Consider the following 288358-nt stretch of genomic DNA (forward strand, 5'->3'; position numbering starts at 1 on the left):
TACAAAAATGAAGGGCTTATGCAATTTAGGGATGGGGTTATTGTTACTAACATAGAAAGCCTTCGTTTAAGTTTCAGGAAAGCCAGCTGCATCTCAGGATACTCTGGAAAGATAGGACAGGGGGTCTGGTCACTCCACTCTCAAAGATGGTAAGTTTCAGCAGCCTTCTCTCTGTCCTCCTTTTCCTGTCTCCCCAGTGTTTGTGTCTGTCCTGAGTCCTAGTACAGTCCCCCTTATATAGCAGAAATGACATCACTCATTTTACAATCTAGAGGAAGTACCCTGCAATAATCCCTGCCGGTAGTATTGGACAGTTTCCCTCTCTCTCTCGGCTCCCAGTATTGGTTGGTTTAGGGTTTGGGAGCACCACCTGTCTTTTTCCATTCGTCACTCTCCTTTGTTCTTTTTTCAACTTTTTTGGCAAAAACTAATTATGTATCACAGCTTCATAATTGTGCTAGGAACTGCCATACAAAACATATATTCTGTTTTAGCTGATCACAGGGAATTAAATAAGCCGATCACCAAATCCGTATAATGTAGCATGGCCATGTTTCAGATTTGCAGCCTTGGGTACCAGGGAGAACAGGAAATCTTGCCAACGTAGTGTATGCGATGATTTCTCCTAACCAATGTAACTCTCTGGGTGAAGGTACACACAGAGGGATCAATTGGCCGAGACATGAAGGACACCAGCGGGAACCAGATAACGTCGGCTGAGAATGGAGTGCAGCTGCCGAGGTTGGGAGACTGTAGAAGAACAGGACCGTTAGGCAGCTTACATACCATAAGACAATCACTAACCACCAACACCCTCGCTATCCTGCTGAAGAAAATCCTGGGTTCTGGAAGAGTGAATGCAGGACCGACTGCACCAGGGTGAAGGCAATGTATAAGGAACAGGCTGTTTTTCCCCCCTAGTAGGAGATAGAGAGTGACTTAATGAAACTGCAGGATTTAGTAATGAGAGAAAAAATATAGCAAGAAAAGACCAGACCACTTACCCGTTGGGTCTGAGGCAAAAGACTCATGTAGCAATCGCCCCTCAGTGTGTATTGCTGAGGTAACACTATCCCGACGGCACGCGGACGCCTAAGACGTAGATGTTCGACAGTCTCCAGTCCCGGGTATTACCTATCCTGAAGAAACGCTGATCCCTACGACCTAATAGCACCAGGGGCAGAAGTCCAAGAGTTCCTGCGCTGGTGGAGGCAATACACGTGAGTGGAAGGTGATTGCAGATTCCGTTGAACAGAGCAGGTAAGTGGAGGCAGAGAAGTCAGGACAACAATCCAAGGTCATTTACCATGCGGGCTGTGATGAGACAAAATCGTGAGGTGAATTGCAGGTAGTTCAACGTTCCGGGTCTGTTCAAAGTGCTGGGTAGAACAATGGCTAAATCCGTAGGCAAATGGCAGGTCGAGAAGTAGTCCAGTTTCATGTAACAGTGCTGGTCAAGACAGAGACAGAATCAGGATGCAGGTAGCAGGTCGAGTAATGGTCCGAGATCGGTTTTTCAATGCGGGATCCAAAATCAAGAAGCAAGGCACAAGGCAAGGATCAGGAAGGGACAAGGAAGTAGGATCAAGAGCAAGAACAAGGCAGAAACATAGCAACTGGTTTAGGAAAAATCAGAAGCAACAAGCGACGCCACCCCGGAAGCTAACTACCTAAGGTACCCGCCCCTGAATGAGTCATATGCCATCACGTAACGGATGCCAGAGTCGCCATGGCAACCTCCATGTTGTATGCTGGTTGTAGAGAAGGTGCGGGTGGGATTAACTGCGACAACGAATGAATTTGCTGATATGGTAACTGGGCTATAGAGTACCTGGTGGCGAACGGGGAAAAACATGTTTTACACCGGGGTTCGGTGCCTCTGTAGTGTGCATTACGGGTACATGACTGAGATATAACAGGATGTGCCTTATGACTCGAGGGAATCCTGACACCATGTGTCACATTTTTGTCATTTTCATAAAATGTACAACAGTTATGAATCTGTAAGTTATGAAGCATATTCCTTGTTTCATTTTCCACCTTTTCACCCACTCTCACATTTGTAACATATTCAGATCAGCCAGAAACCTAGTCTAACTGGCCATTGCAGTTCCCAGAGTCACAGGTAGGTGCATTTCATACCCCCAAAACCACCTGGAAATGATAGGAAAAATTGCATAAAAATGCATTTAATCCTCAGTCTGATTGATGTGCCAAATGCCTTAAAATATTAATGAGTGTTTCTGTCAGCAAATGGGATGACTGCTTCATCCCCCACAGCCATCTGTTCCCCTGGGTAACCCTGTGACCAGAGATTTGTACGAGTCTCTTTGAAATTAGTGTGTGCTCTTTCAAGTGGGTGAAACAAGGATTCACACCTTTTAGTCATGCTTCAGCCAAGGATGGCCTTCTCTTCAAGTGCCTGCTTTTCTGCCAGCAAGTCTGTAGAATAGTGAATTTTGATGCCTTCAGCAGCATCAAATTTTATTGCGGGGTTATTAAATGGGAGGTGTGACATCCAGCTGAAGTGGGACTTTTCCTTGTGAAGTTTTGCACCCAGCCAGAACAGGTTTTTCCTGAAGTGTCTCTTCAACTGTAACCAGAGTTTTGTGGGGGAACCCTAATATACATTGCTTTGGCCAACCCACACATCCTGTTCTGCTTTCCTGACATTTTTCTTTGAGCAGTGATGTCTTTTTTCACTGCAGCTTTTTTAAAGTAGTTTTTATTTGCAAACACATGTGCTGGCCTATTCGCCCTGTCTTTAATTCATCAGGTGCGCGAGCCGGGAGAGAAAACATCAATCTCATATCAGCTTTGTTCTGCCTCCCTTCTTTCCTTCGGAGATCTCCTACTATTTAATTTCCTTTGTATAGTCCACAAATGTCTTTATGGCCTGTCCCCTCTCTGTCGCGCCTCTCTTATTCCCTTCGATAGCCCCTCTAGCTCTTTACGCTATCAACACCTCCACCTTCTTTCTATTCCTAAGCTTCTTGTTGGTCTCACCCCGCTTCTGCTACTTTTCATTACTTGCTTTACATTTTGGAATTCTCTTCCCCTTTATATTTGCTCTGTCTCTTCTTTTCATCTACTCTGTGCTGCTCTGAAAAACCAATACATTGTTAATGTTTAGTTCATCTACTTAATTTGTTTGTACTGTTGTTTTTCCGAATGATCAGCGCTCTGGTGAAAGCGCTATATATATAAAAGAAAAATTAAACTACAAAATACAACACCAACACCCCCAATCCCTGCAGCTCACGAAGACCTGCCCAGTTTATCTCCCCCCTGCCTTTCTTCCCCTAAAAGCAGGGGTCAAGTCCTAAAAATTAAATTGGGGGGACTCATCAACAAACGCAATGGTATGCACATAGCCAGAAATTAGCATATCAGGGTGAAATATGCACATTTCATTAAATTGGCTTTGCATAACCACCCAAATTGCACAGGACGAATGGCATTTTTTTTTTTTTAAACTACAGTTTCTTTTGTACAAAACACACACAAAAAAAAACTTTTGTTTCAAAGAATATAAAGAAGACTCCAAATCTTCGTGGTTCCATCAATCTAAGCTTCAATCCGCTCCAAAAGATCGAGGTATTCCAATCCACACAACCTGCCACCTCTCTAAGTGGGGCAGCCTTAAGCTCATCAACCCCAAACATGCGTATATTAAGTAATTAGAGGCACACTAAACAGGTACATTAGACCTTCTCAGCATAATAATAGCAACAGCCATTAAAAAGGAAATTTCAATAGCGCATTCAAATAGTTCACAATAGCGCAGACGTGTTTGACGTTGTTGCCAGAGGAAATCAAACGCCACCACGACTCCATGTCATCGTCTAAAGGTGCGAACTGACCAAGATGTAAAAGACGCAAGTCATTAGTTGCTTGGCAGTCCAAGATTAGATGTTTCAAGGATTCAACACAGACAAAGCAGAATCGACAGTAATTATCAACTATAGATGGATCTTTACGGCGCCATAAAATTTCCTTAGAATTTAGAATATTAAGACGAAATCTCAGAAATTTCTCGCGGTAGTAGCTGGTATAGCATTGGGTCAGGTAAGAAGCCTGGACATTTAATTTTTTTTGCACGTAGCCTAGCGAGCTTGTTGAGGCCATTTGATTTCGCTTTTCTAAATTGACTATCCAAGCCCACGCCTCAAATTTCCTTTTTGCATGTTTGGGCCGTGAAATTAGATCATAATTACATATATCTGCCGCATTAACCCAGGCTTGTACTTTTATCTGCCATTGAGCTAACAGGCTAGGGTTAGATGCGACTTGCATATGGTTGAATATATAATAAGGTGAGGCTTCGCGCGAGCAGGACATCTTACGCATAAGAGAAATGGACTTCCAGATAACATGGCTGTAAAGGGAGTTCAATGATAATTCGTAGCGAATTACAGTCATTGAAAGACAGCGTGGAAGGTTGAGTGCCGTTCCCAAAAGCGGCCTTCAAGTTGGTCCCATCTTGACTCCTTTATATTCCAACTTGCTTCGGCGCTAAACGTTAGAATGGGCACTACCTTTTGCAGATAAAATATTAACATCGGTTTAAGTGAGAATTTCCCGAAGTTTCTGTTCAGTTTTGCTGCTTGAAGGGCAAGTCTTGAAGTTTTCAGTTTTAGAACTTGAATCCATTGAAATTCACAAATGGAATTATTAAATTCCACTCCTAAATATCGAATGGAATTGACGGAAGAAAGAGAATGGCCACCAACTGCCCAAATAAACGCTCTATCTTTTTTGCTTTTAACTGACCCAATAGAAACGATTTTCGTTTTTTCTGAGTTAATAGATAGGTCATTGGTTGACAGATAGTCGTTGAGGCAGAGAAGTAAACTTTGGAGACCAATCTGTGTTTTGTCAATCAAGACTAGATCATCAGCATAGGCGATGTGACTTACATGCACATGATTTATTTTGGGTGGAAAACAATGGACCTGGGTAAGAAAGAGTGGTAAGTCTGCCAAAAATAATTTGAAGAGGTCGGCGGCCAGGGGACACCCTTGTTTGACACCACGAGTTGTTGCGATGCGTGATGATAGATCGCCGTATTTATTTAAACGTACTCGAATAGAGGTATTTGAGTGGAGTGCTATTATAGGATTAAGGATAGCAGCTGGACAGTTCCACTTCAATAATTTCGACCAAAGACGCTCGCGGTTTATTCCATCGAACGCCTGCTTCATATCAATGAAAGCAAGGTGAAGTTTCGAGTTGGATTTTAGAGTTTCCAATTTCAACAACGAGAGTAAGGCAAGATTGGCATCCACACCTACGCCTTTAGAAAAACCAGTTTGCCGTGCATCCTGAATTCCTGCTTGATTGGCCCAACTCACAAGTTTCGATCGTAAATTTGCGCCGAAGACTTTCCCAATCGAGTCTAAAAGGGCAATAGGCCGGTAGTTATTTGGATTATCCCAAGAACCTTTCTTGTGAATTGGGACTACAATCGCTGAAAACCAAGACTCAGGAAGGGTGGAGAGATTCGCAATTTTCTTGAAGAGGTGATCAATGAAGAGAGCCCACGTCGGGGCATTTTTCTTGAGCATCATGTTGCTGATGAGATCTGGGCCGGCAGCTCTGGAATTTTTGAGTTGCGAGATAGCTCGAATAATTTCAGGCTGTGACATTTCTACGTCCCATGATACATTGTTTTTTCGGTCGCACACTATGGCAGTCTCATTCCCAGGTCCATTAAAAACCTGAAAGAAATGCTTATGCCAAGTATCTCCCCCGATGGTATTTTGAGTTGAGTTTAGGTTATTTACGTAGCCCATATTCAGGATGTGCCAAATGTCGCGTGTGTTCTTGGTTATTAAAAACTTCATCATTAATTCAGCTCGGTCTTGTGTAATGATCGCTCTATGTGATCTTGTCCAATTCCGATAAATAGCTCTTCTTGTCTTTATTGCGACTGCAATGGCCTGGGATGAGGTGAATTTTCTTTTTAGTTGTCGCAGGTCTCTTCGTAATTCTTTCTTCTTATCTTGCATTACCTTACTGAATAGATGTTTGTGGCATTTCTGCTGTAACCCATGGGCATTGTGATCGGTGACATGCAATGATAGTAAGGGAAAGTAATCAACCCCATGTGGAGTGGAAATCAGCCTTTCTGTTAAGGAACCAATCTGGTTGGCACTAATCCGGAGACGATTTCCACTAGAATTTGTCTCAACTGGAACAATGTATCTTAAAGTTGAGTGCGGATTGGCCAAGGAAAATCCAAGTGTTAGAAGCATGTGGTCACTGTCAGGCATTTTTCGAGCATATAAGGTTGTATCCTTAGTCTCGAAGTGGCTTGAAACCCAAAAATAATCGATGATACTGTGGCTAGACTCACGGTGCCACGTTGGTTGTGCAATGGCATTTGCCTTTCATAAAATCAACACACACACAACACCAAGAGAGAATATTTTCTTCTAATAGTGTTTTTGAAAACGTTAAAAGGTGTGTATATTTTAAACTCCAAGAAACAATACAAATGTTTTCCCTGTAACTTGCAGTACCGAAATGAGACATTTCGCCGTTAGCTGTTTGTTATTTGTTATTTTTCATCAGGTTATATAGTGTCCGCTTGCAAGCCTGAAGACTGCGGTTCGATCCCCGAGCTCTACTTTAATGCATAAAAGCAAAAGGTAATTCAATGTTTCTGATTTTAGCGGGGGCGGGGGGTGCTGAGTCCACCCTCTGAAATAAGTGGGTGGACTCCGTACACCCGCGTGTACCCTGCCTAAAAGCACCTCAACCCAGTATATTCTGAGTGGACAGGCTTTTTCGAGGTGGAGGGCTAATTCCGCCCCCTGGCCCCAGCACGTAGGGACATTGGTAATTATGTGTTACCGTTATAACAGGGTTCGAGAAAATAATTTGGACAGCCGTGTAGCTCTCCATCTTGGCTGCATCGTGTTTACTTCCCGCAAGCCCTTGGAATGCTTGGCCTTCTGCTCTGGTATCTCCGTCCATGCAACATTATGTGAAGATGGGCCTCGCACAATAGACAAAACGACGCACCCGGGGGTGTAACGTTTCTGCAGGATTTCTCCCGCCGCATTCTGCCGAACGCAAGCTCCTCCGATTCACAACGGAATATTAGTTTCTTTTCAAAACCCTTGGCCTGGTCACCCACACACACGTTTGCTGTCGTGCTTGCCGTGACCGGCTACGGCGTCGAGCAATGGGGGGAATATATACAATATATATACAAATACAATACAGGAGACTGCGTCCTCTGCATACAGGCACCTGCCGCTGTATGCCAGAGGTGGAGTTTACTGATGGACGGGTGTAAGCCTTTCAGTAGAGTTGAAAATCCCGTGGCGCCGTTTTTCAGCACAGTGCAACACATGGGGGTGAACGCCATCGTGCACTGCCCCCCCCCCCGCCTCTGCCCACTTCCCCCGCACTGTGGTCTCTTCTACAGACGGCGGTGCCACCAGGCATCATTGGTGTAACCAGTGTGCACCGTTTCCTATCGAGGTGCTCCGAAAAATACAAAACACAGGCCCGTTCATTCTCCCCGGCGTCTTTAATGGACGCCGGTGCGTGCTGTTGCTTTCCTTGCCGAAGAGCGCGCCTCCCGCCGTGTGCACGACCCAGGACACATCATAAGCAATGAGGCTCGGACGCCAGGTGCCATTTTATGAGCGGGTAAAGAGCTCTCGGGTGGTGTTCACCGCTAGTGCCACCAGAGGGCGCACGGGGACCTCTCTATCCCCTCTCCTCTCCGGTAATTGATGGCGGCAGCAGGAAGAGATAATTAGTTTTATGTATATAATATTTGATCACGGAGATATTTTTGCCTTCTTCAAAAACGCTATGTGGAGCGCGTAATATGTGTTAAAATAGTTAATTTGGCATTATCTGTTGGAATTGTTTTACCGGCCCTATTTGAGATCGCTGCAGCATCCCCTGAAAATGTAGGCAATGTAAGCAACGTTAAATCTAATTTTTGCCGCGCAAAACCTAATTAGCCATTTTAAAAAAGGTTAACGCCAGCGCCTGAGACGGTTTTTGTTTAATAATCCCATTACTGGCGTCTCATCATGTATAAAATGGTGCAGTAGGATGCAAAAGTTCCACTTGTTTATATGTGTATCCCAGAGAAATATATACAACTGTCGCGGGCCGAGGGAAGGCGAGCGCAGCGCGGCGGCGGCGGCGGCGGCGGCGGCGGGCGCGGGGGTCCCTGGCCGGAAACGTGAGTACGGAGCGCCGCTCTCCGCCGCAGCCTTTGCAAACCTATCTACACGTCTATGCACATGAAAAGCTAGATGGCTACAGCTATGCGTGTGCAGTAGACGGGCATACATGGGCGGCTTTGCATGGCGCCTTCCTCGCTGCCTGTGCTTGCCTGCTTTTATGCCTGTGTGCTTGGAGCAGCTGTTGCTTGTGGCTGGGATTTGCTGGTGTTTTCCTGGGAGGCGGCGGCCGCTCCCTCCCTGGGAGTTGCCGCGCCTGTGTTCAGCTCTCTGGGGGTCTAAGGGGGGATGGCTGGGTCCTCTCTCCCCGCGCGCCTGCTGCCTGGGCGTTTCGGAACTTGGTGGCAGAAAGAGGCTTTTATTACCTGGGTTGGAGCCCACCTGCTTGCCTGCTCGCTTGTGAGGGAATGCCAGGGAATAAAGAGAAATACTAGGGGGTATTGCTGTTTCTAAATGGGCAAGGGACACACATGTGCCAACAATCTGATGAACGCGCAGCTTTGGCAATAGGCTTGGAAGGATGGCTTTCGCTGTTTATTGATACTGTTCACGTTAATGTATCATTCAGTAGAGTGATGTGTGCGTCTCCAAAATTACATGTGAATTTATGTTAGCGCCCAAAAGTCTGAAACGAGATTCGGCGCTTGCAATTTAATAGGGCCCATCTACACGCACCTTAAGGATTGCTTCAATGTAGGGACTGCACTGTGTAAAGACACGTATTGCGAGGTTGTTTTATTGCCACACAGTCCCTGGGTGCTGCCTGCGAGCAGTCTCCGCAAGTTCGGGGGAGCAGGATAGATTGAGTCCCGCAACTACGCAGCGTTATTCACTACCTGGAAAATGCGGAAACGGCGTAAGCGGCGGGGATCGCGGGCAGTCCGGGAGCCGGGAGCTTGCTTTCACCCCCCCCCCCCCCCAGGGCCGCGTCGCAGGTGCAGCCGCCGCCGCTCGCTCGGTGCTCCCCAGGGGCACCGGGTCCTGCAGTGTGTGGGTCGGGCTCCGGAGAGTCCTGTCCACACATCGCGACCTGGCCCTGGGAACCCCCGACCCAACCCGCTCACCTGCGCAATTTACTTGCCTTTCAACATTTTTTTTTTAAACGAACCATAACAAATTCATTTTTGTATTACCCCATTCTTATACTTTAATTGTAAATGAATGTATAATTATTCTTTTCGCTTAGTGAAAAGTGTTATCGAACTAGGACACAATAAAAAACGAATATATATGTTTTACAACAGACTAATTTACCGGTAGCACTGAACACACGGCAGCTGAACACAGACAAAATGAGGCTGCTGTAAAAAAATATTTTACTGAGACAAATGTCCACGCGTATAAGAGAAGAGCGCGGTTACGCGTTTCGTGCCACTCTAGGCACTTGCTCACACTAAATAAATAAATAACACACACACACATATATGTATATATATATATATATATATATATACACACACACAAACACGCACGCGCACACACACACTGTAATGGAGTCCCCCCCACTCCCACTACACTAACCCCTCAACCCACCAGGTTTGGGGAGAGCGATTTTCAGAACCGTTTTCAGTTTTCGTTATTTTTCCTCAATTTCTTTTTTCTCTTACACATCTCTCTCACTCCGAAAAGATTTCCCTCCAAATCACAGAACGCTCTTTGTCAGCCGGTGTGTGTGTGTGTGTTATTCCGTTGTCACTCGTGGAAGGCGGAGGTGCCCCTGCCGGGGGTGAGGGGCCACTTCCTTTGGCGGGGTGTTGTGGGTGCGCCAATATAGCCGCATGTGTTGGGTTATGTGCACACATATGCGCTATTCCTTGAACGGAAAACCTTTGGCCGCGGTGTCGACGTCCTACGCGGCGATAGTATGCGGGAGACACAGAACTAAATTGCAGCGCCGATATATTAAATTGGTTATTTTGTGTCATGTGTAGTCGGACATCCCAAAATAGTCCATTTTAGCCCAGAACCTAGAAAGCGCCTTCTACTGTGCACCGCAGGGTTCTGGCAGTGTGGTGGTGGTGGTGGGAGGGGGGGGGGGGGGGGGGCTGCATTTCCACACTACCAAGCCCGCTCACACCACCCCATGAAAAGTGGAGGTAGCGACACGAGCAGCAGGGCTGGTGATGCACGCCCGTGCCATCGCCGGGTGGCACCCAACACACCCACCCGGGTTCATGCGCTCGGCATTTTTATATCTGTCCAACCCCAGGAGAGTTTTCTGTTGAATGCATCGTGACAATGTACAGAGCCCAGCTATCACACCCCTCAAACCCCGAATCTCCACCGTGCGTGATCTTTGCAGTTGCACCTGATCGCTAATGCTTCCCACATATGGGCGCGTAGCACTAGACTGCTTCGAAGCGCTCCCTGGTGCACGGAGGAGAGTGACCCCGAAACCTGGTTGGTGAGTCATCTCTCGATATACCCCGGAAAGCAGAGGCGACGTTAGACGGGAGCTGGTCCTTGAGTGAGGTCTTTCCGCTTCCCGCAATATTTTGCAGGCGTCTCTGCCCAGCAGAGCTATCGCTGCGCGAGTCCTTATTGTTGATAACAGAATCCGTGATGGTGACGCGGGGGCCCCGAAGGTCACGGTACAAGCTCACACGTGTCGTAGTAGCACTATAGGTATACGGCAGCCTACTCGAGATCGAAGGTACACATTCGCCTCAGTTGGCCTCGCCCCAATCCCACGTGTTTCTCCTGACCGAAATTGTGTGATCCTGAGAAAATCACGCTCTTGCAACGGGCCTTTTATTATGTCGAATAGGGAGCGCTTTGAAAGCGCCTCGAAATTAGCTTTAGGCGCGGTAGAAATAATAATTAAAAAACGGGTTGAGGTTTGAGGCGGCAAGAGGCAACTCAGCGCATGGTGGGTGGTCCGTGGTGGTCCGGATACCCGCCTGCGTACCCAGTGCCGCACGTACACATCACACAGAACGACCTTGCGGTTTACAGGTACGCTCGCTGCTGGTATGCATTGCCCAGTGTAGGAACGAAAGAACAAGAGACGGAATGAAAAAAGGGCCGACGAGGAAGAGGAGAAATATATCAAGGGGGAAGGCCCAAAGGAGGAGGAGTAAAGGAAAGGGGGATACCGAAATGGTGCACAAATAAGCGGATGAAACGATTACGCAAGGACGGAAGGACGTACAAAGTACGATTGAGGGGATGAAAGCGGGAGGGATAAAGGAAAAGAAGAAAAGGGGGACACGTGCGCGCATGAGATGAGGAAGGAAGGAGGGAACGAAGAAAGAACGAAAGGAAATAGAAATACAACAATGAGAGGTGGCGGGAAGGAGGACAGAAAGAGAAAGAAAGAACGAAAGGAAGGACAAACGCACGAATGAGATGATGAAAGGGGGAGAGCGAAACAGAAGAAAGGAAGGACAAACGCACGAATGATATGATGAAAGGGGGAGAGCGAAACAGAAGGAAGGACAAACGCACGAATGAGGTGATGAAAGGGGGAGAGCGAAACAGAAGAAAGGAAGGACAAACGCACGAATGAGATGATGAAAGGGGGAGAGCGAAACAGAAGAAAGGAAGGACAAACACACGAATGAGACGATGAAAGTGGGAGAGCGAAACAGAAGAAAGGAAGGACAAACGCGCGAATGAGGTGATGAAAGGGGGAGAGCAAAACAGAAGAAAGGAAGGACAAACGCGCGAATGAGACGATGAAAGGGGGAGTACGAAACAGAAAAAAGAAGGACAAACGCACGAATGAGACGATGAAAGGGGGAGAGCGAAACAGAAAAAGAAAGGACAAACTCGCGAATGAGACGATAAAAGGGGGAGAGCGAAACAGAAGAAAGGAAGGACAAACGCACGAATGAGACAATGAAAGGGGGAGAGCGAAACAGAAGAAAGGAAGAAATGGGAAGGAGAAAAGAACTAAAATAAGGACAAGTGCGGATGAAGGCAGGAGGGAAGGAAGAGAAAAAAGACAATAAGGACAAGTGCACGAATAGGGTGATTGCGGAAGGAAAGGAAGAAAGAGAAAGACAAAAAAGGACACATTGACGAATGAGACGATGACAGAAGGGAAGGACGAAAGAGAAAGAAATAAGAAAAGGACAAATGCACGAATAAGATGATTGCGGGAGAAGGGGAAGAACGAAAAAGAAAAAAGAAAAGGAAACCGCAAGAATAAGACTATGGCAGAAGGGAAGGAAGAAAGAGAAAGAAGAAAAAGACAAATGCACGAATAAGACGAGGGAAGAAAGAAAGAGAAAGAAGAAGGGGAAAGGGCACATGCACGAATGAGATGACGGAAGCAGGGAAGAAAGAAAAAATGAAATGAGAACAAACGCATGAATGCAATGATGACAGGAGGGATGGAAGAAAGAGAAAGAATAAAGAAAATAAGGACACATGCGCGAATAACATGACGAGGGGGGGAGGAAGAAAGAGAAAGAAGGAAAGAAAGAAGGAAAGAAGGAAAGAAAGAAAGAAGGACAACTGCAGGAATGAGATGAGGGGGGGGAGAGGGCAAATACGGAATTCCCAATGGGATGCTGAGGCCAGGGAGGGAGGGAGGAGGGATGCACGAGTGAGAGGGTGTGGATAGAAAAGAAGGAAGGGAGGGAGGCACGTGAGCGGGGAGGAGAGGAAGAAAGGGCCGACAGCCGGAACGCATGAATGTATGGATGATTCCCGAAGCACTCGCGGCCCGTTCTGACAGCATTACACTATCCCGGGTCTGGGGGTCCAGGTCCCGGAATGCGCCTCTGAGGGTGCAGGGCGGGGGGGGGGGGGTGGGCACAAAGGGCACCCGAGTGACAGGCCGTGCAGGAGCCGGGCCAGGGGCGGGGGCCGGCCAGGGCGCTTCAAAGGCCGCACACAATGGGAGCAGCACGGATGAAAAGCCCCCAAAGCAAACAGGCGAAGAAAGCGATTATTCCCGGAAAAAGAGGGCGGCGCGGGCAAAAGGCAAGAAAGGCGACAGGGGCCACAAATAAAGAAACACGCTCATGAATGTGGCCCTTTGGTGTGAGCAGAGGAGTGACAGGGCCATGCGGACAGGTTCCAGGGGGCCCTAGCGGGCGCCCCACCCCACTGCTCCGAGCTGAAACCACAGGCACCCTGCTTTTCAGCGCTGGGTCCCCTCGGGATTTGGGGGTGCGCCGTCCGCACTCTACGCTCTTGATTGAACACCCACACTTTTGGGACACGGTTGTGAAAAGGTGCATTTTGAAGCTGGTAACATTGGGCCTTAATGCCGGCTGCTCTGCGCGGTGCCCCGCCACATGGGCCGCCACCGGCCCTCGCCACCGGCCCTTTGGCCACTCCACTTACTCCAGCCGGTCCCAGCCTGTCCGCCGGGCCCACGTGAGCACCCAGAGCTGGCGCGGCTACTAACTCATGCAGCGATAGGCCGAGGCAGGGTCATTACCCCAAGGATAAGGACCGCTCCCGAGGTCTTTAACACTATTAACAAACCGCGGTAACATACGTTGGTGATGAACGTGTTGCTGTTTTTGTGAGTAAAGTAAATAGACAAACTGTGTTAGTAAATTAAAAGTGTTTCTCGTTTGTAATATTTAAATAAGATTGTGTTTATAGGTTAAACATTGACATTGCAAACTTGGTTATACTGGAGCAGGTTTAACACGAGCATGCATTAGGTGTAATTTCTCTATAAGAAAGCCAAAGCATTTTACCATTTTTTTAGCTTCCTCTGTGTAGTGTTTCATAGGATATTACAATAAGAAAAACATCCTCCCAGAGAGAAGTGTTTTGTTGAAAAATATCCTGGAAATTGCATTGCTGTGTCCCTGTGTGCCTTTGAACACAGGGATGTGCAGGGTGCAGTCATTGCCAGTAGTTATTCACTGCACTCTTGACATTCTGATTCGCTGGCTGGGGAGAGGTCAATTACGATCTCCATGTGCTAATAATATGTGTTCAATCGTTATCACTCAGTTTTATTTGAACATGTTTGTGCCTATAAGTTAACGCACGCACTGACTGATGCAGAAATCGTTATGACAGAATCCGCTCTCAGTGAATGTTCAGTGTTCACCAGACAGCCGGTCTGAGGCCGAAGCCCTCCTCCAGGGAGGATAGTCCTGGGGCCGGTCCCGGGGCAGAGTGCCCCCCCGGGTGTAGGGCCAGTGCAGCGGGCTTAGCTTATTATTGTGGGTGGTAATGTTAATGTTAAAGGATATTCGTACCGCGCACTATCACCACCAGAGTGGTCCCCTGGTGCTCTGGCGGCTCTGAAAAAGGGAGGGCGAAGGGAGTGAGTTAGTGGGAATGAGCTCGAAAAGTGCAAGTGAGCAGTGATGTGCTGTTGGCAGCCTCAACCCGGTAACTCTGTTGGCTGGGCTTGGGGTGTTTTCCGGTCGGTAGTCGTTGTGTGGTGTTGTGCGAATCTATGTGTGGTTTGTTTTGTTGTTGCAGTGTAGTGAAGTGTGTGCAGATTGTTCTGTTATAGGCTTGTGCTTGTGTTTGGTTAGAGTATGAGAGGTGTATGCAGAGGGGTGAAATCGGGTTATAGGTCAAAGGATCGAATCAAAAGGATCGAAATACAATAGGGTCGAATCAAAAGGACCGAAAAGAAAAGGGTCGATTTAAATTTTTTAATTCTTTTTTTTGATTTGTTGAGGGGGGGGCCCACAAATCCCCTTTTTTTCCAATACGGTAACCCAAAAAAAAAATATATTTTAAAAAAGAAATTCGACCCTTTTGTTTTAGGTCCTATTGACTCGACCCTATGGCATTCGATCCTTTTGTATTCGAACCTTTGACCAGGCACCGTGAAATCGTTAGTGGGTTGGTTAATTGGGCAAATGCTAACAATCACAATTCTATCTAAGTGTGGCACATGCTGACATTTACGATCCTATCTAGGTGCGACGCAGGCTAAGGTTCACAATTATGTCTAGATGCAACGCCGGCTAATGTTCACGATTACGTCTAGGAGTGGCACGTGCTAACATTCATGTTCCTGTGAGGTGGTATCTAACACGCGTCCTGGAACCCAGAAGGGCGGCCGCCCATGGAAGTTAGAGCCGCAGGCCTTGACAGGTGTGACACGTGGCTGTCAGCTGCCCCCGTCACCCCACCCCACCTCGTTCTTAGATATGTACCACCATTACACATAGAGGAGCATAAGGAGAGACTGCCAGGCACCGGAACAAAAGAAAGGGCCTGGCTGCAAAAAGGAAAGGGGGTAATTAGTAGGAATACTAGACATATTGCACGACACATGTAGCAGTGGCGATGAAGCAGCCTTAATTTAGGGCTGCATTCACCCTGACCTATTTTGCGGCCTTTCGGGTGAGCGAAATGATAGCCAGAAACACAGCAGCAGAAGATGGCTCAGCCAAAGACGACATGACTGTAGAGAAAGGGGGCTTGACCATTGTTCCGAGAGGATCCAAAACTGACCAATTAGGGAGAGGTAGGTTTATCAACTGATAACTGCCTAGTTGATCGTCAGCACTGCCCGATATGTATAACAGGCTCATCCAATCAGCTGCGCACACAGACAGGACAACATCCTTCAATCAACAAGGATGGCAGGGCCCAAAGCAGGTTTGAATTTCAAGCAGTGTTCAAAAAGCCATTAAAACAGCAGGATGGGAGGCAAACGAGTTTAGGACCCATTCCCTTTGCACTGGAGCAGCAGCATCAGCATGGATGGGGGGCCCAGGCCCTAAAACAGTGCAGAAGTTTGGGGGTTAGACATCTGCGAGCTCCATAGGGGGGAACTGATCTAATAGGCATACTCTCTCCAGCAGGTGAGGGTCCTTTCAAGTTGCCATGGATTGTGGGTCATTCCTTCGTAACTCGAGCAGGCCGGTAGCTGGAAGACACATATCAAGGGCTACAATTCCCAAAAAACACCACTGCCTGGTGGGGGACACCGGGTTTGTTATGGGAAGACCTTCATGAGAGATTGGGCGGACTTAATAGGGTTCAGCCCTCCCACCCCCCTGAATATTTCATAATTCATCTAGATTGGAACAATTTAACACAATTAGGGAGGAAACTCAGAAATGTTCCTGTCAGAAATAGTGCCTGGAAGGCAATGAATGGAAAGGGGCCAATTCCAACAAGGCCTTGTAGATGTGTAGGAGAAAGTCGAACAAGGCATTAGCAGACTTCTGCAGGGACACAGAGTGCTTTGAGTGGGAAGCTTGAGCCAGCATTTTCAGCATTCTCACTGCATGATATATGCGAAGAGCGGAACGGTTCTTTTCACCTTAACCTCAGATATTGCACGGGGGGGCCGAATTCATCGCAACACCGGCTGCTTTAAAAACAAAACGCTCCCAAGCAGAGCGAAGCATAGTGCGTTGAGTGGGAAGCATAGTTAGAGGCAGTTCGAGGCAAAGAGGCGCCCTACGACTAACTTCATTTAGGCTTTTAAGCATGTGGCAAGAGACAATCTTAAGGTACGTGCAGTGCTCGAGTAAAGTGCACAGTGCCTGTAGCTGCTTTGGAGATCCCAAATCTATCTGCTTATTTTTGGCCTTTGTATTACTGGCACTTATTGCCCAAGTGCACTGCAAGTGCAGTTTGCTGATGTGGCATTGCATTGCAGAGACATAAATTGATCCTTGGATTTGGGATAAGACCTTCTGGCCAATGATTTGTAAGACCTATAATCTGGAACGCTATGGCGGTACGTACTCGAAAGAACCCACTGCAACGCACGAATCGTAAGGAAGTGGCAAAACCTTAGTTGCAAATATTGGGGAGGCATACTGGACATTTTCCCATCAAGTGGCTTGATCACTCAAGTTGAATCTGTGGTGGATACCTCTGCAGACAAAACAAGCCATGTAGAGAAAATTACAGCCCTCTTTCCGGTGCAGGACAACGCACTTGCGAGTGGTTCAGTGTTCTTAAATACACAAGGGTTTATTACCTCTTCACCAAGTGTTTGTAGTGTGAAAGGTTTATCAATACAGCCCTCTACAGACAGCAATCACTCCTTGCTGAACATCTGTTATTCACTGCAGCGTGAGTCACTGGGGGTACACACACCTTTCACACAGATTGATAATATATCCACAATTCCAAAAGTATTACAAACTGTGGAGCAGAGATTATCGAAATCTCCCCACTTGGTTGGAATCATGGAGAGTGAAATGAATGATTCTGAAATAGTAGACACGCTAAATGATACTAACACCATACTGTCAGAAATACCTGAACTATTGGCTCTAGTTAAAGCTCTGTTTGAGTTGGGGTGCTCCAAAATATAATCTGAGCAAAAACATCAAATATTTGTTGTAACTCGTATAGTTGATATAATGTTATCGAATAGCAGGGTAACTTCAGAAACTCAACTTGTCAGTATTCTGTATGGTGCTGATACTAATTCTTACTCTGACAAGTTGTGGTACAAGGAAACCCTAACAATATTGAACCCGAAAGCTGATCAGATGGTGGAGCAACCTGGGGAATCCAAGGATGTGGGTCTTAACCTAAATCCAACTATTATGGATCCTGAAATTGTGGACAAATCTGTTTCTCAGATTCAGAGGCGAAACAAACAGACGCCTAGAAGGGCAAAGGAAGCACCAGCATAAATGTCTATTGAAGCCCACTGATGAAGCTGGAACAGTCTTGTCAACTAGTCATCAGGTAGCCCTGTTAAGGATCTCCCAAAACAAAAATTAAAATATAGTCAAAAATGGAATAATAGTCAGGAAAAGGCATGTAGAAAAAATAATATGCACAATCACCAAAGTAATAGATCAAAATATGGCCTATGAACCAGTGGCTTGCGTACGCCGAGCGTGCAGCATGGGCTCGTGACTGGCACTGAGGGTGCAAGAGGTGATCCTAGCTTTACGCCTGCTGATCAATCCATGGTTGCTACTAATGGTAGAGATGAAATTGAATCTAGTGTTGATATGGTTGACAATATTGAGCTACCTCCGGTCCTATGCAGTAGCAGTAGTGACACCACAGCTAGCGGGGGGATACCCAAGGATCTGGTATCCAGAATATTGACATCAGAGCTTCAGACTCAAATATCTTAACATCAGTACCAGGTAGACTAAGCTCCTCTGCGGGAGCTATTCATCCAGCCTCCGCATCCTCAGTTCCTTTTTTAGAAAGAGGAAAACTTGACAAGGCTCAAAGAAATCTAAGGTAAAAAAAAACAGACAGGTGAACAATTAGTAGTCAATATCTTGAGTAAACAGCTCTCTAAGATTCTGATGGATGTGCAGAACTTAGGCCTCTCATTTACACCCAAAGAGGGCTCAACTTTTTTTTAAAGAAAAAACTAACCTCTTTAGACTTATTCATAAAATGAGGCATAAAGTTTTTTTTGACTTGCAACCTCCACAAGTCGAATCCTCTGTAACTTTAGATAATCAGCTTCTTAAGCTATCTGTTTTGAAACCTCCGTTCTAATGATCTGCGCCCGTAAGCCTCCGGGCCACTTTGGTTGCGCATATCAAATAATAATAATTAATTTATTTATTATCTAGAGATGCGACCGAAAAAGTAGTTTTGATCCTCAAATTCAAAACAAAGCACTTGAGATATTTGAGAACAAGATGATTACTGACTTAAAGAACATCAACTACACCAAGATTAAAAACGATAACATTCATAAACAACAAAGTGACCTTATCAGACACCTAGCTGATGATAATACACTCACCCTCAAACAGCAGACAAAGGTGGCGCTATAGTCATTATGGACAACACATTTTACAATAGATGATGTAGAGACCTCCTGGATGACACAGACACTTACACCAAGATTGAGGAGGATCCCACACCGATGATCACCCTACTAATCAAAGAGACACTTGACAAAGCTTTACACAATTAATTGATTAACACTAAGACTAAAGCCTTTTTAACAAAGGACTTTTCCCATAACTGTGGTGTTCTATGGTCTGCCAAAGATCCACAAAGATGTGCAAAAAACCACCATTTTGACCCATAGTAGCATGAACGGACAGTATATCCGACCCCCTGGCCATATGCCGGGATAAAGTATTACAAGCCATTGTACAAAAGACACCTAGATATTTCCGGGATACACCGAATTTCTTGAAATGCATTAATGAACTAGGAAAAGTACCATCGGACTGTATTTTTGTCTCCTTTGACGTACAAAGCCTCTACACATGCATTCCACATTTGGAGGGTCAGGAAGCTCTAGAGTGGGCTCTACTAAGAGACAAGAACTGTCTATCCTCAACATTGTTTGTTTTGGAACCAACTAAGATAATTCTACACAACAACTTCTTCCGCTTTAATTCACAATTTTAGTTACAAGCATCAGGTACATCGATGGGGTCCGCTATGGCCCATGCTCATGGCAAAATATTCATGTTTTCACTTAAATACACACATGTCTTCCAACATCCAAATGGCTTGTCCAGACTGTTATTATCGAAAAGGTATATTGATGACATTTTCATAATTTGGAAAGGTAATGAGGAAGAACTATCTAAGTTTCTTGACTACTTGAATTCAATACATGACCAAATTAAATTTACAATGGAAAATGCACATCCCAAACTACATTTTTAGATGTGGAGATTGAAATTGTGAACAACTAGGTGTCCACAAATGTGCTCCAAAACTCAACAGATGTGAACAACACCCTTCACTATATGAGCCATCACCCAAGACACTTGAAAGATAACTTACCATACAGTCAGTTTTTATGATTGAGGTGAATAATATCAGACAAAACTATCTTTGATGATGTGACAAATTGGTAGAGAGATATAAACAGAGGGGTTACCCCACAGACATAATTCTGACAGCATGTTCAAAAGCTAGTGTAAAGGTTTGTGATGAACTACTAACACCAAAGTGCAAGGACACAGAAACTCAATTTTTATACACAATGAAATGCTCCAGTCAGAGCCACCATATAACTAGGCTAATTAAGAAAAACTGGTGACTAATCCAACCTGATACACAGTTGAGCATACTCTTCCCGAAAACTACCTATAATGGCATATACAAGAGGAAGAAACTTTCGTGATCACCTGGTCAAGGCGGAGAATCAGAAAAGACAGAGTTAGCCAGTTTTACATAAACGTAAAAATGCACTGTTCCCTTGTCTAAGCTGCAATAATTGCAAAAACATCATGAAAGGCACCTATGTAAAACACCCTCAATCAGGGGGTACGATAAAACTCAGAGATTCAGCCACATGTGACTCCAGTAACACCATCTACGGGCTAAGCTGCCCATGTGGAATATTCTATGTAGGTCAGACCACCAGGCATGCAAAAGAGACATTGAATGAACACAACATTAAATCACTGGTTACCAGGCATTTCATCAAAAAAAGACACACTGTGGCACAATTGCGCAGTGTAATATTAGAAGTGGCATGCATATCTCAGAAAGGGGGAGATCTGACCAAAAAATGGAACCAACGAGAACTGGTATGGATAGACAAACTCGATTCCCTGTATCCTGCAGGGATGAATGAAGAGTTTTATCTTGGGGCATTCTTATGAGTAAGATTGTGATCCAAAGGCAGGTTCAATATCCGACAAATTACTACAGAATGATGATTACTGCTAAAAGTTGGAGTACATATTTTGAACCACAGTAGTTTAGGAATCCCCACAACACCTATAGGATAAGGAAGATGTGATCCTCTTGCCAGATAAACTGTGTTTAAAATGTCTCTGTTTAAATTAAAATGTTTGACTTCTGAACTATTTATACAAGTGATTTTGGCATTACAGTGTAACTAATAAAGAAATATTGCTAAACGTCTGAATTATCAACAGATGGTGACCTTATCTGTTTTATGTCACAATACCTTTGTGAATAGGTTTGGATTGAGGAGCCTCTCAATGTACCTATACACACATTATGGGAGATACATGATCTCTTCCTGAGATAAATGACCAGGTCTATACTTACCACGTGAACAGCATGTGTAATCTAATACAATAAACTAGAGTAGATATGCTACCACAGTGGATCTCTTAAAAATCCAGAAGGACTGTATATAACTACTACAGGAAAATACATTGGTAGATTGTGAACATGGTCAGCCCTTATGCAACTGGGTTTTAAAGAGCACCCTATGGTTTTGACCTGGCTTCCCGCCCCACCAAATAAGCTTATCATTGCACGTGGCCTAATCTACACTTATTAGAGAACGGTCCACTGACCCACCACATATAGACTCTGGGTTGTAATTGCTAGACGTTGTAGCACTATAGAAGTTCTTGCTTCACAGGTGCTTCTGTACACACTTACACACACTTATACTCTGTTTTTTCAAAGATTTTCCCATTTTGAATTGGGCAGACAGGCGTGTTTAAATATTGACATAAAGGCTGGATTCCCACCACGATTGTGCATTTATGATTATTAATCCGTACTGAACCATCCAAGGCATGGACCTTCATCCAATTGAAACTTTGGGTCTTGCACCTTGTTTACACTGTGATGTCATCACGCAGTGGCATGATGACATCACAGAGCATGTTCCTGGGGCCGTCTTGCAACACTCGTGTTGACGTTTGTAAGAGGGAGCCGTGGCAGAGCATAAGCATTCACAAGTAAGTTTGGCCTGGCTCCTGAGGGAGCCTGCTACTTACAACATCGGAGCCATTAATGCTTCCTGAATTGAGAATTGACTTACATCAACAATTAGAATCTAATAGAAAGTGAGTGCTTCTTTTCAATATAATCCAGGTGAATAAGGAATCCTGACCATGGGAGGTTGTAGAGAATGTGTACTTTAAGATTCTGTTGGTTTATAATTAGAGAGACTTATAAGATTACTTTTCTCCTAAAATTGTTTTGCTTACTTTGTAGATCAGGAAGATTGAGAAGTTCTGCAATGATGATAAAATGTTGCTTCTGAGGAAGCGAGAATCCCGAAACGCATAGAACTCCAATTTTGATACTGTATAGTTAAAATACTTGTGGGTTTTTCTAAACCTTCACTTTTATAATTGATTTCAAATACACCTTACATATTACAGAAATTGTTGCCAACCTTTTGAACAGTGTTGGCACACTCCAATGGAAGAGAATTTTAAATTGAAAGGAAAAGCTGCGACCTGGGCTTGCACAGAGGCTGGCCTGAGCCTTGACATGTGAAGAAAAGTACAAAGTCCTTGGTTGCGCTTTTCTAGAAGAATGCAATAGTGTACGTTGTTGTGTGCTTCATCAAAATATTTTTTTCAACTTCAAAGAATAAATTATAATGGTGAAAGATCAGTTGAAATACATTGGTCTGAAGTAAATATCTTTGACAGTCCAGTTCAGATTCACTGGTTGTCAATGGTTATCATTTTTGGTCTCAAATTCAGTTGAAATGCACTGCATTTCTGAAAAATATTTTGTGTGCCCTCGCCTCGACACGTGTTTCCCCGTTGTATGTTGCAAGCGGTTCCTAAGGAGGTATGTCATCAATAGTACTTGTGTTTTATAAAAATAATGCAATCCCTTGATGTATTTCATTTAACCATGTTGACTCTTGGTGAGAATTCCATATGTTGGATGACCTTTGAAAGTCCCCTTATATTGGTATGCGCGAGTTAAACCCTACAAAACAAAGACAGAGCAAAAGCTGTGGGCCATGTACATGTTCAAATTGCTTTCTGTTCACTGAGAAAAAAAGGTTATTTTTGTACTTACTAATAGCTGCTCTTCATTATGTTGATGAGGTTTAATCCGAGTCTATAATGGCCTTAATTGTGGTTTCCTTACTATGTTCTTAAGAATGGAGCACAAATGTGTCTCTCAAACAGGTGATAGCCTGAAGCAGTCCTGAAAAAAACAAAAAAACATTAAGTGATGCTAGTAAGATTGCCCCTAGTTCAAGTGGGTTGCCTCTAAATAAAAGGTAGATTAAGGACCAATTCTTGTGAAAAAGCTTACCTGGTTTAGAGGATCTGTTGGCTTGGGAACAAGTAGATGGTCCGATTGCCATGAATTTGAATCTAAAATGGCCGCCTTAAGTAATGCGTAATGACGTCATCGCGTAAATTGACGCGATGACATCATACGCACATGCTCAGCGGCCATCTTGAGTCTAACAGCGCAATTATATTTGTGGAAATTGAAACATATTGGGGTCTATTTTCCCATGCTAATACTGCATTGCAAATTAGAAATTATTATGATAACTACTGTTTGCTGTTATAAATGTGAATGTGTCGGCCCCAATTATGTCCTTGTTAATTTAAAATGATTATGATAAATACTGATTACTGTTATGAATGTGTTGGCCCCAATTATGTCCTGTCTGCCCTGTGGGTGTATAGACACCACACTATAAAAGGTTTTATAAATATTCTGCAATTTCCTGGTTGCTAACATGTGAAGGTAGAAAGCTGAACCACTATACAACATACTGAATTGATCAACTTGAACTTCAAAACAAGGAACAAAGAAACAACAAATAGTAAAGTAGAAATTAGTTGAACAAGCAAATTGAAAAGTTTGTCAATTACAGCATTATTATAGTGTTTGAAAATAAATGCTAATGTCTTAAAGTGGTTGTTGAATTACAAAAAATGAAATAGTTCCTGGTCAAAGTTAAGATCCGAGTGGCAGGTATCCATATTACGAATCCATTGTGCTTCTTGTTTCCTTAATAATTGTTCTCTATATTACCCCCTCGGGGGATGAAGGGGTGGCAGTATCTTTTCAATGCCAAATAATCTCAACTAACTTATTTGTTCGTAATTGTGAATTTGTTGAAAATGTACTGTGATTGGTGATCTTTGATCTTTATTTTTAATTGCTCTTATGTGTTCACCAATTATGCTTTTGAGCGGGCGAATTGTGCTGCCTATAAATAGTACATTGCATACGCATCTCATGCCATAGAATACATTCCTACTGTTGCAGTTAATTAATTGCTGGATATTGTATGTTATGCCATTTGGTCTGAGAATGATGGTTTTTGCATTTTCTGACTACTGCATAATGAACGTTGGCCACATTTGTAGTTTCCTCGTAAAGGTTGTTGCAGCCACTTTGTTTCTGCTGTTGTGCCAGTTATTTTCTTTTTGATCTGAAAGTGTGATGGACTGAGTCTGTTTTTCAAATTTTTGCCTTTTCTGAAAGTGATTGTCGGATGCTCTTCTTATACTGTATGTAAATCTGGATCCGCTCTCAAAATGTTCCAGTTTTGGCTACTGATCAACTGATCTTTCACCATTATTATTTCTTCTTTGAAGTTGAAATAAACATTTTGATGAAGCACACAACAACGTACTCTATTGCATTCTTCTAGAAAAGTGCAACCAAGGCCTTTGTACTTTTTAACACCTAACATATTAAACGTACATTTCGACTATTTTTCAGCAGAGTGGTGTGTAGGGGACAAAGGGGTCCATATTACTTTGGCTTCTTTTTTCCCTACTATCTCAGGTTCTAATAACAAACAGAAAAGAAAAGATTGCACCATATAGCAAATTTAATATGTTCAATGTGTCCAAAATTAAGATCTTAGCCACCACAATCAGCCCCTATATGAATAGAAGCAGAGTAATTCACATTTTTCATGGCATGCCCCAATTAAGATTGATTTCATCGAATGATGTATCTTTTATTGAACTTCCCGACTCAGATAGTCAGCCCAATTGGGCTATAATACATTTTACTCCACCTTTGTTTGTGGAATATATTCTATTGCATTCATCTGAGTTGGATAAAATGGGCTTCAAAGTCTTTCCCCTTCAGACGATAGAGGCTGATTTAGAAGCCCATTCATCCTGGAACTTGAAAAATGTGAATAATTTGAAGATTGCTAAATCTGATCTTGGGTGTGAGGTTAAACAATTCGAAAATAAATGATATGCTTTGAAGACAGTTTTGAATCAAAATAATTGGAAACTATTCTCTGAAGGGGTGCACATAAGTAATTTAACTGATGATATTTCTACGGGGGCATTGGTATCTGAAGGAGTCAAATTTGTATCATGGAATTCTCATCTTTTTTGTCCCTTTTTATATCATCAAGATGGCCGGGAGTTGCTTACTAATTCTGATATCTTTTGCCTTCAGGAGACCTGGTTAATGAAACCATGTCATAGCGACGGCTATACATTAGTGCAGAGGATGGGCACCAAGAATTTGGTGGGTAGGCCTTCTGTAAGATTAATAATTGGGGTACAAACTGATTTAAATGTAGAAGAATACTCTCTCCATATTAAAAATAAAAATGTGTTGGCAGTTATTATAACTGGATTAGGATTGAAACAGCAATCTAAAAAACATCTGTTTCATTTGTATAACGCACCCGGGGGCTTGACTGCTGGAATAATTCAAAATTATATTGATGCCATTCTAAATATTTGGGCAAATAATGATCATGGGCAGATTTATATGATCGTTGCAGATTTTGATTCCACATTCCACAAGATGGATGGTGATTATTCAGAGCCGTCCGTGGGAGTATTTAGTAGCAAAGTGAGTTGGTCAACATTTCTTGACGGATGGCATATTAAGTTGTTGAACGCTAGGATGGACTTGAGGGATGGGGGTTTGAATAGTAATTTTACTTGGTCTGAAAATGAACAGAAACCAAGATTGATTAGGTTGTCATTTCCCAAGCATCCCAAAATATACTTAATTAGTATACTCCATTGTTCTCTAAGGTTGGTGATCATGTCATGCTTAGATGTGTAATAAATTTAAACTGTAAGTATAGCGAAAATGTATTATTAGTAGAAGTCGATTGTAACACAAAAATGAATCGGCTACGATGGTCAGGGAAAAATGTGGAAGAATTCTATTATTTATTGCTCCAATATTTTGGTAGGAATGATCAATATGATAAGCATGTGTCAAATCAATCAAAGAATACTATGAGTTTCATTATTAATAAAATAAATGAAGCCAAGGAGCAAAAGATTTGTTCCCCCATGTACTAGGACACATGACGTTTACGATGCCCAAATAGTTAAATAAAAGAATGTACACTGCGCTGCAATAAGGAGAATTAAGAAAGATCTAATACATGATAAAATAGCCATGAAGAAGAATGTTGTAAATTTGAAAAACAAATATAAAAATTGGATAAGAGAGTATAAACAATCACAATTCAATGCGCACTGGTTGACCATGCAAGACCTTTTAAATTCCAAAGATAATAGTAGGTTTTGGCACTGTGCTAATAAATAAATGAATAAAGCTTACAATGTCATTGTTAATCCTATTACCGAAGAAGTATGGAAACGTCACGTCAAGGAGCTTTTTTTTAGAGGACATCAGGGTGCCATGAACCCTACGGAGGAACTCATTTTAACAAAAATAAGTCACTGTTATGAGTTTGATTAGAATTGCTTTACATTCGATATTGAGGATATATTAAGAATCATAATGAAATCTAACTCGTCGAGTGCACCAGACCCAGACGGCATTCCAAACGTGGTAATTAAAGTGCAACTGGAAATATGGGCACAGATTTTGTACAGATTGTTCCGAGATATAGTAAAGACGACTGAAATTCTGTTATCCTGAAAATAATCTTTATTTTTAAAAAGGGTTTGTGCACGGACCCCTCTAATTATTAAATGTTGGCTCTTTCAGATAGTATGTCCAAATAATTTCGGCATGTATATTGGAAAAACCTAACTCTAATGAAAATGGGTTATTATCCTACCAACTACCTGGGTTGTGGAAAGGAATGGGGATGATTTACAATATCTTCACTTTGGTGTATTTGATGAGAGCTACTATGCAGCTTAAAAGTGGTAGACTATATCTGCCATGTAGATTACAGAAAAGCCTTTGATTCTATCCCGTGAGATTTATTATGGCAAATATTACTCCAGATGGGTTGTGATCATTCCATGTTAGAAATGATTAAGCAATTATATCAGGATACTGTAGTTAACATTAGGTTGGATGGAAATCTTGCTACCTCCTCAGATATCGAAACCAATCATGGCATTAAATCTTTATAATCTATTTTATGCAATCAAAATTGAAAGTCTGTACTAATTTTCCTCCCAAGCTTGGCTATAGACCTCTGGCCTGGCTCTGCTACGCGGCTGACATGCAGCTGTTGGATAGGACTGTGATTGGCCTACAGCGTAGCATCCAGGCTCTTGGTGAATATTCAAGACTGAATGCCCCATTAACGTCCACAAAACAAAACTAATGATAGTTGGAGAGAATAGCAGGAAGGATCATCCATTTGTTTGGAGACTTGATGATTCCTCAATAGATGTCATTAAAAACTGAATGTATGTACTTGGTGATACCTATTACCTCTTGGTTGAATGTAGAGGTTTTAAGAAAATATGTTGAAATGAAAAACCTTGAAAAAATAAGGGTGATTAAGTTGTTCGTCACACAAAGAGGTGAATATACAATTGGCAGGTTAATTAAATTGTATAAAAGGTCCATCAGCCCTTGATTACTATATGGCCTTCAGTCATATATGGAAAATACGTTTATTGGCTACATGGTCTGGAAGGAAAGATCTGGAAATATTGTCCTGGTGTACCGCAGTTAACTGCAAACTGGGTCTTACTTTGCTTTTATCGTCCTGGAAATTGAATCTTGGGCTGTTTTATCTAAGTTTGTTGGACCTGGAAACAAATGCTGAGAGTTTATTAGACCATGTTTCCCTTATGGCTAAGAGTGAGATGACTAAAACAGTGATTTTTAGAGATTTGGAAATGGAAATGTGTGATTTTTATAATGAAATTGGTTTTAAATAGAATGAGACATTTATTTTTACTGTAGCTGTAAGCAATTTAAAAAATAGGACTATGTTTTGGGATAAGAGGCCTCTCTTACAGCATTTTTCATCCAGGCCCAAGTTCTCGGAATATGTGAAGCAAGGCTTTTATTCCCCCACCCATTCAAGTATCTTTTAAAATATAAGCATAAAAAGAATAGAGATTTTATATTACCAATGCATCTCAACCAGTTGCCTACTCAAGAGGTATTGGGGGCACGACACGGTATTCCCTGTGCAGCTAGACTTTGTAGATTGTGTAAAACTGGTGTCGAAACTATTTGACACATCCTGACCAGCTGCCCGAAACTTGAATTATAAAGCTTGTTATAGTGCTTTTGTTTATAAATTGGAGAGCATTGAGACCGATCAATTTTGGGGAACAATCTTTTCTGGTGAACCTATAATGAATACTACATCAGATTTTTACATTTGGCAATTCTTTATTAAACGTCTAGTATTATGTTGTAATATGTTTTTTGATAGGATTGATGTACAATATATTAATTGTTTACAGTGTTTATTATGGAAATTGTGTAAGGATTGTGTGTGGGATATAAAATAGAATTTGCTATGTATTATATGAGTAAAGATTAGTAAAATACTAAATACACAATAAAAAAAAAATAATGAATAAAAAAACAATAACATTGCTATGTCTTGCAGGATAGAAGGGGATGGTAGGCTATCTACTTGAGTGCTGGAAAAATGCGTCCTCTGAAGCAAGAGGGAGGAAGGAAGGAAGGAAGGAAGGAAGGAAGGAAGGAAGGAAGGAAGGAAGGAAGGAAGGAAGGAAGGAAGGAAGGAAGGAAGGAAGGAAGGAAGGAAGGAAGGAAGGAAGGAAGGAAGGAAGGAAGGAAGGAAGGAAGGAAGGAAGGAAGGAAGGAAGGAAGGAAGGAAGGAAGGAAGGAAGGAAGGAAGGAAGGAAGGAAGGAAGGAAGGAAGAGGGTCGCCAGAAGAAACGAGGGTAGCCATGACGGCAGGAAAGAGAGAAGGAAATAAAGAATGCAGGAATGAAGGGAAAATAAAGGAAGATAAGGAAAGAAGGACGGGAAGAAATAGGGAATGGGCAGAGGAAACGGAAAGAACTGTTTGGAAGGACAAGGGAAGGCAGCTTGAAATGGGGAAAAGAAAAAGGGACGATGCGATAAAAATGAAAACGGAATTAGAAGGAAGTTTACAGAAAGAAGCAATGATTAAAATGAAGTGATAGAAGGAGACTGCAGATTGAAAGGGAGTGGATACAACGAGGCAGAGATATAGAAGGAAGGTGTAAAAGGGAGCAATAGAAAGGGGAGGAGGGGTAAAGCCAGGCGCGGACTCCGTGAAAGGTGTCCTCTCCGTGGGCTCCGGCAAGACCCCCTGTCACGCCACGCGGAGCGGGCACTCGCAGTGGAAGAGAGGGATTAACGTGGAAGGAAAACAGGTAAAAGGAAGAGTTGAAGCAAGGGACGAGGATAAAGAACATACGCCCGAAAAAGGGGGAAACGGGGTCAGGTGCTATTCCACTCAGCAAATCAGTCATCAAGGGCCAAGAAGCCGGGACTCGGCGAAAAAAGTGGGAGCAAGGGAGAAAGAAGGGGCGACACCAAGGAAGCGGAACAAGAGAGCGATATAAAAAGGCCAAGTACCGAATTTCCATCCAAGCACGCGAAGGAAAGGAACGCGATACACATGATACAGCAAACAACAAGCGTGTGCGTGTCTGCAGGAGGGTAAATAAAAAAAAGAAACGCAGGATGACAACGCGAGAGGGAGTGGTGGAGGCGGGGGGGTGGGGGCCAGCCACAGAAAGACTGCAATGATACTGCGTTATGCATTGTATTCAGAGCAGACCAGCACAGGTAAAGAGAATACTTCAGAATGATGAAAGAAAAGGTGCATGCACAGGGCCCCTGCAGACAGTGCTTCACGTGCAGGAGACATGCAGGCTGCACAGAACCCCTGCAGACAGTGCTTCACGTGCAGGACACGTGCAGGCTGCACAGAACCCCTGCAGACAGTGCTTCACATGCAGGAGACGTGCAGGATACACAGATCCCCTGCAGACAGTGCTTCACGTGCAGGAGACATGCAGGCTGCACAGAACCCCTGCAGACAGTGCTTCACGTGCAGGAGACATGCAGGCTACACAGAACCCCGGTAGACAGTGCTTCACGTGCAGGAGACATGCAGGCTGCACAGAAACCCTGCAGACAGTGCTTCACGCGCAGGACACATGCAGGCTGCACAGAACCCCTGCAGACAGTGCTTCACGTGCAGGAGACATGAGGCTGCACAGAACCCCTGCAGACAGTGCTCCACGTGCAGGAGACTGGAGACGTGCAGGCTGCACAGAACCCCTGCAGACAGTGCTTCACGTACAAGAGACGTGCAGGATACACAGATCCCCTGCAGACAGTGCTTCACGTGCAGGAGACATGCAGGCTGCACAGAACCCCTGCAGACAGTGCTTCATGTGCAGGAGACTTGCAGGCTGCACAGAACCCCTGCAGGCAGTGCTTCACGTGCAAGAGACGTGCAGGATACACAGATCCCATGCAGACAGTGCTTCACGTGCAGGAGACATGCAGGCTGCACAGAACCCCTGCAGACAGTGCTTCACGTGCAGGAGACTTGCAGGCTGCACAGAACCCCTGCAGACAGTGCTTCACGTGTAAGAGACATGCAGTATACACATATCCCATGCAGACCGTGCTGCACGTGTAAGAGACGTGGAGGATACACAGATCCCATGCAGACCGTGCTTCACGTGCAAGAGACGTGCAGGATACACAGATCCCCTGCAGATAGTGCTTCACGTGCAGGAGACATGCAGGCTGCACAGAACCCCTGCAGACAGTGCGTCAGGTGCAGGACACATGCAGGCTACACAGAACCCCTGCAGACAGTGCTTCACGTGCAGGACACATGCACGCTGCACAGAACCCCTGCAGACAGTGCTTCACGTGCAGGAGACATGCAGGCTGCACAGAACCCCTGCAGACAGTGCTTCACGTGCAGGACACGTGCAGGCTGCACAGAACCCCTGCAGACAGTGCTTCACATGCAGGAGACGTGCAGGATACACAGATCCCCTGCAGACAGTGCTTCACGTGCAGGAGACATGCAGGCTGCACAGAACCCCTGCAGACAGTGCTTCACGTGCAGGAGACATGCAGGCTACACAGAACCCCGGTAGACAGTGCTTCACGTGCAGGAGACATGCAGGCTGCACAGAAACCCTGCAGACAGTGCTTCACGCGCAGGACACATGCAGGCTGCACAGAACCCCTGCAGACAGTGCTTCACGTGCAGGAGACATGAGGCTGCACAGAACCCCTGCAGACAGTGCTTCACGTGCAGGAGACTGGAGACGTGCAGGCTGCACAGAACCCCTGCAGACAGTGCTTCACGTACAAGAGACGTGCAGGATACACAGATCCCCTGCAGACAGTGCTTCACGTGCAGGAGACATGCAGGCTGCACAGAACCCCTGCAGACAGTGCTTCATGTGCAGGAGACTTGCAGGCTGCACAGAACCCCTGCAGGCAGTGCTTCACGTGCAAGAGACGTGCAGGATACACAGATCCCATGCAGACAGTGCTTCACGTGCAGGAGACATGCAGGCTGCACAGAACCCCTGCAGACAGTGCTTCACGTGCAGGAGACTTGCAGGCTGCACAGAACCCCTGCAGACAGTGCTTCACGTGTAAGAGACATGCAGTATACACATATCCCATGCAGACCGTGCTGCACGTGTAAGAGACGTGGAGGATACACAGATCCCATGCAGACCGTGCTTCACGTGCAAGAGACGTGCAGGATACACAGATCCCCTGCAGATAGTGCTTCACGTGCAGGAGACATGCAGGCTGCACAGAACCCCTGCAGACAGTGCGTCAGGTGCAGGACACATGCAGGCTACACAGAACCCCTGCAGACAGTGCTTCACGTGCAGGACACATGCACGCTGCACAGAACCCCTGCAGACAGTGCTTCACGTGCAAGAGACGTGCAGGATACACAGATCCCCTGGAGACAGTGCTTCACGTGCAGGAGACATGCAGGCTGCACAGAACCCCTGCAGACAGTGCTTCACGTGCAGGAGACATGCAGGCGACAGAACCCCTGCAGACAGTGCTTCACGTGTAAGAGACATGCAGTATACACATATTTCATGCAGACTGTGCTGCACGTGCAAGAGACGTGGAGGATACACAGATCCCCTGCACACAGTACTTCACGTGCAGGAGACATGCAGGCTGCACAGAACCCCTGCAGACAGTGCTTCACGTGCAGGAGACATGCAGGCTGGACAGAACTCCTGCAGACAGTGCTTCACGTGCAGGACACATGCAGGCTGCACAGAACCCCTGCAGACAGTGCTTCACGTGCAGGACACATGCAGGCTGCACAGAACCCCTGCAGACAGTGCTTTACGTGCAAGAGACGTGCAGGATACACAGATCCCCTGCAGACAGTGCTTCACGTGCAGGAGACATGCAGGCTGCACAGAACCCCTGCAGACAGTGCTTCACGTGCAGGAGACATGCAGGCTGCACAGAACCCCTGCAGACAGTACTTCACGTGCAGGAGACATGCAGGCTACACAGAACCCCGGCAGACAGTGCTTCACGTGCAGGAGACATGCAGGCTGCACAGAAACCCTGCAGACAGTGATTCACGTGCAGGCGACATGCAGGCTGCTGAGCACCCCTGCAGACAATGCGTCACGTGCATGAGACATGCAGGCTACACAGAACCCCTGCAGACATTGCTTCACGTGCAGGAGACATGCAGGCTACACAGAACCCCGGCAGACAGTGCTTCACGTGCAGGAGACATGCAGGCTACACAGATCCCCTGCAGACTGTGCTTCACGTGCAAGAGACATGCAGTATACACATATCACATGCAGACCGTGCTGCACGTGCAAGAGACGTGGAGGATACACAGATCCCATGCAGACCGTGCTTCACGTGCAAGAGACGTGCAGGATACACAGATCCCCTGCAGACAGTGCTTCACGTGCAGGAGACATGCAGGGTGCACAAAACCCCTGCTGACAGTGCTTCACGTGCAGGACACATGCAGGCTGCACAGAACCCCTGCAGACAGTGCTTCCCGTGCAAGATACGTGCATGATACACAGATCCCCTGCAGACAGTGTATCACGTGCAGGAGACATGCAGGCTGCACAGAACCCCTACAGACAGTAATTCACGTGCAGGCGACATGCAGGCTGCACAGAACCCCTGGAGACAGTGCTTCACGTGCAAGAGATATGCAGTATAAACATATCCCATGCAGACAGTGCTTCACGTGCAAGAGACGTGGAGGATACACAGATCTCATGCAGACAGTGCTTCACGTGCAGGAGACATGCAGGCTGCACAGAACCCCTGCAGACAGTACTTCACGTGCAAGAGATATGCAGTATAAACATATCCCATGCAGACAGTGCTTCACGTGCAAGAGACGTGGAGGATACACAGATCTCATGCAGACAGTGCTTCACGTGCAGGATACACAGATCCCATGCATACAGTGCATCGCGTACAGGAGACATGCAGGCTACACGGAACCCCTGCAGACAGTGCTTCACATGCAATAGACGTGTAGGATACGGAGATCCCCTACAAACAGTGCGTCCCGCGCAAGAGACATGCATGATACACAGAACCCCTGCAGACAGTGCTTCACGTGTAGGAGACAAGCAGTCTACACAGGACTCCTGCAGACAGTGCTTCACGTGCAAGAGATGTGCAGGATATGGAGATCCCCTGCAAACAGTGCGTCCCGCGCAAGAAACATGCATGACACACAGAACCCCTGCAGACAGTGCTTCACGTGCAGGAGACATGCAGTCTACACAGGACTCCTGCAGACAGTGCTTCACGTGCGAGAGACATGCAGGCTACACAGAACTCCATGCAAACAGTGCCTCGCGTGCAAGAGACATGCAGGCTACCCTGAGCCCCCAAAGAAAGTGCTTCACGTGCAGGCTACATAGAACCCCTGCAGACATTGCGTCACATACAATAGACGTTCAGGATACGGAGATCCCCTGCAAACAGTTGTGTTGCATACAAGAGACATACAGGCTGCACAGAATCCCTGCAGACAGTGCTTCACGTGCAGGAGACATGCAGGCTACACAGAACCCCTGCAGACATTGCTTCACGTGCAGGAGACATGCAGGCTGCACTGAACCCCTGCAGACAGTGATTCACGTGCAGGCGACATGCAGGCTGCAGAGCACCCCTGCAGACAATGCTTCACGTGCATGAGACATGCAGGCTACACAGAACCCCAGCAGACAGTGCTTCACGTGCAGGAGACATGCAGGCTGCACAGAACCCCTGCAGACAGTGATTCACGTGCAGGCGACATGCAGGCTGCAGAGCACCACTGCAGATAATGCTTCACGTGCATGAGACATGCAGGCTACACAGAACCCCTGCAGACATTGCTTCACGTGCAGGAGACATGCAGGCTACACAGAACCCCGGCAGACAGTGCTTCACGTGCAGGAGACATGCAGGCTACACAGATCCCCTGCAGACTGTGCTTCACGTGCAAGAGACATGCAGTATACACATATCCCATGCAGACCGTGCTTCACGTGCAAGAGACGTGGAGGATACACTGATACCATGCAAACAGTGCTTCACGTGCAGGCGACGTGCAGGATACAAAGATCCCATGCATACAGTGCGTCACGTACAGGAGACATGCAGGCTACATGGAACCCCTGCAGACAGTGCTTCACGAGCAATAGACGTGTAAGATACACAGAACCCCTGCAGACCATGCTTCACGTGCAGGACACATGCAGGCTACACAGAACCCCTGCAGCCATTGCTTCACGTGCAAGAGACGTGCAGGATACGGAGATCCCCTGCAAACAGTGCATCCCGCGCAAGAGACATGCATGATACACAGTACACAGAACCCCTGCAGACAGTGCTTCACGTGCAAGAGACATGCAGGCTACACAGAACTCCGTGCAAACAGTGCCTCGCATGCAAGAGACATGCAGGCTACCCTGAGCCCCCGAAGAAAGTGCTTCACGTGCAGGCTACACAGAACCCCTGCAGACATTGCTTCACATGCAATAGACATGCAGGGTACGGAGATCCCCTGCGAACAGTCCGTTGCATGCACGAGACATGCATGCTGCACAGAATCCCTGCAGACAGTGCTTCACGTGCAGGAGACATGCAGGCTACACAGAACCCCTGCAGACATTGGTTCACGTGCAGGAGACATGCAGGCTACACAGATCCCCTGCAGACTGTGCTTCACGTGCAAGAGACATGCAGTATACACATATCCCACGCAGACCATGCTTCACGTGCAAGAGACGTGGAGGATACACTGATACCATGCAGAGAGTGCTTCACGTGCAGGCAACGTGCAGGATACAAAGATCCCATGCATACAGTGCGTCACGTACAGGAGACATACAGGCTACACGGAACCCCTGCAGACAGTGCTTCACGAGCAATAGACGTGTAGGATACACAACACCCCTGCAGACCGTGCTTCACGTGCAGGACACATGCAGGCTACACAGAACCCCTGCAGACATTGCTTCACGTGCAAGAGACGTGCAGGATACAGAGATCCCCTGCAAACAGTGCGTCCCGCGCAAGAGACATGCATGATACACAGAACCCCTGCAGACAGTGCTTCACGTGCAAGAGACATGCAGGCTACATAGAACTCCGTGCAAACAGTGCCTCGCGTGCAAGAGACATGCAGGCTACCCTGAGCCCCCGAAGAAAGTGCTTCACGTGCAGGCTACACAGAACCCCTGCAGACATTGCTTCACATGCAATAGACATGCAGGGTACGGAGATCCCCTGCAAACAGTCTGTTGCATGCACGAGACATGCATGCTGCACAGAATCCCTGCAGACAGTGCTTCACGTGCAGGAGACATGCCGGCTACACAGAACCCCTGCAGACATTGCTTCACGTGCAGGAGACATGCAGGCTACACAGAACCCCGGCAGACAGTGCTTCACGTGCAAGTGACGCACATGCTGCCTATAACCTCTTCAGACATTGCTTCACGAGCAGGAGACATGCAGGCTGCACAGAACCCTGGCAGACAGCGCTTCACGTGCAGGAGACATGCAGGCTACACAGCACGCCTGCCGACAGTGCTTCACGTGCAAGAGACGCACATGCTGCCTATAACCTCTTCAGACATTGCTTCACGTGCAGGAGACATGCAGGCTGCACAGAACCCCTGACAGAACCCCTGCAGACAGTGCTTCACGTGCAAGAGACTTGCAGGTTGTCCAGAGCCCACTCCTCCCCCGCAGACAGACCCTCACGTGCAGAGCCCTGGCACAGGGCTTCCGGTGCTAAAAACTTGTAGGCGACCCGGGCCCGACTTCCTCCCGAGTCAGGCGTACCCCCCGCCCCCCACGCCCCTCACCGCCTTTATGTTGCACTCGGTGTGTGATCTATAAAGTCTCTGACACGTTATTAATGCAAGGAGGGGATGAGCCGTGTCACGAAGCTCGAACACACTATGCCCCTCACCACCCCGTAACCCCCTCAACGCCCCCGTACCATTCATAACCCGGGCAGCAGCGTTCCCCTCTCCCTGCGAGGGGCGAGGGGCATTCATCCGATTCTCTCTCAAAGCGGACTGGACTTAGGTCTGGGGCCACCATGATGCCCCCACCCCCATTCAGGGGTGGACTGGCCTACAGGGAACTCTGGACATTTCCCGGTGGCCCTCTGCACCCTGGGCCTCTTCGTTGTGTGGTTACCCCCCCTTTTTTTAACGAAATATTCCTGTGGAAGAACCCTACACATCCGGGGCTTGCTCACACAGTGTAATAAGGGGCCACTTAGAAAAACATTTGCAGGCTCACTTTTGGTTCCGAGCCCACCCCGCCCCCAATAAGTGAACCCACAGCCGGTCCTTACTACACACATACGGTCTCACTCTTCTGTGTATTCGAGTCGAGTCAGTGGACCTTTGCAAAGAACAGATGCACACGCATATATATCTACCGTACACATAACACGTGCAAAGCCACCATTGTAGCCATCAAATAAAAACAATTTTTTAAAATTATTCTTTTATTGTATTTGGTGTATTACAAACTTTTTATTAAGACATATATCTGTAATATTCCGGCAGAATACTCAAGTGCCTCGCAGTTCTTAGGTTACTGTGTACGGCCCACCATGCTATGAATCAGGCCCACACCTCTAGAAGGTTGCTTCTGCCCCCTCTCTGCGCCCCCCACCCCAGCAGTGTAATTATCGATGGAGTAACCACACACACAGCGCAGAAGCAGCGGGGATAGTGCAGACACTAGGATGTGAGCACGAACGCGCGAATCTACAGTGAGCCACGACCCCTCGCCGCTTCCCGTAACCCCGAGACTCCGGAGCAGTCTTGGGCCGACCCCCCCACTCTGTGTCGGGGCAACCGTCATTCTGCAGAAAGGGGATGCATTGCCATGCGAACATGGAACGATTGTATCCAGCCGTAAAGCCAGTGCTCCTTCCTGGAGCGGTATACAGCCCATATGCGTTTCACTGCATTGCAAATCAGTGTCGTGGCTGTTGCACGTGTGTATTTCAGTGGCTCTTTCTATCAAGGTTATTAAAGTTAAGCCAACATTGCTAGACGGACCCTGTCCCGGCGCCTCCCGCGCTTTGTTCGCCCTGTCCGCGGACGCGCCATGGGAACGCCCTGCCCGCATTAGCGCCACGGCCGCTTGAATCAATGTCGTGTTTTACAAGAGTTTAAAGGACTCGGCTCGGGCTCCAGTGAAAGGTGACATATGCCCCCCCCCCTCCCCCCACAGACACTCCGGGCCTTAGACTGCCAAAGGGGGGAAAGGGGCGGCTCTCCCCGTCCCAATGCACTACCACTCACAGCGCAGGGAGAGTTTATAGAAGGCCATGGCCGGGGTACAATGGCTAGTGGGGCGAGGAGGGCCACCACAGATTCCTAAAAATACATAAATATATATATATATATATATATATATATATATATATATATAAACACAAAGGCACATCAAATAAATCCCATGTGCCGGTCTAAAAAAATTAATTAATTTCAACCAATTAATAATTAATACCAATTTAACAGCTTCATTATCCTGCGAGTGGAGTGGGGGTTACGTCTATAACCCCCTGAAGAGCAAGTGTCATGATGAAGAGGACGGTTATTGCTTCATCAAGGCTCACAGATGACCGGGCGGGGGAAGGGGGGGGAGCTCATTGGCCGCTGATGGATGCAGTTTATGATGCGCCGGCGCTACGTCCTGTCATTCCCCCTAACAAAGTGATCATTTATTGCATACATATTAAAAATTAGCCCCTCCTCGGCGGGGCCCCCGGGCTAGCGTTATTGGAGTCTTCCCAGAGGTGAGATCCCTTTAGATGGGTGGGCGGAGGCGCCGAATTATTATTACAATTTGTTGCCTGCTCCCCTCGGAAATGTTCCAGCATTTCCCCCCCAGCTAATCGCTAAATTGAGCTGTTCCACGGACACCGCAAACTGTCTGAGGAGCCAATGGGCGCGATGGTCTGGAAGGCCCGGGGCTGCCCGCGTGAAGTGAACGCTCTGCCGCGGACAGAGCGGCCAAAGGCGGCCCTTGTGTCAGGGAGCCCCAGCCTCGCTCTGGCGTTGGCCTCCACGTGATCTTCATATCCGGGTATCACTGGCTCGGTAAACAACCCCATGGGGGTACACAGGCGCCCCATTGTACACCCCTGCTCTCGAAATAGAAGAGGGCTTTGGGCAAAGGCCTCCCTTTGTTTTCACAGTTTGGGGTAAGATGACGAGGGGGGTGTCGGGCCCATGATTAGTTTGCGCTATTAAGTTGTCAAAAAGGAAAGACTGCGCCCAATTATTGGTTTTTTAGTCTGAGTTATGGAGTTTGGATACAGGGGAGACAACAGTAGATGGTAAAGAAAGGCAAAACCAACCGGCGCGCCTTTGCTTGTGGAGGGAGAATTGGCGACAGCAGCACACATGCACGGCCTATGTGTGACCCGCTCCTCTCCTCCGACGCCTTTACCACATAGACACGGTTCAGACTCCAGGGGTGCCCTTGGGCCAAAACATGTAAACAGGACCAGCTGTGTCTGGAGGGGATAGAGAACGGTGCAAATAGCTGTAATACTCTTCCACATGTCAAATGCTATTCTTCGCCCCCATTTATCCCATTCTTTCGACTTCCCTTAACGGCTGGTGAGGCGATAGAATGACCACAGGCACGGTTGACGCTAATGTTTAATGCATCTGAGAACCTTACTGTGATGTCGTGAAGCCACGACCCACGTCACGTGATGAGGGAGGGTGGACGGAAGGCACGGGGAGCGGGCTGGGTTGAAAGGTTGGAGTTGGCTGGAGTTAGTATGAGGAAGAATGAAGTGGTGTGTCCTAAGCCTGCTGTTTCCACACATGTTATTGGAGTGCGATGTGGGGAGTGCAAGGGCAGGAACAGGGAGTGTTTTCCCACCTGCTGGAGGGCCGATACTAAACTTGGGCCGAAGAGTGGCAGACCCGCTCCGCATAGCTGGCAGTTGCAGTGACTGCAAGGAACTGACTCAGTTGAGGGGCTCGGAGTGGAGCGGAGCGGCCATACCGCCCGCGCGCATCTTCATGCCGGAAGAGCAGCGGGTAAGCTGCACAGCAGTGCACAGGGGTGTCAAGGCCTGGGACAAGCCCACTGTCGTGGCAGTGGCTGCCATTGAAAGAGCATTGCATGCACGTGGATTGAAGTACATAGTATTGAAAGGTGCAAAGAGCAGGGCCCCAGCCGAGCCAGCCCAGAGCAGCGTGCCTCAACTGAGCCAGCGTTTTGCCGGAAGAGGCAAGTTAGCAGAGCAGAGCAGAGTCAAGTCAGTGCTCTGGATGAGCAGTGCAGAGCCCAAGCAAAGCAAATTGCACTGGACAAGAGGAGGGACACAGCATAAGAGCTCCCAAGAGGTAAGGGGGCAACACCCCATGGATAGTCTAGCAGGCCACAGAGGGCTGCACCCAGCGCCCACAACCTCATCACCATGTCGAATGCAGAAGACCTCACAGTGCCTGTCACAATGCAAGGGGGCCTACCCCCATGTCTGGCTATGCAGCTGCCATGTCACTTTGACATGTCAGAGACCAGCAATTTGGGGCCCAGGTGGGCCAGGGATTTTGATGTTTATATCAGAGCCATAGGTCCGCTAGATGACAATAAGAAGCACAGTCCACTCTCGCTGGCCATAAATCCCAATGTGAGAGACATTGTGGATGAATTCCCAGCCAACGCCACAGATTCATATGCTGGTCTACGAGCAACGCTCACAGTATACTTTACACCGCATACCAATGTAGACTACGAGCGCCATGTGGTGTTTGCCATGAAGCAGAACAAACGTGAAACGATGGACGCTATCACAATGCGCCTGCGCATCCGCATTAAACACTGTGACTTCAACAATTATTCCAACGAGGAAGCACTACGGTCCCAGATCATTGCATGATGTGAATCCATAGCAATTCGGAAACGTCTGCTCAAAAAAACGGGTTGCTGGAAGAAATACTGCGACTGGCACGCTCTGACACAGTTTTGGAGATGCGGGTCGAAGCCATGAGCAACATACAGGTTTCCAGATCATAATCAGAATTGATCAACAAAGTAGGGACAGCTCTGATGCATAAAGGTACTGGCAACCCTTCTACTACAGATGCAGGTATTCATTCCCACATGAGGGTGCATAGCCCGCCCTCTGAAAGAAATGTGTGGCATGTGAGGGGGGATAATCATTTTAAAGCTTTGCGCTTAATGTCCCGCAGCCAAGCACTGGGCAAAGGTGCAAGTACCATGATAATAAGGGTCAAAGAGAGGTCAGGTCCTTACGAGGTGGGGGCGCCACAACTTTACAAACACCCTCATATATGCCACAAGGGGAGGATGGAGGAGGGGAGACAACACGAAAAAGCTATGCCGGAATGCCGCTCTCACTGCTTGTCCACATCTCGGCCACAGAGGCGGCCAAAACGGCCTATTTGGTATCTAGTGGAACAGTACCCATTGGACAGTTGCTCGTTTGTGGAAGAACCGAGGAAGAAAGGTTACCTATACACGTGGGGGAACCCCACAGCAAAAGAGCAAAGCACCACCCTTCTGCTACAAGTCAATGATCTATAGGTGGAATTCCTGGAAGATACCGGGGCGACAGTGAATGTCATCAGTGAAGAGGTCTGCAACAGCATTCCACAGGCTCCCAAGCCAGCATAAGGGAACATTAACCCCTATAGGTCAAAGACCCCTCTGCCATGCAAGGGGTACTTCATGGACGAATGCAAATACAAATCGCAAACCAATAAGCTACCAATTCACGTGTTGGAAGCAGCTGCTGAAAGTGGCTGCATCCTGAGCTTCAAGACAGCACTAGATATGGGACTGATCCATGTATTGTATCGACCCATGGCTCACAAATACATAGAGTCATCCATGAGAATTGAGCAACTTTTCCCCACTCTCTTCAAGGGACTTGGAAAATCAAAAAATAGACAGATCAAACTGTACATAGACCCAGAAGGGCGCCTTGTTGCGCAGGATCACAGGGGGACACCTGTGAACATTCAACGGCAAGTAGAAGAAGAATTACACAAAGTACTCTAACAGGACAACATTGAGCCGGCAGTAGGACCCACCCCTTGGGTCTCACCCATAGTCCCTGTCCCCAAAAAGGGATCCTGTGAGGAATTCAACCATTCGCATGGTGGGTGTGTGCTCACATGGGTTTTTTTGAAATTGTATATGAAATTCAATGATGGTAGATCAACCTCTGGAAAATGTGTGGGGTTAATCTGCACACATTTTCCTATGCTCACCGCACAACATAAACATAGACCGGTGCAGTCCTCCCTGGCACATTTAGTTGGATTGTGACACCCAGGAGTACATCAAGGCATCTCAAAATGGGAGGGCAAAACCGTCCTGCTGCCATGGCCAGCCTAATTAAATAACAAAGGCTACATGGATCCGCTCTATCCTTTGTTGGCCCTGCGGGTGGCAGTGACGCATACTGATGAGAGTTAATTTAAGTAGGCCAACGAGAGGCCTGGTCGCATTGCTAACAAAAGACAGGAAACTCCAACACATTTGATATGGATCTGTGTCAATATGAAGCCATCTCCTGCCTCTTAGTATTAAGGGCAGTGAAATGTCATCTCTGGGACTCTGTTTAGAGTAGGCAAGCCCTGCTGGGGGACCCTATTCAGAGGGTAGGAGTATGTGATGGAGACAGAAAGTCTGGTCTCGCCACATCTTCAAGGGAAGCCTGTCGCTTTAATCAGGAACCACAGAGAGCTCAATTAACCAGAGAGGCCCTTTGATCCACAACAGACAGGAAGATGGGTGTTACTTAGTATTACATGTATTCACCCCTTTACCTTTTCTGTTGCAAATCACTCTGTTTAAGAGCTCATTCCTACATGAGATTGTTGGTGGGGACTCAGGATTGGTTCATTAAGGTAGGCGTAGCCTACACCAATCACTGTGGCCCATTTGGCTTTAAAAGAGGGCTGAGCCCCTTAGTATTACATGTTTTCACCCTTTACCTTTTTTGTTGCAAAGCACTCTGGGTATGACCTCAGGCATACAGGAGATTGTTGGGGACCCAGGAGTGGTTAATAGCCTACACCAATCACTGTGGCCCATTTGGCTTTAATAGAGGGCTGAGCACCTCTTTTGGAAGATCATCTGAAGACATCGCAAGGAGTAACAAGAACTAATTTTGACACTGGCTGAAGGTACAGTCTGCCTTACAACGTCTGTTAGTGAAGGAAGGCCAGGATTTCCAAAGAGGTAAGCAAGATCCCTCCCCTAAACATCTCCCAGGGAACAGAGGGAGATACTGAATCCAGAGGCCTCTCCAGCAGCTCCAGAACCGGTACCCATCAAGCACACAACATGCCGTCAATTACATTACCCTTCTAGGAATTTCAGGGAGAGCACTTTGTCTCCCCTGGCAAAATATGGGTGGATTAACCCAGATTGGACCATGCCTAGAGTATTTAGGGGCATGGACATGACAAAGCAGTATGTTAGATTTATAGAAGCCATAATACATGTTAAAGAAAGCATGGAGGACATTGCAGAGAAAGATTGTAAACATTGTTTTCTCTCTCTCTCTCCCGTTTTCCTTTTTCTCCTCCTTTGTTGGTACAAGTGGCTCTTCTGGAAACACACTTGGCTTACAGAAACTTGGCACCCTGTAAAGTTGAATAAATCACTCATTGAACATTGGACAACATCTAATTCACACCAACTAGAATTTTTTATAAAGGAACTATTTGTTTTTTGTAATGCATATGTCCTGATGAGGTGCACTGGGTGGAACTTGTACAGGCCGATCTGGTTGCCCCGAAACTCGAGTCGACATCACCATAGAGCCTACTCCTCCCAGGGTTGGCTCTAACTTGGGTTCATACAGAAAAACATTTGGTAATTGATACATGTTCAAGAGCAACCACCTTGGAACATTTACCCTGTCTTTGGTTCATAAAATATTGTCAATCAGGCGCTTTGAGTGAACAAGGTACAAACCCAAATAGATGGGGTGTTCTGATTACAGAACAGAATTACTAAGATTGCGACCTTTGCACAAGTACGAGTGGTGTTTTGTATGAATGAGGGTGAAAGAGTATGTGAGAAATGATGTGCTAGATGTGAGCTTTCTGTTGGTGTGATAATATGTGTTTTTGGATAATCGGTTTTTAATAGATGTGATATTAATGTGTTTGATGTGACTTTTTGTAAATGTTTTTCTACAATTAAATTTGATCAATGAATAAAATAAATGAACTCTAACATTTACTGCCTTTTGTCTAGAATATACACCCTTTAAACAGGGTTGTTCTTTGGAAGGGATTATGTGGCGTCTTTACGCATGATTTTTACGATTAATAATTGGAGGGTGTGCACTTATCTACGGATAATTGCAGTTTTGTATGGCTGCTAGGCTCTGCAAGCAAGCTTCCTAGGTGGGAAGTGCCAGAAAGTCTCTGAACCAAACCCAGGACAAGGCAGCTGCCTGCAACACTCTCCTCAGCTTTGGTCCATCCGCCTTAAAGGATGACACAGGCCCAGTGAAGAAGCTAGGAGGAGTTAATCTACAAGCATCAACCAGCATCTGCCTTAAAGGACATTTTCGAGCGAGTCGAGCCCCTCGAGCTGCAACTGACTGCACCAATGAATGTTGTCATGCCGTAGTTGCTAATACCATCTGAGACGCCTCGAACAGTGCTTCTGACCTACCAACCAGCACTAAGACAACGATTCCTGAGCCGGTGTGTAGGCCAGCCTGCAGCCGTCCATCCAGCCTCGCTTGCCAAACTGCATGCTGCCCATTGCTCCATTTGTGCTGAAACTAAGTATCCTTGAGCTATTGCGATTAATTACTTTACTGACTACCCTCCTGTCAGTATCCAGAGTGCATCCGTTTTCCTTCTTGAAACTGGCTGTCACCCGCATTCCTTTACAGGGTGAGTTGTATTGTGTAGTGTACTAGAACTGTCTGTTGAATAATAATAAAGTAGATATTTTTATACAATCTTGACTGGACAGTCCCTTTTATCATTGGGTAATAATAGTATTTTCGCTGTGTTGCAACTAACCAACGATGGACGACCTTGCAGAGATAAGCCTGCTGTTCTGTCCACGTTATCACATTTGGACAGGGGGGTTTATAATTTGCTTGTGTTTCCAATCTGTTCGGATCCATTCTGGTGTACTAAGAGGTGTGTGGTTGATTGATGGTTTAGAAACCGATATTCATGCCTGAACCAGAGGTGCCCCAGAAGTTGGATCACGCACCAGCTAGAGAAAGAAGAGAATCCTGCAGACTTCCTATCCCACCATCCCATCATATCGTCGTCAAAAGGTCTGACGATAGCGGACCAGTACATCCATTATGTGGTACAATCAGCAATCCCAAAGGGGGGGTCGACATCCCACAGATCGTTAGGAGATGTAGAACGACCAGGGTTACCAGATCGTCCTCCGGTGTTTGGGGTCAGGACAGGGGAAACATGCTAAACAGGTGGGGGAGAGTGCCTGTCCCGAGGTGCAATGAGACATCAGAAGTTTGCTGCTTGGCAAGGATGAGCTAACCCAATCAGAGGAAGGGCTACTGTTAAAGGGGACTAAGATAGTCATCCCTCAAACCCTAAGATGAAGGATACTAGAGCTGGCCCACGAGGGACGTCGGGGCATAGTATCCACCTAGCGGCTGCTGCGGCAGAAGTTCTGGTTCCCTCACCTTGACACTGAAGTAGAAGCAGCCCTCAAGGATAGTTCCACGTGCACCGCCATGGACCCGCATACCAAACAAGAACCACTGCAAATGATGGAGCTTCAGTATAAGGCTTGGGATGAACAGAGGCGAATATGTGCTGGTAGCCATGGACAAATACTCCAGATTTCCAGAGGTACAAGTGGTGAGCACCACAGCCGCATACCACATAATTCTGACCCTCTATAGGATGTTCATGGCCTATGGGGTTCTGCAAGTAGTGAAGTCAGACAACAGGGCCCCGTTCAGAGGTCAGGACTTCAGGACTTTATACCAAGTACATGGCATTCAAACACAGGAGAATAAGTCCTCTCTGGCCCCAAACTAATGGGATGTTGGAGCGTTTCATGAGCAACACCAAAAGAAACCTCCAGATCGCTCACCTGATCGGAGAACCTGTGGAAAAAGTGCAGTACCAACTTCTTCGAGACTATAGAAATACTTCCCACAGCACAACGGGCAAGTCCCACTCTGAAATCATGTTTGCCTGTAACATTAGAACAAGACTGCCACACCTCACTCTACCAGAGGAAGCCTACGCGGAAGATCGGATCATGAGAGAATGAGACACCCAAGCCACGGAGGGATTTAAACCTCAAGCAGATGCCAAGAGCGGACCTACAGCAGGGGGACACTGATCATGCGATAACCCTGCACTCACAAACATACTGCTGCATTCAACAGTGCCCTGTTGACAATCACGAATGTAAAGGGGTCTCTCATAACTGGTGATGAACAATGGCAAGTGACCCGAAACTCCTGGCATTTCGAGAGGGTAACCAGGGCAGTGGTAAGGAGATCTGAGGGTAACGAGTTGAAACCGGGGGAGTCCAAAGTCCCATTTGAAGGAGATGGATAAGAGTTCAGCAATGACATGTGGGACCCACCTGCTGGCCTTAGCCCAGAGAGGGTACAGGTGAGTCATCCCGGTCGGCCCCAGAGGAGTAGGATCAGACCTCACAGACTCATTGAGGAAATGGATTAATGTTAACTGTTTGTTTAAAAAGTGGGGAGTTTGTGATATCGTGAAGCCACAACCCACATCACGTGATGAGGGAGGGTGGCAGGAAGGCATGGGTTGCGCTGTGGGCGGAAAGGGTGGAGTTAATTGGAGTTAGATGAGAAAGAATAAAGTGGTGTGTCCTAAGCCTGCCATTTCTGTGGCTGTGATTTCGGGGCACCATGTGGGAAGTACAAGGGCAAGAACAGGGAGTGTTTTCCCACCCACCGGTGGGTTGACACCAAACATACATTGCACAATAATATTGATAACGGTGTTAGATTTAAAGATGTATATTTCAACCCCACCCTATTGTTAGCCTTCATGCGGGGGAAGGAGGTTATGTGTGAGGCTGAGCCTTAGCCAAGGTCGAGCAGCACCTCATCTCTTCATGGAACCCAATCCTGTCGATTTGCATGAAAGCAAAGAGCATTTTGGGAACTTTAAAATGACCACATCACTTTATATTTGAAATTTGTACGTGATAGAGACAGGCAATCCGTCTTTCACTTGTCTGGAAGTACTATAATGGTGCTCCTTCACGTCAAAAACACCCTCCTAAAAATAGCGGACGTAGGGATGTTGGTGCTGCTGGACTTGTCTGCAGCTTTTGACAACCTGGACCATGCGGTCACACTGAAACATCTGAGAGCGGGAGCCACAGTCTCTGATTTGGCTTGTCATTGGTGTGAAGCATTTTTAACAAACAGAACCACTAGGGTGAGAATTGAGGGGCTCTGTTGTAACCCTGAGATTCTGGCTTGTAGCGTTCCTCGAGGGTCATGTAGTTCTCTCTCTTATTGAACAAATATGTTAAACCATTGCATGACCTATTGATGGATCTTGGTGTAACTCTCCACAACTATGCCGATGACCCGCAGATTGTATTCCAACTGAAAGGGGACTTCGATGACAATCTGAGATTTATTCAATCCACTTTTCATTAAATTGCGAGTTGGATGACGGTAAATTGGCTTGGCTTAAACCAAGCCAAAACTGAGCTCTTGATGGTTCCGCCTGCCTCCAAGTGATGGAAAGAAATATCGCTCCCCCAAGAAGTCCCACTATCCAATTGTTCCATTAAGATTTCAGCAGGGGTGCACCTAGAATAACATTTTGAGGGGGAGGCTATCCCTTCAAATGTTGGGAGAGGCGCTAACTTCAGAGACTGTGGGGAAGGGACAAACCTACTTGTGTGGGGGCATCTAACTTGCTTACACATTCTAATGAGACTACTCTGGTGCAGCTTCAATGTTACACGCAGTTAACTCTCTCCTTCTCATCTGAAACCACACACTTAAGAACTGCTGTGAGAATTAGCTGTCTCCTACCGCCCACCACTTTTCCAATCACTCCCCTGACATGCAAGTACTAGCCGCCCATCACAATTTCAAGTGCCTAAAAACGTATGCATAAGTAATGCAGGTGCTAACAATTAATGTGTTACAATTGCCAGGCCTTTGTTAACTGTTCAGTCACAGGCACTATTTATTGTCTGTGTCCTGTCCTGAAATTGCTCTGTAGGTCAGCCAGGTCAAGTCAACATAGCCCAAAAGTTCAGGGAGGTCGGGCTAAAGCCTGATCTGCCTAATGGCCATTGTGCCAATGGATTTCAGGTAAGGTGATGCTGGAGGTTTCTTTGTCTATGACCTTACAAATTAGGACTATAATTAGATCCACAAACGTTCATGTAATGATACTTAGACAATTAAGAGCCCTATTGCCTAGATAACTCTGGGCCACCTTAGCTAGAGATATTATTAGTTAAAAAGGGACTACTGCAACAGCTATCATTTTGGATCGACTAAATTAGTGATTCAGCGTCTACAGATGTTTCATAACTGTGCAGAGCTTTGAATGGAATCACATTACACCTGTACTGAAGCGACTACATTGGCTTGCGCTCCGGGCGAGGACAAAGTTTAAACCTCTCATGCTGATCCATAAGACCATCCATGGCTCAGCTGCACTGTATCTTAAAGAGCAATTTATTCTCTATGAGTCCCCGAGATTTCTGAGATTGTTCACAAAGTTGAAGCTTCTAATTCCCAGGTTCCGAAAGACTATATCTGCTGGTGATCAGGCAAAGACATGGGCACTAGGCTATGGAAGAGTCTACGCTTGGGTCTTAGAGACATTTCTGATCTTTTACTCTTTAGAAAAAAGGGGAAAACCTTCATTTTCAATCAGCATTTTTAATTTCTCTTTCACGTCTCATTGCTGATATCTGTGGTTTATCTGAGCGCTGAGAAACCTTTGTGGTCATAGACTTGCCGAAAAAAAGGTGATTCAGCAGTAAACCTTTCGGAGCAAGTAATGCAAGTTGCCTTCTTTGCTCTTTTCATTTGTCACAAACAGGGTTCAAGTTGAGGGTACACGCAGGTGGATGGCGTCCGTCCACTTTTTTCAGAGGGCGGATGCCGTTCCCCCTAGGAATTTTAGAGGCCGTAGGTAAAACAAGATACTTTGCACTGCATGTTTCGAATTTTAACAATTTACTCACATTCACAACGGCTGTGTTGAGCAGATTCACAGGACACCCTGGGGATTTGAAGCTTGGTCGCTAGGTTCGCAGTTTGGGAACTTCACCACTACACCATATGACAAGATGAAAGAAGTTATACGACAGACAGTGTTATATCACATATTGGAACTGGGCGCTCCAGTGAAGACATTGGCATTGATTCTATCTTCGGTGCCATCTTTGGTGCCAGTAGAGGTGCTCAGATGCGAACTTGGAGTACCCTCTAGCCGTTCCCTCTGGTTATTACAGCGGAGTAAGCTGTTTCTTCCTATCTATTCCTCCCCTATCTCCGCAAATAATATATATAGCTATCTAGCTCGATTATATACTTAGGACTGCACTAATCAATTTCTTACCCAATTACGGGACACAGCAATGGAACTTTTCCATAACATTGACATTGAGGCGAATGAGTTGATGGCTGCCCCTAATGGGCACATTATTTAAAAAAAGAACAATAATTATGATTTTATAGCCAATATTTCCTATTTTAGCAAAAAGATGAATTATAGTGTTTTTAGTGTGCAAGGGTTTCGAGGTGACCATCTCCCCACTTATTTAACAAAGTTACTATAGTGGAATATTTGTAGATTTATTATGTATCTGAGCTTTAATATACTCCCTACTTGGGTAAACACAGGGCGATGGACTAAATTGGCACACAACGAAAGGACCTGTAGATTATGTAAAGTCCAGATTGAGACTTCTCAACATCTCCTCACCCAAAGTCATGTTCTAAAGTCCCGTTATATTAAGAGCTATAGCCGTTTTGCACATAATCCTTGCTTCATTGAGGAAGAGCAATTTTGGAGTACAATATACGGAGCTGAGAGTACGGTTATTACTGCAGTGGCATATCATGTCTGGAAAGAAGCTCTAAATCAGTATTGAAAGATCATTAATTCAGAAAAGTGAATTTGTATGCTTATTTATTTAAATAGTCTTTCTACTATTATAGCTGATCTTAATTGTTTGTGTTAGAAATATGTGATGCTGCTCTTGTATTTTATGTGATATTTTATGTGGCTCGGTTGAAAACAGGGACTGAGAGTTGGTGTGCGTATTGGTCTCATTTTGGTCCGTGTGAGGGCACCTTATGTATTCGTTCCACTAGTTAAGAGGGGGCAGACTGAGAAAGGCATCTGTGTGTGATGGGGAGAGCCTTGAACAGTATGCGCTTTTTGATCGGGAGCCAGTGGGCGTCTCGTCTAGCCTGATAGATATGCTCTCTCTTAGGGATACTTAGAGCCGCTCTGAGAGCATTGTTTTGCGTGATATGCAATGTGTTTAGGTTATTGGATGATGTACCTAGGAGAAGTACGTTAAAGTAATCCAATTTCACGCCAATGGTGGCTCTCGCAATGTTGAGGCAATTTTTTGGCGATAGATGAGGTTTTACTGCGTTGATAATTTTTGTTGTGAGAGCTTCTGATGATGAAATGGCGCTGACTTGTCTTTCCATTGACAAGGTGGAATCAAGGTATACACCCAGGGTTTTTACTGCAGCAGAGACTGTGATTACAGTATTCTCAATGCTAAAGGAGCTGTATTTGTTGTTAAGTTTTTTTCAGGGACTCTTTAGGGCCTACCAATAGGATTTCAGTTTTTTCCCCGTTGAGACACAGGCCGTTAGCCGCCATCCAAGCATGCATGAGTGCATATGTCTTCTGGAGAGTGTTGAGATCTTGCTCATAGTCACCAGTTAGCGGGAGCAGAACTTGTGTATCGTCGGCATAGTTGGTAAATGCTATGCCGAACTCTTCTAAGTCATTAAACGGGGGTAGAGTGGAGAGGTTATAGAGAGTAGGGGATGTGCAAGACCCTTGTGGGACTCCACAACCAATGCGGGATGGAGTGGCTGATGCCAGGTCAGAGATGACCCTCATGGCTCGACCCTCCAAGAAGGACGTTATCCAGGTAGTGGCTTCTTGGGAAAAGTGAGCGGTATCTGTAAGGTGTTTTCACAGGGTCTGATGGCCGACCAAGTCGAAGGCGGCCGGGAGATCGAGGAGTAAGAGAAGCGAGGACTTCCCCTGTCCATGGTTTCAAGTAGCTGATTCTTAAGGTCTAGCAGAGCTGACTCTGGGCCGTGACGAGGACGAAAGCCAGATTACCTTTTCCCGAGGATATTGTGCGCTTCAAGGTAGGACTGGATTTGCTAATACGCAGCCTTGTCCAAAATTTTCAAAAAGAATGGAACAGTAGTGATTGGTATATAGTTATTGGGAGAGTCTGGATCAAGGGTAGGTTTCTTTAGCAGCGGCCGAACCCAGGCTTCCTTGAGGGAAGGTGGGACGATACCTGAAGCAAAGGACTCTTCTCACAGACAAGCCACTGTTCTTTACGCAGCTCAGCACTTTGTCTCCACAGCCCGACAACCATGGCGGAGCCAACACTTCTGGGCACTGAGCTGAGTTTAAACCCCACGGCTATAAGGCTACTAGTATTACCCGTAAACAGCCATGCAAAGGGTGGTAAGTGCAGGGAGCCACGCCCAGCAAGAGTGGTGGCTTCTAAATCAGCAGCTTGGTACAGGCGTAGTGTCATGGTGGTGCAAGGGCAAAGATGGAGCCGGAGACCGGGGCACAAGTTGAGGGACCACGCGGGTGGACGGCTTCCACACCATTTTTTGAAAGGGCGGATGCTGTCCTCCTTTGGGTGTTTGAGGAATATATTAAAAAGTTACTTCCTTGCATATTATATGCTTGGAGTGAACAATGCCTGCTGCCAGGATTCGAACCCAGGTGGTACCGTGGGAGGCGAGAGACTTAGCGACATGACTGAAAATAACTGATAGCTGATTACGAAAATGTCACAGCCCCATACAGACTATGTTTTGTTAAAGACTTTTAGCTTTAAAACGTATGTTCCTTCTCTAATTAGCCAGCAGTCTTTTAAGGAAATATGTCCTCTTGGAAATACTTATTTGGTCTGTGCACTTTCCTCAATTGTGAAAAACAAGTTTAACGAAATGTGCATATTTCATTGTAGGAATAATCTGTTCTCTTCATGTGACGTTGCTTCCCAATGCGTATGCCCGAGTCGCGCACTTTTTTTTTTTTTAGGACTGCCGCCGTGGTCACATATTAGAAAAATGCCTGTAAATTGCAAGACATTCATGACCATTTGGACAGCTTGTGCAAGGGGTGTGACGCGTGTGCTGGTTGGAAGCTCCATTAAACATGTTTTGCAAGACCTAAAGCTAGGAGCAGAAACACATAAAAAGACACACGTGGATTCACGCGAGTGCACCCAAACGGACACAGAAACATCTATACGTTCACCACGTACACGCACTCCATGTCACGGCGTTTTCTACACACGGAGGGCCATTTTTGTAACCGTGCAGTTTTGGTAACACTAGCTAACTCTAGTTTGAGTTGGCGCTGTGAACTGGCCGCCCCCACAAAGGCCTGAAGTGAGGACAATGGCAGCTCCCGGGCAGGGCTAACTGGCCTGAGATGGATGGAGGCGCCCGTGTCAGACCCGGGGCAGTGTCTGCAGCCAGGGCCGCTGCCTGACCTCCCTTCCCCACGCCTGCTGGGCCCAGTCCCTGGGAGCTCCCGACTGCAATTTGCTGCATTTAGTTTACAATAACCCGAGTTGACAGAAATAACCAGCCCGCTGTGTCTGGGGCTGCGTGACCCCTTGAACCGGCTCTAAAACACTGAGATATTGATCCCAAATTGCAGTTTTGTAGCTTCCATCGGAGGGTGCACAGATCCGTCTCTCTTTGGGCTGTCACATGCCCCTGAGCTGACACCGAGCAGCGAGAGTGCAGCCATGGTATTGACGCTACAGCGCGCCCGCCGTGCAGGCAGAACACCGTCTCCAGATGTGCAAGGGCAAAGCCACAGAGACGTGTCGCTCCCTGCTCGTGGCAGGCTCCACTGGTGTACTTTCAGCATGCTCATAGCGTGGATATCTTCCAGCAACAAAGATTCCTGGCAGAGGTAACATCGCTATAGAACAGGGGGTGCAACCTTTCTCTCCAGATATGTTGGATTGCAACTCGCCTATGTCGAAAGGGTGCAGAAATTACATAGCGGGGAGATCCCCATTGGTCACCCCCACCTCCTGTAGCCAGTATAACACACACACATGATGAAATAACCACAGACAACTTTTGTAAGGTTCTTTGGAATATACAAGGTCACAGGTTTATTTGGAGCAAACAAACTTGGGACGGTCCCAGCCACATATTACATTGCAGTCAGGTAAGGGTGAACCGTATCACCATATTTGCCACAGGCACAAGCTGACCACACTTCTGGTTACTACCAGGAGAACACCGGTTACTACCAGTAGGACACTTATGGGCACTGACAAGGAGGTTGCTGGCCTAGAGCCCTAAAAGGGAAGTCAGTGCCCGTCGATGGATTTGGCTCGGGAGCTGCTGGACCAAGAGACTGATTGTCTGCAGCTCCCACCTTATATGTGTCCCCCAGGAACCCGACCGGACTTCAGGCCCTGGGGGACGCCTCTTCCGCCTCCCCCGGGGAGGAAGAGTAGAGGCTGGCCCCTACCCGGAAGGGGGTGGCCAAAGGGGCAGCCCGCTATGTAGGCTGTCCCTCTAGCGCCCCCTGCGGGGGCCGGTCCATTCTCTAAGCTTTAGTGGGAATTTGGCCCAGGTTAGTCCCATAGGGTCCCTCTTGCCCGTCTGGCCAGTTCTGTGCCCACTGCCATGAAGCCGGGCCAAAGGGTCTTCCTTTCATCATACATGGGAGGGTGGAGGGATGAGGGGGATTTGCATCACACATCTTTTGTACTCATTTGTGACATTGCAAGAGGTGGCCAACATAGTAAACAATCTTCAATGATAGCCGAGGTTCCATCAAGTTATTAAATAGCCATGAAAGCAGGCCCAAAACCACTGCTAAAATGACATTTAATGGCCGTCAAGGAATGTGCTTTATTTTTGCGGGTGGATACAAGTCACCACCTTGACTGGCATCATGGCAGGGACCCCTACAGCTGCCGGTGGAGGGATGCATGTGGTTAGAGGGCCCTTCATATTAACCACAGCAACCGAGGCGTGCACTAGGATGCCAGAATTATACATCAACCTCACATCAAGCACCTTCTGCCTCCGATACTGCTGCTGTGCAAGGTGAAGCAGCACACGCTCGCGTATTGCGGCTGGATGGAGTGGTTCAGCCCACTATCTCTGAGCCGGAAGGGGGAGAGATGTAATTAGCATCTTCTTGTGTTAGGAGACCATGCATAGGAGCAGGATATGGAACTGTTCTTGTCTTTGCAGTCCCTCAAATCCACTGATGAGTTTGAGAATAATTACGATGACGAAGACAAAGATTGTGATCCACCTGAGTTCCGCTGCAATACATTATTGCAGTGATACAGAGGAGGAAAAGGACAATACCACAGACGTAGAGACAGGTGGGGTAGATACACTTCTGCTTGCCTCTGCATTGTTTTTCAAACACGGCCAGTCACATCTGAAGGCAAGCGGATGCCACAACACCACCTCCTTTTTGGCCAGATGGTATCACTACATATTATCCCCACCAAAAATATCGCTGTATATATGGTCGTCTGGAACGGCCATAGGCGATACCTTTTGGGGGGATAATTTTAGCGGGTTTTGCGGGGGTGTCCCTCGCTCCTTTAAAAATAATGCAGGGTTTGCGGGGGTGTCCCCCACAGGTTCCATGCCTTAATATCACCGCAAAAATATGGCGATATTTATTTATGGTGATATTTCTGCGGGGATATTAACACATGGAACCGGCCAGATGACCTATCTCACCACATGCATCCAAAGTGTAGAATTTCTTCATACATGGCAAAGAACAATAAGAGCTCACCACCTGCACTGGGTGCACTAAAACTGTGGGTTGGGGAAATAATGGGATCAACATGGGTACCGCATCTTTGTGGTCCCATATGTTGTGGCCCCAGGACATGAATAGGCAGACCTCATCATCAGCCCTCGAAATACTGCAGCCAATCAGCATTCCACCCCTTGCCCATACTACCGCACCAGTAAACATGGCTGCTGATGTCCAGCCCCGATTCCCCAGTTCTGACTAGTGTACACAGGCTCAGCAGTGACCCCCACACCCCCACCCTCCAGTCCTCTTCACAGCAGGACATATGATGGAGGCGTCTGAGTGTGGACAAAAAAGGGTGAATGACAGATTGCGCTTGCTCAAACTGGCAGCAATGTTGTCTATGGTCCGCTTGCTATGTTCTTTCGTAGAAAAACAGTTTCTGTCCGCTAATGTGACAAGTCAATCACTGTGGGCGCTCACTGACAAAACAACAAAAATCAAGCAGGAAAGCCAGGGGCGTGAGCTAGGATCAAAAAACAAGAAGAGGAGAATCCTAAATTCCTCCTCCATCAAACAGGTTGGGTTTCAAAGCCTTTCTAAACTGGGCAGTTGGTGGCAACTGCCTGATAGAGTGTGTGGGGGACGGGGGTCATTCCAGACCCTTGGGGCCCAGGCATTAAAACTCAGGCCTCCAAATCTCTTGAGTTTAAAGCGCAGCTGAGTTAGTAGGTCCTTATTGTTGGACCGTAATGTTCGCCTGTACGGCAGTCTCATAATTCGTGAACTGAGATAGCCTGGGGCGTCGCCTGCAAGGCATTTGTATACCAAGCAAGATGCCTTGAAGGGAATCCTCTGATAAACGGGGAGCCAGTGTAGCTTTCTACGGGTGCAGAGAAATTATCTCTGCGTCTGATGCCGCAGGCAGCTCTAACTGCCATGTTCCGAATAGTTTGCACATTTTTCACGTTGGCTTGTGAAGTGCTGACTCGAAGCCCATTGCAATGATCCACCTTACTTTTTATTTAAGGCTGAACCTTTTTGTAAGGCTGCGCTGGAGTTGTAAGACAAGGTTTATTGTTAAGTGAGTATGACATTGTATAAGTCTGATCACCAGAATGCCCCCTTCACCATGGACATGAAGACCACTAGACAGAAATTTTAATTCGTGGATGTCACTGCACATTGGGTAACTATCCCTTCCCATACGAGCCAACGAAGCCCAGATCTCATAATATTCTGATCCAGCTACCTATGTGTATTAGATAGGGCCTACTTTCTTTTCTTCCGGCGCCTGGATGCCTTCGGGCTTTGGCGCCTTACAAATGAAATAACATAACATAACATAACAAGTAAATATTGGGGCAGCAGGAGAACGCAGTTCGACACCAGTACCCTTTGTGCATACAAGAATTTGATGGCACTGGTCTCAGGAGCATTCACTTTTGGATGAAGATGGATGAAGGGGTCACAATGACCCAGTTCCCAACAGCTCAGAGTCGTTGCTGCGGTCAATGGGTTTAATACCCATGCTTCCCTTTTGGTTTGCACAAATCCATCATCTTGTGAGAACTCATTTTATCATCATTTGGCTAAAATGCAAGAAGTGTGCTGTCCCAGTTGTAGGTGCACCACAAGTTGCCACATCATAACTTAAAGACTGAAAATTACAACGGCTGGAATTACACTTTGGCAATTTTTCAGCAGCTAAGTGAACAATGCAATACCATCACCAATTATTGCAACAGTCACAAGCGAGAATCGAGGAAATTATTACTCAAAGACAGTGGCATCACCTATATGTCCTGTGTGAAGCCTTTACGGAGGTCACAATGCATGTTTTTGGGCACACAGCATCACTCAGTGAAGTACTGCCACTGTTCCGCCCACTAGAACCAAACCTGTCCACATGTCCAGGGCCCACAATTTTACCTGGCAAGATGGGTGCATCACGATTTGAGAGGGTTGTGCTCTCAACCTTGCATGTAAGGATCCATACATAGCAGCAAAGAAAGGTAACAATGAATACATACTTTCTCAACTCATGTTTCAAGATTTAAGTGGCTTCTTTTCAGCTGCCTGTAGCAGACTTGAACTCAGAGAACCAAGACTTAGCAGCGTGATACACAGTTAAAATGTGTAAAGATGACAAGGCATGTCCAAGATGGCGACCTAGTCATAATTGACCTTGTTAGGCTCCTGAACCTGATCCCGTGTACAGTCATGTCATGGGTAACTGAGAGACAGATGCCCCAAAAAGGAGAGCAGGAAAGGCGGTAGAGGACCACAGTACACAGAGTGTTTGAGGTCAGCAACTGCAGGTGGGGACAGTGAGGTGCCATTCAGACCGAGTCGCTGGGCACACAGAGAAGAAAGAGTCGTTTGAGGCAACCCGACTACGATTAAGAGGAAGGCCCATCAGGCGAACAGCTAGCATGGCTCATGAGGTACTGGTACGAAGCGGATGGCAGAGCACACGCAAAGGAAGGAGGCACATTCGGCAAGCTGAAACCGGCTAAGGGGAGGACCCAGTTGTTGAGTTGCAGGGACGCCTACTGAAGTGCCCGGACAGCTGAGCTGCTGAGTTTATGAAGGAAGCAAAGCACACATGAAGCCCCCACCCAGGGTGGAAGGAGAGAAGTAGAAGGAATCGGGGCAGTCGAGGTGGGGGCCAGAAGGCAGATGAAAATGCTTAAGACCGGCGGAAAGCACAGAGGACTAGGAAGCGGTATGCAGGGGACCTCAGGAGCAATTTAGTCTGGGTCCATGAGACTTTGACAGGAGGCCGGGCTGAGGGAGACAACTCAACACACATTGGCTCAGCATGAGAGTGCTCTTCTACACAGAGAAGGAAAAGAGGAGACCGTAAGGCGTCAAATGTGACTGATGAGTGTGAGGGTGGCAACAAAGAGGTGAAAACCTCATGAGCCCCAAAAAGAAAAAACTGCCAACCCACTATAAAGAGCAGCACCATGCCACAGGCACCACCAGGCCATTGACAATTCAATTAAAAGAACCCAAGTTAAGTGAGGTAGAAAATATGGCGACAGGGAACACGTCCTACAGTCCCTCACTCACCAAAGTGGACTTCGAAGAAGCCCTGAGGAAGTAGAAGGCGGATATTCACAGTGATGGTGAACAAGGAGGTAGCTAGCCCGAGAGGAGACCTGTTGGCAGCCAACACAAAAAATAAGAGGGAAGTTGAGCACCAAGTCTAGTCAAAGTCGAGGAAGAAATTATCAATATAAGTCAAAACGTGCCCTCTATATCCAAAGCAGTGGATAACTTGGCCAGGAAGGTGAAATGGCTTGAAGAAAAGGCAGAGGATCTAGAGAACAGATCCCAAAGAGATACGATAAGGATAAGAGCTCGAAAGAGGAAACAGAAGGTAAGACCATGAAGATGTGCGTCATGGAACTGTTTGAGCTAATAGTAGGACAGCAGAAGGCCACCCAAACCAAGATAGACTGAGTAAAGTAGGTGGGGAAATACAGTACGGAACTGGGTGTGAGACCACACAACATCCTGGTCAAGTTGCACTATTACAAAGACAGAACACACATTATGGCAGCATCCAGGAAGATGGAGAGTATTCGATTCAAGGACTCTAAAATCCTGGGTCTTTCCCAACAACAATGGGGAAAAGGCGGGATCCCAAACCAGTCACAGACATGCTGACATGGAAACAGTTGAAATAAACATAGCTGTTGCCGACCAAGCTACAGGTAAGACTCAATAATGAGGGGATTATAGAATCAGCACCAGATGGGATTAGACTACTGGACCTGGTCCTGGGAGGTCCGAGTTCTCCAAAGGAGAGATCCTTCACTGGAGATACAGAAAGGACAAACAGAGCGAAGGGAGGCCACTGGAGAGACAAAAAAAACCGATGAACAACACGTTTAATGAAGCTTAAAACTGAACTCATAAAACTGAGGTCGGCCACCAGGAACCACATATTTCAAGATGGGGCCCGAGATTGGCTGGGGAGAGGGAGCCAGAGGTCACACTAATGAGGTTTAGGGGACACATTACTTTGCTGGGGTACATCTCCAGAAAACACCACATGGGTATACGGGAATTCAGGTCATCAGAGGCAAATACACAGAGAAGTTGGGGCACCAATGGAAATGTAAAGCCAATTAAAATTGGGGGTACATAACTACAGAGCAACAAAAGAGCCAAGGATATGATCAACAATGCTAGAAGTTTGTGGAATGTATGGGGGATGAACTCACCTGCTAAATCCTTAGGGGTGAAACTGGAACTCAAATGTAGTAAAACTGAATTTGTATGCTTATAAGAAGCTCACTAGCAGAGGGGATTCACTTTTAAAATTGAGGATACCAAGAGTGACCCTCCTGGAAGACATGTCATGGTAAAAGGGAAACTCCATAAGATGAAACTAACAATAATAGCAATTTATGCATCGAATCAGGGTCAGAATGCATACCAAAAAGCTCTTCTGGAATTGGGGTATACGTTTTAATACGGGGACACTATTCTGGCTGTGGCTTTAAACTTAGTCATGGACCAGGGGAAGGATAGGTTGGCACAGAATACCAATAGTGGGTATGGCATGATGTCGAAATCGCTGAGAAACAAAATATCTGAGGAAGGCCTAAATCAAAGCATGGAGACTCCAGCATCGCAACAAAATAATTATCATTTTATTCATTTGTTCACAGATCATACTCACGCTCTATTATATATTGATATTGATAGGGATAGCCAAGCCCGCCTGGAAGAAGGGAGTCTGATGGAGGCTAGAGGACTATGTGATCAGGGATGTGGTAGGCAAGGAGCAGTGCAGGAACGCTATAGAATAATTCTACAGAGCCATGGAGGAGTGCAAAGTATTACAGGGAAGAATTGGGACAGCCATAAGGAACAAATTAGGGGTACACTGACAGAATTAGCTAGGAGGATTATTAGGAATGATTTCTCTTTACTGCACCCCTCCTTCCATGTTTATGGACCCCCAAACGTTTTGCTTTTATTTTTGATCCTGACCCGACTTTTTCCAGTGAAGCACAGCCTTCAGCTTTTGCTCATCTGTTCTGGGGAAACTGACATGCCCTTCAAGCTGTAAGTCCTGGGAAACTATGTTTCCCTTAGTCTTTGATTATGTTGCCATTTCTTGGTAACATTTTATCAATGTGCCAAGTACGTTACAGTACCGCACATAGGGGTCCTTTTATTTTATGGCCCTAGACACCCTCTAGGATTTTTTTGGTGATTGTACAAGTGTGCCTAGGATAAAATGGTGGTAGCAGTTTACCTTTAAAGTGTTTTTACTTCTTATTAATGAAACATATCGTTTACCATGTTTGGCTCAAGACTGTGGCCAATGCAAAGAGTGGCCAGGCTATGAAGACTTTTTTAAGTCATTTGGCCATTTTGTCCCTTTGCCTTCCCCCAGGTCGAGTTGACCCGGTAATTTCTTATTTGGGTATGCAGCCTCTCACAAAACAACACAACCTTCGCAGGCTCCTGCATGTCACATGTGCTAGTGTCAAGGAAGAGGGTTGGGACTGTCTGGTCCCAAGCCACACTACTGGTGCCAGTATGTCTGGTATACCTAAATGACTGGAACCACTGTGGGCTGTGATTGGCCCACGCTTAGTGTGACTGCAAGAGAGCAGATGTTCCATTGGCTTTCCCAGATTTGAGCGCAAAATGGATCTTGGATAAGAGAAGGGGCTCTGCTTCCATTCCAGGGCGATCACCTGAAGTTCTCTCTGAACTACAGAAGGAGCCAAGTATCCTGAAGCAGACATGTGGAACCACCTGAGATGTGCTGGAAGGTTTGGCACTCTGAACCCGCTGTTGTCCCTTCGGACCCCTGTTTTTGCATCGATCACTGAAGGCCTGCAAGGGCGCTTTGACCCAATGGAGTAGTCGGAACAACTAGTCACAGCACCCCCCTGATTACCCTCCAAAGATCCTCATCAAACGTGTTCCTGGGCCATTCAGCAAACTGACCAGCTCGAACACGGGGTATCACATACAACCACTGACGTCCGAGTTGAAACTCGAGACTTGGAGAATCGCTAGCTTGTGGTCCTGGCCCCTATCCCACCACATTTTGTAGTCCTAGCTCCTCTGGGTCACGATTTAGGAGAATGCGCCAATGCCACAAGCATTCACTGTCCCTATGTTGCCCTGCTGTGGCAACAGTCATTGTAGGAGCCATGCCTGCCTGCCCCCCTGTGCCCTGAGACGTGCTGCACTGTTATGGATTTTAAAGATGCGGCACACTCCAGACCAGGACTCTTTCTACTGGCCAGGGATGCGGCGCACAATAAAAATGCTTTTAAGTTTATTACATTCAGATTCAATTTTTGAGAAGGTAGCCAACTGTCTAACACCCCTCTTAACGTAGACCCCGTGTCGCAATGGACCATGAACCAGGCCAATGTAATCAATGAAATATTTATTTACTTTTAATTTTGAATAACAATCAAACACATTCAATATAGGGCGGCAATCACCAGTGTGGTGATAATTACACAGTAAAATGATATGATACACTTAGTTTAATCCTCTAACATCAGATACACAATGCACAAATGAGTGAAAGCAGGATTACCTTTCGGGTAGTGTTTTCAAATAGCACCACAGTTAGGCATTACCCGTGCAACACTCCCTCAAGCCCCTGTTAACCAAGCTTTGTGTGGGCAGAGAGGAGTAGCAAGGACTCAGGTATACTAGGCAACACTCAGAATGAAAATCTAACCTACCACCTCTGACTGGGAGGCCAAAATCGGATTGAGCTCCTTTGAAAATTTTGCAAAATGGCACTCGAAATTACTGAATGGTGATTTTACATGTGCGGTTGAACAGATAAGGCAGGAATGTATGTGGCTGTATCAAAGAAGCAAGAAAAATCACTAGCTACAAGGCAAGGTACTAAACAACGGGCATACAGTTTAGACAATCGACTTTGGGAGGAAAAACAGTGCAGTAGGAATCACACGTGGTAAAATTGCAATACCTTAATTTTCACAGGTTTAAAAATAGCAAACAATTTAGGAATTGGGCAAAACAATCAAAATCGGAAGTCGGTTTTAATGCTAAGGTACAAAGGCACATAACAGGTATGATACTAAAGTAGAAGGATGACTCTGGATGGGTGGAAGTATGGGATTCTTTAAGGGAAGGAAAAATCATATTTTTACACGGGAAACACTTTCACAGGCAACTCGGTTTTGTTAAAATGGATTTATTCTACTGCTACTATATTTTAGTAGCTAGGTATTTAAATAAAGACATGGTACGCAAAGAGGTTACTTGCAAGGTTAACCTATCCATGCCGCGTTCATCGCTATGGGAAATTAATTGATTTATTCAAAATAGTACTAATGACTTACACAAGGACTGGAATGAGTAGAAAGAATTGCGCTAACACATGAAAACTCAGATTTTTCTAAGGACAGGATACACAGTGGATTCTAACAATTTTAAGAAGTTACTAGGGTACTTATAGGATTTCTTAAAGGGTTTCTTATAGGGTTTGACAAATGGCAAGGTAACAGAGCAAAGGATGCAGTTTTTTTGATATTGGGGAGGGGTGATACTTACAAGAACCACTTGAATTGGGTAGTTTGGACAGCTAACCGGGTCTCTGGACAGTCTGACAAGGGTCTGGTTGCTGCACAGCGGTGGCTCTCCTCTAGGGACACAGCGAGGCAACCAGGGTCTGGTCTCAATGGGCAGCGGGTGCATCAGCTGGGCAAAGACAGGTCTGGTCACGGGAGTTTCAAAGGAGTCCGCATCCTTTCTGCCTTTCTCCCTAAATTATTGGGATTTTTGTAGGGTTTAGTTCTGGATGGTGGTTCTGCCTGGATAGGAGGTACTGCATGGATCTGGATCAGCTACCCCTGGCCTGGCACTGTAGTCTGGAATCTTTCAGGGTTAATGTGGAATGTCTGGATCTCTGGATGTCGATTTTGTGGATGAATGATTCTTGAAGTCCTGACTCTCCCTAAGCTTCCTCCTTTTATAAACCGGATGACATCAAAGGATTTTTAGTATGTGGGCAGAACTAAGCTGGACATATCTCTAAGATTGGATAGGTCAGGCTGAGGATGTCACCGCCTCCCTGTAAGCAGATTGGACCCAAGGAAGTGACATCAGGTTTAATGTGGGTGTTTTTATGAGGTGCTTTGTTATACCACAGTTACTTTTGCCAAAATCAGTTATGAGACAATACTCTTATATTTACAATTGTTATTCTCTTGAAAATCAAATAGGCAGACCCCATATTTTACAAGGAATATGCCGTTCCAATTCCCAAGTCTGTACGGTGCTGTTTTGCCCTTCTGGCACTTTTCTCACAATTTCTATGGAAAATATTTCCCCTAAAGTTCTAAAAAAGGATACACCTAAGCCTATTAATGCCAGGCATATTTTCATTTAAGTTTCATAACTGTGTCATGTATGCTTTTTCCAGAAATGCCTCTTTAATGCCAGTCGCGTCCCCCACATGCTAGGATAACCCACATAGTCTTGTTTTAATGGTACACAATTTACATTAAAATTGTCATAATTTCACATTGCTGCTTCTTCAGGTCACTGAAATAAATGCTTTAATATAAAAAGTATTTTAAATCAAATGGATGGCCTCTGTCACTGGAGGGCTGTCCTTAAAATTTCCACAGCCAGCCTGCCCCCTCTGTGTCAGTTCTGGGCATCAGGGTTACCATAGCACCCTTTCATTCTGGCAGATGCAGCTGAAGAGAGGTGTCACAAGGAATTCACATTTGCCTGTGTCAAGCCCAGTTCCCCTTGATCCATTGTTCCTGGCTGGAGAAATGCCAGTCAGTCTGACGAGGCCGCAAATTCTCGCACCTTGGCCCTTTCATAGTTTGTGGAGGAGATTCCTGCTCCAGGAAGGTTTAGTGCCTTTGAATTTCCTGCCCCAGACCCTTTGTTCTACTGTTTTCAAATGCACATTTATTTTTTCTTCCTTACTTTCTTTCACCGAAACCAAGTCCTTAGTACATAAGTATAATATACACCTAAACCACCGCAGTTCCACCCATACCCTACTGTTTCTGTGCGAGTATCTGGGATGATTTCACATTTTCAGCTTTAAAAAGTATTGTTTCACCGCCTTTGCAAAACACATTTATACATGCTTATTGTACATGGGGATTTCACAAGATGCATTTTCTTTGGCACATATTTTCAGAAAAGCCTTGACAGATCAGGTCAGTTTCAGGGCATGGAAAAATGCTGGAAATATTGTTCTTTGTTATTGACACACGGCCAGGGAGAAAAAGCTTTCTTTTTGAAGTCTTCTGCATGGGTTACTTTGTTGCAAGAGTGAACGCGGGTCGTACTGTCTGAAATGGATTTCTCTGCTCTTCACAGATTTTGCTTGACACAACATGCCATTCAGTGAGTAATGCCCCCATTTGCTGGTGCACAACCTGAATATGGATGAACATGGCTGTGTTATACTAAAACCCAAGCTGGGCGATGTTCAAAAATGAAGATAGTACCAGTGCAAAGTCATTTGAATAGAACATTTTCTTTGGTAGTTTGAAGTTTATGCAAATCCCAGCACTGTAGCTCTGAGCCAGGCTGCCTTTCAATGCCTCTTTTTGGATTTCCATTAAGAAAATAAGTGCAGCCATTCTCGGGGTGTCTGTGCTCCATGCCGCCCCATATGTGCACAGCAGACACAGCGCTGCCATGGTTACTGTAACTGCTAAAACACAATTTTGATGCAAAGGAATATGTGCTCTGCCGTCACAGAGCAGCCATTATTTCTGTAACTGCTAAATGCAGTTTTGTGAGGCAGGGATTTCTGTTGGGCTGGTAAATGTACCCCACAGCACTGGACCTGTCCTCTTTTCTTCATCTTGAGCTGAGAAAAGGCTACTGTCCCGCCACAGACGATTATCCCATCCTGCAGCTGCTCAGAGACAGAGCGATGTGCAACTTCAGGGGTTGAACCTTCAAGCAACCTTTCCTAGACTAGCAAAGTTTGGGCCTGACTGTGTCGAGGGTCGGTGAGTACTTGTAACACTTACCGTTGACCCCTTGGCACAGCTATTGTTCTTTACGCATGAGAATCCCAAAATGATACTCACATTAGCCGGGCTAGCCTGCGCTCCCTAGCTGTTCCCGAAACTCTGCATGCAAGGGTAGACACTCCTCGAATAGTGCGACACTGTTCTTCATCACCTCAAGCCCTTTCCTGGACTGCTACAGCTCCCTGAAGAGGACCCACTTTCTCTCATTATGCACAACCGCCTATTTTCAATGCACTGCTGTACTTTTGAGCACAAGGCTCCCCACTTCGTAGGGCTGGACTGCTCAAGTTAGGGATTGAAGAACTGCCTAAGGCTATATTTGTGTTAACCTACCCTTCTTTTACAGGTTGTGGCTGTGTATTCCCCTTTATTACATTAGGTGCAACGTAACTGTATATATGTTAAATAGTGAAAGGCATGTGTGGTAATTCTTTTATATTTCTGTGGTTTATTTGTATTGAATTATTAAGGTCTATAATAAATGTACATGTGTTTTTGATATACACTTGTCTAAGCTTATTATGTGGAGCTTTACTGTGTGTGCTCATTGTTGGCGTCTGATCACTCTCACCCCTCCTGAGACTTACTCTTGACTGCCTGCCAAGCTACTGTAGATTGGCCTGGCTTGTCCAGAAGGTACCCCTGTTCCACTAAACTAGGGTAGCTTCCTAAACTTCTGCCCACCAGGTCAACAACGATGAGGGTGATGAAGGGAGAAGGTGAGCAACAGCTACGTCTAGAAATTGTTATGCCAGAAGTAAAAAATTAAACAGGTTAAAGCACTGCATAAAATTAAAGAGCTGACAGCTCTAAAAGGCCAACAGCAATTTTCTAGATCTAAAGAGGCTTAGACCACAATGGTATGAACTAGGGAATAGGTTAGGCAAGACAGCTTAAGGGCAGGGAAATAAATCATCACAATATTAAGCAGAAGGGATGCCCCACTGGTGACTAGGGAGTCTGATAAAAGAGTGGTGATGCAGGAGTTCTTTGAAAATCTCTATAAATGAAAGAACACAGGCAGGCACAAGACAACTATGTAGATTCGTGGCCAGGAACAAGGGTAATGGTGAAACAGACAAAGTGGATGGACCACCCCATCCAATTGGAAGAGGTGGGAGAGGCAATTATGAGGCTTAAACCCAACAAGATACCATGCCCTGAGGGGTACACAGCTTAGGTTTACAAAACCTAAATGCCACTACTAACCCCGTATTACACCAAGATATACAACTTCTTCAGGGAAGGGAGGCATATCACTGCATCAATGGAAACATCGAATGTGACATTGATCCCCAAGCCGTTCAAGCCCCCAGCTCCCAGCATCATATTGTTCAATTGCCCGTATTAGTTTAGGTTTGAAGATCTATACACGGATAATAATAGGATGGAGGCAATTGTAACCAGACTGATACACCCAGATCAGTCAGGCTTCATTAAACATAGAAATGCTTTTGATAATATCAAAACAGTAATACATATCTTAGACTAGTCAGCATGGTCAAAACAACAAACATTGCTGCTACACTAGATGCTGAAAAAGCTGTTGATCAGACAGACTGGATATTTATGTTCAAAGTATTGAAGAAGGCAGGTTTTGGTCCATTCATCCAGGACACAATTAGCGCTAACTACTGGATGCCCAATGCTACGGTCAGAGTCAATGGGGCTTTGACCAAGACCTTTTCCATACAGAGAGGTACCAAGCAGTGCTGCCCTCTATCACCCTTGATTTCTGCTATGGTCATGGAGGCATTTGCCTAAACAGTGAGAGACTGCAAGGAAACAATAGGAGTTAAATGGGCAGGGACTCAACATATTTGTTGATGATATCCTGTTTCTGGTCACTGAACCAGAGAAGTCCCTGACGGGACTTATGGCAGAGATTGAACAACACTCAAGGGTCACTGGGTTTTGGGTGATCATCACCAAATCAGAAATTCTTAACCTATCGGTACCAAGAGAGGTGGTGGGTGAACTAAAAAGGCTAATGCTTTTTTAAGTGGGTGACTAAATCAATTAAGTACTTGGGAGTACAGATAACCCCCAAATAGCCAAGCTATACAATACCAAATGTCCCAAATTATTTGCAAATACCAGGAAGCAGCTCTGTCTCATATGGCTAGGAAGAATAGAAGTCATAAAAATGAATACTCTACCTAGAATACTATATCTGTTTCAAGTTACCCCTTCCTCCCGTAACAAGAATGGAGTTGAACAGAGCACAAAAGAAGATAGTTTCATTAATTTGGAAAGGGGGTAAACCTAGAGTGGCGAGTCATATCCTTGAAGGGAGGAGTAGGATGCTCTAATATATGGAAATATTTCCAGGCTGCACAATTGACAGTGCTGGCTGAATGGAGCACCAGAGACTCCCCCAATCAGTGGCTCATGATGGAGCAGGCAGACGCTGAAGAGCAGATATGGAAACGACCGGGACTTCCAATGGGCTCTAGGCCTGCGCCATCAAAGCAACACGCTTAAACTATGGGACAAGTTAAATCGAAAGCTCTGTTTGACATTTCCCTCACCACTAACCCCTATTATTAGAAATCATGACTTCCCCAGTGATGGACCACAGCAGATTTGAGAGATGGTCGGAGGGAGGCGCCTGTAAATTTGGGGACTTTTACAAAAATGGGGAAATCAAAACATTCCGAAAGTGCAAAGAGGAATTTGGGCCGACCGATAGGGACAGCATGTCCTACTTGAAAATGAGACATTGAGCAGTACAACATGAATTCAAGGCAGGGGGAGCCTGGAAGTTTACCCAGTTTGAAGAGGCACAGGCAACAACCTCCAAACGATTGGTTTCAAATATCTATGGGAAATTGAACACAAATCAGCCACATAAGCCAGCTCCACACAGGCTGCGCTGGGCAAAAGAACTAGCGAAGAAACTCACAGGGGAAGAATAGGATAGGTTTTTGAAGGGGTTTATATCAATATGAAAAGGGATCCAGAACAGGGAACTGCAGCTGAAGATTCTGTGGCACCGCACTCTGGAGATGTTAAACAAATGGGTCCCAAAATGCCGAACGGCAGGTGTGTGCAGTTAGGGTCCACACTACATATATGTTGTGGATGCCCACATTCACAAAACATTTGGATGGAAGTAAGAACGGTGATTGGGAGGATATAAGTGAAACCGATTCTAGCAGATCCTCTATTGAAACTACTGGGAGGTAAGCATAGGGGGAAGAAATACAATACTAAAAGGCAGAAGCTTAATCCTATGTATGCAATTACTAATGGCAGCAAAATGGTGCATATCCAGACCGTGGCAAAAACAAGAGGTTCCATCAGATATACAATGCTACCAGCAGATATGGGCGATGATGAGTAAATAAACTTAATGAAACTTGACATGCGCTCGGGAAGGTTTGGGCCACGCTATTGTACTATGCGGGAAAAGTCTACACCAACTTGTACATACCCAAGAAGCATTCTACCCATCCCTGACTGAACTAAGCCCCCAATGACACTGGCAACCAACAAGCGGGCATGATTAACGCAGGGTGTGGGGGGTGGGGCGGGTTATGAGATTGAATTAAGATTGTGTTGAAGCCTATGCATGCTCTGAACAATATTTAAGTTTTGAAGCGGATACAAGTGTTTTGAGAAGAAATATGAACCGTTGATTTATTGAAATACATGTTTGATGCTTATGATTGTAATTAAAGACATTTTAATACACTTTGGTTATACAAAATGTGTAAAGATTGACTGATGCAGTGCTTCAAAAACAATCTGAACCAGAAAACAAATGCAGAATCCCCAATATTAAACACACCACCAGAGAGGTGAAGAGTGTCTTCTCTATCAACTTTCTCTGGTCTCCTACACCACCTAAGCCATCTTCTGGGAACTTTACCAGTAGACTGAAAAGCTGGTCAGTCACACTGCTTACTGAGTTGGGAATCCTTAATGTGAAAGGGTCGCCTAGAACATACACTGGACCTTTAGCAGCTCAGATAGTGCCTGCTTATTTACTTCACGTGTCTCACACGGTTAGGAAAGATGATCCACTACAGCACTGGTTTAGTAATTGGTCTGTGTGGCCAGCAGCGCTTGAAATGTAAGCCATAGAATCCCTAAGCTTTTCCCCTGTCAGTGTAGAGTCTGAGCATGTCTTTAATACTGGTGCATCCATCCTTTTGATCACTCATGCCAAACTATAGACATTCACTAAAACGAACAAGCACTACATTGAAGAAGACTATGGCAAGAGATCTATCCATAGCCAAAACGCAAGCACCCATATTGAAGACTCACGGTGCGCTTTAAGTTGCACACAAAGCAGTCCAACAGGCTTGTTTGGTGGTGCTTGTGAAATTAATACTTGTGTAGACTGACTGATGACTGTGACATTACTTAGATACCGTTAGCATTTATGCTACTATTGTTGTGTTTAAGTCCTCCTCCTGCTATTTCTGAACTACAGTAATTCACATAGATCCACCTTCCATCAGGATACAGAGCATCCGTGAGAATATGTTACATGAGAATCTTTCTAAAACAAGAGCAGCAAGTATGGGAATTTTTCATGGTTTCCTTTCTACACCAGAGTCGCAAGCATGAAAATGATTGGGGTCCCCCTGCTGCCTACATCCTCAAAACTGAACATTATCTAGGTTCACCCTGCAAACATAATCATTTGTGTAGTTCTCTCTCCTGCACAGGAGCCATACGCATGATGTTGGGCTCTCCTGGTGCAAGAGAGTTGTAAACATGATCATTTTCTCGGATGGCCCTGCTACACATGAGATGCAAACATGAGAATGTTTAGGGATCTCCCTGCTGCATAAGAGATATATGCATAAAACAGTTTCTATACAAGGGCAGAAAACATTAGCATTTTTTAGACTCCCATTATAACACAAGAGCAACCAACATAACAATTTGTCAGATTCTACCTGCTAAACAAGAGCTGTAAATATCAGAGTCTGTGAGGATTCGACCATCCGCACGGTGGGTGTGCGCTCGCCTGGGTTTTTTGAAATTTTAAATGAAATTGAATGATAGTAGACCAACCACCGGATAATGTGTGGGGCTAATCCGCACATATTTTCCTATGCTCACTGCACGACATACGCATAGACCTGTGTACTCTGGATGGGCACAGCGTACAGGCAAAGTCCCCTCCCCCCTGTTATATTTAGTTAGGGTATGAAAGCCAGGATTACAACATGTCATCTCAGAAGGGGGAGGGCAAAACCTTCTCTCTGCCATGGCCAGCCCAATTAACTAACCAAGGCTCCATGGATCCACCCTGTCCTTTTGTTTACCTCTGTTGCAGGTGGCAGCTTTGCATAACAATCAGAGTTTAATTCAAACAGGCCCACATGGGGCCTGGCTGCAGATGCTAACAAAGGACACAGGAAACCCCCAACACTGTTTCATATGCACTGTGTCATCTTGATGTCAACTCCTGCCTTCAGTATCAATTGACAGGGAAATGTCATGTCTGCGCCGGCATGTACTGTATGTGAATTGACGGCGACAGAAAGTCTGTTCTCACCACAGCTTCAAGGGAGACCTACCACTGAGAGCTTAATTAACGAGAGAGACCCTTTGATCAGCAACAGACAGCAAGATGGGTGGGAGTTACTATTACATGTTTTCACCCCTTCACCTTTTCTGTTGCAAAGCACTCTGGTTATGACCTCATGCATAAAGGAGATTGTTGGTGGGGAGGCAGAATTGGTTCATTAAGGTAGGCTTATTCTACAACAATAACTGTGGCACATTTGGCTTTAAAAGAGGGCTGAGTCCCTCTTTTGGCAGATCATCTGAAGGCTTCACCAGAAGCAGGAAAGAAGAACTGTGCATTGGACCCTGGCTGAAAGTACAGTCTGCCTCTTCTGCCAGTGAAGGAAGGCCAGGACATCCAAGAGGAAGCAAGATCCCTCCCCTAACCATCTCCCAGGGAACAGAGAGAGATACTGAATCTAGAGGACCCTCTCGCAGCTCCGAAACTGGTTCCAAGCCAGCATACAGCATGCCCTGCTAGGCTCTGCAGCAAGCTTCCTAGGTGGGAAGTGCCATAGAGTCTCTGAACCAAACCAAGGACAAGGCAGCTGCCTGCAACACTCTCCTTTGGGCCGACCGCCTTAAAAGAGGACATGAGCCCAGTGAAGAAGCTAGGAGGAGTGCATCGCCAAGCATCTACGGACATCCTCCTTAAAGGACATTTTTGATCCAGTCGACCACCTCGCACTACACCCGATTGCACACCGGACTGTTACGCTGCAGTCGCTAAAGCCATCAGAGACGCGTCAACCAGTTCTTCAGAACCACCAACCAGCACTGAGACCATGATTCCTGACCCTGAGCTGCTGCATAGGCCAGACTGCAGCCAACCGCCCTTGCTCGCTCGCCCAACTGCCTGCTGTCTGATACCCACAGCTGTCTCCCATCTTGAATTCTGTTGCAGAAGCTGCAAAGCACCCTGAAACCAACTCGCCCCCTTCGAGCACCACATATTTCTACAATCACAATGTACATTGTGGTTCTTGTCAACCTGGTCCTTCTCCAAAGGCCCTTAGTGGCATTTTACGGGCCATTGCTCCCTTTGTGTTGAAACCAAGTATCCTTGAACTATTTCGAATAATTACTATACCGACTACCCTCCTGTCAGTAGCCAGAGTGCATCCCTTTTCCTTCTTTGAAACTGTCTGTCCTATGCATTCCTTTCCAGGGTGGGTTGTATTTTGTAGTGTGCTAGAACTGTCTGTTGTGATAATAATAAAGTAGATATTTTTATACAACCTTGACTGGACAGTTCGTTTTTTTATTGGGTAGTTATTGCATTTTCACTGTGTTGCAACTAACCAACGATCCACGACCTAGCAGAGATAAGCCTGCCATTCCGTCCAGGTCACCAAAAATGTACAAGGAGGTTTATAATTTGCTTGTGTTTCCAACCTGTTCGGATCCCTTCTGGTGTACTAGAGGTGTGGGGCTGATTGATGGTTTAGAAACCGATATTCATACCTGGACCACTGGTGCCCCGGAAGTTGATTTGTCACATTGGTGGCAGGCTGTCAGATCTAGTTGGAGTCTTGCGCAGAGCTTAGTCACTCAACAATAAAAGTACTGTTGCAGGCAACGTTTAGAACACTGCTAGATATTTGTAATAATCATGGATGTTGAAATAGAGATTTTGAAATGCATGACCAAGGGTGTCCTGCATGTCCTATGTCAAGAGAGGGGATTTCCCCACAGCACTAAGGTTAATAAACCTGAGTTTGCAGACCAGCCTCCAAGCTTGGGTAGAAGCAAGGGTGGTTAAGAAGAAGACCCCATTGGATGGGCCAGACCCTCGGAAAACCGATCTCATCTACCATGCCTTTATTGCAAACGCAGGAGATCGAGACCCTTAGGCCTGAAACATCAGCTACTAGCACCCAGACCACCCTGCTTTTAACAGAACCAATGGCAACAAAAAAAGTGTCAGTTACAACGCAGACAACAGTTTTAATACATGAAGCAAATCCTTTGGAAAAAGTGACAGCCGGGATACAAATTGAATTAAACCTTAGTAAAAATTATGAAAAGGACGGCCCGGCAAAAAAACTAAACAGAAACATAAGATCTCCACAAACAAAAACGCCTGTACAAAACAAAACAATAATTACAAGCAGAAGAGGTAGTGAAGAACCTTCAACTTCAAGTATCGACTCAACACAAAAAATAGACTTAATGTCTATAATGTCGACTTTAACCATAGCTTTAGCACCCTTCACAAAGCTATATGAGGCTTTAAATGATACAGCAAGGGACCAGACTTCTTTGATCGCCCTCATGAACACGAAATTAACATATCTGGAAGGATATGTAGTAGCAAAAGACAGGTTATTGAAAATACAAGAAGACGGGCTGATAGAGAAAGAGAACGGAGGGATCTTACCGACAAACTCAGATCTGGAGAAGAAGAATGTGATAGAGGGTGGGAAAAGAGTGTCCTCAAAAGAACCAAATGGAAACATTAAAACTGTAGGAAAGGAGACCCAAGAGGGGTTGGAAATAAAGAATAAGCAGACAAAACAACAGAAAGAAAAAGTGGTTATAACCCAGAGGGGGAAAGAGAAAGAGACAGGAACCAAAACAAATTTCACATTTGGAATATTTACCAACCAAAAATCAATTGTGAGCAATCCTCAATCGTTAATAAGTACAGCAAACTCTAATGGCCAGTCTAAACAAATAAGAAAAAAAATGTACACGGAAAAAAATGCCAATAAGACAACAAATAAAATTTTCACTAACTGTAGCCAACCAGCTGATGAGACAATAGACTCAGGAACTGACATAAGTGAATGGAGTGTATATACAGTGGACGAATACGAAATAGAAAATAATGCATCTCCAAGATTTAAAAGAAAAGCAGTCATATTGGACCTCTCTAGTATGGAAATGGAACCTAAGAAGAAGGTCCGTATCATAGGAGAGAAAGAAAAATCTGGAGAGGCTGAAAAGGTTGTAAGCAATCAAAAAGAAAATCAAGACGAGAGGTTGTTTACAATAGGGAAAGGAAATTTAACCCTAGAGGAAGGCAAGCAGACACAGAAATGCACAGCAGGTCGGAAAGAAGTTCAAAGAAAGAAATATGAGCAGAAGAAGGAAATAGGGGTTACTCCACCTAGAAATAAATCCAGGAACATCATGGATAGAAATTCTTCTCCGTCAAGCCGGAAACGAAGGTGGAGTAACGAGCAGAGGAAAAATACACCAAAAAAAGACCAAACTGAAAAATCATACCCGTCTAGAATACAAAGCTCCTGCATATTTCGTTTGGAATGGAAAAAAAAGTCTAAAGACAATTTGATTCTAAACAGAAATACAATCATCAATCTATTCAAACAGATTCCAAGATTACGATGCGTTCAAAATCAAGATTTATGGATGGTAGAACCTTGTGAAACTGGGAGAAAAGACTGTTCATATTTACATATTAAGTCAGAAGTTAACAAAACGATGCTTCAGAATGAAACAGCAAACTTTGATATACTGGGATATGATCTAAGGAAATCATGGACTAAGGCGTCAAGACAAGAGGACGAGATAAATGAAATTTCTCATAAAAACTCAGGAAAAACTCAGTGTGGAAACCTAAAAGCAAGGGAAAGGATGGGTGGAGTCGAACAAAATCAAAAACACCCAGCAAATGAGAAAAAAGAAAAGGAAAACCAACATGGATTAAGAGGAAGTAAAAATTCGGCCCGTGAGAGTAACCATGGGTCAGAACAGCAAAGAATATACCAAGATCGTTCTAAGGACAAGACGGGTATAAGGTTAAAAGAAAAGCGAGGAGATGGATCTTCTTCACCTAGGGACAACTATAACAGGGATTTGGATGACAAACTATCACATAAAGAAAGAAAGGAGGCTAAATCAGAAAAGGGAAAAGACAATGTTTGCAATCGCACAGCGGAAATTATGAGGAGATCACCGCCAAACTGGTCATGGAAATCGTCGGACATACATATAAAGAAACACAACTAGCAACCAGAAAACTCGATTGGGATCCTCCAGGTTGACCAACTGGCAAAAGCATGTTCCTTAGTGATACAGGGACATTTTTTTATAGATATGGCCTCTTGGAACACACGAGGGTTCAGTCACCTAACTGCAAAGAGTGACGTGAATCTGGGGCAATGGGATATACTATGTCTACAGGAGACATGGTTAACACAGAAACCAGAAATGGATGGATATTCAACATTCGCCATACCCGCAAAACAGGGCTCAAAGGGTCGTCCCACAGCCGGTTTATTTACAGCAATAAGATCAGGTAGTGGGTTGGAGGTGATGAAACAAAAAGACTCTTGCGATCAATTTCAAGTTCTAATAATATCCTGGAAATATATAGACAGTAGTAGTAGAGAAAAGGAAGAGCGCATACTACTAATTAACACATACTGGAACCCAGAGTCGAGTAGGGACGAGCTATATCTGGAAAACCTCATAAGCATTCTAGATGATGATGCGGAAAACCAAGCGTGTAACCATACAATAATCACAGGGGATTTCAATGCTATATGCAAGAATATTGGAAACCAACGACCACATTTACCAAAATCTGCGCCAATCTTGAAAAGAGGTGAGCACCTCGAAAGAATATTGAGATCAAGAGACCTGCACAACCTGCATTGGGTACGATCAGATAAAAATCTGGAGATCCCTTCTTGGCAAAGAATGGAGCAATCAGGGACATTAGACCATACATTTGTGTCCAAGGAGCTGCTGGGAATGACGGTCAGTTTTGCGATGGTAAGGACTTGAAACAGTGATCATAATTTACAGCATATAAGATGGGCGAACCTACAGAAACCCCAACAGCTCTTTAACCAAGATATAGATGTGAACATCAAGGGATCCAGGTTAAAACTGACGGAGAATGCAATTAAGCAGATTTCTGAAAAATACTCCATGATAATGGATGGGGAAGTAAATACAAAAAAAAAGTCAGAGAAGATGATGGATTATACACTTCTGTTAAAAAAATACATGAAGACGACAAATAAAATCAAAGAGACCCCAATGAACCATCTGCATGCCTATAACCAGGAATTAGTAACAAGAAGAAGAAATCTACGAAAACTAAAACGGATGGCGATCAGATCCGGTACACAAGTGGCGCATGAAAGTTGGAAGAGCGCCAATAGGAACTATAAATCCTGGATAATACAAAAAAGGCATTCCTTTTACCAGGCAGATTCGGAACTAATGTTAAAAACGTTATGTGGGAAAAAATCAAGAGACTTTTGGACCCTTATAAAGGGCACTATGATGTCCTGTACCACCGCATTACAAAATAGCGTGGGAGAAGGGAGGTGGATCTCCCACTTTTCCAACCTATATGCACCACTGCCCGCCATGGAGAGCGCCTGCTTGCGAAAAAGGAAAAAGGGGACTGAGTCCCCGTGGGAGATCACAACAAAGGAAGAAGATATCCTGGCAAAAATTAAAAAACTTAACAACTCAAGGGCCCCGGGGCCTGATGGGATCACAAATAGTGACCTAAAACAACATCAAGAAATATGGGCCCCCTTGATTAGTAACATCTTTAAAACCTGCAACCAGGAGCAAAATATACCAGCTTCATGGAGAAAAGCGATAGTGGTCCCAATCTTTAAACGAGGAAATTGAGAAGATCCATGCCACTATCGCCCAATATCCTTGTTGGATGTCATTGGGAAAATATACGGCGGGCTCGCCTTGGAAGCATTTCAAGCCTGGCTCAAAGCTGAAAACGGGGGAGATCCATTCCAGACAGGATTTGTAAAAAACGCAGGAACATCGATCAATATATTGATGTTAACAACAATCAAAGCCAAGGCTATGTAGACCGGTCAACCCGTATATATGGCATTTGTTGACCTGGTACAGGCGTTTGACCAGGTCAACAGGGACATACTATGGGAAAAGCTGGACGCTATGAAATGCCCTCCAGCTATTATGGGCCTGATTCAAACATTGTACCAGGATACATCTATTAAAGTAAGGCTTGGGCAAGATGGACTACTGTCGAGGGAAATTCCAACCTTTAGGGGGGTGAAACAAGGCTGCCCCCTGGCACCTGCATTATATAACGCATATATCGCTGACTATGCTGAGTATGAGAAGGAAATAAGATGCTTCCCTCCAGCTATTGGTGGTGAAAAAATATTGCGCTTGTTATATGCAGACGATATTATCCTGTTGGATAACACGCCAATAGGTCTGCAAAGACAGTTGACGAACCTGATCACATACTTGAAGCAGAATAACCTAAAGCTGAATCCAGAAAAAAACAAAATAATGGCTTGGGAAGACAAGAAAAAGAAGAAACAAAGCAAACAGAACTGGTTCGCGGAGGGGCTAAAATTGGAAAAAGTAAAAGACTTCAAGTATCTGGGAGTCACGATGTCAATCAATGAGTCCGAAATAACAATGCAAAATCTGCTATGGACAAAGATAAAAACTTTAACAATACAAGCAAGGATGATTGACAAAAAATACGGGAAATTTTCACTATTGGCAGTAATCAACTTTTATAAAGCAAAGGTGGTCCCTGCAATCCTTTATGAAGCGGATGCAATGTTCCTAATACCTGAAGTACTGTGGATTAAATTAGAGAGCTATTTCTGGAAGAAAGTGCTTAATTTGGCACAATCTACACCGATGCCACTGTTAAGGAGAGAGCTATGTCTCGTGTCACTAAAAGCGATCCAGGAGAGAAACATGCTAATGCTATATCGAAAACTCCAATTGGAGAATAAACCAAAACCTTTGGAGCTGGTGAAGAACGAAATGACAAGATCCATGCACTAAAAGATTGGAAGCTGAGAAATATGATGTTATTGAAAGATCTAGATGTCTCGGAAGAGACACTTAAAACAAACCCAGCCAAAATATCAAAAAAACTATTTGAAGCAGATTGGATCAGGACAGAGGACATAGCGCGATCATATAAGCTGATGAAAGACTTCCCAACGGTCCCGAAAAAACTATACGACACAAGAGGTTATCTGAAAAAGTTCCCAGACAAAAGGTTGGCCAGAACATACTTGAGATTTCGATTACACCAACTACAAACTAACGAAATCCAATTCATAAGGAAATTGTCATCAGATAATAAATGTAGATACTGCAAATCAGAGGAGACAGTAGAAACTAGTCGACATCTTTTACTCGAATGTGAAGGTATCAGTACATCGAGAGCAGTCTATCTAGGGAAAATAATGCAATCGTTTTCCACACTGACAGAGAATAACTGGTGGCAGGCCTTTAAGAAAGGAGAAAATATTAAAAATGTGATTGCAGTGGCATCCTTCTTTGAAAATATTAAGCTAACAACTAAGTAAAAGTAATAGGAGGAACTTCTTTGTGGCTTAATGTGTCAAAAAATTCCATCGAAGGAAAAGACTTCATATGTGAAAATGTCTGAGTAGATGAAGAGATGTAAGGGATTAAATAAATAAATAATGGAAGGAAGTCTGACAACAGAAACTGGTTAAAGACCTTGAGAACAACTAAATTTACGTAAGGAATCCAACAGGTCAGGCAGTGGTATCAACGGGAAGGGTCAAAATGGAGGACATGGTAGAGACTTTCTTTTCATGCTTTCTTTAGGAACACTTAATGCTGAAGGGGATCTCATTGGAACTTATGGAAACATTGGACTTTTTTTATTTTTTTATTTATTATTTTTTATTATTTTTTATTTTTACCTTTGAAAAAATTGTTTGTACAATTGAATCAAATAAAAAAAAATAAAAAAAAATAAACCTGAGTTTGCAGACCAGCCTCCAAGCTTGGGTAGAAGCAAGGGTGGTTAGGAAGAAGACCCCATTGGATGGGTCAGACCCTCTGTTCCCAAATTAAGAAGACCTTCTGAATGGAGTAGTGGAAGATGACGAGGAAGACAGCATGGGCAGCGTTTCTCACCAGCCATCCCACTGGGGGGCAAGCATGGCTTCTGAACACTCTAGAGTGTCAATGAGGTCAGGGGCTTCGTTACGGCAACCCACAGTCCCCAGGCCTTGGCAAGGTCTCTAAGTGGCCTGTAATTGTTCCATCTGTTAATGTGGGAGCGGCTAGGAAGCTCCTGCTAGAGGAGAGGAGAATACCGCTATAAGTACAGAGACAGTGGTAGAAGGTCACCATAGAGCTGCACAAGCTGGTGCTGGAAGACAAGGAGGCAAACAGATCCCCCCCCGATGAAAACAGCAGTAGAGGCTCTAACCAGAGTGCCCAGAACAAGCCCCGGAAGCACATCCCCAAAAGACCTAGTGCAGTTTTATGAAGTGGGAGGTATACTTTTGACTGGTTTGCAGCACTCGAGCTTGCTTTTCAGCTACAGGTGGTGGATGAGGTACTGTGGGGAGCTGCCCCGATGAGTCGTTTACCGACACTAGGGACTGATGCTATTCTTCAGTTAACTCCAGAAGAAAAGCTCATTTAAAAGCTCAGTTATGAGATCATGAAGGCGGTCCTCCTCAGGAAGTTCTGTAAAACCCCAGAAAAGTATCCCAAGAGCTTCAGAGGGCTTGGAAACAAAAGCAGACAGACATTTGAGCGTTCACAAACTTGCCATTGACGTATCCGAGGGGTTGGGTGTCTGGTAACAAAGTTGACACATTTAAAGGTACGTACAATTTTGATTGCATGTGAGCATGTATTGAATAATTGTGAGTTTGACCTACACCAGCATCTTGTGGACAAGACTATTACAGACCCTAGGGAGCTTGCAAAGGCTGCTGACAGGTTTGTAAGTATTCGAGTTCAGAAAAAGGCTCAGGTGAACACACCTAAACCTGAAAAGAAACTCTGACAAAAAAGTCAACCAGGCTGGGAAGGACAAAGGTCCAACCCACTCCTTTTCAAAGTCAGGTCCCAAAAGACTGAAGGGAAATCCCCAAACTTGAGTTCAGCCATATACCCCGAAAAAAGAACAGAGGCACCCCTAACACTGGGACACCAACGTTCTCACCGCCCAAAGGTTGTTTCTTGTAAGGAGCTGGGCCATAGGAAGGGCATCCTGCTGGCAAGTACCTACTGAATGTTGGATTCGTGGAAGAGGCCATCATTGGTGTGGGCCTCCTAGAGGAGGACTTTCCACTAGGCCAAGGAGTGGACAAATGTGGATTGGTTACACAGAGTGGGAATGGTACCGGGTCTCCAGAAGAGATCCCAGTTCATAATACTCGGCTCTATTTAGAACATGTGTATATCAATTGACACAAAACGTCTGTGGACTGAGACACCGTGGCTAGTGTTTCTGCTGTCACCCGGCAGTGGGTACAGCCAGGCCAGTATATTAATGGGCCTGATTGTAGTGTCACTGGATTTGATGTAAAGAGTAAGTGCCCCTTGGCAATAGGAGAGTACAGCTGGTGAGGTGAAACAACTGAGCGCCATGTAGCGGTAAAATACTCCATCACTGTCCCATGTCTGTTGGGTAATGACCTTCCTGTTCCGTTTATAGTTGCATTGGCTACCTGATTGAGGGCCAAAGAAATCACCATAATTGAACACTTTCAGAGCCTTAGGGCCTGGAGTGCTTCCAGAGGGCTTGTTGTAGGGGCCTGCATGGCCGGTAGCCCCTAGTCCAGTTCCACAGACTGCAGAGTTGCCTACTGCTGCGGGAGAGGAACTATTAGGAACTGAGGACCTAACTTTGGTAGCAGGGGACTCAGTGACTTCTAAGTTACCTGGTGCAGTGCAGGAACCTGAGTTGGAGGACCAGGTGAGCTCAGATCTAAAGGGCCTGCCCAAGCTGGATGTGAGTGCATCAGCTGAGGGCCAGATCAGACTGACATTTTTAAGCCCAGAAAGAGTGTCCCACTCTGGCAGGCCTGTGGAAGCAGGTGGAGGAGCAGACTAAGGGTGAGGCTCCTGGCCTGCTCAAAGTGTGCTGGGATGATGGACCTCTGTACAGTGATATGAGATGATAAGTTATTTATAACGCACCTGTACACAAGTGTTTCTCGGCACAACAACACAAGGAAGGAAGATAAAAAGAGGACAGAACAACAATCTTACCAGGCCTTGTGTCATTCAGATTGTGCAAATGTGGGAGGAGGGGGCTGAGGGGAGAAGTGCCAGGGGCGATGGGTAGAGGAGAGTGCAAAGAAATTCCTAAGTGCTGCCAGGAGGCGGCTCATAAGTGCAGATGGCCAGGGGACTGTAGGGCTGCTGATTCAGCCATTAAGTGGTTGGGAGGCCGGAGGCAGTAAAAGGGCAAGTGGTCATGCAGGAACCTGTTCTCATAGGTTCAGTGGGTGGCCAGGTAACCAGTGAGCCAAAAGACTCAGAGGGCGAGGGCATCAGAAGGTTGGCGATTCCCCAGTGCCACAGAAAGTTCCTTTTGGATTTGGCTCACCAAATTGCTTTAGCGGGTCCCTTGGGAGTGACTAAGACATCGGAACGGCTGCAGTTTAGTGTAAAGGTTAAGGAATTTGTCTGGTCCTGCCTGACTTGTCTAGCTTATGATAAGTCAAGTAGTGCCAGAAAGTCTGCCTTAATTCCACTACCAGTGGTTGGGCAGCCTTTTGAGGGAATAGAGGGAATAGGCATGGACATTGTGGGTCCTTTGGATCCTCAAATCAGCTCAGGGAACAGATACATCTTGGTGGTGGAAGGCCACACCACAAGGTACCCTCAGGCTGTTCCTCTGAGGAGCATCAAAGCCCCTGTGGCTGTGAAGGCTCTGATTGGGATATTCTCTCGTGTTGGATTCCCCAAAGAAAGACATTTCTGACAGAGGATCAAACCTCATATCAGCGTATATGAAGGCTATGTGGGAAGAGTGTGGAGGTACCTACTGGTTCTCTACAACCTTCCATCCACAAACAAACAGGCTTGTTGAGTTATTCAAAAAGACCCTGAAAGGCACGATAGGTGGCTTGGAAGAGCATCCGAGGAGAAAATTGGATATTCTCCTGCCATGCCTTCTGTTTGCCTACAGGGAGGTGCCACAGAACGTAGTATGGTTTAGCCACTTTGAGATTCTGTTTGGACACCCTGTATGAGGTCCTCTCAGTCTAGTGAAAGAGGGATGGGTGGGCAATCCCTCATCCCCTATGCGAGAAGTGGTGGACTATGTACTTGGCCTTTGGTCTAGAATGGCAAAATACATGGAACATTCAACGAGAAACCTAAAGGCCAATCAGGAGATGATGAAGCAATAGCACGACCAGAAGGCCACAGTGACAGTCTATTCACCAGGCCAGTAGGTGCGGATTATGTAGCCCATCAAACCCAGTGCCCTTCAGGACAAGTGGATTGGGCCATACTGTGCGCTGGAAAAAGTCTGCGAGGTGAATTACCTCGTTGACGTGAAACAACCTAAACAGATGTGCAGGGTCTTTCACGTCAACCAGCGGAAACCCTGTTATAGCCGGGATGAATTGGACATGGCATTAGTGACTGATGGAGAGACAGAGAAGGAGACCGATCCCCTTCCAGACCTCCTGCACACTGAAGCCACAGATAGGCCAGTTGAATGTGTCAGCCTTGCAACAGAACTGTCAGAACAGCAACTGACAGACTGTCGACGGTTATTGGGACAGCTTGCCGGTCTGTTTTCACTGATTCCAGGTAGCGCAGATTAGTGCACCCATGATGTTGACCCTGAAGATAGTAAGCTGGTGAAGAGGAGGATTCACCGGATGTCTGATACGATCAGGGACACCATCAAGGAGGCCGTTTCCATGATGCTGTCCCTAGGAGTGAAACAGCCATCCCACAGCCCCTGGGCTAGCCCAGTGGTACTGGTCCATAAAAAGACCAGTGGTGGGAAGACTGAAGTCCGCTTTTGTGTGGAAAACTGAGGGCTCCATTCTGTCATGGAGATGGATGCTCACCTCATTCCTCTAGCAGATGAGCTCATTGACAAGCTCAGCACTGCCAAGTACACGAGTACCTTCGACCTCATGGCAGGGTACTGGCAGGTCGGATGACAGATGGAGCGAGAGAGAGGTCCGCTTTATGAACCCCAGAAGGACATTATCAGTTCACTGTGGTGCCATTCTGACTGAGGAACACCCCTGCCACTTTTCAGCAGATGGTTAATCTGGTTTCATCTGGTCTAGAAAACGTCTGTGTCACCAATTTAGATGACATTACAGTGTTCAGCTACACTTTTGAGGATCACTTATTCCACCTGAAACAAGTGCTTCAGGTGCTGCAGAATTCAGGACTGACTATCAAGGCCACGAAGTGCCAGGTAGCGCAGGGCACAGTGACTTACCTAGGCCACCTGGTCAGCGGAGGTAAGAAACAACCTCTCAAAGCAAAGGTAAAGGCTGTGAAGGATTGGGACATCGCCACCATACAGACGCAGCTGAGAGCCTTTCCAAGTCCCACGGGGACCTACTTGTCATTCATCAAGGGGTATTGGACCATTGCCATGCCCCTGAATGATGCAACTTCCAAGAAAATGCAGAAGAAGGTAATTTGGACCCCTGCCTGTCAAACCTCCTTTCAGGATTTAAAGGATGGATTGTGCAGAGCCCCAGTTCTGAAAGTGCCAGACTATAGTCTGGAGTTCATAATCCAGAAAGACGCCTGTGATTTTGGGATTAGAGCAGTGTTAGCGCAGCTGAATTCTCAAGGGGTAGAGAAACCTGATGCCAACATTAGCAGACGGTTGACAAAAAGGGAAAGGCACCGGGCTTTCATTGAATAAGAGGCTTATGTGGTTGTGTGGGCACTAAAAAAGCTGAAACCCTACATCTTTGGGTCACAGTTTACTATCCAGACAGACCACCGGCCTCTTCGATGGTTAATGGCCATGCACGGGGAGAACCCTAAGCTTTTGCGTTGGGCCATATCCCTAAAGGGATTAGATATGGACACCCAGCACAATCCAGGCTTCCATCATGGAAATGCAGATGGCCTCAGCCGGTACGTTCACCTTGATGATGAACCAGACCCTCAGTAGGGTGATAGTTCATATGTTGAGGCTGGGGGGCATGTGAGGAATTCGACCTTCTGCACGGTGGGTGTGCGCTAGCCTGGTTTTTTTTAAATAAAAAAAAAAAATTGAATGATGGTAGATCACCCTCCGGAAAAAGTGTGGAGTTAATCCACACACATTTTCCTATGCTCACTGCACAACATATGCATAGACCTGTGTACTCTGGTGGACACAGCCTACAGACGAAGTCCCTCCTGTGAGAAACCTGAAGGTGTCTAACTCGCTAGTTCCCGGAGATCTGTAATCCATGTGGCCAGCACATGGCCATCGCTATTGGATCCAGTTCCTTCGGGTGGACCAGTGGGGAAGGATCACCTGGATGGGAGTCTTCATGGAGTGGAAGGGGTACACCGAAGGGTGAGACGCGGTACCTCCTTCCTCATACCTTTCCCCCTTCCTACTCCGTAGGATACTTAGAAGCTTTACCCGCCCCGCAAACACTTTCTGACACCGCGACAAACAACGGACTACCACCAGAGCCGTTTATCTGACATGTCCCAACACAAGGGTCAGGCAGTTTCAGGCAATTACTGATAAATACACACACCTGACTGCCCTTTCCCTTCCCCACACAGATAAAAGGCGGAGCACGAGAGCGCACTAAGGGCAAGGCCAACCACAGGAGGGAGCAGCTATTCTGGACCGGTAGTTCAAACAGAGAAGAAAGGCGGCGAGTTCTGACAGGATGACAAGGATGGAAGTGCCCTTGCCCTTTTCAACCCAGACCTGCGAACCCTCCATGAGAAGAATCATAAGACTGGGATTTACAGCTGGTGTGTGGTGTAGCAGATGTTAACAGTACACAGGGGCCTCTCGCGCTGATAACCCAGGTGGGGAATCATGCTGGGTACCGTGGCACCGTCGTCGACTCTAGAGGCAGGAAACGCCAATGGGTCCAGCACAGCCGGTGAGTGGGGGAGAGCTGATAGCAAGCCAGACTGTGTTGAGGCCAAGATTGCAAATGGCAACATTGTATGAAATGGTGAACAAAGAACTTTAAAGAAAGCTTAGTTGAGGTCCAGATGCAGAGTGGTCTGACGCCATGTGGGTGTTCATTCAAAAGACTCCGATTGGGACTGGTTTGTTGATACTGCATATACCAAGGGGCCCTGGGGAAGGCTGGCTGTGAGATGTCATAGGGGTCATACGAGGGTCAAGTAAAACCCTTCATACAATGAAAAGTCTGTGGCACATTGAGAAGCAAAGTGAATTGTCTCTAAAGAGACTGTGTTGTGAACTGTGAAAAGTGTGAACCCGACAGAGGGATGCCAAAAGAAAACTAGGAAAAGGGAAACCCTGCTTTCTGATGAGATGAGCAAATCCTGAACTGTGTTAAAAATGGCTAGGTGAACCCAACAGAAGGATGCCAAGGTGAAAGCTAAGAAGAGTGAAACCCGCATTGTGATAAACGTTGCACAAAGGATCGGAGCCCAGCAGAGGGGGATCCTAAGGCAAACAGTAATCACTCTGTGAAGTTTTATTAAAGGAACCTTTGTTTTGTTGGTGGTGGCACATCAGGTCCTCTGAGGCAATAGATTTTGTGGAAAGAGACTTGGCCACAGAAGGCCCTAATATTTTGGAAACAAACTGAGACCCAGCCGCCTTGTCCCATGCTGAAAACGCGGGGAAGGGAGAACCCAGCCATACCATCCTGATTTATCACTTCCTTCTTTTCTGGTGAAAATTACCCCACACTATTTCGTAATTTAGCAGTAAGGATTAACAATAGGTTTTTTAGTATAGGCCCTTTTTATTTGACAAGATGCCACTAGGACTGCCGGATTATTATTTAGTGGTCGTAGCTTGTTCCCATCTTAGATTTAGGTTTAGATTAGGCATTTATCTCACTCATTTGTGCAGTATAATGAACACCCTTGAACTGTGATTACTTGTGTCTGTCTATTCTTGATACCGTGCCTTCCTTACAGCCCTCTCATATTTAGTTGGGATATGACAGTCAGTATTACACCATGTTATCTCATAAGGGTGAGGGTAAAACCTTCCCTCTGCCATGGCCAACCTAATTAACTAACAAAGGCTCCATGGATCCACCCTGTCCTTTTTTTACCTCTGGTGCTGGTGGCAGTTTTGCATACTAATCAGAGTTTAATTCAAACAGGCCCACATGTGGCCTGGCTGCAGATGCTAACAAAGGAGTCAGGAAACCCCCAACACCCTTTCATATGCACTGTGCCAACCTGATGCCAGCTCTCACCTTCAGTATCGATTGACAGGGAAATATCATGTGTTGGTGGCATGTTTACAGTAGTCATCCCCAGATGGGAACCCCATTCAGAAGGTACGAGCATGTGGATTGATGGAGACAGAAAGTCTGTTGTCACAAATGAGACCTGCCACTTTATCATGAACCACAGAGAGCTCAATTAACCAAAGAGACCCTTTGATCCACAACAGACAGGAAGATGGTAGTTACTTAGTATTACATGTTTTCACCCCTTTACCTTTTCTGTTGCAAATCACTGTGGTTAAGAGCTAATGCATAAAGGAGATTGTTGGTGGGGACTCAAGATTGGTTCATTAAGGTAGGCCTAGCCTACACCAATCACTGTGGCCCATTTGGCTTTAAAAGAGGGCTGAGACCCTCTTTTGGCAGATCGTCTGAAGGCTTCACCACAAGCAGGAAAGAAGAACTCAGCACTGGAACCTGGCTGAAGGTACAGTCTCCCTTACATCTTCCGCCAGCGAAGGAAGGCTAGGATATCCAAGAGAGAAGCAAGATCCCTCCCCTAAACATCTCCCAGGCAACAGAGGGAGATACTGAATCCAGAGGACCCTTCAGCAGCTCCAGAACAGGTACCCAGACAGCAAGCAGCGTGCCCTGCTCGGCTCTGCAGCAAGCTTCTTTGGTGAGAAGTGCCAGAGAGTCCCTGAACCAAACCAAGGATAAGGCACCTGCCTGCAAATCTCTACTCATCTTTGGGCCCTCTGTCTTAAAGACGACATGAGCCCAGTGAAGAAGTTAGGAGAAGTGCATTGACAACCATCTACCAAGGTCTGCCTCAAAGGGCATTTTCGAGCCAGTTGAGCCCCTCGCCCTGCACCTGATTGCACCGATGACTGTTGTTACACCACAGTCCCTAAAACTGTCCGAGACGCCTTGACTAGTGCTTCAGAACCGCCGACCAGCACTGAGACAACAGTTTCTGACCCAAAGCCACCTTGTAGGCTAGCCTGCAGCCATCCATCGAGCCTTGCTCGCAGCACTGCCCGCCACCTGATACCCGCAGCTGTCTCCCATCTTGAACTCTGTTGCAGAAGCTGCAAAGTACCCTGAAACCGACTCGATCATGTTGAGCACCAAGAACTTCTGCAAGTACAAAGTACATTGTGGTTCTGTCCCCCTGCTCCTTCTCCAAAGGCCCCTAGTGACATTTTATGACCCATTGCTCTCTTTGTGTTGAAACCAAGTGTCCTTCAACTATTGCAGTTAATTACTATGCCAACTACCCTCCTGTCAGTATCCAGAGTGCATCCCTTTTCCTTCATTGAAATGGTCTGTCCTCTGTATTCCTTTACAGGGTGGGTTGTATTTCGTAGTGTGTTGGAACTGTCTGTTGTGATAATAATAAAGTAGATATTTTTTATAAAACCTTGACTGGACAGTGACTTTTATCATTGGGTAATAATTGTATTTTCACGGTGTTGCAACTAACCAACAATCCACGACCCTGCGGAGATAAGCCTGCCGTTCTGTCCATGTTACCAAAATTGGACAAGGAGGTTTATAATTTGGTTCTGTTTCCAATCTGTTCGGATCCCTTCTGGTGTACTAAAAGTGTGGGGCTGATTGATGGTTTAGAAACCTATATTCATCCCTGGGCCACTGGTGCCCCAGAAGTTGATTTGTCACTGGTCTTTTCAGGTTCTCTCTGCAAAATATATGTTTATGTCACTAATACACATTGGGCCTCATTACAATTGTGGCGGTAAGGCAACAATGACACCGGAGGTGCTACCGGCGCCGTTGTTACCATGCCACCACATTACGAGTTCTGCTCGTGGGGGTCAGACCAGGTATGCAGAGCGGCACCCGCGAGCAGACCTGGATCGTTATGAACGGTACCGCTGCTTCCATCCTCCCCATTGCGCCCTATGGGGGCTCAAATGGGAATGGGGACGTATCGGCTCCGGGTCCCGTGTAAGAGGAATTACCGGGCCCGCCGAGGTCGGAATGGCCCGGTAATTCCCCTCTCACGGGACCCAGAGCTGGACCCGAGTTTGTGGGTAGCCATGCCGTTATAAACGACATGTCTACCTCCAACCTCGTAATGATGCCAATTAGCTGCACCTACAAATATTTGTTTGGGTCTCCATTCTATGCAAAAGCTGCAAACAAAAATATTTCTTTGGATCTCCTGCTATGCAGTTGCTGCAAACTGAAACATTTCTCTTGGTCTCCATGATAATCAATTGCTGCAATTACGCAGGTATACATTGATCCCCCTGCTACTCAGTAGCTGTAAACACTAACATTTCTCAATGTGTTCATGACACAACAGCTGTGGGCAGCAATGCAGGTGGCAAGGTCAAGGATATGGGCATGACACATGCCTCGTTTTTAGAAGGCATTCAGCCGCATTTCTTTATAAAATGCAAAAGTTAAAGGCAATGAATGACATCATACAATTTCGACAGGCAATATAAGTACATATCATAATTTACTCGTGGGGGAGCATTTTGGGACCATCTCCTACATGCTCGGGGAGAGGTCCTTTTGGGGAAATCAAGTGACCCCAGTGAACCAAACAAACTCCCAGTTCCATTCCCACACCCCTGTGCATTTACTGGACCAGCATCATTCAGTGAGAGCCCGTCATGACCACTACACTGTTATGGACTGAGCCTCAGCTCACAACTAGGAGTAAATCCACTCTACCAGTGTCTCCAGTTGTTTGGGACCAGTATTCAAATCAGTCCAATGTGATTAAAATACTGCAACAGTGGCCCTGATCTACTTTTTTTTAAAACAAACATTTTATTAAACATTTAATAAATCTTACAAACCAAACTTGCAGTGGATACAATAACATTTTCACATATATATTATTCAACCATGTTCACTGCTCCCCTTTTCCCACCCCCTGTCCCGACCCTGCACCTGTTAATGTTCAGTTCCTGCATCTTGTGGTGAGGTTGCCTCATCCACTATGTACAAAGGGTCTTGAATTGACCCAAATAATTCTGCTATGAGCAGTTTCCAGGCCATCAGAGTCTCAGTTTCCTCCTCCCCCCTCGTGCTACTAGCTTCCTGCCATACCATGGTTTCATCCTCCGCCCATTTCTGAAGATCCTTCCACCACAACTCCAGTCGTGGTTTGTGGCATGCCTTCCACCCCATAGCAATTCTCCGCTATGCCAGGTCTTTCAATTTACCTTTGTGCCTAAGCTTTCACGGCCTAGGGAACCCCCCCCAACAGGCAGACCCACACGGTGTCCACCACTAGCCTGATACCCTTAGCGTCGAGTTTGCGCGCAACCTCACCCCAGAAGAACTCAATAACTGGGCATGACCAGAACATATGCACCATTCCCACATACTCCTCATCGCACTTAGGGCATGCCTGCCGTCCCATGTTCTTAAACTTGGCCATCTTTTGGGGTGTCAAGGTACGCCCTATGCGTAATATACAATTGCATCTGTTGGAGTATTGCTTTTCTCGACACCTTCTTGTGGTACTCCTGAACTCGCTCCCACATCCCATCCTCCATTGAAGTACCCACTTCCTCCTCCCATTCCAGTCTCAATTGCACCAGCTCCTTTCCCACTCTAGACATCATCAACTCGTATATCCGAGATATTTTGTGTCCCCCCTCTGCTATATCATATATTGTATCCATGGGAACATCTGGTTCTTCCTCAAGCACCAACTCAGACCACGTTCCCTTAATCGCCCTCACCAGTCTATGGTGCGTGATGTACTGACCCCAGCACCTCGAAGTCTGTTAGGGCTCCTTCTTGCCAAATATCACCCAATGTCACTATCCCAGCCGGCTCCCAGTAAGTTCTAATTGTCATCTACCTGCCAATGCAACTAACGGTACCTGGGGGGTGCACGGGCATGGGTTTCCCATCAGCTGATACGCCCTTCTCCACATCTTCCACCCTAGTACCACCATCCTGGGGCGCCCTTCCATTACAGCCAGGGGCAGCCGCATTATTTCTCTCAGGTAAAATGGGGCACAGTCCCGTTGGAACAACCTGGTTTCAGTGGTCGCATCCTCTGAGAGCCACTTAGCCACATATTGCAACTGGCTCGCAACATAATAGACTTCATAATTAGGCAGTTTTATACCCCCCTTCTCCTAACAATTCTGTAGCTTCCAGAGGGCCACTCGATTCCGTGTACCTTGCCACAGGAAATCCTGACACATACTAGCCAGTCTGCTAAAAAACTTCTTGGGTATCAAATATGGGATATTCCTGAAGTAGTGCAGAAGCCTAGGCAAAACCACCATCTTCAACATTGCTCTATGTCCCATCATTGCCAGGGGCAGTTTTACCCAGAACCGCATGCAGTTTTCTATTTTCGTGATAGCCACGCGTTTATGCTCTTCCTCTACTGAATGGTAGATATCTATTCTGAGATAGCAAAATGTACTGGCAGCCCACAGCACCTGTAGCGCCGGTAGTTGCTCTGGAGGGATCCCTTTATACCCACCCAGCGGAAACATGCTAGACTTCTGGGGGTTCACAGATATGCCAGACATTTCTGCATATCTCCCCATCACCTCCAGCACATTTGGAGGTTCTCCTCCGGGTACCGCAAATACAGTAATATATCGTCTGCATACAATGATATCAGGTGTCGTTCATTGCCCACAGAGATGCCTATCATATCATATTGTTGCCTTAAATAGATCGCTTGGGGTTCTAGAGCCAATATGTAGAGCATAGGGGACCATGGGCAGCCCTGTCTGGTTCCTCTGCGGAGTTCCCACCCATCCGATATTACTGACCCCGTTTTAACTCTGGCCAGCGGTTCACTGTATAGCATTTTGGCCTACCGTAGGTATCCCGGACCCATCCCATAGCCAGCTAGGGCCGCCATCAGCCAAGGCCATTTGACCGAGTCAAAGGCCTTTATCGCATCCAGTGACACTACCGTCAGTTCATCTTCGCTCCCATTTCCATACTCGATTACTCTATGGAGCCTCCTAAGATTATGAGATATGCTCCTATCAGGGACATAGCCCGTCTGATCTGGGTGTATTAATTTACTTATAACTTTCCTCAATCTATTTGCCAGGATAGCAGTCAAGATTTTACTATCTAGATTTAACATCGTCAGGGGTCTGTAGGAGCCACAGCTATGCCCTGGCTTGTTAGGCTTGGGGAGCGGTATTATGATCGCTTCTCTAAGTGACTCCGGCAGTCTGCCCTGCTCATACGCCACATTCAGCATATCCAGCAGTGGGGGGAGCACCTCGTCTTTAAATGCTTTATAAAACTCACTTGGGAGCCCATCAGCCCCCGGGGTCTTACTAGTCGGCAACTGCCTTACCACCTCTCCCAACTCCTCCAGTGTAATCGGTGCATCCATTTCCTCCCTTTCCTCTACACTAATCTGCGGCAGTCCCATGTCCTCCAATATTTCCTCTATCATCTCATGATTATCCTTTCCATCATCTCCGTACAGCAACTCATAATATTTTGCAAACTCCTGATTTACTCCCACCTGGGTGTCCACCACCTCCCCATCTTCCCTCTCGATAGATCTAATCGGGGGTCTTGGGGTTTCACTCTTATATAGCCATGCCAAAATCCTACCTGGGTTGTCGCCTCCCGCATGTTGTCTCTCTATGTACTTCTTGTAGTTGAGGTTACATAGTCTTTCCCAGTGCCCTGCGCACTTTTGCTGTAATCTCAGTATCAGCTCACTGTCTTGGTCGCCACTGTTACCCCCTCTCTGGGCTTCTTCCAATTCTCTTTCAGCTTCTCGTAGCTCCGGTAGGATCCCCCCTTGCAGTCCTTTAGATTTCGCTATGGCCACTCCCCTCATCACAACTTTGAAGGCATCCCATAAAGTGCACGCTGAATCTACACTGCCTGTATTAATCTCAAAATAATTAACAATTTCTTCCCTCATGTCCTCTCTAAAGATGAGGTCTCTGAGCGCCTCTGCCCCCACGTCGGGATTCTCGCCCTAGGGGGACAACATTGCCAACGCAGGATCAGGGGCGAGGGGCCCGAGAGGACCCTTGCTTTGTATTCAATTTGCGTGATTTCAGACAATATCTCTGGAGTGGCAAAGACATAGTCCAGCCTTGTGTGCAGTTGCTGCAGGGCAGAGTAATGCGAATACTGCCTCTCCTGTGGATGGTACACCCTCCATGCGTCCGCTAACCCAAAATCATTCAAAAGCATCTGTAATGCCTTAGCCGATGGGGCAGGTCTACCTGTCCTCCCATCTGACCTGTCCACCTTAGGGTTCAATACACAATTAAAGTCTCCTCCCAGATCACCGCCCCCCCTGCACACATGCTCAGATTCCAACATAGTGTTCTGAAATATGCCTCAGCATTTTGGTTCGGGGCATGCAAATTCACCAAACTTATTTCCTTGTTTTCCACCAATTTTTTCACTACAACCATCCTCCCATCTGTCTCCACCAGCGTCTGCAGCAACTGGAACGGGACATGTGGCGCTACCCAAATGATCACTCCAATGGCATAAACCGAATATGGAGAACACACTATCGTCCCCTTCCATTTCCTCTTGATCATTTCCAACTTATCTCGCGTCAGGCGAGTCCCCCTTGAAACTCCCGTGAACTATATACACAACAAACTCACCCACTTCCCTCCCTCCCACCTCCCTGCCCTTACCCAACAACACCCTCCCCAACTGTTACCCAGCTCCATCCCTGGATCTCAGGCACCCCCACATCTAGCCCTTTCTGGCAAAAGCCTGTACTCGAGACACAGTAGGGTAAAGTCGCCCTAATGGCCACTTAGCTACTAATTCTAAGGGGTAGGTTCCTTCCATCCCTTTGCTCCTATTTCCCATTTTACTACGCTTAATATTCATGCTACCCAGCTCACACATGCGTTTTATACACTATATTCCAGTCCAGCTGAGGTGTAACGTCCAAAGGCTGCAAAATGTTAATCAAATCACCTTTTCCGCTATGACAGGACCCCTCCCCCACTTATCCCCTCAGTGTTCGTGACACAGACTCCTCACTTGTCGTGCTCCTGATGATTTCGTTCTGCCTCCTGCTGCAGACAGCCCTGCAAGTCCAACCACGACGCCGCCTCCTCTAGGGTTTCAAAGAAAAGCGCTCTGCTCTTGTGCAAAACTTTCAGTTTCGCCGGGTACAGAAGCATATACTTTATACCAGCCGTGCGCAGCCTCCTCTTGACAGCCACATAGCTATATCTCTGCCTCTGCACCAGCATCGTGTAATCAGGGTACGCTGTGATGTTAGTGGATGCTCTCTCTATCGTACCGCCCTTACGAAAATACTCCAGGATCTTCTCCCTGTCTTTATAGTTCAAAATCCTCGCAATTATAGGCCTCGGCGGGGCCCCAGGTCGAGGTTTCCTCATCAGGGCCCGATGCGCACGCTCAACAGTGAACCCTTGCGAGAGCTTGTCTGCCCCTATCTCCTGAAGAATCATGTTCTCCATGTAGTCCGTGGGGTCCTGGCCCTCTTCCCCCTCCGGCAGGCCGACCACCCTTATGTTGTTCCTTCTCGCCCTTCCTTCCGCTTCCTCCACACGATTCTCTAGGTTGGCAACCTGCTGTTTTAACACGTGGACCTCTTTTGCATTGTTTGCGCTGACATCTGAGTTAATCTTCACTGCGCTTTCTAAGCCACTTGTTCTTTCTGCCAGTGCCCAACGTCTTGTCGGAGCAAGGTGACTTTGATTCCCACTGCATCAATTTTGTTCTCCAGGGCCGCCAGCAAGTCCGACATTGCTTCACCCCATTTCGTGCTCAACTCTGTTATGGCAGGCAGGACCTGATGGTTATCTCCTTCTGTGGCACCTTCTGCCGGGGTCACCACCGTGCTCTGTGCCGGTGTTGTGGGCGTCCGCTGCGCCTTCGCAAAATACTCCATCGTGGATCGTTTGTTCTTTGTTCTTGCCACCTTAACTGACATTGCGCAATCCTTCTCGTGCATCCCGGTCTAGCTATTCAATGTTGTTATGGCGATTCCGGGGTTGCCAGGCACTGGGGTGTCTACCTCGGCAGGTTGCGTCGTGCTATGGCACGCAAAATTGCGTTTTAGGTGGACTGTGTCCTCCCACGTATATACTCTATCTACAATAGTCCGTGTGCCATCGACATGTATCCAAGGGTCATTCAGTACGCCCTTTTTTGCCACTGCCACCAAGAAGTCTGGTGTTTTATGTCCACTCTAGAGGGAGCTTCCCCCGGACATCTGCACTTGGCCCGGTGTGTTCTTGCTCCTTGTGCTATGGCCCTCTAGCGACCACTTAGGCCCATCCACTTTCCACTCCCCGCTTTCTATTCTGCTACCAGTGTCTCAGAATCCGGTGTGCCGCTTCTCCTGCTGTGTTCTCTCACACCCTCAGGAGTCCCTCTCAACACAGCCGAGCCGCCATCTTGCCTCTGTTTTAGTCTTTGTTTAGCAAGCCCGCCGTGTCCCACAGAGTGCCAGCTCCGTCTAGCGCCTGGGTTCGCCAGCCTGCTAACACACGTTTGTTTTTCTGCCTTTCTCCAGTTCTCAGCTTGCCTGGTCAAATACAATTTTGCAGAGGTTGATTGTGCTCTTGCAGTAGTATAATGTGCGCATTCACTCGTGCACAATCAGTTTACCAACAGAACTCTCACTGCACCACGTCAGGGGGCCCGATAGCACTTCAATTCACAGGCCGCTACGAACCCACAGGGTCTCGTGTGTTGTATGCTGTATCCAGTGCCAGCTTTTCAGAATGCGCTCCGACAGGATATTTGCTTGCGCACCACTCATCCCACGTTGACCCGCCCAGGGTCAGGTGATCTTTTTTCAGCGTTCGCGTCCCGTAACTGCAGACCTAGGCGCTCACGGCCCGCTCCCCGGGTTACACGATAATATATTACAAAGCCGGCCCTTTGCTTCGCAGGGCCCGGCCGTCGCTTGGATTCCAGTGCTGTGCAATCCTCCGTGTCTAGCCCTGTGCGCTCTTGCCAGCAGGCTCAGCCGTGCCAGGTCAACGGGGCGCTTCCAACCGCATGAAGGGTTTCAGCAGGCACTCGCAGTCAGCGTGCCCCTTCCCTTCTTCGTGGGACACAGTTATGCTGGCAGAGGGCCCTCGCTGTCTGCAGCCGCCCGACTCAATCAGCCTGTCATTTCGTGTTTTCCTTGCGTTTCGATCCACTACTGTATCCATTCACCGAAGATAGCTGCTCCATTACAGGGGTGCGCCCCTCGGAGTCTCTTTGTTCTCGGCCGCCGCCATTTTGGTGTCGCTCTCGCGGCAGGCTCCGTGAAACAAAGTATCCATCTGCCTGTTTCACAGCCTTATACGTGCAGCCAACCGTTCATGTTCTGCTCAGCGCCTTCCCACGTATTTCCATGAGATGTGAAGCTGCAGTTGATTCGAATGTCATGCGTTTTTTGACAGATCAAGTCATCGGATCACAGAGCCACGGGAATCACAGCCTATACCATGACTGCCAAGCCACGCCCCCCCAGTGGCCCTGATCTACTTATGGACCCTCCCCACTACTTGCATATGCCTGACCGCCCTGTGGCCTCTCCTCCCATGGCCGGCTCTTCACTCCATTGCCACATCTTTTCAATAATGTTTTTCGCGAGGTTCCTGTGGATCTACGTGGCGGAAGCCAACTGGGACACAGTCCTTGTCACAATCTTGCCTTTGTCCCGTGTCATAACACTCCTTTTCTTCGATCTCGGGCCTCACATTCCCCAGTCCATTTTGCCCTCAGTGATGGAAAGCCCTTCCTCCCCTCACTGGCAGCACCATACGCCATCCATTGGCATTGTCCCATTGTGTGCCCGAATGCCCCCGGTCACATCACCACACTGCGGCGCGTCATCTAAAGATAAAGACATAACATGTCAATAACCTCCCAGGATAAGCATGTCCTCCTCTACTCAAATGCCTCAGTATGTCCTGGTCCCTGTTCCTGGGCATGCCCCCTTTTCACACATTGACCTCTTGTAGTCATCTCCTCATCTGAAATGTGGGCACGATTGCAGTGGCTAAATCCCAGGAGGTAAGAGATGTCCCCGTGACAATACTTACACCCTCTTTGGTCTGCGTCTGGGTGCCCTACCACCCATTGAGACTAACCTGATCACCAAATGTGAACTCCCCGTCATGGTCTCTGTTATATATAAACCCTCAGATTCGCTGGAACATTTACAAATGAGGTTTCCATGCATTGGCGCTAAATTATGCTCTCTGCACTCCCTGTGGCCCCGTAATCATCACACGTGTTACTTTCCACCATGTTCCACTCCATTACAAAGTATCCTTATACATGCATATCTATGAACACCACACCATGCTCCTTTGTGACGAACCTTGGCCCTGTGAGCTGCTTACTTACCATTGTCAATCTCAAGCCTTTAAGCTGTTATCTCTTGCAGAAGTGACTGACAAACCTCCCGACCAGACATGCCTAAAAGCCTGTGCCCAATTGTTGCTATTGCACCACCGAAGAGTGAAGGCTAGGAGGTTTTGAATAAATCTAAACCTCTAGCATTGTTCTGGGTAACCCTCTAGCTTATCGTTTTTCAGTCTGCCAGGCTATTACTGAAGGGTAAAGACCACATGCAAAGCAGGCCAGGTCTCACAACAAGAGACAGTTCAGGATCGAAATACAAGGTCACATCCTTTCTGCACAAGGCCAAAAACGAACCAAGCTATATTTCAACCTCATCGGGGATCATCAATGACGCGCAGCATGGTTCTCTAGGCAGAGCACGCCCGGCACCCATGCCTGGGCTTTTCATCTCATGCAGGAGAGATGTGATCTAGCCCTTCCAGTTGATCCTTCCAACCATCACTCTTCGGTGTTGCCCTAATTAGTGAAGAAAGTCAGCAAGCTCAGATGGCTGCATGGAATTCTTTGGTGGTTTGCCTCCAAATGAACACTCAATTATGTGGTCAAATAGTGCATTTTACACTTTCTTTTCCCAACAAAAAAGGATGAAAATCGATGGGATTTACAGGCAGTTCTTAAAAGGAATGCTTCCAAGGTTAGGTATCCCAGAATGCACAGGGGTTTTTTGCCAACAACAGAAAACGTGCTCATCAGAAAATTGTGTGCACATCATTGAAGCAATGCCTGGTATATTGTGCCAATAGCCCTGTGGAACAAAAAAGAGTTGTACACGTTATGCAAGTAGGAATTACGGTAGTTTCAAATATTTTGCCTGGAACTATAACTCCAACTGTGTTAGGTACTGTGCTAGTGGGTACAACACACAACGTTGTTCTAATGCTAGTTTTTAAAATACACTTGGGTAAAAGGCAAACAAATTGCTATTATATAAAAGGATATCACAAAATACCAGATTACTTAATATATTTGGGTGTTGCTCAAATAATCCAGGGGGATGTCAATATTATTCAGCTGATGATATATGTCTCATTATGCAAGCGTCTCTGCCTGGGCTGCTGCTACATGCCATGGTGGTCTCAAATCCGCCAGAGTACAACTGCGTTGGAGCCTGTTAGTTTCTTCATTGCCATTGCAATTTCCACATTGTCTTGCCAATATCACATGGGCATGCTTAGCACATCGTCATGCCTTAACATTGCCCTCGAAAATAAACATGGCAACTTCAAAAATGTCCACAGAAAATTACTTTGTTCCACACTTCTAAAATAGACATGACAGTGTCACATTACCCAATAAGAGTTTCACATTGTCCCTAATAATTTGCAGTCAAGAAAATGTCATACCATGGCCTTGCACTAGAAAATGTCAACACCAGTTTCACATTGCACCCAGAATGTTGCTGTGCAAGTTATTATTGCCTCTCGAAAATGCCCATGTCACTGTTTCCTTGTCCCCCAATATTTTGTCAATGCCAGTGCCATATTGTCTCCAAAATAATGCCATGCCAGTGTTCACAGTGCCATACCAGGTCCACTTCGCACAAATTGGGCACAATATCAATCCATGCCATTACCCAAAGGAAACTGCATATTCAGTTTCACACTGACCTCAGAAAATAGGCATGCGAGTTTATTATTCGCTCCAGCAATTCACTGAACTGAGGGCGAGTAGTGATCAAGGAGTTTGCTACACATAAAAGCAAAGCTTACTCAACAATCTGTTCAGGAGAACCAACTAAGTGACGCAATGTCTCCTTAAATGCTTCCTTTGCTCACCTTGGTACCATAGGCCAAGCTTAAAACGTACTCCAGGGTTTGCAAGACAGGACCAATGACCCAAAAAGCGCAACTGTTAAAATAAAGAGTATAATGTCCAAGCCAAGTTCAGAGAAACACGAATAAACATGTATTTGCCAATTACCACTAAAAACTATCCGAAAACACACAATAAATTGGACAACAATATATACAAATACATTGGCCTCACAAATTGCCCACGTGGATATAGGAGATCTGCAGAAGCATTTTCTTGCAATAATAGTCCCCACTAAAGAAGAGAGAAATGATCATAAAAAAAACAAGGGAGTTTAGGAACACTTCTGAGTATCCACTAGAATGCTTCAGAGTACCTTGCTATTGCCAATCCTCACAGTGCAGGCAGGCTGAGCAGAAATCAGAGTATGCTGCAATGCCACACCCATAGCTGGCTCATGTTTTGTGGATCTATGCAGCCTTCTGGAGAGGAACACAGAAATAGTTGAAAGTACAAGTTGCTGGATGATGCAGTATTGAAATCTTTGTTCCGAGAGAAGTCAAACGCTTAGGCTTTAGCTCCGCCTCCTTTACCAACACATCGTCAATCCATGCAATTCCCGCAAAAGAGTTGCCTTCCTAGTTTCAACTGTTAACATACTGCACACAGTGTAATACCTCCCACCTTGCTTTCCTCTTTTCCTGATGGCCGTTGCTGGTAAAGCACACAGGAACCAGAAACAGGTAGAGGAGTTGTCAACGACTTTTCACATGGTCCCAGCCTTCTGGGTGTGCCAGCAGGTAAAGGGTGTAACGGTTTATTGAGAAGCCACACTCAACACGGGGAGTCCCTTCCCTCCCCACTCAAGTGGTTGGTCAACAAACAGTTTAACAGATACTTTTCTAGCCCTATCTCAGACACATACCATACCCCTTGGATCCCTTGCCCCAGAGCTAAAAATGAGCCAAGAACTAGGCCGGCGTATGGGAAATATATTGGTATTTATTTAAGTTAAAAATAATAGAAATTAGCATGAAAATGCCAAAAACACCACTTTATCTGTGGCAGACAGGATCAACTTGTCTCAGCACAAATAAATCACTAAAGTGAACACAGACACAATTCTGTCTGTAAATTTCACTAAACAAAATAATTACACTGATTAATAAAGGAGACTCTTATGTAATGTTGTGCAATTTTGATTTTCCGGCATGCTTGAAAGGCTAGCAGTAGGATTTCAGGATTGGTAAAAATATATATGACAACTATATTTTCGCCCACAATTTGGTTTAAAATAAACACAGTGTGATTCCTCAGTTTGTTTTTCAGACCCCACCCCTTGCTTTGGTCTAGGTTGGGATGTCAGACAGAAAAATTAAAATGTTTTGGGGAATTATAGATTTCAGACCCCCCTTACTGAAAGGCCTGTGTTGGGGAAGCTGGATAAAAGGGGTTGGACTGATTTAAGAACAAAGACACCCCTCTTCCTTAAAGAAGTTGGGGTCAGCTAGACAGCAAGGATTACCTAATTAAATTATAGGCTATAGTTTTCAGTGCACACTGGGAAGTGAGCTTTGTTAATTTCGAATGTTAACAAAATTCACCCCGTAGTGTTCTGCCAAATGGGGAATTAAATTAATATTTTTGGTTACATGGGCTAAGTATCCACACAGTTTTGCTCCCCCTCTATAAATGGAAAGGTTCCCCCCCACCTTGTAATTTTCCAGGGCTTAGATTTACTTACATAGCAAGCCTCTGATTAAGGTTCAGTAATGCCAGTTGCATCTCAGGACACTCTGGAAAGATAGGGCAAGGGTCTGGTCACTCCACTCTCAATGTGGCCTCCCGCTCTCCACCACAGGACCAAATCTGCTTTGATGCCTTCTTAGAAACAGACAGCTCCACCCAGATGCACTCTCAGCAATCTCCTCTGGTGTCTCCTTACAGCTGTCATATGGTAAGTTTTAGCAGCCTTCCTGTCTTTCTCCTTTTCCTGTCTCCCTGGTTTTTGCGTCTCCTGTCCTAGTGCAGTCCCCCTTATATAGCAGAAATGACACAACCAATTTTACAATCTTGGGGAAGTACCCTCCAATAATACTTGCCAATAGGATTGGACAGTTACCCTTCCTCTCTCCGCCCCAGTCAGGATTGGTTTAGGGGTTTGGAGCAGCATCTGTCTATTCCAATTTGTCACCATCCTTTGTTCTCCTTTTAACTTTTTGGCAAAAAGTAGTTATGTATCACAACTTCATAATTGTACTAGCAAATGCCATACTAAATATATTTTCTGTTTTAGCTGATCATGGAGAATTAGATAAGCCGACCCCCAAATCCGTACGATGTAGCACGGCCATGTGGCACATTTTTGGCATTTCCATAAAATGCACAACAGGTATGAAGATGTAAGTTATTAAGCATATCCCTAATTTCATTTTCCACCTTTTCACCAACTCTCATATATGGAACATGTTCAGATCAACCAGAAATCTAGTCCAACTGGCCATTACAGTTCCCAGAGTCACAGGTAGTTCCATTTTATATCCCCAAACTCGCCTGGAAAATTACATAGAAAGTGGTATAAAAATCAATCCACAGTATGGTTGCTGAGAAAAATGCCTAAATGATAGTAGTCTTTTAAATGAATTGGGAGTGTTCCTGTTCAGCAAATGGGAGGTCTGCCTCATCCAGCAACACCATCTGTCTCCCTGGGCAAGCCCGTGACCAGAGTCTTTTATGAGTCTCTTTGAAGCGGGTAGCATGCTCTTTGAAGTGGGTGCACCCAGTCTTCACATATTTTTGTCATACTCCAGCCAGCAGGTCTGGAGAATACTGAATGTTGACGCTTTTAGCAGTACCACATTTTTTGTGGGGTACATTAGATGGAAGATGTGGTGTCCAGGCTGGAAGCGGGGATTTCCTTTGTGAAGTTTTTCCCTCAGCCAGAAACAGGTTTTCCTGAAGACTAAGGGGGCCATTATGAGTTTGGAGGTAGCCATGGTGCTATTAGTGCCATGGCTGCCTCCAAAGTCGTGTCCGGGTTCCCTGAATGGGGACTTACCGGGTCATTCCAACCTTGGAGGACCCGGTAAGTTCCCATTCAAAATACCCATCCCCATTCCCATTCGAACCCCCATAGGGCTCAATGGGAATGGGGAGGGAGCTAATAACGTTATTAGTTCCCTGGTCCCTTGGCGGCTCTTGTTAAGGACGGCTGGTTTTACCAGCCAGCCTTAGTGGGACCCACTAAGGGACGTCGTAATGCGGCGGTAAGGGGTTAACGGCACTGGCATCCTTACCGGTGCCATTAACCCTTTACCACTGCACTCGCAATGACCCCCTAAGTGTCTCTTCAAATGTCACTGGAGTTTTGTGGGTGAAACATAATATACATTGCTTTTGTCAACCCGTACATCATGTTTTGTTTTCCTCACATTTTTTTGTGAGCAGTGATACTTTTTTCCATTGTGGCTTTTTAAAGCTGTTTTTATTTGCAAACACATGTGCAGGACGTTTTTGCTTTCAATGTTTAAAAATCCTGTTTTCCATGTCACAGGGATCTTTGATTCCTCCTTCTTTTGTAAATTGAACTGCTGGTTGTCTATTGATAATGACAGGTAGGCCCCTAGCCACATGGCTCTTTAATTTTATGTGAAAAACAAAAGCAAAAGCCTCACCATTTTTGTTGCAGGGTTTAAATGCCTGCCATTCATGTGAAAAGAACTTCTGTTTGGGGCCTTTAAATGCAGCCCACATGTCCCCCCCACCGTTCCTCCATGACTCTTTGTTGGGGAAGAGCAGTACAGAGAGGGCTTTCCTTAGGCGTAATTTTCCTTCGTTAGGGAGTGGGCACACCAGTGTCCCCTTATGTCTCTGGGTTGGGGGCATTGAACCCCATTTTCTTCCTTCTTTTGCGAGTGGGCTCTCCAGCCTCCCCTTCCATCTTTGGGTTGGAGGGTGTAGCACACCACCCGCGTTCTACCTTCCCTTCCGGGTCCCTGGGGTTCTCATCAGACTCCACTCTCACCTCCAGGCTGGAAGTTAAGAAGGTTACTTCTCTAATAAAAGATAAAAAACGTTTCAGTACTTTTTACACATATTTTTCCCCAGAAGATTTACAAAGAATGTACACCAATACCAACCTACAGTTACAACATGACATTTCAAAAACAATTTTATTTTCTTAATTTGTACAATAACACCAAGTAAATGACTCCCTCTCATATATATTACTGGGCCTGCGGTAGCGGGCCAGTTGTTATGGTTAAATTGCTAATTCCATAGGAAGAGCACTTTTTGGGCAGCTTATAACTTTGCTCCCCGAAAACGAATGCTCACCAAACTTAGCAAAACAAGTAAATGGCCCACTCTACATTTCTTTGCCAAGTTTGGTGAGGTTTCGTCAAGGGGAGGGATTCTGTCAAGAGGGGTGAAATTAGAGGGGGGGTCCCAAAATAATATAAAGGCTTACAAATGTGGTGCAATTTGACGAATCTACACAAAAGTTTGCAAAATGATTTTAGAGCTAGATATAAATGTTTTCATAATGTCTGAATGGATTTTGTCAAGTGGAGGCCAGGTTATACGACTATTGTATGCGTATATATTTGACACTTTTGAAAAAATAAAACATGGGTGGATTTCCAGCAAACCTGTGCAAGGAGCATTGGCAAGGAACTGAAAGCATGGTTTTGCAAATGTGCCCATGTTTTATTTTTGAAGAAGTGTCATAATGTAGGTACAAAAAATAGTGATATACCTTTTTGGTGACTGAGGTATAGCCGGTAGCCATGGGCAGTAGCCAGATTATTATTTTTTTAAACTATTTTATTAATTTTATTACAACAAATAACACAAAACCAAACTTGCAGTATATGTTACATTATTTCAATTTTCTGCAACTCAAACCGTGTCAACTGCACCTCCCATTCCACCCCCCCCATTCGAGCTTACTCTACTTCGCGTTCTGTTTCTTCATCTTGCAGTGGGATTCCCTTTTCTACATTCTCTGCTGGTTCCTGGTCACTTGACCAATCCTGTATCGGCCCGAACAGTGTGGCTATTAGATGTTTCCTGGCTATCCAGGTTTCAACTTCTTCATCTCCTCCTGTATTGCTAGCTTCCTGCCATACTGCAGTTTCAGCTTCTGCCCATTTCTGAAGGTCTTTCCACCATATTTCTATTCTCGGTCTATGGTATGCCTTCCTTTCCATGGCATTTCTATGCTTCGCTAGTATATATGCCAAATCCTTTAATTTACTTACATGTTTAAGTTTGCGTGGTCTGGGGAACCCTCCTACCAGGCATGCCCATGCTGTTTCCACGGTTATCTTAATCCCTTTTTCTTCCAGTCTATGGGCTACTTCCCCCCAGAATCTCTCAATTTCTGGGCATGCCCAGAACATATGCGTCATCCCGGCGTTTTCTTCGCCGCATTTGGGGCATGTTTGTTGTTCTGCGTTTTTAAATTCAGCTGTCCTCTGGGGTGTCATATAAGCCCTGTGGGTTTAGCTAAAGTTGTATTTGCTGTAACCTCGCATTCCTTGACACTTTCTTATGTTACCCTTGCTCTCGCTCCCACATTCCATCACTCATTGAGGCACCCACTTCCTCCTCCCAGTCCTGTCTCAGTTGTACCACTTCCTTCCCCACCTTGGACATCACCAGCTCATATATCATAGATATCTCGTGCCCTCCTTCCGCTATGTGATATATTATGTCTATGGCGGCATCCGGCTGTTCTTCTAATACTATTTCAGACCATGTCTCTTGGATTCGCAGCACCATCCTATGGTATATAATATATTGCCCCGTATGTAACCCCGTTTCCTCCACCAACATCCCAAATACTTTTATCCTCCCCTCTTGCCATATGTCTCCCACTGTTGCTATCCCTACCGGTTCCCAGTGTTTCCTGATCATCTTCATTAGTTAGCTTTCTTTTCCCATCAATGCAACCAGAGACACCTGCGGGGAACACGGGGATGGGTTCTCCATTACCTGACAGACATTATGCCATATGTTCCATCCCAATTACATCATCTCTGAGCACTCTTTCATATCTGATTTGGGCAGCCATATCATTTCTTTCAAGAAGAATGGGTCACATTCTAGTCTAAACAACTTAGATTCTGAGGTTGTGTCTTCTGATAACCATTTTGCTACATATTGTAGTTGGCTTGCTAGATAGTAGATCTCATATTTTGGCAGTTTTATACCCCCTCTATCATATGAATTTTGTAACTTCTAAAGGGCAATTCTGTTTCTCGTCCCATGCCAAAGAAATTCCCTACATATGCTATGTATCCTAGTGAAAAATCGCCTTGGTATCAGATATGGTATGTTCCCAAAATAATGCAGTAGTCTTGGCAGAACTACCATTTTCAGCATTGCCCCTCTTCCCATCATCGCCAAGGGGAGCTTTGCCCAGAACCTCATACGATTTTCAATGCTCTTGACCGCTTTCTCAGTATTATGTTGGTGCTCTGCCTCTACCGTATGGTAAATATCTATCCCAAGATATCTAAATGTTTTGACCTCCCATGGTATCTGTAACACAGGTAATTGATCTCGCGGGATCCCTTTGTATCTACCCAGCGGAAATATACATGATTTTTTGGGGTTCACCGCTATGCCGTACAGCAACGCAAATCACTGCATCACTTCCAGTACATATTGGAGGTTTTCTTCGGGGTATCGTAAATACAACAGAATATCATCAGCGTACATGGAGACTAAGTGTGGCTCCCCTTTTATGGTGATTCCTATTATGTCATACTGCTGCCTTAGGTATATCGCCTGGGGCTCTAGCGCTAAAATATACAGCATAGGTGACCATGGGCATCCCTGTCTAGTACCCCTACTAAGTTGCCACCGCTCCGATATTATTGCTCCTGTTTTAACCCTAGCCCACGGTGCGCTATATAACAGCTTGACCCCTTTGAGATACCCAGGCACTATCCCATAATTGGCCAGGGCTGCAATCAGCCAAGGCCATTTGACTGAATCAAAGGCTTTTATTGCATACAGCGATACAATTGCTATTTGGCTCCCGTCCCCTTTTGCATGTTCAATAACTTGGTGAAGTCGTCTAAGGTTGTTTATTATATTCCTATTTGGAACGTATCCGGTCTGATCGGGGTGTATTAATTTATTTATGATCCTCCTCATTCTGTTGGCCAGGACCGCTGTGAGCATTTTGCTGTCCTGATTGAGCATTGACAGCGGTCGGAATGATCTGCAATCTTTGCTAGGCTTATTGGGTTTGGGGAGCGGTATGATAATCGCCTCTCTTAGGGACTCTGGCAGCCTTCCTGTCTCGTATGCCTCATTTAGCATTGCTAAAAGCGGGGGAAGCACCTAATTTCTATACATTTCATAAAATTTGCTAGAGAGTCCATTGGCCCCCGGAGTCTTGCTGGTGGGTAGCTGCACTACCACCTCCTCTAGTTCCTCTAAAGTGATCGGGGCATCCAGCTCCTCTCGCTCCTCTGCACTGATACGCGGCAAGCCTATATCTTTCAGCGTTTCCCTTATTTCCCTGCAATCACTTCCTCCTTCATCCCCATACAAGTGTTGATAGTACTCAAAAAATTCACAATTCACGCCCTCTTGGGTGTCACCCATCCTCTTTCATTATTGCTCTGATTGTAGGTCTAGGGGTCTTGCTTTTATACAACCATGCCAGCACCCTCCCTGGTTTATCTCCTCTTGCATGTTGTCTCTCTATAAACTTTTTATAGTTTAGATTGCACAGTCTCTCCCAGTGTCTAGCACATTTCTGTTGCAGCCTGAGTATGGTTCCAATATCTTCCTTAGTGCTACCCTCTCTGCTCAACGCTGTTTCTAGTTCTTTTTCCGCTTCCTGTAGTTCAATTAATATCCCTCATTGTAGTCCCTTGGACTTGGCTATGGCTATCCCCCTCACTACCACTTTAAAGGCTTCCCACAGCGTACCGGCTGACTCAACACTGCCAGTATTGGTCTCGAAGTAAGTTATTATTTCTTCTCTCAAATCCTCCCTGAACATTGTATCTTTTAATGCCTCAGCTCTGAGGCACCACGTTGGTATCCTTGCTCTTGGGGTCGGTACTGCCATATCAGGACCAATGGTGAGTGGTCCGATAGGACCCTCGCTTTGTATTCTGTCTGTACTATTTCTGCCATTAGCTCCTGTGTAGTAAACATATAATCTAACTTGGTGTGCAAATTCTGTGGGGCCGAGTGATGTGAATACTGTCTGTCCTGCGGGTGGCGCACCCTTCATGCATCCTCGAGCCTGAAGTCCGTCAGCAATGACTGCAATGCCCTGGCGGCCGGGTTGGGTCTTTCTATTTTGTTATCTGATCTGCTGGTTCGGGGCGTATGTATTTATAATGCATATTTCTTTATTTTCCACCAGCCCCCTTATTGCAAACATCCTCCCATCTGCTTCCACTATGGACTGGAATAACTGGAATGGGACATGCGGTGCCACCCGCCGTGGCCAGATTGTCCGAGTCATGGAAGAAGGTCATGATCCGGACAATCTGGCTACTAGCCATGACCACGAGCGACAACACATTGGGTTAAAGTGGCCATGTACACCTGGGACCGGCTTTGTGGTAAAGTTGTTTGAAATTGGGATAGGTTTGAAAGGGAAGAAAAATGTGCTCGTAGTAATATGGTCATAGGGTTCTCTCTTCGCCTTCTGCAGGCTGCCATGGAAAGCGAAGAGGGGCCCTGTATGGAACCCCACATTCCCTTTCCATGGTGGCCATCTTGGAAAAGGATTTTCCTTCCTACACCGGGACGCCATAGGCGTCCCGGTGTAGGAAGAAAAATCCTTCAGCACCCTGCATTCCCACTTTGGAAACCTAGGGTGCTAATGGCCTTCATCCCTCATTACAGGGGCTGGAATGGGGGACAATGGCCCAGAGACCTCATTATCCACCCTTGCTTTGCTTGGGCTGATAACTTGGGCTGCTGGAACGGGGGGTGAACGCCAAAATATTACCATTAGCCTAACACAAAATGCAAATGGAAATGTTGGAAAATGTTATTGAGTCTATGTACATTACTGAGAAATGTAAAGTAGATGGAGTCTATGAGGTTTTTTTTGTTCTATTTTTTAACTGTGAATGGTGGTTCCTAAAGGAACATTTCTTTTGTTGTTTTCGGATGTATTTTATTTTGTTGGCAGAAGAACTTAGAACGAAAAGTGGGGAGGGAAATGAGGGAAGAGGCACCAAACACTAATATGGAGGGACAGGTGGACAAGGGAAAATGTTGCGCGTGTGTTATTTATAAGGTAGGGGGCAGTGTTTCTCATGCTACTTGATTACAGCTTCAAAAGCACTTCGAATGTGCTTCCCTCTGCAGAATGTTTTGTTGTTATACGTACAGAGGACTTTTGTCTTTGAAAATAAATACATCAAGAGCCTCTTTTGTGGCTTGCAAGGTAGCTGGTGGGATTTTGTTTTTCACAGAAGTAGGCTGTGTGGTTACAATATTGGTTGAGGAAGATGAGGTGGAGGAAGACAGCTTCCTACTTGCTAAGAAAGGAACAGCATTAGCGTCATTGGATTTGCTGTGGCAGCACATGGAGGTGGTCCCGTAGGATTACTGTCCGGGGAGTCTGCGACTGAATACAAAGTTGCACTCAGTGCATTTTACTTTGGTAGCTTTAGCCTTTGGTACATAACCAACAGTGGTAAAGAACCGCCACACCCATGATTCTCTCTGGATGCTAGAGGTAGGGACCTCCTCTACCGCATATTCTTGGTCCTCTTCATTGTTTAGGAAGTACTGTGCTTTTTTTGTTTTGAAGGTCCTCCAGCTGGTGGTGGCTCTTGGGGAGGAGGGATGGCATTAGCTGATGCCAATTTTAAGATAAATAGCAGTTTTGCTGAAATGTTTCCAAATATGTACTGTGTACTAGATTGTTAATGGATAATGAATAGGAATAGGTGTAGGTGCTGTGCAAGTGAAACTTTTAATTTGAAAGTTCCCAGATCAGTAGAAAATGCAGTTCCAAACTATCCGCGAAGCACAGATCTTATCGCAAAGTGCTGACGGGTTCTCGGACACGTCATCATACCGCACACCAGCATATGGTCATGTGGCACTGTCCGGAAAGTCCACAATTAAGTCAGATGTTCGTAGACGTCTACGGATGCAAAATCAGTTGAAATAGTTGCAAAACGTGTATAGAAGAGTTAAAAATGATGCTAGAAGGTGGAAATGGCAGAGTTTTAAGGTGACACTTTGTAAATTGGACACAAATATTGCTATATTGGGAAAGTATGATGTTAGTAAGTTGTAGGAAATCAGCATGCAGTGGTAAAACCCATGAAATTCACAGAAAAACCTTTGTTAAAAGGGACGTTATGGTTAAGTTGCACTAATAAAAACCTATGAAATTCAATGAAAAAACGTGGTTAAAGGGACGTTATGGTTACAAGTAAAACTGAAAAACCCCAGAAATTCGCCAGTTATGGTAAGCTAAGCAACCATAACTCGCACCACCACCGTGCACTGCTAAGACTAACACCCAGGACATCAAAGATGACATCACATGTGAAATTAATTTTGATGAACAGTCCCTACAAGGGGTTGTATTTATATAGTTGGTAGCAAGATGTCAGGGGTGATCGAGAGACCTATTACTATCTATTAAAGAATGTACTAATCTAAAATCATTGTATTGGAGTGTTGTTGTTAATACAGAAACCTAAGCATATATAAACATAGGCAATGACTGCAGCATGCACCATAGAAGTACAATATTTATAATCTAGCCATTTCAGACAGTACAATAATGGATGCTACCTTATCAGAGCTTTGAGTAATGTTACACATGTAATAACTAGATAACAATTCAAGACTTACAACACTTGTGCTAGTACAAAAAATACATCTGAAGAACCACAATGCATACTAATCAGAGGCACATACAGGGAAACTAAAGTAAGGAAGAAAGAAACAGCATCATCAGAAAATGTTTATAACATTAAACTTTATCTTCATGTATACAAATGAACTGTGTGTTTGAGGCCTGCTCATTTCCCCATGTATGTGCACCATGAGCTGAAACCAAACCCTAAGGAAAGTACTTTAAAAACATATGACAAGGTTAACGTCTAGATATATAGCACCTTTTCAATTTTAAAATTCTGACTGACAGTGAAACAAACCACCTAGCCTATATAAGTTAGTGATATGTGATGTCATCAATGACATTTGTGATGTCATCTTTGATGTCCTGGGTGTTAGGTTAGTCTTAGCAGTGCACAGTGGTGGCGTGAGTTATGGTTGCTTAGCTTACAATAACTGGCACATTTCTGGTTTTACTTGTAACCATAACGTCCCTTTAACAAAGTTTTTCATTGTATATATATATATATATATATATATATATATATATATATATATATTTACATTCGATTTTTCATCCTTCCTTTTCATTCTTCAGATTGTTCCTCTGCTTGACTTTCATTTGGCTCGTCAATCAGCCACAAAACGTGTCTGGGATGACAGCTTTTCAACTGATTGATGTGGACCCATTTTTCTTCTGTTAGTTCTCCTTTTGGGATGCAGATCTTATAGGTGACAGGAGCGATTTTATCTACAGTTTCAAAGGTGCCGCGCCAGGAGGGAAGGAACTACGACTCTTTGGTCTGGTTCCTTTGAAAATTGTACAAGTAGACCCTGTCGCCTACTTGGTACTCTTTCTTAGTGGTCTTTAAGTCGTAGTGGGTTTTCATCCCCTCTGGCGACTTTTCCAGATTTCGCTGAGCGTACGCAAAAGCATGCTGAAGATGTTTTTGCAAATTCTCAATGTATTCATGTGTCGTGGACGTGTTGATCAGGGTCTGCTCTTGAGTTCTGTAGAGCAGATGCTGAGGTAGCACCATTTTTCATCCAGTCATGCGCTTAAATGTAGACATTTTTTTGCAGAAGATGGTGTAGACCTGATGGCCATCAGGACAACCAGTAGTTGGATGTCCCAACTAGGCCCAGAGTCTGCCACAAACCTCTTTAGGATGCCCACAATCATTTTTCTGTACCTCTCAACTCCCCCACTGAAATTGCACACACACAAGACACCCCTTCAAGTATTGGTCAAGGTCCTGACCCATGTGTGGCCAGTATGCAACCTCTCGCAAGATTTCCAAAGTGGCCTGAAAACCCCTATGACCGGCTGTGGCCGCGCCATGGGCGTGACTTAACATTAGGCTTCGGAATGAGGTAGGGACCAAGCACTGGTCATATCCAGAGATGGATCTCTGTGCCACCAAACCGTCTTGGATTCGGAACATTTTGGAAAACTTCATCAATACCCGGAGATCCTCTTTCCCAATGTAATCGGATTCAGTCAGAGGAAACTTCACAAGCTCTTCAATGTATTGATAACATGATAACATTTACCAATAATCAGATCCCCTTTTTGTGCCATACTCAAATCAGCATCCAGGGTTTCCTTACTCCACTGGGCAGTTGAGTGTTCATTTTGGGCAAGTGTTTGGGATCTGATGACAGCAGTGACCTGGATTTCCCCCAACAGGGACTCGATCTCTATGAGATCCCCGTGGATGGCTCTGGTTTTGGCCAACTGGTCAGCCAAGTCATTTCTGGTTTCGTCTGGTCCCTCTATTCCGGAGTGACCCTTAATATTTTTTCCAGTAGATGGTCATCTCATTAGAGGTGACCAGATCATCAATGGCTTGTATTAACTTCCCATGCTTGAGTGGCTTGTTGTTTGCACACAGCATGCCTCGGTTTTTCCAATTAATCAGGTGCTCCACAAACCCATTCCTGACATAATCTGAATCTGTGATTTTGACCAGTTTGTGGAGTTGGTGTTGCATAGCAGTGATGATGGCTTGATGTACCGCTATCAACTCTGCCACCTGACCACTTTCGGGGAGCAATCTTGTACCCAGCAGAGGGCTCCGGGCATCATTCACCCATGCATTCCCAACGCTAGTCACCAGTTCTTTTTCCCCATTGTTGTCAACATGGTAAGAGCACCCATCCACATACACTGAGTATCCCGGCACGTGTCTTCCTCATAGACTTTGTGCAGGGAAGTCAGGTACGCCTCCATAATGTCTTGGGTTTTTAGACTTTCATCCTAGAGACAGTTTTCTTGAGCACAATCATGCAAGTCAGCCAAAACTGCAAGGTGACTCTTCTGGTTTTGGCCATATCTGACCACCACAGGAAAGCCTTGCATGGGCAGAATCCAGGAAGTAATTTTGTAATTACTCAAGTTGCCTGCCCGGATTCTGTCCCTTTGGAGACATTGCAAGGGCTGGTGAGGAGTCCCGACAATGATGTGCTCCCCCTGGATGAACGGGCGGTAATTTTTCAATGCTAACATCATTGCCAGGAGTGCCTTTTCACAATCGTTGACTATTTCCTCCACAAAGGACAAAGTCTTACTCTCATACGAGATGACTTTGTTGACCTTGTTGTGCTTTTTGTATAATACTGCTGTTAAGCAAGCATTTGAGAACCCCAGTCTACAAGAAGAACTCCTTGTTTTTGATGGGGTAAGCTAAACAAGGTGCTCGGGAAAGGCTTCTCTTCAGTTGTTTTACTGCCTTGGCTTGCTCTGGACCCCACTCCCACTTGACCCCGGCCTTTAGTAAATGGACCAAGGGTCTTGTGACCTCTGCGTAGTCATCTATGAAGTTTCTACTATAATTAGTAAGTCTAAGAAGGCTTCTTAGTTCACGCAGAGTCGCAGGGTCTTTTAATTTCAGTAAGGCTCCACCTTTTTTGCCTGAAGACTGAGACCCTCTGGAGTGACTTCATGCCCTAGGAAGTTCATGCAGGTCTTCCACCACTGTGCCTTCTGCAAAGACAATTTTCCTCCGGCTTCCTTGAACTGGGTCAGTTCATAGCGTATTTCTGCTATGTGTTCCTCCACAGTTGAGCTTTTGATTAGAAAATCATCTACATAGGCCAGGTTTCGCCTTTCGCCCAAGTCGGGCATGGCCTTATGCAGAAAGATGTTAAATTAATTGCCAGTTTATGTATCCAAAGGGGGTTCAGGTTCATGTGTGCTGCTGCCCCCAAAGGTAAAGGCAAGCTTGTACCAGTGTCCAGTAACCATTGGTCCGGTCAATGGCGGTATACACCTTTGACCCTTGGATCTGGGCCAGTCCCTGATTGATGTAGTGAAGAGGCCATCTCAACATGTGGACCCCTTTGTTTGCACAGACCTTCAGGAGTTAAAGTTTCCATTGGCCATTGGGTTTGAGTACCGGGTTATTAAAAGTACTGTGAACAAGACGAATTATCTCACAGGATTCTAAGTTCTTGATAATCGCTGTAAGGGACTCTATAAACGTGAGAGGCAACCGATATTGCTTCACGAATATGGGAGCCATCCCAGGGTCTGTTGGTATGGAGGTGGAAGGTATCTTGGTGCGTTAACAGTTGTACAAGTCCACATCAAAAATCTCTTGAAAACCTGTTTCAGCTTCTGCTTTTGTTCCTCGGACTCACAGGCGTCAGCAAGGTTTATTCATTCCTCAACCATCTTCCTGAAGCCTGGAAAGACCTCCGGTTTTCCAATCTCTGTGGTATACTCCAGTTGGGTGGAGAGATCTCTGGTTATGGTGTTAGCCTGGACAGGAGGTTTAAAGGAGTGGAGGCAGTCACAGTTGACTTGAAACACCACCTCATCCTTCCTGATGTTGCAGGTTACCTCTTTCCCACCATAATGGCAGGAAGAGTACACCAAGAAATTCCCCCCTTGCTGGGAGAAAATCTATTTTTTGGAGGTATGTCGTCATCACAGAGGTAACAGTTATTTGGAATGTGTCCCATAATCCCATTCCCTAAGTCAATAGAGAAATGTTGGGCATCAACCGGCATTCCAATAAAGGTGTCTGCGCCCAGAGTGATACTCCTATGGTCGCTGTTATCCTCCAATATTCACATTATGTGTTCTAGGTCAACTAGTGGAGTCGGGTTCAAATACAACCCTTGCTGTTGGAGTTGATAATTTTAATTTATATAAGCATCTGGGTTTTGGAGGTTTTGTCTTTGCTTTATTTTTAGGGGAATTGTGAATTGCCATACAGTTCTGGGATGGTGACTTCTTCTCCAGTTTGAACTTCAACTGCATACGGCAGCAATTGGGCTGACCAAAATGCTTTCTCACAATTGTCAAAGCCCATGGGGTTACCCCACAATCGGGACCAGACATTGTAATTAATTAGGTGTAAATTAATTGTGAATAGATTGAGAATGTCACTGCCTAAGTGAAAGGTGGAGGGTCCATCTCTCACAACCCAAAAATTATGACCTACGCTTTTGTCGCCAAAGGACATTTTTAGCATGCACCTGCTAAACAGGAGATGTTTGGAATTGGGAGTTTTCAGGTCCATTTCCCACTTATCAATCAACTTAAATGTGGGAATGGTCTGATCTTTTTGGAGTTTCCTGAATAATGCTCCGCTGATTAAGCTTTTTCATTATTCAGGCATACCCTGGCGAGAACAGGCCCCCCCCTCATTTACCTTCATCCTATTTTGTACATTGTATGTATCCTGTATTCATGTAAAAAACTGTATAATTTGCTATCATGTAAATATTGTAACCTGTGGATACGAAACTATGTAAGTCTTGCATTTCCATTTTGCTGCGCCCTTTTACTCACAAGTCTGGTGCGCTTAACAATTGAATAAACAAACAAACAAACCTAAATGGGGGGAAACAAATGACCCATTTTCTGGATGTCGGACAAGCTTTGAGTTGGTTTTTCATCATCTTTTATCATGGGATTTGGGTATTCTTCAAATTGTGTATCGGTATACAATTTCAGGGTAGTTCCTTCCATTGTGGAATGCCACTTGAAACTGGGAGAAAGGTTGATTTTCAAAAATGAGAAGGGTTACCATCACCAGTTTGTTCTCCTACAGATATGACAGCGATGTCGGGGACTTGATTGTTCCTAAAGTGGAATTCGATTTGGTCAGACCGCTGCTTAACCATGTGTCATGTGCCATTTAGACTTACGAAATGTGTGCTTTCTTTCAGTCTTATTGGTCGGTTAGTCTGTGTCCAGAGGACCTTGTTCACACAGTCAATCAGGGGTGACAATCTCCAGAGCAGGTCATTCCACAGCCGACAAGGTGTGCCCTATGCCACCCAATTTTGATCTCCAGATCCGCAGTCCCCTCAACAGAAATGTCATTTTTTTTCCGACGTTTTCGTGTTGTTCAGGAAGCGGTTTGAGGGGAATTTGGTGACTCTCCCCTCTTCCTGAATTAATTTGGTCGAATGCCTTTTTGGACAGAAGGGTGGCTAGGAAACCAGTATCCACCAGCGCTGAACATGCACCTTGGCCCTCTACCTTGATGGAGGCATAAACTCTGCCTTCTCTATCCTCAAGTGGGCAAAGGAAATGTGCTTTTTGGGCCAATCTGGCAATTAATTTCCTTATTTTGAACTCTGACACTGTGTGATCTTGGCAGGTTTTCTGTGTCGGAGTCGCAATCTATAAACAAAAATGTGGCACGCAGATATCTGTGGGATTTCAGAAACCCCTTTTTCCCCCTGATTCTCTCCTGTCCCCCTCTTTCTGGAGACAGTCACTTGAACTGGTTTGGGGGGAGGATCATTCATTGATTGCAGAGTCATCGGGGTGACATGGTTGGGGTTCAGTAATACCCATACTTACCCAGCCTGAGTTCGGGTCTTTTGGGACCCATTTTCCCTTGGGAGGAATCCCCACATCCCTGTAAGAGAAGATCGTCTTCCCTGAATTCTCCAGGGATTCTTCCCCTTCAAACTGGATTGCGCAGACTTCCTCCACAAACTGTGTTTTGTTTGTCCCTTGGTTCCTTCTACTTACCCTCTTTTCCCTAGGTTGCAGATTTTCAGGGGTAAAAGATTTGGGTTCAGGTTCAGAGGTTTCTATGAGTTTTTCACAGGTGAGAAAGGAAGTTTCATCGCGGGATTCGCATCTCCCTCCCGCCCGAGCTCCTCCCTTGGAACCTATTGGTTGTCATGGTTTTCTCCCCGTCATTGCTCTGGGGTACCAGACCCTGGGTTTGAGCTGTTCTGGGCAGCCATATCTATTTGAGGGTTCTGCTGAGCCCTCAACATGCGACTCAGGTCTTGGGTCAGACTTTGGACCTGGCACTCCAGTTGCGACATCCTCTCCGGTTGGTATGGCAGTCTAGAGTCGTACCTTTGCTGCTCTTGGGAAGGGTAGCTGTCCCTTCTACCAGAGTAGCTCGGATATTGAGGGTTTCCCTGGTAGCCCTCCATCCTTGGTCTCCTTACTCCCTGATTTGGGGGTCTAGAGTCCTGAAAGCGTTTAGAGGAGGATTGTTCTGTAAATTGGGGTTTGGAGGGTACCTGGGAAAGAAAATTAAGTTAGAGGGTAGAATATTTCTTCCTTCCTGAAGGAAGTTTTGAGGGATGTTTCCTGGGGCCGTACTTACCCGATTGGACCCCCCCTTGTGCCGGGGGAATCCATACATACCCCAAGATAGGTGTGTTACCCTTGTATCTCAGGCTAATGTAGGTGGCAGAGTGAGATGACACATTTGTTGGGTACCCTGCCTGGCTGCCACCCAATTGGGATTCATCAGAGGGTCTCCTCTACCTCTCATTTGGATGATTAGAGGGAGCAGTATTTTAGGCCCCCCCATTTCTAAGTCCAGAGTGGGGGTATTTTCACAACCTTGGCAGCAGTGGGGGTGTTGGATGGTTTGGAAATGTTGGGATGTTTTTTGTTTTCAACAGGCTTTTGGACCTCATATAACCGGGTAGCCTGTTCTATTACCCAATCCAGGGTCCTTTGCTCATTGAAGTCCCTAACCAGTTGGGTCATGATAAAAACTTAGTGAGGGCATAGAAATATGTATAAATAAACTCCCTACTATTTGTGTGCACCCATCTAGAGGTCTGGGCAAATGCCTGCTTCAGTTCTTGCACCAACTCTCTTGGTGCCTGGTCCTCTCCGCACAGAGAAGTCTTTCAAGATGGCCGCCTTATAGGTGGACCATCTGTGATGATCTTGATCCTCTAGCCCAGCAAGGAAGCTGGAGTATTCCGGGGAGAATGTCCACTTGAGAAAATTGTGATCATTTCTTATACCACATGACGTCATCATCTGGTCATACAGCTCCAGATGCTCTTATACTGAGTATTTTGCATTTTTGTGGTGGGGATTAATGAAGCTTCTGATGGCTTTGATCTGCCGCAATGTGTCTTTTACGAGGGTTCTCTTTTGTTTGGCAGCCTTCTTTTTCCACTGTACCCGAGTCTATTCACCCTCAAACTCAGAGCTGCTACTATCTGTGGTCCACTCCCTGTCCTCGAGGCACTCCCTAATTCTCAGAGACTAGGAATCTCTCCAAGAATGACCTTGTCTGGTGTTTTCTCCCTTGTAGTGATGTGGATTCTCTGGGTCACTTCCCTTGGGCTACCCCTTTTGCACAGAGGAGTACTCCCCTTTCACCCCCCTCCTCTTTCCGGGTGGGGTGGAGAGCTCTCCCCATCACCCCGACTGGGTGAAGGTTTTCAAGATGCTCTTTTGAGGCTTGGACTCTGATCCCTCTCTATCTGCAAAGCGGACCAAATTATCCCTTTGAAGTTCATGTTTCTCCCAGTCCAACTGCCTGATCCTGTCATAATAGGAGCCCTCCTGATCCCCTCATATAACCTAACTGTTTGGGGTTCCTCAAGGCCTGATTGAATCTGGCCATTTCCTTCTTTTTCTTTTTTCTTTTTTTTTTTAAACTTTATTTTTCGGTTTTTCATAAACAACAAAAACAGACTGCACCAAAGTGGAGAAGTTTACAAAATTACGTTCACAACTGCAGGACATCCGACCAGGACCGCATCCTGTGATGAGTAATGACTATACATATTTAGCAAATTGTCCTCTGTGCGTCAGCCAGATGCTTCACTTGAAACAGGATTAGATGAATTGCCGACCCTGAGGCTGAGAGGGCTGTGGTTGAGAGTCGGTGTTGGCTGCGTTGGAAAGCAGATAAGCGACATATGGGCCCCAGATATCGGGGGGTCGTGCGTGGAGGGGCAAGGTTCTTATGAATTCAGGGTCCATGTCCTGGCAGTAGGTGATGTCTTTTTCCCATGCTGCTAATGTGGAAGGGGGCCTCGGGCCCATGACAATGCGATCCTTCTGTGTGCTAGCACCAGGAGGAGGGCCGCCAGTCTCCTCAATGGGGGTTGCAGGTATTTGGTCAAACTCATTTGCTTGCTGTGTTGGATCAAGTGCTGCTATAACTCCGAATAGCCGTCTGATGCCATAGGTAGTGCTACACCCGGGGATAAAGCCAGCCTGATCTCCCAGTACTAGGGCAGGCATCAGGGGGAGGAGGCGGGTAGCACACATTTTTGCCAGGATCTTAATATCTAGATTGATTAGAGAGATTGGCCTGTAGGAGGCGCAGTCTTCTTGGGGCTTGCCCGGTTTATGTATCAGGAATGCATTGGCTTCTCGAAGTGTGGGAGGAAGGATCTTTTGTTCTAGGGCTTCTTCGTATACTCGAAGGAGTAATGGCGCTATGATAGTGACATGTGCTTTATAGAATTCACCTGTAAGACCATCGGGCCCTGGGGCCTTGGTGTTTGGGAGAGATTTAATTGCTTCTACTATTTCCTCAGTCGAGATGGGTGTGTTTAGTGGTTCGCAGCGTTCTTGCTCTACCCAGTACAATTCAGTGTCTTGAAGGTATTCTTGCAGTGAGTCAGGGCTGGTGTTATTTTTAGAGCTATACAGATCTTGGTAGAAATCGTGGAAAGTATTTACTATTTCCTCTTCAGTATATACTAGGTTCCCCTGGGCGTCACGGACGCATTCCACTCGGGTTTGTGTTTGGTCTATTCTTAACAGGCGAGCTAGGAGTGCTCCGGGTTTTTGAACCTCGCCATATTGTCGGATCTGGTGTCTCCTTCCTAAAAACTTTAGTTCGCGTTCAGCTAATTCACAGAATTTCCGGAGTTCCTCCTTCAGGTCGGCTTGAGTCTGTGAGTCTTGGGACATGGTGTATCTACATTCGAGCTCCTTCAGCCGTTGTTCACTGTTTGTCGACGTATTAGCTTCAGGATGCCGTTTTCTTTTGCCATGCATATGCCACGCACATAGCATTTCAGTGTTTCCCATAGAATACTAGGGGAGCTCACCGAGTCTTGGTTGATTTCTACAAAAGTGGTGATCTCTTTCAGAAGTTCGGATGCAAAAACGGTGTCTGAGAGTGAGCCTGTTTTGAATCTCCAGGTGTAGGGTGTCTCCTTCGTGTTGGGCAGTGTGAGTTACAGTGTCACCATAGAGTGGTCAGAGATGGAGCGAGGTAGAATTTGACAGGGTCCCCAACTGTATGGGCTCTGAGTTGATGCCATGATGTAATCAATGCGAGAGCTGGTGTTGTGGACGGCTGAGTGGAACGTGTATTCATGTATGTCACGATGAATATGCCTTCAGATATCAGACAGTTCAAACACTTGGCATATCTCGAGCACCTGCAGGCTTGCCTTGGAGGGTTTGCTGGTTGAGTTATGGTATTTGTCAATTTTTGGATCCAGTGGAGTATTGAGGTCGGCACCCCAAAGGATTGTTGCTGAAGTAAGGGTTCCGAGCTGGGCCATGACCCAGTTAAAGTTGTTTGGGCCGTCTGTGTTGGGGCCGCAAGAATTTACTAGAACTATTTCTTTCCCCGCAATTAACCCTCTCACCAAAAGAGCCCTTCCTTCTGAGTCTTTCTTTGATTTGAGGAAGCTGAAGTTAGCCTTCCTATCGATCAGTATCGCGACCCCTCTTACAAAGGATGAGTATGAAGAGAAATATCTATGACAGCCCCATGATCGGGCCCAGTGGTGTTCAGCAGGTGGTAAAAGGTGGGTTTCTTGTAGCATGGCGATATTGACCTTGTGTCTCCTGAGGTATTGCAGGACCCTTCTGAGTTTACTTGGTTGATTGGCACCCCTAATATTCCAGATGGTTATTTTCAGAGACTCCATTGGGAGTGGTTAGGAGGAGGCTTTCAAGAGTTATATGATCGCCGGAATCGGATAATACTTGGTGCGGAAGAGAGGGTATTGGTGACTATGGCCCTCTTGACGCGGGTGTATAGTGAAGGAAGGTGGTAAGACCGATCCTGGTTAACTGACTGCGCATGTTGAATATATGCGAAATAGAAGCTATTGACCTCTGATCTCAATAGGGCGGGAACAATCGTCTGTCCTGCAGTGGAACGACGGCGAACAATCCTAGATAACATCCCTCCCCTGCGTGGGCAACCCCCAACTGGCCCACAATAAACCCCCCCTTGGGAACAGAACTGTGGGCATTGCTGTGCTAGGGGCGCTAGTAGCCCGCCAAGTGGGTAAAGGGCTCCCTTTTACAGTAGGATTTTGTTCCTGTGGTGATTGTCATACGTAAGACTAGTGGTGCGCTGATACCTCCAGTTTATTGCTGGTGTCATGGGTTACGGTGGGTCTCTTCTCATTCGGTCTTCGCATCGAGGTCCTGGACTGTTCCCGCTGGGTCTGCAGCCAGCCCGGTCTAGATATTCGCTGGCTTCCTCTGGGGTATTGAAAAATTGAGCCTTCCCTTCGTGTTTAATTCAGAGTTTCGCCGGGAATAACATAGAATAAAGGATTTGATTATCTTGTAGTCGCCACTTAAGCGTTGTATATGATCTCCTCTGTGCCTGAACTGCCAGGGAGAAGTCTGGGAAGAACTGAATCGGGTCGCCATCGTATTGAAGTTTCCTTCTGTCTCTGGCCGCCTTGAGTATTGCATCGCAGTCTTTATAATTTAATAGCTTCGCTATGATCGGTCGAGGGTTTGTGCCTGGGGCTGGTCTGGCGTTCGGAATCCTGTGCGCTCTTTCCATCACGAAAAGCTGAGACAACATTTCTTTTCCAAATAGTGCTATGCACATCTGTTCGACATGCTCCTCCATTTTGCCCTGAAGTTGTTGCTCCCTGACCCCGATGATCCTAATGTTGTTCCTACGGGAACGACCCTCCAAATCTTAATTTTTGGCGCACACTGCTTTCATCTGGGTTTCAAGTGCGGAGACTCTGGAGGTCAGTGCTGCTGTACCGTCGTCCAGGTCGGATACGCGTTGTTCGACAGTGTCCAGTCTGTCTGCATGTTTATCAAGACGATGTTGGAGTTGGTCTACTTTCGACGATAGGGTGTCTAACTTGCTCCACAGACCGCTGATACCGGCTTTTAGGTCCATCAGGATCTCTCTAATATCGAAATGCGGGGCCTGATCCTCTGCTTGCGTCACGGCAGATGTTGGGGATTCGGATCTGCTGCTGGATGTGGGTTTGTTCGAGGAGCTGGTTTCAAAGTTCCGTTTCTTTTGGGTCTTATCAGTTTTCCCCATAATTGTTTCGGATGTTTCCTATGGGATAATGCAAGGTCTTGATTATCCTCACTGGTGGCAGCACTTGGGTGTGCTCAGACTTCGGGGGCACTTCGCTGTCATTATCGGAGGTTCTGTGCAGTTCATTTATGGTTGTTGCTGGGTGTGGCAGATAGGGCGCAGCCACGGGTCTGTGCAGGGATTTTGGGCTGATTAGGTTGTGTCAGCGTTCTCTTGACAGTGTTTTCATGACAGCAGCTCGTATGGGGAAGTCGCGCGACCTCGGGGGGGTGAGACCAATGTTGGACTTGGACTGTGCTTTTAACACTGGTGCGATCTAAGGGAGGGTCTTTGGTCTGTCTGGTGGTTCCCGCTCTTAACTGCACTGATAGGCAACTCTGAGGCCTCTCTTGATACTTGCCGTGTTTCAGCTGGCGGTGAGGCATGGGTGCTGTGCTCACATGAAGGAGACTAGGTTGCTTGGGTATGCCTCCTGTCTTTAGAGGTGTGTCTGTGAAGAGTAGCCGCTGGTTTATGGGTTCCGGTGGCTGTGGGTAGCCGGTCCGAGGTAAGCTGTTGTTATGTTGCCCGCGGGGTTGGCTGCAGTGGGTGTGTGGCGGTTCCTCTATTGTGAGTTGGATGCAGCTTATTCCCACACGATCGGGTCCCTCTTGGGCTGCGGTGGATTCGGCAAAATCTGGGGGTGTCGGTGTTATGGCACTTATTGTGGATCAGACCGCTGGCAGACAGCTACGGGTGCGGAGTTCCCAGCCCTATCGCGTTCTGAATGTGCTCTGTGCCACTCGCCGCCCCGGCTGTCTGCTCCTAAGATATTCGTGCAGCAGTTACTTTATTTGGCGGCAGTTGTCTCCCGGGCCTGTTCGTAGCTGGGACTCGGGGGTGGTTGGCTCGGGCAAACTCCTCCAGTTATGGTCTGTTGGAGGGGCTCAGGGATGTCGAGCGTGCCTCACTCGGTGGCCCCGCAGGGGACCGTCCTCTCACCGGAGCGTCTCGGTGCCGGGACGCCCCGGCTCCACAGCCGATTTTGAGGGGCACCCATCCGGGGTGGGGGGGAGTGAAGTGGGACCACCAGGAGCCCACGCCAAAGGTCGCGCACGCAGCAGCGTGTTCCTACCTGGGCAGCCACCGAACCTCGACACCCCGGACACCAGCGCCGCTGGCCACGCACCAAGCCGCCACAGGGACGGAGACCTCCGTGTCTCTCGGGCGCTGGAAGCGCACACATCCACCCGTGTTCTTGAGTGGCGCAGTGCACTCTTCGGATAGGCCGTGTCCTCGCTGGATGCCCGGATCTCTGGGGGACGCCACCCACGTTGTTTGCCGGCTTGCAGGCCCAGGACCCAGAAGTCGCAGATCAGGCTATAGGTGATTGTCAGAGACGAATTTGGTCTCAAATCAATCAGCAAGACACCTTGGGTGTATACACCATTAGCCTGGAGTTGTCTGGTCACCATAGGGGCATTGATGTCACAGGATTGATTAGAGCCACTTAGAGCTTAGTCAGGAAGCCACCATCTTGGATGGCTCTCTAGCGCCCTCGCCATTTCCTTCTTTAATCCCTCTGCTTTATCTTTCTCAGCCCCAATCACTTGGTGATATATAGAGGCCTGAGCTTTGTGTTCTGCTACCAGGGCTTGAGTAGCTTCTATGACCTTGCTTTTTGCCACTACTTAGCCATGGAGCCCCTTGTTCTCCTCACAAAGGGCCTCATGTTCCCTCTGTGCAGCCTGTACTATCTGGGTATACTCAAACCTCTTCTTTTGCAGAGGGCTAATCTCCTCACTCTGTGCACTTTTGGTCTGTGTTGTCTGCTCTAGATCCAATTCTACTTGTCTCACATGTCCCTTTAATTTTTCATTTTCTACCCTCATGTCAGTCAGTTCCTGAAAGCATGACACACTTTTCTCCAGGTCTGTCTTTAACTGGCACACTTCCTGTCACATGGCATTTTTTTCCTGACACAATGCGCTATTCTGTTCACTGAGGTGATCTCTCTGCCGCTTCATAGCACTCAAATTCTGGCACTCCGGATCGAATTCCGCTTGGGAATGGACCTCCATTATAGCCACCCGGCTATTCTCCGCTTTCAATTGCTTAATCTGATGTTGAAATGCGCACATGTCCTCTAAGCAGGCCCTATTGTGCACCACTTGTTGACTCAATTTCAGTCGACTCTCTCAGGTTCTCAACACCTTCTTGACACTCCTCTTTTAGTGCAGAAAATTCGGACTCTTGCTCTGAATTCATTTATTGCTGTGCCCCTAACTCATCCTTTAGCTGCTGAATGATGTCTTCTCATTTTAACTCAGAATTTTGGCTCTGTAGCACTTTCTTTTCTGCTTGCCTTAACTATATCTGTGCATGACCCAAAGGCTCAGATTGATTTTTCACACAGGCTATGCTCTCCTGGTACCTTTCTTCCATGATCATCATGTGCAAGTACATATATGCAGTGAGCAGGACCATTTTAATTTGCCCATCTCTGGTGTTCTATGTCATATAAATATGTGTCAGGGCTTGATGTAACAAGCCACTATCCTGCCACAGATCTATATTTATAGAGGTAATCCCTTGCATCATTCGAGATTGCCATACTTCAAGTTCTTGTTGTACACGTTCACCTTTAATGAACAATTTGGCTAGAAGGTGCTTCCTAGCCATGTTAATTTCTACGGTGCTCATTATGAAATGTGTTCTGCGCCTGATAGGCTCTCTATGCAAGGGCAAACACACCCTGTTCCTGCTCCTGCCTGGAACTCAGGAGACAAGTCGTAGCAGCACTTTAAAGAAAGATGACATTCCCTCCACCTTAATGCAATTGCATCAAAATGAATAGACTGTCACAATTTACTTGTCATGTGTCAGGAATAGGAAGCTAAAATCCCGGCCACGAGCCCCCACTTTGTAACGGTTTATTGAGAAGCCACCTTCAACACGGGGAGTCGCTTCCCTGCCCACTGAAGTGGTTAGTCAACAAACAGTTTAACAGATTCCTTTTTAGCCCCATCTCAGACACATATCATGCCGCTTGGCTCCCTCGCACCTGAGCTGACAATGAGCCAAGAACCAGGCCGGTGTACAGAAAATATAGTAGTATTTATTTAAATAAAAAATTATAGAAATTAGCATGAAAATGTCAGAAACACCACTTTATCAGTTGCACACATGATCAACTGGTCTCAGCACAAATAAATCACAAAAGTGAGTTAAAAAGAACACAAACACAATTCTTTCTGTAAATTTCACTTCACAAAATAATGACACTGATCAATAAAGAAGAGTCTTGTGTAATGGCTTGAAAGGCTAGCAGTAAGATTTCAAGATTGGTAAATATATATATATATATATAAGTATAATCTCGCCCACACTTTTGGTTTAAAATAAACACAGGGTGATTTCTCACTTTGTTTTTCAGACTCCCCACCCCCTTGCTTTGGTCTAGGTTGGGAAGTCAGACAGAAAAATTGAAAGGCTTTGGGGAATTCTAGATTTCAGTCCCTCCTTACTGAAAGGCCTGTGTTTGGGAAGCTTGATAAAAGGGGTCGGACTAATTTAAGAAAAAGACACCCCTCTTCCTTAAATAAATTGGGGTCAGCTGGACAACAAGGATTACTTAATTAAATTATAGTCTATAGTTTTCAGCACACACTGGCAAGTGAGCTTTGTTCAATTTGAATTTTAACAAAATTCACCCCGTAGTGTTCTGCAAAATGGGGAATTAATTAAATTAATATCTTTGGTTACATAGGCTAAGGATCTACATAGTTTTGTCCCCCCACCCACTATGAAGGGAAAGGATTAAGGGCAATCAGATTACCCCCACCTTTTTGTTTTCCAGGGCTTAGTTCTACTTACATAGCACACCTTAGGGTTCAGGAAAGCCAGTGTCATCTCAGGACACTCTGGAAAGATAGGGCAGGGGTCTAGTCACTCCACTCTAAAAGATGGCCTCTCGCTCTCCACCACAGGACCCAATCAGCTTTGATGCCTTCCTAGAAATAGACAGTTCCACCCAGATGCACTCTCAGCAATCTCCTCTGGTGTCTCCTTACAGCTGTCAGATGGTAGGTTTTAGCAGTCTTCCTGTCTTTGTCCGTCTCACTGTTTTTTGTGTCTCCTGTCCTAGTGCAGTCCCCCTTATATAGCAGAATTGACATCACCAATGTTACAATCTTGGGGAAGTACCCTGCAATAATCCCTGCCACTAGGATTGGACAGTTACCCTTTCTCTCTCCGCCCCCAGTCAGGATTGGTTTAGGGGTTTGGAGCAGCATCTGTCTATTCCCATTCATCATCATCCTTTGTTCTTCTTTCAACTTTTTTGGCAAAAACTAGTTATGTATCACAACTTCATAATTGTACTAGCAACTGCCATACTAAACATTTTCTGTTTTAGCTGATCATGGAGAATTAGATAAGTTGACCCCCAAATCCGTACAATGTAGCACGGCCATGTGACACATTTCTGGTGTTTCCATAAAATGCACAACAGTTATGAAGATGTAATTTATTAAGCTTATCCCTAATTTCATTTTCCACCTTTTCACCAACTCTCAAATTTGGAACATGTTCAGATCAACCAGAAACCTAGTCTGAATGGCCATTACAGTTCACAGAGTCACAGGTAGATGCATTTTATATCCCCAAACTTGCCCGGAAATTACATACAAAATGGTAAATGAAATCAATCCACAATATGATTGCTACGAAAAATGCCTAAATGATAGTAGTCTTTTAAATTAATTGGGAGTGTTTCTGTTCAGCAAATGGGAGGTCTGCATCATCCAGCACAGCCATCTGTCTCCCCGGGCCACCCTGTGATGAGAGGTTTTTTACGAGTCTCTTTGAAGCTGGTAGCGTGCTCTTTGAAGTGGGTGGCCCCAGTCTTCACACCTTTTAGTCATGCTCCAGCCAAAGATGGCTTTCTTTGAAGTCCCTGCTTTCCTAGCCAGCAGGTCTGGAGAATACTGAATTTTGATGCCTTTAGCAGCACCACATTGTATTGCGGGGGTCATTAGATTGGAGATGTGACATCCAGGCTGGAAGTGGGGTTTTCCTTTTGTGAAGTTTTTCCCTCAGCAAGAAACAGGTTTTTCCTGAAGACTAAGTGTCTCTTCAAATGTCACTGGAGTTTTGTTGGTGAAACATAATATACATTGCTTTTGTCAACCCACACATAATGTTTTGTTTTCCTGACATTTTTCTGTGAGCAGTGATATTTTTTTTCCATTGTGGCTTTCTAAAGCCGTTTTTATTTGCAAACACGAGTGCACACCGTTTTTGGTTTCAATGTTTAAAAATCATGTTTTCCATGTCACAGGGATCTTTGATTTCTCCTTCTTTTGTAAATTAAACTGCTGCTTGTCTATTGATAATGACAGGTAGGCCCCTTTCCACATGGCTCTTTAACTTTACGTGAAAAACAAAAGAAAATGCCAGGTCGGTTTTGTTGCAGGGTTTAGATGCCTGCAATTCATGTGAAAAGGACTTCTGTTTGGGGCCTTTAAATGCACCCCACATGGGCTTGATTCAGATCCCCTTTTGAAGAATGTGCAGGCATAGTCCTGAGCACCTCTGATACTTTCTGTGCCCTGGCAGGCTGGTGTAACTCTGTGGTAATTGACAAACAAAGGATGTGTGTGCCCATGTGTTGCTGGACATAAATTGCTCCCTGCCAAACATTTACATGTGTAGGGTGAGCCTTTCTTTAGACATAGGCTGCCTGGATTTGTTCCGCAGAACAGGGCACTCTGCCTCAAACCATCAGCAAATGCAGTGAGGCTGAGCGATCTGGTCTCCCACTGGGAAATTGGAGCAGAATTGTATAAGGAAACTGGCAGTGCCATTCCACCTGTAAATATTTTGCCAAACCATAGTGGTGAAAACTACTCGTTGTGGAGTTGCCGCTACCGATTTGTTGGCCAACACCATAACCTGAGGATATCAGCCTGGCATTCTTTTATGCGATCCCTCCCCCACCCCAATGTCAGGGACTCATTATTGTAAAGCCCAGATAGGGCATAATCAGCAAAACACATAAAATAAACCATTCCCATAGTCATGTTTTCTTTAAATGCTGTTTGTTATTTCGTAAGCCTTCAATTAGAACAAGCCTTTGTTGTGTTACATTTTGTTACATTATAGTTGTATAGAGCCCATCTGTCATAATATGACTTATTAGTGATCAGAGTTGTTTGAAAAGTGTGCTGGCATACTGCTATGCGTTCTAATACATACTGTGTTCTTGTTGGAGAAGGCTGGTGTGCTTGCGTCCTGGATGTCAGTGGTGTGTGCGATGGCTGGCTTGTCTAGGGGAGAGTGGAATGTGTGTGATCATGGTCATCCAGTGATTTGATCCGATGTACCAGATGTCGAATGGGAATGCAAGTTATGCGTTTAGTGGTGGACTGTGGTTACAGTGTCCACGTGTGGTAGAATTGTGTGTGTGTATGTGTTATGCAAAGTTACGGTGCACACACATGTGTGGGTGTGCGTGGTGTCTATAATTAGAGAACGTGTCCATTCTTTTTGAGAGTGATTGGATGAAAAGGGCCTCTAGGCACTGACAGGAGCAAGTGGGGCAGGCTGAAAGTACTAGGTGCCAACAGATTAACAGGAGGGACGGGAACGGTTTAACAAATGTGTTTTCAAGACTCTCCTAAAAAAAAGAGTAGTCAGGCAGAGTTCTTAGATCAACAGGGAGGGCATTCCACAAGCTGAGTGTCATCACAGAAAAGGATCGGTCACCCAAACGTTCCCGTCAAAATTTGGCAATCATGACAAGCTGGTGGGAGTTTGAGCGCAGGTTTCTTGCTGGACAATATTTTATCATTTTATTTTTCAAAAAATGAGGGGCCAACATTAGCCAGTGCAGACGGTGTAACAGACGGTGTAACAAAGGCAGGGATGGAGTCAAACGGGGTGCCCCAAGTGCCAGACGGGCTGCAGCATTCTGCAAAACTTGCATCCGCTGGATCTGGAATTTAGGTTGACCCAGATAAATGCCATTACAATAGTCTAGGACTTATTACAGTGGATGTCAGCAGGGTTATCTGATTTTCAGAGGGGAGCAAGGGAAGCATTTTCCTAAGAGCCTTCAGTCTCCCAAACCCTGTAATGCAAATAGCAGAGATCTGGGCTTCTCGAGACGTTTCACTCCAAGACTCTTTACAGAGGCACAGGGGTAGGGCAAGGGCCAAGGGAACCTGGCCAATACAGAGAGGTCCAAAGATGGTCTCTCTCCTGAGGGTCCACCACTAGCACCTCTGTCTTACTGCATTTAGTTGCAGCCAATTGGCTGTCATCCAAATTCCCACTTTCTCAAGACAGTCTCGCAGCCGTTCAGGGGGAGCAGTCTGTGGGGAGTCAAGGCAGAATATAAGCTGAGTATCATCTGCATAGGAGTAAAAAAGAACTGCACATGCAGTGATAAGGTCAGCCAGAAGCCGTACATACAGATTGAAAAGAAGGGGAGAGAGAGCCAACCCCTGAGAGACTCCACAAAGTATCTCTACCCGAGAAGAGTGATAGGCCTGAAATGAGACAGTTTGAGAATGGTCTGTCAGAAAAGACCAAACCCAAGCAAGAGTCGATCCCGAAATGCCTGCCTGCTCGAGCCTGGTCAGGAGAATCTCATTTTCCACAGTATAAAAGGCTCCAGAGAGATCAAGGAGAATAAGGACTCCAGTCTCTCCGTGGTCCTGAAGCAGTGCAAGGTCTTCGAGCAGGGAGATCATCGCGGATTCCGTCCCCATCATGGGGCGGAATCCAGATTGAGATGGGTGAAGACAGCCATTTTCCTACAGGAACAAAGAGACCTGAGGAGCAATTACTGCCTCCATCAGCTTCATCATGGTGGGAAGCAGGGAAATGGGCCTGTAGTTTGCTGGGACTTTAGGATACAACCACTGCATGCCTCAGCTCAGGAGGAACCACCCCCATACAGAAAGAGTACCTTCAGTTTAGTGCTTCAGTTAACATACCTATAACTCGGTTAGGCAAAACATTTAAAATATGTAAAGGAAAAACATCAAGTGGAGAGGCAGATTTCAAACTAAAAATAGCTTTCCTAATACCCTCATCCGTAATAGGAAGCAGTTCCAAAATATTTATCTGAGGGTGGGGGGTTTTGCCAGTGGGCCAATAGAATCCTGAGTCAGAGCAGCCGTCATCTTCAACTGGCGATTGCCAATAGCGGTACGAATGTCAGGAATATTTTTCCTTCCTGGGAAAAACTGCTGATGTCATTGCACCGTATTTGAGCATCAGGTTGCCTATAAGCAGGCTAGAAAGACCCGTATAGGCTGCAGGTTGTTAAGAATACTATATCCCAAGGCTACCGGCATCACAGAGTACCCGCAGCCAATTCCCTGTGACGAAACAAGCATATTTTTGTGCTCACACTTATATATACACCAAATCATTTGAAGGGTGATGTTGGCTATAACAAGTTTATAGACCTCTCCGTTAGGCTGTACCAGGAGTTATGGGCCAGTATACCAAGTTAAATGCCATAGTTAAAAGCTTCAGGGCCCATAAATCCCAGTACGGCCCTTGTCCTAGTCCTATAAAGCTTAATTATCACAGTTGGAATGTTCACTTTGTGTTATCATTGGACAATCTGGAGCCTATACAAACCAGTATAGCCTGTAGAACGGTTTATAGAACTCAAAGACTATTCAGAACACTACATTCCAATGCTACAAGCAGCATGTGGGTAGCTGAAGCCAAATCCTTGCGACACACACAAAGCAGATTTATCTACTAAATACACCAGGGTGGTTGCAGTGAACTGGCTGCAGGATTAATTACTTATATATATTTTACAAATTCAAGAGCAAAATGTATTACAATTACTTTATAGACCCCACCAATGGGTTGTACCGGATGTTATGGGCATGTAAAGTTTGCTAAAGGACCTCACTGCACTCTGGCCTTTATCTCATTGTCCATGGCTGTGGTGCCCAGGTATCTGGGTGCTCTGGTGCCCGGGCCCCCCCCAAGTCAGACCTGCACACTGCATGCTCATGGCCTCAAATGATGTAACACTTCCCTAAAGTCTGGGCACTGGCACACCCTGGGAAATTCATGAACTGGCTCATCTGCTTCAGGGACCATAACGTCCAGTAAGGACTGCGTGCATGGCCTATAAAAGTTAATTAGAAAATTTAAATGTTGGCAGTTCTGTTGCAGACAATGCAGTAGCAAAGGGCTATAATAGGTGCTATAACTCTTCCGTCTCAATATTCCACTATTTTTATTTTGACTGTCCTTGTTTTAAACATAACATTCTGCCCTTATTGGATGGAATGTTCTAATAGTTTTATAAACATGCAGCAAGGGCTGTTCATGCAGTTATGGCCTCTAAACCCTTGTTAAAGGCACTCTCCTTAGCTTTGTGGGCCTATTTTGACCTTGCTGTAGGTTTGTAAAGCTATATAGTATGCCTCTATGTTTAATGATGCTAAGATCAACCCTGTTCCCTCTTTGTGCCCTTTAATATTGTATTGGTTACAGAACACCATAGTCATTTTCTGTGTGTTTCATCTACTCTAATGTTGTGTGGTGAGTGAAGGGAGACAAGTTTAGTCTGCTGTGTTCAGTTGAATTGGTAGTCTAGGTGAGTAAACATGTAACCTGTTTGTTCCGCCTGCAGTTCACAGCTTAGAATCCCAGCAGGTCTGACTAATCTTTTCCAAAACAGAAACGTGATGGCTGGAAGGTTTTGAATGAATCATAACCACGGGCAAAGCTATGGGCAACCCTCCAGACCATCGTTTTTCAGCCTGCCAAGCCATTACAGAAGGGGAAAATCCATATGCAAATCAGGCTTGGTCCTACCCCAAAAGGAGCAGTCCAGCCCGAACTGCTAGATCACATCCCTTCTGCATGAGACCACACGCATCCCCAGACATGTTTCAGCCTTGTTGGGCGTCATCAGTGAGGAGTAGCTTGGGTCTCTAGGCCCGGCAGACTCGGGACCCACGTCTGGGCATACCCGTCCCACTCGGGGTGACTTTAGCAAAACAGAAACGTGATGGCTGGAAGGTTTTGAATGAATCATAACCACGGGCAAAGCTCTGGGCAACCCTCCAGACCATCGTTTTTCAGCCTGCCAAGCCATTACAGAAGGGGAAAATCCATATGCAAATCAGGCTTGGTCCTACCCCAAAAGGAGCAGTCCAGCCCGAACTGCTAGATCACATCCCTTCTGCATGAGACCACAAGCATCCCCAGACATGTTTCAGCCTTGTTGGGCGTCATCAGTGAGGAGTAGCTTGGGTCTCTAGGCCCGGCAGACTCGGGACCCATGTCTGGGCATACCCGTCCCACTCGGGGTGACTTTAGCAAAACAGAAACGTGATGGCTGGAAGGTTTTGAATGAATCATAACCACAGTTAAAGCCCTGGGCAACCCTCCAGACCATCGTTTTTCAGCCTGCCAAGCCATTACAGAAGGGGAAAATCCATATGCAAATCAGGCTTGGTCCTACCCCAAAAGGAGCAGTCCAGCCCCAACTGCTAGATCACATCCCTTCTGCATGAGACCACAAGCATCCCCAGACATGTTTCAGCCTTGTTGGGCGTCATCAGTGAGGAGTAGCTTGGGTCTCTAGGCCCGGCAGACTCGGGACCCACGTCTGGGCATACCTGTCCCACTCGGGGTGACTTTAGCAAAACAGAAACGTGATGGCTGGAAGGTTTTGAATGAATCATAACCACGGGCAAAGCTCTGGGCAACCCTCCAGACCATCGTTTTTCAGCCTGCCAAGCCATTACAGAAGGGGAAAATCCATATGCAAATCAGGCTTGGTCCTACCCCAAAAGGAGCAGTCCAGCCCGAACTGCTAGATCACATCCCTTCTGCATGAGACCACAAGCATCCCCAGACATGTTTCAGCCTTGTTGGGCGTCATCAGTGAGGAGTAGCTTGGGTCTCTAGGCCCGGCAGACTCGGGACCCACGTCTGGGCATACCCGTCCCACTCGGGGTGACTTTAGCAAAACAGAAACGTGATGGCTGGAAGGTTTTGAATGAATCATAACCATGGGCAAAGCTCTGGGCAACCCTCCAGACCATCGTTTTTCAGCAGTTCGGGCTGGACTGCCCCTTTTGGGTTGGGGCCAAGCCTGATTTGCATATGCTCTTTCCCCTTCCGTAATGGCTTGGCAGGCGAAGAACGATGGTCTGGAGGGTTGCCCCGAGCAATGCCAGTGGTTAAGATTCAGTCTAAACCTTCCAGCCATCACCTCTTTGTTTTTGCTTTGTCACCCTGAGTAGGACGGGTATGCCCAGACGTGGGTCCCGTGCCTGCTGGGCCTAGAGACCCAAGCTACTCCTCACTGATGAGCCCCAACAAGGGCGAAACATGTTTGGGGATGCTTGTGGTCTCGTGCAGAAGGGATGTGACCTAGCAGTTCGGGCTGGACTGCCCCTTTTGGGGTGGGGCCAAGCCTGATTTGCAAATGCTCTTTCCCCTTCTGTAATGGCTTGGCAGGCGAAGAACGATGGTCTGGAGGGTTGCCCCGAGCAATGCCAGTGGTTAAGATTCAGTCTAAACCTTCCAGCCATCACCTCTTTGTTTTTGCTTTGTCACCCCGAGTAGGACGGGTATGCCCAGACGTGGGTCCCGTGCCTGCTGGGCCTAGAGACCCAAGCTACTCCTCACTGATGAGCCCCAACAAGGGCGAAACATGTTTGGGGATGCTTGTGGTCTCGTGCAGAAGGGATGTGACCTAGCAGTTCGGGCTGGACTGCCCCTTTTGGGGTGGGGCCAAGCCTGATTTGCATATGCTCTTTCCCCTTCTGTAATGGCTTGGCAGGCGAAGAACGATGGTCTGGAGGGTTGCCCCGAGCAATGCCAGTGGTTAAGATTCAGTCTAAACCTTCCAGCCATCACCTCTTTGTTTTTGCTTTGTCACCCCGAGTAGGACGGGTATGCCCAGACGTGGGTCCTGTGCCTGCTGGGCCTAGAGACCCAAGCTACTCCTCACTGATGAGCCCCAACAAGGGCGAAACATGTTTGGGGATGCTTGTGGTCTCGTGCAGAAGGGATGTGACCTAGCAGTTCGGGCTGGACTGCCCCTTTTGGGGTGGGGCCAAGCCTGATTTGCATATGCTCTTTCCCCTTCTGTAATGGCTTGGCAGGCGAAGAACGATGGTCTGGAGGGTTGCCCCGAGCAATGCCAGTGGTTAAGATTCAGTCTAAACCTTCCAGCCATCACCTCTTTGTTTTTGCTGACTAATCTTTTCAACATTGTTATATTGATTCCCACTAAACTGGAAATATTACCACCTTTTATTTACAGTGCTGTGTAAAGTCTGACATACAGTAGGGAGTGCTATATTAAAACCAAGATAGCGTTATTATCATTATTATGATTAAATCCAGCTTTTCGATGTTTGAGTGTGAAGAAGGCATGGTAGCAGTAGACACAGACGCAATGGATACAAGTTTCAAAAACCTTTATTTACGAATTTGCTTTGGGTGGTAGAAATCCTAACTGGCCCCAATTCTAAAATCGGATTAATCTCAACCATTAAGCAATAACAAATGCGTCCAAGTCAGTCTGGTCAAAATAATAAGGTCTAATCTAAGAAAACCTAACCTTGCCCTCATTCACTATATAACAAATCTGTTAAGGGAATACAAAAAGGAAAATAGTGTGTAAAAAAGAAATGTCAGAATGGCTTCAGCATCAACTTCCTTCCTCCGATTCAACCCCACTGGGTCTATAGAATCTCTTAATAAACAAAGGCTAGGTGGATGGCACAGTTCTCTCCGTCTTGCACACTTTTGCTTACTGGTACAGTTCAATAGTTCAATCTTTAGGCTTTCAATTCCTGATAGTTCAATTCAGGCTTCACTGGCCTTATCATCAATACTCAGTTCATATGCTCTCAATCTCTCACAGTTGTGCACAGGCTTCCCTCTGCTGACTCGAGCCTGTCTGGTTTCACTTCATCACACAATTGCTTACAGTTCTATACAGGCTTCCCTCTGCCGGGCTTGAGCCCATCTTTCTATTTGTGGGGGTTCCATTCCCCATGTTTCATCTTAGCTCTCTTTCACTGTCGAAGACTTTCGAAACTACAAGTGATTTACATAGGCCTCTGCATGACCACCTTGACCTCTCTTCCCATATTTCTTCAATTCACAATCTTCTTTTACAGCACCAATGCCTCTTGCTGCTTGTAGTTCTTATATTCTTTCACTTGCCTTCAAGGCCTTTTTCCATAGTTCTTCATATTTCACCTTTTCCTTCTTGGCGTGGTTTTACTTTTGCCCTCTTGGCGTGCTTTGCATTTTGCATATTTAATTATCCTCTTATTTAACTTTCTTTACTTTGATCATTGCCTGTAATATCTTTTAAAAGTTCATAACATTTCACAGAGACCTTCGAATGTGCGACATCCTCTCGCAGGACCACTCTGCTACTCTGTATCCTTTTCTTTGAACAATTGCTCTCTTCATTTGCGTTTAATCGGCACACACGCAACCTTCAACTTTCAAATCGTGGTCACTTTCCCTTTAACTTCAACCAGACTTTTGTTGTGCTCGATAACTCACTGGCTGTGTTAAATGAATGTCTTCAATCTTTTTCTCGCAGCCCAAAGCCATTAACAACTCCTCCTCGGCTCCTCCCCAACTTTGCCTTTTACCCAGGAGGGTCAACAGTTGTTTCCTGGCACCACTTACGGCTTCCCGAAAGCTTTGAAATCTTGCCTGGCTTTCTCTTGATTCTCTCACTTGCTGATTAGCCCATTGGCCTTCCAACTCACACTGCCTGGTTCACATCAGCTTCGGAAGAACTGCTCCTTCTCGTACCCATCCTCGCTCAAAGTGTGTCTGTGTGCACCACCTTTTATTTTCACAGGGAGACTTAATAAGTGGCAGTTGTACATGATTAGAACTATGTACCTGATTCTGCCTGGCCTCATTACAGGGACAGGGACATGGCCAACTCAGTCAGGGGAAGCAATCCTTCTGTCCGCATTCCTCATCTTCCTTGGTGCAGTACCTTTGTCAAGACAAGGTGGGGAGGAATTATGGGAGTTGTAGTTTCCCATAAAATAAACAGGGATAGGGGTTAGATGGGTTGTGGAAAAAGGGGGATGCCATGTCTCACAATCAGGTGCTTCTCCCCCACTCCCAGAGCACCTGCCACCCAGGTGATATCCCTCGCTTGTCCACCCACATGCTGGTGAGTGTGTGAGGCCCATCTTGTATAATTTACTAGGTGTATAGTACAACCGTTGGATCAATTTGAATTGGATCTGTCTATTTTTGATGTTATAGGAAACGGGTATACCGGAGAAAGAAATATGTCCCTGTAGTCGAGCATGATCCCAGGTCACTAAACCAAATATTTGCCAATGTGTGACTCCTACCTATATTGTTGGGGATACCAATGGTGTAAAATAAGTTTGGGAAGGATGACCCATCTTGCTCCATTTCTAGTTTGCCATTGGTTGACCCAGCCTGAAGGGACTGTTCGGTAGTATGTGCTTTAATCACTGAGAGCAGAGTCTTGTACCTAAGCCAGCCCGCCTCTGCCATTCTCAGCACTTACCTAGCTTCTGAGAAGGCTAGTGGGGCATCCCCTTCATAGTGGTCCATAACCCTGAAGTGTGACTACACAGTATCTTTGCTAGGGTGTAGTTTGGGGTCTAGCCCATAGGACAAGAGCACCCTGATGCTGATCCACAACGGCGGGGCCCAGACAGGCAAGCCTAATGCTGATCTCATTTTGGCCCACTGTTCGATCGTCAGACCAATTATTGGGTGCTTTCTTATCCGGGTGGGTAGTTTGGCCAGCGGGACAGCCAGAACCTCAGATGGGGAGTATGGTGTGAGCAGGGAGAGCTCCACTGCCCTCCAGATAGTCACGTCCCTGGTATTAAGTCAACGCTTGGCCCAACATACTTGGGCAACCTGGAAGTATACCCTCCATGCCGGTAGGGCCAACTCTCTATCAGGCTTGGTGGCCTGGAGTACTTCTGGCTACAGCTGCACCTTTTCGCCCCTCCAAATGAATTTGGATACTTGTGCGTCTAGTACCTTAAACATTTGCTGTGTAGGAGCAAAGGGCAGCATTGTGGCCAAATATGTCAGCTTTGGCAAGGAGTTCATTTTGAAGGCATTTATACTACCCATGAGGGATAGCGTCAGTGAATTCCATTTCGCTAGATCTTGCTTAATTCTCTGAAGGACCGGAGGAGAATTTAGTGCAGTGTCTCGCTCAGAGAAACGCTGATATTCACCCCCAAATATTTAATGCGGTGTAGATGGAGTTTAAAGGTGGCAACCCCCACGGGATCGCAGGAAATGTCAGTACACAAAGTGAGGATATCCGAATTCGTCCAGTTAATTCTATAGCCTGCCATGGGAACAAATTCTTGTAGCAGCTGTTGTAGCCCTGGCAGCAAGGACGCGCAATTGCGAACGTATCTAAGAAGGTCATCGGTGTACAGGGACACTCGATGTTCCTCTGGCCCACTTAGCAAACGCAACCATCCAGGAGCTTCACGTAGCTTGGTCGCCAGAGGCTCCATGGTGAGGGTAAAAATGAGGGAGGACAGAGGGCATCCCTAGTGCGTGCCTGTAGGCAAAGATAAGTGAGCCGAGGTAACCCCATTCGTGACCACCAAGGCCATTGGGTTCTTGTACAATAATTTGACAAGCTTTCAAAATAGGGCCAAGAATCAAAATGTGTCTAGAACATTAAATGCCTTGTCAAATGCCTTCTCAGCGTCTAAAGTTAGGATTTCATCCCCAGGTTCTACTCAGCTGGTGATAACATGAAGAAGTCATTGCAAATGAAGCCCGTCTGGTCTTTATGGACCAGAAATGGGAGAAGATCCTCTAGGCACTGCGCCAGACATTTTGCTAGAATTATAGCATCAGTGTTATTCAGGGTGATGGGCAGATAGGACCCACAGTCACTGGGGTCATGCCCCTTCTTATGAAACACCACAATGTTATCTGCCAGTATTGTGCGTGGTAGGTGGCTCGTACAGGCTCCTGAGAACACTGATTCAAGTATTGGTGCCAATTGGGCTGCCCTGGACAATCTCTGATGCCGAGATTGGGCTGCTGAGGCTATCTGCCTGGGATGCGCTTGAATCCTGGGCAGCTTGATAGTTGCCAGGAACTCGCTAACATTCTGCGTCCCACATGACAGCAGGTTCACGTAGAGCGTGCTGTAGTACTGTGCAAATCGGGCATTCATGTTTTCGTCGCCCGTTAATAAGGTCCTGCCCAAATCACAGATTGAGTCAATGATTTGTGCAATTTGCCTATTATGCAGGGCGAGCACCATCTCCCTCTAAAAAGTATATTTGTTACCAGCTCGTAACTTATTTTTAGACACGAGCGGAGGACACTTGCCACAGTTCCGCCCAAAGTTTGAGAAGGTGTCTGTATGTTTGTGATTCATGACTGCATTTATTTTGTTTCTAAGAGGCTAATATGTCAACCCTCAACTGAGATTTGCGCTCTACCCAGGATCTTTGATTTGTCTGTGCATCTCGAAATACACTGCCCCTGCATATAAGCCTTGAAAGCGTCCCAGCAGTTGAGCTCAGAATGCTCAGGGGACATATTAATTTACCAAAACAGTTTGGCATCCCCCACCAAGTGTGCATGAAAGTCAGGGAACACCAGGGCTCGTGAGTTCAGTCACCACAGGGGCCTCTTGCGCAGAACATCAGGCAACTCAATACGCAGGAGTTGTGAGGAATTGGACCATCCGCACTGGGAGTGTGTACTCGCCTGGCTTTTCTGATTGTTTTGAAAATGAAAATCAATGATGGGAGACCAACCACTGAAAATGTGTACGGCCAATCCACACACATTTTCCCTGCTCACAGCACGAAACACAGTCACGTGTACTCCGGGAAGACACAGCCTACATGTGCCGTCCTCCCCTGTCATGTCCAGCTGGAATGTGACAGCCGCATGGACATCAAAGCCTCTGAAGACGGGGGAAGGCACACCTTCCTCCGGCCATGGGAAGCCTAATTAAAATATCAAAGGCTCCATGGATCTGCCTTCCTGTTATCTCAACTGCCGGTTACAGCGCATACCGATGAGAGCTGATAGAGGAAAGCCGGTTAAAGGGCCTTGGTCGCAGGACAGACAACAGGAAGGCGGGGCTAACAACTCTTTGGTATGCAAAGTGTCACCTTAAAGCTAGTTCCCACCACTCTGTATGAAAGGCAGTGAATGGCATGTCTGGGTCCATCATTTACAGTGGGCAACTAATGCAGAGTGGACCCCTTTCAGAGGGGAAAAGTATGTGATTTAATTGAGACAGGAATTCTGCTCTCATCCCAAACTTCAAGGGAGACCTGTGCTTTGATCAAGACTCACAGAGGGCTCAGTTAACCAGAGAGACACTTATCTACAACAGACAGGATGATGGGTGGGGCTTTGGAGTATATGTTTTGACCCCTTTCCTTTCCTGTGGCACAGCAATGTGGTTCTGACCTCACGCATATAGCATATAGCAAAGTCAAGAAACCCTCTGTTGGCATCAAATCACAAACATATGTGGAGCATGAGTCTGAACAATTAAAAGAAGAAACTGAGAAAAGACTTAAAGGATCTACGAATCAGATTCGGCACCAATAGTGCAGAAAAAAAAATTAAACAACGAAAACAAAGGTACCGAAATTGGCTAAAGGCATTTGTGCACCAGCGAGATCAGGAACGTGGGGAGGTGATGCTCTCCTTGATCAGAACAAACAACACCAGAGATATTTGGAAAATTCTAAACCAAGGTTACTCAAATCAAGCAACAACAATGGCAAATGGAGTACCTGAGGCAAAATGGGTGTGTCGCTTTCAGGAAGTATTCTCATCCAATGTTCAGCCTAAGGAGGTGGAAATTGACTCTGTGGATGTAGCCTGGCACACAAAGGAGACGGTAGATAACATAGTAAGTGCCATAGCAAAGCTAAAAAATTCCCGAGCAGCCGGCCCGGATGGCATCTCCAATGTGATGCTAAAACAACATCCTTGTGAATGGGCCATTTTCATAGGCGAATTGTTTGAGATAATAGCAAAATCCAGGAAAATTCCATCATCCTGGTCTGAGGCAATAATTGTTCCGATCCACAAAAAGGGCAGCAGGGATATCCCTGTAAATTATCATCCAATTGCCCTATTGGACACTATAGGAAAAATGTTCGCAACCTTTCTACAAGAAAAGATCTCAACTTGGGCCCTCGAGTTTGAATTAAATGATATCAGACAAACTGGATTCACGAAAGGAGTTGGAACCGAAAACAATTTAACCATACTGAATCTTTTGAAGTTAGAAACCTTGCGAGGAAAAAGAAAATTGTTCCTTGCATTTATCGACATGCAGCAGGCCTTTGATGGCATCAATCGGGAAAAACTCTGGGAGAAGTTGAAGAATTGGAATTGTCCAGCAAACATTCTGAATCCCATAAAAGCTCTACATGACCAAACGTCGATAAGAATAAGGTTAAATGAAAACGGAGACCTTTCTGCACCAATTGTAGCAAATAAGGGAGTAAAGCAGGGCTGCCCTTTGGCAGCGATTCTTTTCAAACTATATATCGCTGATGTATCTGGAACACTAGCAAAAACCCATTGCTTTCCTCCCAAAATTAATGGCAATCCGGTAAATTGTCTTATTTTTGCAGGCGACCTAGTATTGATCGACAAAACACAAGTTGGTCTACAGAGGTTATTAAATACACTAAAAACATACATGGTGGAAAATGATCTGAAGATCAACGTAGAGAAAACAAAGATAATGAAACTTGGTCATGTTGAGAGTCACAAAGACAAGAACTTCAAGTGGACAATAAATAATGCCCAGATTGAGGAAGTGAATGAGATCCGTTATCTGGGCATATTTTTCAGCACCTCGATAAGAGAATGGAGCTGGGTGACTGAACTTGGAAAAAGAATTAAAACCTTGGCTCTCCAAGGATCCAGAATTCATTCACAGTATGGGAAATTCTCCTTGATCCCAGTACGAACCTTTTACATGCAAAAGGTGATTCCATCTATAACGTTTGGAGCCGAGACAGGCTGGAATATTGACCACAAGATCTGGGCAAAATTTGAAGGTCTGTTTTGGAGACGTGTACTAAGATTGCCTAAATATTTATCAATCATAGTCATACGCCATGAACTAGGGCTGGAGCCGATGCGTGGAACTGTTATTTGGAAATTGATGGCTCTGCTACGCAAGATGTCGTTGGAAAAGAGCGAACCTGCATTTAAATTATTCAGACCACAGAACAACTTGAAAACGGACAGTTTACAGAAATTGTGGTCAGAAAAAGTGAAGGCAAATATGCAGGTCGCCGATGTCTCCATGGAAAGTTTACAAGAACAGCCTCAATACGCAAAGAAAAAAATGAGACATTGGCTATGGATTGAGAATTTGGAAAAATACCACGAACTAAAAACTGCCCTGGATCTGAGGCCGATGATGAACAAATTAGACAAACTGCCAAAATATTTGTGCAAATTTCCATCTCGACGTTATAGAGATGGCTTTTTACGTCTAAGAACAAATACATATAAAACCAGGCAAATGTGTTTCATCCGGCATATTGATAATGTAAAGGATCCCTCATGTAGGTTCTGTGCCATTCTTCCAGAAATGCTAAAACACTTATTGATCGAATGTCAATTGCTTAAAGATTTAAGATCTGTACATCTACATAAATTTGCTCCTCTTACTGACAGCATGGACGAATTGTGGTTACGAATCTTAGGTGGGAATTCAGTGCATCTGACATGTGCTGTCATAAATTTTCTAGAGAAAGCACTAAATGAAAGCCTACTAAAACCTTGAGAAATGGCACCTCATAAGATGTGGAATATTGAAGAGACTAATCAGAAATGTTCATGTAAAAAAATTGTAATAAAAGTTTGTAAGAAACTAGAAATTACAAATAATAAAAAATGTGGTTCTGACCTCACCATTTGGCTTTAAAAGAGGGCTGCATCCCTCACTTAGCAGATCATCCGACGACTTTCAAAGGAGTAAGAAGGAGGACTCATATCGACCCTGACTGAAGGTACAGTCTGCCTTACATATTCCGCCTGTGAAGGAAGGCCAGTATTTCAAAGAGGGAAGCAAGATCCCTCCCCTATACATCTCCCAGGAAACAGAGGGAGATACCGGACTCAGAGGACCCGTCCATCTTCTCCAGAACCGGTGCCCAGCCAGCTCACAGCGTGCCCTGCTTTGTTCTGGCAGCAAGCTTCTTAGGTGGGAAGTGCCAGAGAATCTCTGAACAAAGGACAAGGCCGTTGCCTGCAAACACTTTCCTCAGCTTTGGGCCATCTGCCTTGAAAGCATGCCATGAGCCCTGCGAAGAAGCTAGGAGGAGTGCCACACAAGCATCAACCAGCATCCCTCTTTTAATGAAATTTTTGAGACAGTCGAGCTCTCGAACCGCAACCGGCTGCACCACTAACTGTTGTCATGCTGCAGCCACTGAAGTCGCTTGAGACGCCTCAACCAGCATTCCAGATCCGCCAACCAGCACAGAGGCAATGATTCTTGACCCCAAGCCATCGTGTAGGCCAGCCTGCAGCCGTCCGTCCAGCCTCGCTTCCCGAATTGTCTTCTGCCTGATAACCGCAGCTGTCTTCCGCCTTGAACTCTGTCGCAGGAGCTGCAAAGCGTTCTGGATCCGACTCGACACTGTCGAGCATCAAGAATGTCTCAAGCACCAGGTACATTGTGTTTCTGTCCCCCTAGTCCTTCTGTTAAAGCCCCCTAGTGACATTTACGACCCCTTGATATCTTGGTGCTGAAACCAAATAATCTTAAACAGTTAAGACTGGGATGCTTTACCTACTACCCTCCCGTCAGTATCCAGAGTGCATCCCTTTCCTTCGTGCAACTGTCTGTCCTCTGTTCCTTTACAGCCTGGTTTGTATTTTATAGTGGGTCAGAACTGTCTGTTATAATAGAAAAGTAGATATTTTTAATACAACCTTGAACGGACAGTCCCTTTTCATTGGGTAATAATTATATTTTCGCTGTGTTGCAACTAACCAACGATCCACGACCTTGCAAATATAAGCCTGCTGTTACGTCCACGTTACCAAAATTGGAGAAGGAGGTTTATAATTGACTTGTGTTCCAATCTGTTCAGAACCCTTCTGGTGTACTAGATGTGTGGGGCTGGTTCATGGTTTAGAAACCGATATTCATACCTGGACAACTGGTGCCTCGGAAGTTGATTCGTAACAGGAGTACCGGTGCGTGGTCTGAAAGAATCGAGGCCAGGATGTCACACTCGCGAATCAAACAGGTGGCATTGGTTGGAACCAGTCAGTAATCTATTCTTGAGTAGCTACAGTGTCGATTAGAGTAGAAGGTGAAGTCCTTCTGCTGTTTGTGCGCAAGCCTCCAGGCATCTTTGAGCTTTGGTTTGCCCAGAAGGGATTTGAGGGTGGTCAGCTGAAAGGAGGCGCTTATGGATCAATATGGAGACCCTTCTTTTCCCCTGAAATGGAGAGTGTGCTGCCACCCCAACCCAACCACGCCCCCAATTTTGTGGATTCAACAGCATTGAAGTGGGTCTCTTGCAAAAATATGATGTCACCCGGACATCTCACATATAATTAAATGTCTGCTTTCTCTTAATACAATGACCCAGCCCCTGGATGTTCTATGTAATCAGCATGAGTGCAGTCATCTCATCCATACAGGAGGGACCTTACCATCATGCGCTCGTGTGTCGGTCATTGTACTGTCAGCCAAAAATCAATATTAACAGAGAAACACCCCCAACCGGAACCATCAAATAAACATTGGGAATGTAACACTGAAACCCAATACAAAACAAACAAAGCCCATGCCTGGGGTTGAATGGGGTAGGTCAGAAAACCTCCTTTGTGACCCAAGCATTCCAGTGCCCAAACCATGGGAGCACTGGTGGTCTCACAAAGTTGATATATCATTAATTCACAACAGAACAAAACCGGGGGAGGTTCAGACAAGCCCAGGGTTGCACGCGGTACGCCGCGCGCCATCCCATCCAGAGTCTACCTTCATGTCCCACAATGGCTGGTCCTGCGCCAATTATTTAGGAGTGGCGTGACCAAACAGCTGTGGTGTAGGGTGGTATCTAACAGTCATAAGCCCCCCCCCAAACAGGGGGTCAAGTGAGAAGGTTATATCTGCATTATGGATGACGGGCACCATCAGAAGCAGAGGTAGGTGTTCACTTTGATAGTTTCCATTGCCCTCACTTCACGGATCCTTCCTGCCTACGATCCAGGTCTGTCTGTCGCTTGCCCGCTCTCTTCCACCTTCCTTTAGGCTCCGATTGCCGTTGCTGCGGCAGAGACGGATGGGCAGCCCGCGCACCTTAAAGTCAGTTGATACCAGGTCCTACTGCCTCAAAAAGTGCCAGGCCTCTTCCGGCTTCCACCATTGTCTGTACAGCTGTATGCACCAAATGGCCAGGAACTTTATATAGTATCTGTGCTCTGTGCCCTTAGGGCATCAAACAGGGGATTAAACCCCTTCATGCACCGGAACACCTCGATGGAAAAAATAATTGAAGATTTTCTTTGCAAGAGACCCACCTCAATGCTGTTGAATCTGCAAAATTAGGGTGTGGGTGGGTTGTGGTGGCGCAACACTCTCCATGTCAGGGGAAAAGAGGGGTCTCCATATTGATCCTTAAGCGCGCCTCCTTTCAGGTGCTAAACCCACTGGCAGACAGCGAAGGGAGGTATTTTCTGGTGCAGGGCTGCATTCAGTAGCAGCTCATTACACTTCTAAACATCTATGCCCACTCGCGCTGACCCCACTGCTCTGTACGTCTTCAAAATTGCAAGCTTATGTTGAAAGTTAAGCAGGCGCATAGTGATGATACACATGCGTTGGCCCGCATGGGTTTAGGGATGGGTGCCCTTTGCACTCTCTCGATGGTATAGTTTCTCGGATCCTGGATGTGAAGCTTCCCCTGCAGGAATCCGTAGATGTAGGTCTCCAGGTCGGACTCTTCTGTTTGCACCGGTAGGCCTCCTATGCGAAGAGTGTTTCACCGGGACCAGTTCTCCTGATCCTCCAGTTTGGCCCCCGGGTGCTGCACCTCCTTGATTAACCCGTCTATGTCCGTGGCAGCCGTGTCATAGTGATCTTCCAATAAGCTGATACGATGTTTATTGTCAGTAATATTTTCCACCTGCGCATTGAGCCGGGTGTAGACATCCTGCAGGTCCCTTTTAATGTCCTGGATGCTGTTGTTTGTTTCTTGTGTCCTTTGGCTAAATACTTTCACTCGGCCAAAATATCTTGTAGCTGGGTCTGAATCTCCATCTTAGGGTGCCTTCAGGATGGTTGGCAAAACGGTGCACCATCGATGCAAGAATCTTCAGCATTGTCGGATGCAATGTCGGGTGCAGGCAATTGCATGCCAGGTGAGCCCCAGGATCAGCGAAAGTACCTGCGTGACAGTGAACAGGTAACTAAAGAGATTTCCTGTGCTGCATCTGGAACCAAAGGCACTGGCTCTCACAGGGGCCACCATATCGAATGAGGTACGATGGTCAGACACCTTCATTACATCTATGTTTCATCAGTGTGCAATGTGGGAAGTATTAGACGTGAGAAGTCACTGTTATGAACAATTATAGACATGTATGCCCTGCTTGTGGCAGCGGAGGCATTCGATGGAGATCTTGAGCCAGGCCAGAATGTAGGTGCACTCCTCCGCCAACGCTGCCCTTTACAGACATGCAGTGGGGGAAGCAACTTCCTAATGTCACTGCAATTTCATTTCTAAACAGATGAGCAAGGCAGCCTTCAGCAATATCTTTGCCAGCCAGTGTCCTTCGTGTCCCTGAAGAAATGCTTCACAGCCTCAATATAATCGGACAGCCGGGGTCTGCAAAGTCGTCAAGGGCTGAGTTGCATAACCATAGGGGGTTCTGTGTACTCACAGGCTGCTCCAATGTGGCCCACAGCTCCACTCCTCAACAGAGCCCCCTTCGGGTCAAGACACTACAGCAAAGAAGTCCTGTGTCGGATCCTCGCAGCATGCCCTCCCCTGGACCACAGGTGATCCGCACAATCTCTGACAGTCCCGAGTCTGCTTCACCAATGAAATTATGAATGTGGCGGCCTCCCCAACACCAAAACTGCATACAAACAGCAGTAGCTAGACAGGCAGGATGGCATTGGATGTAAAAAGGTGCCAAGACTCTACCGCACCGGAGCGCCATCACTCCGCGGCCATCATGCTCGAGCTCTGAAGCACCCCCCCAGAAATACTTTCTTTTTGAAGCCACTCAGCCTTCATAAAGCCTTTTCAAAGAATTTTTGATTACATTACCCACTGTTTTAAGTCTCCATCCAGGGTTACACCCTTTCCTTTCACTCCTCGGATGGTTAATCTGCTTGTCTTTCATTTGGCTACTCATTCAGTCGTAAAGCTTGTTGGGGATAACAGCTTTTCAACTGATTGATGTGGACCTATTTTTTGTCTGTCTGTTCTTTGGGATGCAGATCTTGTAGGCAACAGGTGATATTTTATCTACAATTTCAAAGGCACCACAGCAAGACGGAAGACATGTCCTCTCCTTGATCTGGTTCCTCTGAAAATAGTACAGGTAAATCCTGTCACCTACTTCATCCTCTTTCTTGGTGGTCTTTAGATGATAATAGGTCTTCATTCCTTCAGCCGACATTTCTAAATTGCGCTGTGTATAAGCAAAAGTGTGCTGGAGGTACTTCATACTTTACCACATTGGTAAAATGACTTCCTCGATCCGACTCATTCCTTTGCGGGACACTGAAACGAGAGAAGATGTGGTTGATCATTAATGCAGCAGCTGTCTCTGCCTTATAATTCAGGTCTGGAAGACATTCTACACACTTTGTGAACAAGCATGTCATAGCCAACATGTACTTGTTTCCTTTAGAGGAGCGAATCACTGGCCCGATCACATCGACTTGCAAATCTGATCAAGGCAGTGTCATTCCCCTTTTTTGTAGGGGAGCTCTGTGTGTGAGTGAACCGGGTTCAATTTGAGCACACACAAGACATCCCTTTAGGTAATTTTTGAGGTCCTGGCCCATGTGTGGCCAGTAGGCAACCTTGTGCAAGATTTCTAATGTCGTGTGAAACCCCCTATGACTGGCAGTGGGCACGGCATGGGTGTGGTTCAACATCAGGCTTCAGAATGAGGTAGGTACTACCCACTGGTCACAGCCAGCTAGGGCTCTCCTTACCAACAAACTGTCTTGGACCCGGAACATCTTGGAAAACCTCCTCTTTACTGTCATAATCCGACTCTGTTAGAGGGAAACTCACAGGGTCTTCAACGGGTCGATAAAATGAGCTGGTCCTCTTTCTGTACAGTGATCAAATCTGCATCTGGGTTATTTCTACTCCACTGGGCAGTCAAGATTTGATGTTAGCATGAGTTTGTGACCTGTTGACAGCGGCCACTTGGATTTCCCGCAGCAGGGAATCTGTTTTTATGAAATCCCCATGTAGAGCTCTGGTTTTAGCCAGCTGGTCAGCCAGGTCATTCCCAGTCTTATGTGGCCCTTCTATTTTAGAATGACTTCTTTTCTTCCAATAGATAGTCATCTCATTGGAGGTCACAAGATAATCAATTGACTGGATCAATTTGGAGTGCTTTAATGACTTGTTGGCACAAAGCATGCCTGGCTTCTTCCAATTAATCAGGTGTGCCAGAATCCCATTCCTGACATAATCAGAGTCAGTGATTATGACCACAGTTGGTGGTGCACTGCAGTGAGGATGACTTGATAAACGGCCATCAACTCTACAACCTGACTACTTCGGGGTCCTATTTTGTAACCAGCAGAGGGTTCCAGGTTATCGTTTATGGGGTGAAAATACAGCCCCAGAGTGACAGAGAAGGAGATGTCATGTGAGGCCCCTATTGTGAGAGTGAAGCTGGCTAATGTAGAGTCCCATTGAAATATAAAAAGTCAGTACAAAACAGCGATTTCCGACATAAGGCCTAGTGAAAAAAAAGAAATAGGCCTGGTTCAACTCTACTAAAATGGACAGGCGCTCATGTGAAAGGGAATCTTCCCGAGAGCTTAAAACTGCTGGATAAGCCCAACGAATGGGTAAATACATGGGGTGCTGCAGATGCTGACTTTGTGTAAACTGGCAAAAGGCACCCTTTGACGGATTCAAAACTGGAGCAGTACACATGAGAAACGATTCATTGAAATGCTGTGTCTTTGAAAAAAAAAAAAGGAGGACTTGTACCTAATATTTAAAAGTGGAGCCAAGTGACATATTTCATTTGACACGGAGAAAGACACTTACATACCACTAATGAACTGATATTTAAATAAGGCCAACTTTGTTTTAAAAAGGTACACTGGTTTCCAATGTTAAATAATAGCCTATGTGTGGACAAGTTAAGAGGAACACTCATGTCTTTTCAACCAGCAGAAGACCCAAACCAGCAGAAGACCCATAGGCAATGTAAAATGTTACATGTAAACATCTCTTTAATTTAAAATGCTATTTTTCTCAGAATTATGCATGTAACTGGCTGCTGCTGCTTCTCCCACTGAACTGCCGTGTATCTCAAACTGTGACCTCCACACCTTTGGATGGAGGCCCTCTAGGAGAAAAAGCTCTGTTGTTCAGTTAAATGCTAAGAAATACATTGAATTAGATCAGAATTGTGGAGGGATAGATAAACCGGCCAGCAGAAATTACCTTTAAGGCCAGGCCTCCCCATTTACTATGCATTAGTGGGCAACAGAAATGACCTTTTTAGGGCTGGCTCGACCTCAAGAAATAGCCTGCAGAGCCACTGGTGCCCTGCAGAAGCATTTGATCTTCTGGTGGATGGCTGTGTGCTCTAATTAGCTCCATCCCCAAAGTAACACAATGTGGTATGACTAAACCTTGTGCACTGTGCGGCAGGAGGGCCTGGAAAGTTGGTCCCCAGCGATGGATGTGCTGTGTCCCCACGATGGATGGATGGGTTGGGTGTAGGACCCAGGAGCAAGGCAATGGATAAATCACTATGTAGTCACACCTCCTCCCCTCCACAATACCCACTAGTTTCACAAGAATGATTGGAAGGCTGGGCGTACCTCTGGTTTTGTGATGGTCACACATGTGTGCAAATGGAAAGGCACCTAGGACCAGTTCCTTCACTGGTGGTATGCAGTCCAGCTGCGACTCGCATGGTGCTGGGGCAGGGAGCCCTCTTAGTGTTTGAGATGCTTGTTGTACCCTGAGTTCAGGGATTCAAGGTGCAAGCAGCAGTTTTCAGCTTTTCATGGGTCTTAGTCTTGCTGAACAGTGTGGTGCGTGGCAGCACGGTCCAGTCTTTCCTAATGTCTCTTTTCCTTTCTTCTGTCGCAGGTGCTGAGGTCCGGCAGCCAGCAAAGTATGTACATCCTGGTGAGTAACTCTGGCAAGTGGAGAGGACCCAAACAACATAACAGCTGCGGTGGACTGAAGACGTGATGGTAAATATCAGGTAAGCCGGAAGCGCACTTGGGATGAACTGGTAGTGTGTGCAGCATTTACAAGGATGAGCAATCCCCTTACTGTGATTTTCTCTTGCAGGATAGGAGACTGATGATTGCGAGGATACAGAGGCCTGGTAAGTGCTCCAGGCAGTGCTGAGACACTGGGCTAGCAGAAGTGGTAAACGTTAAACTACTGCTACTGTCAGCAGAACTAACGTAAAGCACTGGGTGAGGCTCTGGGCGCGGTCTTTATACTCCCAGGCCACTCCCTTGATGTCTAGACCGCAGAGCCCGAGATATTGGAGAAGCCTGTGGGCCATGCTGGGTTTCAGGTTGCATCCACCACTGGTTGCCATCTTGGAGGGGGTAGGCTCATGTTTGCATGGTGCGCCTACACTGGCCATGGAGTGCTTACGCCAGACAGCAACTAAGGTCTTCCACCCTTCCCCCCATGTCTCTACGCTTCTGACTGCTGAATCCTGAGGGTGTGTTGTGTGTGGTCATGACAGCCACTAATGGATCTTCAAATCATGTAAAAAAATGGCCCTGCTGATAAACAGATGTTCATGTCATGTGACAGAAGTGAAATGAAACTTAGAAAAGGTTGGGGCTATGTTGAAACAGATCGGCATATGTGTAGCATTGGCTGATTAACATAGGATTACATTTTCCTTAATAGAAAGAGCATTGTGTGTCCCAGTGAGCTCATCTCAGACCCATGTTAAAGCAGATAAGAAGCCTGTCGGTACCATATAGATATGAATTCGGTGTGATGTATAAAATGTGAGTTATGAGGAGAAGAATGATTCCAGCCTTCTCATAATTCCGAGGAAATGGAAATTTGGGGTGGTGCTAGAGAGGGAAATTAATATTTGAAACTTGAAGTGCTAGATGTTTCACTATTTCAGCTCAGGAGCAAATGAAAAAGAAAATGGTAGCTCCTCTCAGGAAGGGTGTGCTGCAATAAGATTAGTATTTTCTGACTCACCATAAAATATAGAACTCAAATATATACATGTGCCTGCAGTTATCTGAAAAATTAGGGTAACTGCCATGTTGTGCGATTTTTAGGAACACTAAAAGTTAAAACCACTTGTCCTTTTGGGATGATGAATCTTTCTTCTCCCTCAGCCTCCATCATCCACACTTCCTAACTCCTTGTCCTATTAGCAGGCAGTGGGTGTATTGAGGGGTGAGACGGAGGGAGCTAGCCAATCCGTATCGTGGGAACTATGATATTAATGGAGTGTCACCAGCCCTATAAGAGAACAGTTTTCAATCTGTGAGTGACTTTTTGGATTGACTTTTCCCCTCTATTCCTGGAGGTAGCCTGATTCTGTACCTTTGCGAGGAACAACTAGCAGAGAGGCAATGAGAGCTACCCAGGCCATCAGGGTAAACCTTGTCAGGAGAACAGCTTGTTACCTGGAAAGGCCTTAAACCTTGCATGTGAGACTGGGAAACTTAGAAGCTAGCTGGGCCTGCCATTTGAGGGGCCAGAGGAGGACTGGGTTGCTGGGGACTATCCTAGACTGAAGTCTTTGACCAGATCTGTGCTGTCCTTAGAGGAGCACTGCTGTTTCTCTGGATGCCCCATACCCAAGGCCTCCCATGTAAGTAGATTCCTCCAAATGCCAACAAAATTGTGGGGGGGATCTGCAAGCCTTAATCTCCATCTCGCATTGCGGGTAGAGGGGTCTAATTGGGGAGACCTTGGTACAATTTATTAAATATAACTCAAATTAATTCCTCATTGAAACCCACCCTATCCATTTAAATTGAATGGGGAACTGCCTGCCTTATTCCATTCCATTAACTTGTGGGGGAGGCTGAAACTGTGTAGTTATTTAGCGCCTCGAATTAAAGTTAAATCAATGAATTACCATATAGAAAAACCACGGGATGAGTGTTGTAAGAGTTCAAACCTAACAAAGTTCTTGCCCAGTGTATTAGAGCCAGTATATATAATAAAGCACGTGGATGCCTCTACCTTTCTGAAACCCTTGTCTTCCTTATCAAAGGGGGGTGTCCACACCCCCAAAATAAGTAACCTTAAAACTCTGCCATTCAAGTGACTGTAGAGTGTGCAAAGCGACATTTCCCTTTTCAATTGCATCCCAAATCAGAATCACAAGGCTCTGCATTTTATTCATATAAAAAGCCCAAAACGATTTTTCCACTGAGTTCCTTTCCCAAACTTTGCCTTTCAAATAAAAAGCCCAAAACGATTTTCCCATTGTGTTTATTTCCTCAAACTCTTCTTTTCTAATAAAAAGCCAAAATGATGTTCCCATTGTATTCCCACTCCCTGTTCCTTGCCTTCAAATTAAGGGGTCATATATAACTGATGCCTGAGGGTGCGGGGGTGGGGGGTTCTTGGGAGAAAAGAGCTTGAACAGACTAAGCAATCACTGTGTGAGTTATATTGTTTTGTTGGTTCAATTGCAAGAAATCTGATGTAAAGTGATGTCTGCACATCTCTAAATTTTACCTGTGTGTTGTAGTATCTGAAGGTCCAGTAGAAATATATGTCAGTCAATTGGTCCAAGTATTTGAAATTATGATATTGTGTAGTGCCACGGCATTGGTGGCTGATGTCTTGGTGACGGTCCTATTATTTTTTGTCTAACCATAAATAAATATATATTCTTACTATACACTGGCCTGGTTCCTAGCTCATTGGTGGTAAAGATGGTATTTGCTGCATGGTATGACATAGGTTTGAGGCCTCACTAAAGTTGAATCTGCAAAGCGCTTTGATGTATGCCACCTGGCTTGGCTGGGGAGGAACGCCCTGAGATGAGAGTGTCCGCCCAATAAATTGTGACACATTCACCCAGGCATTCCCAATGACAGCCACTATTTCTTTTTCCCCTTTTATCAACATGGTAGGAGCACCCATCCACATAAACTGTGGATATCCCAGACACGTGTGGGTAAGTTTAGTAAGTCTCCATGTTGTTGTTGGTCATTAGACTCTCGTCCTCGAGACAGTTTTCTTGAACACAATCATGCAAGTCTTTAAAAACCTTGAGCTAGGGGATTCTTCTTGTTTTGGCCAAATCTGACCTCCAAAGAAAAGCCTTGCATGGACAGAAATGAGGAAGTAATTTCTGGAATTACTAACGTTCCCCACCTGAATTCTGTTACTTTGGAGATATTGCAAGGGTTGGTGAGGAGTCTCGACAATTATGTGCTCCCCCTGGATGAATGGGCGGTAACTTTTCAATGCCCACACAGTTGCCATGAGTGCCTTCTCGCAGTCATTGAATTTTTCCTCCACAGAGGAAAAAGTCTTGCTTGCATACAAGATGACTTTGTTGACCTTGTGATGCTTTTTATGCAACACCACTGTTAGGCAAGTATCTGAGAAACCCTGTCTCCAAGAAGAACTCCTTGTTCGTTATGGGCTAGGCCAAACAAGGAGCCTGGGAAAGGCTTATTTTCAGTTGTTCAAGTGCCTCAGATTATTCTGGCCCCAATTCCCACTTGACTCTGGCCTTTAATAGATGGACCAGAGGATGAGTGGCCTCTGCGTAGTCTTCAATGAACCTCTGACTATAATTAGTGAGTCCAAGAAGGCTTCTTGATTCTCGCAGAGTAGTAGGGTCTTTTAATTTCAATAAGGCATCCACCTTCTTTTCCTGGGGATTACGATCCTCAGGGGTGAGCTTGTGCCCTAAAATATTCACTCGGTTCTTACACCACTTTGCCCTCTGAAAGGACAGTTTTGCTCCAGGTTTCTGCAACGAGGTCAGAACATAGTGGATTTCCGCTACATGTTCCCCCTCAGTTGAGCTCTTGATCAGAACATCATCTACAAAGGCCAAGTTTCCCCTTTCACCCAAGTCAGGCATGGCCTTATGTAGAAAGATGTTGAACTAATTGTTGGAGTTGATGTATCCTAAGGCGGTCCAGGTCCACGTGTATTGCTGCCCCCCGAAGGTGAAGGCAAGCTTCTACTGGTCTTCCCTACTCACGGATACTGTCCAGCAGCTGTTGGTCAGGTCAATGGTGGTATACACCTTTGACCCTTGGATCTGTGCCAACCCCTGATGTAGGGAAGTGGCCACCTTGACATGTGGACCAGTTTGTTCAGCGCCCTCAGGTCCGCACATATGTTCCATTGGCCATTTGGTTTGAGAATCCCCAGTACCGGGCTGTAGAAGGTATTGTGTATCGGACAAATTATCCCACAGGATTCTAAGTTCTAAATGATCTCCACAAGTGACCCCATGGACGCGAGAGGTAACCGGTATTGTTTCACAAATGCTGGAGCCTTTTCAGGGTCCATGGGTATGGTGGTTGAATGAATGGATGTGCATCCGCAGTCATATGAGTCCATTGAAAAGATATCTTAGAATCTGAGGAAGACCGGTTTCAGCTTTTGTCTTTGCTCCCCAGTCTCACAGGCATCAGAAAAATTGATCCTTTCCTCAACCATCTGCTTGAAACCGAGAAAGACCTCAGACTTGGCAATTTCAGTGGTATCCTCCAGTTCTGTGGTGAGATCTCTTTTGGTGGTGTTGACCTGAACAGGAGGTTCCAGGGAGTTGAAGTAGAACTCTGAACACTACCTCCCCCCTCTTGATGTCACAGGTCACCTCTTCTACCCAATAGGAGCAGGAAGAGTACACCAAGAAATTCCCAGCATGCCTAGTTAAAATCTTTCTGTAGGAATACCGTTGCTGATGTCGAAACAGTCATTTGGGATTGGTCCCATGATTTCATTATCTAAATCAATGAAATGATGTTCGGCATCAACCGCCATTCCAATAAAGGTGTCTGCGCCCAAAGTTATACTACGAGGGACGCTGTTTTCCACAAATATTCTAATGGTGTTGTGTTCTAGGTCTACTAGATATTTCAGGTTTAAATACAAACCTTGTTGTTGGAGATGGGAATTTAAATTTAAATGTAGGTGTCCTGATGTTTGAGGTTTGGTCCTCGCTTAATTTTTAGGGGAAGAGTAAATTGTCAAACCTGTCCTGGGATGGTAACCTGTTCTTGCACTTGAGCTTCAAAGGCATAAGGCAGCAATTGAGCTGACCGGAAAGCTTTTTCGGTGTTGTCGAAGCCCATGGGGTTATCCCCCCCGTCAGGACCAGGCTTTATTATTAATTAGGTGAAAATTGATTGCAAAACAATTGAGAATGTCACTGCACAGATAAAAGGCAGAAACGACATCTCTGATGACCCAACAATGATGCTCTATGCTTTTGGTGCCAATGGAAATGTATACCATACACCTGCTAGGGAGGAGAGGTTTGGAATTTGGGGTTTCCAGACCTACTTCCCATTTGTCACTCAATTTGAATGTGGGTATGGTCTGATCCTTTGGGAGTTTTCTGAATAATCATTTGCTGATGAAGCTCCTTCCATTATTCAGGGATACTCTGCCCCTCCCCCTCATTTAATTGAATTGGGAAAAACAACTGTTCACCCTTTTTCTGAATGCCCGTCAGACTGAGCACGTTCTTCCTTGTCTGGTTTCACGGGACTCAAGGTTTCTTCTGATTTTGGACTGGTATATAACTGTCCTTCCATTGTGGATTGGCACTTAAAACTGGGAAGAAGGTTGATTTTCAAGAATGGAGAAGGGTTTCCATCACCAGTTTGTTCTCCTACAAAGGTGACAGTGATGTCTTGGACTTGGTTATACTGGATATGGAATTCTACATTCTCAGAATGTTGATCAATTAAATTACATGTGTCATTCATGCTTACATAATTGGTACTCATTTTACATTTTATAGGCTGTTTATTCTGGGTCCATAGGACCTTGTTTACATAGTCTATCAGAGGGGATAACCTCCTCAGAAGATCATTTCCCAGCAAACTAGTTGTGCCACCTGGAGCAACGACTATCACTTGATGTTTTAATCAAGGTTGTCCAATATTTATTTCCAGATCTGCAGTCCCTTTGATGGAAATGTCATTCCATTAAAAAATGTTGGAGTTGTCCGGGAAGTAGCATGAGGGGAATTTGGTGGCCCTCCCCCATCCTGACTTTAGTTGGTCAAAGGCCTTTTTGGACAGGAGGGTGGCCTGGGATCCAGTGTCCACCAGAGCTGATCATTCATACTGAGCCTGCACCCTGACTGGTGCATAGAATCAGCCTTCTTTCTCCTCCAGGGTGCAAAGAAAGGGTGTCATTTGTCAGCCCAGCGGTTATTTTCTTAATATTCAACTCCGACACTGTGTGATCTTGGGTGATTTTCTGTGTCGGAGATCGGGAATCTGTAAAGCAAATTCTGCAATTAACAATGGGCAGGTTTGGTGAAAATTCTTTCACCCCCAATTCTTTGCTGTCCCCCTTTACCTGGAGGCAGTTCTCAGAGCCTGTTTGGAGAAAGGACACCTCCGCCATTTCTATTCTGTCTGGCTCATGTTTTTGGGGCTGAATAGTTTCTTGTTGTGGGTCTGTCTCCATACCTACCCTGTCCCACTCAAGGTTTTGAGGGCTCCATTGTTCTTTGGGAGGGATCCACCCATTTCAGAAAGATGAGCTCCGCTTAGCTGAGTCCTCCAGGGACTCTTCTCTTTCAAAAGGGGATAATCTTCAGTTTCTCCACGAGTCAGTTCTTCTTTGGTCTCTCCTCCTTACCCTTTTCTCTTTGGGTTCTAACTTTTTGGAGGAAGAAGAGTCACTTTCAGACTGAGAGGTTTCTAGGGGTTGTCAGGGTGAGAAAGGAAGCTTCCTCTCAGGCTTTGCATCTCCCCTCCACCCGGGCCCGCTCCTCAGGAACCTGTGGTTTGTCGGAGGTTTCCTCCCATCATTCCCCCACCCCTATTAGCCCTGGGTGTTGGGAGGTTCTGGGAAGCAGGGCTAGGTTTAGGGTTGGATTGAGCCCTCAGCATGCGCCCTAGGTTGTTGGTTAGTTGCTGGACCTGTCGCTCGAGCTGCAAGATTGTTTCTGGGTTGTAGGGAGGTTTCGAATCATACCTCTGCTGCTCCCGAAAAGGGTAACTGTGCCTTCACCTGGATTCGCTCGGGTACTGGAAATTTACCTCATAATTTTCCATCTCAAATCTCCCTTCTCCTGGGTTCAGGGATCTATTGTCCTGGAATTGGGGAGAGAGAGGAGGATTATTTTGACGTTTTGTTTCGGGGATGTCTGGGGAAAAAGTTCAGCGTGGGAAGTGGAGTGATACTTCTCTCCAGAGGGAAGTTTCCCAGGCAGTACTTACCTGATTGGTTCCCACCACTGGGCTGTGTAACTGTAACCTATCCCAGGATTGCCTTGGTACCCAGGTACCTAGGGCTTACATAAGTGGTCTGAGGGATCATTGTTCTGGGCTCCTGCCCGACTACCATTCGATTGGGCTGGGATTGGTGTCCCTTCCTACTCAGAAATGCTACTGGTATTGCCTTCCCTGTCTTCTAGGCACTCCCTATCTCTATGTGACTAGGAATTTCTCCCAGAACCACAGGGTCTGGATTCTTCTCGTCTAGACCAAAGTGATCTCTCAGGCACCCTCCCTGTAGTTAATTTTAGGCCCAGGATAGAACAGAGTTTCATCCTCCCTCCTTCCATGGAGTTTGGGGAATTCCCCTCCTTCCCCCCTTCCCCCCCTTCCCCTGAATGTACAGAGGTTTTTAGAATGCTCTTCCTGGGCTGAAGGTCTGGCTTTTCTCCTTCAGCGAAGCGGACAAGGTGGTCTCTTTGTAGTCTCATCCTCAGCCAATCTAACTCCCTGACTTTCTCCTCATGAGAGTTTGCATTGTCTGAATTACAAACAGTATTCCTTTTAGTCTCCAAGAAAACACTCTACGGCCTCCTGTCTGTGTGGTACAGATGAATTTCATCCATATCAGACAAGGACTGGCCTTCTGGATCAGTTGGGCTAAGCCTGGGTAAGTCCCACTGCATCATATTCCCCTGTTCTCTGTATTTTGTTTATTTGTAGAGCGCATCAAGCCCTGGGGCAACTGAGCGCTATTCTTACAATACATAGTTATCATAATTACATAGTTTTTACAATTTGCATATCTACAATTTTTCCACATGACGCTGCAAAATATACAGTCAATAAAGTGAGAAATCAAATGTACACACAGGAGTAAAGAACATACATCGATGCAAGTATATGACTAGAGTAGATAAGATTGCCAACCTATACAAGGTGGTCCTGCTCACAGAGCCAGTCTTTAACCTTATTACGGAATACAATGAAAGATGGTTCTGCTCTTATGGTACTGGGTAATGAATTCCCTTTCTTAGCTGCCAAGACAGGGAAGCTAACCCCACCCGCTCGTTGTTGGTTAAACCGTGGTATTACAACAGAATGAGATTGTGCTGTTCTTGTAGGTCGTAATGACGAATGCTGTGTGAAAGTATCACATATGTAAATTGGAGCCTGTTTATGGAGACATCTGTGTGTTAGTGAGAGTGATTTAAAATCTATTCTTTGTTTAATACTCAGCCAATTTAAGTTTTGTCTGGCTGTGGTGATGTAATGTTTCCTAGGGATGTTACACGCAGCTCTGACTGCATTGGTTTGGTTGGTTTGCATTTTATTAATATTGTATTGTGAGGTTCCCAAGTAGAGGGCGTTGCAGTAGTCTAGCTTCGATAGTACTAATACTCTAATACGGTTATGCAATTGATCGGTGAGAGGTAGGAGCAACAGGCTGTGATGAGCTTACACGTGTACGATGTAGCTGACGCTAAAGCATTTGTTTTTCTTGTGAGCGATAGAGTGGAGTCGATATAGATGCCTAAAGTTTTCACATTGTTATCAACTTTAATAGTATTGCCGTCAATGTTGAAAGTTTTGAATGTTGTTTCGAGTTTGTTTAGTTCAGTGGTAGAACCGAGTAGGAGTAGTTCAGTTTTATCGTCGTTTAGACATAAACTGTATTTAGCGATCCAAATTTGTATAGTACTGTAGATGTCATTTAATGTTTTACTGTCTATATCGTAATCACCAGTAATGGGAATGAGTATCTGAGTGTCGTCCAAATAGTTGGTATACGTGACACCCAGATAGTCTACAATATCAAATAGAGGTTTGGTGAATACGTTGTAGAGCGTTGGGGACACGCAAGATCCTTGGGGGACTCCACAGGTGACTGGTGTAGGATCAGCTGATGCAGATGGTGCAAAGACCCTCATGGATCTGTTGCTAAGGAAGGATTTGATCCATGAATTTGCTTGGTCTGAGAAGTGTGCAGCAGATGATCAATGTTTGCAGAGGATTTCATGGTTCACTAAATCAAATGCCATGGATAGGTCAAGTAGAAGCAGTAATGCAGATTTCCCTTTATCTTTTAATTATTGAGTTTGAGTCTTGAGGTCAATAAGTGCCGTTTCCATCCCATGTCTAGGTCTGAAGCCTGATTGTATTAGTCCCAATAGGTTATTAGTTTCCAAGCATTGCTGAATTTGGAGGTATGCTGCACGGTCCAATATTTTCAGTAAAAAAAGGGACAGTCATGATAGGTCTGTAATTGGATGGGTTGTTTGGATCCATCGTAGGTGTTTTTAGTAACGGGAGTACCCAGGCGTCTTTCAAATTGGTGGGGATCATACTCTTGTCGAATGAGGCATTAATGAAAGCGGTAATAAAGGGAGCGAGTTTGATGGCTGTTTCCTTGATGGGAGTGGCTGGGTATACATCACCCTTGCAATTTGATGATTTAAGTTTGCGTATGATCAGCTCTACTTCTTTAGTTGGTAGAGGTTTGAAGTTAAATGGTGTTAGATTAGAGGTGAGGACAGTAGGTATGTCCTGCAGTAAGGCATTATCTATGAGAGTTGTTGTGATGGATATTTTGTTCAGTAACAGAGTGATTTTGTCTTGCAATGCAATTTGTATACTGGTACACCAAGTGGTATCTTTGATACAGGAGTCCTGTAATAGGGGGATGGCGATTCCATTTCTTTAAGGATGTTGAATGACCCTTTAGTAATGGAGTTGGCTTTTGCTATGCGGTCATTGAAGTTGTCTTTTTTCGCCTGGGCAATAGAAATTTTATAATTGAATGAAGCTGCCATGAAAATATCTATGGGGAGTCGGTATGAGGTTCCCCCTTTGTGTATGGGAAATTGTGGATGCCTGGCCTGAGATCCCTGATGGGATGTGAGTCTCTTCTTGATCAGAAGGCCCAACCCCATACCCTGACTGATCAGGGTGTCTCAATGCCTGTCTATATTTCCTAATTTCGTCATTTAATTCTTCACTCTTGCCTTTCTCTGTGCAAATTTCATTCTAATAGCCGAAGAGCTGAACTTTTAGCACTGGCACTGGTGGTTGGATGGCTTCATGTGTTCTGCCTTGCCCCGCCAATCTATTCATCACTGGCTGAACCTTTTCCCAGAGGGCTTCGTGCTCGCTCTGAGCTGGTTGTAAAATGTGTGCCTGCTCCAGGTGCTTCTCTGTGAGACCTACTACTTCTTTCTCCTGAGAATCTAAATCATGGGCTGCCAGCAATCGGTCAACTTCTGTGAGCCTCAAATGCTCTAGAAGCTCCCTATTTTCATCTCTCACCTTGGTGAGTTTCTGGCACCCAGGCTCACCCTTTTCTATATCCATCTTTAATTGATTTACTTTTTGTAACAGGACTCTATTCTGCTGTAAGTGTTCTTTTTCTTGCACTTTCTGTTGTTTTAAAGCCTTTAATCTTAGTGCAATTGGTGAAATTCATTCTGAGAGTCAATCCCTTTTATAATTAGCTGGTTATTTTCACATTTTAGTTCCTTGATGATTTGCTTGGAGGCCACTATTTCATTCAGCATTGCACTTCCATGAACAGTCTGATTTATTCAATTTACCTTGAATGTGGTTTACAGTTTCTGCACTCTCCCTATAGGTGTCTTGTCCCAAATGGGTATTTAACTAATCTTGGGGTTGTTCTATGAGACTTCCATAGTTCAGGTCCAAAATGTGGCTCTGTTGCAATTTCTCGTTCATTACCTCACATGAGTGTGGAGCCTTTTTTTAGGGCCTCAGTTTGTTTCAAGACACTGGTCTCTTTTATTTGCAACCAGTCAACATCTAATTGCAAATAGAAATGTAAATTAGCTGTGAGCTGAGCATTTCAATTTGTTCCTCACATGTAGTTTAGGTCATGTAAAACTCCTCTAACGCTTTGTGTAATCTCCCATCGTCAAGCCAAATGTCAATAGCTTCTGTGGTAATCTGTTGCATCATTTTAGTGTGCCAGCTCCCCTCCTTTGCCTCTGTCCACTCTCCACAAATGAAAAGTTTGGTGAGGAGATGTTTCCTGGCATCACCAACTTCAATGGCAATCTTTTTTTTTTAAATGTTTTTGCAACCCTGTACTTTTCTTCACAGTAACAAAACCACCCTACACTCTAATCCTATGAGCTTTCGATAATCAATGCCAAATCGTATGTCAGTACTACTCAATCTTAATCTTTTACCTATTACACCCCCTGGAACTCAGGATCAAGTCCTCGAGGCACTTTATCAAAGCACTTTCATCCACCTTAATGCAATTACATCAGAATGTTTAGGGTGTGACAATTAATTGGCCATGAGTCAAAACTAGCCAGCCAAATACCGACACAAGCACACAATTTGTAATGGTTTATTGAGAGGCCACCCTCAACACATGGAGTTCCTTCCCTCCCCAAAAAAGGTGTCACACAACAAACCGTTTAATGGATTCTTTGTTCAGCCTTATTTCAGATTCATATCATGCCCCTTGGATCCCTCCCCCTGTGCCACCAATGAGCCAGGAACGAGACCGGTGTAACTAGTTTATTGACAGGCCACCCTCAACAATGGGAGTTTATTTCCTCCCCACTCAAGGTGCCACGTAACAAACTGTTAAATGGATTATTTCATCAGCCCTATCTCCAATCCATCTAATAACCCTTGGATCCCTCCCCCTGAGCTACCAATGAGCCAAGAACCAGCTTGCTGTACAGGAAATATATTTATGTTTATTTGAATTAGATGTTCAGGAAAATCACACCAACTACACCCGCCACCTACTTTGTGGCTCACAATCAACCACTTGTTACACCAATAAATTGGGGAAACACACAAATCACAGTACTTTATCTCAATTTCAATTCAAGAAATAATTATCACTGGTCAGTGAACATAAACAATAACAAATGTAGTGCTGTACATTTTCGATTTTCCTGTGTGCTTAAAAGGCTAGCAGATTCGTTTTACACATTTGGCCAAATGCATATTGCAATTATTATTTCTCCCAAACCTTTGATTTAAAATAAACACAGGGTGATTTAGCGGATTGTTTTTCAGACCACGCTCCTGTTTGGTCTGGGTTGGGGAAATCTGACAGAAAAATTTGGACGATTGAAGAATTTTGGATTTCAGACCGCTCTCCACTGAAAGGCCTGTGTTGGGGAAAGTTGGACAAAAAGATCGGACTGATTTAAGAACAAAAGACACCCCTCTTCCTTAAAGAAGTCTGGGTGAACAGGACAGGATTACCCAATTAAATTATAGGCTATCGTTTTTCATCGCACACAGAGAAGTGTGCTTTGTTAATTTTGAATTTTAACAAAAATCACCCTGTAGTGTTCTGCCAAAGGGAATTAATTTAATTAATATTTTTAGTTAAACGGGATAAGGATCTACACAGTTTTTACCTTCCCCCTCCACCCACCATAAAGGGAAAGGATTGAAGGCCATCAGATTTCCACACCTTTTGGTGGTTCACCAAAGGGTTCACTTCTACTTACATAGACGCCCTCTGTTTAAAATTCAAGACAGCCAGCTGCATGTCAGGGTCCTCTGGAAAGATAGGGCAGGGGTCTGGTCATTCCACTCTCAAAGATGGCCCCCAGCACTCCACAATAGGACCCAGTCCGCTTTTAGGCATTCCCAGAAAAAGACAGCTCCACTGAGATGCACTCTCAGCAATCTCCTCGGGTGTTTCCTTGAAGCTGTCAGATGCTAGGTTTCAGCAGCTCTCTTGATTCTAATTTGAGCAACTCCCCTTTGATGATAATTTTTCAAAAGCTCTCTCCTCTCCTCATTCCCTTAATATAGCAACGATGATGCAACCAAGTTTACAATCATGGAGAGTAACCTGTAAGATTTCTCAGAAATGGCATTGGACCGTCTTCCTTCTCTCTCCTCTCAACTCCCACCTCTCTCTATGGATTGGTTTAAGAGTCTGGAACAGACACATGGCAAATTCCATTTGCAAACTCCTTTGTTTTCTTGTCAAATTTTTGCAACAATCTAGTTCTGTGTCTAACCTTTCTGATTTACTACTATATGCCATAACATATATATTTTCTGATTCAGCCAATCATGGGGAATTAAATAAAATGACAGCCAGGTCTGCACCATTTTTTACGACCGTTTGGCAATTTTCCACCATTTTCACAGAAAGCATAACCGTTATGAACTTGTAATTTACTCTCCACATTCATGATTTCCCCCTTTATGTGTTTGCCAATTCTTACATTCGGGACATTTCAGATCAGCAGGGAAGCTTGTTTAACTGGCCATTACAGTGCCCTAAATCACAGGTGGATGAATTCTATATCACCAGAATTGACCTAAAATAAATGGCATACAAATAGAGAAAATCTGACTTATGGTTGCTGGTAAAATGCCTAAATGATAATAGCCTATTAAAACAAAGGGGATCTTCATATGTGCAAAAATGAGCTTCCCTTCCTCCATGCCATTGGTCTCTCTGGGCCAGGGTTTTTATTAGTCTCTTTGAAGTTGGTTGCCTGTTTGATGAGTTTCAGCCTCCCTTAATTGAAGCTGCCGTTTTCATACCTTCTTCCTACCTTCTGGTCATGCATCAGCCAAAACAGTTGATCTTCATATAGCTGCCTTTAGAGACAGCAAGTCTTGGTTTCCACACCTTTCAGGCAAGCCACATTTTATTGTTGTTCTAAACCACTGGGTTGCGAGCCAGGCTTTCCCTTGGGGGGAGTCCTTTGAGATATTTGTCCCACAGCAAGAAAACAGGATCTGCCTTGGGCCTAAATGGACTTTTCATGGCAACAAAGTGGGCTTTCTTTTTAAATGTTTTCCGGTATTTGCATGGTACCTTACTTTTTGTCAACACATACCATGGGCATCATTGCGAATATGGCGATCTAGAAATAAGGGTGCTGGTAGCAACGTACCAGCACCATCTCTAGACCGCCCCACTCCAGGGGCCTTTACACCTGGCAGGTCTGACCTGCTGGGCGCAACAGCACCCACCCACAGAGTTGTCACTGGAAACATCAGCACCATTAACAATGGTGCCGGTTCTACTGTGAACCCATTCCCATGGAGTCCTATGGGACTCCACAGGAATGGGTGACATATCAAATCCGTTGCCTGACTTCCCGCTCCACCAGGACTTGTAATGTTCTGGTGGCACCAGGAAGTCAGGCGGCAGATACAGTCTTAAGAGGATGGTGGCAACCTGCCTGTAGCACCAGCAGATTACCGCCGTCCTCGTAATGAGGCCCCATGTGTTTTCCCTGTCATCTTTATGTTGGCAGGGAGACATTTTTCCAGTGTCTTTTTTTAACTTGCAAACACACATGCAACACTGTTTTTGTGTCAGTGTTTAAAAATCCTGTTTTTCATGTTAAGTGGACCTTTGAATTTCTTCTACCTTTGTGAATTACAATTCTGCTTTTCCTTTTGTACTGACAGGTAGGCCTTTTCACATGGCCCTTCCTTGTGTTACTTGCACAAACCCCACTGTCTGTCTTAATAGGCCAATTTCTGGTGTGAACGTTTTGGTATAAGTGCTGGCAGGTCAGTTTCACAGTGGGCCTTTCAGTTCCGTTGGTTTGGGGGCCTTTGATTATTCCCCACACCAGTGTACAGAAAATATATGTATATGTATTTGAAATACAGGTAAGGAAGATCGCAATAAAACTACACCTGCCACCTTCTTTGTGGCTCAAAATTAAATTTCTTTTTATATAAGAAAACACACACACACACAGGTTGGTTTGGAGAACACAAATCACAATACTTTACTTTACATGGATTTTAATTTAAAGAATAATCAACATTGCTCAATGAAGCAAAACACTTTACATATGCAGTGCAGTGCAATTTTGATTTTCCTGCGCATTTAAAAAGGCCAGCAGTTTAGTTTACAGATTTGTACAAATGCACATGGCACTTATTATTTCATGTACACTTTTGTTTTCAAATAAACACAGGGTGATTTAGCCATTTTTTTCAGACCCCCTCGCTTAAAGGTCTGTTTTGTAGAAGCTAGACAGAAAAATTGGGATGATTTAGGAATTTGGGAATTTCAGATCCCTTCCACTTAAAGGCCTGTGTTTGGGAAGCTGGACAGAAAAAGTGGGATGATTTAGGAATAATGGATTTTCAGACCCCCCCCGCCCCCTCCATGTTAAGGTTAGTGTTGGGGAAACTGGTATTTTAAGGGTTTTTCTAGTTTAGGGTCAAGGACACCCCTTTTCCTTATAGAAGTCAGGTTCAATGGTACAGATAGGGTTAACCAATGGCATTACAGGCTATAGTTTTCGGGTATACTGGGAATGAGCTTTGTTCATTTCGAATGTTACCAAAAATCACCCCTTGGTGTTTTGCTAAAGGGGAATTAATTAAATTAATATTCAGTCAAATAGGCTAAGGGGCTATACAATTATGTCCCCCCCCCGCACCCACTATAAAGGGAACAAATTTAGGCAAGCAGCTTCCTCCACTTTTCAGTTTCAAATGGCTCAATTCTACTTACATTGAAAACTTCTGTTTAAAGTTCAGGAAAGCCAGCTGTATTTCAAGACCCTCTTTGTGGACAGGGCAGGGGTCTGGTCACACCACTCTCAAGGATGGCCCCCAGCTCTTCACCACAGGGCCCAGTCAGCTTTTAGCCCTCCTCTCCCAGCAATAGATAGCTCCAGCCCTCTTCCAAGCTCCACCTAGATGCAAGTTCAGCAAATCTCCTTTGCAGCGGTCAGTTGGTAATTTTTAGCAGCTCTCCCCTTCTATAATAGTGCATCCACTTTATATACCAGTGATGAAACCATCAAGATTTAAATATTGGGCAGTGCCCTGCAAGAATTATCTGAACCAGAATTGGACAGTTGCTCTTCTCTCTCCCTCCAAGTCCAGCCTCTCTCTAAGGATTGGTTTGGGAGTCTACAACAGAAATATTGCAACTCACATTTGAAATCCCCCTTTTTTTCATGTCAACTTTTTGGCAAAAAGAACCTTCATTGCAAATCTTCATAATCCACTAATAGATGCCATGAATATATAGATTATAAATTCCGCTTCAGATAATCATGGGGAATTTAATAAAATGACAGACATTTTCACACTGTTTTGCAGAGGTGCGTGGCAGTTTTCCCCCGATTATACAAAAAGTATAATATACATGTAATTTTCTCTCCAGATACCTAATTTTACCCTCTGCCAGTTTGCCAACTATTAAATTCTGGACATTTTTAGCACAGCCAGAAACACATTTTAGCTTGCCATTAAAATTCCCTAAATCGCATGTGGATTAATTTTATTTCAACAAAATCGCCTGTCTTAAAAATAACACAAACTAATGCAGTGCGACTTGTGGTTGCTGTGAAAAATGCATCAGTTATTATAGTCCTTTCAAACTAATCGGAAATCTTCATATGCATGCAAACCTGAGCTCTCCTTTCTCCAGACTATTTGCCATTCCTGGCCAGCATGTGACCGGTTATCTGAAGTTGACCACCATTTTGATCTGAAAACCTATTTATTTGTATTTATTCAGAGTTCAGCTTCCCTTGATTGCACAGCTCTTTCCTACATTCCAGTCATGCACTGGTTAGGCCATTTGCCCTGCACAGGAATGAGCCTTCAGAGACAACAGGTCTGATAATGGGGGAAATTCGTTTCAGACACCATAAAGGGCAGGCCACACTTTATTGTCTCTGTAAATAGCTACAATGCAAGAGCTTCAAAAAAATTCCATCTCCAGATCCAGAGGCCAACTGGCTTGCAGGAGGGAAGCCATTTGTGAATACTACCCAGAGACCCACAGATTGGCCTTGGCTGAATGAACTCACAAATTGCATTTCCTAACACCAGTCTTCATTCTTTGAAATACTGTGTATTTTACTGATCATGGTTGGCTTAGCTTTTGCATCCGTGGATTTCTTCTTTCTTTTCAGACAGAATTCGTTTTTAAATAGGATGGCTGAAAGCACAGGGTGTTTTTTTCCAGGCATTACTAAAATATATCTTCAATTATCTGCTGTTCTTGTTTATGCTGAAAAGTGGGTCTGAGTTGTCATAATGTACCACCTTTTGATGGGTGGCAGTTTCAGTGGAAATGCTGTAATCATCTCTCATCCAGAAATGTGATGTGACTTTCCAATCTGCACTCCAATTATATTTTTTTTCTTAGCTGTCTTTGGATTTCAACTGCAGAAAGACACCCACTTAGTGTGTCTGAAAAGGCCCATTTTCAGTGTGAAGGTTTTTGACGGCTAGCAGGCCATATTCCCAGGGGGCTATTCAGTTCTGTTTATTAGGTGGCTTTGATTAAGCCCCACATTGGCAATGGGCCGATTGTGTGAGAGCTTGGTATTACTATTCTATTGTGTTTTATGGCATTTGTTGTGTTGGAATGGAGAGTGGCACAGGTTCATCTGTACAATGCTTGTTGCTGTGTTAGCTGTGTGTGATAGTACTGAAGAGCAACATGCCATTGCCATCTCTCTGGACTTTGGTGCTGAGTTGGTAGCATGCAGGAGAGGTGTAGAAGTGTATGTATGGTGTGATCAGCTATGTTGGGGATGTGTGCGTAGGAGTTACACTTTACCATTCACAGATACTCCCTACCCACCTTGGCCCGCATACACATCCGCGCTACCAGATCATCCATGTCCTTCCTTGCTTCCTACAAGTCAACATTCATCCTTCTTTGTAATGGGGCATGGGTTGTTTGGTGTAGGTCTGTTCATTTGTATTCCCATTATTTGCCTTCAGCTTAAGTGGCTAAAAAAGTCTTTCCCGATTATAGATTATCTGACCGGCTGTTGATGAAGCCCACCTAATCCTCTTAGTTTTCTTGACCATTTGTACCATGAATCTCAAACATCTTACCTGTACTTGTTTCAGATATTAAGGTATTTTGTTAAGACAGTTTGTGCATTTGAAATGGTTATGCTGTTCATGCTTCTTTATGTTGACAGTTTATTATTGGATATTCGGTTTGGCTCCTGCTTCTGCTTCTTGAAATGTAGTCAGCCTATTCCAGTGGTTTGATGCTTGAGTAATTAATGCAAATGAGAGAGACATCATTTCTAGTGCTGTCCTGTACCTCAGCTGTACAGAGAGGGAGAGGTGGAACCTGGGGAGGACGTTCCAGAGTTCTAGTATTAGTATTGAGAATAAGAACACACCAAGGCATTTTTTGTGGAAATGTGTGATGGTGATGAGGTGTATGGAAGCTGATTGAAGTGAGCAAGTTGTCATGTATTTTGCTAGTTTGGTCTGTAGGAGCTCTGGTCGAGTGCTGTTCGGTGGCCTATGTGCTATACATAGGGCCCTCTCTAGGATTGGCCATACCAGAAGGGTACTGCATTATGTGGCAGGATAAAAGAGAGGGTTGAGGGGGTGGAGTAGCATGGATATTCAAATCAGACATAAAAATCTGGGAGGTCAAGGTTGAAGATATCCCAGGCGTGAAACTAATACTGGTAAAAATAGGTATTAGTTCTGAAATGACCCTCAACCTCCTATTGATATATAGAGCACCCACAGGTGGACTTAACTTCCCCGATCAATTGAGTAACTGTCTTTTATCTTGGCTTAAACCCAACACAAAAATGTTATTATTACTAGGTGACTTTAATCTCTGGCTAAGTAGTGACCTGGACATTACGGCGAAGACCCTGGAGGTCGCACTGGATACTTTAGGATTTCAACAATCAGTTAGAGGCCCCAGACATATAAAGGGGCGCACTTTGGACTGGATGGCCTCTCATAATATGAACATTTCAGACATTGAAATCCTGACATTCCCCTGGTCGGACCATTCATGCATTTATTTTCAGATGAGTAATGAATGCTTCACAAGGAAACCAAGCGATAATAAGGTCTCCATGCTAGCAAGAAATTAACATCAGAGAACCTAAAACCATGGTTCACCACCCTAACCTCGGAGATCTGCAAATCAGAAACTCTGCAAGAGATGGCCAGCTTGTTTCTTGAATCCTTCAAGGAAATCTCAGAAGCACTTGCGCCTTTAAAGAAAAAACGTCATGAGGGACAAAAGCGCAAAAATCGGTTCAACGCAGATCTTCTAGAGCTCAAAGCAAAAGAAATAAAGTACTTTCATGCTTGGAGAAAAAAACAGGATATTGTAAGTTTGGAAACATATAAAAAAGCAGGAGGATTTATAAAAACGCGATTCTGCTGGCCAAAAAAAGAGTTGTTTTAATGGGAGAATCATAAACTCTAGCTCAGATAGCAAGTAACTATTTAAAATCCTTAAAGAACAAGAATATCCGAAAGGACCTAATAACGAACTGCTGCTAAAAGATGAAGCATAGTGTGCCGATATCCAGGCAGCTATGATGGGCAAGCTAGAGAGAATTAAAGAAGGTATTGAGACTAATAAAGTATTCTAAACAAAGATCCTGAGCCAGAGCACATCATGATATCAGCCAAATCTGGCGTTTCAGCAGGTGTTTAACTTCTCACCCATCTCTGGATTACAGCTGGCTTGGGTCATCATGCAGCTAAAAGCTACTAGATGGAAGGGGGATCCCTGCTCCTCAATGATTATCAAAGAGTGTTCCTCTTTACTAATTCCTGCTCTCACTAAATTTGTTAACACTTCATTTGCACAAAACTTTGTCCCAGAGGACATAAAGAAAGCATGAATTACCCCCTTATAAAGAAGCCAGATCTTTACCCTTTGACACCGACAAACTACAGACCAATCACTAATACACCCATTTTTCTAAAGATCCTGGACAGGGTGGCCTACAATCAGATTTCTTCACAACTCAGCAGCTCCCAGATTCTGCACAGGTTTCAATCTGGGTTCAGGCAAAATCACAGGACCGAGACCGCTCTCCTTGCCCTGAATTCTAAGTTGTTGGAATGATATAATATGATATTTTATTTGTATCACGTTCGTACACAAGGGTTTCAGAGCGAGACAAGGCAAGGGAGGGGAACAGGTGAGAACAAAACAACAATCTTAATAGGCCCAGTGACATTGAGAACGTGCAGGTGCATGGGAAAGGGAAAGGGGAAAAGTGCATGAAGGGGGATAGTGAAAAGTGCAGAGCAGAGGAGAACAGATAAATAATAATAAATACAAATCAATAGATAATGGAGCAATAAACAGGGGTAGTGCAGCCAGCAAGTGGCAAGTGCTGTGTTTACGGCAGCAGAACTGGGTAAGTCTGATAAGTGCATAAAGAGAAGAACATGGGGGTGGGAGGACTGTATGGGTACAGATACAGTCCCCAGTGCAAGGGGTGGCTTGGAGGCAGTGCAGAAGGGTAGCAGGGTGAGCAGGTACCTGGGCTCAGGGGATCTATTGATAATGGCCAGTTTTTTTTTAAAACATATTTTTATTATTTTCATAGATAATACAGAAGTAAACAATCCCCAACCTTCCCATCCCACCGCCCCCCGCCCACCCTGTTCGGAAGAGAAGTTCATCTTCAAATGTCCTCGGGATCAATTAAGCAGTGAAAAGGTCCATAATTTTTATGGAGTGCGGGCACCACTGTGCCATATAGTCTGATTGGAGATATTCTAGTACTCCTCCCCATTCTTTTGTGAAGGAGCCTTGTGTTCCTTGGAGATTGTGTGTTATCTTTTCCATGGCCATTTGCGACCATACCTTATATAACCATGTGTATAGCAATGGTCGATCTTTCTTCTTCCATCCCTGTGCGATCGTGGCCCAGGCCGCTATAACTAGGCCCATGAGACTCCTCCATTGCGCCTTAATGAGTGTTTTGGCATGATGCCCTTTAAGTCCGCAAAGCCAGATTTTCCATGTAAATCGTTCCGCTTCTGGATATATCTTTTTTAGTTCGGATATTACGTCTGTCCAGAAGCATTTGACTTTCGGGCAGTCCCACCAGATGTGTCTCCACGTGCCTGCGTCAGTGCAGCCCCTCCAGTAGCGGTTTGATGTGTGTGGGAACATGCTAGTTAGCCTCTCTGGGGTGTAGTGCCATTGTGCAATAATCTTAATCCACATTTCCCTGGTTTGGGCAGCTCGGGTTAATTTGGGGATGTCGGCCCATAGCGACTGCCACTGTTGTAATGTGATGTCTTCTCCCAGTGTCTTTTCCCATTTTTTCATGTATGCCCACTTGTCTTCCTCCTGTGTATTTATGAATTTGTAGAGAGTGGAGACTAGTTTTCTGTCTCCTGAGTTGGTAAGGAGAAACTTTTCAAAGGCGGTTAGCTCCCTCGTCGCTGCGTGTGTTATCTCGGGTGAGGACAGCCAGTGTCTGAGCTGTTCATATTTGTATCTGTCCGCATTTGTGAGGTTCCATAATGTTTTGCAGTCGGCGAAGGATCTTATCTCCCTGTCCACGAACATCTCCCCAATGTTTCTACAACCAGCCTCCTCCCAGTTCTCGTATGCGCCGTGCTCTGTCCCTGGTGGGAATTGCGGATTCCTGCAAATTGGAGTGAACGGGGCCGTAGCAGTGGTAATGTACCCTTTCCGTGTCTGCTCGTCCCAGGCATTCAATGTGGCCTTCATGATCTCGCTGAGGCGCAGGTTTGGGTGCCTATGTTGCTTTGATTTCCATAATAGGGCCTCCAGTGGTGTTCTTGTGACCGCTCTGTCCTGAGTCACCCAGATCGTGCGCTGATTGTCTCCCAGCCATTCTTTTAGGATCCACAGTTGCGCCGCTTGGTAACAGTTCTTAAAGTGAGGGAGCGCTAGGCCCCCCTCCTTGATGTGTGACGTGAGAACTATTCTGGCTACTCTGGGTGGTTTCCTATTCCATATGAATGACGAGACTGACTTTGCCAATGCTCTGAAAAAGGAATCTGGGATCCCGATCGGGAGGGATTGGAAGTGATACAGTAGTTTAGGGAGGATGTTCATCTTTATCGAGTGGATTCTTCCCCACCAAGAGATATTTAGAGGACACAACCGCTCTAGATCTTTTTTAATTCTTGCCAGGAGTTGGGGGTAATTTCTTTTATATAGAGCCTCAACCTTCTGTGTGAGAGTTATACCCAGATATTTTATGCCTTCCTCTGTGACTTTTAAGCCAAATTGCCCTGCTTCTCTGTTCAGTGTTTCTCTGTTCCCGGTTAGGATTAAGATTTCTGACTTTTTTTTGTTTATTTTTAGGCCCGATATGTTCCCGAATGACTCAAGTAGGTTGATTGCCGCGGGGATGGACTGGGATGGGTGTTCGAGTGCTAATAACATGTCATCTGCATAGGCAATTACCTTATGTTGTTTACCCGCCATCTCGATCCCCCTGATTTGGTCCGATTCCCTGATTTTAATTAGTAGTGGTTCTAGGAACAGCGCATATAGGAGCGGTGATAGCGGACAGCCTTGTTTCGTTCCCCTAGAGATGTCCACCCTCTCCGTGACCACCCCATTTACTGCTATTCTTGCCGATGGGGAGGAGTAGTTGGCCTTGATCATATTAATATATTGGTTCCCGAATCCCATATGTGCCATGGCTTTGAAGAGCATTGACCACTCTACCCGGTCAAACGCCTTTTCTGCGTTTAAAGATAGTAGTACTGCAGGGGTGAGGGATATGCTAATTTTTTCTGTTAGGTGAACTAACCTTCTTGTGTTGTCGTGCGTCTGCCTCCCTGGGATGAATCCCGATTGATCCGGTTTAATTAAGGAGGGAAGCAGCGGGGAAAGCCTGGCTGCCAGGATTTTTGTGAATATTTTTGAGTCTAGATTGATCAGGGCTATCGTTCTGTATGAGCCTGGGAGGGTGGGATCTTTCCCTTGTTTGTGGAACACCAATATTTTGGCCTCATTCATGGAGTAACATTTCCACTATCTCTAAAGGTGTTTAGCAATCTAGTGAGGAAGGGGGTGAGGAGGTCTTCGTATTTTTTATAGAATGGGGCTGTGAAGCCATCCGGGCCTGGTGCTTTGTTGAGTGGAAGATCTTTTACTGCCTTCTTCACATCACTTTTCCGTTATCTGGGCCTCAAGTTCCGTTCTGGTCTTTTCTGGTATTTTTTGAAAGGGAATCGATGACAGAAATCTGTTTTGGTCGGCCTCGTCTGGGTGTTCAGTAGCATAGAGGTTCTGATAGAACTCCCTGAACGTGTCCCCTATATCTTCGGTGCGCGTCAGGGAATCTCCTTGTGCGTTTTTAATGTTCCGGATGGTCATTGTTTTTCGCTTTGTCGAGAGTATTCGGGCTAGATATAGGTCTGGCTCATTAGCTTTTATGTAGTATCTTTGTTTGAGGTATAGGAGAGATCTATGGGCTTTTTTGCTACGGAGGAGTTCCAGTTGCCCCTCTGTGTGTTTAAGCGTCCTTTTTAGGTTCCTGGTGGGGTTTACCAATAGTTCTTCCCGGATTTTGGACAGCTTCCTTTCCAGTTCAGTTTCCCACTGCTGTGTTTGCTTGTCCCTTGTTGCTTTGAGGGCAATTAAGTGGCCCCTGATTACTGCCTTGAATGCCTCCCACACCATACTCAGGGCAATCTCCCCTGTATCGTTGTGTTCGAAGAATTCTGTGATCTTGTCCCTAATGGATTCTCCCATCACTGGGTCTGACAGTATCTCCTGTGGGAGTTGCCATCTCCAAATTCCTTTCTCTTTCCTTGGGGTCAACATGTCCATCCAGAGGGGTGCGTGGTCCGACAGAGAGATGGGTCCCAGCTCCATGTCTTGTATTTTACCCAAATTCCCCACTGACACCCAGAAGTAGTCAATTCTAGACATCGTATTGTGGACGTGCGAGTAATATGTTTATCCCTTGGTTTGACCTTTGTGTTCTCTCCATGCATCGCACAATGCCATACCCTCCATCCGCCGTTTAAGCCGTTCCGACGGGGCGCCTTTGTGGTGGGGCCCACCCGCGCTCCGGTCGATATGAGGGTGCCAGGCCATATTAAAGTCCCCTCGTTTGATTATTTCACCATTCGCATACTCCTCAAGCCTCCCCATCGTGTCTCTCAGGAAGCCATCTTGGCCCGTGTTAGGGGCATATATGGAAGCCAGTGTCAGTGTGGTGTTGTGCAATTTGATATTGGCGAACGCGAATTTTCCTTCTTTGTCGGAGAGTTTGTCGATCAGGGTTGCTTCCAGACCAAACTTAACTGCAATCATCACCCCCGCCCTCTTCTCCACTGCGTTGGATTGTGCTAATATATCATAGTCTCTGAGGCGAATTTTCCCCCTATCCTGTGCTTTGACGTGTGTCTCCTGGAGCAGTAGTACTTCAGCCTTTTCCTTCCTTAACATGTTTTCTACTTTTTTCCATTTCACGGGGGAGTTCAAGCCCCTTACATTTAAGGTTACGAATCTTGTCTTCCGCATTTCGGTTGTCCTTTCTGGGTGCTCTTCTTGCCCGAGTTGAATATTCCCCACTCTCTTCCGGAGCGACCCCCTACCTCCCCCTCCCCCTCCCCCCCAAACTGTAAGATTGACCCCCAACCTTTAACTTTGTTCCAACTTGTGCTCCAGAGGAGGGCCAGGGTACCTAAGGAAGCTCTGGCGTTGCGCCTATCGCTCCCTGCCCTCTGTGGACTCGAGGCTAACTTTGCGGGGAGTCCTAAACCCCACGTCATCCCTTGGCCTCGATGTGAGATGTCCTAGTTCCACACCGGGCCTACTGAGTCTGTTCAGTACGAGTTCCGTCATTGGGTACTGTTCCGCAGAACATGTTCTGCCTCTGGGCGCTGATTCTCTTGAGCTGTAGATTCACGTCCTTTAGTTTGTATCATTTGGCTCTTCATTTCCCTTTCCATGCCGTTTCCTTTTCTGGCGGACCCTTTCCCATCCCCCTGGTCTGCTCTGTTGCTCCCCCTTCTTTTTTCGGTTTTTGGTCGATGGCTCGTCTGTCTGTCCATGATGCCCAGCCCCTCTTCCATGGTGGTCACCCTCCTCTGCTGACCCTCCCAGTCGAAGAGTAGACCGAAAGGGAATGTCCATTTATATTTTATCTCTCTCTTGACCAGTTCTCTAGCGAGTGGGGCCATTTCTCTTCTTTTTTGGAGTGTTGCGGCAGATAGGTCTTGAAACAGCTGAATGTCCACCCCGTTCATCCTGATTTGTTCAAGCTGCCTCTCTCTCCGTAGTATGAGTTCTTTTTGCGGGTAGGAGGATAGAGCAGCCAACACATCTCTGGGTCTTTCCCCTGGTGCCCCTGTGCATTTTGGGCCCATTCTATGGATGCAGTCTATCCCCACTGCCTCTGAGTCTTGTGTTTCAATGATATCCCTGAAGACCTCCTGCACCGCTTTCCTTAGGTCCCTTAGGTCCCTGTCCGTGACCGATTCTGGCATATTTTTAATGCGTATGTTTGATCTGCGGGACCTGTTTTCTAGGTCCTCGCACTGAATTTCCAGATAGTGGGTCAAACGGACGAGGTGCTCTTGTGTTTCGCTGTTTTGTAGAGCCGCTTCCTCTGCGTTTTGCACTATTTTTTCTAGGGTATCTGTCCTTTCTTCCAGGTTTGCAATGTCGTGTTTTACATCATGGATTGCCTGCTGCATGTCGTGTTTGATTGCGGCGAATTGATCCTGAACTGTCGACATGAGCTTATCTTGTAGCTCTTTAAACCAGGAGTGCATGTCTTCTTTTGTGGGGGGTAGGTCGCTGGGGGCGATGTGGTCTGCTTCTGACGTGGGCATTGTTGGCATGGCTTCCAGGGGCCTACTTCTCGTCGATGCTGTCGTCTCCACTGCCCACATCTGTATAAGGCTGCAGTCCTGCTTAGTGGATTGCTGGTTCTGTTGGGTTCCCCCTCCCTTCACTTTCGCTCTAGACATGATTCACACACACGATCACCGCCGCGAATCTCGTCCGTGTCTACCCCTCTCTGTTCGATGGTTGCGCGGTGTTAGCTAGAGCGGTGGCCCTAGAAGGGGCCTGCTGCGTGCTTCGGTTTGAGCTGATGGTGGTTTTTTCAGGGGGGGTTCCGAGAGGGGGGATTAACTCTCCCCCTTGCGCTTCTCTGTCCCCAGTCCAGTTCCATCTTGCCTAGGGGGGGGGGGACAGTCCTCCCTTGTTGTTGTTATCTTGTCAGGGCTTCCTGCGGTTCCCGCCGCCTGTTATGGCCGTGTGGGAGGATGTGGGATTCCCCTTAGTGCTCTCAGGGGCCGCCCGCCGCTTCGCTAGGGGGCCGGGGGTGAGATCTGGCGGATGGGGGGGCCTCACCTTCCAGTCCACCGGGCCGGGAACTTCTGCTGGTGCCCCTCAGCTCTGGGCATCGGGTTGCGTTGGGAGCGTCTCCTGCTTCTCCCCGCTCCCTCCATGAGTTCTGCTGGTGTCGGGAGGCACAGATTCCACCTCGCCAGGCCGCCGGTTCTCTGATCGTCTCTGCGGGTGCTGCTATGCTGGGCCTCACTCCTTCCCGGACTGTCCTTGCCGTCTATCTCCTAAGTATCACGCGGCGGTCCGCCTCGTCCCGCGCACCTCCGCTCCCTCAGCCGCGTCGGACGGTTCGTCGGCATGGTGGGGGGGGGATTCCTCTATGCAGCGTCTCTGGGTGTCAGGGCTCGGGGAAACTTCTCCGGTGTGCGTCCTGTGTCTTTGGACGATGTTCGGTGCCGGATGTAGGAACTGCCACCCTCCGGATCGTTGCTTATAGCGGTGCTGCTGAAAGGCCCGGCGGGAGCTCGTCTCACTCACGTCTCCCTGAGCCGGCGGCCATGTTGGAATCCTCATAATGGCCAGTTTTTGATACTCATGATCTTGGATCTTTCCGCTGCCTTTGACCTGGTGGATCACTCCATCTTGATGACCAGGTTAATGGAGATTGCCCTATTTTCTGATCATGCCGCATAATGGATCGCGTCATTCCTAAGTGAAAGACAATGCAGAGTAGCCAGTGGGGAGGCGGAGGCTAAACCTGTTTCTTTGGCTTATGGGGTGCGCCAGTGGCATGTGTTTCTCCATCTCGTTATAACATCTTTATGAAGTCTTTTTTAATATATTAGCACAGAAGGGAATGTCATTCACCAATTATGCAATGGCACAGTGTATCATTCCAATAACATGGCCACATACTATAGATGAAAGCAACATCAATAAAGCATATGACACCATCCATACCTGGATGGAACTGAATGGCCTAGCCTTTAACAATGAAAACATTGAACTTATGGTGGTGGAAACAGATAATAGGCTAGCCAAGTTAGGTTCGGTGTTTAATAGCTTCAACATCACAAATTGCAAGATTGAGGTAAAGAAGAAAGTGAATACATTAGGTATAATTCTTGATCGGAATTTGAATATGAAAAGCTCAGGTGAGCAATCTGGTATCCACATCAACTTACTCTATCAAGTAACTTGCGCACCTCCGGCCACTCATATCAGAAAAGAATGCAGAGATTATAGCTAGAGCTATAGTTGGCTCAAAAATCTATTATTGTTGCAGCCTCCTTATCGGCATCACACAGGCAGAGACCAACTATTTGCAGGTCATTCAGAATGGTGCAGTCATGGTGGTGAAAGGCTCAAATTGGAGAGACCATGTGTTAGAGGCCAGGCAGAGTTTGCACTAGCTCCCTATGAAAGCAAGAGTGCATTTCAGAATGCTATTAATTACTCACAAATGTGTCATGGGTCGCATGCCAGCCTACTTGATAGATGCTATAGTGGAGAAACAGAACCTTAGTCTCTTAGATCCAACAATACCAACCTATTGAGAACATTACAATGTAAAACCAGCAAAGCTCTTAGGGCAGCATTTTCAGCATAGCGGCCCCTATAGCATGGAATGCTCTCCCACCAGACCTCAGAAATGTCAAGTCCACTGACATTTTTAAAAATACATTGAAAACTCTTCTATTCAGTTGGTCACTCCGCCAAGTTGCAGGTCATTCTCTGATCCACCTTGAGGGTGAATGCAATCTTCCACTCTTGTATACGTTCGTGCTGTCTGTGTTACGTTTGCGCCCTTAAGCTTTCGGGTACCTGGTGCACAGTATACATTTAAAGTAAAGTAAAGCATTGTGGGAACTTAGTTGTGTGATGGGGATCCAGTGAAGGTCCTCTAATGTTGAGATGAAATAGGAGTGTGTCTGGTGTGTTAAATATGTGCTGGCGATTTGTAACAGTTTATTGAGAAGTCACCCTCAACACTGGGAGTTCCTTCCCTCCCCACTAACGTGGTTATGCAACAAAGTGTTTAACAGATTCTTTATTTAGCCCTATCTCAGACGCATATCATGCCCCTTGGATCCCCCTAACCTGAGCTAACTATGAGCCAAGAACCAGGCCGGTGTAAGGGAAATATATTGGTATTTATTTACATTAAAAGTAATAGAAGTTACCATGAAAATGTCAACAAACACTATACCCGTGGCACAACACAATCAACGTCTCTCAGCATAATGTGGGGTACATTTACCAGCCCAGCAGAACTCCCCGACATCAGCAAACTGCATTTCAGCAGTCACCAGAGGCGGCTGGTGACTTTGAAAGAGGGTGGGGCATACGTTTCTCAGGACAAATTTGGAAGCGAGCGCAGCGAGCGAGACCAACCCCCATCTTGGGTGGTGCATGGGGGTTTACCCCCAGTGAAAGCTTGGAAAAAGGCTTCCAAAATGTGCAGTTTACTGTCCAAACCCACACAAATATGACCTAAAAAGCATTAGGTTTTAGGTACTAATGGTGATACATTATTCTTACATGCGCAAGTGTAATGGTGTATTTTAAAGCCGCTTGTTTTGAGAATAGCTGAAACTATGTTGAATGAACAAAGACATTCATTATATAGATATCCACTAATGATGGAAAGCTATTATTTTGTCATGCTGTTACTGGCATTCAAACCCGGGCTTCACTGTAGCTGCCAAGAGCATTATCCAATTGTGCTTGGCGACAGTGATGACTGGCACAAGAAATCAAAACACAATTGATAAACAATGCCACAAGTCATAGCTACACCCCTCAAAATACATAGACATTTCATTATTATACAAATAAAACAGAATGCAAATGCAATAGGATTGGCATTGTGTTTAATATGGGCAGTAGGAATGAGGATGTATGCTCTCTTTTCGCCAGAGCTGTATGGAACCTGCTGCTACTAATACCCCACGCGATGGTGCAGGATCCAATGGTTTGGCCTGCAGGTTGCACACACAGCTCTTCAGTGCTTGGAGGGCGTACGTAGGCACCAAATGCTGATGGTGACTTGCACGCACTGTGTTCCCACTAGAGCCTGGGTGGGGACTTTTGTCAAACGCAGAACATTAATTCTCACCATATTGCCACTAAATACGTCCTCCCTCATGCCTGATAGACACAGATGCATCATGGGCATGCATGACAGAAAGGATAGAATAGGCGCTATGCTTCTCGGAGCTGCCAGGCTGCAGAAGCTTCACTATCTTGAAAGCCTAACTTGCGTGCATTCTCAAATTAAAGGAGGGGTCCAATTGTGTTTTCACTTTTGTCTACACTATACATTCATTATGCCTGCTCTGTTACTGGTTGTTATCGGCAAAGCTGGAAATTGGTGCCTCCCCGACTCTGGATATCATGGACCATGGACCTTATTCATTAGTGAGGGCACATCAAGCTTTAAGTACTTGAAGGAGATGATCCTGTAGGCTGCCAATCTTTGAGTGGGTTAATTTTGCTGCCCTGGAAATGACCAAACATAAATCACACCCTGCCTATTGGAGCATGTCCTAGGCTGTGACAACCGCAAAACAATAAGATTGCTCTGCTTAGAACAACTTGTCATTACGGATTGCCACAGTCATGCTCCAAGGTGCCTAACATTACACGTGAGAAAGCACGTATGTTATTGGCTTTGGGTATTATAGTTATTAGTGTGTTTTATGCAACGCCAGTGCGTCGTCTATTTTCCTTTGTCCTGTGGTGGACTGGGAACCAAAAGATGCCCTGGAAATAATGTTCAAAGTGGGTTTTACGCATTTTGAGCAAATCCAACCCCTTCCCCATAAGACAATTTGTGAATAAAATGTGCAACTACACCAAAGAGACACATGATTAAGCGCCCTCTAGCGAAATTGCAACCTGCAATACTATATTAATGAAAACATACAAGCTATCGCAACAAGGCTCCAAATCGTGCATGTACGTGCTCAGGCAGGTGCGTGCACACGCCGCCCATGGACATGCTTCTGAAATCAGCTGCATCAGCTCCGTGCGGATGCCTGGCATATATAGGTGTTGGCCAGCACAGTGTTAGCTGTGTGAGGAGGTGATGTTCCAGTGGGCTCCGAGCTGGTCTCAGCCAACATCCCTCCAGGGTTTGTAATGAGCTCGTAGAGGCCTCACTCACCCTCAGCGTCCTCGTGGTGCCAGCAAGTAACCATAGGTTCAGAATCGGCAGTGACTTAATGCTTCCTTGCATGGTAGTGACCCAGTAGCATACCACCAACCTCCATATATCTCTTACTCTTAACAGCGCTTTCGATGCCATGAAATAGGTTGTGTTTTTATTTAACACTTTCCTGACCGTCAGGCCATATTACTGCCAGCTTGAATGTGCACCTGGGAAGCAGCCTTCTTGACTGGCATATATTCACTAATTAAACACCACACATCAAATGTCGGCAGTCTCAAATACTCATAACAATAATAGTTTTTCAATCAACTTGTTACTGAAATTTACGGCGCACTCTGCGCCATATACAGCACTATAGCAATGTTTTATACAGACATGCTAACGGGGGATGCAGGGGAAAGTCCGCCACTAACAGCCACTTTCCAAAAATGCCCAATGCATTTGGTACTAGGTAAAAAGACCTCGCCTGTGCGTGGAGAGATAGTGCTGGGAATTCATCCCCAAGCTTCCAAATGTGCAATCCACTGTCACCTTAATCTGGACCCCCCTCCTGGCCTGTACCAATCACCCGGACCTAGTGTGGCACTGGCAGCCTGATGATCCCCAGACACTGCACACAGTTTTACTTACACGGCGTTGAGTCGAGTGGAGGGGCCTGTCGTAATTAGGTCAGGGTGGACGAGAGCTAAACAAGCCAATTAGCTCAGGCAAACTTTTAGGCCACACACCACACATGGATCGGGGAGGCTCTGCTGCTATGGAGGAGGATGACCACGCCCTTTGAGAATGGGGCGCTGCGCACGTGTGCTCATCACCCACTACACGCGACCTGACCACTGTAATGAATTTAATTGGCTGACAAACAGCCAATGAAAAAACTGTAAAGACTGTTACTATGCAGACAGTCCAATGATAGCTGTTTGTGGCACAGATAATAGATTAATACTGGCGGGGCCGGGGCCACCACTCTTGCACCCCGCCAGGCTCCACATTAAAATGCTGCAGTGCTGCTATGTAATGTGCGTGGAGCTATGAGCTCCATGCAGTGTATAATGTAAGGAAAACTGCAAAAAATGGGACGCGCCCCTGTGGTCAGGCACAGCTTCCCACGAGCTGAGCAAGCGAGACCGGATAATTTATTTAACATATATACATTGCGGTCAGCCACCACACTTAAATAATTACAATAGACACAATCACAAACAGAAGATTCTTTTCTCTCTGCACTCCAAGGGACTGGGGGCAGCGCCCCCATACCCTAAATAGTGGGCCGCCACTGGCAGTCACCAAAATAATGGCTGTCTTTACCAGGCACATATGGGGCAAGATGGAACTTGGAACACCCAGAGAATGGCTGCTTGTGTTTTCCTTATGTGTACCAAAGAAAAGAATTCAAAGGCAGCGCTGCTATGCTGCCAGCTCAAAACTTCCCACTGAAAAAGAAAATGTTCTGCATCTAAAATGACTGCACACTGAAGCCCTTTTCATCTATTCAGCATTACCCAGTTTGGTTCCTGTAAGACACATTCATGTACACCCATATTCAGGGTGTACATCTGCAAATGGGGGCATTCCTCACAGAATGGCATGTTGTGTCAGACAACATCTGTCAAACAGCAGAGAACTTCACTCCAAGCCGAATGGAAAGCATTTGACTTTTTGCAACAAAATAACACAGACTACCCTTCATAAGAAGCTCTCCCTCTCTTTGCTTATGTCAGTTTCAATGGACCCTTGCCTTGGACAGATTCCTGTGTAGTAGAAATTGACTAGGACTATAAATAATGTTCAGAATCTAGATGTGAGAAAAAGCTGTATTTGTGAAAGTGACATCCCAGAAGAATTAATCCATGTGTAAAAGGGTACTTTTGATAAACAATAAAATGCCCTTTTAAAAATGAAATGTTAAACTAAGGCCCTGCGCTTGCGTAGAGATGTAATGGGGGCTTGCTTGAAACATATACATTTCTTTCTAAAAGACTTGCTTTCTGGTTAAGGAAAGGAAAATAAATAAATACATAAAATTACTGTGAAGCTAGCAGAACAGGTTTGACAGGCCCTGGCTTCTAAGGGCCCTGCCTTTCCTGGGAACAGGATCATCTTCCCCCAAATGGACCAGCCCTCTGGAAACTATGAATGGGCCAAGGGGGAGAAGCTCGCACCCTCGTCAGACGAAGTGGCACTGCTCCAGCATGAGACAATGGACTGCCAGGACACATAGGTGGTAATTCCTGGTGACACCTCCCTTCAGCTCAAGCTGAAGGGCTTCAAAGGTGAATCCATGACAACACTGGGCTAGACTGACCAGAGCCTGACATTTGGCTGTGGCCTGGAAAGGAATGCCCATATTTGGCACACAAAGACAGCCCAGTTGATTTCAGAGACTATGCAGTTTATGTCATTTATTTCAGTAACCAAATGAAAATATGACATTTAAATGTCATGTTTGTGCCATTAAAATAAGATGTTGTAGGTTTTTATAGCATGTTGGAGAGGAGATGCAAACCCCAGGAAAATGTGAATTCTGGGGACAACATACATGGTACAACTTTGGAAATTAATGAGAATGTGGCCAGTGATAATATGTATACATATATATATAATTGTAGAATTTTAGGTGAACTATTTTCCATGGAAATGGTGAAAGATTGACAGAATGACAAAAAGGCATCACACCGTCTTGGAATTTGGATCAGCATGTGTCTTGTAAGATATGTAGTCTCCCCGTATAAGTCTCCTAATGATGACATTTGTAAATATGAGTGTTTTATTCCATAACTGCTTTTGGCAAAAGTAACTTGGTAGAAGAAAGCGCATTGTAAAAACTCCCACCATAAAACTGAGTCACCTCCTTCAGTCCAATCTGCTTCCAGGGAGGAGGCGACTTAGATAGGCTCACCTATCCAATGTTAAGAGGTGTGTCCAACTTTGTTCTGACCCATAGTAAAATCATCTGATGTCATGCTCCTTATATAAAGTGGAGGCAAGGGGAGCTCTGGACTCTCTCTTCTGACTTTCCAGCTCCCTCACATTCAGAGATCAAGACATCCCAGATTTACCCTGCAAGATTCCAGATTCCACTGCCAGGCCAGAGCACAGCTGACCCTATTCAGGCAGAACTACTGATCTAGAAAAACCCCACAAAAATCCCAATAATTCAGGGAGAAGGAGGGAAAAGCTGTGGTACCCTTTTGGGAGTATCCTGTGACCAGACCGGCTTTTGCCCAGCTACCTGCTTGCCCAGCTGATCCACTGTCATGATGCCCGCTCCCGGGGAGCCGGTTCAAGCCCGGCGTCCCCGAAAGCGGACATCCAGTCCCCAAGGAAGGACCCAGCAACCCCATATAGGGGCCCTTTGGACAGTGTCCTGGCGCCTATGGCGCCAGGCTCATAAAAGACATCAGTCCTGGCGCCATAGGCGCCAGGCTCATTATGGGAATGCTTGGGTGCACTTACCTGATGCAGACCATGCTGCAGAATCCCGGCCGCCTTGAGGCCTGAAAGGAACTACTTTACCTGTGGGACTAATTTACCATCCGGGCGTGGTCGGGGAAGGATACATACCTGATTGGAGGAAGGATACATACCTGGAACTTCTTCCAAGGCTATTTAAACCCCACCCGAACAGCCACACGTGCTTCGCGTTGTTCTGCATCTAGCAGCTGGACGCTCACCGTGTCTGCTCCTGCATCCTGACTTCTGCCACGCCTGCCAGCATCCTGGATCACCTGCAAAGGAAGAGAAGAAGAGAACAGAAGAAGGAAAAGTCCTTACCTGCTAAATCCGCATCCCGGAGACATCTCGCCGACAATCCTGAAAAGGAAGACTTTAATTTAAAAGCTCATCGCGTCGATCACTGCAGCGCCGCATTCCACTCACCTTCACAGGGCGCCTCCATGTTCAGCAGCGATCATCCGGATTCGCAGTCACGCCCCAGCGCCTAGGGAGAAAAACACCAGAACAAAAGGTGAGAGAGAGAAGGGGAAGTCCATGTTAAGACTTGCCTGTTGATTCATTCCCTCTACATTTCGGGTCCGCGCCGCATCCTGGCATTTCCGGACCCCGGCCCCTAAGGGGAAAAAGAGACATCAGCGTTAATGAGCGAATGAAAAGACATTACCAAAAAACACTCATTAAAGACTTACCTGATTTCTACAAGGATTTCACCTCTCATCTCGGGTCGGTGCCTGTTCCCCGGCATTCCGTACCCCGGCCCCTATGGGGAAAAAGACACTAGCATTAGTACATTAATGCATGGATACAAGGGGAACCTCTTATCAAAAAACTTACCTGGAAGCCAAGCAAGTTTGGTTCTCACCAATCCAAAAATCCAGTGAAGTAACTGGATACCAACGCGCCCCTGCATCAGAAGCAGGATGGAGAGCTCGTCCTTCCAGACCCTAAGGTGAGACGCTATGAGAAATCACAGAAGGGTGTCAAGCAGGGTGAGAGGGGAAAGTGGGAGGCCGATTGCATTACCCCGCAGACAGTTAATCCCCTATTTTCGCCTACAGAAGGATACTTCTGCGAGCCAGACAAGCCAGATTTGGGGGCCCGGTCCAGTCCGTCTTCCGAACCCTGCGCATCACCTTAGAAGAGGTCACAGCAGCGCGAACCAGGCCAGCGCCTCCGTGGGAGTCAGGTGAGCGTAACAGAACGCGAAGACTTCCTACAAATTCCTATGGAAAGTTCTGAGACTGATCAATTGGCCCAATTACTGGGTGAATTACGGGCCGAAGTACATACCGCTCGTCAAGAGACTAATGCCCTCAGGAGGGAATTAATAATATCAAAGGAAAGAACTGATGACCTGGCCAGACAGCTTTTGCAAGCTCAAGCTGGGCAAACTCCTCTACCCGGTACCGGAGGGAACTCCGCTCCTGTGGTTTCCAGTAACCCTGTGCAGATTAATCTACCTGGAAACATGCCGCAGGCCCCTCCCGAACGCTTTGCTGGGGACCCCAAACGATTCGCCATATTCATGAATCAGTGTCGTTTGCACTTCCTATGCAGACCTGGGGCCTTCCCTAATGATCAGACCAAGGTAGCCTTTGTATTGTCATATCTCAGCGGCTGCGCTGCCGATTGGTCAGTTCCACTGGTTACTCAAGATGACCTTATTCTCAGTGATTTTCAAAGGTTTCAAGCAAGCATGGAAAGGTTATTTGCTCGACACTCTCAGGGGCAGGCGCTGGATGACGAACTTCTATCCCTGCGACAGGGCAATCAGGACCTCCTATCCTATATTGCAACCTTTAATAGACTAATTGTGGAAACGGGATGGCCAGAGGATAAAAGAGTCACGTTGTTTTATCGAGGCCTTCGCGGAGACCTTAAAGATGTCTTGGCCCAAGTTGTAAATCCGCACCAAGAATGCACAGAGTATATAGACTTAGTGGTCCAATTGGATCACAGACTTCAAAACAGAAAAGCATATCGGTCCAGGTTTGAGACCCGGGTGTTGGTCAAGACCCATCCTAATCCCAGGGGAGTTGATGTCTCTGAGCCTATGCAAATTGGAGGGGTTAAAGGACCCTTAACTCAAAAGGAACGTGAAAGGAGGCGGCAGTTAAAATGATGTCTTTATTGTGGGAATTCTGGACACTTTCTACGAGATTGCCCAGCAAAACCGCCCCGAAAGGCGGTAGGAGCCGCTGATAAAAACCATGAAGACTCTGTTTCGGGAAACGACTCTGCCTGACAAGTGTAGGGGTCCGCTTGCCGAGCTTGAAAACTAACTCTCAGACCTCGCATTTCATTGTGCCAATGGTTCTCGTAGATCCAGAACAGCCTAAGCAGTTGCATGCAATAAAGGCATACATCGATAGTGGGGCTATTGGAAACTATGTGGATCGTGAATTGGTCTCTAGGATTAACCTCCCTCTCCGTCCTAAAACCAGCAAAGATGTCATCACCACAGTCGATGGAACTGTAATTGCCTCTATACCGGTAACACATTCCACTACTGAGGTGACTCTTATTGGTCCCGACGGCCATCGGGAGGGTGTTGTGTTTGATGTAATCAAGGCTCCACAATTTCAGGTTATTCTCGGAATCCCTTGGTTAGAGACACATAATCCTCGAATTGATTGGCGAGCTAAGAGAATAACCTTCCCGGATTGTACACAAACGTGCTACCCAGAAAACCTGAAGATTAATCTAGCATCTGTAACCTCTGCCTCCATGCAACTACCTCCGGAATACCAAGACTTTCAGGACGTCTTCCAAAAGGAACAGGCCAACACGTTACCTCCTCACAGATCGTACGATTGCCAAATCGATCTGGTGCCCGGTGCACAACCCCCTTGTAGCAGGATTTATGCCCTTACCGAACCTGAGAATCTGCATTTGAGACAATATTTGGATCAATACCTAGCTAATGGTTTTATTCGCCCGTCAAAGTCCCCGGCATCCTCGGCTTTGTTCTTCGTGCCCAAAAAAGAAGGCGACCTTAGAACTTGTATCGATTACCGCGCATTGAACCAGATAACGGTTAAAAACCGTTATCCTCTGCCTCTGATCCCTGAACTCCTTGACCAGGTGAAGGACGCTTGCATATACACCAAGTTAGATCTCCGGGGGGCTTATCATCTGGTACGAGTTAAAGAAGGCGACGAATGGAAAACTGCCTTCCGTACTAAATACGGATTATTCGAGTACCAGGTGATGCCTTTCGGATTGTGTAACGCGCCGGCTGCCTTCCAATACTTCATGAATGATGTCCTTCGGGAACTCATCGATGTTTGTATTGTCGTATATATCGATGACATTCTGGTGTACTCCTCTTCGGAATCTGATCACAGAAAACACATCAGGGCAGTACTTGAAAAACTGCGTCAACACAAACTATTTGCTAAATTGGAGAAATGTGTTTTCCATACCACAGAAGTCGAGTTTCTAGGTTTCATCCTGACACCCAAAGGAGTCCGAATGGACTCAAGAAAAGTGGATACCATCCTCAAATGGCCATCACCTAGCTCTGTAAAAGGGGTTCAAAGCATGCTCGGCTTTGCCAATTTCTATCGCAGGTTTATCCCGGAATTTTCACGCGTGGTACAACCCATTACTGCACTCTTGAGGAAAAATAAACGTTTTGAATGGTCTGAAGAAGCCGAGCAGGCCTTTCAGGATTTAAAAGCTAAGTTTACCTCCGCACCTATATTGAAACACCCGCGTCCAGATCTCCCTTATGTCGTCGAGACTGACGCATCCAGCCTAGCCATGGGAGCTGTCCTGTCCCAAAGAGATCCCGAAACCAACCAACTGCATCCCGTAGCATTTTGGTCCAGAAAATTCTCGGCACCCGAGGTTAATTATGCAATCACGGACAAAGAACTGTTTGCCATTAAGTCCGCTTTTAAAGCCTGGCGGCATTATCTGCTTGGTGCTCGACATACCATCACAGTGATCACTGATCACCGGAATTTACAGTATTTGAAAACCGCCAAGGCTCAGTCATCACGGCAGCTCCGATGGGCTTTGTTTTTTGCTGAATTTGATTTCGTGATTACTGGCTGCAAGAATGGCAAAGCAGACGCCTTATCCCGAATTGGAATGGGAGAATCTGATACAAACTCAGAACCAGTACCAATAATTCCCGAACAGAGGATTCTAGGCATGACTTCGTTACAGACGCTTGAAGACATTCAAGCCAGAGTGAAACAACTCCTGGACCCTACAACCTTACAGGAATGGATACAAAAGGGATCAGACTTTACCATAGATAATGGTTTACCTTATTTCCAAGGACGCTTATTCCTGCCACATAAGGAATTACACAAACTAGTTATTTCCGGTTATCATGATACATTAATAGAGGGACACCCCGGTATTGCCAAGACAGAGGAAAAGCTGAAACGACAATTCTGGTTGCCCTCTTGGCGAAAAGATGTTAAATCTTTTGTGATGTCCTGTGGTGTTTGCGCCCAAAATAAAAATCAAAAGAAAAGACCAGCCGGTCTCCTTCAACCTCTAGACATACCACCAGCACCCTGGCACACCCTATCAATCGATTTTATTACGGACCTGCCTCCTTGTTCGGGGTACAATACTATTCTGGTAATTGTGGATTTGTTTTCCAAAATGGCCCACTGTATTCCTTTGAAAGGTTTACCTTCAGCTTCTGTCCTAGCCAAAGAATTCCCCGAAAATATTGTTCGGCTACATGGATTCCCATCTATACTAATCTCTGACCGGGGAAGCCAATTCATTTCCCACTTCTGGCGCAAATGTTGTCAAATGGCGCAGATCGACGTAAGATTATCGACCAGTCACCACCCTCAGACCGATGGTCCGACCGAGAGGACAAATCAGACCCTTGAACAGTACTTACGGTGTATGTTACAGCAATCTGAAAGCAACTGGAAAGAAATTCTTTGGATAGCCGAATACGCATATAATAATTCGGTACACTGTGGAACTGGCCACAGTCCTTTTTATACTTTGTTTGGGCATCACCCTCGAACCTCAAACCTTGACTCACCTCAGAACCTCGGAATGCCTGCAGTAGAACATCTGCATTCTACAATTACCCAAGCCTTCAAAGAGGCAACTACGCATTTACAACAAACCAAGAGAAAATACAAGGAGAATGCTGATCTACATCGGAGTGAAGCACCTCCGTATCAGATTGGGGATCAAGTGTGGTTAGCTACCAGACATTTACCACTCAAAGGGCCTCGAACTTTTAACCCAAAATATCTGGGACCTTATTCTATTACGGCAATAATTAACCCAGTGGCTGTTAAACTTGATTTACCAGCTAGTATGCGAATTCACCCTGTTTTTCATGTGTCACTTCTGAAACCAGTGGTACCCGGAACCCGACTACTCAAACCTCCAGAACCTATTCTAATAGATGGGGAGCCCGAATTCGAAGTGAAGAACATTTTAGACTCAAAAATGTTTAGGTCAAAACTATTCTACCTAATTGATTGGAAGGAGTACGGACCTCAGGAGAGGTCGTGGGAACCCAGCGACCATGTGCATGCACCTCGATTAGTCAGGAAATTCCACCGACTCTTTCCAGACAAACCAAAACCTCCGGAGGGAACAACCTTGGGAGGGACCTTGGGGGGGGAGTGCGGTCATGATGCCCGCTCCCGGGGAGCCGGTTCAAGCCCGGCGTCCCCGAAAGCGGACATCCAGTCCCCAAGGAAGGACCCAGCAACCCCATATAGGGGCCCTTTGGACAGTGTCCTGGCGCCTATGGTGCCAGGCTCATAAAAGACATCAGTCCTGGCGCCATAGGCGCCAGGCTCATTATGGGAATGCTTGGGTGCACTTACCTGATGCAGACCATGCTGCAGGATCCCGGCCTCCTTGAGGCCTGAAAGGAACTACTTTACCTGTGGGACTAATTTACCATCCGGGCGTGGTCGGGGAAGGATACATACCTGATTGGAGGAAGGATACATACCTGGAACTTCTTCCAAGGCTATTTAAACCCCACCCGAACAGCCACACGTGCTTCGCGTTGTTCTGCATCTAGCAGCTGGACGCTCACCGTGTCTGCTCCTGCATCCTGACTTCTGCCACGCCTGCCAGCATCCTGGATCACCTGCAAAGGAAGAGAAGAAGAGAACAGAAGAAGGAAAAGTCCTTACCTGCTAAATCCGCATCCCGGAGACATCTCGCCGACAATCCTGAAAAGGAAGACTTTAATTTAAAAGCTCATCGCGTCGATCGCTGCAGCGCCGCATTCCACTAACCTTCACAGGGCGCCTCCATGTTCAGCAGCGATCATCCGGATTCGCAGTCACGCCCCAGCGCCTAGGTAGAAAAACACCAGAACAAAAGGTGAGAGAGAGAAGGGAATAAGGAAAGCTAAATCCCCATGTTAAGACTTACCTGTTGATTCATTCCCTCTTCATTTCGGGTCCGCGCCGCATCCTGGCATTTCCGGACCCGGCCCCTAAGGGGAAAAAGAGACATCAGCGTTAATGAGCGAATGAAAAGACATTACCAAAAAACGCTCATTAAAGATTTACCTGATTTCTACAAGGATTTCACCTCTCATCTCGTCGGTGCCTGTTCCCCGGCATTCCGTACCCCGGCCCCTATGGGGAAAAAGACACTAGCATTAGTACATTAATGCATGGACACAAGGGGAACCTCTTATCAAAAAACTTACCTGGAAGCCAAGCAAGTTTGGTTCTCACCAATCCGAAAATCCAGTGAAGTAACTGGATACCAACGCGACCCTGCATCAGAAGCAGGATGGAGAGCTCGTCCTTCCAGACACTAAGGTGAGACGCTACGAGAAATCACAGAAGGGTTTCAAGGAGGGTTAGAGGGGAAAGTGGGAGGCCGATTGCATCACCCCGCAGACAGTTAATCCCCTATTTTCGCCTACAGAAGGATACTTCTGCGAGCCAGACAAGCCAGATTTGGGGGCCCGGTCCAGTCCGTCTTCCGAACCCTGCGCATCACCTTAGAAGAGGTCATAGCAGCGCGAACCAGGCCAGCGCCTCCGTGGGAGTCAGGTGAGCGTAACATCCACCTCGCTGTCCAGTGACCAGACTAGGCCCAGCCGTCTCCTTCTAGGAAAGCCTGCCGCTGTGTGCAGTGACCAGACCTTGCCTCGTTGTCCAGAAACCTGGCCCGCTGTCCAAGCTACCCCATTCAAGTGCTTGTTGTGAGTATTTCCCTTCCCCAGCGACCACAAACTGCATCCCTTGCTTTGTTACCTTGTATTAGGTCCAATCCCATAGAGATATTATAGCTGCTTTAGCAAAAATCCTTAAGCTGTCAGAATCCTCTGTGTACCTTGTTTTTAGGAAAATCTGTAGTGGTCTCCAAGTGTTACCACCATTCTTCCCAACTAATTTCAGTCCTTAGTACTGTTTTGAATAAATTAATTAATTCCCCCATAAAGACTGCAGCTTAACCTTTTTACTGCAGCGTTCCTCTTTTCTAGCCACTAAAATATAGTTTCAGTAAAACTTGTAATTTCCTTTCCAAACCTATTTTCCATGTGCAACTTCTTTCATTTTTTAAACAAAGTTTCCTTTCCCGTTAAGAATCTCATCCTGTCATCCATTCAGAGTTACCTTTTCACTTTCATATTATCCCTGTGATGTGCATTTGTCCCTTAGCATCAAAACCGCATTCCGATTTTGTCTGTTTAACCCATTTTTCAAGCTGTTTTTTCATTTTAAACGTGTGATTTGGCTGCATTGTGTTTTTCCTTCCCAAGTCGATTTTCTGAACTGTATGCCTGTTGTTAGTTCATTGCCTTGTAGTTTGCCAGTGTTCTTACATCTTTGATACTGCTATACTCATTTCGACCTCATTCATTCAACCGCATATGTAAAATAAGTATTAGCAATTCTTAGTTCTATTTTGCTACATTTTCAAAGGTTTTCAATCTGATTTTGCCTCCCATTCAGAGGGGGACGCTCAGATTTGCATTCTGTTTGTTGCCTAGTATCCCTGCCTCCTTGCTACTTCTTTCTACCCACACAAAATTCAGTTAACAGGGGTTTGAGGGAGCGTTGCAGGGGGAAATACTAACTGTGGTGCTATCAGAAAACACCGCCCAAAAATAATCTTGCCTGTGTTTACTTGTGCATTATATATCTGATGTTAAAAAGGTCAAACTAAGTGTGTTCTATCATTTTGCAGTGTAATTATCACCACACTGGTGATTGCTGCCCTATATTAAATTTGTATGATTATCATTGAAATTTAAAAATAAATACATTTTGTATTATTACACACCGGCCAGGTTTATGGCCTATTGCGACGTAGGGTATTTGCAAAGGTGGGTGTGAGAGGGGTTGGGTGCCTTCTCAAATTGAATTCATAATAAATATGATAAAAGTATTTTGATTGTGCGCTGCATCCCTGGCCAGTAGGAAGAGTCCTGGTCTGGAGTGTGTTAAGACGGATTTCTGAACTCTGTCCTGGTGGCGCAGAAGTTCAGAAGGCCAACCTAATTACTTGGAACAGGGTAACCTCTGGACGAGCCAGACCAATCAAGGTAGCGATCGCGGCGGTCAAGACTAGGTCTCAAGAGGGGTGAGGGTGACTGAAAGCCCGCAACGAGCACACAAAGCAAGATCACTCACAAACTACTCCAAACAGTTGTTATATTAAAAATATATACACATTTATTCCAAGGCCTTTAAAACAATGACCGTAGCGAGAAAATCACAATATAACGATAGTAAACCAACACATACCTTATCAACACAATATATATACAAATACAACAAGTCTCAAGCGTTATATGCACGAAATGGGTAGTCCACCTAAAAGGGAAGGAAGACAGGCAGTGCGAAATAATGCTTAGACCCAGTTCGCCTTCAGAGGCACCTAACTAGATGGAAGTCGGAGCCCTGCGAAGAGTGGAGCCTTGTGCTCAAAAGTACCTGCACGCGCTGGTGCCAACGGGCAAAAGGAGAAGCTCTTCGAGGGAAATCAGGCAGTTCAGTTTAGTGCACAAAAGAAGAAGAACACGTTCCGCGACTCAAGCGCAGCCTCCACAGTGGGCAGAAGCAGAGCGCGAGTACGGAAAAGGGTGCTGTTTGACACAGCGGGGAAAAGCAATGGGCTCCTGCAGGAGGGCGACCAGATCCTAGCTATGCTACTCACCGGTCCCCGATGCAAGCAGACCCAGGCTTCTCCGCGTCAGTTTCAGCAGCTAGCAGGTTCAGAAGAGCAGGGAAAGCCTCGTCGTCGTGTTGAGTAAAAAGACGTCCCAATCGAAGAAACCCGCATAGTTTGTTATCACAGCAGGGCAAAGGAGCGGCCGTGTGTATCTGAGCCAAATGTACACTACTCACTTCAGACCTGGGAACGCCAAGTGTACGAAGCGTGTGAGAGTGACAAGGACTCGAAATACTACACAACCTGGCGGCGGTTACAGAGCAAGACTCCCGTGTAAAATGGTCAGTCAGCTGGATGGCCCAGAGACGCTTCCGAAGGCTTACTGGCAGGAGATGGTGAAGATGCTGAGAATAGCTGTTCCCGCTATTCCAAGGGTCGAAGTACCAGTACAGGCCTTCTGGTTCGATCAAAGGTGAAAATGGTTTCACAAGGCGACAGCAGTGCAGAGGAGAAGTCCTTCAGCGGGTCACCAGCGATTCCTCGGTCCAGCCTTTTGGTTGCAGGATACTTGGCTCCTGTATTCCTTCGTTCATGAGAACTCAGGAGATCGACATGGTAGTGGTGTTTCCAGCCCCCTCTTATCCACGGTTCCCTTCGCGCCAAAACGGAGGGGACCCAATGGGAGATCCGCTCATCAACACTCACACCATTCGTGGACCAATCACGGACCACGGTGGTCCCAGGCATTCACACCATCCTAGACTCTCTGGCACCCAGGATGTGTATTGGGACCAGACATCCCAGCCCACATCCTGGAGGCACACACAAGACATGTAGAAGCCCGCGAAAGCATCCGTGTTTCGCGGGAAAGTACATGCCCAAATAAGGAAGGCCCCGGGTCGGCTCGACCTGGGGAAGGTGAAGGGAGCAAGACGGTCAGCGGACAGGACAAAGGAGCCTCGTGGTCTGGCCATTTTGGGAGCCAGGCCACCATTTTGGGTTAAGCGCGGAAAACGCGCTTAGAACGCCAAAAGGAGCTCAAAACACAAGAAACAATTGCTGCCACCATTCCCGTCCCTGAATCACTTGCACCGATCAGATACAATCCTAAACGAGTATCTAGGGCCTGTAGAAGGCTAGAGACCCAAGAGAGCTGTAACTTAGCTTACAGTGCCCTCTTGTGTCATGTTGCACGAAAGCCGCAACATGATAAAAGAAACTACGGGAAACAGCGTTCCCCGGTACTGACTGTCTTAAGGGCATGTCAGTTTCCCCGTAAGAAAGGAGCGAAAGCCCAGAGGAGTGCGGCGGAAGGCTGCACTTCTCTGGCAAAGTCAAGAACAAGGTGAAAAACAACAGCAAAAAGTTTATGGGTTGCCACATGGAAGGAAAATTACCTACAATTACGAAATCTTTCCTAACACTCGCCCCTCCCAGACTATGGACAGGGGGAACTAATCCACCCCTGGATGAGTCTCTTGTTCAGGTCGGTTAAACATTCTGGACAACCCATCAGCATTGCTATGTTGGACACCTGGCCTATGCTCAATAGTGAAGTCGAAGCCTTGTAGACTTATGGACCACCTAAGCAACTTTGGATTCTCCCCCTTCATGTTCATTAGCCACTTTAAGGGCTTATGGTCAGTTTGCACAGTGAAGTGGGTCCCATAGAGGTAGGGCCTCAGCTTCCTTAGGGCCCACACAACAGAGAAACATTCTTTCTCTACCGTGGACCATCTGAGCTCTCTGTCCTTAAGCTGGCGGTTAATAAAACCAATAGGGTGTTCCTTACCCTTCTCGTCTACTTGTGATAGTACAGCTCCTATCCCAGTGTCAGAGGCGTCCGTCTGCACGATAAAAGGTCTTTGATAATCAGGGGCCTTGAGCACAGGGGCCTGGCACAAGGAGTCTTTTAAGCCATTGGAGGCCTTCTCACACTCGTCGGTCCAAGTTACCTTCTTGGGTTTCTTCAGAGTTGTGAGGGCAGTCAGAGGGGCAGCTATGGTGCCATAGTCTGCCACAAAATTGCGGTAATACCCCGTGAGTCCTAAGAAGGCTCTCACTTGGGTTTGCGTAGTGGGGGTAGGCCAGTCTTGTACTGCTTGTACTTTACTGGGAAGAGGCTGTATCCTCCCTCCACCTACTTCATGTCCAAGGTAAACCACTGAGCCTTGTCCAATCTGGCATTTACTAGCCTTTATGGTCAGGTGTGCTTTCTGAAGAGCCTGGAGCACAATCCTGAGGTGTTTCACATGGTCTTCCCAGGTGGCACTGAAAACTGCTATATCGTCCAGATATGCAAGACAGAATTCGTCCAACCCATTCAACGCATGAGTCACAAGCCTCTGGAAAGTGGCAGGTGCATTCTTCAACCCGAACGGCATTACCCGGAATTGGTAAAGGCCGTCTGGAGTAGAAAATGCTGTCTTCTCCTTGGCATGTTCTGCTAAAGCTATTTGCCAATAGCCAGCAGTGAGGTCAAACGTGCTGAGTTACTTGGAGGCACCCAAAGTATCCACCAGCTCATCTGTTCGAGGCAAGGGGTGTGCATCTGTCTTGGTGACAGCATTCAGAGCCCTGTAATCCACGCAGAACCTCAATTCAGAAGTGCCTGCCTTTGGAACCAAAACCACAGGGCTGGACCAAGGACTACTAGAGGGTTCAATCACCCCAAGCTCTAACATCTTGTTGACCTCGGTCTTAATATAAGACTGTACTTTGTCTGACATCCTATATCCCCTACCAGTACCATCCGTTTTCTGAGCCCTAGCACATAATCAACTACGTTGGTAGTAACAGGGGGAGTGGGCATCTCCCATCCCTCTTTGACGATGGCTAAGGGTCCCCGTACAGGATGACCGAACAGAAGTTCGAAGGGGCTGAAGCCAACACCCTCCTCTCGGTAGGCAAACAGTAAGCATGGTAAAAGAAGATCCCATTTTCTTCTCTGAGGTTCCTCCAGAGCCCCAATCATGCTCTTTAACGTTCTGTTGAAACGTTCCACCAGACCATTGGTCTGGGGGTGGTATGCAGAAGAGGACTTGTAGGTGACCCCACATTCTTTCCACATAGCCTGCATATACTTCGAAATAAAGTTGCTGCCACGATCCGACACAACTTCTTTAGGGAAGCCAACCCTAGTAAATATGCAAAGTAAAGCTTTTGCAACTGACTTGGCAGTTACAGTTTTCAATGGGATGGCCTCAGGATATCTGGTTGCATGGTCGACCAGCACCAGGATAAACCTATTGCCCGAGGATGTTTGCGGGTCAAGGGGACCAACGATGTCGATCCCTACCCTTTCAAATGGTACCCCCACAACTGGGAGCGGTACCAACGGAGCTTGGATTGTCGCGCCAACCTTACCAGACAACTGGCAGGAGGCACAACTCCTGCAGTGACTTTCTACTTGCACCCCCATCTTGGGCCAGTAGAAGTGCATGGATAACCTTTGCTTGGTCCTCTTCATACCAAGGTGACCAGCAAGGGGAACTTCATGCGCCAACTGCAGGAGGAAGGGCCTAACAGCAAGGGGAACCACCAACCTCCTATGGTCTCCTTCTGTAGACTCTGTGGGCTCACTATACAGGAGTCCACCTTCCCAATAAATCGTATGCGTCCCAGGAGGTTCACCCTCAAGCTGGGAGCAGGCCTGACTCCTTAGGCCTTCCAGAGATGGGCACTCACGTTGGCCTTTACTGAATTCGTCCCTATCAGGACCTCCTTCAACTAACAAGTCTTTTAGTTCAGGATGATCGTTGGGGTCAAATACTTCAGGCATCGCCACCTCCTTGTCAGGCCCGGGCGATTGACCAACTTCCTCCACCGCAGTGGTAGGGGAGCTCGGGGGAATATTCGCTTTCCCTCGTGTTGACTTGTCGACTCCTTTCGCCTTGGGTTTCCCCTTCGGCTAGGGCAGCGTATTGGTCTTGGCCAATGCTGCCCGTGCTTGAGACCGTGTGTAGGGTCTTTCGGCAGTGTCTCCTACGAGCCCTAAAGCTCTTAGATTATTACCTAACAAGACCTTTCCCGGGACGTTTCTCTGAATGCTCACCGGAATCCTGACTGCTGTACCATTTAAAGTAAGATTTACAGGTATTACTGGGAACATACGGAGTGGGCCGTCAGCCAACTTAGTGGGCATCAGAGTAGCTCTGGCAACTTCCTCTGAGTCTACCAAGGTAGAATCCACTACAGTGCGACTGCACCCACTATCCCTAAGAGCTGGAGTATCTACTCCATTGATCAGCACACTGTCTTTAAAGTAGTGCTTGGTATTATCCGGAATCCTAGCATAAGCCTCTGCGACTTTAGGCTCCCAGGAACCCAGGGAAACTAAAACTACCTCAGCCTATATCCCGCTGGGAAATGAGTCTGAGGAGAAGGATGCTCCTGTAATCTCTTCTTCCTCGTAGGAGGAGAAGGCCAGATTAGCGGAGTGGACCCCCAAAGGTCAAACCTTACACCGGGGATCCCCCTTCACGTGGTCAGTTGCTCCACAAGCAAAACAAGATCCATTGGGTCTGTTTACATAGGGAGGCTTATTGTAACCAGAGTTCTGTTTCGGAAGCTGACCTCCACTACCCTGTGAGTTCTCTTGTGTCTTACCCTTATTTTTCTTTTTGTGGCCCTTATGAGAAGAAGATTTATCAGATTCTCCACCCTCCTTATCTTTGGACTTTTTCCCTTCCTCCTGCTTACCAGGATGAGTTTTGTCCTTATGGGACACTCGATGTGACACCCATAAGTCGGCTGCAATGGCCAGCTTCTTAGGATCTATCTCCTTTGAATCGGCCAAATGCTGCTTAAGCTCCGGGGAAGAAGATGCAAAAATGTGTTCCAGCATGACAAGATTTATCATGCCTTCGAAGGTAGAAACCTTATAACCTTCGACCCAGCCAGTTAAGTTTTTCAAGGATTCAGTGACATAAGATACCCAAGTACCACCTTCCTTTTTCTTATACTCTCTGAAACATTTCAAATATTGGGCCAGAGTCTTCCCAAACTTTAAAATGAGAGTTTGCTTTAACATTGCGAAATCAGCTCGCTCAGCCTTCGACATTTCCATAATGTCACTACAGCCAGAATGGGGCAGTCTGCTGAGTAACCAGGCAATTTTATCAGCATTGTCAACTTGTTGAACTTCGCATGCATACTCAAACGCATTCAGCCAGTCCATAATGTCATTCCTTTCCTCATACACACTGAGCAGATCTTTCGGAAACCGTGGATGAGAGGAGGCCCCAGACCCATGTCCAGGACCCTTGGACCCATTTGCAACCTGAAGCTTGGCCAGTTCCAACTGGTGATCCCTGTCTTTTTGTTTTTCTGCCTGTTCGATTTTTAGTTTGGCTATGCTGAATTCAAGCTCCTGCTGCCTAAACCGCAGCTCTTGCTTCTTGAATTCAAGCATAGCCTCCCCATCAGCACTGGCAGAGGAAACATTAGACATCTCGTCCTCCCTGTCCTCGTGGTCGCGATGGATCAGTGCAGCGGCAGAACCGTCGGTTCTACCAGTGAGAGCAGCCCCACCTCCTTCCGCACTGTCCTCAGAAGTTATAGCGTCAAGCTGCGCTTCTTGCCATGCCACGATTCTTTGGATCATTTCCAATTTCGTGCCTTGAGAGGAAACACCTCTCTCCGCACACATCTTTTTCAATGTTTCTGATTTGGAAGCATTTAAAGTTAACAACGTATTTGTTTCCATACTGTTAGATAGGACTATGGCCTTTTTAAAGTTATACTACAACAATTCACTACGTGTCCTAGTTGGAATAACCTGAAATGCCTTAGTTTGTGCGCAACACTGGATACCTTCAGTCGTATCCCACTGCTGTACACCAATTTGTTAAGACGGATTTCTGAACTCTGTCCTGGTGGCGCAGAAGTTCAGAAGGCCAACCTAATTACTTGGAACAGGGTAACCTCTGGACGAGCCAGACCAATCAAGGTAGCGATCGCGGCGGTCAAGACTAGGTCTCAAGAGGGGTGAGGGTGACTGAAAGCCCGCAATGAGCACACAAAGCAAGATCACTCACAAACTACTCCAAACAGTTGTTATATTAAAAATATATACACATTTATTCCAAGGCCTTTAAAACAATGACCATAGCGAGAAAATCACAATATAACGATAGTAAACCAACACATACAATATCAACACAATATATATACAAATACAACAAGTCTCAAGCGTTATATGCACGAAATGGGTAGTCCACCTAAAAGGGAAGGAAGACAGGCAGTGCGAAATAATGCTTAGACCCAGTTTGCCTTCAGGGGCACCTAACTAGATGGAAGTCCGAGCCCTGCGAAGAGTGGAGCCTTGTGCTGAAAAGTACCTGCACGCGCTGGTGCCAACGGGCAAAAGGAGAAGCTCTTCGAGGGAAATCAGGCAGTTCAGTTTAGTGCACAAAAGAAGAAGAACACGTTCCGCGACTCAAGCGCAGCCTCCACAGTGGGCAGAAGCAGAGCGCGAGTACGGAAAAGGGTGCTGTTAGACACAGCAGGGAAAAGCAATGGGCTCCTGCAGGAGGGCGACCAGATCCTAGCTATGCTACTCACCGGTCCCCGATGCAAGCAGACCCAGGCTTCTCCGCGTCAGTTTCAGCAGCTGGCAGGTTCAGAAGAGCAGGGAACGCCTCGTCGTCGTGTTGAGTAAAAAGACGTTCCAATCGAAGAAACCCGCACAGTTTGTTACCACAGCAGGGCAACAGAGCGGCGATGTGTATCTGAGCCAAATGTACACTACTCACTTCAGACCTGGGGACGCCAAGTGTACGAAGCGTGTGGAAGTGACAAGGACTCGAAATACTACACAACCTGGCGGCGGTTACAGAGCAAGACTCCCGTGTAAGCTGGTCAGTCAGCTGGATGGCCCAGAGACGCTTCCGAAGGCTTACTGGCAGAAGATGGTGAAGATGCCGAGAATAGCTGTTCCCGCTATTCCAAGGGTCGAAGTACCAGTACAGGCCTTATGGTTCGATCAAAGGTGAAAAGGGTTTCACAAGGCGACAGCAGTGCAGAGGAGAAGTCCTTCAGCGGGTCACCAGCGATTCCTCGGTCCAGCCTCTTGGTTGCAGGATACTTGGCTCCTGTATTCCTTCGTTCGTGAGAACTCAGGAGATCAACATGGTAGTGGTGTTTCCATACCCCTCTTATCCATGGTTCCCTTCGCGCCAAAACGGAGGGGACCCAATGGGAGATCCACTCATCAACACTCTCACCATTCGTGGACCAATCACGGACCACGGTGGTCCCAGGCATTCACACCACCCTAGACTCTCTGGCACCCAGAATGTGTATTGGGACCAGACATCCCAACCCACATCCTGGAGGCACACACAAGACATGTAGAAGCCTGCGAAAGCATCCGTGTTTCGCGGGAAAGTACATGCCCAAATAAGGAAGGCCCCGGGTCGGCTCGACCTGGGGAAGGTGAAGGGAGCAAGACGGTCAGCTGACAGGACAAAGGAGCCTCGTGGTCTGGCCATTTTGGGAGCCAGGCCACCATTTTGGGTTAAGCACGGAAAACGCGCTTAGAACGCCAAAAGGAGCTCAAAACACAAGAAACAATCGCTGCCACCATTCTCGTCCCTGAATCACTTGCACCGATCAGATACAATCCTAAACGAGTATCTAGGGCCTGTAAAAGGCTAGAGACCCAAGAGAGCTGTAACTTAGCTTACAGTGCCCTCTTGTGTCATGTTGCACGAAAGCCGCAACATGATAAAAGAAACTACGGGAGACAGCGTTCCCCGGTACTGACTGTCTTAAGGGCATGTCAGTTTCCCCGTAAGAAAGGAGCGAAAGCCCAGAGGAGTGCGGCAGAAGGCTGCACTTCTCTGGCAAAGTCAAGAACAAGGTGAAAAACAACAGCAAAAAGTTTAGGGGTTGCCACATGGAAGGAAAATTACCTACAATTACGAAATCTTTCCTAACAGAGTGGACTATGCCTTTGAAATCCTTAACAGATAGGGGGCTCAAGCTGTGATTCGAGACAGTGTTGCCACCCGTGACAGCTTAACAGAGCAGGCTAACCTAGAAAAGGTAGTGATACTTTTTGTGGTTAGAAAACTGTGTTACGCTGTAGAAGTGCCTTCCTAAAACTTAGACCCGAAGTATCAGGCCTGTGTGTAAAAATAAAGTAAAATCAACCCTGAACTGGACAAGAAGCAACAGAATATAGGTTTACTCTTATATGAATAACTGAATAAAGAAAGAACACTCTCCATAATGACCATAGTAGAGATAAACATGGCTAGGCAGCACCTTCTGAACAAATTATTTGTCAGAGGGGAATGGGTACAGCAAGATGAGGAGGTCTGGCTAGGAGAAATGATGCAACAGGTCACTGCTTTGAACACGGATGTGTGGCAAGATGGTGGCCTATTACATCAAGCCTTGAGCAAGTTGTATATGACTCCAAGCATTAAAGAGGAACAGATTAAAATGGTCCAATTCACATCCTACCTCTATCTCCAAGGGGGGATTTTGGAGGAAAAATATATAGAAGATAGAAGCCTTGCACAAAACCATTCTGAGCACTTAAACCAAACCCAGATGGAATTAAAACTAGCAGAAGAGAAATTGTAAAAGAGCCAAGATTCTGAAGTGGGATTGGAAAATTACACTAAACAGCTAAAAGAGGACTTGGCTCTACAATAACAAAATAATTCATACCAAGAGGCCCAATTAGATGCATTAAAAGTGGAATGTCAGGAAAAGGTTGAAGAGAGTCAACTAAAATTAAAACAACAGGTGACATATAATAGCTACTGCTGAGAGTAGATACCCAATTTATTAAATCATATTAGAATGTTGGAAGAGGAGAATAATAAATTAATCAGTAAAGAACTCCACCTCCAGACAAAATTTAACCAAGAACGCCAGACATTATATACTATCAAACAACAGCGGGATAACCACGCTGAACAGAGGGGCGCCCTGTATCAAGAAAAAGTTGCCCTATGTCACGAAGTGAGCAACCTAAAAACAGATCTACAGAAAAGAGTTAGATCTCCAGAAACTAAACGAACTACAAGTAGAATATGAAAAGCTATTGGGGCACACCAGACGAGTGGAAGGTGCTCTAGAAGAGAACACCCAGGTTAAACATGCGCAAAATCAGGAGGTGAATCTCCTAGAACAAAAATTGTCTCAGTATTCCCAGACCATACAGGCAGCACAAAAAAACAATGAGGCCCTCTGTGAGGAGAACAGTGGACTTCAGAGTCAGGTAGTAGCTCATGAAAAGGTCATAGAAGTTTAGTTAATTCCTGATAGCAGAGCAAAAGGCTCAGGCTTTTGCCTACAGTCAGGAAATAGAGGCTGAAAAGGAGAAACTGGAGCTGTTAGAGAAAGTGTATTCTAGGCTGAATCCAAACTTGAGGGACCCCGAACAAGTATAGAGGGACAGGGCAATCCCTGATCACAGTGTGATGCCCTCTGTACTAAGGGCCACAAACCAATTTACCAATTTGTATGCACAAGGCTCTGCTGACTCCATGTCCGCCGGTACACAAGAACTGGGAGTCATGAGCCAGCGAGACTTAATTAGGCCTAGTGTGATTGAGGAGGTAGGCCACCGCCCATCAGAGATGAATGGACGGGCATCCCTGCACAGATTCTGAAATGTTATGGCTGAAATATCTGATCAGGAAGACTCCTTTGAGGAGAACTAAGGGAGCTAGACCTACAGAAGCAACACCTACAAAGGAACCATTTGGTTAACTTTGCAGAAAAACAGCATGAAATGAGGCTCCAAAAGAGCATTCTAAAAACCTTCATCCAGACAGGGCAGTGGGGGGCCCTCCACTAACCCTGGAAGCAGGGAGGAGTCGAAGACCACTCTCCTGTTCGAAAAAGGCAGTCCAAGGGCAGTGACCCAGAGAGCCCAAGGTACAACAGGGGAGAAGAAACTAGGCCCCAGCATTCTGAGAGCAAATCACAGGCTCAAATAATCAGGGAGTGCCTAGAAGATAAAGAAGGGACCTCAAACTGTATCAGCTCTAAGTCTGAGGGCGAGCGGACTCCGGTAAAGCGGCGATGGAAGGCCAATAAACAAAAGAGCCCTGGTGGAAGACCCCATTAGGCAGATTAAGGCTATTAGGAATTGTACAATTCTGTATCACAAAAATGCAAAATATTCTGTCTGGGAGCATGTGTAACTATATGAACAAATGATGGACTCTTTTCACATCAGAAATAGCCAGAACTGCATAAATTATGCCAAATGGACATTCTCTCCGGTGTACTCCAGCTTCTTTTCGGGACTGGAAAACCAGAACCATTCAACGTGGTCCACCGATAAGGCGGCCATCTTGAAGCACTTTTCTGCCCACAGAAACCCCAGGAGGCTCACAAAGTGGCCTACAATCGGCAATGCGGAGAGGATCAGACCACCAGAGAATTTGTGCAGGAGCTAAAATGTGCCTTTGCACAAACTACCAGGTGAGAGCGCAGGAATAGTAGAGAATTCATAACTACATATTTTCATGCGCTTCCAAAATATATAATGACCCAGTTGGTAAGGGATTTTCATGACAACAGGACCCTGGACTGGGTAGTAGAGCAGGCTACCCGGATCTATGAGGTCCAAAAACCTGCAGAAAACAAAAACCAGACAAAAAACACAAACCAGCCATCACCCCCACTGCTGCTAAGGTGGCAGAGGTGAAGGTTGCACCCATTTTGGATCTAGAAATGGGGGGACCTAAAAACACATCTTCCCAAAACAAGCCAAATCAGAGGCAAAGAATGCCTTATGGCCAATCACCACCAGGCGATAGTCAGGCAGGTAACCCCACCAATTGGACCCCTAACTTTCCTGATTACATCAGTCCCAGATATAAGGGCAACAGACCTATCTTTGGGTATGTATGGACTCCCGCAGCCCAAGGAGGGGATCCAACCAGGTGAGTAGTGCCCCAGGAAACTTCCCTCCTAACTTCCCTCAGGAGGGCAGTAATCCCCCAAATCCTGGGTTAAGTTTCTTTCCCCGGTACCTTCCAAAACCCAACCTGCAGGACAACCCTCCTTTCTTTCCCCACTTTCAGGAATCTAGACTACCCAATCCGGGAGAAGGGAGGCCAAGGGCAGAGGGTTACCAAAGGAATCCCCAATACCCAGGGTACTCCGGGAGAAGGGATAGTTACCCTTCCCGAGAACCACCTAGGTTTGAACAAAGACCCATGTACCAGCCGGAGCGGGTGTCCAAACTGGAGCGCCAGGTCCAGAACCTCACACAGGATCTGGGTTACATGTTGAGGGCTCAACAAAACCCTCAAATGAACATGGCGGCTCAGAACCCCTCAAATCAAGGGTCTGGCACCCCAGAAAAATGAGGGGAAGAGATCCCTGACATCCCACCGGTTTCAGAGAAGGAGGCACGGGAGGAAGGGGGGTGTAAAGCCATAGAGGAAGCTTCCTTCCTCACCTGTGAAAAGCCCCTGGATGCCCCAGAACCAGAACTAAAATCTCTTGTCCCCAAAAAGCTGCAGCCCAGGAAACAGAGGCTGGGTAGGAGAAACAAAGACATAAAAAAAAAACATTTTGGGGAGAAAGTCAGTGTCCTCCAGTTTGAAGGGGAAGAATCCTTGGAGGATTCTGGGAAGACAATCTTCTCCTTCAGGGAGGGGAGAATTCCTCCCAAAGAAAAATGTGTCCCAAGAGACATGAAGGAAGACTGGATGGGTGTGGGGACTGATTCAGAGTCACCCATCCCTGAACACCAGAATTGTCATCCTGAGAACACAATATTAATGGAGGGATCATCCCCAGAAACTGGTTCTAGTGACTGCCACCAGGTAAAGGGCAACAGCACAGAGCTAAGGGAAAAAGAGGATTCCAAAATCGCACATATTTCAGGATGCCAAATATTTGTTACAGATTCCCAGACTCCGGCACAGAAAACTGCCCAAAATCCCACAGCGTCTGAGTCCAAAATAAAGAAATTGACCACCCCGCTTGCCCAAAATGCCCATTACCTTTGCCCTTTGGATTAGAAAGAAGGTAGATTCTAAGCCCCCATCCAAGTGCAAGGGCAATGTGCATTTTCAGCACTGGTGGACAACGGATCCCAAGCCACTCTTCTGTCAAAAAGGGCCTTTGAGCAGCTACATTCAGGAATGCGAGAGAGACAATAGATCCCTCTCACCCCTCTTCCAGAACTTCGACGGGAATGAAATTCCTTTTGAGGGGACTGTGGATCTGGAAATTAAAATCGGGTGACAAAGTTTAACACCCGGTCATAGTCATGACTCCAGAGGGAACCCCCTATCTATTAGGGAATGACATCCTTTGCAGGTTGTCTCCCCTAATAGACTGTGTGAACAAGGTCCTCTGGACTCAGACTAACCGGCCAATAAAATTAAAACAAAGTGCCAACCATGTTAGTTTAAATGACACATGCCACATGGGTGAACAAAAATAAAATCATATTGAGTTTAAATTCCAAAATAATCACATACCTGACATTACAGTAATTGATGTAAGACAACAAACTGGTGATGGGAACTCCTCTCCATTCCTGAAAATCAATCATCCTTCCAGTCTCAAGTGGAATTTTACACTGGAAGGAAATACTTTAAAATGTTATACTAATTCACAATCTGAAAATCCAAAAGTGATGAAAAACCAGCTCAACGTTTAGCTGACATTCAGAAAATTAGAGAACAACTGTTCCTCCCTATTTAGTTAAATGAGGGGAAGGAGTCTGTTCTCGTCAGAGTCTCCCTGAACAACAGAAAGAGCTCCATCAGCGAAGCCATGTTCAGAAAGCTCCCAAAAGATCCAACCATTCCCACATTTAAATTGATTGATAAGTGGGAAATGGGACTGGAAACTCCCAATTCCAATCATCTCCTGCCCAGCAGGTGTATGCTCAAAATTTCTATAGGTGACAAAAGCATAGTCCATAATTGTTGTGTTGTGCTAGATGTCCCTGCTGCATTCTATTTAGGCAATGACATTCTCAATCAGTTTGCAATTAATTTGGACCTTATAAATTACAAGGCCTGGTCCCGACTAGGAGGCAATCCCATGGGCTTTGATGATTCTGAAAAGGCATTTCGGTATGCTCAATTGCTGCCGTATGCGGTTGAAGTTCAAATTGGAGAGGAGGTCACCATCCCAGGACCGAACCAACAATTCCCAATTGATTTAAAAATTAAAAGAGGACAGAAATTACAAAATCCAGGTGCATATATACACCTCAATACCCATCTTCAACAGCAGGGTTGGGGTTAAACCCAACACCATTAGTCAATGTAGAAAACGTCACCATTCCAATATTGGTGGATAACGGCAACCTCAGGAGTATCACTCTGGGTGCAGGCACCATTATTGGAATGGCTGTTGATGACCAGCATTTTTCCCTGGATCTAGGAAATGAACTGATAGGACCAATCCCCAATGACAGTTATGACACTGACAATGATGATGACATACCACCGGAAAGGATCTCCACCCGGCAAGGGGGGAATTTCCTGGTGTACTCTTCCTGCCCTTATGGGGAGGAAGAGGTGACCTGTGACATCAGGAAGGATGAGGTGATGTTGACTACCTCTCCTACTTGAAACCCTCTGCCCTGGTCAATACTTTAACCAGAGACCTCTCCACCCAGCCAGAGGAGGCCGCTGAGATTGTGAAACCTGATGTCTTTCAGGCTTCAGGCAAATAGTTGAAGAGCGGGTGAACCTCACTGATGCCTGTGAGACTGAAGAGCAAAAGCAAAAGTTGAAACAGGTGTTCTTAGATTTCCACAATATCTTTGCTGTGGACTTGTACGACTGCGTTCGCACCGAGCTACATACTACCACAATTCCCACGGATCCTGGAATGACTCCTGTGTTTGTGAAGCAATATCGCTTGCCTGTCGCATATATGAGTCCCTGACAGAAATAATCAAAAATCTAGAGTCCCGGGGGATAATTCGTCCAGTTCACAGCACCTTTAATAATCCGGTGCTGGGGATTTTAAAACCAAATGGCCAATGGAGACTTTGCGCAGACCTTAGAGAGCTGAAAAAACGGGTCCACATGTTCCTATGGCCTCTTCCCTACATTGACCAAGGGCTGGCCCATATCCAGGAGTAAAAAGGTATACACTGCTATTGACCTGATAAATGGATACTGGGCTATGCCCGTCAGTAGGGAGGACCAATACAAGCTGGCCTTTAACTTCAGGGGGCAGCAATACACGTGGACCCGGACTCCCTTCAGATACATAAACTCTGGCAATGAATTCAACATCTTCCTACACCAGGCCATGCCTGACTTGGGTGAAAGGGGTAACCTGGCCTATGTGGATGATGCATTTATTAAAGGCTCAACTGTGGAGGAACACAAAGTGGAGATCTGTTATGTTCTGACCCAGTTGAGGGTTGCTGGAGCAAAACTGTCCTTCCTGAAAGCACAGTGGTGCAGGACCCGTGTCAACTCCTCAAGATCTCTGTCCCCAGGAGAAGAAAGTGGAAGCACTACTAAAACTGAAAGACCCCACAACTCTGTGTGAGGTAAGAAGCCTCCTTGGACTGGCTAACTACAGTAGGAAGTTCATTGAGGATGACGCAGGTCACAAGACCCCTGGTCCATCTGTTGAAGGGGGGGGTCAAGTGGGAGTAGGGTCCAGAACAAGTCGAGGCAGTAAAGCAATTCAAAAGAAGCCTTTCACAAGTGCCTTGTCTAGCTTACCCTGTCAAAAACAAGGAGTTCTTCTTTGAGACAGGGTTCTCGACACGTGCTTGACAGCAGTATTATACCAAAAGCATGACAATGCCTATAAAGTCATCTCCTATGCATGCAAGACTTTATCCTCTGTGGAGGAAAAATTCAATGATTGTGAGAAGGCACTCCTGGCAATGGTGTGGGCATTGAAAAATGACTGCCCGTTAATCCAGGGGGAGCACATCATAGTGGAGACTCCATACCAGCCTTTGCAATACCTTCAAAGTGACACAATCCGGGCAGGAAATGTAAGTAATTTCAGAATGACCTCCTGGATTCTGTCCATGCAAGGCTTTCCTGTGGAGGTCAGATATGGCCAAAACAAGAAGAGTTATCTTGCGCAAAGTCTGGCTGACTTGCATGATTATTGCATGATTGTGCCAGAGAAAACTGTCTCGAGGTCGAAAGTCTCAAAACTCAGGACAACATGGAGGCGTACCTGAATTCCCACACAAAGTCTCTGAAGAAAAGTTCGAGGGAATGTCCACAGTTTATGTGGACGGGTGCTCCAACCATGTTGACAACAACAGGGAAAAGGAACAGGTGGCCGGCCTTGGGAATGCCTGGGTAAATGATGCCCCAGAACCCTCCGCTGGATACAAAATCGGTCCCCACAGTAGTTAGGTAGCAGAGTTGATGGCAGTTCATCAGGCCATCCTCACCCTCGTCCAACACCAAATCCATGAACTGGTCATAATCACTGATTCAGATTATGTCCGGTACGGCTTCATGGCCACCTGGTCAATTGTAAAACCAGAGGCATGCTGTGTTCTAATAGCAAACCACTTAAACATGGCAATTTAATACAACATATTAATGATCTGGTCACCTCTAATGGGATGACCATCTATTGGAAAAAGATTAAGGGTTATTCCAGGTTAGAGGTGTCAGACAAAACTGAAAACGACCTGGCTAATCAGCTGGCCAAAATCGGAACCATCCAGGGGGGGATCTCCCTGAGACTGAGTCCCTGTTGGGGCAAATCCAGGTCACTGCTGTCACTAGGTCCCAGACAAATGCTCACAATGAACTCTCAACTGCCCAGTGGAGTAAGGAGACCCCAGATGCTGATTTAATCACGGCACAAAAAGGGATCCAATTATTGGGAAATTTGACCAAGACATAGAGGACCCTGAGAACTTTCCTCTGACGGAAACCGATTACATTGGGAAAGAGGACCTCAGGGTGTTGATGAAGTGTCCCAAAAAGTTCTGAATCCAAGACAGTTTGTTGGTAAGGTGATCCATCTCTGGATGTGACCAGTGGGTGGTACCTACCTCATTCCGAAGCCTGATGCTAAATCACACCCATGACGCGGCCACAGCTGGTCATTTGGGGTTTCACACTACTCTAGAAATCTTGCGAGGGGTTGCATACTGGCCACACATGGGGCAGGACCTCAACCAATGTTTGAATGGGTGTCTTGTGTGTGCACAATTTCAGCCACGCTCACTCACACACCGAGCTTCCCTCCAGAAGAGGGGGATGACACTGCCTTGGTCAGATTTACAAGTAGATTTCATCGGACCAGTGATTTGCTCCTGTAGGGGGAACAAGTACATGTTAACAGTAACATGCTTGTTTACCAAATGGGTGGAATGCCTCCCTTCCCCAAATTGCAAGGCAGAAACAGCAGCTGCCCTAATGATCAACCACATCTTGAGTTTTGGCCTACCTCACAGGATTTAGTAAGACTGAGGAAGTCACTTCACCAGCAAAGTGATAAAGATGTGGGAGATACTCTGGGTAAAAAGGAAACTTCACATTGCATACTGCTCTCCTCTAGTGAGGGAGTTGAGAGGTACAATAAAACCATTATGAGCATTCTAAAAAGGTTTGTAGCAGATTCTGGGCCAAGTTGGGACATCCAATTATCGCTTGTCCTGATGGCCATCAGATCTACACCATCTTCTGCAACCAAAATGTCTCCACTTGAGCTAATGACTGGATGAAAAATGGTGCTGCCTCAGCATCTGCTCTATAGAAAACAAGAGCAGACACTGATAAAACGCCTCCACAACTCATGAATATGTTGTGAATATAAGAAAACACCTTCAGCATGCTTTTGCATACGCTCAGCGGAATCTGGAAAAATCAGCAGAGGGGATGAAAACTCAATATGATTTGAAAACAGCAAAAAAAGGAATACCAAGTAGGAGACAGGGTCTACTCGTACAATTTTCAAAGGAAGCAGACTAATGAGCGGAAATTTCTCCCTTCCTGGTGCGGACCTTTTGAAATTGTAGATAATATTTCACCTGTCGCCTACAGAATCTGCATCCCCAAAGGAGAGATGTCAGAAGAGAAATGGGTCAACATTAATCAGTTAAAGAGTTGTCACCCCAGACACACTTGCAGCTGATAGAGGGGCCCAAGGAAAGTCAAATAGAGGAGACCCCTGGAGAATATGAAGCAAGAAAAGGGAAAAGCAAGGAAAAGGAAAAGCAGAAGGGAATAGGTAGGCCCATAGGTATATCTAACAGGGTGTAATTCAGTGTTATTGAACAGAAAATATTATGAAAATGTCGTGTAAAAATGTCCTGTCTTTGTATTGTTAAGTAAAGTGTTTGCTGAGGTTGTTCAAGTACCCTGATGAATGTAGAATGCATGTTTTGTTTTGCTCTTCAAACCTTCCCAGGAAAACTGTCAGTGCAAGATTCTAAAATCTGTTTTTTATATATCTCCCATTAGATTACTAATTCCATTCCCTGGTAGACCGATGAGGATGTCTCAGAGGACCCGGAAAGGGAAGGAAGGAAAGGGAGTGTCTTTTCACACTCTCCAACAAAAGACGAAGGCAGGATTGTGGCCGACCGCTCCCTGATGGAAGAAGAACTATGCCCGATGATCCCAACTTTTCCCTTCTCTCCCTCAACAAGAAGTCTCGGGGAAGCAGGGGGGAGGGGATCTGTGGGGTACATTTATCAGCCCAGCAGAACTCCCCGACATCACCAAACTGCATTTCAGCAGTTACTAGCAGAATGGCTGCGCTGGCTCTGTTGAGCACCATTGCCTTGCACCCAAAACTGTGTTTTGCAGTCACCAAAATAACGGCTGCACTGTCTTTACCAGGCACATATGTGCACCAAAGAAAATAATTTGTGGGCAGCGCTGCTATGCTGCCAGCTCAAAACATCCTACTGAAAAAGAAAATGTTCTGCATCTAAAATGACTGTGCACTGATGCCCTTTTCATCTTTTCAGCATTACCAAGTAAGACACATTCATTTACACCCATATGCAGAGTGTACACCAGCAAATGGGGGCATTCCTCACTGAATGGCATGTTGTGTCAGACAAAATCTGTGAAAGAGCAGAGAACTTCACTCTAAGCCGTATGGAAAACGCTTTACTTTTTTCAACAAAATGACAGAGACTACCCCTTTATAAGAAGCACTTTGCTTATGTCAGTTTCAATGGACCCTTGCCTTAGACAGATTAAAAAAATGGGACGAGTTCCAGTGGTCAGGCACAACTTGCTACGAGCTGAGCAAGCGAGACCGGATAATTTATTTAACACCTATACATTGCGGTCAGCCACCACACTTAAATAATTACAATAGACACAATCACAAACGGAAGATTCTTTTCTCTCTGCACTCCAAATGACTGGGGGCGGCGCCCCCACACCCTAAATAGCGGGCCGCCACTGGCAGTCACCAAAATAATGGCTGAGCTGTCTTTACCAGGCACATATGGGGCGAGATGGAACTTGGAACACCCAGAGAATGGCGACTCGTGTTTTCCTCATGTGTACCAAAGAAAAGAATTCAAAGGCAGCGCTGCTATGCTGCCAGCTCAAAACTTCCCACTGAAAAAGAAAATGTTCTGCATCTAAAATGACTGCACACTGATGCCCTTTTCATCTATTCAACATTACCCAGGTTGGTTCCTGTAAGACACATTCATGTACACCCATATTCAGGGTGTACATCTGCAAATGGGGGCATTCCTCACAGAATGGCATGTTGTGTCAGACAACATCTGTCAAAGAGCGGAGAACTTCACTCCAGGCCGTATGGAAAGCATTTTACTTTTTGCAACAAAATAACACAGACTACCCTTCATAAGAAGCTCTCCCTCTCTTTGCTTATGTCAGTTTCAATGGACCCCTGCCTTGGACAGATTCCTGTGTAGTAGAAATTGACTAGGACTATAAATGTTCAGAATCTAGATGCGAGAAAAAGCCGCATTTGTGAAAGTGACATCCCATTAGAATTAACCCACATGTAAAAGGGTCCTTTTGACAAACAAGAAAATGCCCTTTTAAAAAGTGAAATGTTTAACGAAGGCCCTGCACTTGCGTAGAAATGTGATGGGAGCTTGCTTGAAACATATACATGACATTTATTTCTAAAAGGCTTGCTTTCTGGTTAAGGAAAGGAAAATAAATAAAATTACTGTGAAGCCAGCAGAACATGTTTGTTTGATGGGCACTGGCTTCAAAGGACCTTACCTTTCCTGGGAACAGGATCATGTTCCCCCAAATGGACCAGCCACCTGGAAACTATGAATGGGCCAAGGGGGAGCATCTTGCACCCTCGTCAGATGAGGTGGCACTGCTCCAGCATGAGACAATAGACTGCCAGGACACAGAGTTGGGAATTCCTGGTGACACCTCCCCTCTACTCAAGCTGAAGGGCTTCAAAGGTGAATCCATGACAACACTGGGCTAAACTGACGAGAGCCTGACATCTGGCTGTGGCCTGGAAAGGAAAGTCCATATTTGGAACACAAAGCCAGCCCAGTTGATTTCAGAGACTATGCAGCTTATGTCATTTATTTCAGTAACCAAAAGACATATTAATGTGAAATTATGACCATTTAAATGTCATGTTTGCGCCATTAAAATAAGACGTTGTAGGTTTTTCTAGCATGTTTAAGACGCAAACCCCAGGAAAATGTGAATTCTGGGGAAAACATACATGGTACAACTTTGAAAATTAATGAGAACATGGACAGTGATAGTATGTATACATATGTAAAATTGTAGAATTTTAGGTGAACTATTTTTCATGGAAATGGCAAAAGACTGACAGATTGACTAAAAAGCATTGTACGTCTTGGAATTTGGATCAGCATGTGTCTTGTAAGATATGTAGTCTGCCCGTATATGTTTCCTAATGATGACATTTGTAAATATGAGTGTTTTTTCCATAACTGCTTTTGGCAAAAATAACGTTGGTAGAAGAAAGCGCATTGTAAAAACATCCACCATAAAACTGAGTCACCTCCTTCAGTCCAATCTGCCTCCCGGGAGGAGGCGACATACATAGGCTCACCTATCCGATGTTAAGAGGTGTGTCTAGCTTAGTTCTGCTCCATAGTAAAATCCTCTGCTGTCATGCTCCTTATATAAGGGAGAGGCATGGGGAGCTCTGGACACTCTCTTCTGACGTTCTAGCTCCAGCGCATACAGAGATCCAGACATTCCAGATTCACCCGGAAAAATTCCAGATCCCACTGCCAGACTAGAGCACAGCTGACCCTATTCAGGCAGAACCGCTGATCTAGAAAAAACCCACAAAAATCCCAATAATTCAGGGAGAAAGGGGGAAAAGCTGTTGTACCCTTTTGGGAGTATCCTGTGACCAGACCGGCTTTTGCCCAGTGACCTGCTTGCCCAGCTGATCCACCTTGCTGTCCAATGACCAGACTAAGCCCAACCGTCCCCTTCTAGGAGAGGCCGCCGCTGTGTGCAGTGACCAGACCTTGCCTCACTGTCCAGAAACATGGTCTGCTGTCCAAGCTACCTCATTCAAGTGCTTGTTGTATTTCCCTTCCCCAGCAACCACAAACTGCATCCCTTGCTTTGTTACCTTGTATTAGGCCCAATCCCATAGAGATACTATAGCTGCTTTAGCAAAAATCCTTAAACTGTCAGAATCCTCTGTGTACCTTGTTTTTAGGAAAATCTGTAGTTATCTCCAGGTGTTAGCGCCATTCTTCCCAACTCATTTCAGTCCTTGTGTAAGTCCTTAGTACTATTTTGGATACATTAATTAATTCCCCCATAAAGAGGGACACAGCGTGAGGAGGTTGAGACAGCAGCTTAACCTTTTTACGGGCGACGTTCCTCTTTTCTAGCCACTAAAATATAGCTTCAGTAAAACTTGTCATTTCCTTTCCAAACCGATTTTCCCTGTACAACTGCTTTCATTTTTTTTAAACCAAATTTCCTTTCCCATTCAGAATCTCCTCTTGTCATCCATTCAGAGTTACCCTTTCACTTTCATATTCTCTCTGTGATGTGCATTTGTCCTTTAGCATCAAAACCACATTCCGATTTTGTCTGTTTAACCCATTTTTCAAGCTGTTTTGTCATTTTAAACCCGTGAAAATAAGCAAATGCTATTTCTCCACTTGTGATTTGGCTGCATTGTCTTTTTCCTTCCCAACTCGATGTTTTGAATTGTATGCCTGTTGTTAGTACATTTCCTTGTAGTTTGCTAGTGTTCTTACATCTTTGATACTGCTATACTCATTTCAACCTCATTCATTCAACCGCATATGTGAAATAAGTATTTAGCAATTCTGAGTGCTATTTTGCTCAATTTCCAAAGGTTTTCAATCTGATTTTACCTCCCATTCAGAGGGGGAAGGTCAGATTTGCATTCTGTTTGTTGCCTAGTATCCCTGACTCATTCATTGCTACTTCTTTCTACCCATACAAAATCCAGTTAACAGGGGATTGAGGGTACGTTGCAGGGGGAAATACTAACTGTGGTGCTATCAAAAAACACCTCCCAAAAATAATCTTGCCTGTATTTACTTGTGCATTATATATCTGATGTTAAAAGGTCAAACTGAGTGTGTTCTATCATTTTACAGTGTAATTATCACCACACTGGTGATTGCTGCCCTATATTAAATTTGTGTGATTTTCATTGAAATTTTAAAATAAATAAATAAATATGATATTATTACACACCGGTCTGGTTCATGTTTCATTGCGATCCGGGGTGTTTGTAAGGGTGGGTGTGCGGTGGGTTGGGTGCCTTCTCAAATTGAATTCATAATAAATAAAAGTATTTTCATTGTGCGCTGCATCGGTGGCCAGTAGGAAGAGTCCTGGTCTGGAGTGTACCGTGCCTTTGAAATCCTTAACAATAACTAAATCACAAAAGTGACTTTAAAAGAACACAATCACAATTCTTCACTTACTGCAAATTTCACTTCATGAAATAATTACACTGATCAATAACAAAGGCACTTATGTAATGTTGTGCAATTTTGACTTTCCTGCAGGCTTAAAAGGGTAGCAGTAGGATTTCAATATTGGTAAAAATACATATGGCAATTATAATTTCGCCAATGCTTTTGGTATAAAATAAACACAGGGTGATTCATTCCTTTGTTTTTCAGACCCCCACTTGCTTTGGTCTATATTGGGAAGTCTGAAAGGCCTGTGTTGGGGAAGCTGGATAAAAAAAGGTTGGACTGATTTAAGAACAAAAGACACCCCTCTTCCTTAAAGAAGTTGTGGTCAGTTGGACAACAAGGATTACCCAATTAATGTATGGGTTATAGTTTTCAGCACACACTGGGAAGTGAGCGTTTTAATTTTGAATTTCAACAAAATTCACCCCATAGTGTTCTGCCAAATGGGGAATTAATTAAATTAATATTTATGGTTAAATAGGCTCAGGGACTACACAGTTTTGACCCCCTAACCACCACCCACTGTAAAGGGGAAGGACTCGGGGCCAGCAGACTCCCCCACCTCTTGGTTTCCCATGGCTCATAGTAAGCCTCTGTTTAATTTCCAGGAAAGCTAGCTGCATCTCAGGACACTCTGGAAAGATAGAACAGGGGTCTGGTCACTCCACTCTCAAAGATGGCCTCCCGTTCTCCACCATAAGACCCAGTCAGCTTTGAGGCCTTCTTAGAGATAGACCGCTCCACCCAGATGCACTCTCAGCAATCTCCACTGGTGTCTCCTTACAGCTGTCAGGTGGTAAGTTTCAGCAGCCATCCTGGTGGTCTGTCTCTTCCCTCTGTCCTGTTTTTCTGTCCATCTGTTTTTTTGTGTGCGTCTTCTGTATAGTGCAGTCCCCCTTATATAGCATTGATGACATCACCAATTGAACAATTTTGGGGAAGTGCCCTGCAATAATCCCTGCCAGGATTGAACAGTCACCCTTCTCTCTCTCGCCCAAACCCAGCCTCCAAGTCAAGATTGGTTTAAGGGTCTGGAGCAACTTAATGGCAATTCCCATTTGTAATCGCCCTTTGTTCTCCTTTCAAATTTTTGGCAAAAACTAGTTATGTATTACAACTTCATAATTTTACTAGCAACTGCCATACTAAACATATTTTCTGATTCCGCTAATCATGGAGAATTGGATAAGCCGACCACCAAATCCATACCATATAGCACGGCCATGTGGCACCTTTCTGCCGTTTCCATAAAAAGCACAACAGTTATGAATATGTAAGTTAATAAGCATATACCTAATTTCATTTTCCACCCGCTCACCAACTCTCACATTTGGTACATGTTCAGAACAGCCAGAAACATAGTTTAACTGGCCATTACAGTTCCCAGAGTCACAGGTAGATGGATTTTATATCCCCAAAATCGGCTGGAAATTACGTTAATAAAATGGTACCAAAATGAAATCAATATGCCTTATGGTTGCTGAGAAAAAGGCCTCAATGATAAAAGTCCTTTTAAATTAATTGTGAATCTTCATGTGGGACAAATGGCCCTGACTCCTGCCTTTCCGGCAATTTGTGTTCACTGGATCAGCCTGTGCCCAGAGGTTGTTTTTTTTATCAGTCTCCTTTGTTCTGGAAGCGTTCTCTTTGAAGTCGGTGTCCCCATGTTCACACATATTAGTCATGCTCCACCCAAGTGTGACTTTTTCTTGAAGTCATTGCTTTTAGAGCCAGCAGGTCTGGAGAACACTGAATTTTGACACTTTTAGCAGCACATTTTATTGCGGTTGCTCATTAGATGAGAGATGCAACATCCAGGCTGGAAGTGGGAGATGTCCTGTCAAGGTTCATTAAGCGGTCACACTCAACTCAGGGAGTTCCTTTACCCCCAATGAATGTAGCGCACCACAAATCACTATGATTTTGATTCAGGTTTTATTTGGTAAGGCCTTCAACACATCTCACACCCAACCCCGGCAGATAATGGACTATGAACCAGGCTGGTGTATATATCTATTTATTTAAACCAAAATTTACAAACAGACTAACATGAGCCAGTAATGATGTAGCAACACAAGAACAAAAATAACTTCACCAACACTGAGATAACACTGAGATATACAATCACAGTTTCCTGCAGCTTTTATATTCAAATCACCCACCAATACAGAAAAAGAACAATTTAAAACACACAGTGATTGCTGATTTGGTTATAATACTTTTTCTCCCAGCAACCCCCACCCTCCAAACATCAATTAGGCTTGGCCCTTCTGAATTGAAGGCCAGTGGCAGAGAGTGGGAACACAATGGGAACATTATTTTGGGATTCTGATCAGAGATGCAATATGAGGGAAATAAAAGCAATGGTAACATTTGTTTTGCCGCACCTAAAAACAACAGACAGGACTTTGTGGTTTTGGTCAGAGCACAAAGGGAACAAAGGGGCAGTTTAATTTTTTTTACCACACATGCAAAGGAAATTCCAGGCTTCACACTTCTGATTTAAAATGAAGGGGATCAATGGGGAATTTTGTTTTACACCCTGCACACTCATGTGGAAACAATGTTTTGGGATTAATTATTTTAGCAAATCTATGTCTATATCGGCTCAAAACACACTGGGAAGAGCTTGTTGGTTTTGAATGCCACCAAAACAGATCCCATGATTTCTATAGGGGAATTAATTGATTTACTTTAATTAAATATGCTAAGGAGCTACACGGAAAAACAGGATATTTTGCAAGGAGGAAATAACTTCAACAATGCTTGAAAATGCAGGGCCTACACAATTTATGGCTTTGGGATAAGTTTACCTACAGGAGAGGCCTTGGAATGAGCATCAGGGAACAACAAGGCACCTCTGGGACAGCAAGAGTGTCAGTCAAGGATAGTCTCCTCTGAATCCTCCAAGGGGTCCCAGTCAGCTTCTATGTCTCCTGGTTCCTGTCTCCAACGCAAGATTTGGGGCCTTTCTGCTTGGATGTTTCTTGCAAGAGTTCAGAAGCATGTTACCTCCCAGAATAAGTGGAAAATCCCAGTCCTAATGCAAACTGGTATACTTATAGGGCAAATTGCAATATAAACTTGTCATGACTCCCGCAAAAGGGATTAGTTGGTTTTCTCTACCCACCTGTGTTCTAATAGGACATGGAGATGAGGGGTATGAGTTAGGACAGCTGTGGGAAGAGAGAGCTTCATCTTCCCAAACTGACATGTGGGCTCGGCATGTTCAAAACTCGAAAAATCTATCAACATGGCAAGTACCCTCATTTTTCAAATCTTAACATGTATAAATATATTTTTAAGAACTACATTTTAAGGCAAATGAGATGATGCTAACCTGCAGTTGGCACGCCCTTCCTATGCAGAGATACATTTTTTCTTCATTTACTGAGGAGCTGTATCCATGTTAATTAATTAATTCTCCCTCACAGCAACTTTCAAATCTCTCAGAATCAAGGGAAGTCCCACATCAAATTTTCATTAATAACTTTATTTATGTTTATCACACAAAAACACGTTTTAGTATGGTCCAAAGGGGGTTACTGTCACCTTTAGTAAAAATTTGGAATGACCTTTGTGGCATATACGCTGCGCCTTTTATGCAATAATATGTATTTTTCTATTAACTCAACTCCAGCCATTTCCTTTGTTCTCTTAAATTGCATAAACCCTTAAGCGTGTGACCGACCAGAGGCTGGCTCATGTTTATGTTCACTTCTCCCTTCAAGGCCTGTGATGGCCCTGATTACAACTCTACTGGACATATTATGGGAATTGTGACTTCAAAGTCGTGTCTGCTGAAAGAACAGGCATGGCCTTATCTGTTTCCACTGTGGTTTAAATCTAAGCAGTGCATTTCTTTCTATATTTTTAGTAATGGCTCTGATTGATGGTTGACAACCAGACCTCCCTCTCCAAGACAACAGAGGAAAGGTCTTGGAGGTTAAGTTTCATCTTTAGGAGAAATGACCAGCTGCATGTAATTCTGTAAGCAATGGCTTTTAAACTCAAACACAATGCATTTTACATGACATTTTATAAGGCACCTGTGCCTTATATCCAGGTGTAATGTACTTCTTTAATCTCATGGTTGCAAAATACATGCATTGCAGTTCTAGATTGTCCATATGTATAGGGCAGTTTTATGAGAAAACCATGTTCAAACACTGAAAGTCTGGTGAGAACTTCTCTTAGTAAACTGTCATTTGAATAAGTAAAAAATGTTGTTCTTTAATTTCTTATAATTGCAATAAGCTTGGTTTCACTTTAGATGACTGGAGCACAATCTGGTATTACATTGAAGATAATGTATGGACTGCTGTCTCTGTAAGTAAAAGTGCAGCTCTCCATGGATTGAGTAAAACATCATTGTCAGCCACATGTCTCTTTCTTGCTGAAACGCATTGTGCATATCTTCACACTTTTGAGATTTAAGCCCACTTCCTTTCTTTTGAGATTTAGACCTGTTTTTGGTTCAATAGGCCTCATGCCTGACATCACCATTTCTGTGCTGGCCTTACACTTCAATGGGATTTTACAAATCACTCTGGCCTCATTATTTCTGGCATTCAGGGGCTATGTTTCATCCCACAGTCATTGTGAAGTTTTGCCTACAGCCTGCAAATGGGCCTGCCTTTCGCTGACATTTTCCATGAAGACAAAGTGGCTCTTCAATTGACAGTGGAGTTTTGTAGGTGAAATCTAATACTTTGCTTTTGGTGAACACGCACATAATGTTTTGTTTTCCTGACATTTTCCCTGTGAGCAGTGATATTTTTTTCACTTTTACTTTTTAAAACTGTGTTTATTTGCACACGCCTGTGCAGGTCGTTTTTGTTTTCAATGTTTAAAAATCTTGTTTTCTATGTGACAGGGATCTTCGATTCCTCCTTCATTCGTAAATTATAATGCTGCTGGTCCATTGGTAATGATAGGTAATGATAGCCCTTTCAACATGGCTCTTTAATGTTACTTGAAAAACAACAACAAAGGCCAGGCCATTTTTGGTGCAGCGTTTAAAATCTTGCTATTCATGAGAAAGGGGACTTCTGTTTGGGGCCTTTAAATGCACCCCACAGATTGTGCAGTAGGTATGCTGGCAATACAAGACAGATGCAGCTGGCAAAAAAATGAGGTGGTCAATATGGTCTAGCCCAAAGGCGTAATTTAACTAATGTGTTACCTTATTTCTTTCAAAAAACAAGAGGGGTCCCGGGAGTCCCTCTGCCAGACATTAGTCCTGGTTGCAAGAGCCTTGCCCAGATTCTTTAGCTCACTATATTTCACAGAGGAGAGATATCCCAAACATATCAGCGTTTTGTCCTGCCGAGAGGCAGTCCAGCGCCGAAATGCAAGGCAGTGTCTGCCTTGCACAGCTACAATTCAGCATTGGTCTCGTGGGATGTCCACTGTCTGGACATCTTCTAGCTTTTCCAGCCAGTTATGGAATACCTAATGTATTTCTTCTGTGTACGAGTATCCCCATCTCTGATGGATATAAAGACTTGGCTAGACAGAGGCAGTAGGTCTGAAGTGCACGCTATATAAACCATCTCACTCACCTTCATGCAAGTGTGTCTTCTGAGTCAGATATACACTTACAGGCTAGTTTCCTTCTGCCACGGTGTATAGAAACGCATGCAGGCCAAGCGAGGCTCGTGGGAGTCCAACGGCCTATTCTCTTTTTAGAAAATGGTTATTCAAATGAAAAATATAATTAATGCCAACTGTTGCCAACCAACAGCTTTAAAGGAAGCCCATTCCCAAGGTAACATGGCCAGACAGTGTGCTGGTCAGTCAACGCAGTACATATGTCCAGAAATTCATCCTGGGAATGGCTGCAGGGGTCAGGCCTATTCAGCTCACCCCTGGCTCTTTGTCCCCCTGGACCCCGCAAAGCTTGTCCAGTCAGTTGGGGTGACACATGAATGGACTTCACAGACATATACATCTTTCGTGAGGGGCTAACCCAGGAGATCCGGGGCGGTCCGCACATCTATCCCCCTTGACATATGGAAATCTCCCTGCACATTCCCAGTCGCAGGAAGGGCCTTTTATGCTTTTCTTCCTGCCACCATTTTTTGTGTTAAACGTTAACAAGATGTGTCTCCTTTCGCAGGCCATTATGGAGTGAATGTTGACTCCAGCACTCGCTCCCTTTCTTCCCATTATGGGGCTGCCCTCCATTAGAGATTTATGTTTTTTTGATATTAAACTCTTTCTGTCATTGACCCTGCTCTCCTGTTGACTTTCATTGACCCCCGTGCCCCCGTCATTTGGACGTTTCCATATTTAACACGGAGCTGTCTCCCCTCCGGCCTGCTTGCTCTGTGGTCCCTCCGTTGTCTGTTGTACATGATGGCCTGCGCTGTTTGCTCTGTTCTTGAACTTCACACAGTCCTGGGCTGACTGGCCTTGATGCCCTGTGCAACATGCTCCTTTCCCCTCTCCCCTCCTAGTTACCAATTTGCTAATTGCTTAAACAAACAGCCCACTAATGACGAGCAGGCCTCCCAGCGCTGGGCTTTTTTGTTCACGAGGCCTCCTGAAGCTCGGCCTGTCCAATATTACCAGCTCGCTCCCCCTGACCAGGGGACGCTTCCCACTTTCCCCTGCCCTGTCCGGCTCCTAATGGGGCAAAGGGCAGCCTCCTGGGAGCATGGCGTGCCACCAGCTGCTGGGCTGAGACGGCCAGACAAGCGAGACTGCGGCTCTCTCACACTCACACAGCAGGCACATGAATGCCCCATCCCAGGCGGCATTTTTCATTCCCAGCATTTGGCCCCGTCTTCAACAGATAAATTAGAAATGGGCTTCCGACTTCTTCCTGTTACTTTTTCCTTTGACACCTATAGCGCCGAAAATGTTGCTGCCACGCCGCCTCCTTCCCCCCCTTTGCCTTGTGACGAACTAGGCAGGTAGAAATATACAGCTGGCAGTATTGTTGAGGTATGAAGAGGTGTAAACCACGATTTAAGGAGCAGGAAATAAAACGTACATTAAAAGATTGGGTTGTGAATCTATAGGGAGGACAAGCAGAAAAAAAAAACACTGGTTCTGATATCATTACCCAGCCTAGGGCATGCTAAATTACCGTTAGGCTATGTGTTCTCTCTGCAAGCAAGGTGATAACAGTGCTGTACTATAAATGAAATGCATTATTAAAGAGATGTCAAGTTTCCCCTGCCAGGTAGCCCAGACTGTTAATTTGCATATTCCAGACGTATGTGCCACAGGTAGCTCAAAGGTATGAAACCCATTGGCGCGGACTCAGTCCTTCACCCATCTCCATAAATGAATACACCTTTGCGCTAGTTACAGCTCACGACTATGGTGAATGGATAGATCATAAGGGCCTAATTCACAACAGCGTTTTAAAATGGCGCAATCCCACTAGAAAACGCTATGTGAATCAATCAGGCCCTTAATGGCGGGGTTAGAAACTTCTCACGCTTAAGTTAAAACACGGCATTCTGGGTTTTGCAGTCTGGTTGAACACAACTTGTTGAAAGCATGCGTCTGATACCAATGATGTGTAAAAGCAAAGCCTGGCAAAGTGGCTTAGTTCCGGGTTATATGGAGTCACCTGATCGCCCTACCCCAGACCAAGACAACATGTACTATATAAAACAAGATAGTGTGCGACTGTACACTGGTGGTTTTCCTTTCCAACGGATAACAACACGCCCGTGTAAGTTACTCACACCTGCTGTTGGAGAACAAGAGATATGTGTTCGCCTTAAAAGGTGAAATTCGTAGCCGACCTATAAGGACTGTGTCACCTTAGTCCTTGCCTTGGCTTCTCCCCTTTCGCCTTCTGCCTGGGCGCCCCGGAGGTCCCCTGGAAATGGATACTAATTGCGGGGGATGCGCACTGCTGGCTGGTAAAAAAAAACACACGCCCGCGGGCTGCAAAGAGACCTGCTCGTCAGCGCCTTAATTGACAGGGCCTTGTCTGTACTTAGGGGCAGCTGGCGCAGAGCTCTGGCACATCAGCGCCATTTTAACGCGGCGTCGCCTCCTAGCCTGGAGCAAGGAGAGGGCCAAACGTGGTTAAAATGAGAGAAGATTTATGGCGGCGCCCCCTGGGTAACGCGCCGGAAAGCAGCCACCGGGGCCCTGCCCCTGCAAGGGCTCCATCCGTCAGCTTGCCGGGGCCTGCTCACATGTCTGGGAGCCACGCTCCGGCCGTTATTAATAACAAGAGGTCGCCATTTAGGACAATTAGGCAGGTGACAATATTCGCTAACAATGCATCACTGTAAACGAGCCGTGCGGGGGGTTAGTGGCAGCCACAGGGCGATGTTCTGACGGAAGTGCAGTCTACTTATTGCCCTATAGCTTCTTGCACTGTGTGACATATTTTCCATTGGCCTGTATAAGGAAAAAAATACACATTATAGACAAATAATTAAAGTCATATTGTGTAATTTATATGTCGCTTTCCTGCAAGTCCCTTCACACCCAGCATTATGTTAATTCAATTCTATGACAAGACAGGAGGCTCATATTATGCATTACAATCTTTACTCTGAAACCACAGCAGCAAAGAAAATACTTTTACAAACAAAAAAGTTTCCACAACAGAACTAGATAGAGTTCAATGTCAATGTATGGGGAACTCCCCAAACCATCATGGAGGACAGGTCATGCCCTGCAGGGGACCAATGAGCAGGGACCCTCTTCTACATATGTCCATTACTCTAACCCCAACCCCTCTTTCTTTGCTGCTGACACCACAGAGCTAAGTCACCCCTTTCAGTTGTGTCTTACATTGTTTCTCAGTAGTAGGCTTTATTAGTTTGAATATGGCATATATGGTAAATATGTGTTAATTACCTTTTATTATAAAGGAATTTGTGTATTTGATACAATGTATCTGGATAGCCGCGTGCGGCTGTTGGTTTCATTTTGGTGTCTTTCAAAAAGAAAATATGTATTATGCTCATACATTCTGTTTCAGCTGAAGCAGTGGTGCAATGGTTGAATTTCGGACTACAGTCCATGAGGTTGTGAGTTCGAGGGAGCTCTCTAATTTATTTCTTCTTTAAAAATTTCTCGCGCTTGTAAACTCAGGTGTTTCTAGTGCATTAATCAACTCGCTCCCGGCGTGCGCGAGAGCAGTGTTGTTTACACTGTTCCCTCTTCATTTCGCCTGTTTGAATTCGTGCCCCTTGACAGATTTATGGTCACCTGGGGATTCCAGGTGCTGCAGGCTTTGGGTTCGGCCTGCCCCTGTGGCTTATGTTTGTAACAAAAGCCTCTGTTTCAGTACTGAGCCAAGTTAGCACAAATATAGAGCTGCAGGTCTCCCATGCAGGAAGACCCGGGTTCGCGGCCGACCAGCGCATGTTTATTAGTATATTTTAAGATTAGATATTTTAATTGTTATATTTTAAATAATTGTATTTTACAGTGGAGGTATTTGATTGTCACCTTTTTTGCTCAGTTGAGCAGGGATTTCCTAATGGGCATTTGGTTGGTTCATGACTTCTTCAGAAAGATTATAGCACAAACATTTTAATAGTAAAAATGTGGTTTTGTTAAATGTTTGTAATTTCGTATCCCTGGTGACACAACACATTTCCTTACCTTTAGTGCTGGAAAGAAAGAATGTTTACTGATAGACTGTGGGTTTGTTAGGTCAAAGTCTGACCATTCAGCGCAAGAGCCCGATGCACTGCCAGTCTGCAGTTTTATTTTATTTTCTTTGTTTATTTATTCATTTACTTATTTCTTAAGTTATGTGCTTTGCCTTCACTGTAGGTGCCATAAGTTCGGTTTCAGGTTCAGCCTGATTCTATTGCGAGGTTACCCCCTCGTGTACTGCTGATTATCACACCCTGCTCGGGCGAGCAGTTGGAGGTGCACTTGCTCAGTGTATCCTACCTTCAACTTTTTCTTTTGTTTGGGTTATCTTCCCTGGAAAGGTGCAGTCACCTGCTCGGTGGCAAGGTTGCCTGGGGTTTCTGCGAGGGGTCCCCTTGTATACGGCTGTGTCCACACCCTGCTAGTGTGAGCAGTTGAGGTACACTTGCTCAGTGTTTCCTCCCTTAAAGTGGGCAACTTGGGTAATTACCTTAACTGGCATGCACCATAACCTGCTCGGTTTCAGGCTCTGCCTGAGTTCTAATGCGAGGTTACCCCCTCGTGTACTGCTGATTATCACGCCCTGCTCGGGCGAGCAGTTGGAGGTGCACTTGCTCAGTGTATTCCTTCCTTAAGGTCGGCAGCTTTGTTTAGGTGCTGCATATGGCTGACGCCATTGTTTGGTCTTGTAGGCGTGCAGTAACCTGCTCGGTTTCAGGCTTCGCCTTGTTCCTACTGCGAGGTGCTCCCTCGTGTACTATTGGTTGCCTCACCCTGCTGGGGTGAGCAGTTGAGGTGCACTTGCTCAGTGTACGCTTTGATAAACAATATGTTTAAGTGTTGACTGGAACACATTTGCGTTTTTTCAGAATTGTCAGTGGCCCAGAAAGCTCAGTGTGTATCAGCTTATATAAGGGCCGGGGATTCGGTCCCCTGTGAGGGCGTAACCCCTCTTCTTTGGATATTTTATATATATTTCATATATTATATATTCTTTATTTATTAAGTGCTTTAAAGAAAAGAGTGTGGAAGTGGTTGTAAACAGACTCATATGGGGTTGTACCTTCCTCTCTAACCATCTCTCTGGTGTTATCATTCATCTTTTAGTTAAAAATTCTGTCACCCTTTACCTTAGTTAGTTTCAGGACAACTCAGTCCTTTCCTTAGGTTTTGATTCCCGACCTCAATTGCTCCACCCAATACCAGTGCTGATTAAGCTACAGTATTTTCTCTCAACATGAGGAAGAATAAAGATGATGCGTTATGCCTCTATTGAGGTCTGTAGGGCTTAAGGCTCTCTTTAGTGGGGACGTTTGTTCTCCCCTACTTTTGTCCCATTGGACATTCCTTATTCTTTTGGTTTCTGGTGGAGACAGGGTCAGCTCGAGGGTAACCGTTCAGTTTTTTACATGACAAGTTGAGCAACCATGTTTTACTTGGATGGAGTGTTTGGAAACACTTGATGGTATCAGTTAGACGAGTTGCCAAATAATAACTTGCTGGCGCCTGCCTCATGTTTTTCCTCCCAAAGCTTGGCCTATGGTTCAGCTAACCGTCTAACAGTGTGTTGCAACTTCTCCTCTGCTCGAGGAGTACACGCAGGCTTCTGTACCCTCATGAGCATTGCTTAACCTCTTTAGAGTGCTGTTTTCATATCCGTGCTGACCGTTCTGATACAGGTTCCTAATTTTGGAAAGGTCTACATCAGTCTTTTATCCTGCTGAGATCGATAAGTGAACACCTCACACCACACAACGCTCGTAGTAGTGTTAAGCACCACTCATATACCTGAGGGTTCGTAGTACTGTATAAGTACTGTTTTGCTATGGACAATGTGCTTAGTTTTTCCTTCCCCTGATTCCCTTAGTGGCCAGTCAGCCTCACATGAATACAGTGACTCAGACCTCAGGGTTGGAGGGGACAGTGGTCCCAGATTTCTTCTCAACCTTGCATTTACAGGGCATTGGTAATTATCCAGAGTTCTTTCCCCCTCATTCCCCTTCCTGCCATCCTTGGGGGAGATTGCATCATAATATTACACCTCTGGGAGTATCCAATGGTTTCAGTTTTTTCCTTTTTACAGGAGTTCTGGCGGGTGACCAGTGCAGACTCGCACTGAGCATTTCCCTCCCGTCTGTTAATTTCCTTTGTGCTAATCTCTGGTATTTCAATAAGTTAACTGGAGTCTGTCCAGTCAGGGGATTGGTTAGAGGCGCTAGTGGGTATTTATTTCTCTTAACGGTGTAAAGCGGGGCTTTAATGTGGTCCTCAGGGTAGTTTTCTTTCTGGATTGCAAGGTTTTTCCTTTGGATAAGTGGGGGAGGTTTCTCCTCTTTTGGGAAGGCTCAATATCCCTTGGTGGGATAGAGGGGTCTGGGAGTGATACTATCCCCCATCCACGTTATGACCCTCTATCACGATGCGTTCCAGAGTCTATACATTAACTTTCAGACGGTGTCTGCCGCTACGATTACCAGAGTGCTGGGATATATATTTGGTTGATGACTTGATTATCATAGTCACCTGCATGGCAGGTGGACCTTTGGGGTTTTCACAAGAGTTTGTTTGCAGTAAGGTGCCAGCTCAGGGTGCTGTGAGCTTCAAAGATCTGCAAATTGGCTGAAATATAGGTTGGACCTCTTCTGGTGTACACCTTCAGTTTAACCATTTAGTGATCAGTTCTTTGCAGTTTAGAGTCTTGCTAAGATTTTGGAAATTTGGTGTCCTCCTTCGGTTACTTTTGATCCGCTAGGGGATTTATCACCAGGGAGGAGGGATCAAGGTTCAAGCACCGGGCATACCTACAAAGGAGTTTAGATATCACTATAATGGTAGTGATTGGATGTCGGATACATTTTTTCTTCTTGCCAAGTTTGGCCTCTTAAGGATCAGGTTTATAATATCTGCCTTTTGTCATGGTAGCAGAGTCCTTCTTCAAGAGTTCGGGAGGTCTGAGGGTCTCCGTGTTGGCGGTTTGACGGGTTAGCTTCTCAGGTGGGGCCCTCTCTTCCATTCTGCTTCTGCCTCCAGAAGACTTCCCTCCTTAGTATACACATATGTCTGAAGACAATTGTAGATTAATTCTATTGCTTTTCAGCTCTGCTCAGGATGGATTGTCCTATTACAAAATTTATAAAAATGATTTTTTACTCCCATTTTACCCTTTTGAAGATTTGTCTTTCCCTCTTGGTTCCCCAGTGTAGTTCTGTGACATGCCCTGTTTCTAATGCGATATCTTCCTTTAATGCATGGGATGGAACCTATAAGACTTTCACCCCTATGGGGTACTTTTCTTTATCTCCAGGAGAGCTAGGTGTTTGTTTTCATTGGTTTGCTTTCTAGGTCCCCAAAAATGGTACGAATTTAAGTGTTTTGAATATTTGATTGAACAACATAGGTGTTTATTTCAGATGGTTTTGTCCTAACCTATTAGTATAGGAAAACTTTGTTCAATGTTTTCCCCTCTTTTAACCAGTTGGTTTTGGTGGCCTGTAAGGAACGCTGGATTTGGCACATTCCTGTTTTTCTTGCAGTGGATTTGACTTTGCCTTATAAGACAGCTTTTTGGGCAATCTAGTCTTGGGCAATTCTCTGATTGGTCAACAGATTGATTTAATGAAAGCATTTAAAAAATGTTTCCTTTCCTATTATTTTATTATATTATCTATTATATTGGATCATTTTGTACGTACTAATGAGATGCAAGGGCTTTGAACTTGCATAATATGAGCCTCCTGTCTTGTCATAGAATGACTAATCCCCCACACTAACGTGAGATGGGGGTTTAGATTCTATTAAAGACAAGGAGGCGATTATTATCCCTCCCACCCACCCTGAATATGATATGATATGATATGACAATTGTGATACGCATGTACACAGGTGGTTCAAGTGAGAACATTCTTTGGTTTGTTGTTCTTCCCAACCACCCACCCTTCTTGCTTGTTGTTCTTACAGGTACGAGTTGAGGTTCTGCTCAGGAGTGTGGATCGCAGTTACAAGTTCTGGAGTGCGTGATTTCGGCCACGAGTTGAGGTTCTCATCAGGAGTGTGGCTCGCAGTTACAAGTTGTGGAGTGCGTGATTTTGGATGAGAAGTCCTATCCAGAAGAACTTCGGCATAGATTCAGGCTGCGGGAAGGTGGAGATCTCCAGTTTCGATGGATTCTTTCACCGCGCTACGCAGTTCAACCGTTTCATTGGACTTCTGGTGCAAGACAGCTGCAGAAAGAGGGGTTGGGGTTAGAGTAATGGACATATGTAGAAGAGGGTCCCTGCTCATTGGTCCCCTGCAGGGCATGACCTGTCCTCCATGATGGTTTGGGGAGTTCCCCATACATTGACATTGAACTCTATCTAGTTCTGTTGTGGAAACTTTTTTGTTTGTAAAAGTATTTTCTTTGCTGCTGTGGTTTCAGAGTAAAGATTGTAATGCATAATAATCGCCTCCTTGTCTTTAATAGAATCTAAACCCCCATCTCACGTTAGTGTGGGGGATTAGTCATTCTTCCATGTAATAAGTAGGAATACCTAACACCAGCACACCCACCTAACCAGCATACACTTGCTCTATCTGGTATTACACGATTGCAATTGAAGAGTGAACGGATGAAGGATTACATGTTCTACTTATCACTGCTTTGCGATTTGAATCGCATCCAGGAGCTACAGTGACTTTAAAGCATCATATCAACAATGCACATATGTAGGAGGGAATTAATGAAGGAAATTCGCGTTGACATATATACCAATATCATTGATGCTGTTGGTCTTTTTTTATTGTACTGTTTTAGGGAGACATGGTTCAATTGAATGCATTCCACGTTTGGGGAGTAGTATGTCATCGCTGTCAGCTGATATGCCCTCAACGACACTGGGGCTGCCTGACTGGGTGGTGCTCTGGTTTCGAAAAAGGCCTGCATGAAACAGGGCTGTCTAAGTTCATACACTGAACTTTGAAAGGCTGTGATTAGTAAACAAAAAATAGGCGCGCTGAGCTGCTTGCCTCTTCGCAGAAGTGCGCCTAGCCAGACTTTCCACAGCAGCCTGGTGGCTGTGAAAAGGCCCTGACATGTCCCTGGCAGTGTTCTGCAGACTTTATCAAAGGGCCTTTAGCTGTAACCTACGGGTTTTGTGTGTGGGAAGGACTTTTATTTTCACACAGCTCGCGCAAGTGAATAAGCATAAAGGGGTTGGTATCTACATTGAAATTTGAACGTTTTTTTCCCCTCCCCACAAAACAAAATTCTCTAACTTTTGCCCGTTTCCTCAACTTTTTTTGCAGGAACAATGCCAACATTGAAGCCCTCTGTTGGAGTCTGCACAGTTGGAGATCTTTGGTGCCATTTTAGACATCTTTGGATTTCATCAATCAAACTGACTGCAATTTTCCATTAAAAAAACCCCGTATTTGGGTCAGAAAGTGGGCAAAGCAGATAGAGATCATTCGAGCTGCTGCTGTCTCCTGAGATGATAAATAGATGTCCTTTCACAGCAACAATGGCAGAAGTTCACGTTTTGTGGTTCTCTTCAACCGGCCCCTGAATGCAGCCAGCCGGACACTTTATATCGGAGTGTCCATGGAGTTTGGAAGACGCCTTTACATCTGCCTGTCAGTGGCCGCCCTGGCTCCTTTTCCCCACTCGGCCACTGAATGCTTTTCTGAGAGTACCGCACGTTTAAAAAAAAAAACATGGACAAAGTAGTTTCTTCACTGTGAATGGCAGCACTTACATTGAACATGTATGCAGCACAGCGGCAGGCCTTTACTTGGGAGTTTCATGGGCCTTCTTCGTTTATGGAAGAAAAAAAACCGCGTGGGGGTGCCCTCTGTGAATTCCAATCTTTGTGAGACATCCTGCGAACCAATAACAGAAATGGATAAAAACTCCTTTAACAAATCGAATGATGACACCTGAAAGGACATTAGGCCCTGCCACTTCATAACCCCTGAAACACTATTCTCCGCAGCTGCTCAGAGCCTAATCTTTTTACTGAGATGGAATTTGGGGTTTCCCTTAAATCAATGGATCAATTGCCTTCTTAATCAACACTCTGGTTCCTACCTGTTGTGCACTGTCCAGTGTGCAGGCGTGAGCTGCACATAAGGGGTTATGAAGAAGGGCGCAGTGTTGTCCTAAAATAAAGGTTTAGTCTTTCTGTGAATACTGACATTGGCAGACTCTGGGACTATTTGCGTGCAAAACGTAGATTTGCGCGACATTATGCCCGAAAATCCCCATAAATCAAACAGGGATTTTTGGGCTGAATGACGCGCAAATCGGCGATTTACACGCAAATAATTCCACGAATTACGTATGTTTCAGGAAATACAAAGAAAACACAGTCGCTTTTATAAAATCTGGCGCATATTTAGTTAAACTGCCCGTAACGTATGTCATTGTGTCCCATATGTTTAACGAGTTGCTATTTGAAAAGTATGTGAGCACGCCATGCTGCTTTAAGAAATACCTGGGTATTGTTTGCATTCATTTTGTATATTATTTATACTGCATACTGTGTTTTGGGAATGCATTATGTAAACAAAAACACAATGGAGCCCGTTTTTTTTTTAAAGTCGTAAATTGCCTGGAGGGAACCGCTTTCATTTGCTCTTATGTGTTAACAGGTCCCTTCCAGACAATTTTCGCCATTTCCACCATATAGTGGAAAAGGGAGCTATAAAATGGTGGCAGTAGCACGTTTACACTTTTCTCTTTTGCACCACAGTTTAGCAGCATTTACAACTGATTTTACAATGGATTTCTCTGGAACCCGCCTGCATTTTGCTGGTGTAAAGTAAAAAAAAAACAAAAAAAAACAGGCAGATTCCATAGGAATCCATTGGTTTTGCAAAAGCATGAAACTGTCATGCTGGTATAACACCAAGTGGTTTTTGGAGGCAGAGAGGAAAAGGGAGGCGGAAATTTAACTCCTGCTCTGCTGCCCACCCCCCCTAAAAATTTCCTTCAGCATGAAGTGAGGTGTTAACCGAGGTGTAACACCTTTACGCCTGTCTTTAGAACCTTCGATTACGTTCTGGGAAATTGGAAAATGAGCCCCATTGCAGCACCCACTGGAAGAGGTCCACAGAGAATTCGAAATCCTCATATTTTCAGTACTTTTCTAACGGGAAAGGCATATGCTTTGCAGTGCTGTGCCATTACTGCACAGGACTGGCTGTCGAAGGGTGCCGACCAGAAAATCTTGACAAGCTTTGGATGACCCTCCATAATACCAAGTCCAATAGTCTGTAGACAGACGGAAGTTAAACATCCTACTTGAAGTACCCGTTGCCCACAATAGTAGTATTGAATGAATCTCAAGGTTTGATCTGTGTAAGAGGTCCTTGAATGCCAGCATCACAGATGCAAAAAGCAGACCAGTAAAGAGTTAAAAAATGTAAGCTCCAAACTAAGGGTTTATATTAAAATGCCACTGAAACCTATTTTATTTGTACTTGTATTTATTTAGACAGAAAGTTAAGTATTGACAAGCAACTCTGTATGAGTGGCTGAGCAGTACCATGGGTAGGCGGCGCCTTACATTATTAGAAGGGTAGCAGCGGCAGACACATTAACCAGGGGTAGCAGAGCGGCAATGGGACAGCAAGAGGGGACAGTACTGATATGATTAAAATGTACAGGTAACAAGTGTGGAGCATTACACCAAAACATTGAATTTTCAGTTTGCACATGACAAGACTAAATGTACAGAGTAATATTGTCAGTAAGGTGTATTTACATGCATTACAGAATTATGATGAAGAAGAGAGAAAAGGGAATTCAAATAACCTTATGTATATTTTATAAAAAGCGTCTAAAAAGCATCAGAACCAGTCCTTTTGGGATTTCATTCGCAACAAATATAAAAGTATCAAGATAGCCTGCAACACCCCTCAGTGTCCACCATAAAGCATCCCGACAGGAACCCCCCAAAGGCTGGGAAGGCTGGGGAGAGGTCAGTAGCAGGAGTAAGACTGTTAACAAAAGTTAACTTTGGAATTACACTCACTTTCTGCTCTTGCTGTAAGGAAGTAATGGTTTATTGAGAGACCACCCTCAACACAGGGAGCTCCTTCCCTCCCGACTCAAGTGTCATGCAACCAACTGTTTAACAGATTTTTTTCTTCAGCCCTAGTTCAGACGCATTTCATGCCCCTTGGATCCCTCCCGATGGCCTTCCAATGAGCCAAGAGCCAGGCCAGTGTACAAAAAATATATTTGTATTTGTTTAAAGTAATAGAAATCCAACTGAACTAAACGCGCCACCTTCTTTGTGGCTCACCATTAACTTTTTGTTACTCAAATCAATTACACAACTTAGTTAAAAAAACACAAATCACAATTCTTTACTGTCTACAAATTTAACTTCAAGAAATAATTAAACTGATCAATAACCAAAACATTTATAAATGTAGTGTTATACAATTTTGATTTTCCTGCAGGCTTAAAAGGCTAGCAGTAAGATTTCAAGATTGGTACAAATTCACATGTCAATTAGGATTCCACCCACACTTTTAATTTAAAATGAACAGTGGGTGATTTAGTGGTTTGTTTTCCCGCTTCTTTGATCTGCGTTGAGGAAGTCGGACAGAAAAATTGGAATGATTTAAGAACAAAGACACCCCTCTTCCTTAAATAAGTCGTGGTCAAAAGAACAAAAAGGATTACACAATTAAATTATGGGCTATAGTTTTTCAGTGCACACTGGGAAGGGAACATTGCTCATTTCGAATAAAAAAAATAATCACCCGTAGTGTTCCACCAAATGGGGAATTAATTAAATGAATCTTTTTAGTTAAGTAGGGTAAGGATCTACATGGTCACCTCCACTCACTATAAAGGGAAAAGGATTTAAGGCAAAAAGACTCCCCACCTTTTGGTTTCCCAGGGCTCAGTTTTACTTACATAGAAAGCCTCTGTTTAAAGTTCAGGACAGACAGCTGCATGGCAGGGCACCCTGGAAAGATAGGGCAGGGGTCTGGTCACTCCACTCTCGACGACGGGCTCCCGTTCTCCACCATAGGACCCAGTCAGCTCTTAAGGATTCCTAGAAACAGACAGCTCTACCCAGATGCACTCTCAGCAATCTTCTCTGGTGTTTCCTTGCAGCTGTCAGATGTTAGGTTTCATCAGTGCTCTTCGATGGTAAATTTCATCAGCTCTGTCCCCTCTTCCTAGTGCAGTCCCCCTTATATAGCAGCAATGACACCACCAATTTTACAATCTTGGGGAAGTACCCTGAAAGAGGTTACCCAAATAGGATTGGCCAGTTACCCTTCTCTCTACTCCCAAACCCAGCCTTCCAGTCAGGTTGGTTTAGGGTTCTGGAGCAAACACATGGCAGCTTACATTACAAGCCCCATTTGTTCTCCTGTCAAATGTTTACAAAAATCTATTTATGTGGCTACACTTTATAATTTTACTATGAACTGCCATAATATTCATATTTTCTGATTCCACTAATCATGTGGAATTAAATAATACAACAGCTAGGTCTGCACCATTTTGTACGGCCGTGTGGCACGTTTCTGCCCTTTTCACAAAAAGTGTAACAGTAATGAATATGTACCTTATTACCCATATTCCCAATTTCACCCTCCACCCGTTCCCCAACTCTCACATTTGGAACATTTTCAGATCAGCAAGAAACTCATCTTAGATGGCCATTACAGTTCTGAGTTGCAGGTGGACGAATTTTATATCTCCAAATCGCCTGGAAATTATCTAAAAAAGTGTACATAAATGAAGAAAATCCACCTTATGGTTGCCGGGAAAAAAGACTTAAGTTAGAACAGTCCATTTAAATTAATTGTAAATCTTCATATGGGATAAATGGCAATTCTCCTGCCTTCAGGCCATATCTCTCACTGGGCCAGCCTGTAACCAGAGTTTTTATTATTCTCTTTGTGTTTGCAGCTTGCTGTTTTGAAGTTGGTTTTCTGTCTGAAATTGTAACCTCCAGTCTTTACACCTTTTTAGTCATGCTCCAGCCAAGGGGAACTTGTCCTGCAGTAACTGCCCTCAGAGCCAGCAAGTCTGGGGAACACTGGGCTTTCCACACATTTAGCAGGACACACTTTATTGCAGTTGTAATTACATGGGGGATGCCACTTTCCAGTGGCAGAGTTCATGGGGACATGTGTCCAACAGCCAGCAAAAGGGTTTGCCTAGAGACACTTTTTAATGAAAACAAAGTGGCTTTTCAAATGCCACTGGTATTTTGTACGTGAAACATAATATACTTAATTTTTTGTCAACACGCACAATGTCTTTATCCGTGACATTCTTCCTGTTAGCAGTGGTATACTTTCACATTTAAACTGCAGATACAGATCTCAAGCCATTTCTGGGGTCAGTGTTTAAAAATCCTGCTTTTCATGTGAAAGGGATTTCTGTTTGGGGCCTTTGAATGCACCCCACCACGATCAACATGCACTGCAGGTCTAAAGATGATACAAATGAGTTTGGATCTGCTGTGGAATTCTTTGTTCCCATACCAGGGTTGTACAACCTTGAGTCCTTTAATTCCTTGGCATTAGGTGGCGTGTGTGAGCACTTAGATTTGAAGCACTGTTTTTTTTTCGAACGAGGCATAGGACTTAGCCACAGCAAGCAGTTTTTAGTAGCTTCTAGGAGTTCTCTGCTGGTCTGGCAAAGATCACTTAGCTGGTCCATATGTCTCCTTAGATACCAAGATTCCAACAACCACCATGCAAGACTAGAAGGCAGACTTCTAGAAAGTCAGTGCTGCAACAGCAGGCAAACAGGAACCACAACAAGGCATTGCATTCCATTATCCCTGTGGATTGTCAGGGAGGTGGATTCCTCATATTTTAGAGACACTTTTTAGTCCAGGCATGGCCCATCTGAAAGTACACACTACTGTTCTGGTTCTTGTCAATGAAGCAAAGTTATCTCAAAGATACTACAAAGAATGTGTTTTTCAATTTGGGATTAAGTAAATGGGAGTGGTTACCTGATTGGTGGACATTTGCACCTCCTAAATGTACCATTAATAGCTTTCTTTCTAAGTTAGTTACTCACCTCTTTTTTTATAGCATTGTGGCATGTTCCAACATCTTGAGACAGTTGGTTTTCTTTTACCGTCCCACTCCCAGATCATCACACTTTATTTCAAATGGAAAAGGACCCAGACCTGGATTCATGTAAAATTATGCTTTTTGCCCCGACAGTTGTATCAAAAAGCATTGACATTTGGGGGGCAGAGCAGAAGGAAAGTCTCACTCTGGATCTTGGAGCCAAGAGTCAGTTATGGTTCTCCGATAGTAAAATTGCCACAGCAATAGGAATGGCCCTGCTAGATGTTTCCCTGGTGGCTTCATTCTGCTTCTGGGAGTTTTCCAGGCAATGATACAAAAGGGCATCAGAAGTGGCTGTAAAAGGTTTGAAATACCTGAAAATCTTACTTTTAGAAAATGGAATCACATGTCTGAATCAAGAATAGTTGTAAACAGATCAGTTATTCCAACAAAACAGATTATTAGATGCTACTGTTTAGTTATAGATTTGTGGGTTTCAATCTGTTCAAAGGTTAAAAAGCAATATTTACCTATAGGTAGAGGCATTCAAAATCTGTGGAAAGTTTTTGAAATATTTTTCATATTTCTGCAAGAAAAAATCTAAAAGCTGTGGAAGAAACCGTAAAATCTGGTGAAACAAAGGTGAAAATATGCATGAATATTTCTAAGTTTAATGCTAAAAATAAAAGAACAAAAACAAACAGCATTTACGATATTTATGTTAGGCATTAGTGCATGTTAAATACTCTTTATCTGCAGTGTTATTAGCCTATGTTTATAGCTGATGTCCAGTTTCCTCGCTCCAGTCTTGGACCTTATTTGTGCCTCCCAAGAGTGAGGGGATTTCTTGTGTTCATAATTTGTGAAAGGCCTGGACACAATCCCCCACTAATCCCGGTCCCTCTCTTTAGTTATAAGGGGACTACTCGGTCACACCTTCACGCATCAGTTGCCAAAGGTATAAATGGAACAATCTACTTGGCATCAATGGATATGTCTAGTGCCTTTGACCAGGTAAACAGGCACAGACTATGGTCCTAACTACTAACCTGGGGAATACCTGGTCCTCTGTTAAATCTTATATCCCAACACTAAGTTACAGATTAGATTATCAATGGATACATCCCTATCAAGGCCTATACAAACATTTGTTGGGCCTAGGCAGGGCTGTGTCCCTGCCCCCTTACTTTTTTATCTGTATATCTCAGATATTGATAACTTATTGGAGTCTGTAAATGCGTGTTCTATCAAATTAGGGGCTATAAGACTACACTGGCTTGCTTTTGCAGACCATTTAATATTTTTCGACTTGACACCCATTGGCCTTCAAAGGAAGTTAACTAGCTTTTCCAATTATGCTAATGACAACAACTTGATGGTAAATGGAAGCAAGTCAAAGATCATCGTATTCTTGACTAAGAAGGATCCAAAAACTAGGAGCTGGTCAGTTGGAAATTCCTAGCTCGAAAGAGTACATTCCAACAAATATCTGGGTTTTAACATCTCTAGTACTGACTCAATGTCTAATATCAGGGAGCATTTGAGAGCCAAGACTCAACCCCTCATAGCTCACCTGAAGAGGATATTTGTGTGACTGAGCAAGTTCTCATTGATACCAGTTTTGAAGTGTTATTCAACTAAATTAATTCCATCTATAAGTTACGGTCTGGAAGTTATCCTTTTAAATCTCGGAACACACCTGAATTCTCTACAGGATCATATTGAAGAGGGTTTTAGGACTTGTTCCCTGAATACCGAACTGTGTTATTAGACATGAGTTTCGGCTTATTTCCCTTGATTTCATGGTACTCTGGAACACATTGAGTTTGTACTCTAAAGTCCTTGATCCACCAGTCAAATCACTGTTTGCAGATCTCAATTCAACCTGTTTGTGCAGATTTATTGTATCATTTAATATCTTTAGTGCAAACATGTCCACACTCTTGTCTAAGATCGGGTCAAACAAAGAAGAATTGATTAATCACCTGTTTAAAGCCAAGAAGAATCTCTACAACGTTGACTCGAGTACAACTGTGGAACTACAGTATACAAAGTTTATTAGAAAGAGAACAAATCTCAGTGATGGAATTGAGGGATGGCTCGTTCTCCCAATCAATTGGGCAAAATCAGAGCTACTTTTACTAACAACTAACACCTTTCCAGCGCATACAGAATGGGGGTTTAAGTGATGCCTGGATGGGGTACGCTAATTGGGCGTTTGGGTATCGCCTCACGCTCATAGATAGTACACTGACAACTATGTTGCAGTGTTGAATGCAGTTGATTCTATGCTATCCAGGTTGGCTGGTCTCCCATTGTCCCTTATAGCCTGGATATTAGTTGTTAAAATGGTTGTGCTGCCTACATTAATTATATATATTCTTGAACGTTCCCGTCAGACCTCCTAAACGGTACTTCAATAAAGTTTGTTCTATGCTAAGTAAAAATATATGTTCAGGGACGCAAGTAAGGGTAGCCTAGGAGATGATCACCCTCCCACTGGAGGAAGGGGGACTAGCCGTACCTGTTCTGGAAATGTATTACAATGTGGCCCAAACAAACCATGCCATATACTGGTATGGTGCGGCACTTTATGTGCAACAGGTAGCCCTTGAAAGAGAAATTGTAACGCTAAATAGTGTAACAGTTTATTGAGAGGCCACCCTCACCATGGGGAGTGTCTTCCCTCTCCAAACTAGGTGTCACACAATAAACTGTTTAATGTCAGTTCTTTATTCAGCTTTATTTCAGACTTATATAATGCCCTCTATACAATAGAAAGTAAATAAGATCAATCCAAAAACATTATCGTCCGATCGCCTTGTTAGATACAATACGGAAAGTGTTTGGATCTCTTCTCTTGGATAAATTACAAGATTGGTGTAAAGAAAAGAGCTGTCTAGATCCCTTGCAAACAGGATTCACCAAAGGGATCGGCACAAACGCTAACATCATGCTCATAAACGCAGTAGAAGCCAAAGTTTTGTCGAGAAAACCAAAAGTTCTTCTAGCGTTCATTGACCTATCACAGGCTTTTGATTGGGTAAGCAGGCCCACATTGTGGGCAAAATTGGATAAATGGCAACTCCCCATATGCAGTCTAGAGCCAATCAGATGCCTATACTCTGAAACCTTAATGAGGGTAAGGTTGAACAGAGCAGGCTTGTTATCAAAGCCCATAAGTACCGCAAGAGGGGTGAAACAGGGTTGCCCGTTGGCTCCTGCACTGTATAAATTATACATTAAGGTGATAGAAGACTGCGATGTTGCGGTGCGTTCCTTTCCTCCTACAATAGCAGATGAAAAAATCTTGCGCCTGCTCGATGCAGACCACATAATTTTAATGGACCAAATTGAAGTGGGCCGCCAGAGACAGTTGAATAGTCTGTCCACATACCTGAAACAAAACGATCTGAACATGAATAAAGAAAAAACAAATATATTGACTCTGGGCAAAGGATCTGGACGAGCGACAAAATACATTTGGAACATAGAGGGTGTGACTCTGGAATCAGTTCCAACATACAAATACTTGGGAGTCACAATTAACAAAACTCCAACAGAAAGCACGATGCAAATAGCCTTAAAGATGAAAATGAAGAAGCTTACATCACAGGCGATCATGCTGGATAAAAAATATGGACGCTTTTCTCTAATACCAATATTGAACTTTTATAAAACATAAACATTGGTGGCAAGTGCTGAAATTACCTAACTCAACACCAATTGTATTCATAAGGAAAGAGTTAAGCTTCGTTTCGCTACATGGACACGTGGCCAAAGCCAACTTGCAATTTTATGGTAAGATTCAGCGAACTCCCAGACCCAAAATGTTTGACTTAATCAAGAAAGACATGGATGGAGGTCAAAACATCATGCTTCCGAATTGGTCAAAGATGAACTTAAAGCTTCTTGAAGAAATAAGTAGCTCATTGGAAGAGCTGGAACTTAACCCTATAAAAGTAAGCTTGAAAACCATAAGGTGGGACTGTATCCAAACACTAGAAAATGCTTCTAAATGTAAATTGATGAAACATCTACCAGGCTGTAACTCTCAAAAGATAAATGAAGTAAGGAAATATTTGGAAAAGTGTCCGGACAGAATTTTGCGTGCAACATACCTGAAAGTAAGACTCAACGTGCTAAAAACGAAAGTAATCTGGGAAATCAAAGGACAAGCAGAAATAACAGCTGCAGGTTTTGTAAAAATGAGAACTCTACAGATACGATTAAACACCTTTTACTGGCCTGCCCCAAAACCCTTGTACTAAGAAGGACCTACCTGACTCCATTTATGAAACAGACAGGACTCTATGATGCGGATTCATGGTGGGAAAGAATGATGAGTGGTCATAGTACGAAAATGGTGATTGCAGTTGCAAAGATCCTACAAACATTTGGTTTAGAACAAGAATCAAATGGGAGAACTGTAAAGGTAAAGAAATAGCTGACAAGTCACAATTGAAGTGATCAATCAAGAGAAACAGAAATGGAATTGTGCGGCTGAATTTTGTAAAAATTATTTTGTGTTAAAACAATAACCAAGTCATAAAAAAAAATAATGACCTTTGAATCTCTCCCCCTGAGCTACCAATGAGCAAGAACCCGTCTGGTGTACTGGAAATATATTTGTATTTATTTGGATGATGGGTAATGGAGATCACATTAAACTATACACACCATCTTCTTTATGGCTCACAAACTTCTTGTTACATAAATAAATCACACAAGCTGGTTGGAAAAAAACACAAAACACACCTTACTTTCTCCTGATTTCACTTCAGGAAATAATCTACACTGGTCAATGAAGAAAATAAGTTTACATATGCAATGCTGTGCAATTTCAATTTTCCTGCATGCTTAAAAGGCTAGCAGTTTGGTTTACAGATTTGTAGAAATGCATATGGCAATTATTATTTCACTCACACTTCTTCTTTAAAATAAACACAGGGTGATTTAGCAATTGGATTTCAGACTCCCCAACCCCCACTTAGAGGCCTGTATTGGGGAAGCTGGAAAGAAGACATTGGGATGATTTGAGAACTTTGGATTTCATACCCCCCTCCACTTAAAGGCCTGTGTTGGGGAAGCTGGACCAATAGGATTACCCAATTAAATTAGTGTCTATAGTTGTCAGCACACACTGGGAATGAGCTTTGTTAATTTTGACTAAAAAAAGAAATTCACCCAGTGGAGTTGTGCTAAAGGGGAATGAATTACATTAATTTTGTTAGTTAAATAGGCCAAGGATCTACACCATTTTGACCCCCCCGCCCCGCTCACTATAAAGGGAAATGATTTAAGGCAAGCTGATTCCTCCACCTTTTGGTTTCAAAGGGATCAATTCTAATTACATTGAAAACATCTGTTTTCAATGTAAGTAAGTGCATTTTAGGACCCTCCTGCAGGACTAGGCAGGGGTCTGGTCACTCCACTCTCAAGGATAGTCCCTAGCCCTTCACATAGGGCCTAGGCAGATTTTTTGGGCCTCCCAGCAATAGATAGCCCCACCTAGATGCAATCTCAGCAATCTCCTTTGGTGTTTCATTGCAGCTGCCAGAAGGTAATTATTAGCAGCTCTCTCTCCCTTCTCTCATAGTGCATCCACTTTATATACCACTGAGGACAGCATCAAGATCTCAATATTGGGCAGTGCCCTGCAATAATTGTCGCAACCAGGATTGGACAGTTACCCTTCTCTCTCCTCCCAAATCCAGCCTCTCTCTAAGGATTGGTTTAGGATTCTGGAACAGCCATATGGCAACTCCCATTCGAAATCCCCTTTTGTTTCAATGTCACGATTTTGGCAAAATGAGTTCTGTGGCAAAACCTAATAATTTACCAGTAACTCTCATAATGTACATTTATTCTGCTTCAGCTAATCATGGGGGATTTAATAAAACAGCAGTTAGGAATATGCAATTTACTCCCCACTTTCCTAATTCTTCCCTCCACCAGCATGCCAATTCTCAAATTTGGGACATGTTCAGCGCAGCCTTGAACGCCTTTTTGCTGGACACTACAATTCCCTTAGTCACATGTGAATTAATTTTATTTCAACAAAATCACCTGGAAATGATCTAAATAATGACACAAAAATGAATGCAGTTTGACTTAGGGTTGCTGAGAAAATGCAACCATTGTGATAGTCCATTTAAACTAATGTGGAATCTTCATATGTCTGCAAATCTTCTCTCCTTTCTTCCGGCCATTTGCCATTCTGTTATTTTAAGTTGATAGGCTGCTAGTCGTAAATACCTGGGATGAACCAGCCAAACAGAGATCCCCCACTTCAGATAATGAGCTAGGCTGGCCCTGCAGACACTTGGCACCCTGTCCTCTTATCTGAAAGAGACCACCATTTCGATCGGAAAAGCTTCTATTTTCTGGTATTTTTTCAGAGTTCAGCCTTGATTGCAGGTCCTGTTTTCGCAACTCCTCCCTACATTCCAGTCATGCACTTTGCCCTGCACAGAAATGAGCTTTCAGAGACACCAAGTCTGGCGAAAGCTTGTTTTCAACCCCTTTTAACAGTCCACACTTTATTGCAGTTATAAACAGCTGGGATACAAGCCAGGCTTTCAGAGGGAAGCCATTTGTGCAGTCTGCCCAATAACAAGCCAAAAGGGTCTGCCTCAGGCCTAAATGAAATCTTCATGTGACCCATGAAACAACCTTTTTCTTTTCACTTGTTGCCGGTATTTTGCATGTGAAGCATAATACACATTACATCTTGTTTAACACACACAGCCTTGAGCTGGAGTTGAATGTGCCAAATTTCTGCCCATTTTTGGTGCAATTGCTGCAGCGATGTTAGCGCCATGGTAATTGCGCTGAAAATGACCCATTGAGTCCTATGGACTCAAGGAAAATGGGGATTTACACACCACTGCAACTTGGGATCCGGCACTAATAGCGCCAGACCAAGTCACAGTAACGATATTTGCATTGGGTGGTATCCTGGTGGATTTACCACCAGGATATTGCCAAACTTGTAATGACCCCTAAGTCTTTTCCCTGACATATTTATGTTAGCAGGAAACATATTTCTCATGCCTTGCTTTCAAACTGAAAAGGCACATATAAATCCTGCTTTTCATGTGAACGGGGCCTTTGATTTTCTTTCGCCACCATGAATTAAAAGGCTGCTTATCCTTTTGTAATGACAGATAGGCCTTTTTCACATTGCACTTCCGTGTGTTACTTGCAGAACCTGTCACGACTGTCAATTTCACAATGAGTGTAAATGGTAAATTTGGCACACAGAGGTACTAAGCCATCCGCTTACCTTGGCGATTGTAGACTCCAACCGGAAGACTCAAAGCAGATAGGAAGATTACCCTGAACAAATCCTGACACCTCCGCCCGAGGTAGTGTAACCCGGGTGAGGAAGCAGGATTCCCAGGGAAACCCTCTAATGGGAAGAAAACCCTGGACGACTTTCAAGCACGGTGGTCCAGTTGACGGCAGTGGATAGGACAGCTCCGGCAGGAACCCTCAATGGTAACCTCAGAAATCTGATCTGTCGATTTGAACAAGGGAAGAAGCAGAGGGAAGTTTAGATGAGAGCGCCAGGTAAGAAAAGAAATAAAGAGGTAATGGAAAGCTTCTCACCATCCGAAGATGGATTAGGAGTGATATCCGGAGGTTAATGGAGTAGGTGGGCTTCGGGAGAATCTAGATCGGGATAAATGGGAATAAGACACTGCGGTAGAGGTACGAGGGCCCCTAAAGAGCGGGAGACTTACTCAGCTGGAAGGGAGGCAGAGACGGGAATCAAAGGAGAGTAGTCCGTGGAACCGAAGGCGAGCGGGATGAACGGGGATGGAGAAACCGGGGAGAGCGCTCTACAGAGGATCGAAAAAGACAGGTAAATCAGAATTGTTAGTTTGAAGAGAAAACAAGTGAGTAGGGAGAGAGAGAGATTCAGTAGCGAACTCACGGAGCGCCAAAGGCAGAAGCGACGCAAATTGCCGGTCGCTTGGTTTCCGTATAAAGGGTCACATGATCTCCATGCCACACGTGATCGTCTGTTCGCACGGTATGGGAGCGTGCAACAACTAGACCGCTGCTAGTCGGATGAGGAGAAAGGGAAACCACCCGCCTAGCGGGATGAGTAATCAAGGCACCACACAGACGGGTTCGAGCCCATATAGACCACTTGCGATGAGGTGTAACAGTATGCCCCCTCCTCCGGGAGGGCGCCCCGGGTTTACCCGGATGAAGTAGGAAGAACCGTCGTACCAGACGAGAAGCGTGAACCCCAGAGGCAGGTTCCCAAGTTCTCTCAGCAGGAGAATAACCCTTCCAATCAATAAGAAATTGTAAGCGACCTCGATGGATTCGTGAGTCACAAATAGCCGCAACCTCATATTCAGGACCATCATCCGTGAGAACTGGAGGAGGTAAGGATTCCCCATCACGATGAAAACGATCCTGTACTACAGGCTTGATCTGGGACAGGTAAAAGACTGGATGAATCCGAGACCAGGAAACCGGTAAGGCCAGACGAACAGCAGCAGTGCCTATCTTGGAGAGGATTTGAAAAGGACCAAAGTACTTGGGAGACAATTTAGATGGAACAAAACGACGGGGAAGAAACCTGGACGATAACCAAACAGAATCCCCAACGGTTAAGTTCTGAATGTCTCGTCGATGACGATCAGCATACTTCTTGGCTCGATCCTGAGCTTTTTGTAACGACTGTCTGGCCATCTTCTGCCCTTCATGGATATCAGCAACCAGAGAATCTATACCTGGGCAGCCGGATCCAGAGGGAGACACCGATGGAGCAAATGAAGGATGATACCCATAGGTACAATAGAAGGGAGTGGTTTGTAGAGCAGAATGTAGAGAATTGTTGTATGCGAATTCTGCAAACGGAAGCATTTCCACCCAGTTGTCTTGAGCTGCAGAGATGAAACACCGTAAGTATCCCTCGAGAGTCTGATTTAATCGTTCTGTTTGACCATTTGTCTGGGGGTGAAATCCAGACGAAAGGGCCCGTTTTACCCCTAAAATGTGACAGATCTGTTGCCAATAAAGAGAGGTATACTGAGGACCTCGATCAGATACAATTGTCTCTGGTAGGCCATGGCGAGAAAAGATTTCAGAGAGGAATATCTTGGCCATGGATGGGGCACTGGGTAGTTTTCGTAAAGGAGTAAAATGTGCCAATTTCGTGAAGTAGTCGATGGTGACCATGATGGTAGTCATTTTCGCCGAAGGTGGCAGATCAGAAATGAAATCAGTAGAAATTATCTGCCACGGTCGTTCCGGAATAGGCATTCTTGCTAACAGCCCTAATGGGGAGGAACGGGGAGTCTTAGCATGAGCACAAACCCTGCAGGCAGCAACATAGTCCTGGACATCAGATCTCATACTTGGCCACCAGAAATGTCGCTGGATGAGCTCCAAAGTGGGAAGGACTCCTCTATGTCCGGCTGCACGTGAATCATGACAGAATTTTAAAACCTCCAGTTGTAGTGAAGGAATAGGAATCAAAACCTGAGTACCATGAAAGTAATATTCTGCTTCCTTGGATAGTTGGTGAAGAGAAGCCAAGTCTTCACAGAGTGATTTATTACATCTGGAGGCTGATTGTATCTCTTGAAGGAAATCAGTCAGAACTGCGACAAAACTAGCGTTGGGAAACATCTTTTCTGGACGAAAGGAAGAAGCTGGGGAATCCTTGCGGGATAGAGCGTCTGCTCTGAGATTTTGTCTGCCAGGCCAGTAAACAAACTCTATTCGATAGGGTAAAAAGAAATATGCCCAACGTGCTTGCCTGCTGTTAGTGGTGTAAGCGTTTTGGAGAACCTTGAGGTTTTGGTGGTCAGTACGCACCAAGACTGGAAAGGGGGAACCCAATAACAAATGTCTCCATTCTTCAAAGGCGCGTTTGATGGCCAATAGTTCTTTCTCGAGAACAGAATAGTTTGTTTCAGCAGAACTGAAGGTTTTTGATAGGTATGCTACTGGTCTCTCTTCGCCATGAGCAGAGGACTGTAGAAGCACAGCCCCTAATGCATTTTGGGAAGCATCTGTTTCCACTATGAATTGTTTAGATTGATCCGGATTGATCAAAACGGTCTCTGATGTAAACAGTTTCTTCAGAATATCAAATGCTTTCTGGGCTGCTTCATCCCAAACAAATGAGACACCCTTCTTGAGAAGACGGGTCAAAGGAAGGATGATTTCAGAGAAGGATGGGATGAATTTCCGATAGAAATTGGTGAATCCCAGAAACCTCTGAATTTCTTTTACTCCTGTTGGACTGGGCCACTCTATCACTGCGGAGATCTTTCTTGGGTCCATGGCGATTCCCTGGGACGATAGAACAAAGCCCAAGTAAGTGACCTGTCCTTGGTGGAACTCACACTTAGATGCCTTGCAGTAGAGATGATTGGATTGAAGGCGTTCGAGTACAGTATTGACATGATTGATGTGTTCGTCCTTGTTGTTGGAGAAAACGAGAATGTCATCGAGATAAATGATCACATACCGGAATAGAATGTCAGCGAATAAGTGGTCCATAAATCTCTGGAATACTGCTGGAGCATTAACTAACCCGAATGGCATTACGTGGTATTCATAATGTCCGAAAGGAGTGCGGAAAGCAGTCTTCCACTCGTCTCCGGGTGCGATACGGATGAGATGATATGCTCCACGAAGATCTAATTTGGTGTACCATGAGGCCCCTCTAACAGCTTCGATAATATCAGTGATGAGTGGCATCGGATACTTGTCTGCGGTTGTTATCTTGTTGAGACCCCGATAATCTATACAGGGACGGAGCTCTTCTGAATCTTTTTTGGGAATGAAGAAGAGAGATGCCCCTGCTGGAGACACTGACTCAGAAATGAGGCCATTCCTCAAATGGGTTTGCAGATAGTCCTTCAATACGGCTTTTTCTCTTTGAGAAAGTACATACATTCGGCCAAAAGGTATAGGTTGATCGGGAAGCAGATCAATATGACAGTCATCTCTGCGATGAGGAGGTAAGGTAGGAAAATCCGGATTATCAAAAACGGATCGGTAGAGTAGATGACAGTCAGGAATCTCAAGATGATTGATGGAGGATACAGTGGGTTTGAGGGTCTGATCCGAAGGTATTCGGATTCCTACTGATTCGAGGGAAAGGCAGTGATGAACACAATAATCCGATCCTAAAAACAAAGTACCAGCAGTCCAGTTTATGAATGGATTATGTAGTCGTAGCCAAGGAAGTCCAAGGATGATTGGGTAATGGGCCGTTCTTATGACATCAAAAACCAATCTTTCCATATGACCCGAGATAGAACAAATAAGTGGAATGGTTTGTTCTTTAACAGGTCCAGAACTCAAAGGTGTGCCATCAACCCCCTGTATCGGAGTTATCAACGTCTTTGGTACCTGAGAGATATTGTGTATCTTAGCCCACTCTACATCGATATAATTACCGGCTGCTCCACAGTCAATAAGCGCCGGAATACCTGGGATAGTCCTTTCAGACAGCTGGATAGAAAGAGAGACGACCACCATGGACTGTTTAGTGAGTGAATCGTCAAGAGACATATTGGTCGCATATGGGGAAGAAAGTTGTTTGGCACTTACCGGTCTTCCCCTCACGGTAAGGCTTTGGAGTTTTCCGACTTAGGGAAAGAAGGACGGCGAGGGGGAACCAGATGACAATCCTTCAACACATGAGTCGAAGATCCACAATACATACATAGCTTTAAAGACTTTCTCCTCTCCCTTTCGGCAGCCGTAATAGGTCCACGGTTGGTCCCAATTTGCATGGGTTCTTCCGATGAAGACAAACTTTTTTGAAGCGAATGGGACTGCTCCAACTGAAATCGTGTTGTTCCTTTCCCTTTCTTCCTTTCATATGCCCTCTCATGCATGCGATAGTCAATTTGCATGGCTAGGGTGATCATGTCGGCTAGATTAGCAGGACGAGGAACTTTAGAGACTTCATCTTTAAGTTCGTCTGTAAGACCTCTCCGAAATAATGTAAGTAGGCCTTCATCTGGCCATTCTAGTTCAGAGGAGAGTTGTTTGAACTGTGTGATGTACCAGAGTAATTCTTTGTTTCCTTGTTTGAGATCTAAAAGGCGTTCTTGTGTGGCAACTGTTATCTCCTTTCTTCCGAACATGGTTTTGAGGCTATTAGTAAAGGCAGCGTAAGAATCGAGAATTGCATTGTTGGACGTAACTAGAGGGGTTGCCCAAGCCAAGGCTGGTCCCGAAAGACGTGATATCAAATATCCCACCTTATCTTTGTCAGTCGGAAAAAAGCGAGACTTAAATGTAAACAAGACGGTACAACTGTCAAGGAATTCCTTTAATTTGTAGGGATCCCCGTCGTACATAAGGGAATGCACAGAGGACGGAGGGGTATCGGAAAACACTCTGTCTACACGATTACGTAGTTGAGCATTGTCTTGTTTCAGGGATTGGACTTCTAGCGACATGGCCTGCATGGCAGCCATTAACTGCTGCATTTGTTGTTCCATTTGGAAAAACAATCGCCAAGAGCGATACCGATAGTATCTATTATGGGCGTCGCTTACTGTCAAGACTGTCAATTTCACAATGAGTGTAAATGGTAAATTTGGCACACAGAGGTACTAAGCCATCCGCTTACCTTGGCGATTGTAGACTCCAACCGGAAGACTCAAAGCAGATAGGAAGATTACCCTGAACAAATCCTGACACCTCCGCCCGAGGTAGTGTAACCCGGGTGAGGAAGCAGGATTCCCAGGGAAACCCTCTAATGGGAAGAAAACCCTGGACGACTTTCAAGCACGGTGGTCCAGTTGACGGCAGTGGATAGGACAGCTCCGGCAGGAACCCTCAATGGTAACCTCAGAAATCTGATCTGTCGATTTGAACAAGGGAAGAAGCAGAGGGAAGTTTAGATGAGAGCGCCAGGTAAGAAAAGAAATAAAGAGGTAATGGAAAGCTTCTCACCATCCGAAGATGGATTAGGAGTGATATCCGGAGGTTAATGGAGTAGGTGGGCTTCGGGAGAATCTAGATCGGGATAAATGGGAATAAGACACTGCGGTAGAGGTACGAGGGCCCCTAAAGAGCGGGAGACTTACTCAGCTGGAAGGGAGGCAGAGACGGGAATCAAAGGAGAGTAGTCCGTGGAACCGAAGGCGAGCGGGATGAACGGGGATGGAGAAACCGGGGAGAGCGCTCTACAGAGGATCGAAAAAGACAGGTAAATCAGAATTGTTAGTTTGAAGAGAAAACAAGTGAGTAGGGAGAGAGAGAGATTCAGTAGCGAACTCACGGAGCGCCAAAGGCAGAAGCGACGCAAATTGCCGGTCGCTTGGTTTCCGTATAAAGGGTCACATGATCTCCATGCCACACGTGATCGTCTGTTCGCACGGTATGGGAGCGTGCAACAACTAGACCGCTGCTAGTCGGATGAGGAGAAAGGGAAACCACCCGCCTAGCGGGATGAGTAATCAAGGCACCACACAGACGGGTTCGAGCCCATATAGACCACTTGCGATGAGGTGTAACAGAACCCCTAAAGTCTCCCTTAATGGCCCCAATTTCAGTGTGAAGGTTTTGTTGTGAAGGCTGGCAGGTCATTTCTTCCAGTGGGCCCTTCAGTTCCGTTGGTTTGTGGGATTTGTTTACACCCCACATGTCCCCCTTTCCCTGTTCTTCCGTGATTCTTTCACAGGGAAAGTCAGGGCAGAGTGGGCTTTTTAATCCGAAGTCCCCTTGTTTTGTTTCTACTTATATTTTTCTTTCTGTAGGAGCCTGTCCGGCTCAATTCCCATCATTAGGGAGCGGGCACTCCAGCCTCCCCTTCTGTCTTTGGGTTGGGGTGTGTAGTACGGCACCCCCTTTCTTCTTTCATTCCAGGGTCCCAGGGTCCTCCCCGGACTCCCCTCTTGCCTCCCTGCTTGAAGTGAATGATGGTAATTCCCTAGCAAATTAAAAAAAAAGAGGCTCAGTACTTTTTATATAGCATATTTCCCTGGAAGATGCACAGTGCATTCTAGAAAAACCTATTACATAAAACTAGACGCAAAATGTTAAAAGAATATTAATTAAACTACTCTGACGAACCAAAGGGTTTCTCACCTACTAGTCCCCAGTGATCTCTCTCTCAGGTAGCCAGGGCACGGCCATCGCTTTTGGATCCAGACTCTGGGGATGGACCAGTGCGGGGGGATCACCTGGGTGAGTGGTTTTAACGGCGTTGGGGTGAGACAACCGATAGTGAGACACGGTATTCCCCCATTTCCCGTACCCCATACTATTTTATAGGATGTTTCTAAGTCCCAACCCCCCCCATTCCACACAAACACTGGGCTGAGGAAGAGGGCAACTGAGAGTAAAGAGGCTAACCCTTACATATCTCATTGGACATGTCCCGTTAATTGGGTCAGGCAAAGTCAGGCACTTGACTTTAATCACATGCATCTGATGCCCATTAGCTCTCCCCACACGGATAAAAGGCAGAACATAGAGACACACTCTGAGCAAGGTGGAACACGAGAAGGAGCAGAACGTATGGGGCAAACATGAACCTACTGGCGCACAGTGACCGACAAAGGACGAGAGCCAAGGGTCGAGAAACCCAGGAGATCTCTGCAGGAGGTTGTTGCCTTCAAAAAGCTGTGAAAGATATGTGGAGAAGGCCAAATCCCAGACAAGAAGACTGCATTGTGTTTCAAGGATGCCAGCGACCCTTCCGGGTGAACGACAGAGTTGAGGAAGTGAGGCCAAGCCTGTGGTATGAACCTTGACTCATGAATTAAAACCACAAAGACAAGAAAGAAATACACACAGTCAGTGAGTTGGTGAGAGACATGAGAGGCCGGTGTGTCTTAAGAAAAGATTGAAATTGCAACAGTATATCTCACAATTGAAGGCTGCACGCATGTGGATGAGACACGAAGGATGGCAGACCTCTGGAGAACTTGAAATTACTGATAACTGTGAAGCCAGTGATACAGAGTAGCCGGAGTGGTCCGGTGAAAGGAAGTAGCCCACTCAAAAGTCTCTGCAAAATATGTGATATCATGTTATAAAGCAGCAAAGTGAACAAACTCTGAAGTGTACATGGTTAAAATTAACCCTGGCGAAAGGGGAAGTTAAAAGTGATTTCGTTAAGATAAAGGTTTTTATGAACATGTCTGCTTATGGTGCTGAACTACCAAGACCAAGAGACACTGGGGAAAATAAATACAAGAGTGTGAGCTGAAGTAAAAGTCGAAGTGGTCCTGCAGAGGTTTATGGAAAAGCCTTGCACATTCAAAAGTCTTCAACATCAGTGAAAGGTCCGAGCCTGATTGAGGGAGACCGGAAGTGTGAGAAGTTAGGAGAAGGGAACCCCTAAAGAATGTGAACTAAGCTTTTGGATTGGTACCCTTGCAAGTGCTGTTGTTTGAGAGGTCTGAGCCCGGATGGGGGAGACTTATGTGAACTGTTTAGGTTTTGAGAGGTCCGAGCCCGATGGAGGGAGACCTACGTGAACCTTTTTATTGAGCTGTGAAAGAAATTTTAGAACGCTGGAAACGTGACTTTAACGTGGAAGGCCAGGCGGCCCTCGATCCATGTTTTCTGAACTGCCTTTGTTTTGAGAACCTGAGCCAGAGTGTGTCATCCTATCTACGGGGGCTGCCTTACTCTGTGCTGTCCAACGTGGGGAAGAGAGATGACTCAGTCACTTTGATCCTTTATGTTATAACACTCGATTTTCCTTTGCATACATATTCCCCTTCACACACACTTTGTATAAGAGATAGGTCAGGCATTAGGTTTTGTTAGTATAGGCCATTTTGATCTGACAGAGACTGACTATGACTGTGTTTTCTTTATTATTTGATGGTAGAAACTACTCCCATCAAAGCTATAGGGCAAGACCAAAAGAGATCTCAGTGCATTCCTAGGATTGATTGGATATTATCGTAGGCTTATCCCAATTCTTTCAGATGGAACAGCCAGACTAAGAAATGCAGAATCCCAGAAAATGTGTTAGACTGATGAGGACGATGCTTGTTACAATAACCTGAAACAAACCTTATGCCAAAATCCAATATTAAAATATTAAAAGCAGTAGACTTCTCAAAGGAATTCATGAACGGCCATCAACTCTGCAACCTGACTACTTCTGGGTCCTATTTTATATCGTATGATGCTAAACGACCCTCTTTATACCAATAGTCTTGAAAAAATAGACCTAGTACCTAGTTGTTTTTTTACAATATCAAAAATAGTTTATTTTAATAGGTTGAATCACAACCCAACTTATTCTTTTATAAAACTAACTCTAAAAACAGAATTTTCAGTAAAATGGACCCCACAACACAAAGTGGATACATCTACAATACAAATTACTAGTTTCACACACATACATTCCTATAACATGACAATACAATACATCAACATATAAAATTTATATAATGATTTAAACATTTCCAATCACTGAGTATTATTAACTCAGATTAAACAGTCCCGACATGTTTCAGTTCCTCGTAGCGCTTAATGCATGAACCTTCTTCAGGGGAAGAACACTTTTAATTTTATTCTCCACCATGTAATCCAGGGCCCCAACAGTACTCTTCAAACCGTACTCCTATAATTATTCAATACACAAAGAAAAACAGGGTATCACTACAGATCAGCATCATCACAAATACATAAGTCAGCTCCATAATACTAACTATATTCCAGTAACATTGAAATATGTACCTATGTACTGGTAAGATCAAATGAACCAAATAGTCACTACATACCTCACAAGTAGGATTACTGCAGTGTAGGTGTGCCACAATGCACCCGAATAACCTCAGACCTCTTTAAATAAGTCTGATAATGTTCTCTTAATGGTTCTTTAGTAACCAGGAACCTGATTTCAGCTGAAAAAGGAACATCAAACAAACAGTGGTGTGAACAACACAACCACTACTCCCTCACTTCATCACAAAATCACGTGACCGCAGAAACTATGTAGAGCTTCGATAAACCTGCCCATCTTAGTGGTGCTCCAACATGTATCCCTATCATTCAATGTGGTCATGCCATCCATTTATCACCCCTATAGTGCTGTTAAAACTACAACCTTCACCATGGCAATATCACTAATTCAAAACAATATATACATATATACCTATTACGCCACGCCAATACTCCTGCGTGGATGAAGAGATTGTTTACATATTCTTCATCGCTGGTAAATAGTCCAAGAATGTAACCTACAACAGAAGAAACCGGATCAATGTTCTAGCTAAAAAATATCACATGTATTTCTATAACGTGCTATGCCCAATACAATGTAGTTTACTTAATATAAACCATTATTTGAAAAAAATCCAAATAAATGCTCGTGTAAGACGATGGCCCGTCATTTCATACCCTATAGTAGCGTCTACAGTACACTGTACTCAATATCAATAGTTGTAACCTTAAATGAGGACGGAAACTTCACCCAATGTGGCTCCGGCAACCAGGAATAGATTCCAGTCAGTGCGGCGGTTCGGCTGCTAACACCATGCTCTCGTAATGAGAAGCAGTTCAAGTTCACTAATGCTGAGACATAAACGAAGGACTAACCTTCTTTGTTTCATGGAACGTAGCGCATACTATTGCTGAGACATAAACGAGGGACTAACCTTATTTATTTCATAAACATAGTAAACAGATTTACTCGATCATGGGTAATGGACCGATATATAAACAATATCTCTAAACTACAATTTACTCATTATCAATAGTTGTTACCTTAAATAAGGACGAAAACTTCACCCAATGTAGCTCCGGCAACCCAAAAATAGATTCCAGTCAGTGCGGCGGTTCGGCTGCTAACCCACTGCTCTCGTAAGTGCACTATTGCTGAGTCATAAACGAAGGACTAACCTTCTTAGTTTCATGGAAAATAGCGCATACTATTGCTGAGACATAAACGAAGGACTAACTTTCTTTATTTCATAAACATAGTAAACAAATTTACTCAATCGTAGCTCGTGGACCCATATGTAAACGATATCTCTAAATTTTAAACACGTAACAAAACCACTGGTCCAGTTATTGTCAACATAAATAGTAACTACGCTCCTGTAAGAACACCACCATAAACAGAAAATAAACCAACTCACATACACCTACCACGGTGGGCAAAATGGTGACCACAATTACAATTTACACAGGATTCCATGTTGGAGAAAATCTAATCCGCTCAACAGGTTAAAAAAACCTTGGGGTTATAACATAACCAGGGGACCATTATTAAACCCAGTTCTGAATATGATTATTTGTAGGCAATCAAAGTTACCCACCCCATATAAAGTAAACCATGCAACACATTACAAAAATACATTACAATACCTGAACCATATCCGACTCATCACATTATATTTTCAAAGTCTAAACCAATGTCATTTTTGAAAAACCCCATTTCTGTTCATATCTAGTGCATCTTACTAAGACTTCATATTTCTCACTAATGACCCATCAGATATATCTATATCTCCATAGGGATGTACAACCACCAAATGTCCATTTATCTCTGAGTATGCAGCCAGTCAATTTCTTCATTAAGACCAATAATATGACTTTGGCACCTGTAAATCATTTTTTGTTCGAATAGGATGAGTTTATCATCTATTTCTGATTTGTTTTTGCCATAAATTTTCTTTAAGATCACCCAACTGAAATCCTCGTGAGAATGTTTCATCTGCACAAAATGTTTAACCATAGGGGCTAGCAGTACTCGGTTTTTTATGCAACTGCGATGTTCTATCATGCGGGTACGACATTTCCTGTTGGTTTTGCCTACATATTGTAATCCGCAAGGACACGTGATTAAATAGACAACATTTTCAGTGTTACAATTGGTCATTTCATTAAGAACCCACTTAATATCAGGATTCAACATAATATATTTAGTTTCCTTCGTCGTGGCACACATGACACATTTTCCACAGGGAAAATGTCCCTTAACAGGCGGAAGGCCCCATAACGTGGTTTGCCTGGGTTCTAATGGTTGTTTGATGGATATATCATTCCTGATGAGCATCTGTCTGATATTTTGGCTTTTCCTAAATGCCACCAATGGAGGAGGAGTCGATTCAGCATTGTACACTTTTTTCCATGCCTTATTAATAATGCCTTTGATTTTATATGACAAATTCGAAAACGTATTAACAAATACAATCTGATCCCCTTTGTCATCTCTTTGTCTTTTCTCTAGTAAGGCCTCTCGATTATTGTTAAAAGCTCTTTTGGAAGACCTCTTTACCAGCTTGGCAGGATAGCCTTTATTACACAATTTTCTTGACAACAGAGCTGCACTTTCTTTATAATCCTGCCACAAACTACTGTTTCTCTTTAGCCTCAAAAACTGCCCAAAGGGCAGAATCGCCTTGATATGATTAGCATGGTGGCTGGAGAAATGGAGAAGAGCATTTTTGTCAGTTCTCTTGTTGTAAGGTTTAACTTTAAGATAGCCTTCATAGTGAAATATGGTGATATCTAGGAAGTTAATTTCTTGTGCATTGATCTCTTTAGTGAATCTTAAGAAAGGGTTCTGTACATTTAACCACTCAACAAAAAGTTCTGCCTCTACAGCTGTTCCTTCCCATAGTATAAAAATGTCATCTATGTACCGAAGCCATTTCAAAAGGTGTTTCCTGTACGGGTTGGTGACTGGATAAATGACCATTTTTTCAAAAAATTCCACATATAAATTAGCAAGATTAGGTGCCATGGCAGCACCCATGGCTGTGCCCTCAATTTGTTCAAAGAATGCTCCTTGAAACTGAAAGAAATTACGAGTCAAAGCAAACTCTGCACACCACATAATGAAGGCATTACTGACAGGATGACCATCTACCCTCTCTCGTAGAATTTCTTCTATAACCTCCAGATCAAGGCGAATCTGCCCTTTGGGCAGTTTTTGAGGCTAAAGAGAAACAGTAACGAAGGAAACTAAATATATTATGTTGAATCCTGATATTAAGTGGGTTCTTAATGAAATGACCAATTGTAACACTGAAAATGTTGTCTATTTAATCATGTGTCCTTGCGGATTACAATATGTAGGCAAAACCAACAGGAAATGTCGTACCCGCATGATAGAACATCGCAGTTGCATAAAAAACCGAGTACTGCTAGCCCCTATGGTTAAACATTTTGTGCAGATGAAACATTCTCACGAGGATTTCAGTTGGGTGATCTTAAAGAAAATTTATGGCAAAAACAAATCAGAAATAGATGATAAACTCATCCTATTCGAACAAAAAATGATTTACAGGTGCCAAAGTCATATTATTGGTCTTAATGAAGAAATTGACTGGCTGCATACTCAGAGATAAATGGACATTTGGTGGTTGTACATCCCTATGGAGATATAGATATATCTGATGGGTCATTAGTGAGAAATATGAAGTCTTAGTAAGATGCACTAGATATGAACAGAAATGGGGTTTTTCAAAAATGACATTGGTTTAGACTTTGAAAATATAATGTGATGAGTCGGATATGGTTCAGGTATTGTAATGTATTTTTGTAATGTGTTGCATGGTTTACTTTATATGGGGTGGGTAACTTTGATTGCCTACAAATAATCATATTCAGAACTGGGTTTAATAATGGTCCCCTGGTTATGTTATAACCCCAAGGTTTTTTTAACCTGTTGAGCGGATTAGATTTTCTCCAACATGGAATCCTGTGTAAATTGTAATTGTGGTCACCATTTTGCCCACCGTGGTAGGTGTATGTGAGTTGGTTTATTTTCTGTTTATGGTGGTGTTCTTACAGGAGTGTAGTTACTATTTATGTTGACAATAACTGGACCAGTGGTTTTGCTACGTGTTTAAAATTTAGAGATATTGTTTACATATGGGTCCACGAGCTACGATTGAGTAAATTTGTTTACTATGTTTATGAAATAAAGAAAGTTAGTCCTTCATTTATGTCTCAGCAATAGTATGCGCTATTTTCCATGAAACTAAGAAGGTTAGTCCTTCGTTTATGACTCAGCAATAGTGCACTTACGAGAGCAGTGGGTTAGCAGCCGAACCGCCGCACTGACTGGAATCTATTTTTGGGTTGCCGGAGCTACATTGGGTGAAGTTTTCGTCCTTATTTAAGGTAACAACTATTGATATTGAGTACATTGTAGTTTAGAGATATTGTTTATATATCGGTCCATTACCCATGATCGAGTAAATCTGTTTACTATGTTTATGAAATAAAGAAGGTTAGTCCCTCGTTTATGTCTCAGCAATAGTATGCGCTACGTTCCATGAAAGAAAGAAGGTTAGTCCTTCGTTTATGTCTCAGCATTAGTGAACTTGAACTGCTTCTCATAACGAGAGCATGGTGTTAGCAGCCGAACCGCCGCACTGACTGGAATCTATTCCTGGTTGCCGGAGCCACATTGGGTGAAGTTTCCGTCCTCATTTAAGGTTACAACTATTGATATTGAGTACATTGTACTGTAGACGCTACTATAGGGTATGAAATGACGGGCCATCGTCTTACACGAGCATTTATTTGGATTTTTTTCAAATAATGGTATATGTTAAGTAAACTACATTGTATTGGGCATAGCACGTTACAGAAATACATGTGATATTTTTTAGCTAGAAAATTGATCCGGTTTCTTCTGTTGTAGGTTACATTCTTGGACTATTTACCAGCGATGAAGAATATGTAAACAATCTCTTCATCCACGCAGGAGTATTGGCATGGCGTAATAGGTATATATGTATATATTGTTTTGAATTAGTGATATTGCCATGGTGAAGGTTGTAGTTTTAACAGCACTATAGGGGTGATACATGGATGGCATGACCATATTGAATGATAGGGATACACGTTGGAGCACCACTAAGATGGGCAGGTTTATCGAAGCTCTACATAGTTTCTGCGGTCACGTGATTTTGTGATGAAGTGAGGGAGTAGTGGTTGTGTTGTTCACACCACTGTTTGTTTGATGTTCCTTTTTCAGCTGAAATCAGGTTCCTGGTTACTAAAGAACCATTAAGAGAACATTATCAGACTTATTTAAAGAGGTCTGAGGTTATTCGGGTGCATTGTGGCACACCTACACTGCAGTAATCCTACTTGTGAGGTATGTAGTGACTATTTGGTTCATTTGATCTTACCAGTACATAGGTACATATTTCAATGTTACTGGAATATAGTTAGTATTATGGAGCTGACTTATGTATTTGTGATGATGCTGATCTGTAGTGATACCCTGTTTTTCTTTGTGTATTGAATAATTATAGGAGTACGGTTTGAAGAGTACTGTTGGGGCCCTGGATTACATGGTGGAGAATAAAATTAAAAGTGTTCTTCCCCTGAAGAAGGTTCATGCATTAAGCGCTACGAGGAACTGAAACATGTCGGGACTGTTTAATCTGATTTAATAATACTCAGTGATTGGAAATGTTTAAATCATTATATACATTTTATATGTTGATGTATTGTATTGTCATGTTATAGGAATGTATGTGTGTGAAACTAGTAATGTAATTTGTATTGTAGATGTATCCACTTTGTGTTGTGGGGTCCATTTTACTGAAAATTCTGTTTTTAGAGTTAGTTTTTATAAAAGAATAAGTTGGGTTGTGATTCAACCTATTAAAATAAACTATTTTTGATATTGTAAAAAAACAACTAGGTACTAGGTCTATTTTTTCAAGACTATTGGTATAAAGAGGGTCGTTTAGCATCATACGATATGTAAAGATCAGTGTTGAGTGAGGGAATGTAATTTCTGTCTCCTTTATATGATGAAAATGTTGGTTATCCCCTAACCGTGAGAGAGAGGGAATGTTAAAACAAGGGGAACGGTAGACCTTTGTTAAGATAGATCCTATTTTATAACCAGCAGAGGATTCCGGGGTATCATTCACCCACTCATTCCCAATGCCAGCCACTAGTTCTTTTTCCCCGTTGTTATCAACATGATAGGAGCTCCCATCTACATAAACTGTGGGTGCACCTCCATGTTGTTGTTGGTCATTAGACTTTCATCCTCGAGGCAGTTTTATTAGCACAATCATGCAAGTCAGCTAACCCTTGTGCTATGTTTTGGCCATATCTGACATCCAAATGAAAGCCTTGTATGGTCAGAATCCATGAATTAATTCTGGAATTACTAATGTTCCCCACCCGGATGCTGTCACTTTGCAGATATCTCAAGGTTGGTGAGGAGTCTCGACAAAGAGGTGCTTCCCCTGGATGAATGGGTGGTCATTTTTCAACACCCATACCATTGTCAGGAGTGCCTACTCGCAGTTATTTCTTTTTTCCTCCAAAGAGGACAAAATCCTGCTTGCATACGACATGACTTGGATGACCTTGTCATGCTTTTGATGCAACACCGCTTTCATGCAAGCATCTGAGAACTTGGTCTGCAAGAAGAACTTCTTATTCTTTATGAGGTAAGCCAAACAAGGAGCCTGGGAAAGGCTTCTTTTCAGTTGTTTAACTGTCTCGGCTTGTTTTACGCCCCACTCCCACTTGACTGCAGTTAAATGAACCATGGGTCGAGTGACCTCTGCGTAGCCTTCAATGAACTTTCGACTATAATTGGTGGGTCAAAGGAGGCTTCTTAATTCTCGCAGAGTAGCAGGGTCTTTTAATTTGATTATAGCTTCCACCTTCTTTGCCTGGGGATTAAAACCCTCAGGGGGGATATCGTACCCGAGAAATTCACTCTGGTTTTACATCACTTTGCCGTCTGAAAGGACAGTTTTGCTCTGGCTCTCTGCAACTGTGTTAGAACATATCAGATTTCTGCTATCTGTTCCCCCACAGTTGACCTCTTGATCAGAGCATCATCTACATGGGCCAGGTTTCCCCTTTCACCCAAGTCTGGCATGGTCTTTATGTAGAAAGATGTTGAACTCATTGCCAGAGTTTATGTATCCAAAGGGGGTTTGGGTCAACGTGTACTGCTTCCCCTCAAAGGTAAAGGCAAGCTTGTACTGATCTTCCCTACTCATAGATACTGTCCAGTAGCCATTGGTCAGGTCAATGGCTGTGTACACCTTTAACCTTTGGATCTCTGCCAGCCCCGGATCGATGTAGGGAAGTGCCATCTTGACATTTGGACCTGTTTGTTCAACTCCCTCAGGTCTGCACATAGTCATTGGCCTTTTGGCTTGAGTGTCCTCAGTACCGGATTGTTGAAGGTACTGGGGATCCGACAAATTATCCCATGGAATTCTATGTTCTTAAGAATCTCCATGAGTGATTCCATGGACGCGAGAGGTAACCGGTATTGGTACACAAATACATGAGCCATCTCGGGGTCCATGGATATGGTGGTTGAATGAATGGAGGTGCCTCCGCAGTTATACAAGTTCACTGAAAAGATATCTTGGAATTCCAGGAAGAACTGTTTCAGCTCCTCAGTCTCACAGGCATCAGCAAGATTGATCCTTTTCTCGAGTATCTGCTTTAAACCTGGAAAAACCTTGGGCGTGTCAATTTCAGCAGTATCCTCCAGTTGGGTGGAGAGATCTCTTTTGATGGTGGTGACCTGGACTGTAGGTTCCAGGTATTCGAGGAAGTGATCCTTGAGTAGAAAAACCATCTCCTCTCTCCCAATGTCACAGGTCACCTCTACCACCCTGTATGGACATGAAGAGTACACCATGAAATTCCCCCTTGGCCTACTAAAAATCTTTTCTGCAGGAATACCGTCACTGAGGTTGGAGAAGTTATTTGGGATTGGTCCCATGGTCTCATTACCTACATCAATAGAATAATTGTGGGTTTAACTGCCTTTCCAATAAAGGTGTCTGTGTCCAAAGTGATACTTCGAGGGGCACTGTTATCCACCAATATTCGAATGGTATCATGTTCTATGTCTACTAGAGGTTTTGGATCTGAGTACGAACCTTGTTGTTGGAGATGGAAATTTAAATGTATATAGGCGTCCTGATGTTTGAGGTTCTGTCCTTGCTTAATTTTGAGGGGAATAGTGAATTGCTGCACCTGTCCTGGGATGGTAACCTCTTCTCATACTTGAACTTCAACTGCATAAGCCAGCAATTGAGCATACCGGAATGCTTTTTCGGTGTTGTCAAAGCCCATGCGGTTACCCCTCTGTCGGGACCATGCTTTATTATTAATTAGGTCCAAATTGATTGCAAATCGACTGATAATGTCACTGCCCAGATACAAGGCGTATGGGACATCTCTCACGACCCAACAATTATGCTCTGTGATTTTGTGGCATACACCTGCTAGTAAGGAGATGTTTGGAATTTGGGTTTTCCAGACCTACTTTCCATTTGCCAATCAATTTAAATTTGGGAATGGTCTGATCTTTTCGGAGTTTCCTGAATAATTCTTCGCTGATGACGCTCCTTCCATTATTCAGGCATACTCTGGCAAGCACCGGCTCCTCCCCCTCATTTAACTGAATGGGGAAAAACAACTGTTCACCTCTTTTCTGAATGTCTGTCAGACTTTGAGGGGTTCTTTACTGTCTGGTTTCACGGGACTCAAGGTTTCTTCTGATTTTGAACTGGTGTAACATTTTAGGGTGTTCCCTTCCACAGTGTGGATTGCCACTTAATACTGGGAATAAGATTGATTTTCAAGAAAGGAGAAGGGATCCCATCGCCAGTTTTTTCCTCTACAGAGATGATAGTGATGTCTGGGACTTGGTTATTCTTGAAATGGAATTCTACTTTCTCAGAAAGTTGATCAATGAAATGACAGGTACCATTCATTCTTACATAATTGGTACTCTTTTTTTAATTTCATAGGCTGGCTAGTCTGGTCCTATAGGACCTTGTCTACACAGTCTATCAGAGGTGATAACCTCCTCAGGAGATTGTTCCCCAGTAAACAAGGGGTGCCCTCTAGATTCACGATTGTCACCAGATGGTTCAGTTGATGTCGCCAAATTTTGATTTCCAGATCTGCAGTCCCTTTGACGGAAATGTCATTCCTGTTGACATTTTGGAGTTGTCCGGGAAATGGTGTGAGGGGAATTTGGCAGCCCTCCCCCTGTACTGAGTTGAGATGGCCAAAGGCCTTTTTGGACAGCACAGTGGCTTGGGATCCAGTATTTACCAGAGCTGATAATTCACACTGACCCTGCACCCTGACCAGTGCATAGAATCAGCCTTCAGGGGGCAAAGAAAGTGTGAGTTATTTGTCAGTCCGGTAGTCATTTTCTTAATATTGAGTTCTGACACTGTATGATCTCGGGCAATTTTCTGTGTAGGGGTTTGGGAATCTGTAAAGAAAATGTTACAACTAACAAAGGGTGGATTTGGGGAATACTCTTTAACCCCCAATTTTTTGCTGTCCCTTTTTCCTGGGGGCAGTTCTCAGAACCTGTTTGGGGAAAGATACCTCCATTTCTATTCTATCCGGCTAAAAGTCTGGGGTTTGAATAGTTATTTGTTTTGGGTCGGTATCCATACTTACCCTGTCCCACTCAAGGCTTTGGAACCCATTATTCTTTGGGAGGGATCCCCACATTCGTGAAAGAGAAGATTCCCCTACCTGTGCTCTGAATCTACCCTGGCTATTCAAATCCCACAGATAAAGTTCTATGGTACCAGAGGTCAAGCGTTTTCTGTGGCTGTTGCAAAGGCATGTAACTCTCTTCCATTGTGCCTCCGTGCGACAGAGGATCATTTTCCTTTGCATCGTGCGCTGAAAACCTTTTTATTCTAATTGTCTGGTTCTTTGTGTCTGACTGTGCACTACTTATGGTATATCGCCAAGATGCCTCCCAGTGACCCTTGCGCTTTATAAAGGATAACCTTGAGCTCTTCCACAAAGTGGGTTCTTCTTTTGCCTCGCCTACTTACCCGTTGCTCTTTGGGTTCTAACATATAAGGGTTAGAAGAGTCACTTTCAGACTGAGAGGTTTCTATGGGTTCTGTTTGGGTAAGAAAGGAAGCTTCCTCTAGGGCTTGCCATCTCCCCTTCACCCGGAGCCCCTCCTCCAGAACCTGTGGTTTGTCAGACATTACTTCCCAAAATGTCCTGGGTGTTGGGGCATTTTGGGAAGCAGGGTTAGGTTGAGGGTTGGACTGAGCCCTCCCCATGCACCCAGATCATCGGTCAGTTGCTGACCCTGTCGTTCCAGCTGCAAGACTTTTTCGGGGTTGTATGGAGGTCTCCAGTCATGCCTCTGCTGCTCCCAAAAAGGGTAACTAACTGTCCCTTCTCCCAGAGAAGCTTGGTACTGGAAATTTCCCCTATAATTTTCCACCCTGAATCTCTTTTCTCCAAGGTTGAGGGATCTATTGTCCAGGAATCGGGGAGAGCGAGGAGGATTATTGTGGAAGTTCTGGTTTGTGGATATCTGGTGAAAAGTTCAGATTGGGAGGTGGAGTGATTCTTCTCTCCTGATTGATGGAGGGAAGTTTCCCGGGGCAGTACTTACCTGATTCTCATCCCCCCTTTTGGTCGGGGAGTGTAGACATACCCCAGGATTGGTTTGGTACCCTTGTACCTAGGGCTTACATAGGTGTCAGGGTCAGAGGGGTTATTGGTCTGATATCCTGCCTGACAACCCTTCAATTGGGCTGGGCCCGAGGGACTCCTCTGCCTTTCATTCTTCTTGTTGGTAGAAGGAGTATTTTTAGGCCCCCATCTCCAGACCCAATGGAGGGGTAGTTTTGACCTCTGCCACCTTTGCAGCAGCAGGGGTTTTAGATGGTTTGGGGTTTTTGGCTGTGTTTTTACTCTCAGTGGGCTTCCGGACCGCTTTGATTATGGTGGCCTGTTCAATCACACAATCCAGGCTCCTGTGCTCATGAAAATCATGCACCAACTCCGTCATTATGAATTTGGGGAGCGCATGGAAATATGTAGTTATGAACTCCTTACTATTTGTGTTCACCCACCGGGAAGTCTGGGCAAATACCTGCTTTAACTCCTGCACAAACTCCCTAGGCGCCTGATCCTCCCCACATTGCAAATTATATGAAGCCTTATGGGCCTCTTGTGGGTTCCAATGTGTGGAAAATATTTTCAAAATGGCATCCTTATAGGTGGACCATTTATAATGATTCTGGTCGTCCAGTCCCAAAAACAAACTGTAGTACTCAGAAGAGAACGTCCATTTCACAAACTCCATACAATTTACGTCATGTTTAATTCCAAATGAGGATATCATTTGTTCATACAATTCTAGATGTTCCCACACTGAAAACTTAGTGTTTTTATGTTATGGGGTCATGAAGCTCTTTATGTCCTTAATCTGTCTAATTGGGTCTTTGACAAAACCCTTCCTTTGTTTCCCTGTCTTCCCTTTTCTCTGCACCTGAGTCCATTCACCCTCTGACTCAGAGCTGCTATTGATACTCCATTCCCTATCTTCTAGGCGCTCCCTAGCGCTATGAGACTGGTAATACTTCCCAGAACCATGGGGTCTGGACTCCTCTTGCCTGTGCTGCTGTGAATTCTCTGGGTCATTTCCCCTGTAGTCACCTTTTGGCACAGGATAATACTCAGTCTGTTCCTCAGACTAACTGAACTCTGTAGTTTCTCCACTTTCCAGACAGTCTGGGAAAATTTGTCCCATCCCCTAAATGTAAGGAGGTTTTTAAATGCCCCTCCCGTACTGAACCTTTGAATGTTCTTCTACAGCAAAGCGAGCTAGGCGATCTCTCTGCAATTTCATTTTTTTAAGTCCAACTCCCTCATTCTTTCATCAAGGGAATTGTCATGGTATGAAATACTCACATGATTATTCTTAATTTCACAGGACACACTGGTCTGGCCACATTCCCTTCTGTGTGGTAGAGGTGAGTACTCCTCACAATCTCAGATAAGGACTTGCCTTCTGGTTCAGTTTGGCAAGGCCTCCATAAGTCTAGGTCCTCATGTTTCCCTGGGCTTTGTAGGTGGAAAGTATGAGGTCAGTCGCAGTTGGCCCATAGGGAGTTGTGGTTAACTGGCATGAGGTTCCTGATGGGGGGCACCAGCCCTGTATCACAGGGCCCTTTCCTCACATGCTCCATGAGTTCTACATTGTCTTTCCTGTTTGCAGTCAGTTCCTGAGAACCTGACTGATTCTTTTCTGCATCCATTTTCAACTGATCCTCCTGTGCAAGGAAACTATTCTACTGGTACAAGAGGTATTTTTCCTTTACCAGTTGAATGTTCTGTTGTTTTAAAGTATTTACCTTCTGATACATCAGATCAAAGTCATTTTAGGAATCAACCCTTTTTATAATTAACTAACTGTTTTCATTTTTCAACTCTTTTATTTGTAATTGAAATGCCATATGGATCTAACAGCCCTCTATTATAACTAGTCTGATTATTGACCATATGCCGCAGTGTTCTCAAATTTTACACACACTCTTTATGTGCATCTTGCAGTGCAGAAAACTGTGTTTCACGTTCTGCACTCTCTTGCTGCAGGGGTTTTAACTCATTTTAAAGTTGTTCCATGAGGCCTTCTTGTTTTACTCGAAATTATGGCTCTACTGTGCTTGATCTGTTTGAGCTCTTTCCTCACCTCATTTAGAATCTCAGTCTGACTCTGCGCACAAACCTTACTCTTCTGCACTCGCTCTTCCACTAACTGCAAGTGGAAGCATAGATAAGCTCTGAGCTGAGCTATTTTACTCAGTTCTTCTTGAGCATTTCGGGCCATATAAAGTTGCTTCTAATGCTTTGTGCCATATCCCACATTCACACCCAAGGTCAATTTCTTCTGATGTGACATCTTGCATCATTTTAGCTTGCCAGTTCCCTTCACCCGCTTCTGTCCACTCACCACGAATGAACAGTAAGAAAGTGTCTCCTGACATTCAATTCAATAGCATTAATTTTCTTAAATGGGCGTTTTGCAATTTTTGTTGAATTTCTTTTGCGCAGGGGTAAAATCAGCCTGTTCCAGCTTACTTTCCACTCACAATGCCAAATCAAAATCAATTCTTACTGAATCAAAATGTATCACCTATGCTCCTCCCTGGAACTCAGGGGTCAAGTCCTTGCGGCACTTAAACAAAGCAAAGCTGACTTTCCCTCCACGTTAATGTAATTACATAAGAATGAAAAATCTGGCACAATGCACTTGTCATGAGTCAAAAATACCAAGCCAAATCCCGGGCATGAGCCCCCAATTGGCAAAGTTTAATTGAGAGGCCACCCTCCCCATGTCAGGTGTCACACAATAAACTGTTTAATGTGAGTTCTTTATTCAGCCCTATTTCAGACGTATATAATACCCCTTGGATCCCTTCCTCAGAGCTACCAATGAGCTAAGAACCAGGCCGGGGTACAGGAAATATATTTGCATTTATTTGGATTATAGGTAATGGAGATCACAGTAAACTACAATTGCCACCTTCTTTATGTCTCACAGTTAAACCTCTTGTTACATAAATAAATCATACAAGCTGGTTGGGAAAAACACAAATCACAATTCTTTACTTTCCGATAATTTCAATTCAAGAAATAATCTGAACAAAATCAGTTAACATATGCAATGCTGTGCAATTTCGATTTTCCTTCATGCGTAAACGGCTAGCAGTTTGGTTTACAGGTTTGTACAAATGCATATGACAATTATTATTTCATCCACACGTTTACTTTAAAATAAACAAAGGATGATTTAGCAATTGGATTTCAGACTCCCACCCCCTCCACTTAAAGGCTTGTGTTGGGAAGCTGGATAGAAAAACATGCGATGATGTGAGATTTTTGGATTTCAGACAACCTTCCACTTAAAGGTCTGTGTTGGGGAAGATGGACAGAAAAAAATGGGATGATTTGAGAATTTTGGATATCAGACCCACCCACTCCACTTAAAGGCCTGTGTTGGGGATCTGGTCTAATATAATTACACAATTAAATGACGGTCTATAATTTTCAGCGCACACTGGGAATTAACTAAAAATCACACTGTGGTGTTCTGACAACAGGGAATTAATTAAATTAAGTTTGTTAGTTAAATAGGCTAAGGATCTACACCATTTTCCCCCACCCACTATAAAGGGAAATAATCTAAGGCAATCAGATTCCCCACCTTTTGGTTTCAAAGGGCTCAATTCTATTTACATTGAAAACCTCTGTTTAAAGTTCAGGGAAGCCAGCTGTATTTCAGGACCCTCCAGAGGACAGGGCAGGGGTCTGGTCACTCCATTCTCAAGAATGGTCCCCGGCTCTTCACCATAGGGCCCATGCAGCTTTTGTAGGCCTCCCAGCAATAGACAGCGCCACCCAGATGCACTCTCAGCAATCGCCTTTGGTGTTTCCTTGTGGATGTCAGATGGTAATTGTTAGTAGCTCTCTCTCCCTTCTTTCATAGTGCATCCACTTTATATACCAGTGAAGACACCATCAAGATATCAATATTTTGCTGTGCCCCGCAAGAATTCTCCCAACCAGGATTGGGCAGTTACCCTTCTCTGTCCTCTTAAATCCAGCCTCTTTCTAAGGATTTGTTTAGGAGCATGGAAAGACATATGTCAACTCCCATTTGAAATCCCATTTTGTTTCCATGTCAACTTTTTGGAAAAAACTAGTTCTGTGGCAGAACTTCATAATTTATTAGTAACTGCCATACGATTCACATATGCCCTTTCAGCTAATCATGGTGAATTGACAAAACAACAGCTAGGTCTGCACTATGTTGTACAGGCATTTGGCAATTTTCTTCTGTTTTTACAAAAAGCATAATAATTAGGAACATGCAATTTACTCACCACATTCCTAATTTTACATTCCACCAGCACGGCAATTCTCAAATTTGGGACATGATTAAAACAGCCAGGAACACCTTTTAGATAGCCATTACAATTCCCTAAGTCGCAGGTTGGTGAATTTTATTTCAACAAAATCATCTGGGAATTCTCTAAACAATGACACCGAAATGAAGGCAATATGACTCATGGTTGCTGAGAAAATGCAACAATTGTGGTAATCTATTTAAACTAATGTGGAATCTTCATATGTCTGCAAATCTCCTCTCCTTTCTTCCGGCCATTTGCCATTCTGCTGTTTGAAGATGATACGCTGCTGGTCACAAATACTTGGGATGCACTGGCCACACAGAGATCCCCCACTTCAGATAATGAGCTAGGTGGCCCTGTGATGTCTCGGGGCCCTGCAGATATTTGGCATCCTGTCCTCATATCGGAACAGGACCACCATTTTGATCTGAAAAGCTTCTATTTTCTGATATTTTTTTCAGAGTTCAGCCTTGATTGCATCCCCTGTATTCACAACTCCTCCCTACATTCCAGTCATGCACTGGCCATGCCATTTGCCCTGAACACAAATGAGCTTTCAGAGACACCAAGTCTGGGGAAAGTTTGTTTTGAACACCTCACTTGGGATGCACTGGCCACACAGAGATCCCCCACTTCAGATAATGAGCTAGGCGGCCCTGTGATGTCTCGGGGCCCTGCAGATATTTGGCATCCTGTTCTCATATCGGAACAGGACCACCATTTTTATCTGAAAAGCTTCTATTTTTTGATATTTTTTTCCAGAGTTCAGCCTTGATTGCATCCCCTGTTTTCACAACTCCTCCCTACATTCCAGTCATGCACTGGCCATGCCATTTGCCCTGAACACAAATGAGCTTTCAGAGACACCAAGTCTGGGGAAAGTTTGTTTTGAACACCTCTTTGCAGGCCACACATTACTGCAGTTGTAAACAGCTGGGATGCAAGCCAGGCTTTCAGGCGGGAGACAACCAGGAGAGAAGACCAGCTAAACAGTCGCTCTCAAATAATACCTCATCCGAGGTTATTGGGCTACAGAAATAATGATTCAATAATGTTCGTTGTAATTTTTTAGGCTGTTGGTTTCAAAAAAAGCAATAAACTATTCTTGATTAGATGTAGGAGTCCTTTTCACGTTATTGTGTGCTGATCAAGGAATGGAAGAATACAAGCCAAAATGGGTGAGTTTGTATAACCGAGAGATTTATTGCCAATGCATTTCAGAGACCAATGTCTCCTACGTCAGGATTGTACTCCCTATTAACAGTGAATACATGCATTGTCAATAACATACAGTATTCCCATAATAAGCAAAAAATAAACAAATATGCCCATACAATTTAGGCATAGTGAAAATCACAGTAACAGCAAATATATATGTAACATGATATTGTGTGGTAATATGTTGTGCATAAAATGAATAAGAAAAAGAAAAAGAAAAAAGGTCATTGAATTTAAACTGTTCCAACGATTATTTCACATTTTCAGTGTCATATGTTGGTGTATGTATGCGTGCCTTGTAAAAGTGGTCCACAACCTGTGGAGTCCTATGAACTACTGTGAGTTCATACTGATGTCCTAAAGGACAATATGTGGTTCACTGATTAGCTTTAAGGATTTCTAATTAGCTCATAACAGGGTTTAAGAATCTAAAAAAGAGAACTTACTTTATCACTCGCGCTAGGTGAGTGACTGAAAAAGCTTAACTGGTCACAGAACTAGTTGGAATGTGCTGCGAATAAAAACACAATGAAAGCAGTGTGAGTGACTTTGTGTTTCAAATTACAAATCCTGTACTGTAATGATGTGTCAATGGAGCCCCAAGCTTATCGTGTATCTCATTCCAAAAGCTGTAACGTAGTGAAAAACGTGCATGCAACTTTCTATCAGCTGCTTAAGTATGGTAACCATGGTATCCGCTGATGATGCCTAAATCGGAATCACCCGTGGGCGTGTCCACAATCCAGCCGCCTCACGCCCCAACCCTGCCGGGAAAGCATAGGTCGGGACGTGCAAATAGCTATGTGTGAAATTGAACTCAAAGTAAAACTTGACTATCATGTTTACTATAGCGTTCTATCTCAATTAAATGCCAGCATGGTAACTGTAAAGCTGAGCCACACGGCGTGTATCGCATTGACCACACTCATTGTCAGAAGGCCGTTACTGGATTAATTTAATATAATCTGACCGGAGTAAGGACACATAATGGTAGGTATGTTTAAATAAAGGCTTGTGTGTCGAACAAGGCATCACGCTAATAATTGCAACCTCATATGGTTACAGCAATGTGTCTTTGTCAGATCGAACTCAAGTAGTTACCTAGTGCAATAGTTCAGTAGTAAGCTTCTCAAAATGGATATGGACACATGTATTATGGTATAACACATGGGATTATGACAACAACAGTAAAACAAATAAATAAATGCAGAGATCACGTGACTGTAAGGAATGACAAGTATGGCACTACATGCGTAGACTTTCAGCAAATCAATAAATCAAGTCAAATACGTTTACGCTGAAATCTCACCAAATTAACTAAACTAAATGCTTCCGAGTGATGCTGTTATCAACAATGGTGACATCCACAGTGTTTCATTGAATCAAGGTATTAAGTACACAATTTGCATGTATCTACAACTAATGTCTGTTATCTTCAGAGAGGAACACAGATCATGTCCACCGAACTGTTCAAATGTAACATAGATAATTAATCTCTTCATTCCTACCCGATGGGTTCAGACAACCCAATCTATCTATCCAAAAATTCTCTCTTTTGTCAAGCTCGAATTCATGTCTCCATGAGGATTAGATGTTCGCACGACCTCTTGGATCTGGAATCTTATCTGCAATAGGTTGTGCTTTTTCTCCGACCAATGTCTCGCAACTGCTGAATTCATGTTTGCATTGCGTATGCACGAGCGGTGCTCATTCCACCTTGTTTTCACCATTCTTTTTGATTTGCCTACGTAGTGTAAGCCACAGGTGCATTTGATCAAGTAGATAACGTTGGTGCTGTCGCATGTGGCATAATCTTTTAATTTGATCCTTTGGCCCGTACATGAGTGGCTAACGACATCTGCTTTGATGACAAAATTGCAATTAGCACAATGTAAGCACAGGAAAGTTCCAGTACTTGTTGTGATTGGACTTTTCTTTGGTGGTCTGGTTGATACAAGTTTATGACGAAGATTTCTACTTCTTTGATATGCAAATACAGGTAGTTCCCTAAAGAGATGTTGTACTCTCATATCGCAAGTAAGTATGGACTGAATGATCTTCTTGATCTGTTGGCTCTGGGGTGAAAATTGTGAAAGATATACTAGCTGTGGGGTTTCTTTAGTTTTCTTGCTGGTAGTTAACAGTGTTTCACGATTTAAAGGATCCACTCTCTTTGTTGCTTTATCAATGTCACTTTCCGTGTATCCACGTGACAAGAATTTTTTACACATTTCTGTATATTCTCTGTGATAGTCAGCAGGATCACTCATTATTCTTTTAATCCATAGTAATTGACTAAATGGAAGATTTTGAATCAGGCTTGGCTGTTTAAAACTCGATCGATGTAATAGATTATTTCTATCAATCTTTTTACGGTATAACGTTGTCATGAATCCGTTCTCATCCTTATTTATTTGCACATCTAGGAAGTTAATATGAGTAGTAGATAATTAATGAGTGAACTGTATACGAGAGTCAATAGAATTTAAATACTCAAAGAATTCCAATAGTTTGTTGATAGTGCCAGTCCAGATACCACAAATGTTGTCTATGAACCTGGTCCATAATCGTATCTTGTGTTTCGACTGTACATGTGTAAGAACATGAACAGTTTCAAACTTGAACATGAAGCAGTTAGCATATGTGGGGCCATGGTTGCACTCATGGCCGTTCCTGAAACTTGAAAAATAATTGATTTTTGAACTGAAAATAAGAGTTCTCTGCAATGAATTGAAGAAGTGAGAGGATGAATTCTTTTTGTGCTCTGATATCTGGGGAATTTAGAAGTATCCATTCAATTGTCTCCTGCCTTGGTCATGTGGAATTTATGTACAAAGGCCTTTAACATCAATAGTGAACAGAATGTAGTCCTTGTCGAAAGTGATACTTTCTAGCATTTTGAGAAAATGAGTAGTATCCTTGAGATAAGTTTGTGTCTGCTAGATTAGTGGCTGTAGAAAGAAGTCTATATATTTACCCAATGGTTGCAGGATGCTGTTCATACCTGGCACTATGGGTCTTCCTGGTGGATGTACAGCGTCTTTATGAACCTTAGCAACCGTATAGGGTGTTGATTGAGCAGAAATTGAAATGTATTTTGATTAATCCATTTAAGATCCATAGCTTTGAGGAGGAGCACTTTCAAATTGTGTTGAATTTCCACCGTTGGACCTCCATCTAAAAAAGCATACACATTTGTATCTCTCAGTTGACTCCAGCACTCTGCTTCATAATCAGTTGTGTTCAAAATCACCAATGCTCCGCCCTTGTCTGCTGGGCGAATGGCGATCTCCTTGGTACAATACAAGTTCTTGATGAGCTTCAGTTCATGTGGTTTCAGATTTTTGTGTGTAGGGTGTTTAAAGTTCAGCTTTTCGAAATCTTTAGTTACCTTTCTTTGAAAAATGTCAACTGATGGTACTGCTATTGGTGGAATAAAGTGACTTTTAGGCTTGAATTCTGGAGGCGAATCATCACCTTAAGCTTCCAATTTGTCAAAAAATACTTTCAATTTAAGTTTCCTTATAAATTTAAAGAGTTCAATCTTGCTATTGAATAAAGTTGTCCCATAGGTGGGCACAAAACTGAGTCATCTTTGTAGAGTTTCGACTTCTGTGGATGTTAATTGTCTGTCTGAAATGTTAATCATAACATTTCCTTCTGCGGCAACCTCGTCAGTGGGCTTTTTGTTTACTTCCTTTTGCCACTTTGCATTCTTTTGGACGTGTACCTAAAAAACCTGAGGACGGGCGCTAATTTGATCTGCTGCTGTTGTTGCACTAGTGGTGGTCAAAGCACCCGCTAGATTAATAGTTTCTCTCGACGAATCGGTATCTGAGCTGGAAGCATTATCAGAGTTATTAGGATGTTTTGTGTATGGCTTGTTGGTAGGTCTTGGACCATACTTGTCCATCCACGTATAAACTTCTTCGTTTAAATAGTCATACATATCTCTTTTGAATTTGCCTATTTTCTTCTGCTCAATTTCATTCTTATAATTCTCCAGTTCTCCAATTCTCCACTGGCGGGAGATGCCATTTGCACAGTCTGCCCAACAACATGCCAAAAGGGTCTGCCTCAGGCCTAAATGAAATCTTCATGTGACCCATGGAACAATGTTTTTCTTTTCATTTGTTGCCGGTATTTAGCGGAATATACATTACATCTTTTTTAACACACCCTAAGGGCCTGATTCATGGAAATGTGCTCAGAAATCCCGCAAGGGCTGTGCGCCGAGGACACTGTGCGAGCCTGCGTGCAGAATAAAATATGCACACCATGCGTATTCATGGAATATACTGCGCAAAGTAACTGTAATTGCAAGTCACGGCCGGTATGCCACAACAGTTTGTGCAAATACATGCACCCTTAAAACTGTGGGTGTGGTCCACCTCAAGCAGGCCTGTATCTCGGGGACCCTTCGCAGGGTCCCCCGTAACTATTTCCGGCAACCTGACAACATGCATATGAAAATTCGAAACTCTGTAAAAACTCAGAATATCTGCATGCGAAATCCTGTAAACTGAACGTGCACCCCAAAGGTAGATCGGAACCCAAGTTGTGTACACGCAACCCAAAATCCAACATCTAAACCCACCTCTGCGATGCGATTCCTACGTGCAAGTGTACTCATGCCTGTCGTCAGGTGGTGTATGGTATGAAGGACTTGCGTGGCCATTTCCTGGCCGAGAAGTTGCGCGATTGAATACATGAGTATGTCTCGTGCTGCGCAATTGTGGGCATGCGAGAGACTGCCTGCAGACCTCCCTCGAAACGCCCACTTTTTCACAAGTTCTTCCCCATTTTTGGTGTTCTGACCCCTTCCCAGCCCTTTGTGCAAGCCATGCCCACGTTCTGCGTGGTGTCTCGCGCAAGGCGCTCGACAGCTCACAAAGACGTGCCGAACCTGCGCGAACTCCACGCAAGTCCAGGAGAAGTCCTGCGCATTTGATTCCATGAATTGCCGAATGGGGACTTGTGTGTGGTTTGGCGCGCAAGTCCACGAATTTCCCCGCAAATAATTCCATGAATCGTGCCCTAAGTCTTTTTCCTGACATCTTTATGTTAGCAAGGGAAAATGTTTCTTGTGTCCTGCTTTCAAACAGCAAACGCACATATAAAGCCATTTTCGTATCAGTATTTGCAAATCCTGCTTTTCATGTGAAAGGGGCTTTTGATTTTCTTCTGCCACCATGAATTAAAAGAATGCTTTTCCTTTTGTAATGACAGATAGGCCTTTCTCACATTGCATTTCCTTGTGTTACTTGAAGAACCCCTAAAGTCTGCTTAATAGGCCCATTTTCAGTGTGAAGGTTTTATTGTGAAGGCTGGCAGGTCATTTTCTCTAGTGGGCGCTTTAGTTCAGTTGGTTTGGGGCCTTTGATTACACCCCACAATAGACTTATGGCTGAGTTATAGGGCAAGCAAAATACAGAGGGATGGGAGATTAACACAGTCCATGCTACACTCAAGGTGCTATGCTACTTGCATGCAAAACATGGGCAGCATAGGCCCCTGCCAGTAGAGGTAGACTTCAACAGAATACGTGGAATTGATTGCACCACATTCGATCCGGGTTTAGGTAGGGAGCTAGTGTTGATAGGCATTGTGAGGTTGGAAGATTGGTTTACAAGTGGTAAGTTCATAACATGTGCTAAATTTAGAGACATGGGGGTACATCGCCTGCTTTATTAATGGTATACCATAGAGTCAAGAGAAAATTTAGTGTGACGTTGGTGCTGACCAGCCACAAAATAATGTATCCAAGTTGCATAGTCTAGTTCAGAAGTGGCGTGTGGGGGGGGCTCTGGAAGAGCTTGGTGTAAATGCGTAGATACGCTTGGGTATGACATTGAAGATGATGACTGGCGATATAAAAAAAAGCTCAGAAAGGTGTCTATGAACTATAAGCATACATTTCTTCACTTTAAATTCATACATCAGGCATAAAACACACCTCGTAAAATCAAGACATTTGACCCACCATCACCAGATTATTACCCATGTTGCAAGACACAGGATGTGGGCTTCTTGCATATGGCCCGAGCGTGTGCGGAGGTGGCCTCCTATTGGGAGAAAATACAAATAGCAGTCAGTGAGAGGCGTTGCAGTAACATTTGTTTGAGCCCGGAGATGACAGTACTTGGCCTTACTTGGAGCGTGCAAAAGGGAGCTCATAGGTCACTGGACGTGTCCCTTCTTATAGCCAAGAGATGTGTTATGATGCACTGGTGGGCGCAGCAGGCACCAGTGCTGTCTGAATGGATACGTGAACTCACATGGTGTAACATGCAGGAAGATACACATAGAGCGCTAGTGATACCAACCTCTCGCCCTAAGGATTACTGGGCCCCATTCTGGGCATACCTAGGTAAAATGGATGCCACATGGAGTGATGGTGGCAAAGTGGATCAGTGACTGTGCGTGTGTGTGGGATAGGGATCTGCTGATCTATTGAAGACAATGGGCTTCATTCCAAGTCCGGCAGGTAACTCACCGGTGCTGCTGGCGTGTTGCTGCCGGACTTTAACACTGTTTCCGCCGCCTGATATCTCATTGCTACCGGGACATTACAAGTCCTGATGGCCCGGGATATCAGGCAGTGGAAATTGTTAGTCCCCATTCACGTGGAGTGCCATATGACTCCATGGGAATGGGTACTCGGAAGCTTCCGTGACAACTGAGCCTAACAGGGCTGATGCGCCCGGCAGGTCAGACCTGCCAGGGGCATCTGCTCCGGCAGGCAGAGTTGTAATTTGCCGGTCCAGAAAGGGTGCTGGTACATTGCAACCGGCACCCTTGATTCCGAACCGACACACTCATAATGAGGCCCAATGTGAGACTTACAGAGCATCCTTATATGGACAGTGGTCATAAGGGTTTGAGCAATCAAGGCAAGCCTGGACGGTGAGTTGATTTTGCTGTGTAATGTGATGGACAATGTCACCATCTTGAGTATGGTGGGCTTTGCTAACTCATGTTAGGTTCTACTAACTATAGTGGGAGGATATGTTGGAGTGGGAAGAGCAGGATTGGTTTCTATCCTGCAAGCGCTTATGATAATTCTTCCCGATTGGGGTTTGTGTCTGGATTGTTATATGGGTTATTATGTTTTTTATTTGAAAAGTTAATAAATGCATTTATTTAAAAAATGAATGTTTCTCTGATGCTAACACTTGTTGATAGTGCTAGAGGAAATTAAGAAAAACATATTATACATTTCTGAAGGGAATATTTGATGTTTAGATAAATGGTGATTCAGTAATCATTTTAATGATGGAAATAATTATACTTGCTTAGAATAGTTATTCAAATTTCAGTTATATGAATGGATGTTTGTGTGTAATGTGGATGTAAATGTTAGCAGGAAAATAGCGGGCCGGCTGTGTTTCCTCCTTTAGACAAATGGCCTGTGTTTGTAAGAAATCATTTTGGTGATTTCTCCAGCATTAACGTAGTTATTTTAAATAAAACAGAATATCCAGAGAATTAACTTATCAAAAAATATTCAATTGTTTCCATGTAATACAGCCCGTAATACGTACATTAGGCTGAAGCTCAATGAGCTCCCTACCCTTGAACGTGTCAGGCCGAGGCTTGGATTATTCAGAGCTGAGCGAACATGTAGCCTCTAAGAAACCAGATATTTTGGAAAGAATTAAACTAACACATAGTTCTCTACTTTGAAGAGACAGGTAGTATTAAACAACTGTATTTTAACCACTTCATTTACTTTTACTTTGATCATGCTAGTGAATAATTATGGTCTACATTGATGGAAGGTAGTAGTGTTTCTCTTGTGATGGCACGTTACACATTTGTAACCACCCTTTTTGCTTGTACAACACTCCTTAGACAATCAATGTTGAAATGTTAGCCTTATGACGTCATGAACTGGAACTTTGAATATTTTAAAGTTTTCTTTTTTATTATCTGTTTCTTGGATGACATCCTAGATTAATTGGATGATATCTTAGATAGGAACTCTTTTGTACTACTATAAATATTTGTATTGCTATGAGAATATCCACTTATACGTGTTAGTTCCACATTATTCTTAGATCATGTGCATCTTACTTTTTACTATTCTTAAATGTGTGATTTACAAAACAATCACAAATAATAAAAAAAGGCCATGCCTCTTCTTTGATCTTTTTGTGAGGGAAGGTAACACCCTCTGCCAGAGACAGCCCTCCACCATGCAGCTCCCTTGGTACCAGTCATTAAAGGAGCACACCCATTCAAAGGGTGGAGCTTCACACCAGGCTTCTGCATTTATAAAGGCCTTTAATCCTAGTGAGAAAATAAGGGGACAGGGTTACAGTAGTCAAGAGAGCTCTGTACCATGGAAGAAAACTTCCAGCAATTGTTTTTCTCCGACTCTCTCCTTCCTGTCTCTCCACTTCCTCTAGAGAAAAGCACTTTGGGTGTAATGTCAGAAGGGACATTAAAAGAAGAGTTCCCTTCTTTCAAGAACACGGATTAGCCCACTAACTCAGGCTAGCTTTGCTTCAATCACTGTTTACCTTTAAAAGAAGGGGTCTCCCACCATTTTTTAAATTCACGCTAGAACAACACCTGAGAACGATTCAGTGGACCTCTTTTCGGAGAGTTGGATTGTCCAAAGCCCTCAAGCATTGAGGTGAAGAAGGAGCAATCCAAGGCACAGGCGAGCTTTGCCCCTACCTACTCCCAGGGCACCTTCAGATGACATTTCGTTGTGAACCAGGACCTGCCATTCTGCAGCAGAATCTCCCAGGGCTGGGTGAGAAAACCCTTTAAGGACTCACCTTGTCTTCGAGCCCCTGAATAGGGTCCACAGCACCCGGCGGTCCAAGTCTGCTAAGGGCCTCCTTATTCTGCTGCCTTGAAACCGGTTGGTGGCCATCAAAGTGAATTTGATGTCATTGACGCCAAGGGATCTGGCCGGTGCTACTTTCTGGCACTCCTCCAAACCTTCTAACAATGTTTGTACATTGAGCCGCACAATGCTGCATCATGTCCTTGCTGAGCCCTCCACATCTTAGGTTCTAATCAACTGCTTGCTGCCTGGACTCAACTTAAACCACATGTGCGTCACTTGCCGACTCAGACCAGGGGTTACACCACAACATCTAGCCTCGATGCGCCCCTCAAACTGCAGCTTCACTGAACTGCACATTGGAGCAACAGGATCACCATTTTGACAACCACCGCCCGTTGACTCGAACCGCTGCAACGTCACTCATCGACCCTTCCCAGCAGTTACAAATGGTCTGACCTCGCAGGGATCCTGGTGAGTGCCCCAACCTGCATCGCTGAAAGCCACCTCCAAGCCGCACCGAGCTACCGCATTTGAACCTGTAAAATGCCTGCTTGCTCCGAAACGATCCACCGTGCCAGAACTGTGCTTGGTCCGCTCACATCCCTCCTCGAATCTGGGTTGAATGACGTTGACCTGCCAAAGACCTGCAATGAGGTACTGTCAACCAATAACTGCCCCCTTGTTCATTTGGGCTCTACAGACTCTCCCCTCACAAAATAGCGATGGGTCAGCGCATGCATACACCACTGTCACCAGTGCGAAGCACCACTGATGCTCACATGGCTGCGTCCATCTTGGGGGATGAATTTGAAATGTATCTTTATGCATTGATGAAGTCAACAAAGCTTATATCTCGACAGATAGCACTACATCGATTGGAGGAAGAAAAAAGTGCAGCACCGACATCAGCCCCAGGAGACCAAATATATATGCAGAACTTTGTCTGCAGGTGGAGTGAACCAAGGTACAGTGGGCCATTTACCGTCATCTATGTCGTTCAATTTGCGGTCAAGGTTAAGGAGCTGTGGTATTGGGTGCACCTCTTGGATGTCCGACGGTCCCCCCATACGGTACCCCATGTAACTGCACAACAGTAATCGCTGTTATGATTGAAATTGGGCATTTGGAAATAGTGCTTCTCTTCGACTTTCTCCTTACATTGCTTGTTCAATGGTTGACCCTTGGATTAATTGAAGAGTAGTTTCTCTAGCGGTGTTCCTGACAACTTTGCTACCTCAAGACAGCACAACTACCTCACCTTATTCTACAGCACCAACGATAGAGGTGACACCTCTGAATTGCACGTTATAATGCACATCAAATATTTACAATACATAATTACTGCACGCAATACTATAATGTGTACGTTCCAAAATGTACAGTTGACGAATGCTTTTTGCAGCATACTAGCATCACATCATATTCACCGAGTAATGAACATGTTAATGTATATTTGTCTTGGTTTTGGGTTAGGGTTTAGCATCCACATGCTCAGCCAAGTTATATGGTTGAGGCATATAAAGGAGGGTTTGATAGAGGGTGGTGTACACACTTGGAGATGTTTTTTTTGTGGGCCTATACAGGTCTAACTTGTTCTTTCAGATAACCCCATAAATGTACAACAAACATGGGTAACAGTTACGTGGCAGTGGCAATGCCGAAGGAAAAGGGGGTGGATGAAGAAAGAGAATACGATCAATATGCAGGGGTTGCCTTTGATACAATGTCTGATGTGCAACATCCAGAATTTACTAACGTGTGGCAGAGCAACATGCGCTCAGTGGGAAAACAGAGAGCAAATGGAAACTGCTATGTCTGCTCGTTGATCTCCCACGCTTCAGGAGCACCTAAAATGTTAGTGCCCCAAGAAATGCCATCTCTAGATGCCCAGTGTTTAGTTCATTTAATACTGTGCCGGGATCACAGCTTGTTCCAGGGACACAGAGTGCAAGTTCTGCAGTTGGACACAGACAAGGAAAAGAGTGCAGAGGATAATAAAGACCTGCAATGTGGGCTGCGCCCACTATTAACAATGGACAGTGTACTGTTTGTGTTAGACAGGTGGCAAGAAATGGTAGCGAGCAGTGCAGCAGGGGGTCCGGTGGGGTCCGACGAAGAATTCATATGGAATGTCAACAAGAACTATCTCACCATATGGTCCACTATGGTCCACGTACGTTTCGAAAATGACATGGCTTGAAACAAAAGAAATGCCAGTGAAAAAACATGCAGCAGAAGAGTATAAGGTCTGCTTCCATGGTCTCAAAATTGCTCAAGTGAGGACCAACAGCAAATGCAACAAACCCTGTACATCTCAGCAAAGGATGGGTGTGTGGCCAGAAGGTGCACTTGAACAGGGCTGGACTGGGAACTAAAAGAGGACCTGGAAATAATTAGTGGGGACCAAAAGAGGCCCTGGAAATAAAGCTCAAAGTGGCCCCATATGATGCATTTTCAGCAAGCCCAATGCTTTTCCTATGAGACATTTTGAAAATAGCACAGAAAAGAGGCCCAGGGTGCAGAGGCCCACCGGGAAATCTCCAGAGTTCCCTATAGGCCAGTCCACCCCTGCACTTGAATCTCCCACCATCATAGAGAGGCACATGTTCATTGGAAAAACTGCATTCAGCAATCCTTGTGGTCCCTGAAGAACACTTAGCAATTGCATCAAAACTTGCCACAACTTAGTTGAAGCATCTTCCAACCCAGAACCCTCAAGGGAGAAGAAAGAAGTGATCACTAAGAAGACAGAAGAGGTGGTCGAATTACCTATCTGAAGATTCCTCCAAACTGCTGAAAGATATCCCAGGCAAATGCCACCTGTATACCAAGACAGGGGTCTTTTTTGCATCCCTTATGTTGCCAGGAGTTCAGGCTACAGCTAATGCCAAATGGCTGCAGTTGTCTGATGAGGAATTATCCAGTTGGCGAACAACACTGTGCAAGGGCTGGATGTGATCAAGAGCGAGATGCAGGCGATCCGGTTCATGATCCTCCAGAATTGATATGTGTTGGATCTACTCACGGCCATGGAAGGGGGAATGTGTACGAAAACAGGATTGTCACGTTGCACATGCGTACCCCCAAATGATGCAGAGAATAGATCCCTGTTGCACATCCTAGGGGCCCTGCACAAACTAAAGACAGGCATGAGTAATGAAGCAGGAATTGAAGCGAAAGAATGCAATGTTTTCATGGGCTCCTACCAGGCTCGGAGCCGTGCTTAAGATACTGGTCCCTATCAAAGTGTTCCTGATGATAATGTTTTGCACATGCCAAATGATACTCCGGTGCTGCGTAAAGACACCCCCAAACAGTGCGATGAAGATGGTCTCAATAGGGACAAGTATGGCACCTCCGAGTACAATAGATGGGCATGCTGAAACAGATGACCCAACGAAACCTTGCATGGTCAGGAGTGAGAGAGTTATAGACTTCCCAGGGACTGTGACTTCACCCCCCCCCGGCAGGGGATGGGGGATGTATCTCCCTCACGTATACACCAGAAGAATATGACTGAGTGGAGGAAGGTTTGCACCATGTGTGAAGGGTATGGGCGCCTAAGAAAGCTACCTGTAGGGCCCAAGAGGCAGCTGAATTAGTTAATGTAGGATTAACTAAAGGGGGCAAGGTTGGGATGCATGTCCAGCTCCTCTGTCCCCCAAGCACTTTAGGCTGAGAAAAATATATTAAACGCACATGCGATTTAAAGTGCGCTGTGGTAGGAGGCAGGGGGGCACGAAATACAGGGAAGTAGAGGTACCATGTCGCCTCAAGGCATAGTGCATTATGAGGTCTGACCAAACCTATATGTTCAGTAGTAGAACATAGTTACAAAGTAATTAGACTGACCCCCGCAGAGTATCTGGTCCAAGTCCCACTGTGAGAAATACTGAAGTGCTGCCATATTAAGAGCGATTCCTAGCTTGCCACAGGCCGCATTGAAAACAGCAGCGCATCCTGACAGCGAGCCTTGACACATTTTTCCCATCCCATCTTTCCCAGTAAGAGTATTAGAAGAGAAGATCTTCAGGCCTGATAGATAAACCTTAATTGTATCTTTTTACTGTCCTGTGAAACGTCTCAGGAGGATAGCTCAGGAGCAACACGCTCGTCTTGGAAGCAAGATGACGTGGAGCAACACATGTTCGATCCCCGGGTCTTCGCTTAGAAACCTCTGGGTATTAAGCACGTTATAAATACCCTATTATAATTGCAACCAGAAAGGAATGCGAATGGCCAAGCACTGGCAGGGCTGCACATGTTCTGAAGACCATACCCATGAGAGTTGGGACAGAGGCTCTGAGCTGTCAAAACAACCCATCCCAGATTTCGGACACCAGTTCCCCCCAGGAGAATGGTCATCCTATTTGAACTGCCAGATGCCCCCAAACAGAACCCTTATATCCTTCACAAGATGGCTGAATGGTGTGGTCCTGGAGAGGCCCAGGTGTAGTCCTATTGAGGGGCAGCTGACAAGGGGGGAGCGAGGAGCATTGTGCTCTGTGATTTGTTCTATGAGGTGCCAGGTGTAAGGCCTATACATCCAGTTGTGCGCTGGGGACTTATGGCCGGGGTGCCTATGTGTCGGTATCCCAAAAGCTCTCTGGTGTTCTAGAGGGCTAATTTGCCCTCGAAAGTATCTATTGAGTTCATGTTGACAACCAAGTTCACATAACGTGATGGGACCCGTGGGGAGGGTAACATTTCCAAATGCCTGCCAGTCACGTATTTGGGACTGGAGGTGATGAGACAGAAGACCACGTATTTTGGGTATGGGAGAAGATTAGCTGCAGCCAATCGTCCGATGGTTCTGTAGCGGACTGGTAGTATGTACCAAGTCTGCCCAAAGTTCATGTCTCGGTACTGAGTCGAAAGCCATCTGGATATCAAAAAATGCAACATAGAGCAGGATCCTTCTCAAGTCGACATATTTATCTATCAACAATACCAGTCTAAATGACCAGTCAGTTGCTGGTGTCAACTTCCTAAATCCCACCTGTGCTGGGGATAGGATGCTGTTCTTTTCACACTTTTCAAGTCTTAAATCTTTGCATGCATTTTTGAGACTGAATCCAAATGGGATACTGGCAAATAATTTGTGGGATCCTTACGTTCTCCTTTTTTATAAATGGGAAAATAGACTGAGTCGATGTACGTTATGATATGTGGTGATTTTAACTCCAAAATACCTAATACATCTGATCCTCTTCTGACTGATTTCTCTTCTTCTTCTATCCCTTCAACGACTTATGCTTGTAAGAGACTCTCATGGGCGCATATTTTATATAGGTAGAATCTTTCTATGTTGAAAGGGTTATGTGCAAGTTATCTCCCCAGTAGGTAAACCAGGGTCAGTGGGAAAAGTTCAACTGTTATAGACTACATTTCTGTGTCAATCAGTTACTAATCCCATTTGTCCTTGACATGTCTGTTATGGCCAGGGAAGAAAGTGACCACTTTCCCCTATTTACCTTATTTAATATCAACCTTCCTCACATGGTGTTCAATTCCACAGGAGACATAACGGTTAATGCAGTTTATCATAGTATTAATTGGAATCCAGATAAACTTGAAAAAGCCAATCTTGTAGCTAAGAAAGTCAGTGAGGACCTCATTACACAACACTCTCCTAGCATCCATAACTCCTCCACTTCAGCTTGCTTGTCGGCTATTACTACTTATTATGAGACAGCTATAATGCGCAGAACGACTCAGACCTAAGTGAACAGAAACATCAAAATCACTAACAAAATCGATAATCAGTACAGATGTCAACATCAAGATATGATCAAACTGTACAGTTGGCTAAATGACAACTAAGGGCTGATATTAAAAACATGACACACCTACAGGAACAAACTCTCTGGATTAGTCTATATAGCTCCAGACACATTCCCTCCTTGGTGAATGGTGCTTCCAAAGAGGACTGGACATCATATTACTAATACGATAGGAATGTGTTAATCAGAAGGTTTCTCCTTGTACCCACCTAACAACAGATGGCCTTTTTAATTTTCAGTCCATCGCTCACCACATTGGTCCTGTTGCGGTTTTGCTCACTCATGCTCTGATCACCTGAATAAAGGGTACTAAAATGAGCAAATCATTCTGTACCCAGGATCAACATTTCAGCTATTTCTGTGAGCATCCTCTACAAATCTCTATGGTTTTGTTTTGATGCCGCTGTTTTCAGTGCTTCCCATTGTTTCTCAATGAACCTTTCTTTCTTTCAGCCAATAAGTTCTTAGTTTTCACAGTATCAGGATCGCAGAAGGAGAATAGCCTATAAATCCATGATTATCAGTGGGTGATATTGTTTCCTCCAACAATAAATCTGGGTCAGAGTGATCAAGAACATGTAGTCCGCTTCTCAACTGTATACTAGAGCCTTTAGGCGGTAGAGTTCTAAATTCAAGAGTAAGTAAGTTCTGTGCAAGAGACTGATGGACCAAAGTATTCTTAATCACATCCCATTGTACACAATTGAAGGATCAGGTAACCGTTGGACATGCTTAAAATCAGATTGAATAATATGTACACATCCCCTCTTATGGCAGAGCCAGTGGATACATTTGTTTGGCAAGGACTCCTCATCCTTCCACACCTTCCCTAATACTTTGGGTACGACAGTCGTGTAAAAACAGCCCGGCTCAGCTTCCATATTCACTTGTCTATTATTTCCCTGCTGCCTTGGATTACCCACTAATGGTTGCAAAGGTGGATAAAATTAAGAATCTGTGTTTCACAGTTGCTTTCTACTCAGCAGACCATTACCCGTCTTTTCCTCACTCACGGTCTTGTTATTATCTTGGTTTATGCTATTTCTCCTTTTTCTTGTTGATGGTTCAATTAATGGTTGACGGTGCTTTTTGGAGGAATAGAGTTCACTCTTCTCAAATCCATCAATGGGTATAATCCTACAAGTGTGAGAATGTTGGGATGGCTTGCAGGATATATCATTGCGTTTAGTTAAATTTCCATGAGGATTATCTCCAGGGAAATACCTGAGAAATATACTGTGCTCAAAGTGGGCGGGGGCGGTTGAGAGCAGAGCCCCTCTACTGTTTTTAATTAAGTATTACAGTTCCTATACTTTTTTTCAAAAACTTTTATTTCAAACAACATACTGTATGTACAGAACATCATGAGTAACAGGTATATACCAGACAATTCTGCAACAGCGGATCATGGAGAAAATTAGAGTAAAATATGAAGCAAGCCCCGGCCTCCCCCATACCCTTCATGGACCACATCAAATTTCCCACCCACCCTGGCTCAAACTGTTTTACAGTGATGAGAAGTGTCGCAACATGGGGTGCTTGACCACGATCGCGGGGCAAGTCTCTGTAAAGTCAATAAAAGGGGTCCAGATAGAGACATACCGTGTGTAGCGTCCTTCACACAGTGTGGTCATTTTCTCAGCCACCAGAATGTCCCAGATCTTAACCTACCACATCTGAATCACCAGGCTCTCAGTGGATTTCCAGTTTCGAGCTATAGTCAGTTTCGCTGCCAGAAGAAAGTGCCCAATTAGTGTGGCCTACGGGCCAGTAAGAGGAAACCACCCTGAGTCTGTGTCACCCAGTATTACCACCTGTGGGACCATGGGAAGTGACAACCCGTTGATGTCCTTTATTTTGGAGAGTACCTCCTTCAAAAGATGCCTACTTTGGTACATGACCACACAGGATGGATGTAAGAGCCCCGAACATCGGAGCCCCGCCAGCAAGTGTTAGAATAGTCTTTAAGGATGTAATGCAACTTGTCTGGAGTGAGGTACCACCTGTAACAAAACGTATAGGAACATTCCCTATCTGTTACGCATCTAGAAGACTTAAGCAGCCTTCTCCATATTCTCAGCCACCCCTCGTCCTCAATGGGTCCCCCTAAATCAGTTTCCCATTTGGCCATACATGGTAGGTGCACCGCCCGGTCCCTTGTGTCCAATAGTTTGTATAGCTTTGAGATTCGACCCAGAGGAAGACCTCCCTGTAGTGTTAACTCGAGGGCATATAGAGGTCTGTTAGCCACTTTTTTGGTGAGTGAGTGGGAAGCCCAGTGCTGCAGTTGGTCGTAATGGGAGCACTCCATTGCCACTATGGTAAAGGTGTGGTTACACTCTTCAAACATCTTTGGGTGATTTCATTTATAAAGCTGATGTATGTGTGATAACCCCCAGGCTGCCCACCTCCCAAAGCCCGTCCAGTCCTGCCCTGGCTGAAAGCTCAGATTGTTCCACACCAATGTGAGGGGCCCCATCCCCATTGACACTCCCCATTTACAGAGGGCCCTTCCCATGTAGTAAAGTGATCACTTTGTAGTTGCCAATAGTGTGAAACCCCACTCCCGCCCCAAGTATTTTCTATCCATATCGGGTAGGTGCACAGGATCTACCCCTGATTGGGCTTATTCGATCTGTTTCCAATTTGGCTGTTGGTTGGGGTCACACCAGGTAAAGGTATGCAACAGCTGTTTTGTAGCTGAACACATCAGGGACCCCCAGGCCACCCACACTCACTGGTCTCAACAAAACCTTCCTGGATATTCTGGTCTGCTTATTACCCCAATTGAATTTGAAGATCCTACCCTGGAGCGTGCAGAGATCTGGGTCAGGAATCCTCACAGGCAGAGCCGAGCATATGTACAGCAGGTGCGGAATCAGGTTCATTTTGACCGCCGAAATGCGACCGAACCAAGAGATCTCCTGGCGTACCCACCTCAGCAGGTCTTTCGCAAATTCCTGGAATAACAACAAGAAATGTGCCCGGTAGACCTCAGAGTTCTTACTCGGGATGCGGACCCCCAGATAGGGGATAAGATACATCCAACCCATGCAATTTAGTATAGTTTACCTTGAACCCAGAGACCCGGCCGAATCCGTCCAATTCCTGCAACACCTCAGCCAAAGAGGATCGCATATTACGCAGGATGAGCAAAAGATCATCTGAATAAAGGGATACCTTATGGACCACCTCCCCGGCCGGACACCCTCAATCGCCCTGTTGGTTCTCAGACGGCTAGCAAAATGTTACGTGCACAAGGCAAAGATAAACAGGGATAGTGGGCATCCCTGCCTTGTCTCCTTGGTGATTGACAATTTAGATGACAGAGCTCTTTTGACACTGAGGCTAGTGGGCTAGTGTTGATAGATCGCCATCACCCTGCTGGTGAATCCTGGCCCAAACTTGAACCGCACAAGGACCCCCCCCAAAGGTAGCCCCAATCCACCCTGTCAAAAGCCTTGTGAGCATCCAGTGCCACTATGCCCAAGTCTAAATCCAAGCGTTTCCTTACTTCCAACAAGCAAAGGGATCGCTGCACATTATCGTGTGCACTGCGGTCCGCAGTGAACCCTGTCTAGTCACTGTCTATAAGGTCAGGGAGGACCTCCATCAAGCGCAGGCCAGAATTTATTTGTACATTTTTGAGTCTATGTTAGTGAGGGTGATGGGGCGATATGAGTCGCAGCTAAGAAGATCTTTGCCCGGCTTGGGGATCAGGACCGTAATGAAGGTTCCCATGTAATGAGCGACCCCACCAGAGGACGCACATGTGTTGGAGAGATCAACCAAGGGGGGAACCAAGAGTTTGCAGACTTTCTTATAAAAGGGAGCCGTGAATCCATCGGCCCCCGGGGCCTTGTTCTTCAGGGATTTGATTGCCCAATCTACTTCCCCAGGCAAGATGGGCGCCTTCAGGGCTTCCTGGTCTTCATCAGATAGATCCAGCAACTGCGCATTTCTCAGATATTGGGCCTTAGCTGCCTCCAGTGGAAGTTCACCCATGAATACGTCCTTAAAATGTGCCTCTAAAAGCCTTGTGAGACCCAAATATCTGGCGTGCCAGTTCAGCCCTAGCAACCTCCCCCTTTTGACCCACCCTAACCGGAGGCATATCCCTAGTGTACATTGCAGTCTTGCTAATGAGCTCTCCACTAACAACTGCATTTATGGCATCCCACATCATGCCCTTTGAAGGGTCAGAGTTTTCATTCTCCTTAAAATAATTGGCGAGAGGCACCCACCAGTTCTCTAGTCAACACAGGGTCTCTGAGCACTGGGTCGTATAACCTCCATGGCGCTTGGGCCTCTCGGGCCACAGGCACTGGTGTATGGTCGGACAGGGTGAGTGTGCCTCTTTCAACCCCTCAAACACACAGGTATAATGTACTGGGAACAAGCGTGAGATCCAGCCTAGAGAACCCCCCCATAAACATCTGAGTAAAACGAGAAATCCCTGTCTTCCCCGTGGGCCAATCTTCATGCATATACCAAACCCAATTCACGGATGAACTGGCAAAAGGCCATGGAATGTTTGAAGTCTAGCTTGGTAGGGGGCAGGGCCTTGTCCACAAGGGGATTAGGATCCAGGTTGAAGTCCCGACCCAGGAGGAGCGGCCCTTCAACAAATGGGAGCACTACGAGCAGGGCATTTTCCAGAAATGCTTCCTGGCCAATATTTGGGACATATAGAGACACCAATGTGAACATATGGTCCCACAGCAGGCCTTTAACACATTCATAGATCCCCTGCTAGTCCTACAGAACCTTGGTTTTAGAAATCGGTGTTTGTTCTCCCACCAGGATTGCCAACCCTCGTTTTTTCTTGCCCCAGAGGTGAAGAACTGGTGCAGGAATGTTCTATTTTTCATACGCTTCTCATCCCGTGTAAGCAGGTGGGTCTCCTGCAGGAACACAATAGAAAAAGACAAATCCCTCAGTTTGCACAGCACCAATTTTCTCTTCACTGGGGAGTTCAAACCCTGCACATTCCATGTCCCCATCAGCATTAGGTCCTCCCCCTCAGTTTCAGTATCGTTATCGAGTGTCATTTCCACGGGGAGCCAAGTACCATACCCTGATCACCCCGGCATGAATTGGCCGCCCCTTGGTCACATAAAATAATTTTCTGTCCCACAGCAAACTTTTATAACGTAATTCCCCCTCTCCCCCACCCCAACCCCCAAACCTGCTCAAACATGAGAATGTTCAAGACATCTGGACACTTTGTAAGGAACCCAACTAGGAGGGCGGAAAGAGCTCTAGCCCCAGGAAATTCTCCCTCCCAGCGTGGTCCCTGCATACCAACACCAGACTCTTCCATCTCAGAGGGCTCAAGTCTTTCTATTTGCACCCTTCACCCACCACCCCTTCCCCACTTTGCGCCATCTCTGCCGAGACACTGTGTCAACCCCATGACTCGGGACCTGCTCACCCACCAGTTCTCCCTCACTCTCCGACTCCGGGTCCAGTAAGCTCTCTGCTTCTTTCAGTCTTTTGACTACCCAGCGCCTCCCCTGGTGTGTGAGATAGAGCGCCTTAGGGAAGCCCCACCTATAAGGCACCTCCCTTGAACGCAGCCATTCCATCAGCGGGTGCAGTGCCCTCCGCTTAGCTAGGGTCGCCAATGCCAAGTCTTGATACAGGGAGAGCGACATATTGCGAAAGGATATAGAGGGCAAGGGCCTGACTGCAGCCATTATTCGTTCCTTAAGTGTAAAGAAGTGGACCCGGGGCAATACATCAGCAGGCCTGTCCTGGGTCCAGGCGGCACGAGATTTGGTTCGGTGGGTCCTGTCTAGTTCATTCACCTGATCCCCAGGTAACTCAAGTATGGAATGGAAGAGATCAGCCTCAAAGCTGGGTAGGTCTTTGTCTCGGACCGCTGAGGAGATGCCCCTAATTCAGATATTATTCCTGAAGGATTTTCCACATCTTCCTGTTTATCCTCCAGGGCTCCACAAAGGGCTTGCAAAGCGTCCAGTTGGTTGGTGCATTCCCTCACCTCTTAGGACTGCTCACAGAGGGTTCCTCCACCTCTTAGACCCTGTGCTCAGTCTCCAAGACTCTTTTGTCTAATGCCAGGATCTTGTGGGAGAGTTCCTCTGTGCTTTAAAATGTTTTTCATTGCGGATCTCGGCCAACAGATCTTGCAGGTCAGATTTGGTCGACATCTGAGTAAGCATAACTGGGAGCGGGTCGACCCCATGCACCTGGGCAGTCACTATTTCGGAGCGCTTACTCTTGTCTGCGGCTTGCAGAATTGTGGAGCTATCCCCTTGTTTCGCAGTCTCAGGAGCTTTAGCAATGTCGGGCTTAGGGTGCCAGACCATGTTCTTGCTTATCAGTAGGAGATTATACAGTGATGTCCTTGGGAGGCCGCAGACAAGTTGCTGGTTCCAAAGGCTAGCGTGTCCCGGGTGTACCCCTCCTTACATTTGCTGTGGGATCATGCACCGAGCAGGAGTTTACATTGAGGCAACCCAAGGCCACCTGAGGTCGCCCCTCCAGCAGCCCCCTCTGCAAGCCTCGGAACGATGTGTGTCTCCCGTGTCCACCTGAGTTACAAGCAGAAGGGGTAAACTGCTGCCTCTATGCCTCCCCTACTCCGCCAGACCTCATAGAGCTGAAAGTCCCATTGTTACTAGTGCACAGGAGGGGTCAAGAATCCTGAGTAGAGTAATCAGGGTGCTGTCCTAGGGTAGCTGGGGCCATGGCTCCGGGTAGTCACCACAGCAGGAGCCTTTTATTATTAGGTGTTTTCCTTAGCTTCAGGGGCCCCCTGTGGAGCGCCTAGCTGCCGTTGCCAGAATGGCATGCTGGCCCTGGATAGTAGTCTCCACAGCAGGTGCCTGCTCCTAGTAGCACGTCCTCATGTCCCCAAGAGCCTCCAGCTACACTCCTGTCAGTAATGCTCACTCCCCAGAGGGTATTAGTGCTCCACAGCAGGTTCCTTCTCCCAGTAACACGTCCACTTGTTCCCAGGACCTCCAGCCACTCTTGTCAATGCTCGCTCCTCAGAGTCAAATCCCTCAGCACCAAGGACTAGAATGCACTGGCTGAAATGTTTGTCAGAACAGGTGAGCCCCCTGGAGACCGCTGCACACCCCTGACTCACCGCTTTGTTGGCCGCCGCCTTCAGACCAAGAGCGCCGATGGGTTGGGGCTCCACACACTTCCTTGCTGCGCCTGCAGTCTGGCGCTTGCTGCTGGTTCTGGTTTCCCCTCTGGGGCCGATGTCAAGTCGGCGCCGCACACTCAGGTGCACAGTACAGGTCCTTTTCCAGGGTGCCCACGGCCTCACAGGGACAGTGGACCCGCCACAGGGTGCATTGATGGTGGCTCTGACTTAGATCATCTGTCGGTGCAGCAAAGCTGACACCCCTCCCCCATCAGGTCCGGGGCTGCCATTTTTCCCTCCGACCAGCCACATTCCACCCGGCTCTATCTTCGGAGCGCCGGCACCGTCAAAGCTAAAATGTTCACCCAGCGGCAGCCGCAGGGCTCCGATTCATCATGCCTCCCAAGCTACGTTATTTAGGGTGCTAGAAGAGGGTCAAAGCATGTCTTTCCTCTCTCTCGGCATCTGAGACACTTAGACAGCCATCCTCCCGATGGCGTGCTTAGCCACGCCCCCATTCCTATACTTTTATTTGAAAAATAAACCGGTCCGGAATGGTTTCATTTAAAAATAAAAGTGTTGGCCTTCTAGGAACAAAGTCAATTTCCAAGCCCCATCATACCTGCAGTAATCTGAATTTTTCTTTTGCATTTAAGCAATTTAAGGTGAAAATACTGCAGGAACAGCTGCACATGCAGTTAATGGGCAGGTGGGAGGGGCGGCTTTAATCTTTAACATGCCCCCTATGAGGTGTGAATGGTGTGTGATTAGAAAGGGTAGGATGCATAAAGATGTATGCTGTGGGGGATAATTAATAAAGTTAATGGGGTTGTTTAAAATGTTATGTTATGTTATTGATTGTGCATTTGTATAGCACCTTATATACCATTGTATGATCTCAAAGCGTTGTGGGTTGAACGCCTTTGGGGTCGATAGTTCAGGTCAGTTGAGAGAGTAGGATAGCACATAGTGCTTGGGTGCACTCAGTGTGTGCAGCAAGTGCATTTTGC

At 45.2% G+C, this 288358-nt stretch overlaps 1 long non-coding RNA gene across 1 annotated transcript; it reads left to right on the top strand.

The window, feature by feature from the left end:
• Positions 1-8103: 8103 nt before the first annotated feature.
• Positions 8104-211860, top strand: LOC138516539 (uncharacterized). The gene is made up of 4 exons (XR_011282283.1): positions 8104-8215; positions 147130-147247; positions 147337-147373; positions 207625-211860. It is a non-coding gene; the product is annotated as an uncharacterized lncRNA (long non-coding RNA).
• Positions 211861-288358: the final 76498 nt, after the last annotated feature.

Source organism: Ambystoma mexicanum, chromosome 6q (genome assembly GCF_040938575.1).
Source record: "Ambystoma mexicanum isolate Mex_15411 chromosome 6q, UKY_AmexF1_1, whole genome shotgun sequence".
Classification (NCBI taxonomy): domain Eukaryota; kingdom Metazoa; phylum Chordata; class Amphibia; order Caudata; family Ambystomatidae; genus Ambystoma; species Ambystoma mexicanum.